We start from the raw sequence: 210,970 nt of genomic DNA, 5'->3' as shown, positions 1-210,970 counted from the left end.
GACAGGGAGAACTGCTCTCTGCTTCCTTTGGCTCTGGGGTTTCTCACTGAGTGCTGAAAAGAGAGTTCTGTGTGTTAATTACTGTGGTTATTCCCCTCACACCCAACCAGTGAGTGTGATCAGCCCGGTTCTCCTGTTCAGTCCATTCCTAAATTACACATTCTCACACAGCAGCCCAAAGCTGCAGAGTTGGAGGCATGGACATGCAGAGGGATATTATTTACAGGTTCACATCAAATGCTGGATTCTAAGATATTTACATTTATTCTTCATATGTGTATAGTGAATGGGAAAACCTTCCACAGTGAACTTACTGAATGTAAAATCCATATTCAAGGGGGTGTTTTGGCAAAGTCTCTATTTGAATTTCACAGAGTTATTCTTTCTCCACAGTTTCAAAGCCTGCAGGATGCCCACAGCAGACCCACAGTGCCCTGGGGCTGGCCCTGCCCTGTGTGCTCTGCTCCAGCCCCTGCATGGCACTGGGGTAACACAGCAATAAAACTGGGGCAGCTCTGGGCTTTTCTGTCCCAAACCCAGGTGTTCCATCCTGCAGAAGGCTTTGGATTCCACTTTACTCCACTGTGTAAAACTGTATGTGAATGTGCAAATTCTTCTCCCATTTCCAGCCACTCTGGGCAGAGCACACAGGGCTCTGGAGCTGTCCTGCAGTTCCCTTGGGAAATTCCTTGGGAGAAGCTCCCCTCCAAGAGTCCTCCTGCCCAAAGGATGCAAGTGTACAACCTTGACTGATTTCCAAGGATGTGTGCTGCTGCTTTACATTGAACAGCAGCTGCTGCTTAGATCCATTAGCAGATGGAATAGCAATTTGCTTACTCTGAGATATGAGTGTCAGGAGAAGAGAGTCCTTGGTCTTGCTAGGGCCCATCTCACATTGCTGCCCTTCACCTTTCTCCTGGTCCCACAGATTAAATATCCTCATGTCTCCAGAAGATGTATTAAATTCCTGCTTTTTGCTGTAGGGGTAGATCAAATATCCTGGTTGTAGGCAAGAGACCTGGCTACCTGTCTGTTCTTCCTGCAGCCAGCATGAATTCCTTGTCCTTACTCAGCTCCATCCTGCTGATGTGATTGGAAATGTGAGTTTTGTGGACCTGAGACCACTTTTCAAGACCCTCCTTAGCCCAGCTCAGTAGCAAAGCAGCCTGGGCTGAAATGGAAGGAATTATTACTGATATTGCAGATGCCATATTTGGGAGCAGGGCATTTGGGATGGATGGTCTCAGCACCCTCCAAGTTCTCGCAGCTTTCACACTATAATGGGAGCCAAAGGGCTGTTGTGTCACAAGTGGAGGGGGATCACAAGGGACTCGGTGCTGAGCCCAGTGAAGAATGACACAGTGATGACAGAATCTAACTCAGAGTGAAAAGTGCCCTGCACAGAGATGAGTGACATTTCTCACCACCTTTCCTCTGCTTCCAGGCTTCTGCTGGCAGCAGCCTGCAGACAGTGGGAGCAGTTCCTGCTCTGCATGGCAAGGTGCAAGTTCTGCCTGCCGTGACGGAGGAGTTGGAGCTGAGCTGCAGGATGCAATTACTGTAGGATGCAATTACTGCAGGATGCAATTCCTGCAGGATGCAGGTACTGCAGGATGCAGGTACTCAGGCCTTCCCTGCCCTCACGAGGGTCTGACATGGACCATCCATGCTGGACCCTAGCTGAACCTCCACTATGGATTGTCACTGTTGTTGGAGGGGCTGTTGTGAGGATTTGCCCTTCCTCCCTCAGAGCACGGGGCTTGCCCTGCCCTGTCAGGCAGCAGGGCTGTGACTCCCTGAGCATTCCAGAGCAGAACATCCTGCTGCAGAGCCAGCAGTGTCTCTGAAAGGAGGAGCTGCCCTTACCAGGGACACAAATTAGGAATGTCCAGTAACAAACAGCTCTCTGAAGGCTTTGAAAAGTTGCTGGGTGGATTTCAGTTCTTATCAGTGAGAGTGTGGTCTCCCAGTTAGCTGCAGTGCCTGAGAGCTCACACCCCTTTGGGCACAGGGTTGTTCCTAGAAAAGTCCCTTTTCCCTGGACCTCAGCTGTGGATCATAGCTGTGTCTCAGTTCAGAGCTCTGTTCCTGAGTGACACCTCTGTGTGCACTGGCTCCCTCAGCACTTTCAAAGGACTTTTTCCAGGACTCAGGACTTCCCTGGTGGGAAGGATTGGTGGAGGATTGACTTCCCTTTTCCTCAGTGCCAGAAGGTACTGCAAATATTTAGTTTATATTGTTGGATGTTATTTAGGATCAGGAAGGCCAGAAGAACTTGGCCTGGTAGAGACTGTCATTACTGGGATTAAGTAGAGCCTTTCAGATTTTTCTCATTCTTTGGGAAACAGTGGCAGCTCCCTGTCATGCCAGGATCTGTGCTCTACTGGGGAGCATTTAGAAAGTCATTGCTGCAGCAACCAGTGAGGTTAATTAAGTGGATAAAATACTTGCCATCTCCTCTGGGATTGACTGAAGGGTGGAAAGATTGTTGCTCCCTAAGTTACATAATCTTTGTCATGGGTTTTTGTTGGGGTTTTTTGTTGGATTTTTTTTGTTGTTGTTGTTTTTTGGTTTTTTGTGGGTTTTATTGTTGTTGGGCTTTTGTTTTGTCTTGTGTTGAAGTTTTTTGCTTTTGTTTTTGGGGTTTTTTTTTGTAAACTATCCCCATGGGCAGATTCCAGACTGTGGCTTTGGGAAGAGAGGGCTCTTAAAATGTCAAGTCCATCTGCCCCAGCTGCTGACTTGACAACTGTGCTGCTGGAATCAGCCATGTGCCTAAGGGGAAGAGGCAAAGGCTAAAGGAAGCCGTGTCCTCGGTCCTGCTCACAGCTCACCACAGCCATGCTCTGCTCCCTGGTGGCTCCCAGGTGTTGTGAGAGCTCTGCCCATGTGCTGCTGTCTGGGGGGTTTTCCTGAGGGTGTTTGCTGTGGTGATGTGCTCTGGAGAGCTGGCATCATGTCCCCAGCTGCTGCTCCCACTTGGCTGCAGGGTTTCTCCTGCCCTGGCCAGGCACAGAGGCTCAGGGTTATCAGGGGCACCTGGGGAGTTCACAGCAAGCAGCAGTGGTTATCCCAGAGATCAGAAATCCTGGGAGACATGAACAATTTATTGTCAATAGTGGCTTTTCAAGTGCCTTTCCAAACTTCTAAAATGACCTCCTCAGCTGGTGGCTGCTGGGCCACGGCAGACTGCAGAGGAGTCTGCAGCCCCTGCACGCCCAGAGGAGCTGGGTGGGTCCCAGCCAGGGTTGGTGTCCTGTCAGCAGCTCTGGTGGGAGCACAGCTGCTGCCCTGCCCTCAGCCCAGCGCAGGAATGGCTGCAATGCTGTGGGGCAGGAATGAGCTGCTTTGTCAGATTTGTCCTCTGGGAGCAGCTCAGATGGTCCTTGGGTCAAAAATACACAGGCATCTGATTTCAGGATGATTTTAGGTTGGTATTTGGCTGGTTCTGGATGTGAAGATTTGGGCAGGTGTTGCCCTGGTGATTTGGCTCTGTGCAGCTTTCCTGCAGTTTGCCCAGGTGTAGGACTGTGCTGGTATTGATTTACTCTCACACTGGGGCAGGCCTGCTGTCATGCTCATGCTCCCAAAACAGAGATACCCTTCCAGATTGGGGTAATAAATACTAACCTGCCCTGGCCCTGACCCTGAACATTAAAAGCAATTTTTGCTCCAGATATGCTCACTGCACTCCTTAGCATGAGGTAAAAGTGGAGTCATTGTCTCACAGTCTTTGGAGCATCAGCACTGGTACTTTGGCTGCTGACCCACCCCCCAGACACAAAGCAGGATGCAATCGAATAATTTGAAGATTTTAAAGTGACAATGAAGTTTTTACACCTTTCAGTACAACATTTGCAGTTGACTTTGATCAGGGATTTGAAGGTGCATCATCATAAAGAGACCATCCTGGTGAGTTCATCAGAGTGGTGATGCTTTTTTCAGCTGATGGAAAACCTGGAGGAGCCCAGCGACCTGGAATCTGTTTAACTTGGATCTGGCCCAGCCCAGTTTGTGGCAGGCTGGCTGCTTTCCCCATGGGAAAGGAGAAAATGCAGTGAATCAAAAGTTTTGGCATCGTTTTTTCAACCTGCCTGTAGTTCTTCCATGTGGGGATTGGCATTTTCATTGCCAGGGCTCCACAGGGAACCTGCAAGGTTTTAATTTCATTTTAGTCTCTCTAATAGTTGTGTGAGTGGTGGGTGAGTACATACCACACTCAAGCCCAGTTTTTCCTCATTTCTCACGTTCCTGCTGCACTTTTTGGCTTCTAAGGGTCACAGCTATCAGAGGGGCCTCTACTGGAGTGAGTCTGGAATGAATTTGATAAATGATTCCTAGGCAGGCATGACATGAACACACTCATTGCTACAAGTGTTTCCTTAACCACTGCTCCCTTATCAGCATGAAAAACAAGTATGTGGAGTATCTTGGGCAAATACACTTGTGCAGATGCTGGGAGAGCTACAGGCCTTATCAGCAAACAGGTTCAGTAACATTTGCAATTCAATCCACTTGGAATGGCTGTCAGTAGAATGCTCATCTTTCCTGAAGGCCTTAGGCTATCCCTGCTAACTCCAGACCTCTCTGAGACCACATCAAAATCTGTAGCTGGGACAGTGTCCATGGAGACTTCCCACTCAAGCTGCCCTCTAATTTGTGTCCCTGAAGAACTAGGAACATGAAAAGCAGGACAAAGCAGATGCTGCCCAGCTAAACAAATCTCTCCTTCCTACCCACAGGGCTGGGCTGCAATATTTCTCTTACAGAACTGATATTTATTAGGAAAAGTGAGCTAATCATCAATGGCTGTGCAATAACACAGTGATGTAAATAAAGAGCCTGGCATGAGAAGTGGACAGAGAGCAATAATCACAGGCTTTGCTTGTATCCATGAGGATGAGCTGAAAGCTCTTCACCATGGAACCTACTCCCCCTTGGCAAATTCTCACCCCAACAAAAAAGGTCAAGACTGTGAGTAAAGAGACTGTGAGTAAAGAGCCTCAAGGTTCTGTGAATGAGGGGTGGTAACAGGGAATATCTCCTGTTTGGGAGTTGGGGGCATTCCCCATGAGGGATATGCAGCAGATCTTGCTGTTTCAGCTTTGGACAGATCCTGGATAAGACATGGAAAGCTGTTGCTGTAAGTGGAGGTCAGAAGATTACTACCAGACTGGAAGGTAAGAATCTCTCTGGAAGGGAGGGCAGTAAAATGTCACAAATTGCAGTTCCAAGACCTTGATTTGTAGGGACACAGTTTGTGGTAAAGGGACACAGTTTGTGGTAATTGGGAGTGGGTTGCAGCTGTGAGCAGCAGGTGAGCAGCACTGACAGCAATGAGCCATGGAGTGCCCAGGGGCACTGAGCAACCACCAAAGGGAGCAGAGGGCACACAGGTGCAATGTTTGAACATGAGGGTATAAAAGGTTGGGCTAAAGAACAAGAACAGAAATACTTGCAGCCTTCTGAGGTGGTTTGGTGTTACTCTGTGTGGGAAATGCTTAAAGCCTTCTGAAGTTGTATGGTGAGTCTCAACTTGTGACACTGATTAGCATTTATTGATTTTGACCTCAGGATGAACACCATGGATATGCTAACAAGACTTGGAGGATACAAATTTGGGAGCTATTCTCAAAAATGTGAGGACTAGAGCATCTTAGAAAACTAACTGGATGGGCAGGAATAAAAATAACAGGGTTCAGGTGTGGGAAAAGGAAGGAAAGTACTGAAAGTACAAACAGTTAGAGAAGTTATACAATTACATATAGTAATAGCAGTGTGACTGGGTTTGGATGTAGTAATTAGTGATTCACTGTGCAGAAATGCATGAGGGCATCCCACCTGGCCTATGAGGCAGACAGGCAGCAGGCACAGAAAGGCTGCTCCACACATAGCCATGAAACCAGAGCAGAGCCACGGCAGCACCACCCAGTTTGCATCTCCTTTGCAGGGATGGAAGTTTGTTACACGTAGCAGGGATTTTAATTTCCCCCCTGTGTCAACAGAAATCCTGAGGATAATGAACTGGTGTTACATGGGCTGGGTGCTTTGCTCGCTGCAAACAGGGCTAAAAAGAAGCTCAGCTTTTGTGCCATCTCAGGCACCATTTTGGAGAGTGATAATTGCATGTTTCAGTGTGTTCTTCCAAGAGGGCAGGATCCTCTGAGGATTGGCTTTTGTGACTCCATCCGAAGTGTGTGCTAGGCAAGCAGGACAGATCCAGCCCTGAGTGAAGGGAGTTTGTCTCCATGGGAGGATTTTAATACCATGTTCCCAGCAGAGGCTTTGTGGGGCTTACCTTGGCTTCACCATGACCGATGGCTTCCCCCGTGGAATTTGGTGTATTCTCTCCCTCTTCAGGCACCCAGTTTGCCAGGAACAGAAAACCAACAGAGAAGCAAAACTCAGCATTGTCTGGATTGTATGCTGTGAGTTGTGGAGGCAAGAACTTGGGTAAGACATGTTCCTTGCCTGTGTTTCCTGCTGGTGCCTCTCTCCCTGCTGTGGAGCCAGACAAGCCCCCTGTGGAGCTGCAGGCAGACAGGAATAGAGCTGTAAAATCCCTGGAGCTCAGCTCTGACTGCAGCATTAGTGCTTTAAAGCACAAATTTATCACAGCCATCAGAGCATGCAGATTTGTGAGATGATGTAAGCAAATCCCAAGGGATGCTGTGCTATCCCTGCACTATCCTGGGACACACAGCTGTGGCTGTTGGGAGGGAAGCCCTGCATGATTGGTTCAGTGGACTGCTGGAGAAGCTGTTTTGGGAATGTTCTCTCTGACACTAAACACTAAAGCAAACCCATTGGTTCTGCTTTGTGGTGGCAGAGACCCAGTCCAGGGTGCAATGTGAGTGGTGGGAGCCAGGGCCCTTCATCCCTAGCACACCCCCTAAAACTCATCCCAGGGAGAAAGAATTGGAAGGCCAAGAAGAACTTGGAAATTGCTGCCTTTCAAAACTGGCTGTGTGTCATTTCTCTTGTGCCTGCTAAGGCTGGGATCTTCCACATCAATTGCTTCTGCAAATCACACCCCAAACAGGCCTGGCCCCCTTCCATGCTTCTCTTATTTGCATTCCCTGAAACACGAGCTCCAACAATTCCATCTTTTATATTTGCGTACAACTCCTGAATGCTTTTGAGCTGATTGTAAAGGTCAGGCTGAGTGGGGAAGTGCAGGGAGTTTGGATAGATCAGTCTACCTCAGATGCCTGAAGAAGAAGAAATCACTCTGGGCTAGATACTGTCCTGATACACATCCAAGTGTACTGGCACTAAATAGTGCTGTGGTCCAGAAATTTTGAAAAGCTGATTTTCAGTCCTGTCTTGTCCCTCCCCTCACTGTAATTTCAGGAGGCACAGCACACAGTCTCAGTATTCTGCAGGAGATAAGGATCATGTAGCCACACCAGATTTTGGATGCTTATGCCTCTTCCTTAACTCCTGGATCTGCAAAATAGGGATGGAAAGCTTGCAAAGACTGAAATCGCTGCTCCTTTTATCTCTGATCTCCAGGTAAAATGTAGATGTAGAACTGCTCAGAGTGAATCTAGCTCAGTTCTTTTTTTCTGCTACTAAAATGGTTTCAGCATTACCAGATTCTAGCAGAGACAGCATTGGTTTCATGCTCTCCAGCTCAGCTTTATGCTTCAGAGTGTCTGTTTTCAAAGATTACTGTTCATGCAATGTCAACCAAGTCACCATCACCTCTGCTGGCATGTGGAAAGTGGCAGTGGCAGCACTTCCATGCCCTGAAGCCATGCTCTTCCTGCATCCCATTATCTCTGTGCAGACATTCCTTGTGTTTACCTGCCACGTTCCTGCCCTGCAGGCCCCTTCTGCAGCAACTCTCCCCAACAGTGCAGCCTTCAGGTGCAACCTCAGTGCCTCTGGGAATTATGTTTGAAGGTTAATGTTTCAGAAAAATATCATCAAAGCATTTCTGCCCCTCAGCCCATGATTTTGGTAGAAGAGAGAGATTTTTTTCCCTCATTTGTTGTGGTCTAACAGTTAAATGCTTGGCAGCTGGATGCTTGTTTCTACCTGATAGAGCTTTATTAAAATATGAGCTGTGGGTGTGGTGATCTTTTGGAAGGTGAGGGGCTCTGAGATGGCTTTTTCTCCCTGAAAATTCCCCTGAGTGCTACTAAAGCAGTATTTGGACCTCTAAATACATCAGGCTGTATTTGGCCAAAGATTTAATGAGAGGCCAGAAATGAGGTGCTTGTGCAAGTGACTAGATGGCAAATGCCAAAATCTTTTTCTTCTGGCTTTGCTTTATGACATAGCAAAGGGAAGACTGAAATAACTGTTCTAGCTGTAGAGTGAACCCTTTTTCTTAGAAATTTGCTCTTGCAGATTTTGTTTTACCTATACAGCTTAGGGGGAAAAAACTACCTTCCATAAAAACAAAACTTGTACACCATAAAAATACTTTCAGTTGACAAAAATCTCCTGAACCACCAACAGCACTACCCAAAAGGTGGGGAGATGGGCACAGATGGAGGGAGGGTGATTTCAAATCAGAGGGTTCCCAAACTCCCATTGCATCACATTTGTGCTAACAAGGGGTCACATTTTGAGGGTTTGGTGATAAAGTTCCTGCTGAATTCATATGGAACAGAAGCATCCACCTTTTCTTCACCTTCCTCCCTCTTCCCAGCCTGGCAGTGGTAGGTGTGTGCTAGAGCCTCCATGCATTGGCTACTTCCCTTCCTCCTGCAAGTGAAACCATTGCAGTGCTGTACTCAATGCATTGTACAAGTTGTTGCTGCATATAAAACTTAGTTTGATCTGGGATGAGCTGAAAAATTCAATAGCTGCTATAAAATGCCGTGAAATTCTAGTTTTACAAGTTAGATTTTGCGTGGGAGGAGGAAAGATGGCTGCATTTTTTTCATGTTGTTTGTGTATCATTTCCAAGCCTTAATTGATGAATGTGATATAGTTTGATAGATAAACATATCAAACCAGTTTTGTGGTGAAGATATTATTAAAATGAAAATAAATATGGGCCTCTCTACGTAGGTGAGAGGGAACCCACAAGGGAATGCTTGAAGTGAATAGGTTTGGAAGCTTTTCAGACTGGAAAAAATCCACAGCTTTGCTTACATGCAACACACATTGGTTAAAATGTATTTCAACTTTTGCATATGTTTTTGAGTATTTAGTTAAAAATGAGGCACTGCATCTAATTAGAATCTCAAAACTCACAGACAAATGCTACAGGCTCAACACTTTGAAATGTAAATAGAGCCACAGTAAAGATACTGATATGGGGGTAATAAAGAGGTAAAAATATGCCACACCTTCTGAAAAGTTGAGGAAGAGCACCTGGGGCAGGTAGGAGGGAGCAGAGCAGTGATGAGAACTAGAATAAAGGGCTCTGACATTTCACACAGGACTCGAGTCTGTCTAACCCAGAACCTGCTCCCCAGAGTCCCAACGAGGCATTCCAGTGCCACCCCAAAGCATTCTGCATGACAGGGATACTGAGGGGCTTTTGTGGTGGGTGAAGAGAGAGATGGTATTTGTCTGAACCTCACTTGTCACAAATTTGTGCCTTGGCACCTGAAAGTTGCTGATGTGTATTTGAGCATTAATTAGGTCAGACATGAACTATTTAGTTTTTGGCCAACCAACAGAGCTGGAGCTAGCTTTGAATTTCTCAAGGTTCCTGTCATTAAAACTGCAAGTTCATTTAGAGAGCCATTCCCTTCTTGAAAACTTGGGCAAGAAAAGAAAACTTTCCTTAAAAGCATCCCCAATTCTAAAAGTTATTTGTAGGAGTTATATCAGCGAGCAGTGTCTCATCAGAGAAATATGAAAAGGGGTAAAAGGCAGGAACATGAGTTAGAAAAGAGAAGTTTTACATCCTAATCGCTCCCAAAATCACTGCGGGGAGAGACAAGGTTGTGGTGCTAAGCCCAGCCAGCTGGTTGGTTCTAAAACGGTGAGTGAAATGTTCAAAACTCACAAATCCCAAAGAGGATGGTGATGGCTGGTACACATAACCAGAGTAACGATGAACCCCAGTTTATGAAGGCACGGACCAAAAGAGAAACACCTGGAACACTTCGAGCTGTAAGACAACAGTGCCCATGCAGAGGCATCCAGTGCTTCAGTTTAAAAATCCCGTGCGCCGTCCCTGCCTGGTCCCGGAGCAGAGCGATGTTTTGGGAAGCTGCTCACGGCCACAGGGTGGAGCTGAAGCCCTTTTAGTTCGTGCCGCTCCTTGGGTAACTCGGTGTGCACGGAGAAAAGCCGGCCGGGGCTGTTGGCAGCCCCCTCGGAGCGCTCATTACCGCCGTGGCCTCATTGCCCTGCAGGGGAGGTCCCGGAGCGCATCTCGGGGCCGAGGGTGCTCCAACAGGGCGCTCTTGTTCGGATCTCCGCACAAACAGGATTGTGATGAATTCGTAGCACAGTCAGTCATGTGAAAGCATCGTTGTCTCTGAGTGCCCCTAATAAAGGCTCTGACCTGAATAAGTGAAGGGAAAACACAGCCGACAGGAACTTATCGGGGTGAAGAATGTTTATGTTAAACAATACGTTTTCTTTGTTTCTCAATTCAGCTTTTCTGCTCGAAATGATCTTGAGTGACAGCACCGGATCTATAAAGGACAAGATGGGAGCTCGGATCGGGGCAGGCGTAGGGAAAATAGGACTTGTTTTGAAAACAGATTCCAAGCAGATGGGCCGAGCAGCGGGAGGGCGAACGCGGTTGTTCAGATCGCTTGGTGCTCGTTATTTGTTCTTTGTCCCGTCCTGCTTACTCGGGCTCCAGTTCCCTGTTTTCCACCTGCAACCAGACTCCCCTTATCTCACCCATTCCTCCTCTCGCTGCCCTTTTCCCACAGCTGGCTCGGAGCACAGCCTGATCTCCTGACAGCTGGCCACGTGTGGGAACCATTTCAGAGCCTTCTGCCCTGTCCCAGCCGAGGTGGCACTGTGGCTGCTTTGTGCATCTCCTTGAGGAGCAGCTTCCCCAAGTGTGTGTCCTGCTGGTCAGGAGCTCCATTTCATCATCCCTGTTGAATTTAGCTGTGGTGGCTGAAGGTCTGCATGCCTACAGCCTTGAGAGCAAAACCATCTCCAGAATCCAGCTGGGCCTGGGGCTCCAAGTCCTGTGAGGGTCAGCTGTGCCAGGAGAAGGTGTAGATCTACCACTGGTGAGCAGCTGTGCTTTTGTTACCTGGATTTTGTTCAGGCCACAAAAAGACATATTGCCAGCAGCTGTGACTGTGGGAGACCTTATTCTCCTCTTGTACTTATGTGCCAGCAGCAGAGACTGTGCCCTGCCCCACCCCAGGTGAGATTTAAAGTGCTGATAAAAGGCTGATCCAGCCTTTTCCAAAGTCTGAGAGGGCTCACAGGTTTCTGGGGGTAGCTCCCAGCTGGCAGGTGCTGGTGGGCACCTGTGAAGCAGAACATCTTGAGCCAGCTCAGCCAGCAGTGCTGGATGAGGATGTCTGTCATTGGCCTAGGGAGAATGGACAGCTAAACCAGCAGAAAAGCTCTTCTTGTTGGCCACATCCTAATAGGAGCTGACACAGCTCTGCAGGTGAGGGTACAGCTGTGGAAATATCCCTGGTTTTCACTTTTGAAATACTTCTGGACATTTTCAAGACATCTGAAGTTTTCCTGTAAGTCAGTAGCTCCCTGTCAGACCCCATCACCAGTTCCACCTCTCCTCTCCTCTCCTCCTTACTTCCTCTGTGTAAACCCATGTCAGAATCAGCTCAGTGCTCCCCCACTCCTGGTGGCTTCTGGCTCCAGCTGGAACCACTCTTGAACACAGTAAATTAGTGAGACATCCATGGGTTTGGTCCCTATTTCCCCTGTATATAACATATCATCAGGCCATGGTATCAAATGCAAGCTTATGGATTGAAACTGGTGGTGGGATCTTCCAATTCCATGAAAATGCTCTGGTCTGAGGGTGCTGATGTGATTGTAATCTTTGCATCCATTCCCTGACCCAGGTGATGATGAAAAGGGATCATTATTACGCTCATTAATAATTTAGGAAGCTAAGCAACAGCACCTGGAAATTAGGTGTCAATCTTGCAGGATTTCCACGGAATGAATAAGGACGAAAAATAGGTCAGGTGCAGTTATACTTGTGTCGTTTTGAAGAGGGGAAGGAAATATTTTTAGCAAGAAGAAAATGCTTTCTCTCCTGCTCTGCAGCACAAGTAGGTGCCTGTAACTGATGAGGTTTCTCACACAGGATTGCTCCAGGCCTGACAGGTCGCGATGATCCCCCCAGGCACTCACAGGAGTTGGTCTGTGTGTTCCTGTGCTGGCGGTCTTGCTGTGAGGATTTCAAGAGCCATCTTCATTTTCCCATTTTGCCTCAGAGGGTTTGTAGTTCCACAGGGCTGTCTGCCATGGATTGGTGTAATTTCTGAGTCATTTTCCCAAGCCAGCATCTTAAAACACTATTTCTTATAATTTTTTTTCTCTGAAAAAGAAAATATGTGAGCAATGCTCACATTCTCCTCTCTGTGATACAACAAGGGTGTGGTAGTGCCATGGAGAGCTTGGGCTGATACACAGTTGTAAAGGCTGGGAGAGATGCAGCTCTGAAAAGGGTTGGAGTGCTGTGCTTTGTGCTGTCCATTCTGCTGCAGCCTTTATTAGCTCTGAAATAGTTCTCTCTTTTGGTTTTTAATTGCTCTTCAGGCTGGCAGTGTGAATCATGGGTATTCAAAGTTGCTTTCAACAGAGCATTTATATTGTTTATATTTAAGAGTACTATTTAAAATGCAAAACTGAGTTGTGACATTGGCTGGGCACGTTCAGAACCTCTCAAGAGTGATCATGTTAAAAAGGAAAACTTCCATTTGTAAAAATATATTACAATTCTAGCTAAGGAAAGACCACTTTTCAAATGAAATATGTTTAAATCACACCACTCAATTATTTCCCAGTACACAGCAGTACAGTATGGATATAGCAACCAATTAATTGCTCTGCTTTATGTGCAATTTTTTTTTTCCTGGATAGCTTGAGGCCCTCTGCAACTGTTCTTTTAGTGCTTTGTGCCAGTGGGGCTGTTGTGGTCAAACCATGTATTACCAAACCACTTATTACCAAAATTTCCTCACTGTGCATTCATCTCTGCATGAGCAGCACATCCAACTCTGGAGAAGTAGTTGAGAGCACCTCACAGGACACAGCAGGCTCATCTTCTGCTCAGCTGGATTTGTTTTTATGCACCTCAGGTGTTGACAAGTCACTTTTCTTTTCTCAATCCCACAACACCTCAGCAGTGTGAAGCTTGTATGGATTTAGGTGCTTGTGGGGTGAATATTTCTCCAAGCATGGCTGGTGTTGGGAGGAGTATTGATGTAGTAAGTTTTTACTCTTTACATAAAAAAGTGGCACAGTGGCTGTAACTAGAGAGCTAAAATGCAAATAAGTGTGGAGACAGAGCAGGCTTAGAAGGTAGGCCAAGTCCTATCATCTTTCCTGTCTAGGCCAGGGGAGGGTTTTCCTGGGGTAGAAGAGCACATCACAGAGAGTTTTGCCCTGTATCCCATCACCTAAAGCAGTACAATCCATAACTGCATCAGGAGTAACTTGCAAGCACTGATAAGCTTGGGTCACTTGACGTGTCACATGTGAGCTCATGGTATCACCTTGTGTTTCAGAAAGACATATCCTAAGTCATATTTCTAAAACCCCCCCATTTTTCCTGCAGCTTTGGCTTTTTAATGGGGGATTATAAGGTGTTGGAAGCTGCTGTATTGCCACAGCTGGTACATTCTTTTCCAGCCTCAGTTCTGAGCAGCAGGAAGTGTTCTACATTATAGAAACCTCAGTTTTACATAAAGCTGGTGGGCAGGATTCCTGCTGGATGAGTCCCAGCACATGAGTGTTTACAATGATAGAGATCTTAGAGTTGCTTTCTTTTTTTAAAAACATACTCTTAATTTTAGTGCTTTTGTATAAAATTTATGATTCTGAGATGCCTTTTTTTAAGCTTCTAGAAAGTGAGTTGTGAGTGCAACTTTTACAGCTTCTCTGTTGAGAAGGATGTACTGGAATTACTCTTTATCCAGAAATATCAGTATTCCCACCTGGCCCTGTGAAGTAACACCCAGTATTGGCTGGTTTTATTGCAGTGAAACTATGAACACGATTTATATGTTTTATTACAGGAAGCAAATCATTAATTCATCTGGGCAATATTGATATTTTCTTAATAAAGTTTCATTTTAGCATTTGGTGAACCTCATTCAGGTTAATTTTCAGTGCCAGCAGTGTTTACATAACACATAAATGCACTTGTACCTGTAATAATGTTGTGTTTTACTTCCTGAATTCATTATGGGCTCTTAAGCACTTAATCAAATTCCTTTGGATTATCTTGTGCATCCTCTTCTGCAGGCAGGTTTGTGTACCAATTTGATCATCTTTATCTGGGGAGTGCTTTTAACCTGAGCACATGTGGGACTGTTTGTTCTGCTCTTACAAATCCTGGGGAGTTACATTTGCTCTTGGGAATGTGGCTTGCCATGTGCTCACATTTCAAAGACTATTAGGGTTTCTTTTGTTTTAAAGTAGACCCCCAGTAAAATTTTATATCTTGATACAATTACTCTGCATTGCATTGTAGTAGCTGCATTTCAGATTTCAGTTCATTCCTGTTTATTTCTTTACATGGTTATAAAAATTTTTTTTTCTCTTTTAATTTGTAAATACTTTACCCAGGGAAAATGCTTTTTATTATAAATAGAACTCATTCTGAATTTATTTCTTTTGGTCTTAAATTCCTTTCCAATTTGTGGTGAGTGCAGTGCATTACTGCACATTGCTGGCTGTTGGCAGGCCTGACACTGAACCCCTTGTGCTGCTCCTTTTCCATGCAGGACCAAATTTTTGTGACTTCCACTGCAAAGAAGAGCTTTCCCCTCTGTTTAGCTTCCCTTCCATTCTGCCTGCATGCACTGGTATGTTTTTTTAGCCAGTCTTTCTCTTGGTTCTCCTTAGATATTTTGATTGTCCAGCTTGCCACCCCAGCAGCAGTTTCTCCTGAAGTCTGTCTGTGGCAGGATCAGAGCCAACAGGAAATGTGACATTGTGTGTGGTACTTTGAATATTCCTGGAAACTTTAACCTGTTCATTGAGAAAGCTGTAAGATAGGAATGTGTAAGGAACATGAAAGTATGTGTTTAAATTTGCACAATATATAAATGAGAAAAGTGGATGAGAAAATTATCCATTTTAAAGTCTCATTGCTTTCAGATAACCCATTTTATCAAATTCTCTGTGCTGTGATATTTTTGAGGTGTCACACTTCTCTCTGTCACACAAAGGGCATGCAGCTGGCACTTTACACATCTTGTATTGAGGTGGTGACTGCTGGCAGTACCTCAGGTTAGATAAACAAACATGCTCTGTTAATGTGTTTTAAAATGTAAAAAATCCAGCAAACAATTAAGACAAATTGTTGACTTTGCATTAGTGAGCTGATGATTTCTCTGTAGAAACAGAGACTTTTTTGGGTTATGCAGCTTTTATCTGTAATTATTATCTCCTGTAAGCAAGGGGTCCAGATTAGAGTTCATGGCAAATACAGAACTAGCCAAGCAAATATCCTTTTCTGCAACTCAAAATTCCCATTTTTTTCCTTGAGCATCAGCACATCCTCTAAGGCTGTTTTTAATTGCAGCTGCATAGCAGATGTAGAAAAGGGCTAATGCCATACAGCTGGGTCAAAGCCTTTGTGTTACCATGCAGGTTTAAGGTCATCTGAAGGCCTGATCTTAACTGTGTTGTGATACTGTGTTCTGGTTCTTCTTTGTTCCTGGTTTTCATCTATCTTTTGTTTAAAACATATTTTATTTTTTAAAAAGAGCATACAATTAAGAAATCCTTGCGTTTCTAAGAGAGATTGCTACCATCAGAAGGCCCAATACCCATCATGATTTTGGGCCAAGCTGTCATGGACAGAACTCCAGGAAACTCCACTTTTGCATCAGGTTTAGAGGTTCTTTGATGTTTTTCTGTTTTTATAGATTCCAGGTATGTGAATCAGAACTTTGTGAAGCTTTTATTTGGATTCAAAAATGCAAGAGAAATGAGATAAAGAAATTTCTTCCTATTATTCATGATTGTACTTTTCTGTATAAAAAGCATTGAAATCTGGATTAAACCAAACTGGAAAACTCACAGGAGTGACCCAAATGATATAAAATCTACTCTGCCCTTCCTTCTAAGTTCAACACGATGTAGTCCCAGTTGTGTGGATTCTTCAAGAACTGAGTGGATCCTTGGAAATCCTTAGGAGTCAGGTGTCTGTGAAACCTGAGCCAGATGAAGCACAGTAACCCACATGAGGGCTCAGAGTCTGGGAGAGAAAAGCAGCAGCAAATTCCTTCCAAATTTGAACTGATGGCTGTGTTAGCATCGGAGTAGGCAAGAGCAAAAGACATTGGTTGTGAGCTTCTGTGGCAAATCTGCAAGGAGTTTACTGTTGTATGACTTGAGAATATTCGTGCTGACCATTTCATGAAATGGTTGGAAAATTTTATAACTTCACGAAACAAAAAGTTGCAAAAGCCATCAAAGCCACGTATTATCTCCTTTCTTTCTGGTAACACTAGAATAAGAAGCCCGGGCTTGCCAGGTGTTTTTGCAGAGTTTGGCAGTGTAATGGCCACATCCATGCTCAGCCCAGGACGGGTCTGGGCCTGCTCGGGCTCCCAGCCGCGCCTCCAGAGCTGGGGCTGACTCCTGGGAACAAAGCTGTGTTGGAGCTGTGGCACAGCAGCAGAACATTGCAGCGCAGGCCTGGGCTGTTCCTCTGGCAGCTGCTGCCCAGACCTTGGCAGCCATCCCAGCTGTAAGGTGTTTTCACTTCCACTGCAGAGGTGCCAGGTGGGAAATGGAGTTTGGCAGCAGTCATCCTGCCCAAGACCCTTGAATACCACAGGAGAAAGCCAAGCAGTTGTAAATAGTTGTTCCTTTTGGCTGCAGAAGGATCTCCCAGGTGTCAGGGGAGCTCTGGAAAGGGTACAGCTGTGCAGACATCTGGGAATTACCCTCATTTCTCTGACACAGGAAAGGGTATGGCTGGAGCACTGCAGCATTCTGCAGGTGCCCTGCAGACACTGCAGCTAAAACAATTTTAATTTGTTCCTTGGGTCTCATCTGCTGTCTGGGACATGAGGAATGAAACAATCATTGAGAGAGGCCTGTCTGTTGTGTGGGGATAGATGGGACAGTGTGGCAGGGCTGGGTCATGAGTGTCTAGACGAGCACACTGAGCTGCACTTGGTGTGCTCAGATTTTGCTCTGCAGGGAGGCTCTGCAATGCCAAGGGGTTCAGAGGTGGAAAATTCATCCTTGATGTCTAGCCTGCTCCTCTGAGCAGAGAGGAGAGGGGCACTGAAGGGACAGCTCAATGGGTTGCCCAGTGAAATGCAGTTGCATCAGATTGGAGGCACTCTAAATCTGATGGTCTCTTTAACAAGATGAAGAACTATCAACATTTATGGAATTGGGAAATTATTGGGTTAACACAATGATGCATGATCTGTGAGACAATTTTGTTGTCTGGAGTCCAAGTACTATTTGCATTTATTTTCTGGCAAATGTTATACATTGTCATGGATAATTCTTCCATTTGAGTGCTTCAAGTGTGCCTGCCTCTCTTATTTGTACACGAAATCCCTAGTTTTGAAAATGAAAATTATTTAAAATAATGGTGGTGGCTTAGAGAGTGACCTGCAAATGGAGCTGGGTATGTCCACATGTATTCCAGAAGTGCCACAACACAGATCATCAACTGCTACTTATGTGAAGGTACATATAAAGTATAACTAGCCAAGTGCCTTGGTTAGCTATACTTTATATGTACCTTCACATAATTTAAATGAAATTGATTAGATTAAACCACCTTCACTGACTATCTTATTTTACTGTACTGAATAATATAAAAGTTACAATTATCACTAGCAGTTTTCTTATGGGAAATCCTTTTGTGCAAAGGGCATTCATCAGAAAAATTGTATTAAAGACAACTGACTGAGAAAATCATTTGGGTAATTTCCAAAGAGTTAATGGGAAGGAAGATATCTTTGAATTAAGGTTCCATAGATGTTGACTTCCTAAAAATGATGTCATTTTCCCTGTCCCACTTGGAGGAACTTATTTCAGACAGTCTTCTGTTCTAATGTGCAGATTTTGTCTCTTGGTTAGAGATGCTGCATGTCCTGATCACTCCTGATACTGTTCTCAATGCATGTTTGAAAGGTTCTGTATTTTTCTTTCCCACATTGTTGTATAGAAATGAGTAGTCAATTAAAAATGTACATGCACTGAGTTGTATGGATGCATAAAATCCACAAGCTTAGAGTATATTTCTTTTATGTTTGGTGAAAGAGGCAGTCACACACCTCTGTTTGGCTTAGAATGCTTTTTACTGAAGTCATTTCTCTCTTCAGTATCATATTAAAGCCTGTATTTCCAAACTCTTGACCTAAGTAAAAAAGCATTAGCTCTTTGCCACAGTTACCAATCTCACTGAAATGCCTGAGATCTGGGAATAAAAGGCCTGAACACAGCTGTGTTGAAAACAGCAGAGTGGCTTTTTCAAAGGGCTTCACCTGCAAAATTGATGCTCTCATGACCTCTCAGATCTGGCTGCTATTTGCTGAGTTCAATTCAAGGTTTCTTCTGTGTTCTTAAAGGGTTTGAGTAATACAGGTTTGAGATCCTCAGTTCTGTTCTCTTTTGCACTGTATAACAAGAGAGGCTCTGAAGAACAGGATGCTCTGGGAGGGGGAGGCTGTGACCTGCAAGATGACAGTCGATGGCACCTGACAGCCACTTGAGGCCCCAAGTCCCTGGCTGCTGTCACTGGTGAGGCTCCAGCCTCAGATTTCCTCCCCAGGACCTCTCGAGTCAACATGTCGCTCACCTTATTTAATCCCCAAATCCCACGCCATGTTGCTGATGTGGGTAAAGCAAAAGGAGTTTATTCATGTGCTTGGAGGTTGTTTTTGCCTAGTTTGAAGATTGTGGCTTTCTTTCCCAGGAATCACTAAGGGGTTTTGAGAAACAAGTTTCAAAATGCCTGTTGACATTTCAAGGATGTTTGTGCTACACTGATGCTGAGTTTCTGCTCAACATAAAACTCTGTGTTAATACCGTGTGACTTCAGTGAGGTCAATCTGCCCCCTGCAGAAGCCACGCTGTTGCTGTTCCTATCGGTGCCGTTCGGTGAGCTCAGCGGGGCGGTGACACCGAGTGGCGCTCGGTGTTTCCAAGTGAGAACCTGACGGAACACGCTCTCGGGCAGGAGGCGGCGTCAGGGCGAGCATTAGGCAATGAGATGTGACAGTGCCTGTAATGCCAGGATATCCCTGTGCTGGGCACTGGGCTGACAGCCCGACCTGACAAATGCTCTGTTTCCTGACAGCCTTTCTCTGCATACAGAAAAAAAGCTTCAATGTGAATAGGCAGGAGCAGAGCTTCCTCAAAAACTCTGACAAATTTTAATGGCAGTGATTTTTTTTCTATCTTCTCTCACTCTTCAGTAAGTTCCAAGGTTGATTTTTCTTTTGATCAATCATAAGAGACAAGGGAGCAAAATTAATAATTAAAACCTGTGGAAAGTACCTTGACATTGTAAGTGGAGGGGAAAGATGATTGCAAGCTATCTCTCAATTCTAAGACTCCCCCTTAAAAAAAAAAAAATCTTCATTTGCAAATTCAGGATACTTGGAAGCTCTGCAGATGTTGCAAAGAATGGTGAAGAAAGCAGCAGGAACAGGAATTTTCTGCACCTTTGAATTGCCTGGCTGGCAGACACTGGTGCTCAGGGAAGCATCCCTTGCCCATGCACAGCTCCCTCCCCGTTTGCCGGGCTGTGTGTGGGAGGGGGATTAGTGCACGGCCATATGGGAGGGAGCTCACACACAACAGCTCCTTACTGAGCCTGCCGCAGGAGCCACGGAGAGCACAGGGAGCAGGAAATGAGGGAGGAGGGGACAGGGCTCCAGTGGCACTTCATGGAAGGGATGCACAAATCCCCTGAGGACATGAGGGGCTGAGGACATGGAGGCTTTGACCCTTCCATATGCTCACAGACCCCAACTGCAGAGGCAGCCTAAGTCAATTTATCAATGTGAACTCCTTTTTTTCCCACTTCATGGGATTTTCCACTGGACATGAAGGAGAAGTATGTGTATTACTTAATAGGAAACTGAAACGAAGGTTGGTGGTTGATAGTTCTTGTGTAAATCAGTAGGCTGGATCACAGCTTTATGTTCTTAATATATTAAAGTGGGGAATCAGCTCCTTTTAACAACATCCATCCTCCTTCCTGGCTACCAAGAGCCTGGAAACTCCAAATATGAAGGGTTGGGGAAGGGATGGGTTGTGTGGGAGCAAGCCACAGCAGGACTTTGTGCTCTCCTTGTTTCATTTATCCAGGATCAAATCCTCTTCCACATTTCTGAGGCAGCTGCAGACTTACTGACCTTGCATTCAATTGGTGACCCATCAGTAGAGCTTGCTTTAAGAGAGCTGTCCTTAAATCAGCATTCATCCTTCTGGCCAAAACCTCCCCATGGAAAAACCCCAATGCTCAAATGAGCCCCAGCTTTTCATCTCTAGAAGGAAATCTCAGAGAATTCCTCAGATTGCCTCAGAACAACAAGAGAGAGAGGTCCTGCTGGAATCTGCCATGTCCTCTGGGATCTGTGGGAGTCAAGGACAGTTTTCCCCAGGCAGGCAGCTTTTCCAGCCAGCTCCCTAGCTGCATGGTCTTTCTCTGAGACACTACATGGGAACTGGCCAGAAGAGATAATATGGTCCTCTGCCAGTTAATTTTTCCTGGCATGTTTCCATGGGCCTGAAGAGCAGACAACATGTGAAGAAGGAGGAGGGAAGATCTGGCCCTGTGTATTTTCCTGAAAAGCTAGCTCTGTTCCACACAGCTGCTAGTGGTTCTCTCCCTTTATATTTTTCCTAATACAAAGAGAAGCATAAAGTCACTAAATTATTTTCCTAAGGATGTTTTCTGAGCTATTATGCATATTCTGTTAGTGCTTTGCCAGTCTTGCCTGTTTTATCACACAGTGGCATTTTTATTCCCCTTATTCTCAAGGGTCAGTAGACCAGCTAGGAAGTCAAGTTGCCCTCATTCTGTTCTGCTCACAAAGATAAGAGCTGGGAACTGGGTAATATCTTCAGTGTACTTCTGTAAGCATCCATCCAGCCTGCTGCCTTCCCTCATGGCTCTTTGTGCAGCAATTGCTTTAAGTACCTGTCTCCAGTTACTTAATGGAAAGAAACCAGCAGAAGAGATTTATTGAATTGAAAGGGAAAAGTCTTGAAAGATGTTTCCTACCTGTAGGGATGCAAATAAGGAGTTAACTCAAATGGGATTAGAGGATTCAATGGAGAAACAGATGCCTTTTTTCTCAGATCCTATCTTAATGTTCTTTTTCCAAATATGCAGTGACATAAATTTCACATATGCACATGCTTATTCCCTCTGTCTCCAAGCAAAACTGATCCAGTCAGAATGCTATTTTTAATGATCTATTATAAATAACCCCAAGTAGTAGAACCAAGGCATAATGAACCTGAAGTTTATGTAAAATAGATAAAGGAGAGAAATTTCTCTAGTGAGGGATCAGTTTATGCTGTGAAGCACCACCAACAGTAAGGCTTGCACTGTCAGCATTTGTTATTATACATGTATGTGTCAAGCCATTATAAAAATCTTCCAAGCTCTCTGTTTCCTTTGCTGAGCTGTTTGTTCTCTGGCACAGAGTCCCAGAGCCAAAGCATGTTGCATTAATGTGCACCTAAAGAGAGCAGAAAGTGTCACTACCTGCAGGTGTGTGTACCTACAAGTGCATTGGCCTCCTGGTGTCACTGGAGGATGATGATGATAACGGGGGGAGAAATTTGTCTCTCATTCTCAGTAACATCAATAGAACAAAGCACTTAAACACACTATTTGTAGTTTCTCTTGTTTTACAGTCTTCACTTGTAGTTCTTTTAAATTCTTCTTCATAATCCTCTTTTATTTTTTGATATGGATTTTAAGCCAGAAGGCAAAATGCAAAATAGTGTTTAAGCTAAGGATCTATTGTTAAAAATATTATAATATTTTTCATGTTTTTCATATGCTCTGTTTAATTATATAGTACTTGTATCTTATTCAATTTTTATTGTCATATGCCCATAATTAAGCAAACTGATTGATTTAAAGTTTTTTCTTCTAAAATCTGCTCCCAACACCAAACCTACATTATCTCATACTTCTGTTATCTCCATAAGCCCCACCTGAGCTGCTGTGATTGAGACAGAGGTTCCCAAATTCAGTTTGTTTGAACAGTATGCAGATGTCCAGAAGAATAGTCCTTGTGAAGGACCATTGCAAAACTCTGATTTCTGATTCCAGTTCAGGATGTGCCTCTTCAATCTTATCTTCTCTACTGAAAACTAAGAGTGTGTTGAGGTACATCTCAAACACAAAGCACTGCAAAACAATGTGGCTTATCTACCCTTCTCCTCCAGGGAGAGCAAGATAATAAATGGGTGCAGTTTTAGTTGCTGTTCATGATGGGCTGAAAAGTGTTCACCTCATGTGTTGGCAAAAGCAGTGTCATAAACTGTGGTACAGAATAAACTACTCCAGTCCCACATTACGGCAGAATAATTGGTGGGAAAGTATTTTCTCCTGCAGCTCTCAAAGAATAATTTATAATGAATGTCCAGTTTTTCAGGGTGTAACAATGCTCCTTTGAGTCTCAGCTATGTGTTTTTTCTAACACTACATGACATACAGAAGAAGCTGGAGAGGACATTTTAAAGTGATGAACTTAGATTGCAGCAGTGTTGAATGTTTACCTCTGATGTATTTGTAGAAAGTATTAACCAAAAACTGTCAGAAACTCTTTTCAAATCAGTATCATGGATTCGGTTCCTTGTCCTCAGGAGGATGGGTCCTCTTCAAAAGTAAAAGAAAACTCTGGAAACAGAGATTTCATCCTCTCACAGAGTCAGCATGTGTCTTGTTTAGGTTTGTAAGACTCAGATTTCAGTATTTAAATAAATATTTTCATCTTTCCAAGGACTGCAATGGGAAAGGATGATATGCAAATGATAATTAGCTTACACCTATCAGGTTTGGCCACAGACTCAATCAGTAAAAACTTAAGGTGAGCACCAGCTAAAGTACAGCCATTGTGTTTTTGAAATTTGCTTGCCGAGTGTACTTTGAAGCCTTTCCAGAGTATACAGGAAAAATCTCTTGAAAATTTCAGAAGTTCAGAAACCATCTCCAGCTGAGTCCCATTTATAAACACTGGTCCATTTAGTCCAAGTGCTCCAGGTCAGATTTTTCTCAAGAAACAGCCTTGTTTCCGTACACACTGACTTATTTACTTTAAAAATACATTTATTGGTGTGGTTTCTTCATCTATCAGAAGCTATTCTGATGAATGTTAAAGTGACTGTTCAGCTTGGGTATTATAAGAATGTGAAAATGTTGTCATTATAGTTTCTATTTAAAATGAAATTTTGAAAACTCTCTATAGTATTTGGATTGGTAAGAAAAGTCTTTCATGCCTTAAAATAGAACTTGCATTTAGAAACCTGGATTAATTTTATACATGGATTTCTTAATTTGGGTAGAGAATACTGAAACCTTACTGAGGTGTTTTCCTAAGTTTTCTTTTCCTTTTAATGTAAATTGTCTAGAACAGTGTTTGCAAAATCCTAACATTCAACATTTCTCCATGTCCTGACTGTAACTGAACCCAATCATCCTGACAATACCTGAGATACACAGGAAAAAATGCAGAATTTGGAGTGGCCAAGGCATTGCCTTTTCTTGTTCATTTGAAAATGAGTGAGTATACTATAACTTGGCTTTCTAACTTTCACTGAGGTAGGTATGGGGCAAAACATCATCCATCCACCTAAAAAACCAAGATTCACCTCATTCCAGCTGCCAGCAAAGCCCTGGGGCACACAGCAGCACAGTACCAAGGGGATTAGCAGCAGCTCAGACTTACAGAATGATGCACAGACTGCAGCAGATGATGGCTGGCTGCTCTGCTCATCCCAAAGGCATTCCCAAACAATTGTGAAAGTTGCCCTGAAAATGCTGCCTGTAAAACAATGTGTTTTGTCTATCTTAGTAATTTAAGCAATGGTGTTTATTGAATGTAAAACTGAACTGCCTAACTCTCCACATCCTTCATAGCAAAACCCTCCAGTAGTGCCTTTAATGGAGCTGCACTTATTTATACCAGTAGAAATTACAGGCCTAGATTTTCAGACAAGGATCATTACCTGTGGACAAAAAAGCCATGGTAAATTTATGCATTATTTCTGAAAATACTTCACAATGTTTTACAAACAGTACAAAAAAATCTGGTTTCCCATCCAGTAACAATTAGAATGGTAGGGGATAGAAGCAGCAGAGTAAACCAGCCAAAGGAGCAAAGACTGGATAGCAGAGATACCACGTCCAGGTCCTTCCTGTGAGGCTCAAGGGAATGATTAGGTGATATCCATAATTTTTTCTGTATAGGAGAAAGCAGCAGCCCAAGCAAATACAAGGAAGTTTAACAAAACTCTTAGAGAAGGGATGAGGCATTTTTTTAGCATGACAGTATTGTCATTGCATGAAGTCTCTCTGGTAAAAAGATGCTCAATGCATCTCTAATACCTTTGAAGGATTTCAAATAAACAGCAAGAGATGGATTATGCCCATTCTGTGGCCACAGAGGGTGATGGATGCAGAGCAGAGTGCTCCCCTAATTAATGAGGACCAGCAGGCTGCAGTCTAGCCCAGAAGGCAGGAGCACAGATTTGTGGAATTGCTCTTCTTTGGTGCTCCTCACACAGAAAGGAGAGTGAGCTGCAGCTCTGTCCTTCCTGCTGCTCCCTGTTTGGACAAGGAGAGGTAAGTACAAAGCACATCTCAAAGGAACACAACCACCAAGGCTTCCCACAGTGCAAATAAAGAATTCTAGGAAGTTTCTTTCTTTTTAAAGCAAAATGCTTCCTGATCTCCCCATATAACATTACCTCTCAGTGACAATTTGACTGATTAACTGAATGGCAGTTTAATCTGCTCCAAACTTATTACACTCCATAACAAAACTGTCTCAATCTATGGGTGCAGTGTTTGCAAGATGTAAAGATCCTGGAAACTTCACCTGAGCATCTCACTAGTAACATTCCCATCCACAGAAAACAACTGACAGCCAAAGGGGTTGTAAGTTTGGTTTTCCAGTTTTTGTCCAGTTGTAAAACATTTTGCTCAAAAATTGAAAAATACTTTTTTTTCCTTTTCCAGATAGTTGTTTAATCACTGCTTTAGGGTGAAAAGAAGTGCATAGGAGCAGATGGCAAGAACATAGGATTTAAGGAGGGGACAGATGTAACCATATTAGGGAGCCTGGAAGATAAATCTCTTGAAATCTTGTGGCAGACGTGATCATCACTTTGTTTACACAGATGAAATATGACTTGTTTCAATTAACAGTTGCTGCTGACCATATTTGGTATCTTCCCCCTTCACATGGTCATTAAAACCTGTTGTAAATCATCGTGTTTGTGCTCCTTCCATCCTGTGCATAAATCATGTAGGCATCCCAGCATCTCCATCCTTTGTGGAAAATGTGTAGATAGGTATTTACACCACATAAAAATGGTGCTTGCTTCCTTTTAAGCAGTTTGTGCTGTCTCTGGTGATGTAGCAGGGAAGCAGGAAAGGAAGGACATCTGCATTCAGCCTCGGTGCTGCCAATCCGGGCTCTGCTGCGCCTCTGGCTCCCTCCCCGGCGCTGCCAGCAGCGTCCCTGCCGCACACGGCTCGAACAGCAAGCAGGGCTGGAGCTCCCGCATCTGCGGCGTGGGAAGGCAGCACAGAAAGAACAGCCTTCTCCTTCTGTGGAAAAATCCATCGGGTGTGTGAGAGACAGCGAGGAAATAACGTGTGATCCGTGGGCAGCTTCCTCGCTGCTGACACGGGTGCAGGAGCCGGCGCTGACCTTGGCAAAACAATGTTTTGCAGATGTAGGGGAAGTCCTCTTAAAGCGGCTGTGCGTGGATATACTGACTTTACATGTAAATATAAATACTTACATGTCTGCTTGGGCGAGTTCAGCAGCTGCTGCTTGGATGCACTTTTTTTAAAGTTGTGATTTTTAAAATATTAAGAAAAGCCCCAAGGTGGTTCAGAGTGCTCTTGTGTTGTTCTAATTCCAGCTCCTCGCTTCATGGTGGTGGGAACTGAGAAACAAGCAGAGGTGTGAGCCCAAGGAGGTGTTCCAGTGTTAATCACAGCACCTTGGGGAGCAAATATTAGCACATCAAATGAACACAGAGAGTGACAGGAGCAGGGAAACATCCATCTACTCTCCAGCATAGCATTCCTAGTCATATTTTTCTCCTTCAGCTCCAAGCTCTAAACACATAGGATGCCTAGTGTCTATTTGAACCAGAGTTCTCTGGTACAGACATTTTTATCAATTAATTTTTTTTTTTATTTCAAAGGTAACTGAATGGACTGAAAATTTCATTTGGTTATGATTGAAGCAGGAAGCTCACCCTCCTTATTCAGGGCTAGAAGCTGATATATTTGTGTTATGTATTAAGCAAAAACATCCTCCAAAAGGAAAGAGGAAGAAGGTGGTAGTTACAGCAATGTTATATTTATCCAGTTCTGACTCCTATTTTCCCTGTCATGAAGGCAAGGACATCACACAGGATCACAGATCAGAAAGTAGGAGTATGTAGGTGTAAATGTCACAGATTGTGCCCCTTGCTAGAACCTGGATATTAATTGCACAATTAATATTAATGGCACTGCATTTATAAAAGACCTGTAGAGGTAAGCACTGTAAAATCAGGAAGTAACAGAATTAAGGTGGCAGATACCAGAACTGTGCTGCAATTGTTAGAAATGATTATGCAGTTTCAACAAAAAATTATACCATTTTCTTTTCATAAGTTGACAAGTAAATTTAGCAATATTTTGCATTTCTTTAGTGTTTCTCACCCTGATGTACTTGTGTGAATTAAGTGCAGGCAGACTCACAGAATAACTTAGTCAAAGAGTAAGAATAGAAAATAACATTTACCAGTTATATAAATAAAAATTTTTCTACTATATTCTCATTCCTTAGGGAACTAAATACTTATGCAGATATCCAGTCGGAACATCTTATATCAAACTGATTTTAACTGATGATTTCTTATGACAGTAACTGTTTCTAGATTCAGGCAATGAGAGAATAACTTTACTTAGTAATTAATTAACCAAAATGTAAGATATATTATGGATGAAAGGCAGCAAAATTAATTTGATTTTATATAAATGTATAGTTTGAATCCCAGGGTATGTGCACCCATAATAAAGTACTATTTCTCCTTTTTTCTTAAATGGTGAAGAGTAATCTACATTATAATCCACCCAAGTAAAGCTGATTATATTAAAGTAACTTACATTAGGAATGTTCTATTCTAAATTGCTTATGCTGCCTTCTGTTAATGAAAAAGTATAATAAACTCTACTCTGCTGGCATTTTTATAGACTTGAAATTTACATCAACAAGTGCCCTGGATTGCAATGTCAACATTTCATTACAGCCCCTCCTGCAGGCACATTGCAGTTTGTGTGTGGAAGCACACACACCTTCTGGGCTGCCTAATGGAAAAATGGTTTTCATGTGTGAAATTAAAAATAGACAGATAAATATCCTCCTCTCAGTTGGAAGATTATGTTGAAGATGCAAGATATTGCTTTCAAAAGGAAATGTTATATCCTCTGTAATTTGGGAGGATTGGGTACAGGGAAGCTGGTTACAGTCTTGTAGGGAGATGCAGCTTGTTGGGCAGTGAATTATAAAATAATCATTCCTGATAAAATCTAGGATGCACGTGTCCAAAAAAGAACCTATGAGATCCATAGTAAATAATTATTTACTACCAGAAGAATTCTGCAAGCTGGCCAGACAAATACCATCCCTGAATTTGCTCTTTTGGGTGCAAGCTGGCAGTGGCAAGTGGGGTGTCCTGTGTGAGATTCCCAGCTGTGTTCACAGCAATTCCCATGGCAGTGCTGGCTCAGCTTGGCCTCTGCACCCATTCCCTCACAAGGGACAGTGGTTTCCTGTTACTTCTGACAGCAGCTTTCTTCATCACAACTGGCTATTTTGCCACATATTTTCATCTAGTCATTTCCTCTTTTCACTGCTTCTTGTGATTTGAATATTTAACAGCACAGCTGCAACATTCAACTAATAATGTATTTAAAACATAATAAATGGGGAAGGTCTGTACCTGTAAAATAATAAGGAGCATCAGCTGTGTGTATAGAGTTGGCAAGTGAGTATTGGAAGGTGGTTTCTTGGAAAAGATTCTGGAATTGTAGGTGAAAAGCAGCTAAATGTGGGGCTCTGGTGTAAAACTTGAGTGGAATTGGGCATTTCAATTTCACAGTCTAATGCATGTTCTCCTCCCTGCTCGTTCTCTAAAACTTTTTAATATGAAATGATGGCAAGACAGAAAACATTTTCTTGTTTTCTCATGTTATCTGTTGATGTGTTGTGTCCATGGCTGTGTTCATAAACTGAGGAGAGATTTCTACTGAAGCACTGCCCAGGATGCCTGAGCATTTCTTAAACTATTTCCTTTGGTTTGGAACCCTCTGTGATGCCTACAGAGAATTCTTTCCTCCAGTATCCACTGCATTGTACTGATGATTATTTATCAATATTGATAAATAATCATCTCTGCATTTTCTTCCTACACAGCTGGGTCACTCCAAGTATCTTCACCATCTGCCCCAAAATTTGGAGCAATATTGTGTCCCCTAAAAATGTTTTCTCCTTCTGTACCACTTTTTTTCTAATTATTTTAAGGGTATTTACAACAAAATTAAAAACACCTTATTCTCTTGGATTTTCACCACAATTATGAATGACTACATGTTCAATCTCTGTTAGTTTTGGGTCTTTGACATTGCTTTTTTCCTCACAACCCACTGGGCAGTTTTTTCTGGAAGCATTTTAGTGAGAGGATTGTAAAATGTCTGAAAATTTGTCACCTATTCCATATATACACCCCTAAACTTTTTTTACCAGATAAAGTAGTTTGTGTCCTGCTTTAGTGAAGGAGAATAGCTTACAAAAAAATTTCCCATTGCTTCCCCCTTCTGAGGTGTTTTTACTACTTTTTCTTTTCTCTTATTCCTCAATTATTTTAGAGCTCTTTTTCAACTTAACAATTCCACGACTTTGTAATATTTTCTGATTTCTATATTATAAATGGTTGTGCTTCCAAATCTGGTGAAACAGTCTTTCCATCCACTGGCTCACCTGTTGAAAACCTTACAGCAGGATGGCATTTGGCATTTTATTTTCCCTTCATTTATTCTGGTTCAGAATGAATTTGATACTGTACTAGATTACCATGGGGGGAAAAAGCCCCACAAACACAAACAAATAAAAAACCAAAACACAAACAAACAGAAACCCAAAACAAAACAACAAAAAACCCCATACAAGAGGTAACAGTGTTCTCTTTCTAGGCACAAAGGTTTATTAAATTGGGGAAATGGCACCGTACCTAAAAGTAATGCTTTTCTTTGCTTAATGTCAAATTTGTGCCTGTAGCTTCACAAATCCTGCCTGCCTTATTTCCCTGACAGATTTAAAAGCTGGTACCCTCTTTCCAGCCTGCTGGACTTGCTTAATCTGGATCATAGCACCTGTATTCTCACCAGTCTGCAAGTCTAATAAAAATCAGGCATTCTGCTTAGCAGGTGGCTCTGTATTTCATTAAAACCCATAGCAGGTGGCCACAGATGCAATGGCAGCAGTTCCAGTATAGGAACAAATCACCAACTCCATCTCCCATGGATGTGAAGGAAGCAGTGACTGTCTTAGCTCCACAACAGGATGAAAACAAGTCAATTCACAATTTAATGAGATTAGGCATTGCTTTCAAAGCATTCAGAATACGTATAAATGGTAGCTATTAATTATTGCAATAACTCACTGGGGCTGCAGACTGCCTGGCTGGGGCTGTGGATGGGAAGGTGGCGATGCCAGCTCCTGTCCCCATGACGATAGCACTGCCAGCTCTGGTGACTGTAGAGCAACTCTTGCAAAACCTTGTGGTTTTCTGAGGGCTTTCACTCCAGAAACGCTGCCAACACCTTGAAGGCCTTGCTTTGCCCCTCATAAACTGATTATTCCCTAATGACTGTGAGTGCAGAGAAGGAAATCATAAAAGTCACTGCACTGCATCCCTTCAGAACAGAGCTCTTGTCAATGTAATAGTTTTTATTTTGGGGCCAGCTCCTTTCCTTGCCCCCGTTGTCTTTTCACTCGTTAGGGAGCGACGCCTCATGGAGAGCTCAGCCCGGACTACAGGAGCTCCGTGAGGGACATTCCCGCTCTCCACAGGCCCTGACAGGAGGGTGGGGCCGGGCTCTGCTCCCAGGGCACACGGGACAGGGCAAGGGGCAATGGTGCTGAGCTGCGCCTGGGGAGGTTCGGGTCGGACAGCAGCAGGAGTTCCCTCACAGAAAGGGTGACGATGTAAGTGTAAATGAACTTTGCAGTGAAGGTGGCAGACCGCTGAACAGCTGCCCAGGGAGGGCGTGGAGCCTCCCTTCTAGGAGACATTCCAAACCCGCCTGGACGCGTTCCTGTGTCACCTGCTCCGCCGGACTGGATAATGTCCAGAGGTCCATTCCAACCTCAACAATACTAGGATTCTGTAATCAGACACTGAAACGGGTTTCCCAGGGAGGCGGCGGAGCCACTATCCCCGCAGGTGTTTCGGGACGTGGCACGGAGTGCCCAGGTCTGTCTGACACCGTGGTGCCGGTCACAGCCGGGCCCCGCTGCTCTGTCCCAGCCCCGGCGCTGCCGTGAGGGAGCGAGCGCGCATCCCCCCGCACGTCCCCGCCCTCAGCAGCGCCGGCTGCGGGCGGCACGGGCGGCGCTGAGGCGGCGCGTGCGCAGCCCGCGCGCGGCGCCGGGAGGAGGCGGGCTGGGGGGGGGTCTCTGCGCGCATGCGCGGGCGGGGCGGGCGCCCCCCCCATGCCGTGTGTGTGTGTGAGTGTGTGTGAGAGTGAGTGAGTGTGTGAGGGGCACTGTGGCCGAGGCCGCCCCGCGCCTGCGGAGCCGGCGGCGCGCAGCGACCCGCGCAGACACCGCAGCACCTCCGAGCGGCCGCCCCGCCGTCATCCATCCCCCCTCTCGCAGGTGAGCTGCGCTGTCGCGGCGGGGAGAAGGAGAAGGAGGAGGAGGAGGAGGAGGGAGCCGGCGCCCGCCTCCGCGGGGCTCATTGTCCGGCTCCTCAGAGGAGGAGGAGGAGAGAAGAAAGGAGGCTTCACCCCGGCTCGCACGCCGGGCCTTGCAGGGCTGTTGCCGGCCGGGGATTGGAGGCGCTCCGTCCCCTCCCAGATCCGGGGAGGGTCCCGGCCCCCCCGGGGCTCCGCCGCCCACCTGCCGCCCTCTCCTCCTCCCCCTCCTCCTCCCCCTCCTCCTCACTCGGGGGCGGCGAGGAGCGGAGCCCCTTCTCGCCGGTGTGTACGCGGCGGGGCTCCAGCCTGGCTGCGGGACGGAGGGTTCGGGGCTTCGGGAGAGATGTTCGCCCCCCCGGTGCCTGCTTGCGGGGCTGAGGAGCGGGTTCTAACGTGGACACCCCGCCCTCGCTGTCTGTGGAGCCCTCAGGGACGGGGGTGTCGGTGCGTGGGGACGGGCAGAGCCGCGGCCGCGTGTGGGGCACCGCGGGGGCCGGAGGGCGGCCGGGGCGGAGCGGAGGCTGTGGCGGAGAGATACCGCTATCCATGGGTGCTGCCCCGGGCATGGGCCCGCCACCGGGACACGAGGGACAGGGCAGGGCACTGGGATGGGGGCATGAGGGACAGGGCAGTGCCCGGGGATGGGGACAGCAGTGACAGGGCAGTGTCCAGGGATGAGGACACAAGGGGCAGGGCACAGGGATGGGGACACGAGGGACAGGGCAGCAGGAGGGGATGGGGACACGAGAGACAGGGCAGTGCCCAGGGATGGGGACACGAGGGGCAGGGCAGTGTCCAGGGATGGTGACACAAGGGACAGGGCAGGGCACAGGGATGCGGACACGAGGGATAGGGCAGCAGGAGGGGATGGGGACACGAGGGACAGGGCAGTGCCCAGGGATGGGGACACAAGGGACAGGGCAGCACACAGGGATGGGGACACGAGGGACAGGGCAGAACACAGGCATGAGGATACCAGAGACAACGTGGACAGTGGCTGTAAGAAGGGGATGAACACACATCACACCACTTTGATGTAAACCAGGGTAATTTCAGAGCATGTTACTTTCCAGCAGATGGGAATCTGCTTTAGAGGATGGACAGATAGATGGTGTTTATGAGACATGAGGTGTGTTTAGCATTATTTCTTTCTTGGCAGCAGATTCTGGAGAGGCAGTTCTGTAGATATATTTCAAAGCACGATGAGTGGTGATGACAGGTAATATTTTGGAGTAACTTGCCCTGGGGTTTAATAGTAGTTGCAGGCCTGGTGAAATTCTGTGGATGTGTATCTCTATTTGCAGGTTTTCTATACTGACACTATTGGAGAGATTTCTCTACTGAAAAAAGGTTCTTATTCCTGTACCCCTCCTTCTGTGCCTCTGCTGAATTAAAGAGCTTTGCAATCACAGATAACTACAAGAGGTGGAAACTATTTCTTTTCAAATGGGATCAATAGATAATCAGGCAATCAAATGTTTGATAGGCCTACAGCTTTTTAGGTTTTCTCAGGATTGGAAAATATGGGATGCACAATGATTATTTCCTATTTTTCTCTTATCGCTGCTTGCTTCTGCAGCTGACTTTGTTTTAGTTGTACTTTGTTGGTGTTTATTTCTAAACAAAATGGGTATAACATTCTGTTCATGCCAACTGGTGGTTTGAGACCCTTTTTGGTATACAGACCTATTGCACGTGTTACTGGTTGTGCATTATTTTGTTTAATGAACTTCAACTTACCAGGTGTTCATTTTAAGACATTATTAACTCTCAGCAGGGCATTAGAAGCTTGAGAACTACTCATGCATTTTTTTGGTGTATTATTGTAAGGTGTAGTATCTGATAGCAGAGCCAAAGGATTTCCATAGGCACCTCTGCATGAGCTGTCCTGCCTTGGACCCTGCTTTTGGGAGCTGATGTGATCCACACGGGTGCCAAAACACCTGGACTGGGTTGGCACCATCAAGTGCCACAGCATCATATTGTACAGAAGTTGATAATAGTGATTTTTTTCCTAGGAATGTCTCTGATTACTCTGGAAATTATTTTACGTTTCTGGGCTACATCAGTAAATTATTGTTTTTTTAAATTTCGATGGAGGATTAAATTCCTTTTTTTAGAGGGAGTTCCTTGCAGAAGCAGAGTTATTCCTGCTTTCCAGAGCCCCTGCACATCCCTGCTCCGGGCTGTCTGCAGCCCTGCTCACAAGTTGGGTCACTGGAATTGAGAGGGTGCCCTCTGGTGACATCCGTGTTCGGAGTTTGGCTGCATGTGAAGGAGCGCTCCGGCTGGTCTGGAGTGAAGCGTTCCTCCTCCCGGCGCAGCTGGGGTGTGCTCTGCACCGAGGTGCTGCTGTGCCTTGGCTGAGATGGGGACGAGCGCTTGGGAATTCATGAGGGGGATGTACAGCGGCCCCTCGGTGTCTGGGACCCCCCTGTGAAACATTCTGCCTTGTAGTTTATTTTGCTGCATTTTGAGATGAAATGTTTAACTCAGTCCAGTGGAGTCAATCCTCCCCCCAAGAAAAAACCCTTCATGAGGTTATCCTGTTTGCTCACCAATGGGTTTTGCTTGGTTGTTTTTGTTTTTGTTTTTTTTTTTGTTTCTTTTTTCCTGTGGAAATGTGGGTGTTTTCCTGCAGAATTTTAGAGCTGTCTTTTCCTTTTTACACTTCTATCTTGCCTTGTGACTGTAGATTAAAAATGTCAGTGTTCAGATGTTTTATTGATCTTTATGCTGCTCAGCACTGAGGAACAAGAATGAAGATACAGGGCTAACTTTAACTACAACTCCTTGTGTAAACTTTGATTTTTGAAATTGACTGTGATTTTTGAATGACTGGGATTTTTGAAATTGACTGAAATCGACAAAATTACTTTTGTACAGAAAAGTAATGCAGTCATAGTGTGCTAATGTTCTGCTTGATGTCTTTGAATATTAAAAGATTTGAATTGACAAGCCACACCTCCATCTTAATCACTTTGTTCCACTATTTTTTTTTTTGCATTGAGATTAGGGGTTAATCTTTTCCTGTATATTTGCTTGAAGCTGAGTCATTTGAGCTCCTCCTTTCATTCAAGAACTAAAGCTGAGTTGAAAATATCCTTTAGGGGTGGGGAGTGTAATTGGTTGCATTTTTTCAAAGTGTAAGCCACCAAAGACATAATATATTTCTCTTCTAAGTATTGGTTTACAGCTCTTGTTAGAAAACACAGTTAGAAATGTGTTTTCAAAAGAATGAAAGATTTCTGTTAAAAATCTTTGCATTTAAATACCTGGAACTGCTGCAGTAGGAATCATCTTTTAATATAAATGCATGTGTCATAGTTAGTGCATGAACAGAAGCTTTGTGGGCTTCATGTTTGGTCTGTTTATGAATTAATCACCTTAAAAGACTGCTGAAGTGTCTTAATGCTGCAGTTGGGCGTTTGAAGTAGATTCTCTGTGTGCTCAGTGCCCTGGAATGTGTGGATGTGTGACTGCAGCTCCTTTTGTTTTACAGAGATCCATAAAAGCCCTGTGGGATTCCAGGGAGAAGGCATTGGGGTCGTGGCTGTGGGCAGGCTGGTCCCAGCAGGATGGGGCCATCCAAGGTGGGAGCTGGGCAAGGCAGGGTGTGAGGGGTGGGAGGGCTCCAGTGCTGGCTCTGCAGTCAGGAGAGGGTGCCCAGACCCTGAACAGGGAGGGTGTGTCCTGCATTGTGGTGTGTTGTGAACACTGGAGCTGCTGGCTGTCACTCAGGAGTTAGAATGGCACAAATCACATAAAATAAATTGAATAAATTATAGAAATAAATGATGGGCATTGGAGCTGCTTGTGGCCAAGGGAGGCTGTTCCCAGTCTGGGTTCCAGCTTGTAGGAGAGTTTGTCTCAAAAGGGACCCGTTTGGTGAATCTTACAGTCTGGCAGATGAAGCCCTGGGGAGCCTAGTGAGTCACCACACAGTGTTCAAGATGCAGCGTGCCTGACCTGCAGGTGAGGTTGATCTTCACTCTCCTGGACTCACTGCTCTGAGGTGTGTGTGCCACTCCAGTGCAGTCTCAGCTGGTGTTTTCAGAGCTCCCCAGATGGGTTGTAGTCTGTCATGTGGCACCAGTGGTGTCTGCCTTGAACCCCTGGAGATCCCCCGAGTTTGCTCACTGAGTGTTCCTACCCCAGCCTTACTGTCACTGTCACTTTTCACATGTCAGTAACTTCAGCACAGACAGACAAACAGCAGCTGCCTGGTGAGGTATACTTTTCTATAAGGGTAGGATTCCCTTTCTCTTCCATGGCTTTGTTGTCCTACAGTCCTTACAAGAATGACAGTTTAGGTAAAACTGGGAAAAGAAGCTGCTGTGTGCCTTGCAGGGCCTGGAGGCTTTGCTGTTATTTCTGTAGGTCTGTCCTGTTCAGGTGTGTTTTGGCTCTTTGTATCAACTGCATCAATAAGTCAAGGTTTCCTGCCCCAGAAACTCCCTGGCTGTGCTGCTGGCACTGGGAAGCTCCAGAGCTGCTTGGTCAGAACATCAAGAAACTCTCTTATCAGCCCCTGCTGAGCATCACATTTGTGGTTTAAAAACCTGCCTGTTTCTCAGTGGTGAAGAGCAGCCTCCTGTGTTAAAGATTAAGGCTGTAACAAGGCATTTGATTTGATGCCAGACTTGAGAGAACACCACATCCATTGCTGCTTGATGGTCCAGGGAAGCCTTTCCCTTTTCTCCAGGCTGATGCTCCTTGTGGTCCCCTATGATAGGACAGATCTTGATTCAAACTCCTCAGAACAGTTATTTATTCTGTTCCTTTGAGATGCAGGACTCGTGGCCTGCTCTCCATGCCTGTTTCAGGATCCCATTTGTATTTAAACGTGCACAAACATTCTGCAGGCACGGGAAGGCTGAGCTGCCGTGTGAATGTGTGCCTGCCCTGTGTTCCCTGCTCTGTCTGAGGAGACTGTCAGTCTGTCCCATGTGTTTCAGGTGGGACCACAACAGTTAGTGTAGCTCAGTGCCTCATCAGTATGTAGTTGAGATTTGAACATGGATTAGAACAAGCTGGCTGAAGTTCAATCCAGATAAAATATACATGATGATGTGGATGTAATTATCAGCCTCCCTAACTGAAGGGCTGCATTTGCCATTTGGTGGAAGTGTTAGTGCCCTCTGGTGACTCACGTTTATTACTTGTTCTCAGCAGTCATATTGAAGCAGTAAAATCAGGCTTTTTGAAGCCTTTGACTGGAAGACTGAGATCCCCCCCACCAGCTGATTAGACCTGGAAAGTTTTGACTGGAAGTTGTCTTTGCCCTTCCTCTCGTGGGTTTTAGCTAGTAGTGTAGTTCCTAGTGCAAGTAAGGAAGTGTAACAAGCCTGGGTCAGTTTAGGAGTTGAAACCAGCGTGGGTAAGGCATTAGCAGAACTGCCAGTGAGGGAATTTGATTGTGGAGCTTGCTATGAGCTCCTCTGCCAAAAAGTGGTTGGCCCAATTTATTAATTTCTTGGAGCTTATGAATCTCTTGACTTATACTGCTTGTCCTGTGTGTCCATCAGCTGTCTGAGGGCTGAAGTGCTCGGAGAAGAAATGGGTAACAGGGTTTGCAGAGGAGAAGCTTGAGGTACCCTGGCTCTCAGGCTGTAACTCCATTTTAAAGTGATTTGGATGCAGAAGGCTTTGCTGGCTTTGGAGCTGCCTCAGTGGCACTTGGGCTTTGGGATATGCATGTGTCACCTTTTCCTCTTTGATGGAGCTGTGCTATTGGCAGCAATCAATTGAGTCTGAAGTGACCCAGGTCTGGCTGTCCATGCTCTGACCATTGCTGTAGTGGTGTGGCATTAAAAGTTGTTTGATTTGTGCCTCCCTCATTATTCATTAAGGGGCAGCTTGGAGGCTCTGTAATCAGCTCTCATTGAAATGGGCTCAGATTGATTGTGCTGGGGAAGAAGGATATTGATCTTTTTCAGAAGATGAAGGTGTATTTCTTAGATAATAGTGGCTAGATAAAACTGGCAGAGATCCTGAAAAAAGTGATCTTAATGCAGTTTGTAAATTGGATTGCTTTTATCATATTATTAATGTGCCCAGGGTTTGGGGTAATTGTCTAGACTCTAGTATTATATTTTAATTTAGATTTAGAATTAGTGGTATAGTGTCACAGAGTGACTGGACTCAGACTAATAAGTGAATAAACAGGACTAGTACAAAGCACATTTTCTGCTGTGATACATCATTTTCAGATTAATGTGTAGGCAGGCAGAAGCCTCCAGTGAAAAGCTGAAGGTCTCATCTCTACTGTTTTTCTTTATCAGCTTCACATATGAATTTGTCTGAGGAGGTGTGTAAGCACAGATAGACTTGTGAGTTCTGTGTAAAACTCAAATCTATAAACTCTGTAAATGGTTGTTTCTAGTCCACTTGTTTTACTGCCAGGTTGTTTGTGTAATCTTCTAATTGCCCTGAATTTCTGTTGCTGGCTTGATAACTTTGGGGTCCTCCACAGCTGTAACTAATGTGAGTTGGTTTGTAATTGAGTTAGGCTGTGACCCCATGTGCAGTGAGGCAGCTTATTTATTGACTGCTGACTTCTCTGCCTGGATTGGCAGAAATAGAGAGGTAAAGCAGCAGAGAGAACTGCTTCAGGGAACTTACCCAGCTAAGAAATGAAGCTTCCCCCTGGCCCTTGCCTTGTTTTTCAGTTTGATACTTCCCCAGACTGTTCACTTCAGCTGTACAAACTCTTGGGCTAATGTCATGGCAGAGAAAGGAACATGAAAAACCTTCAGTGGTGGAGATGAATGGTGAGTATAAAATCAAGTTCCCATAAACCAGCTGAAATCAAAAGTGGGTCAAATGTCAGTGGTTTATTAGCTGAGCTTGTGGAGTGGTTATCTTGAATCCCTAGCTGGGTGTGCAGGTCTGGGAGCTTGAAATAAAGCTGAAACTTTGTTTCAGATTTTATGCAGGAAAATTTAAGGCACTTTAGGATCCTTGTGGCACTTCTGAAAATCCATTTTGCATAGAGCCAAACTCTACCATTGTTGCATCTTTTACAGTAGGCTGGTGAAGTGAGTTTGCAGTGATGATGGTGTTGGTGGAAACTTGGTCATACAGCTGATCATGTCCACAAGTCTGTGAAGTATTCTGGGGATTCCAAAAGCAACTGCAGGTAGCAGATGTGAGGTGTTAGAATGCTGGTAGCATTGCATGGTTTCCTCTGTGTTTGTTGTGGATTTCAGAATGCACATAAATTCTAAGTGCCAGACCAGTAAAAGATAAAAAGGTCCAAAGTTTCAAGCTGCTCACTTTCCCATTGCTGCATCACTGTGTAGTGCTGTCAGTAATTAGTAACTTCAGTGTTGTGAAGTGTATTGCTAAAGCACACGGTTACGTGGGTGACTCACAATTGTTGTACTTCCTCTGCCACTGGTGTAATGAACTTTCCCTGTGTGCTTAAAGGGCACCTGAGCAGTGCTGCTGCAGGCCCAGAGCACTCTGCCAGCAGCCACTGTTCCCATGTGCTTTATTGGGAAGCCTACCTGAGAAGGGGCAGCTATCTCGTGTATTTTTAGAATATTAGTCATGTACTTTTAGACTGACCAGTTTGTTTAGGCATTACTCATCAGGCTTGTCTGGTAAGTGCCTCTAAATAATTTTGATACAATTATTGATCAGACCTTTACAGAACTATGCCAACAGGCATTTTGGAAAAGAATAATGTGTAAGGGTAGAATCCATTGAGTTCAGTCCTTTCATGCAGCTGAAGTGATTTGCAAGTATTTTCTGGAGCTCAGAGTGCAAAATTACTGAAGTATTAGCAAGATTTCTGCTTAGCTACACGTGGACCCTCTGCTTCTGAGAGACAGGAGTGTGGTGGCCAGTGAGCAGCCTGAAACTTGGGGCATTTGTTGGGGTGGGTAAAACCTGGCCCTTGCAGGTCTGCCTCAAGATAAGATGAGGTTAAACATTACCTAGCTATGAGGCTTTATTATTATTATTATTATTACCTTTTAATATGTCATTCACTGATGCTGTCAGGTGGGTGGTTTCTTAGGAAACTGTTTCCTGTGTTCTTTATATCAGAGCAAATGTCCCTCTGTGATAGAAATGTTTTTGCTGCTTTGTGTTTGAAAAAGGCTTTGCTCTCCACTCATTGCTGGTTGTTTGCTCTGTTGATCATACATAATTTCTTACAATCCTCCTTTGGGGATTTTTTTTCCCTCCTAGGCTGGGCCTATTTTGCATTTATTTTGAACAGATTTTGCCAGGTAGCTCTTTGATAATAGATTTTGGTATTCATAGTGATGTGCCTTGCTAAGTTTTTAATGGTGCTTTAAACAAGCACATATTGTGTTACATTGGACAAAGGAAGGTAGCAGTGCCAAATCTAATCACAGTGTGAGACTGTGATTCTTTGATTATCTTTTATACCCTTAGGTAGCTGTAGGTATGCTGGCAAAAGATGATTTTATTTGTGGAGGTTGTTCAGCTCTACTTCCAGTAGCTATTAAAGTGGCTGAGTGTCCACCTGGAATCATTTTAAAGGAATTTAGAGGGGAAAATGATGTTTACCAAATTGTAGTCAGGAGATGAAACAAAAAAGCAAGCTTGGTAAGTTTTCACTATTGATACTTGCCAGAGGTACAGTGTTTTATATAGCTGAAGGCACATTAAAGCAATATGAAGCAAAAAAAGCTACTTTTGAGGTACTAAAGTATTTCTTTACCTTTGAGGAATGGCAGGTAAGCTGATGGAGTGCTCTAGGACCTGCTTGTGAGCAGCTTCCTCAGTGCCTGCATGTAATGACTTGCCCTTGTAGCTAATTAACTCAGTGGCTTTTTTTAATGTGGATAGGGTCTGTGTGATGACAGAACTTGAACTGTATCTCATGCTGTGACTTGCCTTTAATACTGCTGTAAAGTCAGTCTTGACTCTTTCTGAGGCTGTCTTGGTGGGAAGGCTTCTTCAATTAGGAGCTAGTTCATGTTTCAGATAAGGCAATTTAATTTATCTTCAAAGAGGTATTTCTGTAGCTGTGTATGAGCTGGTGTTCAGGGACATGGGCTTGTTGAGAAGTGAGGTCTAAAACTGTTCAAGACCAGCAGCTGGAGCTGTTTTAATTCCTTCTGGTTTTGGTCATCAATGCCATATGACTGGGAGGGAGAGGGAAAGAAATATCCGCATATGTGTTGTTGCACGTTGCTATATTATTTTTTTTGTATGTACAATTTAAAGTTTTTAAGGTGACATTATGTCAGGGCTTATAGCAAAACTTAGCAAGTGTGTAAAACAGGTATGAAGTTTTAAGCATGTTAAGACTAAAAGGAGTTGACAGTATGCACTATTGATTTGAGGCTGATGTGGTTTTTTTGAAGAATATTTCTTGATCTGAATTCTATCACTTATAGGACAGTAAAGACATTAATTGAAAGGGCATTGTTGAGGCCAAAGTCTTTTATGAAGAGTGGGTTTGGAAGATGTGAAATCTGCTGTGCAGATCTGTGTGTTGGTACAATTCAGAGGTGTGTTGTATTTGTGTTGCACTGTCAGACAGACACAGAAATCCAGTTGGCATCTGTTAAGTGATACTGCTAAAAAGGGAAGATAGCTCCTTGCATTATTTATCAGACAAACACAAGAGATGTCTTGCTAAGCTACTGCACCCACAAAACTTCTGTTAAATCCCTCATTTGTAAACAAAGATACATTGTAGAAGAGTTTAGACCTTTATTTCAGCTGTACCTGGGTTTTTTTAAAGGTAGCTCTTAATTTCATGACTTAGGAAATTATTTTACTTACTTTTTCTTCCTCTCTTTTTATGAGGTAATAATCTTAAATGGAAAACAGAATCGGGCAGTAGTGGAGTTAAAGGACGTGGACAGAAGTGAGATCTCTGCAGGGACCAGGAAAAAACAGGCTTCCCTTGCTGCCTTGGGGTTTGTCAGAGTTCTGTGCTGCTTTCAGGTGTCACATTTCTGTGTCTGGTACTGAATGTCGTGGCTATCTTCTTGATTCTGCTTGAAGTGAGGGAGGGCAGATGAGGAGAAGTGATGGACTTCAGCAACTGAAGTTTTTGTTGCTTGTCTCTTTCTCTGGTGTCATCTTTCCCTATTATGTTCAGCCTGTTAATGCAATTGGATATCTTTTTTTCCCCAGGGCAGAAGGGTGTGTTTCTATGGTGTTATCATTAGACTTGCTGATCACTGGTTCTTTGTTGCTTTTTCTGTATTTCTGATTCTCATAAAGTTGGTAGAAGTGCTTTGCTTACAGGAAAAATATTGCTGTCTTTTGGAATTCGTAATCAGCATCTTCTCTGATGATGAGGCTGATGATTTTTAATGTAACAATACTTAAAATTAGAGAACATGTAATGGAAGAGGTAAAGGAGTCTTGCTTAGGTTGGAAATGCCACTTGGGAATTGTGTTCTCTTTTGGGTATGGGGCTTTTGGGGATTTGCTTGGGTCCCAGGGTGAGCTGATGCTGAATTGGCTCCATTTGTCAGTGAGGGGGCTGCTTTATGCAGCAGTCTCTGATGGAGCAGCCCTGCTGTCTGATGTTTGCCAGCTCTGTCAGGTTAATGGTGTTTATTAGCCACCACAACTCTCCTGGAAAGCCCTGCTCTGTTGTTTGTGAACAAACTGCATTCATCTGTCAGAAAGACCCTGTAAATCCCTATATGAATATTGAATTTAAATTAGTAGTTGTGATGCCTGTTTTTGCTTAGCTAGTTTTTGTTGGCTGACTCGGAGGTAGTGAAAGATAAATTTGTATAGATCATTAAAATAGCTTTGCTTTTAAGTGATAAAGCTGTTTCAGAAGTATCACCTGCCAAAACACACTAACCATGTTGTGGCTGGTGACTTCAGGGTATTTCAACAGTAAGGTACTAATACCCTAGTTATGATGTGGCTGCTTCTCTTTCATGTTTAAATAACAGCAGCACCAGCATGAACCTCCCCTACTTGGCAAGCTGAACGTGAAACTGAAAGATTAAAGTGTTTTCAAAGGGCAGCCAAGGTATTGACTTTTTCAGCCATTCTTTCAGCAGGTAACAGGCAACTTGCTTCCTGCTAGTTTAGCATGGGAAAATGCATTCCTAATTTGTGTTTTGCTTTGTTTTTTTAGTTTGATGATATGGACGATCTTGACTTGGAGATAATACTGAAAGCTCTTAATTAGTTTAGTTTATATATATATACACACATGCACACACACATATATTTAATTGGGCTCCCTGTTGAGCTCTCCCAGCTTGAGTTTGTTTCCCAGCACAGCTTTCTCTTCACTGGGGCTTTTTGGTTGCTCAGGCAAGGCTGCTCCTTCTTTGCTGTGCAGCATCCACTCATCCTTCTCATGTTGACAGATTTCCTTGCACCTCCAGAACAAGGACACTTTAATGACAGTAATGACAAAGCAGCATCAAATCCTTGTCCAAACTAACTTGGGCTACTCATTCCAAATACTTAGAAACAGTTGCTAAGACCCTTTCAGTTCTCTGTGTTAGTCATGGACATTTCTTTCATGTTTTTCCTCTTATTCAAGGTGAATCTTGCACGAGAGCAAAAATGCTTGTCTTAGCTAAGCTACATATTTGTGTGACTGGATTTTTGTTTTAAGGCAGCAATACAGGGCATGGCAGGGCTCAAAGAAGTGTTGTATTTTCATTTAGATGAGGTGAAGAATTAGCTTCCATTGATTTGTCCAGAATGACCAATGACTGCTGCTTTAGAAAAAGCCAAAAAGTGTTGTTGGTTATTCTGGACCAAAAGATGTCCTCTGTGCAGAAGGGGGAAAAAATGTTTGTGCAAAATTTAGAACAGGATTCCTGCCAGAAGTTGCCAGGGAATCCTTACCTGGTAGATGTCTTAGGATCTGAGGATCTTTGCTTTAGTTCTTCTAATTGTGGTTTCCCTGAGCTTTATTGCTGTCATGGTTTTGGTGAACCTGGAAAGGAAGCAAAGCAATTTCCAATCATTTTGCTAAGATCAGAGATTTTGGCTAGTAGTATTAGTGAAATAGCAGATAGAGGATTCTGTTGGAAGGTTCTAATCTGTGAGCTTTTTAAAGATAAAGTTACCATCCCCTCGTGGTCCCATGACAATGGGTTTTATATTCCTACTTGTGGTAGCTTGCCCTGTCATGCCATGCACTTTCTTGCATTGCAGCACTCCAGTTTTACTTTTTATCAGTTAAAAGATTAACAAAAAGTTGACTATAATTCTCTCTTTAGTTAAATGAAATGTTAAATGGCATGGTTTCCTTAAAAGGAAAGTGTTATCTGCTGTAAATCAGTAGTTTACATTCAAAACACCATTTTCCCTCAAATCCATCACAGCTCTGTTGTGTACAGAGTACTTCTGTCATTACTCTTGGACCCAAGTTTCCAGCTTGCACATGTCTGCACTTAAATCAATCTTTAGTGTCTGCTTTCATTGATTTGGCAGAAATGGACACAGCTGTGTTTCATAAGCTTAAGGATATGTTTGAGTGATAATTATCCAGTCATCCTCTGAACAGCTCAAATATCCAAGTAGCTGGGTAGGATATCACTTGTGAACATACTGTGCTGAATTCACAGTGCTGGAATAATCTTAAAAATCCTTCTTGACAGTCTGTATTGAAGGCATGTCATTAATCTTACCCCTGCAGTGGCTTTCTCTTGGTTTTGTAACAAGAATTTAAGGCTTGCCTTTACTGCCCTTAGAGGTATACAAATGATTTTGTGTAGCTGGTTCTTACTCTTTGCCAGCTGTGCTCTTCAAATTAATGCTTGTGCTGCTCCATCTCAGTGTCTTTTTGATGTCTTCTGGAAAGCATTGTGTTCTACATCAGTTACACAAGTTCTGTAGATATTTATTATGTCATTCCCTCTTTAGGGCACCTCCTTTCATCAATAATGCAGATAGATGCCTTAGAAATGGCTCCAGCAGGGCTCTTGTTTATAATGCCCATTTACCTGAAGTCACATTGAGATTTTTCTGGTGACTGGGCTGATGTTGTTTGTGAACAAATGACAAATGGGTTTACCAGAATTTCAGGCCTTCAAATAAATTCCTGTCTGCCTTGAGTGTCTAAAGAGACACTGTTGCCCTCTGGTCTACTGTAAGTTTCTATTTTGATAGCAAGAAAAAAGTCTGATGCCATCTTAAAAATACATTGTCCTCCTTCATGAGAATATTCACTCTGAATTGTTTGAGTTGAAGCAAACATTCTTGGTCAACAGTTTAATGATAAATGGTCAGGCCATCTGACTGTTGGAGTCCTGTACTTGAATTAACTTGGTTTCCAGGTTTCTGTTGTGTTTTATTAGGCTGGTGCTTTGCTGGTCACTGCTTGCTGACTGCTCTTGGGTGGAGAAAGGTATTTGACTTTAAGTGATGGGTATTTGGGTCTTCATCTATCCTCTCCTGAGTTGGCTGATTTACTGAGGCCCTTCCACAGTGAGACAGAAATATGGAAAAGAGGTGAAGGGGATGCTCAGATTGATAAATAACTGCTTTGTGTGTTGTTTGCTTGGTGAAGTTGCCTGCCCTGGGCCTGACACCCTCCCATAAAAGAATGCAGGGATGGTGACACGGACAGAAGATGCCAAATGCCTGTTGTAGTTTCCCATAGCAGTCACCACACCAAACAGGCAATTCAGGCTGATAGATTTTCCCCTGTTAGCACCATTTCTATAGCAACAGTGCACATCAGTGCATGATGTTCAGGAAAGAATAATTACAGAGAACATGGCTGAAATGTTGCTGCCCAGGTTTTACTGATAAAGGCTGTACTCATCTCTGAAAGCTGAATTTCAAACCAGTCTAAGATATTGTGTGTCCTCTTTGAGAAAAGTCTTAAGTGTTTATTAGTGGCTTAATAAAGAAATACAGTAAAATGTTCTCTCAGCAGTATTTTCTTCTCAGTGAAAAACTCAGGCATTCAACCAGGGAGGAGTTTTGACTTCTTTTCCTTTTTTACCTTACTGTACAAAGCAAGGGTGCAGCTAAGGCTGGTGGATGTACCATGTCCTTATTTCTGTGGATTTGGAGGCTGTTATTCAGCAACAGTTGGGACTTTCTCATCTCTCTCTTGTTAAAAATCTGTCCTAGGATGGTTTGGTCATCTTAGTTTTGGTTTGGCTGTTTGCAATTTTGACCCTAGCACTTGATACCTACCGGAGTAGGCTTGGAAATTTGAGTTTTCTTTTTACCCTGTGTGATGTGTAGGTTTACACAGGAAATTCAGGGGGGATCCTCAGGCTTGGTTTTTATCAGATTTTTTCTTACATGTGCTTTTGGCATGTGAGGCTGGTACTGCTGGTGTCAGAGTTCCTGTAGTCTGTTTGCAGTAACAGAACTCAGGCTGTCAGTTGTCATTCCTGTACATAAAGTTATATTCAAGGATTTTTCCCAAATCTTTTTCCTTCTGAGAGAAGGCAGCCACCTGCGTGGATCCATTGGCAGATCATTACAATGATTTTCAAGTCTGCCTTCTGCTGAAATTTTTTGTGCTGCCTTATTGAAAATAATAATAAAGAAACTAGGAATATAGAAAGCAGTTCTAGAGACTGTTCACTGTGAGATGTGATATTTTTGCTGATGCACAGTCTTAATAATTCTTCCCCATTTGTGTGTAACTTGTATTATCCTCAAACAAAGCAAAACTGGATCTAACTATGTCTGAAAAGAGTTTTTGGATCCTGAAGTCCATGTTAGCAGCATTCAGTGCTCCACTGTTGCATGCTCTTCAGTATGACATCCCTGTTCAGAATGGTGTCCACAGATGTGTTCTTTATTAATTCCACTGATTTCATGCCTGCACTTCTTAGCCAGAATAACACTTTGCAAACTGAGCATCACTTAATCAAGGGGACATTCATCATTTACTGCTCCTCTTGTTTGCAAACAAAACTGACAACTGTATGGCTAAGTGGTGGAGGTCTTGAAAATCCAATTGGGGAAAGATTATCATCTTATAGAACTGCCTAATTAATTAAAATATTTGCTTCTAGTTTAAATCCTATTTATTTTCTTTGCAATCTTTTTACTTTTTATTCTTGAAAATAAGTATTTCCTTCAGCAATGTCTCTAGGTTATGTTTTCTCCTGCTGTGTCTTTGGGGCAAGGAGGGATTCTCCTCTGGTTCCTTGAGCAGACCTGGATTTCTTCTTCAGGATGAAAGCAGATTTTGCTCCAAGAGCTTCAGCTTTGGTTTGTTTTAGTTGTGGGAGGGAGATCAGGAAGGAAGAACCTTACACTTCTGATGTACTTTCTGTGCTAAAAGAATTCCCTACTGCTTACTCTTTTGGCATATGGGAACTAAACCAAACTGTATCATAAATTCAAAGTTTCACTCTTCTGGTAGCACTTGCATAGTAATAGGCAGATCCAAAGGAATGAAGCTTTGTTCTGTGCACTTTTCTCAAGAACTACAGAGGTTTCTTGGTGATCTCTGAAGGAAGAAGCACCCAGAGACCTGATGATTTGTAAGCATTTTGTAAGCAGAAAGTTCTTCAGGTTTTGTGCAGTTATTGTCTTGGTGTGCCTACATTTTGTCTTTTATCACTCAGCCACTGCTGGAGAGGCCTTTAGGTAGCAGAAAGCCAAGCTCTAGGACCTCAGGCTGAGCCTGAATAGCACATACACATGTTCACATTTTTGGCTTACTCCATTTGCTGCCTGCAATGATCCTTTCCCTTCTGCTTGATTCGTGCCTTTGTGAGAGCCCAGCTCTGCCACTGCTTGCAGCTGTGTCCCAGTTCTCATACCCAAATTTGTTGCCTTCTGCTAGAATATCTCCCATTTCAGTCTTGGCCCTGAGTCAGTCCACTGAGGAAAGCTGCTTTTGGGTGGTAAGGATCTCCTTCCTATTTGTGTGTAACTAACCTGGAAAAATTTCCATTTTGAGCTGAACCTCTTGATTGTTGTTGCAAGTTGATGACAGACTGAGATAATGGTTTGATTTTTCTAATAGGATTTGGTAAATGAGTAACTTGTGCCTTGGAGAAGGATATTCTGGCTTTCAGTTTTGGTTTTCCTTTATCTCATCCTAGGACATGGGAGCTACAAGTTGTACCAGTTTTTGAGATTAAAAAGGAGAGCATGGGTACTGGAGAACCACGGAGAAGAGGCCTAGATAGCTGGAAACCAAGATATGAATGAGACAGAGCCTTGCTGTTACCTTGCTGTTATCTCTCTCTCTTTCTTTATTTCTCCCCCAGCCTCCTTCCATTCCCTAAGCTGGGGAATGAGGTGCATAAAAGCAGCAATAGGATTTATTCAGAACAAATTACAGTGAAAGTGCTCTGTGAATAGTGTCTTAAAGAATAATAATTTTACCTAATTGACAGCTAAAGCATTTTTCTAAGGTAGAAAAAGAGAATCTAAATTTAAATGAATAGATTTAAATGAAGCTTCATTTTTATTTAAAACTTCAGTGTCAAACCTAATGAAAGAACTTTTTGTTCCCTTTCTTGCTATTTTGTGGGTTCTAATTTCATCTGTCTTGGAGCTTAACCAGCTGATACTGCTGTGACTGTTGTGCAACAGCTGCTTGGGGAAGGAATGTGTGTGTGACAGAAGTGAGCTGTGTGAGCACAGAAGTGCTTTGAGTTTCCAGCAGAGTCTGTGTCACTGGGGCAGCTGTGCTGCTCCTGCTGCAGCGTGTGGCACTTTCTGTCAGGGAGGAGTCCAGCATGAACCTGAGCAGCTGTGAGGTATTTGCTGTTAGTGCTGGTGTCTGAAAACTGCTCAAGAACCCAATTGCTGTTACTCAGATTTTGAGCATAAATTTGCATTTTATTCTTCTGGTTTATCCGCATTATATACTTCTGGTTTATCTTCCTAATAGTTAAATATGGCAATTGTGTCCTTGTGCAGATCTCAGTTTCCTACCATAAGCAAGCTGAGGTCTGGTGGGTTCCTCTTAGGAAAGAAGTTTCACTGCCTTGAGAATACCTGCAAGCCCTTCTGTGCATGCATTTCATGGAAAAAATGTTTTGGAAACAAGGTGACCAGAACTGCATAGAGTACAGCATCAGTGTCCCTTTTGCAGGTAGTGTTGGTTCATAACTGATGTAAATATCTGGTTCTCATGTGGCTACTTCATGTTTACAGCTTTAGTGGCATCATTTCCAGCTGAAATTCACAGCAGAAATTTTACAGGAGTCAGCTACAAGAGCCCTTTAATGATTGACTTTTTCTTTTCATTCTTCTGTCCATCAGATAGTTTTATTTCTCCTGTATTACATTGCTTTCCTGTATTTCTAAATGTTTTTTGTTATAATATTTGTGGTGGTATTGAACATTTAATAACTTTTAGTAATCTGGTTTTTTGATATTATGCTGCCCTGTTTTTGTCATGTCTACCCAACATGTGTCTTCTCTCCTATCTCAGTCTTCACTAGTGGTAAATTGCCAAGATTCACACATCTGGAGATTTCATAGTGTGTGGGATTTTATTATTTTCAGTGATACATTTTCTGCAGGAGAATGCAGTAGTATTAACTTGCTTGAGCTTTTATGTCTTTTGTGGAAGTTACTATTTTTATCAGCTTTACTATCTTAATATCATGCCTACTGAAAACTGAATTCAGGTGTGGCTTTAGATGATTTTCATTTCTGTTCTTTGAGGATATTTGCATGTTGTCTTTATTTGTGCAGTGCAGTAACTGGGCTGGGTTTCTGCTTTGGTGGCTGGAATGTGAAACTGAAGGATGTCGTTTGGAAGGCGCAATTTGTTTTTTCTTTGTTGTTCTTTGCCTGTTCCTTGGTAACTCTCTGCTTCATTGTGGGTCTTTTATGTTCTTTGGATTCGTTTTGGTGTGGAGTGTGTGCTTTGCCTTTTTTTAAAATGTGTTTGGTTTCTTAGATTTTTTCACTGTGGGTTGTATTCGTCCTTAGCAGTTGTCTCAGCTTTTACCTTTTGGAGTTAAGTTTTCCTGCACTCTCTAGTTTCCACAAGATCAGGAGCTGAGGTTCATTGTGTCTGGAACAGATTATTTTGGTCCCTAACGTCTTGGGTAGTGACTCTGCATTTATAGTTAATGATGATCCATGCAAGGCACTTTTGTTTTCTAAATGGGGATCTGTGATCAAAACAAATGACACTTTGTACTGACATTGTGTGTAAGAATAAAAGAGGATATTGGTCATCTTGACTCTTGAGCTGTTCCTAAAACTTCAGTGTTTGTTTCCTCAAAGCTTCTGTACTGTTCTGGGCAGGAAGTTTCAAATGTAATTTTAAGGTTGTGTTTAATTTTAGGGTTGTCTTTTAAAATGCTGTTTATACAGTACTTCGGGGACAGTGTTTGACCCAGACTGAGCCAAGAACATCTGCTGTGGAAGGGAATCAGGTGTCAGTGTTGTGTTAGACGTCTGTGAGAGTCCAGTACTCTCTGCTCAGGCTCTTTCAGATATTCCACACGTGGAGGGTGGAATGCTAAATGCTAGATTAACCATTTGAATATGGCTGATGGTACAGAGGATTTCTGATTTAGCAGTGTGATACAAAATATGCTGAAATCGCGATGCAAATGCAAGTTCTGCTTAGCAAACTCCAGCAACTGCAGTACACAGTTTGTACACAACGCTGGTTATATCCCCGTGTGTGACCCGGAGTGTGCTCCCTGTCACGATGCTGGTGGCACCAGGAGGGAGTACGTGGGTTGGAGCCAGCTGATGCTCTGACATTCCGTGGTGCTGTGGGTTTGCTGCCCCGTGTGCTGCAGCTGACCCCGGCGCACGGTCACAGTCACTTGTGACACAGCGCTGGGGAGAAGCGTTTCCAGCCGCAGCTGATTCACTCTCACTCAGCTGGGCCGCAGTCAGTGCGTCTGGCAGCGCTGTTTGTCCGGAACAAAGGGCACTCTCTGCTCCCCTTTGTGCTGGGATCAGGTCGGCTCTGCCTCGGCTGGGCTCGGGCACACCCTGCTGCTGCTGCTGCCCCTGCTCGGAGCTGCCTTCCCTCGGGGGGATCTGCAGGGCAGCCCCTGCCTGGGAATGGTCAGCCCCACAGCTTGGGTGGATTTGCAGAAAACTCACTGGAGGCACCAGACCCTGCTCAGCTGTGCTGGCTTTGGCTGGGTAAAGTTCATTTTCTCCACAGTATCTGGTGTGGGGCTGTGTTTTGGATTTCTCTCTGTGCTGAGAGCAGTGTTGATACCACAGCAATATTTTGGTTACTCTGAGCAGGGCTTACACAGAGTCAAGGCCTTTTCTGCTCCTCATCCCACCAGCAAACAGGCTGGGCTGCACAACAAACTGGGATGGGGTATAGCTGGGACAGCTGACCCCAACAGGATTATTCTAGGTCATAGAAATAATAATATGTAAATCTGGAGGAAGAAGGTGGAAGGGATGATGTTTGGAGTGACTTTTGCCTTTCCATGTTACACAGAATGGAGCCCTGCTTTCCTAGGGCTGGCTGAACACCTGCCTGCTCATGGGAAGCAGGGAATGAATTCCTTGTTCTGCTTGAGCACGCGGGTTTTGCTTTCCCTACTGAGCTATCTCCATCTCAACCCATGAGATCTTTCACTTCTGTTCTGCTGATTGTCTCCCCCATCCACTGTGGGGGAGTGAGTGAGTGGCTGCATGGGGCTGAATTGCTGGCTGGGGCTAAACCACAACAATAGTCTAGGTATTTTCATTGTTTGGGTGTGATGAATATTTGTATCAGTATTTTTAGTTTGCTTTCTACTGTACAGTATGAGTGGCATGGTAGGAAGATACCTCACAGTGTGTCAAGGCTTCAGGCTGGCATCAATGCTTAGGTGTTTGTGCATCATAGAAACACTCTCAGTTCCACATGCAATTAATTTCTGAGCACAAAGGCATTTATTGAATGGGAGAGGAGAAACTGACTGGGAGTTCAGATTACTCAGTGTAACTCAGTTTGGTAATTGGAGACACGAGGTGGGCAGGGAACACTGTGACACTACTGCAGTGTGGTGACAGTCATTCCACAGACACAGCTGTGCTGCTCTGAACTTTCTGCTCTTGATCACTTTCTGATACTGCTGTTCGCAGATTATTTGGGTGTTGGGCAGAAGGATAGTATAGAAAGCAAATTATTTAGTTATTCCAGTGTGAGGATTTTTTCAATATCTGTCTCAAGTAACACATTGACCAAAACTGTTGCTATGACTGTTCCTGTTATGGGAGTGGTGATGTACTTCTGAAAGCTGCTAGACGTGAGAACATTGTGAAAGTTGCCAATTCTGGAACTTCAAAGTTTATAAATATATATTTACAGTAGTTCAGTACTAATTCAGCTCCTTACTGTATCTCCACAAAATAGGAAAAAGTATAAATATATTCAGGCATACTCTTGTAATGTGGCAATGGGCACAAAATTATCATTGTATGGACAGCTTTGTTAGGATGCAGCTTGATGGCAGATTATATATTTTATAAACTCCATTTTCTTTGCATGAAGGGTTTTTTCCCTAAGTGATTTTCTGCTTATTAAAAAAAAAATAAATTGAAAAAGCCAATGTTTGTGTTCCTCATAGAAGTCACTTCTCAGCATGGTGGCCTACACCTAACTAAGAGAGTTCTCTCAACTCCCATCACAGTAAGCAGGTAGAAAAGGAGAACCTGGATCAGTGTGCAGCACTGCTGTCCCTTCCTGGCAGATCCTGTGGGGTGGAATTCTGTCAGGGAATATGGGGAGGGAGTTCCTGTGAGTGGCTGTGGGTTCTGTGAGAGGAGCCATTGAGGAAACTGGGCTTGAGCATTTGCTGATACAGGAATTCATTTGCTCTTGTTGATGTGAGGCTGAGCTGCCAGCTCCATAGGCTTCTGTGATAGCTGTAATTTCTTTTAATTAACACCATCCAAATATTGCCACAAAAAAAAGCCCTCAGAGCTCAGGTTTTTATTTTTCCTTGCAAAGAAGGACATCTCTTATTCTTTCCCTTTTCACTTCCCATTGATATGGAGAAGGGGAACAATTGAAGCTGATGTGAGGCAAGAGTCAAATATATAACCTTTACTTAAGATTACACAATTTTGTCATACTTCCATAACTGTATCATACAAAGCCAAAGTACCAACTTTCTTTAAAAGTATAATGGTTTAAAAAAACCCCAAATTTTTAAAGGGTAGGGTTTTTTTTTTTTTAGCAGAGGAGATTACTTTGGGGTAAATTTACCATTTTCAGCATGTCAGGGGACCTGACACTGGTGTTGAAGATGTGGTACCTCTGTCCTCTACTGTCACTACATAAATGAAACTTGTAACACATCAGAGTTTCATTTCTGTGCTTTCCCCTTCTGTAAATGAAAAAGCTGCAGGAGAGAGGCACTGGGGAGCTGTGCATTTGGCAATATTCCACAAGACAATCTGAAGGGTAATTGAGATGGGGAAGGACAGGACAGCAGTGACTCTCAGAAGCCAGAGATGAGATTTTTTCCTTTATGTGGTCTGTAATTTAAAGCTTAAGTGCAGCTGAATGCATTTTCAGTGGAGGAATCAGTGTTAATTAAAGCATGAGGACTGGGAGTGTAACATTAAAATGAAATGTAGCATCCTCTCTCCTGTGAATGAGAGTTCTGTCAGTTTTCCCAAAACAACTGAGGGTGGAATGTGGGTGGCTGTGCTGAACAACTCCGATGGGACTGGTAATACTCAGAAATACCTGGAAGCTGTAGTGTGTGACTGGCATTTGCCACATTGCTCTCTTGCATTGCATTCTTATGGTGGCACTTTAAAATGTGAGGATATCTTACTGCTTAAATATTGCTCTTTTTCTGGGATATTTTCTTATTTAAATATTGCAGTCTCTTGCCTTCCAAGCTTGTCTGTCTGACTGACATACTTGGTTTAGGTCACTTGGAGATACAGCTTTTCAGATTATTTTATTGCATTCCTTAGAGGCATTCAGTATGAGCTGCTGTAAAACTGTTTTGTCATGTAGAATTACCAGTTACCTGTCACTCTCCATTTGTTTTCAGACCATGCAATACTCTGAATTAAACTACAAACCAAAAGTGAACTTAATAAACAGCAGCAACTTTGGAAGCACTCACCTGTGCTATAGACATAGATCCATGGAAGCTGATTTATAATAGTTTTCACACTAGAGGGCACTAACAGCTCATTAATTTAAGCACAAACCAATTTTTATTCTGTAACACTGGGGTTGGGTAGTCTTACAGTTTTTATAGTGGATGCCAAAGGGTTCCATTTCTTTGCAGCCTTTTCTCTGCAGGAATGAAAGTCATAGTATTCATGCAAGAGTGCATTAAAAGTCAGTGTGTGGAGTTTTCCTTTGTGTGTTTTTCTGTTTGGGTTTTTTTTTACTAAGCAGTAGTTTGGGTCATTTGTGGAGAAAATGATAAATTCCATTTTTACTTTTAATTGCTTTCAATGTAATAATTTTTGCTGAAAGCTGGTGAAGAGTCCTATAAGACAGGAAGTGAAAATACCTCAAAGTTACCTAATAGAGTTAACATATATACTGGAATATACCTTTTAAAGCTGGTAATAAAAGGGAGAGCAGAGTATGTGAACTGGTATTGCAGACATCAATTTGTTAGGGCTACTGCATATATTTACATATTGATTCCTGGCATAGAGAAAACAATAGGGGAAAAGAATATGGTAGGTCAATACTGCCAGTGACTGATGGATCTTAATGGATCCTTCAGTTTATGTTGGTTTTAAGTATTTTGGTAATCTTAAAATACAGGTCAGAATCCAAAGTCTGGACCTCAGAGTGGTGTAGCCATTTTGGAAGTCCTTTATTTTGTTAAGGATTTTAGGCACTGCATCTTGATGAAAAGCCCTGCAGAAAGTGCTTTGTGACACCTTTTTGCTCTTTGCAGGAATGGTTATTGGGTTGCCTTGGAGATGATCCTGCTGCTGTAAATGTGGGGCTGAAGATTCCTGGTGTGGCAGTATGGAGCTAATGAACGGACAGTCCAGTGGTGTTAACATTGCAGCTACTGCTTCAGAGGTAAGGATGGGAACCTCAGTTACTGCCTAACCATGGACTCAACTTTTACTTTAAAGTGCACTAAAATGTGAGTTTTTCTTTTAACAGCTGTCATCCAACAGACTCTTGTACTATGTGTTGGTTTCATACACTCCAGTTTAGTGTGAATAAAATGTAAAGTCCTGAACTTGGCATACCAAAATAGAGCATGAACTTGCATATACCATAGCCAAAGCTGACTTTTTCCATGTTCTCTTCCATCACATCTAGACAAGGAAGCTTTTCTTTTCAAGTTTTAACAGGAATAGACACTCTTAGCACGTTAAGCTGGCTTGGCAAGGCCGGTGGGAAATGTTCTTTTCTTTGACAGGTACTTGTAGTGTGTACTGAGGGCAGTCTGACACAGCAGCAGTGAATAAAGTTGTTCCCTTTGTCTCTTGGACTCTGTTCTGGCATAGGTGGGGATCCCTCCTGCCCATCAAAGCTTCTGCCCTCTAGAAATGAGCAGCTTGTGAGCTGAGTGTGTGCATCAGCCAAGCAATGGAGATTGGCCTCCTCTGCTGGTGCCTCTCAGTTTGAAGTGAATGTGGTTTTCCATTTGTCATCTGCTTGTTGAGGAACAGCCTTGGGCTGAAATTAGAGCACTACAAAGTCAATAGGGATGAGAGCCACAAAGTCCTGACTGAAGTTGCTTCCTCCATGAATCTCTGCACTGTAGCAGAGATGTTTGTTTATTTATTTACATGTTTACAGATGAGTTTTGATAGCAGCTATGTGTGGTGTGCACTTGCATATGGGAAATGGGGAGTACCACAACCAAGGTAAAAGACTCCAAAAAAATTGGAGTCTTGTGCTACCAAAAGGAACCAAATAATCTCCACCACAATTTCACAACTGTTGTCAAGAAAGCTGGCATTAGTGTCCAAGATCATTGTTTGTTTTTATATAGATTCTTGTACTCCTGTTATAATTGCTTCATGAATCATTGACTGCTTTTTGGCATGCACCTGAGAAATTTTCTTGGAGGAAAGCAACCTTTTTACTGAGCAAAATAGTCTTGAATGTTTATGTGACACCTGATAAAATTGAGTAACATATATTTTGGCAAAATTACATTAATTTACTTTAAGCAAGTGGTATTTTTTTTCTAGCTTGACTAAGAAGTAGGAAAGAGGACTTGTAACTGAAATGTTTCTGTAAGCATACTGGTTACTGAAAATTATGTCTGCTTTGGAGCTTTTGTTGGTGTTTTCAAAGGCAGATTTTTCAGAGAGATTGTAATATGAGTCTAATTAAAAGTGGACATCATTATTAAATAAGCATTTTCTTTATAATGTGTCCTTATAACAGAAGTGCTTGAAAATGGAAATGAGTTTATTTCAGCTGGCTGAATTCTCAAGGACCCCTGTCCACAGCCTTGAAAGCTTGCAGCATTAGCAGTGAAATGGCACAGACTCTCACAAAGGGCCTTGATTCTGCTGGCCACCCCAACAATCCCACCCTGTGCATCCCTGGCAGTGCTGTCCAACCCCTCCTGGAGCTCTGGCAGCCTCAGGGCTGTGCCCATTGCCTGGGCAGTGCCCAGCACCCTCTGGGGAAGAACCTTTCTTTCCCTGATCCCCAAGCCTAACTTCCCCTGACACAGCTTCAGCAATGAATAAATAGAATGTAGGTCTGCATCTCTGTGCTGGGGGAAGTGATTGCTCATAACACAGATGTATTGCTTTAATGTGAAAACTGTGTATGAAACATATGAAGCCAATATGAAGTGTTTATTTTTTGAGCCACACTTGTATTTTTCAAGGAAGAAAAGCCTGTATTTTAGAGATAAATGTTCATAGAATGGTATCCCAGGATCTGGTAATTTTTGCAAATGTCAATTACTGTAATTTAAAAACAACACTAAAATTCCTTCTGCTAAATGTCTTCAACAGGAACACATGTAGCTCAGTGTAATTTTTGTAAGCTTCCTTGTTTTTAAGAGAAAGTGGAAGAGAATTGATAACTATTACATTGAAGCAGACCTTGTCTTTTTCCTTAACTTTGTGATATTTTTTCTGTTTGAAACTCAGTGTGACTGTATTGCTTTTGTTGATATAGCTGCTGTTATTACCATTCCTGTCAATAAAATTGGAATTTAATTATGCATTGAAATATAACTATTGTGTTTTGAGGAATTCCTTTGAAATAATGGAATTATTGGGATTGGAAGGGAAGGTAAAGCCCATGCACTGCAGGGACACCTTCCACTGTCCCAGGCTGCTCCAAGCCCCATCCAGCCTGGCCTTGGACGCTTCAGGGATCCAGGGGCAGCCACAGCTGCTCTGGGCACCCTGTGCCAGGGCCTGCCCACCCTCACAGCAAAGAATTTCTTCCCAATATCTAATCTAACCCTGCCCTCCTGCAGCTAGAAGGAAATCCATAGAAATCCAGATGTCACTTTGAGGGTCTGATTGTTTGCAGTCCACATCAGGAAAAAGTCTGTTTTGTGACTGAATTTGAAATGATAATTTACCCAATAGAAAAATTATGTGAACAATGACGTTTGGACAGAAATTTTGCTTTTGGGAGTGTGAAAAAGAGAAGACAAAAAGAAGAGGACAGGTCCAAAACATGCTCAGTGTTTTTTTGTTTCTGCAGAAGAGTAGCAGCTCCGAGTCCTTGAGTGACAAGGGTTCAGCTGAACTGAAGAAGAGCTTTGATGCAGTGGTATTTGATGTTCTAAAGGTCACACCAGAGGAATATGCGGTAAGCAAGTCCAGGAATTCCAGTTAACTTTGTGTGTGACTCTCCTTTGCAAATTTTCCTCTGCTTCTCTATTTCTGTGCCTTTTTTGCCTAATTTCTGTCATACATGGATTTTAAAAACAGATCCTGTTCTTTAGTTCTTCATTGTCTCTATTCTGTTTGAAATTTGAATTGAAATTAGTGGATCTTTTTGGGCTCTGCTGTCCAGGTATTTTTCATACTCTTATATGTAGCATAGACCAAAGATTCTTCATTTATGTGATGCAATTTAATTCTGACATGCATATTTTAGTTACAAGGCTATATTTGATCTGTAGTTGGGTTTTTTTCTGGAGCTGTTTTAATTCTTAGCTCTGCTTTTCTAGTTTTCTTCTTTTGGCTGCACAGAATAATGAGATGTTTAACCAAAACGTTGGGTGATTGTTTTGTTTTGTTTTTACTCCCTGTGGAGGTGAGGACAGCAGATGGTCCCTCTAAGTGATTCAAGTATGTTGCTAGAAAGATTGCTAAGCTTTTAATGTATTTCCAATTCAAGTGATGAGATTCATGAGGAGTTGTCCTGGGGAGATTATTGATATGGAGTAATACATGTCACAAAATATTCCCATTTAGTTTGTTCTGGTTTGTAATTGTTAATAACTATTTCAGTTAATTATTAATGGCTCAATTGATTTGAATGAGAACACTGAAAATTTAAAGCAGCTGGATTATGAAGTGGTACTTAAGCATTAAATTCTTCTTGGCTAAGGATCATAATTAATTATGGGATTTATTCCTGACTGAGGCTCAAGTCATGTGGTTTGGGCCTCTTCCTTGCACTGTTGTCAGGAACAGCTGGGCAATGCATCACCCACTTTCCATGGGAAGATATTTTTTGGGGCTGGCTGTCCTTCCAGTTTTATCTTATGATTCCTGTACATAAAGTAAACCTAACTTAGGGAATCTGGGGCTAGGGACATGAATTCCAGTGGATTATGCATTCAGGCCAGAATGAGTTTGTTGAATGGCTCTACTATTTACCAGTGGTGGATGCTGTTGGGCAGCAGAATGGATCAGTCAGTCTCTGTGGAGCTGCTGTCACTCCCTTGGACAGCAGAATATACAGAGGTGCCTTGTCACAGAATCACATTTCATAATTCTCGTGCTCCACCATCTAATCCTTCTTCTCTCAAATGCAGCAACCTTTGACTCTGTGTGTTCTAAATGTTACCCGCTTAAGAAATCTTGGTTAGGAAAAAATCTGTATCCAAATCCAGTGTTTTTCTTGTTTTCATGTTACACCTCAAAGTGGGTAGAGTTCTACTCTCCAACAGGAATCTTTTAATTAAGCATTTCACATTACAGTTATGAAGCTGTGCCTGTATTTTTGCTTTCTATTACTAAGCATAATTCTGCTGTTCTCTCAGTCCTCAAAAGAAACATTTTTGCTTTTAACCTTTTTCCTTTTAAAGTATCTAGTTCTTTGTAGCAGGTTTGATTTACTATATATCAATATGAAACTTTTTGCATGTAGAATTCTGAACAATTGAACAAAATCATCAGTATTCAGTCCTTTGGCAAGGAAAGAATTGATTTCATTTCTTTTTCAGTGTTTCTTTACACAGCTGCACTTCTTTGTTAATGCTTGTTTCCCCAGGCATGTATCTGCTTTTCCAGTAGCACCTTTTTGCTTTGAATACCATCTTTTTCTGATCATTTTTGCTGAAGGTTATAGAAATAAATAAATTTTTGGCAAAGACTTAGGTATCTTGGAGGAAAAGTATCTTTGACTCTTGTTTTTATTTTCTTGGCCACTTCTTCCTCTTCTTGGGTTTAATCCTGCTACAACAGAGAGGTGTAAAATCTTCATCTGGGTTTCAGTGTGGATGTGAAGGCCACCAGAGTGATGCAGTTGGGCCAAACTCGTGAGGATGCAAAAATGTGTGAGATTTCCTGGTGGTGGGTAGTACCTCTTGGGTTGGACATGGATATGCTCCCAGTTGCTTTTTAAAGTATGAGAAAGCTTCTCATGTAGTGATAGCTCTTACAGAATGGATCCAGTGCAGGCTGCAGATATGTCTCTGTGACAGCTGAGTGAATACTGTTTAAAATAATGTAATTTATTTTGAAGTGCTAAACTGGTGAAATAATTTGTGGGCTACCTAAGTAGCTTTTGATTGAGAGGAAAGGTAACATGAACAAGCCAGTAAAACAGCAATAAAAGTAAGTTGCTGCACAGGAGGTAGTTAGGCAGCTGTCTAAATAATGGTTAGGAAGGGTTGGCTCCAATGGAAGAGTTCCTGAGCAGAGGTAGTGTAAAGGTGAGAGTTCACTGATCAGGATCAAGTCAACACAGACATTGTGAGGTCCCATCCTGTACCTTGTGTGATCTGTTTTGATCAGAACAGGTCCCTGTGCACACATGGGAGAAGTACAGTTATGAAAAAGAGGAAAAATCTGAAAGTTAATGAACTTTGAGATATGCTGGAAGTAAGATCCATGCTAGTGATTTCAGTACCAGTGAGAGACACAGATGTATTTTCAGTTCCCACTTCTCAAAGACATCATTATCATTCCAAAACTCTCTCTGTTTAGTCGTTTAGTGGGTAAGAGACGAGTTGGACAACAAAAGGTTATAATCCTGGATTTTCAAGAAGCTGCTACCAAGCCAAAGAGAAACCTGAGTGCAGATAGTTTTGGTGATTTTATTCCCATATTCTCCCCTTTGGCAGTCATCTAACACTGTCCTGAGTACACAGGAGGAGGGCTATTTCATGTAATGGTCCTTTGTCTCTTAAGCAAAAGTCTTCCAGCCCTTCAAGGGGGCCAGTTGGAACAGTAATGGAAATTCTTGTTGTAATAGAGGTGTAAGAGTCAGTTATAACCTTGTCAGCAGCTGGGTGGTTTTAATCCTTCCCAAGACTGAAGGCTGCTTTAGAAAGGGCTGAGTTACAGAAATGGGTGAGATCTTCAGGCCCTGCTGCTGTTGCAAATTTATAGTTTGCTTTATCACCTTGCAGTTTACAGAGAGCTTCCAGGGGATGTATTGAATACCTGAGTGTTGCATGGATTTTGGGGAATAAGAATCCCATTCAATGAGTATGAAGTAGTGTCAGGATCTCCTTTAGCTTGTCACAGTGACCCTGAGATGCATTAGAAAATTTCTTTTCCCAGCCTGGCACTGAAGAAGGAGTCAGAGCTCTTCATTTCTCGGTCTCAAGGTTGTTTATTCTATCTTATCTATAAAATTCTTTCTCCTGCCCTGCTGAGGTCTTTCCAGCAGGACAGTTCCAGGCACTCTGCCTGCCCCAGGGGCAGTGTTATGTCTTTATAATATTTACAATTACTTTCCAATACCCATCACCTGTGTTAGACAGTGAGCTTCTACTCCAAACCAATCTGTAAGTGCCAACATCACAGCAGAAGATGGAGGCCAAGAAGAAGAAGGAGAAACCTCCATCTTGCTCCCTGAACCTCCATTCTAAAAACCCCAAAATCTACTTTTTCACCTTGTGATAAATTCACTGTCATTCTACTTAATTTGTCATGGCTTGCAGATCTTCATCTAAGGTTGGTAACTTGCTCCATGGGTCATAATCATAACTTGCTCCATAATCATAATCACAGGCATTCTGGGCTCTGTGCCAGGGTCTGTGAGCCCCCTGGCAGGGGTCTTGGCTGCTCAGGACAGCCAGAGGGATGTCCTGGGTCCTGACAAAGCAGGACACATTAAGGACTCAATGGCCAGCTTTGTAGATGGAGCTAGGAAGGAGACCATCTCTGATTTCAAGCCCTGCTTTTAGGCTGGTCACTGCCCAGTTCCTCATTGCTGGGCTGGGAGCCACAGCCAGGCTGGTGCCAGCCTTGCCCCGTGGTGTCTGGCCCTGCTGGGGGGGCCCTGGTGTGTCCAGGGTCGGTGTGGTCGCAGTGAATGCTCCCCATTTTCATCCCAGGAGAAGTGTGGTTTTGAGCACACAGGGCACAATTTGTGGGGCAGGGATCTGTCAGTGGTGCAGTGGCAGTGGGCAGGGGAGGCTGGTGAGGCTGAAGGAAAGAAGGAGAATGCTTGGGGACATGAGCTCCAAATTAAGGAGCTGGCCAACCTCATGAGGTTGAGGAAATATTTATTTTTTGCTTTACAGTAAATTCTTATTCCTTAGACAGCTACTGTTTAATTATTAGACTGTTTATTACTTTTTGACTCACTTTTCCATTTTATACTTTGACTTAGCCACGGTGGTGTAAATATTTGAGGTAGAATTAAGGGAAGCGCAGCTGTATAAATCCATTGCTTTTTTTTCCACCTAGTTATCTAAGAAGGATTCTTTATTCTTTGCCCTAGTCCCTGGAAGTGCTATGGAGTAAGCTCATGCTAAAATGTATGTGTATTTCTGTCTTTTTAATTCCTGTGAAGCTTTGTCAGATGGTTGTTGGAAGAAAATGCTGCTTATTTTGGAAACAATGTGAAAATAGAGTTTATTTTAAAATGGTTTCAATGAAACAAGGAGGAGTTCTTACTGACAGTGAAATATCAGGTTATCTACATCCTGCTAGCTTTACTTCACAAAAGAGTATTAGAGTAAATATGTTGCCAATGAGAGCAAGAAGAAGCAACTTAATTACAGCATGTGGAGGAACTCTTAATGATAAAAATTTTGGAGTGGTCTTGGTGAGAAAACAAGTAGAGCTTCAACACAGGAACTGGAATCCCTTGGTGTTCATTCTGGACAGCAGAATTATTCTCCTACTGATGCTGTGCTTAACAGAGGCTTAGCTATTTTTTCAGTGAGCAAAATATCCTGGCAGCCTAGAGAGACAACACTATGCCAAGTTGGAAGGCTTAAATATAATTCCTTCTAGAAATTCAGATTAAGGAACAATTTATGAAGTGCTGCTTCAACCAACATGGCTTCAAGTAAAATCAGGTGATGGCAGTATTCTTCAATGACCAGAATGCAGACATTTGACTTTTCAAATTTCAAACAGAAACTGAATTTGTTTTTAGACTGAGGGTTTTCTGTCTGGGAGGGAGCAGTGGGGGAAGTGCCCTGTCCTTAGGGTAGGTACATGGCAGGAAAACTTACAGTACATACAGCAAGTGGCCTGATAGAAAGAGTTCATGCTTGAGAAGGACTAAAAAAGTGGGAATATAGCCCAGGTCCAATGAGAACTTTCATACAGAAATGTGGAGAAGAGCTTAATGCAGTGGTCTTAACTGGAACTAGAAGTTCTTAAGTGACAAGCTTTTGTGGAAGGAGAGTAATCCATGTGCCCTCATAGAAAAGAGAAAGAATCAGGAAATATTTTTGAATTTTATTTCATTAAGCTTCTTCATATTCCTCAAAGAAGCAGCACAGAGAAATGTAATTCTGAGTTGAGTATAAAATTTCTGACCCGGCAGACCTCCCCGAGAGAGGGGTAAAAGCTCTTTATAAGAAGCTGTGTGGTAATAATTTTAGTATTTTGAAGTACTTAATTGTTAACAAGTCCAGCTTCTCAACACCCATGAGAGCTGAAATATTTTTGCACTTGGCTGTTGAGGCTCCCCGGGCAAGGTCTTTTCTATACATGCAGAACTCCTGTGGCTGTGAAGGGGTGGGGAGGTGTCTTCCAGCAGCCATTTCACTGTGTTCATTGGAAAATGATCATGCACCCCTTTTGGAAGATGGTTTTGCCTTTTACAGCTGTTCAAGTGGTTGAGAATTGGGAAAGGTAATTGTGATATATTAAAAACATACCTTTTCTACTTATATTCTAGAGCTCTTATCTAGGATCTAGGGCAAACAGAAACAAAATCTCCATTCAGCTCACCCTGTGCAATGATGAAATACTTCATTATCTAAATGAACTTAGTAGAAATATCACTTCTGGGAAGAGAGAAAATACCATGTTTCCCTATCTCTACATAATCAGAATGCTTATTTAAATGATAAGTAAGGACAAGTTCACAGTTTTGTACTGCACATGTAATTATTTTTATTTTTTTTAAATCTGTGCAGCTGGCAGCTCTAAAACCAGAGAAGTTATGGTTGGCGTGCTTCATGTAACAAGTTGATTTGAACACTTATAATTTTTGGTTTGAATATTAAAGCATTAAACCACATTTGGGAGAGGGAAACTCTCCAAGAATTTGTATTGGCTGGGTTAAGGAGCTGGAGTGAGAAAAGTTAGTGCATTGTATCCCTCTCACTTGCAGAAACCAAACTAGGGGCTTTGTTTATTGGGGTTCAAATTCCCCTTGAGAGGGTCGGGGCTGAAGTTTTTTGTTGCTGTTAGAGTTGAGCAATGGCACATAACATAAAACTCAGAAATTATTTTTGAAGCTTTGTCATTTCAAGTGCTATTAATTAGAGTGCCAGCCTTTCAGTCTGCTTTATTTACTTACTTAACAGCGAGCGAGCACGTTTTACAAGAATAAAAATTCAATCATTAGACTTATAAATATAGACTTATAAATATGAGCAAGTTAATGTTTCAAGAAATCTGTTTTGTTAAATGTAGTTTTAGACTCTAATGTGAGTTATTGTCATATCTACAAACTCAAATGGCTTTTTAGCAATCAGCTTAGATATTCAGCTGTCAGTGGCTTGGTTCATTTGAATTATGAGCAATTTACTAAGCCCTGGGAACTCATAATGGAAATTTCAAGCTTTCTGAGAAAGGAGCTGCAATAATGGGTATTTCTTGAACTAGTGCTTCTGTGATACAGTGTTACTTAAGGTTTTAATAAAAGCAAAAATGTGTCAACAGAGCAAGAAAAAAAAACCCATCAGCCTAATATCAACATGGTGCTAGAAGAAAGGAATCTCTCTGTTAAAAGTTCCAGAGGTTTTTTTAATTGTCAGACTTTTAAAATATTGTAATGTATTTAATAGCAATTTCAAATATTTTTAATAATGACCACTAATCCTGAACCCTGACACTTGTGTGTTTTTTCAGTGTTAAAATGTCCTTTTTAATATTCCTGTTTTAAATTTATGCATTTATTTTTATATATGAATTGTGGTGTGAAGTTCTGATAATAATTTTTATTTCATAAGTATTTTGTATTGATCCCATCTTAAAGTAATAATTTGTTCAGAAGTCACTAGTGAAGCAAGTCAATTTAGCTAGGGCAGTTCAGGCTGATGAAGAGGATGGATTCTGGAGGGCTAGCAAGAAAGACAACATTTATTTTTAAGTCTTCTCTCTTCAGTGTGAACAAAGAATCAATTTCCTGGCTTATTTTTGTTGTGCTATTATTGCAATCTTGTTTTAGTGAGGAGGATTTGCAGTGAAATGTCAAAAACTATTGAAATGCCCAAGTCTTTTGTAAGGATCTTTTAATGTGCCTTCTACTTGAATTTTATTGAACTGCCCATTCTTTTCATTTTATCTTCCCAAACCCAACCAATTTTGCTATTAATTTGCTTTACTGAGGAACATAATGAAGCACCCACTCAGTCACATATTCACCAAAAATAACACATTTCTGAGGAAGCTTGATAAACTGCACACAAATGGGGGACTGGAGAAGGAGTTCTGTGGCTGCTCTTCCAGGACTGGGTTCCTCACTTTGCTGCCACTCTCCTCACACTAGCTGTGCCTGGGGTTGTGATCCAAGGACAGGACCCAGCCCTTGGCTTTATTGACCCTCATTGATCCAGCCTGTCCAGATCCCTCTGCAGAGAGGGATATTGGCCATTGATCCAGCCTGTCCAGATCCCTCTGCAGAGAGGCATATTGGCCATTGATCCAGCCTGTCCAGATCCTCTGCAGAGAGGGATATTGGCCATTGATCCAGCCTGGCCAGATCCTCTGCAGAGAGGGGTATTGGCCATTGATCCAGCCTGTCCAGATCCCTCTGCAGACAGGGATATTGGCCATTGATCCAGCCTGGCCAGATCCTCTGCAGAGAGGGATATTGGCCATTGATCCAGCCTGTCCAGATCCCTCTGCAGAGAGGGATATTGGCCATTGATCCAGCCTGTCCAGGTGGCTCTGCAGAGAGGGATATTGCCCCTGTTGGCCATTGATCCAGCCTGTCCAGATCCCTCTGCAGAGAGGGATATTGCCCCTGTCGGCCATTGATCCAGCCTGTCCAGATCCCTATGCAGAAATTTTCTGCCCTCCAGCACGTCAGCATTCCAGCCCCACATGGAGGTGTTCAGGAGAAAGAGCACTGGAGCAGAGAGCAGGAGGGAGAGTGTGTAAAAGTGAAACATATCAAGGGCTTGTTACTTCTCTGGTGTTGTACTGCAAAATACCAGGTGATTGTGCCAGGGTCTTGGCTACAGACAAATGATATATATATATAGTTTTTTTATGTGTATGCTTGGTTGTCAGAATTCCTATCTAAAAACACATTTAGAGGTCAAGATGTGCTACCAAATATAGATTGGGTTGTCTTTGCAAAACACAAAATCTTGCCTCATTAGAGCAGGTACATCTCTGTAGTTGCTGACTTTCACCTAGAGCATCCCAGCTGAAATTTTCCTGCAAGGTTGGCTTTCTCTGAGGAGCTGTTCCACCATCCATGGTGGCATCCAGTGGCAGCTGTAATTTGTGGGAATCACAAAGCTGTCAGTGTGTACCTTGGAGTGTATATATGGGGCACTGCTGTTTTCAAGGAAATGGGAATAAAGCCATGCAGCTGACAGCTCAGGGAACAGAACAAGGTCCCTGGATTCATTATTTAAAGAAAATTTGTGATATCTAACTCGGATGGCACTGGTCTTTCTGGGCTACCTTTGAAAGAAATGGTCTTTTTTTTCTAGATGTATAGGCTGTCAGCAATCCTAAAATGTGCAGGATTAATAAACTTAAAATAAGGCTCTGTGAATATATTTCAAAATGCAGAACCTGGTCTTTGACTTTACTCTTTTCAAAGCTAAGCAAACATACCAGAATGAAAATGCACTTATTGACTCTGCCTTGCTGGGAAAGAGATGACTGTGTTGAATTTGAACTGTTGCTGAGCAACTGAACAATTGCTTTGCTTTGTTACTCAAATATGGTTCAAGTATTGATTGAAAAGTTGTAGGGATGTTTCAGTAGAGCTGCGTAGCTGGGCTGACATTCAGAGTTTGGAGAGAAGCTACCCTTGAGCAACTGCAGTCAGTTCCTTGTCTTTTTAGGGAGGTTATGTGCCTTTTCTGAGTTCAAGCTCTTACTTGCTCATGTAACTGCAGGACTATGCTCCTGAGGATAATTTCTCATAATTTGTTTATTATTTGTGCATGTAAAGCTGGGAGCACATTTTTCTTTGGTTTTGCAGTGTGACCCTGTGGTAGAAGCTGAAACCTCTGAGATTAGGAAGCAAATGAAAGCCAAATAAGAAAAGAAAACAGAAAAAATGCAGTTCTTAAGCAGCACAGTACCTAAATTGAATGCAAGGTTAATTTTGATCTTAACTTTTGTTTTCTTGAAATTTTTATTCCAGGGTCAAATAACACTGATGGATGTGCCTGTTTTTAAAGCAATTCAGCCAGAGGTAAGTATTTCCTTAGCTTTGTTTTTCAGTTTAAATAAGAAAAGTGATGCCAGAGTATAAAATCTGGAATTGCCAAGTGTATGTCTGTAAATCTTAATTTTTGTCCCACTTCATACATTTCTGAAGCAGATGGCTTTTTAACAGAAAAATATCTGGAACTAATAGCCTGTTTGGGGACTGATACTGGTATTTAATTCAGCTTGTGCTGGAGATGAAGCATGTGGGATTTAGTGTTTGTGAATGACAAACATCCTGATTTGTTAATTCTGATTATAATGTTTTAGGTTTCAGCTACTGATACGTGTTTTAATACTTCATCCTGTCCCTTGTTTCCAACTGCTTCACTTCTCCTTTGGCAAAATGAAAATGGTTGCAGTGGCATTCAAGATGTGTGTGATCTCTTGGGATAATACATTGATGATTTGTGTTCTCTCATTTGTTTTTATGCAATGCCATATTCCTTTCAGGTTTTAGCTGACTTGAGCTCATTTCAGCATCTTCACAGTGACTATAATAAATGATCAATTTGTTTTTCCTCATTTCTGTACCATCGGCATTTTCCTGTGGGCATTGTTTTGCACTTTGAGGGTTTATTTTTCAGTTTGTTGTGCATTTTATCAGTGCTGTGGAAGTCTTTCTCAGGTCATCAGTCACTTCAGTCCATTACAAACTATTTCACTGGCAGCAGGTTTGTTATGTCACTCTTGTGACTGCTGAGGAATGTTTTGCTTCAAGTGGAGAAACCAGCTCAATCTCTTGGCTGTGATTATTGATTTCATCATTTGTCTTACCTGGGAATTTTTTTTAAGGCTGCTGTTTGATCTGTACTTGAAGATGATTCAGCTTTCATAGTATTTCCACAAGATATTTCCCAGCACTTGTGGATCTGTATGTGATTTTTGGTTCATTTCTTAGTTGGTTGGTTTGGGGTTTTGGAGTTTTTTGTTGGTTTAATCCTTCAGAGAGTTTTCCATTTGATCTGTTTGAACCTACATCACAGCAGTACTTAACATTAGCAATAGTACACAGACATGCATATGAGAAAAACATATAAAAGAGTCAAATAAAAGGGCAAAATGCTTTAAAGCTTTGGAGAAGAGCTTTTAAAAAAGAGAGATCCAATTGGAGGATAGGATAAACATATTCTGCCAGTTAAAGGCACTCCAAGGCTATTCAGAAAAAATATGAGAGTGTAGGCAGATATACCTGCAAAGTAATTATTTATAAGAATAAGAAAAAATCAATAAGAAAAATTGGTGTGATACCTTCAGTGGGAAATATCCATGAGGAAGGGTGGCTGATGTGTCTCTAAACTTTGTTCATCTCCTGAGAAAAAGGGCTGTAGAGATCAGCTCTCACATCAGAAAAGGCTAAATGCAATTAAATTGCTTTTCTCTTGGTTTGCAGAAGGGAATATCAGATATGGAAGGCTTAGTTTACCTCAGGGCATCTTGACAGCAGGCTAATGAAGTGGTGTAGATTTGTGAGCTTCCTTCAAGTTTCTACCAGCCTGTGCCATATCCATGTCTTGATTCAACTTGTAGATCTTTATCCATCCCTTGGCATGTGCACTCAAGCAGTGTTGAGTCTGTAATTAGAAAACAAAACACCATTGAGCTGATTTCACCTGTATGAAAGGGCTCCTAAACTGAGTCTTCAGTGAGTGACTGAAAGGCATTGATAGACTTGGGGTTTTTCATTCTGAATACTGATACTGAATTTCACAGCTCTCATCTGTGTGCATGGTGGGAGATGATGAGCAATGTTTTGCTCCAGTGTGCTGTGATTTAAAAACAAGGTGTTTGTTGAAATTTGTAATTTACCAGCAAATCTTCATTACACAGGTTGTAAATCTCCCTTTGCTTCCCAAACTGCAATGTGGTGTCTGAATCAAATTTTTAGCCTTTAATGTGTGTTTATTTTCTCAAGTAAAATTTCTGAAAGATGTACTCAGAGATGCTTTATTTTTTAATTGCTGGTGATGAATTTTCATTTTTAGGCTGTGTGAGCAGTATTCTTTTAATATCTTTTAAATTATTGTGTTGCACCTTCCTCATTGTGTTAAAATATTTATTAAATTAGTACAGGTAGGTTTTTTTTTCAATAAAAAGCAATACCAGAATTTCATCTTGATTATCTTAACAAAAAACAGAGCTTAACAACACTTTCCAAAGCAATATGTAGCAGTTTTTGTTTTAGCATCAAAATCAATGAACATGCTCACAGTACACTTAAATACTTCAGCAGCCTTTTGCCTCTATTTGAAGTAAGTAAATAGAATTATTTCTGTTTATATTCAAATTTCTTAGCAATATTGTGGTTTCACACATGTGCTCAAGTTCCTGCACAGTGCCCACTACAACTCAGCATTTCATGCTTGGTGGAAAAACAGACTGGAAGCTCACAGAATCTGGGATTAAGGGAAGTGGTGGATCCCTTTACATTGGGGATGAGCCAGAAGCAGGGACTTGAACCATTACATGGTCAGATTCTCTGTAGTGACACAATCCTCTTCCTGAGCTGTGTGCAGGCTGTGTCACTCCTGGGTTCTGGAAACCACCTTCCTTCTTCCTTAAAAACAACTGCAAGTTGCTTCTGAGAAAGGAGAAGGAATTACTGGTTGTTTGCTAATTAATAGTTAATGGGCTGCAATATAAGAAATAAAGGTTATAAAGAACACACCTCTCTGACATAAACATCTGTCTGTAGGAAAGCAGCCAATTTGCATTTTAATTTTAAGGGAGAAAAAAAAAATTACAGAGTTCTCCCAGTCAGTCATAAGATTTCCTTCTCTTCCCTGGGAATGGTGAGTGGTATTTTGGTTTTTGTTCTCTCTCTTGGAGTGGTTGTGGCTTTCTAGAGAGCAGTGACTGTAAAGCTCTGCCTTACTGTAAAAGAAAGGAGGCTTAAACTTGCTTGGCTGTGCTGCTGGTAGTTGTGTTAACATTAAATAACAGCCACATGACCCCTTGCAGAACACATCAGCTTGCTTTTTTTGGAAAATCTGATCACTTGCTTTACATGTTTTAGTATGTCATCCAAAATTATTTGCCCATGTGTTCATATTGAAAATCTCTGCTGGGTTATTGTCTTTAACCTCTTCATCCCCTCTGCTTCACCAGACTAGGCAGTGAAAAAAAAATCACTTACCGAGTATTCTTAATCTCTGCTTACTCTGAAGTTGTAGAATGGTTCCACTATTAATCCTTGCTTCTTCTCTCCTCTTTTTGAAACTTTCCCTTTGACCTAAATAAAGGTTTTTGTGAGAAACACGATCTCGCTCTCTGCTGTGTAGTACAGGTTATAATTTAAATGTTCCCACAGTATTTTGTTAAGGAGATTAAAATGCTATGTATTCAAAAGGGAATAAAAACCAGAATGAGCTACAGAGAAAGTTCAGTTTTTGTATTCTTGGTCCTATGTCTTTCAGTTTTTCAGATCAGTTTAAATGTACCACATCAAGTAAGAAATTGGTGGTTGTAGTGATGTAGCTCCTGCTCCTGAGCTGACTGGCAGACTAAGGAAATAATCCTGGGGAATACTTCAGGTTTGAAACTTCTGGTGGAAAAGGTGGAATACTAGAGGAAGATCAAGAAATAGAGTAAGTAAGAAATAGGCTGCCCAAGAGAGAGGGGTCTTGCAAGTGAGATGAAATATTTCCTACACTTCCTAAAGGGAGGGGGAAATGCTTTTGGAATTCCCAAAGCTTTGCTTCTCCTGTGTCTGTCCTTGAACAGTGGTGTGGATGTCACCCTAAGCTGTTGAAGAATCAGAAGGGATGGCACAGGTCCTGAATGCCTGTGTGACTGTGCCTCAACATCTCTGGAAAAAGCTTTGGATGTGTGTCTTCCCAGGCAGGGGCAGGATCTTTTATTTTGGAGTATTCTCAGATCTGTTGCTGTTGATGTCTGTACCCTGTAGCCCTTAGATGTACAGGGCCAGGGCAATGGGGAACTTCTGCCTAGAATCATTGAGTTTTTCACTCTGTGATGAGAATTGCAAATTAAGGACATGGCTGAATTTGTAAGAAATTCACATACTTTCCCTGAACCTGAGGTGATAACTAATTTTTCCTGCTGTTAAGGAAGGGTTATCAAATGCCTGTGAATGAGTTCCCTTGTGTTCCTCCAAGTGCAGAGCTGTGATACCAGTGGAAACTGGAGATGCTGAGGGATAGAGAATTTAATCAAGAGTCTCTTGAATGGCTCCCCTCTCCAGTAGCCTGCTCTCCTTTGGAGCAGCAGTAATTCAGGGCTGTGTGGTTATGTCTTGCACACTCATTGAAGTGGAAGTGTAAGGACAGGGGCATGTGCTTTCCTGGGCTGAACATGCCAGATTTTCCAGGGTGGATTTAGGTGGCACAACCTTCTAGTGAAATTTGAAGGAATAGCTCTAAATACAAAGCCATGAATTCTGCATTCTTTCCAGTGCCTGGCCAAGAATCTCTGGGTCTTCTCTAAGAAATACCAGCACACAAACTTCAAGTAGAAGAATTCAGGCTCCCTCTTAACTGGCATGAGATTCTTTAATAGTTTTTGGTCATTGGTTAGAAAGATAAGAAGTTTCTGATTTTAAAAAGTTAAAAAAATTAGAACTTAGACTATCCAATACCAAACTCTTTTAAACTGTGTCTTAAGTGACACAATTATTGGTTACATGTTGAGTCATTGAAGTTATGTGGTAGCTGGATGTGTAGTGTGACTCTGGCTTCAGTGAGGAGTTTACAGCATGGTAATAAAACTGAGAGCACTTCAGAGTGGATGATCTGGAAGGAAGACATGAATAAGTAAAAAGGAAGGGCTGTACTTTGCTATTATGCCACTTGAATAATTAAGCTGTGTCTGTTTTGATTCTTTTTCTTGGTAGTGCTGTGGAACAGGTTGTGTGCTGAATGCCTTTGCATCTATTCATGTCTGTTGTATACAAATGGAAGAGCTCATTTTGGTACATGGAGTTCTTTATGATTTTAATGAAAACTTTTTTGAAATTAAGTGATAGTAAATAACAAGATGATGCAGTTTCCCAAAATAGGCTCCTTTGGAAGGGAAAACTGAAAATACTGTTTCTTTTATTATTGTTGCAAATGATGACATTTTTTTGGTATTTCTTTAATGCAATGTGCCAAGTTAAAAATATGTCTTAGATTGAGTTAACTAGGTGTATCATCTCTGTAAATATCTTCAGAAAGTGATTAAAAACAAAAGGACATTTGGCTCTCTAGCTCAGATTCATGTTTGAAGCAGGATTTTTTGTGGTTACAAAATTAGGAAAGCTCTAATTCAGCAAAAGATGAATGGTAATAATCAATAACTCAACACAATTCAGAAATTACACTTGTGGAATCTCAACTTTCAGAAGGAATCAGAACAAGTGTAACTGTATTACTTCAATGTGTTGTTGCTCTGTTATTTTAAAACTTATAAGATTTGTGTCTCTATATGCCTTTGTCTCTGAACATGTGTTATGCACTAAATTAAAGAAGTGAATTTTCATCCTTGTTCTCCCAGGAGCTGGCAAGCTGTGGCTGGAATAAAAAAGAGAAATACAGTTCTGCACCGAATGCTGTTGCTTTCACCAGAAGATTCAATCATGTGAGTTATTTTTTTCCAGCATTTTTAATGTACACATTTTAGAAAGTCTGTGGGATTAAGTGTTCTGGCACATCACTTTTATTTTGGATCACAGCTGATTGCTTGACAACTTAAGGAACTCCTTTTAGCAAATACTTTATCTGTAGGATATGCAGAAAGACCAAACCAGTGTTGAAGAAATATTCTGTTTTAAATAGCAGCAATCGATGAAAAGTGCACATTTTCCCCAGAACTGCTGGCTGTCTTTTATATGAAGACAGAATCATAATTACAGGTTAAAGGCTTGCCATACAGGATTTCTGGACTTGTAATTAGATGTAATTTCCTCTGTGTTAGCTGAGTGTCTTATGCTTCTCATAGATATTTTTGTCCCTAGAAATAGAAGCCTCTTGTCAGCATAGGTACCTTTTTAAGGCGATTCTAGGCAAACTTTTAAAAATTCCAAACAATTTTTCTGTAAAAAATTTGTTCTTTAACTCTATTTCACATAATTTTTGTAGTATATTTGAGATTTATGAGTTTTTTACTCAAAAATTTCTCTGTATAAGAAGAACAGAATTCTCCCTTTCTCCACAATTAAAGCTGGAGGAGTCCAGCTTTAGTTACCCAATGGTGTCTCAAAACTGTGATGCTCTTTTTAAGTAATACTGTATTTTCTCTTTCAGATGAAGTAATTCTATTACTCTCCTCTCTCATCTTGTAAATGTTTAATGATGTCTCAAACTTACAAGCTGTCCTGCCAAATTAACCTCTGTACCCAGTCTCAGACTTACAGAGATCTTTGTTAATCTGAAACTCAGACCAAACCTCTCAACTTCTTAGGGTTTTTTTCCTATAAATTCTTGTGTACTTTCTCACTTTTCATTATTGCTCTCATTGAGGATATGATCAAATCCTATTACTTTTCACTGACAACACTTAAAATATTTCTTAACCTAGTGACTGAAATGCTTGTCTGGCATTGGATTTAGGACTCTTGCCTGATTCTGCACTTTTCTGGACTGAAAAGAGAATGTACACTGCAAACTTTCTGTGACTGTACCATCCATTCAGATATTGAGATCCTGGGGGGTTTGGTCAAGAGTTTGGGTTTTTTTGAGAGTTTGTTGTTGTTATTGTTGCTACTGTTCTGCATTTAGTTGAAACTTTCCTGATGTAGCTTTTGAAGTTGCTCCTGTTAGAATGTATAGGCTGCTATAAAAGCACTCCTGATTTTGACACTAATCTCACTGATTCCAACATTTTCTGCCTTGCTTATTCATGGAAGTTGACTCTTGAATGAAATGTTTAGTTTTGCTGAATATTGTGGAATATTTCTGTGGTAAAAACCGTGTGAGGCAGTGTAACTCATCAAGGACTTCACTTCTCAGTTGTTGTTATGTGCTCTGCTGAAGAACTGCAGGAACTGCCTGAAGTCAGCTTCAGACATACTAAAGAATTGGTAGAATATGCTCAGTAGCCAGAAGGAAGGAGGGGAAACCTTATCATGGGATAAGGACTTCCATGAAGTTTATATCAGCCTTTGTTCTGGCAGCAAGGAAGCCCTGAATACAGGAGTAGAGAGGGGAAAGGACAGATATTGTTTCTGCTGCATTTACCTGGGGTGTTCTGATGCTTAGTCCTAAAATAAATAATCAGCAAAGTCACGGGGACTTGTGGCCTTGTCATCAGGAATACATGTCAGCAAAATTTTGTTAACCTTTAAAATTTCACTGGGGTTAAATTAAGCATTGTGCATCTGTCTCTTCTCTTTTTGCCCCCAGCTTGCAAAAGGGAAACCATGAGCAGCTCTCACTTCTTAAATAAAGAGAATATGAAATTACTAACAGCTGCTGCACAGCAGAGTGATGTGCAGGTAGCATTTTGGAAGCAATGATGATTCTGTGCAGTTGATTACATTCCATGGAGGATGAAGTCAGGCAGTTCCAGCATTAGTTATGGGCTAATTGGATGTGCCTGTGAAAACAGATTGGGTTCAGGCAACAGAAATCAGTGGAATCCTTCCATGCCAGGACTCTCCTGTTCTTGGAGAATTCATTGTTGAGTGGTGCCCCATATAGATCTACATATCTGATACATTTTTTTTTTAAGTATGCAACTTAATGTGCTAGTTTTGCATTAATTTATATTTAGTGAGGAGGGAAGAATCTTTTTTTTTTTCCCCTAAACTCTGATCTCTCATTTTCAGCTCTCTTCTCAAAGTGAGCTGTGTACTTCCTGTTACTGGTAAATCTGTCAGAGTGCACAATTGCCATGTCCACTTACTAGATCATTGTCTTACCTTTTCAAAATAAACTTTTATCATTTGTTTCAAATAAAAAATTTTTTGAAGATTACTGTGAAAAGGTCACTATTGGTCTCTTGGTTATCAGAGTCCCTCAGCTGAAAACCTCTTTCTTGAAGTTTTTGTTTAAATGGGAGTGGAACTGTGCTGCCAGAGAGCTTAAAATATTAGAGAAACTTGTCAGCTAGAGTCAGTACATTGGAACAGTTTTAAAGGAAGAGATCTCACTTGCCAAAGGAAAATTTTATGTTTTACTGACTGTCTTTATATGTGTTTTTTACGGGGTTTTTTTGCATCCTTTTTTAACTCAAATGCAAACATTGTATGAAGAACTTTTTCTTGAATATTGTAGTGTTGCTGAATTGCAGTGGATTTAACTGTGATTACTGGAAATTAAGAAGTGGAATGATTAGTATGCATGGAAGACACCTGAAAGAAAAATCTAGAAACTATTAAAGGAATATTCTTGAATTTCCCTATCTTTTGATTAGCACAGAAAGCAAAGACAGTTTTGGAAGCAGTGACTATGATCTTAAAAGCACCAGTAGAACAGAATTGGTATTTCAGATAGGGAAACATGGGATAGTTTAAAAATCTTGATGTGATTCAAGAACAGACATGTTCAAAGTTAAGCCTGTTATTCTCAGTTGACCTTAATAGGGAAGAATATAAATATACAATTATATGTCAGGCTTTAAATGCTGCCTTGAACTGGTATCAGAGCTATTGATACCCAAAGGCTGGCAGTCATGTTGCTGATTGATGTTGGTATAATAACATTTAAATGCAGCAAGAGAGGACTGTATGTATATGGAACAAATATGTATTATTTATGTAAAGAATGAAGCAAAAATATTTATTTAAATTATTGCTTTTTCAATATGTGCAGTGCATGAGGTTATGGTGCTGTCTAAAGGTACCAGTTAATAGACATGACCAGCCAAACCCCAGTGTTTGTGTCAGTAAAAACACATCAGAGAGGACAAAGTGGTTGAAGTGGAAGTGATTAAGTGTGTTTGGTTCTGTATCTCCTGCCTGCTCTGTCACTCAAGGGACTGGAGAGCTCCAAGCTTTGAAGGAAATTTGTTCTGGTTTGTTTGGAAAATTTCTTTTCCTGCAAGAGCTTGGGAGTGTTGAGCTGAGGTCTGGCTGGGACTGGGACAGAAACCAAGCTTCCTTGGGCAAACCAGAGAGTTTGTGTCTCTGTGATGCCAGGGAACTTCCACAGAAGTCAGGACAGACAGAGGAAATTGGGGGATTTTTGTCCTGATGGAAATGCTGGAGTTTTGCTCTGTGCTCTGAGCAAGTGTGTCACAGTCTGGCCCATCACAGGCATTCTCCTGTTCCATCAGCACTCTCTGAACTTCAAATCAAAGAGATTTGGGATCTTAAGGTGTAGTGCTCTGTGTGTGGTCCTTCCCTGATTCTTTGTGATACAGAAATCTGTGTTAAAAATTTAAATTTCCTTGATCTTCACTGGGAAAGGATCTCCTTAAAAACTCATTGATCAATCAGGGAAAGAAAGTTCTTTTTCTCAAGCTGTGTAACTACAGCACAGCATCAAACTAAGGTCAACCTTTTTAAGACAAAATTTTGAAGTACTGCCAAATATTTTATGTATTCAGTACTTCTGTATTTGATAGGGTCATAGAATATCTCAAGTTGGAAGGGGCCCATAAGGATCACTGAATGCAAATCCCTGCTCCTGGCAGGACTCAGTAAGGACACCTTCAGAATATTTAATTAAAGATAATACTGGAGAAGACCTGGCAACAATCCAACATGTATTTTTGTTTTCTAAACAGTGAAGAAGGTGCAAGAATTTCAATTCTTTTTTACTGTCATTACCCCTGAGATTGTCTCAGCACTTGGTGCCCTGTGCTTAAAGGAAAATTATTCTCTAACTAAACAAAGGGAATAACAATCTCTGTCATTTAAACACAGCTACTGTCACTATGACTTTCAGATTATTACAATTTGATGATGTACTATCAAAAACGAGACAATTTTCCATATTTTCTCCTTTTAACTTTAAACAGTGGTTTCAAAACTTTGCTATTTTTGAACATGGCAACATATTGAGATTTTTTTTTTAATCAATTGGAACCACTTTTTGTTTGTGAAGAGATATTTTGCTTTGCAAGAAAGCAAAAGAGGAAAGAAAATGAAGAAAAATGAAAAGAAATAGAAACCTGAGCTCTGTGGTTAATTCTTTCCTGGCTAATACAATCTTAGACAAACAGACCAAAGGAAGTGATTCTTATGCAAGATGTTTGTGGGGATTTTTTGTGGGTTTTCTTGTCATTCTTCCATTTCTCAGTTCCAAAGAGCTGTTGTGATTTAACATCCCAGTTTTCATCAGATCCCTGTAGCTTCACTGCAAATGTAATCATTTGGGAGGTGTGGATCTTCTTTGTGCTCTTCTGTGTTAGGAGCTATTGTACTGAACAAAGTGGAACAGGATATTTCATTTTTCTAATTGAGATTTTGGCCAGAAACCTGTTTACAAGAAGTAGTTTAGCATCCCTTAAAAATCAAAGCAACATGACGTGTTGAAAGGTTTTCATGTGTGAGTAAACTTGTAGTAAATTTCTTCATACACTGTTTTCAGTAGTTTTGTAAATACCAGTCATGCTGTATCTTGGTGATAATGAATTTTTTCCCAACTTGTAGCAAATACATGAATAAAAGCTGCAGTATTTGTTACCCTTTGCTAATTATTTACTACTGATTTATTACAGTGTTTAATTTTTGTCATTCTTTGTGAGGGCAGAGGGTGGCAGGGAGCAGAGAAGAGAAAACAGTGGAGTTTAAACATATTACCAAACACTTTTAGAGTACAGCCTCTATGAGACATTGATGCAAGTATGAAATGCAGCAACCACTGTTTATACTGAATTTTGCAGGGACCTTCCACAGCAGTGAAGTCAGTCCTGGAGAGCTTAACCAAGAGCATGATACTGTGCTGTATATCAGAGGGTAATTGGCATAGCCAGAAATAAGAATATAAACTAGAAGCTAAGTTATGGCAATGCTTCCTACCTTACATTCTAATTTGGTTCAAGGTGTTGGAAATGTCAGTGAACTGTAGTTGAAGCTGCTCAATTCATGTAATGCAGCATTTATGTTGTGGGAAAGCAAACCAGTGGGTATGATTCAATGTTAGTATTTATATTCCTTCATTTTTTAGCCTTTTCATAACATTTCTTTGTGATTTTATTTTCCTGGGAGAGCACTATTCAAAGTTTGAGTGTTTTGCCATTTGCTTTGTGTGTGATTTCACCCTCAATCTTACACTGAACTCAAGTCTGTTACCATAGACCATAATTCCATAAAAATAAATAAAACTTTTAAAAGCACAGTGTTGAAACTCTGTATTTTTAAAAGGCTTTTTTTCCTACATTTTAGGTGAGCTTCTGGGTTGTTAGAGAGATTCTGCATGCACAGACTTTAAAAATACGAGCTGAGGTTTTGAGCCACTACATCAAAACTGCAAAGGTAAGAATTTGTATTGTGAAGGGAGTGTGGGATTCACCATGATCAGAGGTTTTCTACCCAGTTTGGTCAGTTCAAAGATACACATGGGGAAATATCTGCCTGATGGTTGTTTCTGTTGACATCTGTAACTATTTGGCCTCTGTGTTGTCATAAAGTGTGCAGTCAGTTTAAACAGCTTTAGTCAGAATAGAAATTATTTGTTTGCTTTTGCCATTGAAAGGAAAGGATCTTTTATCTCTACTCAAATAATATCAACTTCAAAAATGTGGTTTGAAAAATAGACTTTGATTCACAAGACATTTTGGAGCTCTCAGTCTTTCCTAAAGCCTTTTGGACTGACATTCATAAGAAAAGGGTCAGGAAATCTGGAGTGACATATAGCCCTTCAAACAGAGTGAAACTTCTTCACAGTAGTGAGAAAAAGGGGATGTTTTTCAAGTTTCTGCTGTCAGATGGTGGCTGCCTTTTACTATAACTGACTGCTGTGACCACCCCAGGTTACCTGCAAAAAAAAAAAGTAAAATATTTGTTAATTAATTCATTTTGTATTCAAGTGCATTCCCTGTCTTGACAAGCCCTTTTTTAATGAAGCAATATTTTACTCCTGGGGGATTTGACTCTCAACTTTGGGCAAAGCAAGAGCTATTTTTGTAGGATAGCACAGGCTCTGCTCAGTAATCATGCTGTGGTCATGAAGTGTTAATGATCTCTCTTAGACATCCTTTGATATCTGGTGAGTTAATGTATCTTCATCTCATGTATTTTTAAAAGTCAGTTCTTGTGTCTTTGTTTGAAATACAAACACAAAAGAATTGGCTTCATGATCCATGTTCCTGCATAGAAGGGGGAGGTTCAGCTCAGTGTGGCCATAGTGCAGAACAGGTGTGGGAAGCCAGCTGGGCTCAGGTCTGGTTCATACTGGGATGGGACTGGGCACTGCTGGGTGTTGTAGGCTCAGCTTTGGCACAGCACCCTGAGCATGCCTGACCTCCCCAGTGCACTGCAGTGCAGTGGCTGCTGGAATGCTGCTGGCTTGGAGGCACTTATGTGCTCTGACAATCAGGTGATTGAGCTTTGCTTACCTGTCAGCTGTAAAAATCACAGTTACAAAAGCAAGCAGCTCTGTATGGGGTGTTTTCATACCAGTTCATTTATTTCTGTGCTTGTTACCTTGGCTTTGCTTACATATGGCTGCTGACATGAAGTTACTGCAGTGGAACTTCACTGGAAACTCTGGGAAGCAGTTTCTGTTATCCAGAGCTGTTATCAAAGCAGCTTGGTGCCAGGGGTCACACTAATTACCTTCAGAGGAGCTGTAAATCCACTCCACAGTGATTCCTTGTGCTGGCAACATGTTGTATGGCTTAAATTGTATCTCATCTGCACTGCCTAATGCATGAGGTAATTGGAGCTAACAGTTCCCCTGAAGTTCCCAGACTGTCCTGGTTGGTGATGACTCCTGTTTCACTGCTGGCAGCAGCTGGGAAACCCCTTCTTTTCATTTCTGATCAGCTCCACTGTCCTTTGGGACAGTGAACTTTATTACCTTGCTTGGGATGTGTGTGGGAGGAAAAAAGAATTCTTGTGTAAGTGGAGGGACAAACTTCAGCAGGACTGCTTGGAAGGATAACAGGACTGTGGTGTATGAGAAACATCCAAACCCTTCCACCTCACCCCACAAAACACTGATTATCCTTTGCACAGGTTACTGAAGAATCCTCCCAAAAGAGGATGAGGAGAGGGAAGCACTTCATCACAAGGTGTGGGCAAACTTCCACTGTCAGCAGGACATGCTGGAATCATGGGGGTCTGAGCACCCAGAGTGGAAATGCTGCTGGGGTGCCATTGAAGTGGCATTTCTGACTAATACTTGTGAGGACTTTGTTCCATGAAAGGCTGCAAGTTTCCTGGCAGTGTGTTAAGTGGAGAGAGAATCATTTGCCCTGTTCCAGAACTGTTAGCCAGAAAACCACCCTTGGTTTTGGCATTCATCCTTCCAAATAGAGGCTCTCCTTTGGTGTTCAGCATTTAGTTGGTATTCCTTTGGTCTAGTTTTGTTGTCCTTTTCCCTCATGAAAGATTTCCTAAGCACAAAGTAAGCTGAGTTTCAACTAGTACAAAGGATTTCCACCATTTTTTGAATAGGAAGGGTTTCTTATTTTTCCTTGCTGGAATCCTAACCTACTTTGGTGAATATTCCAAATGGATTAAACAAGATTTGCAGTACTGTGATTGAGTATCATTTCTCCTTAGTAAAGTCTCTTTGTTAGGGTTAAAACCTCAATTTGGGTGCACTGCACCAAAAATGAGTGTAATTTGGATCTCTGGGAGCTCACAGCTATCAGAACAGTTTATGTTCAGAAGAGCTTTAGGAAGAACATTTTCCTCCAGACTGTTTTTAAGCTTTCATGACAGTAGTACCAGTAGTTACTTGGCCAAGGCAGTGGATAGTTTTGGAGACAGAGGGAAAGGAAAAAGAAAAGGGAGGGAAATTCCAAATGTGTGAGAAAATGCACTTAAACCCAATGTCTTGTATAGAGTTTTTAAGGGAATTCTTTTACCCTAATATTTTTGCTGTTCAATTTTGATTGGATTGTTGCTTTCCACAACAAGTTAGTTGTCATACCCCAGAAATGGTCTTTTCAGTGAGAGGGGTACTCTAGGGATGTGGCTTTTGAAATTTACCTCCTTGATTTCATCCTGCTAAGATATTTTTTGGGTGCTTGGATGTAGCCTTGGTCATTGCATAAACTCTAGGTACTGACATGATTACATCATTCACCACTGGGTTGTCCTTTCTGGTGTGTTGTTTTAAAATACTATCAAATGCTATGAAAGGAATTTGTTGGGTTTGAATGTCAGAAAATTTCTGGCACTTCTAATATATTCCCCAAGATGTGTGTCTATATAGATATTTTTAAGGGTTCTCTATGGGCTATGAAACAGCTAGTTAGTCTAATCCAAAACCATAGAGATGCAGTAATGAAAAATTAGGAGGTGCCATAAAAGTGGTCTGTATGCACAGCAGTTCACTGTAACACTTCATTTAGGACCATACTAGATTTCTCCATCTTTATATTGTTATTTATTCTGTGTTCACTATTAACAGCACTTGGAATGTGGTTTATTGTTGTTTATCTCTTTTTTTTGTCCTCAGAAGCTGTATGAGCTGAATAACCTGCATGCCCTCATGGCAGTGGTGTCAGGCCTCCAGAGCGCTCCTATCTTCAGGCTGACCAAGACGTGGGCGGTAAGTGAGGAGCAGCAGGGCAGGAGAGAGGGGTTCACTTCTTCCCAGGTAAACACAACATCCTGGAGCTCCTTTTCAAGGATGCAGCAGCTGCTACAGAGAGCTTTAACTGTGTACATAATGCTTCTAGTTCCTCTGAAATCTATGGTTTCCTCTTAAATTTTTTTTTCCATTCTGCTGTAGAAATATTTTCCTCTGAAAAATAGTTCCCTGCAGATTCTGCTAAATGCAGAGGCTTCTCATTTGGCCAGAAGCTATTTTGTATTTAGTTGCTGGAAAATTCTGAATGCCAAAGTGGGTCATACTTTAATCATTTAGGGGTTTATACTGTTGGAATTCTTTTTTTTGCTATGGAGAGCAGATGTTCAGAAACTCTCAATTCAGTTTCCATAAAGAGATTTGTTGTTTCTCTGACTGATAACTCTAGCACTTTTCATTGTCATTTCATACTTACAGCTCCTTTACACAATGTATTTGTAATTCTGTCTCTTTCTGTGAAAGGAGAGTATTCTTTGGAATAATTTTTATTTGTCATCTGTTTTTTGACTGTCTTTAATATTGTTTATCATTGTATCCTTGATAAGAAGAATATTAGGAATTACTTTTGCTCATTGATACTTCAGAGCTTAGAAAACAGTCTTTATTCAGCCATATATTGTGTAGTTTTTCAGCTGTTTCAGATAAATGTGACATTCAGTGTGACAGAAAAAATGAGGTGATTGAGATCCTCCAGTGCACAGGATACATATCACTAAAAAAAGCTGAAAGTTTTCCCTGAACACACATTAGTACATCCTTGGATGTTGCAGAAAGTTTATTTGTCTGATAACTGCATGAAAATGTCATTCAGTTGATAAATATTCCCAAAATTGAAGATAATTCCCTTCTGCCAAGATACTCCTCTAGAATTCTGGTGATATTTTGCAAATGCACAATTAAGTTAGACGTTGCTTCCATATACCAAAAATCTCTCTGAGGAAATCTTAGTGAAATTAACACTTCCAAATTATCTCAAGGGGAGCTTCTGCTTTTCAGATTTTATGTTTTGGAATTGATGCCTCAACAGTTTTATGTAACTGTAAGGCTGAGTCGATTTTTAAATCTTTTTGTGCACAGCTCAAATTAAGTGTAACTATTTCCATATATTAATAATAACCACATTCATTACTGCCCAGCTTCTTTTGATGTTTGGTTATGCACTGGTTTGCACTTACAAGGTTTTTTTGTGTGCTCTTGACATATGTATCAGTCATTAAAACTCATCCCTCTTCCAGCCTCTGAAATTCCAGGTAACTTCTCCCACATTTCTGCAGGTGTTTGATTCCTCATACAATCCCAAGTGAGTCTGTGCTTTCCATCATCTTACATGAGCCTTTGCAAATGCAAGTTGCAGGATAGCTCCCAGCAATGTGCACTGCAAACTGATTTAGTTGTTCTTCTCTTGAAAGTTCAGTTTATAAATTCCTAAAGATAATTCTAACCCTTTGGCTTTCTGTATATTAAAAGCAAGAAAAGGCACACCAAGCCTTTATTTGAATCACAAAGGGATTTGGGTAAGTTGTACAGGAGCCCTCAAAACCTTCAAAAAGGAAGAATTTCTTCTCCGTTTCTGAGATGGGTTGTAGCAACTTTCAATCAACTCGATTTACAAAGTCAGGAAAATAGCTGCAAGGATATTCATTCCCTAAAAAAAAGAAAGCCACCTTAAATGGTTGGAATCTAGAGTTTAAAGGAGCCATTAAATACTTGCTTGGTAATCTAATGTTCCTAAAAAAGATGGAATTCATGTCTTCTGACGGTATGTCTGCATTTGTCTGAAATTTGTCTCACTCATTGCCTGCACACACTCTCACTCTGGAGAATAATAGGTGCTACTTTTAATGTGTGATTTGCCCCATTCAGAACTTGAGAAGAATTGTGAGTCTTTCCAAGAAAGTTCACAGAATAGAATAGTCAGCTTCTCTCCATTTAATGTAAAGGAATTCTCGATGACCAACGAGGGTTTGGGCAATAAAATAGATAATTATTAAATATGTGAAGTGAGGTGAGCCAGCATCCTGAGACCTCATCTCTTCTTGCTGGCATTTTAAAAAGGTTGTATTCAGTGCTGGCACACTGCAGCTAGAAAGCCAAAAGCAATTTAGAAGGCTCCAAATCCTTCCCTGCTGCTATAAACTGTCAGCCTTAGCTTTTATTGTCTCTGCATATGTACAGCTCTTTAGTGTTCTTTTCACCCAAGAGACAGAAGAAGAAACTTTATTAAAAAAACAAGCAGCTCCAAAACTGAAGGACTAAGAAATAGGTCCTTACTTGGCCCTCACAGAATCACTGTAATGTTCTTGGCTTCTTTGGACTTTTCTCCCTGAGTGCAGGAGGTGGAGATATGGCATGGATTGGCTTAGGAGCACCAGGGGAAGTCATGCAGGATCACCTTGTTATGAGATGATCCAAAGAGCCTGAAAAGATACATCAGACTTGAGTAAGAGTGTGCAAATCAGCATGGTTTGAGGAAAATACAGTTAATTTCATTCAGATTTGAAAATTGTTATATGTTAGTCTTGTCTCACCTTTCAGTCTGCAAAACTACAAAAACCTTTCAGACATTAAATGATGGCAGAATGTTTTAGGATATTAGAAGCAAGCTAGTCCAGTCTGATGAAACTGGAATCAGCTTTGAGATGAACTTCACAAGTAAAATGTCACATTTGGGTGGTTGGAGTCATGTCAGTCTGCTGCTTCCTTCTCCTGGAAGAGTCTGCAGTTCTCATTTGAGTGTTGGAACCAAACCTAAATTAAAGATGCAAATTAATTGCTGGAATGTCAATGATGAATATGTCTTGGGAGATAATTCACTTTCAACTAGTGACTTTCTCCTGAGATCCAGCATTCAGTTTGTCTGTCCTCATAAAGTGTTGGATATAGGGAATTGAAGTAAAAATAAATTATTTCAACAGTGAATTTACAGAAGGGAGACTTCACTTCTGTCAGGCTCACCTACGTTGATCTTTAACAGAAGTGAAAAGGGAATATGTGTAGAAATTCAATGATCTGGCCCTTGTCATTGCATTGTAGGGGGAAAATTGTGACTGGGACTTGGAACACTGAATCTCCTGCCAGAATGTTTGGTGGGAACATCTTACACTCTGTTAAATTCTGATTCTGAGTTGAAGTGAAGACTATGAGGCAGTTTTGCAGCAGCAGTTCAGCAAGATATTTGGAAAATATCTTGACTTACTTTCCCTATCTTACAAAGAGAGCCTGGTTGCTGTTAATTCTGTCAAAGGAAGGGATTGGAGGCAGGAGGAATTGATAATGAAGGAGAACCATGACTTTAAAGTTTTCTGTTCAAAGTGGACATTTCTGTGATATTAAGAGCCAGTAAAATTGCCAGTTGGCAGATAAGTACAAGTCCATGAGCTTTCTGTAAAAAACATAGATAAAATCCTTACTCACATCCAAGATAATAGCCCATACTAGCCACTGTGAAGATAATTGACTCCATCCCATCCCAAGCCAGCACACTTTTGGATAATCAGAGTGAAAATGTTACTGCCATGAATACTGCTGAAGGGGACTGCACATGAAGCTGTGATGTGTGTTAGTTAGATTTGTTTTTTGGTAACTTGCATTGTTTCAGAAGGATCCTCCAGGACCACCAGCATTTTTACCTGCTTAATTTTTAGAAGTATTTTTAAATTTAACCCCCAGAATTGTTGCTTTTCTTTGTAAACTTTTTAAGTGCTCCTCTTTAAGAATTTAATTATGTAATTTTGAAGCAGTTGAGTTAAAAAAAAAAAAAGGTGAAAAAACCAGCACACCAATAATGGCAAAAACAGTGGGGAGGTGGAAATCTGTGCTTGTAAGGGTAAAAGAGGAAATCATCATGATCAAACTTAAACTCATCTGGTTTTGCCTTCCTTTTCCTATGCCTAGTTACTGAGTCGGAAGGATAAAGCCACCTTTGACAAGCTGGAGTATGTGATGAGTAAAGAAGATAATTACAAAAGGCTCAGAGACTACATCAGCAGCTTGAAGATGACTCCTTGTATTCCCTACTTAGGTAAGCAGCCTCTTTCTCCAGTAATTGCACGAGCTAAACACCATTTTTTTAAGCATTGAGGAAACTCTTGAGTACTTTAGTGGAGAATCTACAACCCAAGGTGATTCTGAGCACTCTGTATGTGTCAGGACAGAACCTCAAAAAGAAAAATACCTCTTAAAGCTCACAAACACTGCAGGTTTTACATCCAGTATCAGTTTTCTAGGAAACTATTTTGCCACGTGTTGTACAGATACAATGACTTCTGGAGAAATACTTCATTGTTATACCTGCTAGCCCTCCTAAATACTAAATACTTGACTGTTCTAGTAATGATGGCTTTTAATTTATGAGAAACTATAAATCACAAGCCTCTGAGAGAAATAAATATGGATCTTAGAGTTTGGAACGTGGTAAAATGTGGAGATATTGCTGCATTTAATATACACCAATGTGACAAGAGAAACTAGATTGGTATAACTGACTCAGCCTTCTGGAATAATTATTAGTAAATTATAATTCTGTGTATCTAAAAACTAGATAAATGCATTTAATATGTGTTGGTTTTGTTTGTCAAGCTGATTTAGTGCTACTTAAATTAACAGGCATTAAAATGTGCTGTTTTTAATGTAGCTTTTGTTTCATGAGCTGTTGGTAATCACACAAAATTAAGGCACTTTATATCCAATTCTTTGTATTTTTGCAGATAATAAGTTGCTCTTATACCTGAATTAAAGATGAGCTCTTGTGGTCATTAAGGCCTATTAAACTTCAATTTCTGTTCCTGAATTTTGATACTTCCTTTACTCTGCTGGGCTGTTCACTTTTCCTGGATTAATTGGTTGAATTTTACATGTTTGCTACAGAAACAGAAAAAAATACTTCACTGTAGGGACAGATTTTAATGCCCTGTAGTGTTTGGCACAAACACTAAGGCACAAAAAGGAAACCAAGCATTATGTAATGTGATGAACCATGGAACTTTCCCATTTTATGTACATGGACAATATAGAGACTTGATATATAGTTCTGAGATATCAGCTTCTTATGCTGATGCTTTTGACCCGTATGCCATGATTTTTGAAACATGAAGCCAGCAAATTATTTTCTTGCTGGTTGTAAAAATCCCAAGCTTAATATTGGGGAACAGTTTTTAAGTTTTATTCAGTTACAGATGTTTTCACCAATAAGTTGCAGCTTCTTGTGTAACTTTTGCGTTAGAACAACCTTTGGGCTTGACTTGATAGTTTGAAGTGAAATATATAATTCTTTTCTGTTTAGAAAGAAATGCTCTTTACTGTGACCTGCTGTAGTTAAAGCATGTGTTTCCTGTGATACCAGTTCTTATTAGTGACATAAGGAATGTCCTCAAGCCTTTTTTAATTCTCCAAAGGAGTAGTGAATTCCCACTGGAGCACTCCCTCTAAAATTCATTTTGTGCAGTTTTAAAAAGTGGCAAAAAAACCTGTTGCCTTGAACATAGTCATGCTAAATCTGGATCCACTTTGGAGGATTGATAGCTGAGTCCAAGTTTTCTCATTTGATAAAAGCTTTAATCTCTGCTAAGGCCTGAGTAGATTTGTTATTTCTTCCATTTTCTTCCCAAGGCATTTTTACTAATGTAAGAGTAATTTGGAACAGAAGTGACTTAAACTGCTTGTTTAACTTACTGTTTTAAGCTTATCAGTTACAGCTTACAATTCCTAAAACGAATACTTTTGCTATAGGATTCTGTAAGGGAGTAGTGCTGCTCCTGGTTTAAAACATGTAGGAAAGCCTGCCCAGAAGTCTGCAGATGGAAGTGGTGATCATGGCATGTGCAGGGCAGGGATTCCTCAGGAGAACCATTCCCTCTCATGCTAAAAGGAGGAGTGGGGGCTCCTTCCAAATGCTCTTTGGAAGAGTGTAGGGCATCAGACTTGCCATAAAATTAAATTTGCAATTGCGAATCCCCTCTAGAGAAACACTGGTCATGGACACCTCTGTTTGGAAGGTCACAGGGAAAATGAGCTTATAAAGGAATTTCAGCTGCAATTTCAAGGATGAGTGTTTCACCCTTAGGCAGCCAAATACCAGATGTGGATATAGATTTTTTTTTTTTATGCCCATCTTGGCATTATAACAAAAAGCTGAAATGCTTTCTTGGTGTAGGTTTTGCCAATAGGAGTGGAGCCACAGAAGTACAGATTGTCTTATTTCCACAGCTCACCCTCTGTGGACAAGATAATGATGTGCTTCCACATTTAGCTGGGGGGAGGAAGTAAAAATGTTTCTCAGCTCCTTGCAGCAATGATTGTGATGTGATTCCAGAATTCTAGAAATGCAGGTGAGAGCAGCACATCATCAGTGTGCACTCACCTACTTAAATGGGAGTGTGAAAAGCTGTGCAACACCAATAAATATGTTCAGCAGCAGGCCCTTGATACATAGTGTGGGATATGTCTTCAGTGTTGCATCACCCAGACAGCTGAAGCAGCCAGAACAAATGGGACCTGTGTATGTAATGTTATATTTCACCTTAGAGTAAAACCCTCTTCTCCAAGGGAGTCTCATTCCAGAGTTCTGATCCATTTGAGATTGCACAATGAAACAACTGAGCCATATCTTGAGAAGTAAGATTTTTATTTAACTAAGCAGTACTACCTTTGAGATATTTTTCTTATAGCTGTCTTTGAGAAGTGATATCCAGAAAGAGAAAAGCTGAAAACAGGTTCTTAAGTATTCATCTGAGGAATATTCATCTGCTTCAGTGATAGTGTTTGCAATAGGTTTTGGAAATAGATGTGATAACCATGTTTCAGGTTTTGTGTGAGTTGAACTTTCTTGAGGTCTGCCTGGTTAAATTTGAACTGATGGAAGTGGAATGGTGAAGGCTTTATCCTTCCCAGACAGGCTGCTTCTGAGTGCCCAGGGCAAGAAGGCTGAGGGGTGCTACAGGCTCTTCTGAAAATCTTTCAAATGAAAAGGTGTGAGAGAAAACATTGAACTTTTAAAGTCATTCACCCTGCTAGAAAACTCACCCCAAAAGCTGCAAACTGATAGAGTTACAAGCACTTGAAAGTGAATTATTGTACGAAGCATGAACCAACCTGAAGAAGACATGCTATGCTTTCCTTCCTCATAATCTTAAATTGGCAGCTTAATTAACTCTTTCCTTTCAGAGCACAGCATGTGTACAGTCTGAGGTTTCTCGGTGGATTTTGTAATGATGTTTAATTAATGTCATCCTTTAAATTGGGGAAGGCTCACTTTTTAGATGTCTAATATATCAGATTTAATTAAAAGGCTGAGTGCAAGCTAATTTTACTTTGGGGTTTCTGCAAAGTACACCTTTCACTGAGTGCACTGAATAAACAAACACTGTTTTTGTAGCAGGCAAGAGATTCATGGGGTAAAATACACTCTCTGCCAAGGAGAGGAAATCTGCCTGTTGAATGAACTAAAAGCTGTCAGAAGTGATCATTAAGGAATGTTTTGGAGGGCATTTTCTTTTTTTTAAGTTTACCTGAACTGCTCTTCTATCCAGCTACCATGGAGAAAAAAGGCTATAGAGAGTCAGAATTTTAAGCATTTGCAATTAAAAAATGTTTTGCAAGACACTCAATCAATGAGATCTGTATGATATTTGTAACAAACAAATATTCCTTGTATGAAGAACAATTTCAGAATTGTAATCATAAACATTTGTGTCAGTTAAAATTCTTGGAATTTAGGGGTGGAATATACTGGGACTGGTTCCCCACCGCTGCCAACCCCAATTAAATATTGGTGGAACTGGTTGGCTTTGATCTCTGACCAAAGATTTAACTACAAGCCTTGCAGCCATACATAATCAATGAAGCTTTATCTCTGCTCCAGAGGGTGTGTTCTGAAAGCAAAATGCTGGGTTTTGTCCTCTGAATTACATCTGAGGCTTTGCATGGTAATTGATATTGACTAATTTAACATAATAATACTGGATTATGGTTTCTTATTTAAATAGGGACAAAGTTCCTTACAATCCTGAAGGCACCTATGGGTTGCTAAACAAATACATTGATTACAGTTCAGAACAGCATATTCAGTTTTACATAATATAAAATTAAATTAAGCAACCTGTGTGGCTATAAGTACAGTTATAAAATAATTTTATATAACAGGAAGAAAGATTCTGGTACCTAAAGCGAATGTTTGGTTGTATCTGATTTTGGAAATATCTTGTTTTGAGTCAGTTTGTGGTATAGTTTTTGTTAAATGTTGGGAAAGTATTTTCTATTTAATTTCTTAAATTACATATTAATTCCAGTGAAAATCTGATATCTAGAAGCTAAAATTTAGTTTAACAGTATCAAAAGTTGTATAGGGGTAAGGGAAGGGAAATGTGTGTGTCATAAGAGCAGCCCAAGTGTGGGATCTCAGGGAGAACACACTCAGAGCTGATTTCTAAGCTTTGTTTTACTGTGGGAGCAGAAAGCTGTGTTGGAGGAAAACTTCTGATATTCAGAGACTTATCTGGATGACTGTGTGTGAATGCTTGGTGAGCCCTCATCACTCTTAAGTGGAGCTGGGAAGTGTCAAGTTATGATTTTAATACCAGGACTTTCAGTTTTGCCATTAAAGTTCAAAGTTTAATTAGAAAGCTTGAAGGTGACAAAAGTACCAAGTAATTTGGTTGTCTCAGGTTTATCAATAATTTTATACAATTGATTTTCGTACACAAGGAACATTTTGCCTAATTTTTTTACAGAAGGTAGAACTTGCAGATCTTAGCAGTGTAGAGAATTCCCTAAGAAGTTTGTATTTTGTGTTAAATTTGCCTCTTCTTTTTGGAATAATTGTTTGTTGCAAAAATCTTTCTCGGCTGGCAAAGCTAAAATTTTTTATGTAGGTTCTTGGAGTAAATATCAAACTGTAATGTGAAGTCATATTTTCCATTGAAAGTAATACCAACATTTTTAAATAAATTGTTAAATAACTAATCAATTTTCACATTAAAGCAAGACAATGTCATTTCACATATTTACATTGAAGGGTTGAGCTAACCTGAAAAAGCATAAGCTTTTTGAACTGGAAAAGCTTATATTTTGTCAATGACCTGGAATTTTTTACCAGTTTTGACTGTTTACATCAAGCATGTTGATCTTCAAAAAAAAGATAAATATGCTTTGCAAGCACAAACATCTGCTTTTGTGAATGCGTGTTTAAAAAAAACACTGTCACAGTAGAGAAGGATCCTAATAAAGGAGAGGGGAACATAACAGGGGAAAGAAGACAGGAAAACTGTAGACCTGCTTTTTGCAGGGGCAGATTGTGCAAAATAATGATTAAAAAGTAACATTTTATTTTTTTTCTGGAGCTCAAACACCGAGAATTTTATATGGGAGCGCTGTGGGATTTTCCTCCTCAGTCTATAGGTCTGATCATCATCTGAACTGCTTTCAAGGAGTAGGAGCCTCCCCGGTACTCAGCCCAAAAGATTCCATCCTGGTACTTGCTTCTGTAGTGGCCCCCTCGGTACCAGACCCCGTTGAGGTTGGAGTGGGCGCAGGCGTTGTACCACCAGCCGCCCTTGTGGAAGTGGGCACAGTTTCCTGTGGAACAGAAGGACATGGGTGAGCTTCAGCTTTAAGCAGCACAAAGGGAGATTTGCTAAATGTTTTCATATTGTGGCTTATTCGCAGAGGCAGCTTGGAAGTGCTTCATAGCCTGTTGTGGTCGCAGCTTGCTGTTCTTGCTAAACTGTAAATTCTGGTGTAACAGCAGCCATTGCTGGAGGGGGGGGTTATTGACATGGTCTTTAATGTGACAGCTGAAAATGAAGGAGAGACTCCTCTCAGCCTGCCAGCAGTGCTTGTCCATGAGCTAACACCCAAGGAACTCAGGTTATGTGCTGTTTAGAAGTACTCCAGCGGAAGCAACGTGAGTTGATACAGCCCCGAGCAGCACACAGGGCCAGGGTTCCACAAAGAGCTGCTTGTAACTTGTGTTTTTACTGTTACAGGCTTGTCTAAGAGTTTGCCGGATTTGTCCAGCTTTATGGTTATTGACAGCTGAGGAAAGGCAGTTGAAGTATTGCACTCCCCAAGCTTCCTGTTACTGCAAGGGAAAAACTGGTGGAAATGAGAGAAAGGGAGCTTTAAGGAGTGCAAAAACCAAATGATGGGCCCCTTTCTAAAGTATTAACTTCTGCACACTTGCAGTTCCTTTCATGCTCTTCAGAGGCTTTAGTTCCTGGTGATTCTGTGGCAGCAGCACTACTCAGACATCACCTGGACAGATACTCTGATTGCAGTCACGTGCAAGTGATGAGCTAAACAGAAAATTGCTGCAGAGTGTTGTCAGTGAGGGTGATAGATTTTGAATTTCTGACAGGTATAGGGGCTCGAAGGGGGCCTTCCCAATGTGGTTTTTATCATCATTGATTCGAAGCATCTCCCAATAGGGTTATTTTACCAGAATTTACACACTGTTTTTGTCCTGTGCTGTATTTTTTGAGGCGTGAGGTGTCACTGGTGGAACACACTTAACTCACTTTTCTCAGCCACACCGCTTTGCTTACCTGAATACATGTCCCTGTCCCTGTCCAGGGTTGTGAATTGCTTCCCATTGTGCCATATCATGGAGTCCCCAGCGTTGCCCTGGTAGGTGCCCAGGCGCAGGCGGTAGAATTCGCTCTCGGGCTCCAGGCGGAAGCTGCTGTACTCTGCGTACACCTTCTTGTTGCTCCAGTCCTCCAGCTCAATCAAGAGTCTGTAATTATCCTGATTGGTGAGCATGTAGATGTTTTCCAGGCCCAGCCAATACTCTCCATCAATGTTCCCAAATCCTTTCTGTGCAAAAGAAGATCAGAAGGTGCTGTTAGCTTAGTTATCCGTGCTTGTTAAAACACTCATCAGCAGAAGTGTGATAAACCAGGGGAACTTGGGTACTGAGAGCCTCTGAACTTCTGAAAGACTTCAACCCATGCATTCAAGTGCTTTATTTTGCTGCACTGGGACTGCTAAGCTGCACGAGATGCTGCCAGCACCATTAATGGTGGCAAAACATCTCTGTTCTTGCTGTCCTCCTCTTGTTAAGGTAAAGGGAGGGAGAATAGGGAAACTGAAGCAATATTTCTTGACAAAGCTAAGGGGATTTGTAATAATGGGTGAATAATGGAATTTTAGGTTATAATTCCAGGTTGAAAAAGGTATTTATGATTGCACAGTCTCAGCATTCAAGGCAAATAACTTCTTGTTGCTTCTGTATTGCAACTGGTGTTGTTTCTTACTGTGAATTTAATCACACTATTCCTCTGTGTTCTTTAGAGGATTTATTAGAAATTAATATAAAGACACATTTTCTTTCAAGTCACTACCAGCACAGTAGCTGTGAAGTGATATTTCCTATCTGCTGTCTGCTTTCCCCAAGTAAACCAGTATTGTTAATGTTTGGTGTTGCATTAGGTTCAGATGTTGGTGATTGCTTTATCAGGCACTCCATAACTGCCTTAAAACACTTTAGAACATTTAACAACTCCAAAACCAGCCATGGACTGCTCTGAGAAGTAAAGGCTTTGCATAATAATTTGTTTGTTTGACTGAATATTGAATAATCGTTGTAGTTATTATTGATTTAGGGATTAATATTTGAATCACAAAACTCCAAGAATGCAAGCAAAAATCCTCATGTTAATTTGTATCCTAGATGTAATTATTATTAGTAGTACTATTATTATTATTACCCCAACAAAATGATTTTCAGATTTCCCATTTAGCATGTAAATCCTCCAGAGCAGCATCCTCTTGTCATCCTAGACATTGTGCCTGCTAGTGCACAATATCACAGCAACACACAGCAATGTGTTTCCTTTCACCAGCCTGACATCTTTAAGTTTCTAATCTAAATTAATGGGTGGAAATTACTTCCTTTAATTCATTATTAGAACTATTTTTAAGTTGAGCCCCCAATCCAGCAAATCTCTTAGTGTGAGAATGAATCATTTAAATGAATAACTTCACTGGCTGAGTTTGCTTATTCATAAGGGAGACAAATGAAGCTTTACAAATACTCACTGAAGTTCTCAGTGTGTTAATAAAAATCATGTGTTCAGTTTTAATTTGTAATTAATGACTTCCCAGCCACTGTCTAGAATAACATGTCTCCCAGTTGTGTTATGCATTACAAACCCGGGCTGTCTCAGCCAGGTTGGTTCATGCAAAGTTAACTGTGCATGGAGGGAAGTGGGACATTCTCACTGAAATGTGTTTGCCTCTGAGGGATGATCACTCTTTTCAATTATCTTTCTTTGCCTACTGATGTTCTGCATTCTAGAATTTACCTTGTAACTGTCCCAGTTCCTGAAGAAGTTGACAGATCCATCTGTCCTCTTCTGGATAACTGCCCATCCTCCAGGGTCCAGGCTGTTCTCACACCACACTTGCATTGGCTCGTTGCTGTTTTTGGGTTTGATCATGTAAATCCCACTGTTGGCATGCCCAGCTTCCCTGGCTTGTTGGCAGTCTTTGAATGGACCTTTTGGAAAAGAAATACTGTAAGCCTTCAAGATTGGCTGTGCAGTGCCCATTGTCCAGGAATATTTTGTACTGGAAAGTCAGGAATTCAATTAAGGTATAAACCTACTATGGAGAACAGTGCAAAAAGTTACTGTCTTGTATATATACATAAACATGTCAGTATCCTCTCTCCATGTGTTTTGGAACAAAAATTTCATTTTGCTAAATAATTAATGGACTTTGGTTACCAGCACCTGATTTTTTTGTCTGCTGTGGCAAAGGTTTATACTTATATATATGAGTGTACTTGTATACTTTATACAAAGTATACAAGCAGCTCTTGATACTGAGAAACAATATGAATTTTTTTTTTCATTAATTATTTTCTTGTGCAAAAGGCAGACATCAATTTCCTTCATTTTCTGGCACACCAGTTTGAAACTGGTGGGAGTAAAAAACAAAACAAACCCAGGATACCCAACTAACCCTACCTGTTTCTGAATATATACATAGTTTGAGAGCTGCTATAAGAAATATCTACTGAGAGACTACAGACATAGAATTTAGTCAGAGAGAATTCTTATGCTGCATTATTTTCTGCTGTTATGTACTTAAGCACTTTGAGGATTAGGCTGTTACCTGTGGATAGGACATTTCTTAAGTTTCCTGTGTCATCCTGGTGTCATGTGTGTACATGGGTACTGATGAAGGAAATAAGCAAGCACATAAGGAGAAGGATTTTTGGGCAGCTAAAAGGACTCACATATTTGTTCTCAGGGCTGTGGTTGCACAAAATTCCTGTTGCTGTTGTGAGTGCTGCTTGAAAGCTCTGTTTTAGTCCATGTGAATGGTGGTTTTACAAATAATACTTAGAGAAGACCATCTGGTAATTCTCTGAGAAGGATGCAGCTTACATGTCTCTGAAAATCTTGCCTAGTTTGCCTTTCAGTTTTTGGTAATGTTTTTATTTTCTGCTGTTTAGAAAAAATTTTGTTTGTGTGTCATTACTTCAGTTAGTTTATAGAAACTGATAATTTACTAATGAAAAGCAAAGTATGTTCTGATGACTAGTTAATGGTGGATGCCCTAAATGTATTTGAAAACTCAGCACATCTGCAAATAAACTAGCAACAGCTTTCCTCTCCTTCCAAAGGGTTTGTTTTCTCAAATTTTGAAAATTCAGAGAGAAGCCATCAGTCACAGAAACAGCTCATGTGCAAAACAGCATAGAAAAAATTTGTTGAGGTTATTCTTTAATCAAAAGTAGAGGCTGAGGGAAAGGCACTTCACTACAGATTAAGCTTGTGTGACAAAAGCAAGCTGAAAATGGCATTTTTTAAAAGGTTTTCAGGTAGTAGTTGTCAGTTGGACAAGTATGTAGTTAGCAAGAAATCTGTAAAGCATAATTAGAGTGCATGAAGCTCATGTGTCTAATGAGGAGTACTCAGAGCTTGTGGCTGTGACAGGAGTGTCACAGACACTGAGCCATTGCTGTAAGTGTTGTGCACTGTCAGGATTGGGATGGCTTTGTCATTCTTCCAGGGCAAACAGTGGCACCTCAGGAAAGAAATCCTGTAGCTTTGGTGTACAAGGGCTTTTTTTCCCTCTTGTTCACAATTTAAATTCCCAGAGTTTGTCCAGGGGATTGATAATTTCCTGGACTAAGCAGGGTCTCATTCCCTTTCCTTGATCTGTCTGAAGTAAATTTGGATGCTCTATAACTGAGCAGGGATCTTGTTCCAGGAGTGTTTTTGTAAAGCAATTATTGCTTTAGGAAAAATATAAACAAATAAACCTTCTATTTTGTAGTGTTAATTGAACACTAAGAATGGCTTAGTTAGATCTGCTGTTATTTGGGTGTTATCCCACATGATTGTTGTTGGAGGAGGACTTGAGTATTTGTTTTTTTCCATGAGGGACCCAAGCAGATGTTTGGGGTCATTTTAAGCAGTTTTTAAGGCAGACAGAATTGTACCAGTCTGTTTATGTAATACTTGGATCACTTCTGGAGTTCAGCTGGCTTTAAGTTCACAGGATACAGCTCATGTGCTTTGATGCTCAGCTTTGTCTGCATGTATTAACATAAATTAATGTTGTGGTAGAGGTAAGAGACTTCTGCTCTGAATGTAAGGAAATCCAACATATCCCATAATTTTTGGTGTATAGCCTTGAATCTTTTTACTGAAGTAAATTCTTTGTTAAGTATAATTATTTAATGTTCACATTATAAGAACTGATATTGTTCAGGAAATGCTGAGGTTTGTGAAAGGGAGAGATTCTCCTCAGTGCAGGTGTGGGTGGAGGTGTGATTGATGAAAAAAGCATGAATTTCTGTTTAAAATCTTACAGGTTTTATAGTTTATATAAGGACTAAGTATCTCATGCACATCTAGTCTTTTGTAACAGTCTGTGTATGTATGTCACCGAGGCAGTGATAAGTCAGAAATACTCTGAGAAGATGATCTGCTAAATATTTCACTTCCAAATTCTGGCTTAGATGAATGATTTAGTGCAGATCATATTCTGTGCTAAATTAAATGAAGTAGAGAAGGAAAGAGATTTAATATTTTAAGTTGAAAGCTTGATAACTTGATGACTGGAACCCATTTTGAGATGCCAAATGTTATCTTGAGCTGATGATACAGAACTTGTGCTTGTGTAAGCTTTGTAGAGAGGGTTGTTGGGGGCATTAGTAGAAGAAAAGTCCAAAATAAAATTGGACATATGTTTAAAAAAATAAGGTATGTTGTTAACCAAGAGGTATTAGAAATTATTATATGGGGCAGTGTCTAATTTTCAAGTACTTAACTAACTTGAAACTACTTTTTGCAAAAATAGTGATACTAATTCTGGGGATCACTGGTTTTCATTCCAAATAAGGTAATTGTGACAACTACAATTCACAGGTACATTAACCTTCCTCCATTTTTACAGCAATTTTTGTACAAAATAACCACCATACTCAGAAAACAGAACTTCATCCTTTTGTTCCCCATATATTTTGCATTTTTCTCTCCACTCACAGTAATCAGATGCACATTGACCTTTCTGACCCATCTCCTGCATGCAAGTATTTGTGAGGAGGTGCAGGTATTTATTCTGACATCAGTTCTTTAACAGGCCTGTTTCTAATTGGAACTGTCTGGTTTCCATTGGTCTTTTTTTGACATCTTTATACATTCTAAAAAATCTGCATCTTTTAACCATAAAGATGTTTCTTCTATGATATAGTTTTGATTCTGTGCACCATGAAATCTGTTTAACTTAATTTTAAAAACCAGAGATCCTAACTGGGCATTGTGTTGGAATGTCCCAGTTTTGGTTGTGATGACTGATGCTCTACCAGCTGTAGCAATTCTGTGCCTTCCTTTTCCCAAGCAAGAATTGCAAGAAACACTTGAACTTTTAACTCAAGAATCCAGTGTTAAAGGAAGGTGAATAATGTTACAGTAGCATCCTAAAATTTCTTTGTGTTCTCTTCCAAAAACAGACTCAGACTCTGAACTTCTAGGTGTGGAGGCGTCAGTGAACACCAGGTAGATAATTCAGAGGATAACTCTTAGTGCTGTTGCCTCTTTTTGTACGTGCAGCAGGCGTGAACTGAGAAAAAGATGTGTTGAGAGCAGCACCTGGAAGGGAGGCTTTGCTGGGAAGCAGGAACTCATGGCTTTTTTTAGAGTTGTACTTGTGCTGTCTGACCAGACATCAGCCACTGCTTTGATATGAACTGTTTCCTTTCTGTCATGATGTGCCACTGAAATTCACATGACATCTGGCATTTTGCTTGGGCTCATGCCTGAATTTTCTGCAGACCTTGAATAAAAATAGTTGTTCTTTACATCAGCAGCTGGTTGAGTGTAATGCTGCAGAACAGTCACAAATGAATGTTTGGCTTCATCTTAAGAACCAAGTTCAACCTTCAGCTGTGACTAAAGGCAATTTGAAAGAAACAAAAACAAAACAGCCACCTAAACCCAAAACCCCACACCAAACCCTTTTGCTGTGCTAGCAGAAGCCAAGAGCAAGCACTCAAAGGGAAGTCTGAGAAAAACTTGTTTTTCTGAATCCTTGAATTTTTAAAAATAGTGATTCTGTCAAAATCTCAATAAAGTGAGAAGCGTGATAGGGTTCAGGGCAGCTCAGAAGTAGTTAATTGTTTTGTCACTAATTTTGATTCCTAGTGATAAATGAATTTATCTAATGACCTAAAGAGTATAACATGTGAAGGTGGGATACAGTCTCCTGAATGTATTTTCATAGTATTTATGGGTTTAGTTTAACTCGCCACCCCCCACTGACTGCAGGTTACTGGGAGTGTAGGTACTGATTTTAAATTTTCAAAGCTGAGTGTCTCTTAATTGGATCTAGCCTCAATTCAATTATCCTTTCAAACTTACCACTCTTGAATATTTCAACTAAACATTTAGAGACTCATTGCATGACTGTGTTGGTGGATTTAGATGTTCATTTTAAAGCAGGTCAGAATAGAAGGATCAAAATTCTTCTAATAGAATTTTCTTCAAATGTAAGTATAAAGGACAAAAACTTGAAATTATTTAATTTGTTTATGATTAATTAGTTCCTCTTATTCACTCTTGCCAGCTACTGTAACATGTAGATAGCAGGCATCATCAAAGGAATGGGTAAATATTAGAAAGTTTATGCGAATACTGAATTTTCATATTTTCATAACTCAAATCCAGCTGCAGAGAGAAACCCCAACACATTGTGAATTGAAGGTGAGTATTGTTCAGATTAAATTCCTGAGTATTGGCCATTTCAAGTTAATGTTAGAGAGGTTTAGGCCATTTGGTAAACTAAAGCTTTCCCTGGGAGGTAGAAGGGGGAGAGAAAATCAGGAGCAAGAGTGAGCTATACCAGTATTTTAAATTCTTCCTTCTGTTTTTATGGTTGAGTGTTGGAACCCTGGTTACTGAGGATTTTAGACTTTCTGTGCTGAAGGGTACTGACCCCCAAGAGAACACTGCATTTGACCTGAGGCCTGTTGGAGAAGGCTTCCAAAAAGGAATGATAGAACTGGGATTGTGGGTGTGGAGTTTGAATAGAAGTAATATCACACGGTGGAAAACCTAGAGTTTAAGGTTTTAGAATATAGTAACAAATATAAAGCAAGATGGAGGTTTCAGGGCAGAGGCTGATCCTTCCTCTTCACCTTCTTCTCCATGGGTTTGAGTGGTTTTGTGTAATTGGATAAAAAAGTCCACATTGCAGGCCCCAAGTGGTTGATTATTGGGTCAAAAGTAAAAATAATTTAAGTGTCATTTCTTGATTGGACAGTTTATCCTTAAAAAGCCTTGGAGAGAGAGAGAGAGATGACTATTTTTCACTTGTTAGAGTGAAGTTCTGTAGAACTCACACTTCATAATAGAATATAGATAAGAACTTGTAGTAAAAGCATGGCAACCCTGACAATGGGGGAGATGATGATATTATCAGAAGGCTAATTAATTATTATTACTGTATTGTTCTATACTATATTACACTGAATCTGCCAAGCACTCAATTCTAACTGCACTAACTGCCCAGAATCTCATGACTGTCAGTCAGCAGTCCTGACACACACACATGGATTCAATTGGTCAATTAATCAAAACACTGTCATCAGAATCCAATTACCAATTCCCTTCAGGTAAACAGTCTTCCACAGTGCATTCCACTTGTGAATAAGAGGAGCAGCAATTGAGATAAGAATTTTTTTTCTCTCTCTGCGGTTCAGAGAATGTGAATCCCAGAAAATATTGTTGGAAAATTGTGCCTTGCTTTTCTCTGTGAGGAGAAATGCAGCTATAAGAACTAATAAACATCTGAGTCCAAACAAGAAATACCATCTTGTGCTTTTAATCCGTACCCCAGCAAAAAAGAAGCAAAGATTCAGCAGCTGGGACAGTTTCTCTCAGGAGCGGGGAGATCTCAGGTTGGATAAATAGTGACAGGTAACTCACCCTCGTTGATCAGAGCCAGGGGGGGCACTCTGAAGGGGCTCTTTGTGGGAGCGGTGGCGGGGTCGGGCGGTGGCCGTACGTCTCTGTCCCGGGGGTAGCCCGGGTCTCTCTGGATCTCGTTGCCCCCCAGCAGGACAGGAGTGTAGGGCTGGCTGTTGGGGATGTGCTGGGGCACCACCTGCACCAGGGGCGGGGACCCGTGGGGGTCCTGGCGCGAGAAGATCCTCAGGCACTGCTCCTCCAGCAGCGAGATTGTCACAGACTGGTTGTTTACCAGGTCCGTTAGCGCCGCGTATTTTACTTCCAGCTCCTTGTATTTTGTTGCCATCTTCAGCATTTCTGTGGTAACATTAAGGACTTTGTTTTCCAGCTGGGAAAGCTCGAGCGAGTTGTCGCGCTTGCGAATTATCTCGTGCAGGAGCTGCATGTACAGTTGGGTCACACGAGAGTTCATGTTCCGACTTTCTTTCCTCAGTAATTTCACTTCGTTCACGATGTTCCCGTCCACATCCACCACCAGCTGCAAAATGTCGATCTCCCTCTTCTGCTTGGACAGCACATCCTTCAGGTTCTCAATGTCCATCCTGGTGACTTCATCTTTCCTGTTCCCAGTGCCCGGGTCATTCGTGTTCACGCAGATTGGCCCCGTGATTTTTTGTTCTGGGACCAGGAAGGTGTAACCACATTTCTTGCCTTCCTCTGGCCTGTCTGCTGAGCGAGGCTGCCTCTGCTGGGGCGTCTTGCTCGGCGTGGATTGCTCCGCACAGCGCCCGATAGACAGCAGCAGGAACAGCAGGACACCCAGAGTCCACTTCAGTATCTTCATTGTAAAGCAGGTGTGACCACTGCCAGGAGCCTGTTGAACAGATAAAGTCATTAAACCAGAGGTGTTACTAAAGCTCCTGGACTTTCAAACTGCCTAAACTGATGGGTTTGCCTTGCTTGCATGTATGTAGCCATGCCTTTGGCATCTCTTCCTTGGAGTTAGATTCCATTAATTGGCTGGCTGTTTTGAGCAGGAAACACCATAACTTAGATACAGGATTTAGTAAAGGAGTTGTTGCGATGGGTAACTTTTCAGAAACATTGTTGTGCTTAGATCTTGTGTTACATTCCGTTATCAGATCGCTCAGATTTGTGCTCACTGCAATTACCTGCACAAGGTTATGGAGCATGGAGTGCTTGCAAAATACCTTCCTGGAAGGGAAGGAGGGAGATGAAATTATTTATATAAATGTTGGGATTTGGATTATATAAGCTTTTCTGCTCCTCCTTTAGCTTTATATATAGATAGATATGTATAATTTATTAAATACTATATACATACTCATTCACATATACACCCATTTTTCAAGTTTATATATACAGAGATTTAGTAGGCTTGGAAAAGGCATCTTTAAGACTATTTTTGGACATGAGTGTTAGGGAGGAGATTAGATATTGTTGCAAACATCAAAAATTACTTAAGTGACTTTGAATTTGTAAGGAAAGCTTAGAGCACTGTTTGCTCTTCACATGTGTCCCTGTTCAGTTGCCTTGAGATGAACATTTAGAATTGTTGTCGCACTATTTTTGTATCTTTGAGAACATCTTTATCCAATAATGCTGAAGTATCAGATGTTGTCGTTATAAAAACCATACTGAAGTGTTTCATTCCTCTTTTAAAGAAAACTAGGAGTTTCTTTTAACTCTGAAGAGTTAAAGTGCAGTGAGAAAAATCTGGGAATGTTTTCTGAGACCTGTTTTTTAGCTTAAAATATTTGAGATTATAAACAAAGATAGCACTTAAATAAAGAAAAGAACCTTCATTTTTTATGATTTGTTTGCTTTGTGAAGCAGATCACTCTTCTTATCTCAGCTGTTGATCTGGCTTTCCTTTCCAGCCTCCTTTTGCCAGCCTTTGGATAGCCTTTCTACAGTGGCCTTTAAGTAATTACAAAGAGTAATACAGTAAGAGCAGACAAAGTTAATCATCCTTCTGTTCCTGCTGGGTCCAAGTTGAAGTGCATTTGGCATTCCTGGCACAGTGATCCCAAAGGAGAGCAGAGCTCTGCTGCTTCCTTTACGTTCACATTACAAATGAGAAGGTGACTTTTGGGTTGGGTCCCTTTTCCCAGTTCTGTTACTGGCTTTAATATTCTTGTAATAAATGGTGTCTGCTCAGCCTCAGGAAACCTGTCAAGCCTTTATTTTTTGGCTTACCTAAGAGCAGTGGTTACAAGCTTTAAACCATGATGTACATGCAATCAGGAGTTAGAGCTAGAAATTCTGCTTAAATCTTTGGTAACTTTTTGTTTGTCTGGTCGTCGTATTGCAAGTCCTGCTTCTGTAAAGGGAAGAAAATACATTTAACATGTACTAAAAATCCTTTCTTACCCTGCATAAATGGAGGGAGCACCATAAGTTTGAGGAGTTTATTTTAAAGTACTTAATTTGCAGTAATAGGTATTTTTGTGTCTGCTATCAAAACCAAAACTTAATAATTTTGTTAATATTTCTCTGCTGAAACTGTAACTTCTGTTTAAAGAAAAAAAAGTTAGGAAAAAATATCACTTTTCTCCAGAGCTGGTTGTGTGTTTTTCTTCGGTAATTTCAGGCATTTAAAATATTAATCACTTGGACAGTGCTCAGATTTGGTAGTTCATTAGGTTAAATGCTCACATGCATCATGGGAAGCATATGGGAAACTGGTCTGTGTGTGGTTTCTAATTTGGCAAAGATGAGCTGAATTAACTATCTGAAGTTTAAAACCTCTGTGCATCTCCTAACTCATTTTTGATACTTTTGCATTTAGTATTTGCAGATTGAGGGAAAGAGACTTTGTGGCATATGCTTGAGGATGAAGCCATAGTACAAGTCCAGTATTTTGCTATTTTCATTTCACAGGGTGTAATAGGTACTTCATAATCCAAGAAAATTAATAACATTTTAGTTCTTGGGAATTTTTAAGACCCTACAGTTACTAAAATAATGAATGGCTGGGGATTTTTCCCCACAGCCATTCATTATTTTCCCCCTGAAATACACAGAACTTAAATTAATCTTTCAAAACAAATCACTTTGCTACAGAGTCCACATTCTAACCATGTATTCTGCTGCAGTCTGCTTTCTGCATTTCTTTTAATATTAAATGTGTTCATTTTGAACTTTTACCCTTATGTATTAAAGTTTCAAACCCTGTGTCTATACATATGCTGTCAGACCATTAAATGAATTAAAGGGTCTAATACAGCATAGCCAAATCCAGCAGCTGCATAAGATTATGCCCTAGAATTTGAAATTCAGAAATATCTTGTAGTAAACTGAGACATTCAGATAAGCAGGGATGAATTCCTTCTGAGAATCTACCTGGTAGGAATGTATATACTTCCATGGAAATGCTGATGTTGAAAAAATGAAGTGTTTTAAAATATTGCTTGTCAAGTTTGAGCAGCTTAATGCCTAACTTGTTATACAATAATAGGTTCTGAGTAAGATATTTACCTGGAGTTTTAATCAGCTTAGAAGGAAATGAAAATACTGTTTCAGAAATTTCCTGATGTTCTGGGCAAGCAGCTTAAAAAAATAGGAGCTGTTTATCCAAAGTATCCCAGAATGATAGCCTAATATGTAAGACCTAAATGACAAATTAAAATTAGAGTTGGGAAATAGTTTTAGGGCTTTTAGATCAGATGCATTTTGTGCTGGATTCCCAGGTTTAGGTGTTTAGGTAGTGGCAGAATGTTAGGGGACAGCTGAGGGATCAGCTCAGGCAGAACCAGTCTCCAACCCTCCCTGAAGGTTTGGAGTCACCTCTGCTGAGTGGAGCTGCTGGTGCAGACCTTGGAAATGCAGCAAATATCTTGTAATTACAGATACCATTGCTCTGAAATACATTATCTAACTCTTTATTAAATGTCATGGTTTTTAGATTAGAACAAACTCTCACTTCAGCTGGTTCTGTCATGTTTCTGTGCCACCCAGTTTTGGGCCTCAGATTTCTGTAGAAGTTCCATTATGTATGTTCTGGCCTGCTGATGTTTTATAGCTTCTGCAGAAGAAAATATGCAGTTATTCACAGCAACACAAGCTTCTTCATCAGCTTGTCAGAAACACTCAGAGCTGTAGACAGGGCTTCAATACTATTTTATGTTTAATGACATTTCTTCTGATTTCTTTCTTTTTCCAGAGTGATCCCTGTGCAAAAAACCCCCAACTCGCTTTCAAAATTAGTTTTTGATTTATTACTTTAAAAAGTGTTTAAAGGTCCAAAATTCCAATTTAAAAGAGCAAAACAAACCAGTAGCTTCTATTTTTAACTGCTGTAACACAGACTACTGTTACCCCCCTAGAAATATTCTAATCACAAGTACACAGTTGCATGGATCAGGATGTGGGGAAGCTGGTATATATTTGGCATTTTTTAGCTTTCTGCACAACAAACTATTTGTTCTTTGTTGTACTGCTGTGAGTCATGTTCAGCAGGATGTAAAATTTGGAAACCCACAACACAAATTGGAATCTATTCTTCCAGAGCTGACAAAGGCTTGTTCTCCCTGGGCAGTGTAGGGTGATATGGGTGAATATAACAAAGTTGCAGATAAATGGGAATATAGGATTCCTTTTGTATATAAATGGGAATATAGGATTCCTTTTGTGTAGAAAATGCAGTATCAGTACTTATCTTTATTCCAAATATTTATTAAGAGAATTTGGTCAAGGGATAAATGCCAGCAGTGCCCTCTTACGTGTAGCAGGAAGAGAAACAGACTGGGTTCTTTAAGAAAGTAAATTACAATGCTGAGACTAAAGATGCTCTGCCCATGAAACCAGCTAATCAGGGAGCTCAGTTATTGATGTTACACAGACTTTATTTTCTGCTGAGCTTTGCCTTAGCAGCTGAAATCAATAAACCCAGCTGTGTTCCCCTATGTCTGCACAGGCTAAGTGAGGATTTTTGTAGATTTTTTTTAGCTTAAAACTGGGTGCATGACATTAGAAGTAATGCTAAGGTGGGAAAACCCTTCTTCTTATAGGAGAAATGTTCCCATGGATTTCAGTATATCTCTGGATTTAAGTAAGTTACTTCTCCCTATATAAACAAGTGCTTTTCCCTCTGCCTCTGCTGAAATAACAGGATTACTTTCAATTGTATTGACTGGGATCCAGAAATAATATGTTCTTGGGTTTTGTTCATCAGATATGTGATGTATTGAGTCACAGAATTCTGCTTCAGAGATTGCCATATCAATCTGATTCCTTTTAGGAAAGGCAATCTAAAAATCTTCAGGGGATTTTGAGGTTGTCATTGAAAACGTGCCTCTTTAACAAATGATCACTTCTTAGAAATTCTCTGCAGAAGAGATTTGTTAATCTTGTCATAGTAGATATTCTGAAAGCACAGAACAATTTCATGGCCTTTCCAGATTTTTTGGTGAAGTTTTTTCAGCATGAGGGTTCCTTTGCATTTGTTGGCAGCCACTGTGTGTGTTTGCATTGTTTGAACAGGCAGGTACAATGCAGTGGTGCAGTTTGTTGGAAATGTGTGATTTTGAGGCTCTAGAGTTCTGCTTAGAACAGATACTGAAGATATTAAGCATCCAGTTATGCTTGCTGTAGGAAATTGTACTTCATTCATTGGTGTATAAATTTTAAGGACCAAACCAATAAGGGCACATTACACAAAACAAAGCCCAATAAAACAATAACTAAAACTCAGCAGAGCCATGTAGTAACTGCTAAAGTTTAAATGTTCAGAATTTCCATTCTTTTTAGTAAGTTCCTTTAAAACTTCAAATAGCATATTTTTTTCACTGTACTTCAGATCATTGTTTTGGCAGCAGCATAATATTAGTATTGCATTATTTTTTTTAAAACAAACATTGCAAAATTTGAACTCTAAAGTTGGAAGGCAGCAAAGGAGAGAGAGTTAAAACCTTGTATACAGCCAGTTTATTGCTTTAAAATTATTGACTCAGCTGTTTTCGTTTGTGGAAGGTTTAGGAATTGTTCTAAGCAGTGTAAAAAGCCCTTGGCTGATGATGAATGAATGGAGCCTGGTGTCCAAAGCACATTATGTGCTTCAAAGGGGGGTTGTGTTGTTGTTTAGATTATTTTCTCCTCCTTATGTAAATCAGCACAAAAGAATAGTAAGGAAAAGGGCTCAAGAACTTGGAAAGGATCCATCTTTCTTGTTTATCAAGGCTGCTTCAGACTTTTTTCCTCTGGTAGCTACTAAATCTTAATTAAGTTTGTCTTCTGTAACACTTGGTCTCTCCTTTTAGCATCAGCCCCTTCATTCTCTCTTACCGTGTCAGGCAGCTCTGAGTTTGTAAATGCAAATACATCACTGAAGTTCATTTGCATTGTTCTGGATTATTTACTGTATTTTATTTTTCAAGTCAGCATGAAGAAAGTTTTCTACGCTTTTCCTGTGTATAAGCAAGTATTTTTTGGTTTTCATCTGTATTTTTGTCTTCTGTTTGTAAGCAACTTTCTTGTTTTAATCATCGATTAGCAGCAGCATTCTTCTCCCTTTCTTCCACTAGTGAACTGTAACAAATCCCTCAATTTTCCACTTAATGTATTGTTACTTTGTACACTGCATTTCATGTTTATGAAATTGATTTTTATTTAGAAACAAACTGCAGTTCAATCGAGGTACAAATACAAAGGTATTGGTGCCTGTTGCAGCAATGCCTTTGGATTTTCAGCTGCACAATTGATTGTGCTACAACCTCGATTATGTTCAGAATCACTGTATGACTCTGGTTTCTTGGTTGGCTCTAGGACTCAGGCAACTTCAGCTCCTCAGTAGTGCCATAAATAAAAACATACTTGAAACGATATACAATGATTGCTACTTACAGATGTGCATTGATTTGCTTGGGACTTTTCACAGTGGTTTTATTGAGGTATCCATTTTCTAGTTCTAGTAATGCTGGGTCTATGCTCTGGTGTTGGGTGAAATCCAGCTGCCCTGAAATCGATAGGATTTTTGGCTTTTGCCTTTTGGTAGGATCAGAATTTCACATGAGTATGTTCACAGTAACCAAATTACATGCTTAGCAAAGAATCTGGTAGTGCTAATTTTCTGTAACTGTAGATAACAATGCAGCTAAACAACTGAAACTTGTTCATCCCTACAACTGGAACAAGTTAGTCTGTGCTCTTATGCAGTGCCTTTTTTAATTCTTTCCAAAGTCTACCAAATGCCACAAAAATGAGTCTTAATGTTAGTTGTCAAACGTTTCTCAGGCTGAGAGGGATTTGTTTCTTCACAATTGTATGTTGAGGGAGATGCATGTAGCATTCAGAAATAGATCAAAATTAAATTTGTAAGTAAGAATAACTTTAAAACTTACCAAGAAATAAAGTCTTCCAGCTGGTTTGCTTCTGTGGCAGATGGAAAATCCAGAGGCCAAATTGCTTTTGCTTCCTATATTACCCGATGGTGTGGAGTGTTAATCTGCAGCTGGAGCTGAAAACTGCTTTTGTCTTTCTCTGTTAGATCCAAGCTGTATTGAGGAATTGGGTTTCTCCATACGATAACCAAGCTAACTAATCAGTTTAAAAAAAAGAAAAAAAGTAATGCTCCAATATGCGTTATTCCAGGAGAGAGAGAGAGATGTTTTTTGAAACTGCAGTGTTTAATTCTCACATGCAGAAGTGCTCTAACCAGCCACAGCTGACCCAGATTCCATATACATCACTTTTGGACAGTGTTTTTTTAAACAAACACACGCTCGGCTCAGCCGTTCAGCCCACCTATGATGTCACCGCGAGCACTCGGAGAGCAGAAGAAACTCCTCCTTCGGATTTCCTATCCATACCCTCCAGAAAAGGAGGGGGTAGGGAGGCTGAGAAGTTAGGAACAAGGAAAGATTGTTTGCCAGTAGAAGGGAGGTACCATATGGCAACGGACTGTGCAAGAGTTCAGCAGGCAATTACAAATCAAACATTTTTACTATGCTGCCTAAAGATGCCTTTCAAGTTATTACAGTACTGGGCTTCATTTAGAAGAAAGATTCTTTCAGGCTGATAAAACTCGATTTGTGTTGCTGGGAATAAAAGGGGCAGCCTGGCTGGATACAACAGGAAAAATGAAGCATTTGTAGTCTAGAAGAATGTTCAACAGAATGTCGCATTCAATTCTTGACGTTCACTTAATAAGAAACAGTTCCAGTTGTTAAAGGCATGAATTCTCCAATACATGTGGAAAACGTTAAAACTCTGTGTGTGATGGTTTTGGGTAGGTATCAGAATATTTGATAACATCTGACTGGTGTTAGAAGTAGCAAAAGCCACAGAGATTACGCTCTACAAGAAGTACAGGATCTGGGATTGGTCCTGTCCATGCTCAGCCAGCACGTGAGTGCATTCAATTTACTGCCATTGATCTTTCTGGTTTCTTCACAATGGCAATGCCAATTACATTTGAAAGAGAATTACCCTTGTATGCTTTCAAAATTATTTTAGATTTCATAGGAATGCATCCAATAGGTTTAGAGAACTGCTCTTTACAGAAGACTTAGAAGGCTAAAAGAAAAGATCAGTACAAGTCATTCAGAGGTAATTCTGCAAATACAGTGGTTTATAAAATCCTGCATAATAGTGCAGGTGCCTGTTACAGGGAATTTCCTTAAATATAGTTAATAAGTATGATTTACTTCCTTCTGTGGAAGATTGAGTGGGTTTGGGATTTTTAAGGCTTGTTAGGACATGGGTTAGTAAATTCAGATTCAGGACAGCTTATGCACTTTAGGTAGCATAGCAATTAAATGCTACTACCTGATGTTTCTGATTATCCTTTCTGTTTTTTAGCAAACTGTTTCTAGCAGAACAGAAAATTGAGAGATTTAGTAGTATATCAGGTCATGTATAATACCTTTTTATTCACTTTTTTATGTGTCACCTTTCAACCACAAGTATTTTAATTTGTTTCTGTGTGTGCGCACACACGTGTGTGTGTGTGTGAGTGTGTGTTGGTTTTGGAGGGATGCCCAGAGTTTCCAGCTCACATTTGAGGACTGTGCTGGTTAGGTGCTATACAAACACAACTGCTGTTCTTGTGAGGTTGTATTAATAGTCTTCCACCTGTGAAGCCAAAGTCCTTGTTATGATTTTGGTTGTACAAGGCCGAGAGGTGAAGTAAAATATAATGTAAAAATTTCCCTTAGACTGAAACAAGTTTCTTAAATAATATTATTTACATTTGTGTCATTTTTTAAATTGGGATATCTGTGAAAGATGCAAGGGATGCAGGCCATTTCCTTTGAACAGCAGAGTTGGTCAGGATATGCTTTGCTTAGTTGAGACAAACAGGTGAAGTTTAAGAAATGGGGTTGGGGTTGGAAATAAAATAAACATTTTATCTGCAGCATTAGTGTGTAAGGAGGAGGAGTTTCTCTTTACACGATCAGGGGATTGAAGGAGCAGTTCAGGGGAAGAAGGCGGGCAGGGAATATGAAGTGACTTATCTAGCAGGCTGTTGGCTCTTTGGAGCTGTGATTATTACAAACTGCAGGATTCATTCATTTCAGTCTGGCTGCTCCTTTTCTCTAAGTTAATCTTTCCCATGTTGCTTAGCTTGAGTTTTTATTTAGCTTGAAGTGTTTTGGGTATAATTTATCCTTCTATTGTTTTTTAATTGCTGCTTTGGAGGAATGAAGTAGTAGACTTCCTAAACAATTAATTTTGATGGTGTATTTTAGTATTGTGTGTTTAGTGTGCTTCATGTTTGTCAAGAGAGTAGTAAATTGGTGCTGTGGAGAAGATGAGGTTTATGAGTAGCTGTGCATGTCCTTGTAATTACTTTTAGATTTCTAAAATTATTTCCCAGGTAAATCCAAACTCCTGTTCTGAGACAATGCTTTGTCAACCTGCTTTAATGTTAGTGCAAGCAAAAATGCTTCACAATATTCTTGATTACAGGCTTTTTCCTGCTCAGTGAAAGACATTAAACAAAGAAACTTCTCATTCTAATCTCATTACAGGTATTTATCTGTCAGACTTGACATATATTGACTCTGCCTACCCCTCAACAGCAAGCATTCTGGAAAGTGAGCAAAGAACAAATTTAATGAACAACATTCTTCGAATTATCTCAGATTTGCAGCAGTCATGTGAATATGGTAAGCTAGTATGTAAATATCAGAGTGTTAAAGAGAAAAACTTAAAAAGCTTTAATTTTTGTCTGCTGTGATTCAATTTAAGTAAGGCTGGATCTGTGTGAATGCCATTAACACCGTCCCTCATCCTCTCAGCCCAAAAGTCTGGGTTTATTCTAGTAGTGTTGGTTAAGACGATCACCCATCAGGGTGAGGAGACAGAATAAAATTGCCTTTCTCTTACATTGAGCAAACTGCAGTATACATTTTTCTGATCATAAATGTGTAATAGTACATCATACTCAAGAGTAGTTTTACTGGTATTTATAAGCTTATATTCCTGTGTTCATAATTTTATGACTGAATTCTAAAAATAGGATTTCTTTTGGAATAGTACTTTTACTGGAAATAATAAAATACATTCAGCTTGTCTTTTGGACATTTATAGTTCTGTCCATAGATCAGATAATGTATTTATTTTTCAAAGATGGTTTCCCTCGCAGTCCTCTTCCTATTATAGTAAAGTCCTAATGCTGTGTTTGTGATGGTGGAGTGTGAATTAGCAGAGGATTGTGGCTTCCCTGAAAGCTCAGTGTAAAGAGAATGTGGGCTGTGAAGGGGTCCTCAGACTCCATGTTCCAGTTCTGGGCCTTTGGTTTGGCCAAGGATGTTGTTTTACTTTTCCCTTGTGTGTGCTCTAATGAGCAGCTCTGGAGTTTGTGTGTGTGGAGACTGTCAGCTCAATGCATGAGAATTGCTGTGAAGTTCTAAAATTTCAGTATCATTAGGGCCTGTAGTTTGTACCTCCATCTCAAATAAAAAGGCAAGAGATCTGAATCTGTTCAAATAGTTTCTGCAGAAAACTTTGCTTACCAATGAGTGGCACTGTGTCAATAAATGCTGTCTGTTTTCCAGATATTCCTATGTTGCCTCATGTCCAAAAATACCTAAACTCAGTTCAGTACATAGAAGAATTACAAAAGTTTGTAGAAGATGACAATTACAAGTAAGTACAAAATGCTATAAATGGACCATAACTTATTACAATATTACTTCTATAACTCAAAGCCTGTCACTTGTGAGATTGCACATGCATTGGGGAATTGTATTATATTATGTGGGTGTCCCTGCCCATGGCAGGGGGCTGGAACTAGATGAGATTTAGGGTTCCTTCTGACCCACACCATTCTGTGATTCTGTGGTGATGCACCTCAGACACCGCAGCTGTGAGCAGCTGTGGTTCCAGCAGGATGTTGTGCTCAAGGCACTTTCCCACATGCTGAATGGCAGATCTGCTCCCTTTTCTGTGCCAGACTGCACCAAGCCCTTGCTTCAGGTGGGTTTGGTCTGCTGAGAAACATGGCTCACCTGTAACACTGCTCTGTCATTAAGAGGAATCCTGTGGTTGGAGATGGCTCAAGTCATTCTTCATCAGATCAAAACCATCTGTGCATCCAGCCCCAGGTTTTTGCTGAGGGTGACTTACAGCTTTGACTTGCAGATAATACTTCATTTAATACTTTTCTCTTTGATTAGCTTATAAAGTGTGAATAAAACGTAAGCACTTGGTTTTTGAGAGGCAGGTTCTCTGCCTGTTCCTCCCAGCCTCCCACCCAAGGTTTCCATGTCCTTAATTAAAAGATTATTACTGTAATAAGTGATTTGGAATCCAGCAAAACTGGGGGAGGGAAATCTCTGGCAAGAGACAGGAACTGAGGATAGGAAACACCCTGAGGCAAATCTGTTGCCTATGAAGGGGGGTTTTGTTCATTGGCTGATGTGCTCGAGGAGGTTCCCCACCCATTCCCATCCTGCCCGCCCGGGAAGTTTGTCACCTCAGAGGGCTTGAATTGGTTGCTTGTGCAGCTCCCTTGGAATGGCAGGAGGGGGATGCACACTTCAGGAGCAGCTGTGCTTTGCCATTTAATAGCCCTGGCTTGGATTTACTGAAAGGCAGCAAATGGGACCCTTCAGTTTATGTCAGAGAACTGTTAATGAGGACTCACACCCTTGGCTTCACTTCTGAGCTTTGGAAGTTGTTCTCTGTGTGTCCCTGTGGAAACATCCAGCTTCACCTTTTTCCTGGGATGTTCTACAGCCTGATTTGGGAAATGTCACTTGTCTATCTCTGAGAGTAAAACTCTGTGGTCAAACATTTGAAGGAAGGAAAAAAAAAAAGCTAACCAAAACCCAAGCTTCTTATCTGCAGTGTCTCCTTAGGACACTGTGTTCATGAATTCCACTCTCCACCATCCTTCACCTTCACTGGCTAGGACTCACTAGCAGGGGGAATTTGATTGATGAAGGAGCTGCTGTCTCTTCATCCTCTACAATCCATGTTTTGGTAGCAGGGCAGTGACTGGAGACAATGGCACATAAATCAGAAGCGTGGCTGCTGTTCTCAATGTCTGGTTTTGCACTGATGGGTTTTGTACATCTCCAAACTGAATGTTTTTATGGTCAAATTCTTCTTTTTATTTGAAGAATTGTTCTTACTTAAAGTGGCTCTTCTACTTTTCATCCCCTGAGGTGTCTATCAGCAAAAAGGTTGAAGTTAGAGAACAACAACTGTGACTTGAATACGTGTTTTTCTTCCTAAAAGATTGTATTTCAAAAAATTAAATTATAAAATTGTAATGAATCATTGCTATACTGTCTGGAATGGGAGGGAGAGGAGCTGTCAAACTTTAAATTTTTCCTCCCCAAAATTAAATAGATGCTTTTTCAGTGTTAGTAGTTTCGAAGATTTTAGTTCTGCAAATTGTGTGGACAAGATATACTTAATCTTCCTGGAGTTATCTGCCCCTATAGTCTGCCTTCTTTGTGGGCCTGCTGGAAATGGCATTAAAAAGTTACAGAAAAAGTTTGAATTATGGCTGAAATCAAGTTGATAATGTATTTTCCAAAACACAGAAGAGGATTTTGGCTTTTGGACCAGTAAAGACAAAAGGCTTGGTGCTTGGCACACTAGTGCACTTCATAAAAAAATTTAAAATATGAAGTGTTCCAAGAATAAATGTTTTGGCCAAGGTGGGGGAGAAGTTGTGTATTATTTTCAATTTTATTTTTCCCAGGTTTTAGCTGGAGTAGCAGTTTCATGTGTGTGCCAGCCATCCCAGGGCACTGAAGGTCCTGGTGGTCTGTGTGAACCAAAGCAATAGGCAGGAAAAATCAAGTTTGGAAATAGTGTGTGCTAAGGATAACTTTGCACTGTTTGTATTACCTTCATAGTATTCCTTGCAATCACAGAATCAGGCAGCTTGCAATCATAAATTTTAAAAATTATTCTTCATAAACTTATATTTTTATTTCCTGATAAAGTAATTTTTAATGTTTCTTCAATGCAGACTTTCATTAAAGATAGAACCAGGGACCAGCACCCCCCACTCTGCTGCTTCCAGAGAAGATTTAGTAGGTAAATGCTTAATAAATGTGAGAAGACTTGAGGTTGTCATGTGCATTATTTTAGAATTGCAGACGTGGAAAATATTTGCCTGAGGCTATAAAGAAGTGTGAAGTTTAAACACTGCATGTTTGTAATAAAAAATCTAAAGGTGATCTGTAAAGAAGGAATTGAGTTGTTTTTTTAGGTTCTTGTATGTATTGTGGCACTAAGTTGTTAATGTCATTTGGGGTGAGGAGCTATTAAATATTCATTCTTTGTTGTGTCTAGACAGAAGGGCCTTCATCTAAACTTTTCATGGCATAATATGCTTCCAAAAATGAACATTCTTCTTGATCAATGCCAAAAGTGGTTGAAGGCAGGAGTTTGAAAATGTAGAATCAGTGGGACATGCCCAGTGCTGGTATAGTAAATGCAGCCACCTTTAGGACTTGCAAAATACTTCCACTGGATGGTCTATTTCAACTAAGTGTGTTTGGTTTTGATCCTCTGCAAAAACCCTGAAGTGCAGGGGGTTTAATTGTCAATAGATCAAAGAGCTTTACTGAAGCTGTCTCTTAGAAAGGGACTTTAGGTTTTGTGCAACTTTTCCATGATTTTCTAAGTGATCCTGACAGTAATTCTGAAGTGCTTTGGGAGTAATATCTTTTTTTCTTCCCAGGCTCTGAAGTTGGAGCATCTCCACAAAGTGGAAGGAAAAATGCTGCAGCTGAAGGAGCCTTGCTACCACCAACACCCCCTTCACCTCGGAACCTGATACCCCATGGACATAGGAAATGTCACAGTCTGGGCTACAAGTCAGCATTTTGCTTAACCTAAAACTCCTGAGCTTTTTGGTTTTTTGAAGTGATGTGTCATCTTTCAATACAAAAGCTTTGCTTGTAAAAAGCAGCACAACTTGTACACAGTACTTCACTCAGAGAGCAATTTGTGGCCAGGGAGCAAGCTCAGAACTGGTATCCCAACCAAAGAGAATTAAAATAGGAAGGCTAAAGTTTTGATGATAAGACTAGTCAGTGAGTTAACCAGAACGGCTGTCTCTGAATGACAGAACTATCAGTTTTTAGTAACTCATCGCCACTGTAATTATTTCAAATTCAAAATTATATCACTGCTTTATTGATATTTTTACAGGGAGACCTCCTTTATGGACTTTCTTGTAACACTAACTGTTTAGTAATGGCTTCAGGCTTTTACCACATAAGTGTACCTCTAATAATCTTGATCATTATCTCATCATTTCCCTTGTCATGTCTTCAAAATGCAAGATTGTATCTATTCAGTAATGAATAACTTCTATTATTTAAGTTTACTTTTAATGAGGTAGAATGCAGTGCTGCCGTTCAATTATAGAAGTGTCGTAGAAGACAAAAATACAGTGTTGTAGAAGACAAAAATACATTGTTATAGAAGATAAAAATAGCATAAGATATTGAAAGTAATTGTTAATGTACTCCTGACTTCCTCTTTGTTACATGAGTTCTGTGCAGTTTTAAAACTGGCAATTCCTACCAGTAATTTAGGTGAATTAGTTTACCAGTTTGTGTACAATTGCTTATGGCTTGGCCATGATTTAATTTGGCTTTAGGAGCACGCTGCACACAGTCGTTCAGGATGTTAAAGCAACTCCTGGGAGGTCCCAAAGGCGAGGTTGTCACGTTGTGTCCTGGTTGGTTTCTAGTTTCATCCACAAGATGAACACGGCGGAGTTCAAGAGCGCGACGTTCCCCAACGCGGGACCGCGGCACCTGCTGGATGACAGCGTCATGGAGCCCCACGTCCCCTCCCGAGGGCAGGCTGAGAGCTCCACCCTGTCCAGTGGGATTTCAATAGGTAGGAGCTGCAAACACACCCAGGCACTGCCTGGGCTTTTAATAAAGGCTTTAGCACAATTGGCTGGTGATTGAGCCTGCAGGAGTTCTGTTCCAAATTACTGCTCCTGTTGTCGAACAAATCTGAGACATGTAGGGCAAGGAGGGTGACTTCATCTACACACTATGAACTGAGAAATTCTGAAAAAGATTCTTGTTTTTGTTGTTGTTTGGGATTTTTTGAATTATTTTTTTTTCTTTATCCCTGTTAGTCATAACAGCTTCCAATACTCCTCTTCCTCAATGGAGGTAGAAGGAAGTACAGGACATGATTTTCTATTATCTTTTCCCCCCTAAATCAATTCAAGTTTTATAGTGAGATTTCTATTTAAAATGCCATATTGACTTGACTGTGTAAATGGCTGACAGTTTTAAGAGCATAATTTCTAAGTGCTTTTGACTGTGACAGAAGATAGAAATCTAACTTTCAAATACCTCAAAATGTCAGAATCTGTTAAATTCTGATAAATTATTTATCTTCATGTATTTAGGGTGGTGCTTTGTTTTGAGAAGTTCTGCTACCTGAGTTTCCTGTGTGAGAAGAGGTGTTCTTTTTTCCTGTTGCACGCAGATCTTTTAGATGGAGGGAGGACAGGACACAAGTGCCTCTCAAATCCACCTGTGTGCAGCCAGGGCTGACAAATGGAACCTCTCACTGCAGTCCTTTTCCTCAGGATTATTTTTTTATAGAATTCAATGGTGTTCAATTTTTGATGCATTTATGATGATGAAAGATCCTTGTAGCGCTTCACGTTTCTTTGGATAACTGAATTTTAAAAGCAGTTTTGTTTTTTAGCCTTTGTGGAAGGAAATAAGGTCACAGATTGTCAGATGATGCTGCTTTCAGGAGCTGTACATGTGTTTCCTTGAGGAGGAGGCCATATAGAATTAGACCTAAGTAGCTGGTCTAAGTGAACCTGTTCACATCAGGCAGCTTCCACTATTTAATGTGCATTGCCTGACTCTGGTCCCTGCAAGTTCTCTGCTGTGGCAAAGTTTTCCATTTTGAAGCCATCCATCAGGAATGGTGCTTCTCCTCAGCATCCAGGCAGCTTCCATTCCCAGGGTTTGCATGGTGCAGGAGACCCAAGCTTTTGTCACCATTGCTGAAATGTAGCATTGCCCTTTTCTCAGGGCAATGTTTTATGGATGTTTTCTATCTAAATACTTAAGAAATTCTCTGCAGTCGATCCTTTTTCTCCTGAGTAAATTATTTCTGTACCTCCATTACAGCCTAGCAGGGAAGATTTGCCAGAGCTGACAGGCAGTTTCTCATAAGGTGCAATTGAGACCCAGTCACCATTTTTATATTTTGGAGAATATAGGATTTTCCTACTTTGTCTTCTCTCTGAATTTTTCAGTTCTGTTCTCTAGCTCAAGCATGACCTGACAAGCCGGAACAAAATTGCCATTTTAGAAGACTTGTATAAATGACTTGTAAAACAACAACCTTGGGCATTTTGTGCAAGATCAGCATTTGTTGTTAGAAATTCCCCTTTCCCATTCTCTTTCATCTGCAGCCTCCCCATACTCAGTTTTATCACTGTTTTGACAGTCCAGCAGTGGTGTTATTTTTGCTGTTCCTTGATGATGAAAACTTCAATGACAGAAAACTTTGATAGAGGTGCTAGAAATATATATGGAAGAGGGTAGGTTCTGGAGGTTTGCAGTATCTATTACTGCAGAATTCTTGGAAATGTAAGTTGTCTGGCATTCTGTGCTGCTGCCTCAGCAGGATTTAAGGAAGTTGATTGAAGCTGCTGAGTTCCTCCATCATGTTTGAAGTAGTCTGTTTACTCAGGACTTGGAATTAGTACAGTCACTGCAGCAGAGAGGAGGTTTATGGTATTCTACAACACAGCTTCAAAAGACTGTCAGGAAAATGTCTCCTGAATGTGTGTACTGAAAGGAGTGTTATTCCTCACCTTGCCCATAAATGTGGATTTAAACCTGTTGCTCTAGAAACAGGACTACCTTTTTTACATATAAGCCTATATGGGACTTTACTTTTTGGGTAAATGATCCTTCTTCAAAACATGGACAGAGTTTCTGCTATGTCAGCACCTTGAATGTGCCTTTACAGACAACTGTAATGCTGCTTTAAATCACTCCTGTGTTTTGAGGGCTCAGAGCTGTTTAGACCTTTCCAGTCCTTTCATATTGGAGGATCTGATAGGATCTGCCTCTGTTAAATATCAAAACGCCACCAGTGTAACAACACTGTCCACAGGGATCCATCAGCAAGTCTGCAGCCTAAAGCACACATGGAAGTGGTGATGGACATTTTGGTTATGCCCTGCTGGGAAAGGCTGACAGTCCACTCTGGGAATGGTGCAGAGCATGCCACAGTTTTGACACCCGTGTCATTAACCTTTCACAGATGAAGAATATACTGACTGGGTGGTTTTTATTGCAATGAATGATTCCTAAAGCAGCAGCAGTGCAGTAAGTGAGGCAGGTATGGGGTTTGCTCAAAACAGGCAGATCTGTGATGTGACAGCCAGAACTTTATCAGATTATTTTCCTAATTTCAGCTCTTGGAGGGTGAGTGTGCCTCAACATTCAACTCATTGTGAAAACAAACAAGCTCAAAAATATTAAAGATACAGCTCTTTTATATTTATTTCTTGTGCTTGGGTCAAAACATTCTTGTTCCTAGAGCTGTGGGAAGGTGTTATAGCTGATGGTCATGTGTTATGCTGGAATCAGGGAGCTGTACCTCTGGTTCTGTTGCCATCCTCCTATATTATAAATAGGTGCTTGTCATCTGGACAAGATTTTAAAAAGTGAGAAATCTTTTTCCAGCAGTGCCAGGGCTGTCCTAGTAAGAAGGAAGAAACACTTGTCCAGTCCCATATACAGTGTTAGATGAGAAATGTTCTCTTGAATTCAGGAGTGTAACAAGAGAAAATAGTCTCTTTAAGTTTTAGGTATTTATAAAGTAGATGACTACATTTGAGCTGGTTACAGTTGGAGCTCTTTATAATCACTTAGAGAATTGAAATCCTCAAGGATATGATTCATCTCATTCTTAGGTGGGTGGCTAAAAAGAGGTTATAATGGCTTGAGTCCTTAAAACCCCACTTTATTTCTGTTGATTGCAGACACTTTTGAGAGACAGCACAAGCAAATACAGACAGATGAATAGTGCTGAAAATGTCTGTTTTGTGCAGACAGTCCAGAATATGTGCTTTTAGTAGATTGGGACAGATGCTTTTACTTTGCAGTGGAAGTTCCTTGAGAACCCCCACTCACTGCTATCAGCCAGGCCTAAAGCTACAACGTGGTTTTGTTCTTGGAGGGCTGTGTTTGGATGAGGTCACTGTTTGGGTGAGGTCACTGTGTACACTCTGCCCTCCTGAGGTGTGAGCATTGCTCTTGGCTGGCTTCAAGGAACCACCTGCACACTTGTACCACCTGTTCTCATGCCTGTATTTGCCTCCTGTCACCTCCTCACTCAAAAGTAGGATAAATTAAGATGATTTTACTAGATCCTTGTTCCACTCAGAAATAGCATGAAACTTCCTTTAATTCATAGGATATTTTTCCAAAGAATATATGGTCTTCTATTAATTCCCAATTTTCTTGCGCTTTTAAAGTATTTATTGCTTAAGTGTGCTCTTAAGTATCTTTGCAGGAATGTTCAGCTTGTTTCATGAATGTTCTCAGAAGCTTTGGATTTCTACCATTTCTTTCCACCAATTTGTCTCTGCTGTGTTACTGAATTTCTTAAGCTGAGTTTGTTTACAATGGCAAATTGTTCAGATAATTCCTAAGCAGTAAAGGGAGCTGTGTAAAACAGGCCCTTCTTTTCATGCATTGCTTCTGTGTGGCTTTTCTCCTCTTAGAGCATCTAACCTAGAGGATGCAAAGTCATTTTACCAAGGAAGTTATTCTTTGAGAGTGCTCTCTCATGTATACCACTTCAAAACAGAGTCAAGGTATGAACACGGGAACACTGCTGAAATTGAGATGGTAACTTGAGGTGTTTAAAAATTCAAAGGAAACAATAATGGGTTGTGTTTGTAGCAGTGTTGGATTAAAATTCTTTCTAAGCTATTTTTTCCCCAATTATTTTTCCTGATCTGCATTGATATGGATGAAAGCTCTAGAAAAACTAGAACTCTTGAACATTTGCCTTTGTTTGTGTGTTGCAATCACTGGAGAATAACTTCAGCCTTTGTTCTAATGCAATTGGAGCAATTAATGCTGCAGAGTCAAAGAAAGGAATTCTAAATCAGTGTGAATTAATGTAAGAAAGTTTCTTTGTAAGAACAGTACATTTCCAAAGTAAACTGGATGAAATACATATGAGAAATCAGCTTTCTAATGAATTCCTCTATTAAGTCACCACCTCGAAGTTATTGAATTCTACAAGGGATTATATTTCTCTTTAAATAAATGAAGTATAGGTGTAGGTACACAGTGTATGCATTTACTTTCAGGGGTCTTAGCAGCCTGTAGAGTAGGGAAGACCTTTACACAGCCACAGTTTGTTTGATTCTTTAACCTGTACTGTGCTGTTCAGGTGTGGAGGACTGAGTCATCAGATCAGATTTCAGGTAGGGTTTCAGGCAGAAGAAATATGTCAGGTTTATATATATATTTTCTTTATATGAGTGTATGGATGCCTGTCTTTTGCCTTAAATGTGGATACCCAGACATGCTATTGTGAACTACTGCTTCTTTAGTGATAAGATAAATTAAAAAACTGTATAATATTAGAGGTTAAAAATGCACATGTAGGTGCCTGGATTTGAGAGGGGAAGATACAGTCTAGCACTCCTGTTCTTCCCCAGGAAGAACTTGGTGCTTTCTTGGTACTGTTTGGTCCCAGGGTCACTCTCTGGATGTGTTTACATCAATGTAGTTACACAAACCCCCTGTTTCTGCCCCATCTTTATCCATTTGGTTATTTGCTTTTGCTGATTTTTTACAATGAAATTCAGTGATGATATTAAAAGTTTCTATCAGTTCTCTGGCATGATATTGCCAGAGTTGCTGCCATCTGTATTTGGTGAACTGGGGAGCCAGAGCTGAGCTGCTTAAACGGAACTTAAATAGTTAAATGGTCATGAACTGCATATGAGGATTTGCAGTGTGGTTGTGAGCTCACCAAGCAGAGCAGAGCTGTCAGGGCATGGAGCCCATCTCTGAGGTGCTGTCTGGGCTGGGCTGTGCTGCAGCCATGGGTGTTCAGGCCTCTTGACCAGTTCTGTGGTAGAATTTTCAGTTTTCATGGTAGAATTTCAGCTCTGCTGGGTCCATCCCCAGCTCTGGAAATGCGGTGTAACCGGAGCCAGGAGAGTGTCGATGACAGATTTGGGAAGGGGAAAGAATTTTTAGTCTGAAGACTTTTTAAACTCTTTGGGGTTGGTTTGTTTATATTAACACCTGTTTAACTTTGGGGACTAACTTCTGGATAAAGAAAGCCTGTGTTAAGTGTTCAATATCCCCAGACTTGGGGCAGCGAGTGGGTGCCGTGACCAGGGGAGTGGATATGGGATAGCACAGGCATTCCCTATCCCATAACTGGGAACCTCATGCTGTTTGTGTGCCTGGAGCACAGACATCTCACAGACATGCATCTGCCTGTGCACATCTGCAGATGTGAGCAGAAAATTCACATCTGAACAGAGCTGCAGTGCTGGGGCTCTGCAGACAATCCTGAGCCTTCTCAGATAATCACCAGCACAGTTAGCAAAAAAAGCCATCTTGCCAAATGCTGTTATTCCTAAGATAGCCTTCATAAAGACTTTCTTTTATTTCAACCCTGAACCATAAATTTATTAGCAATGAAGAAAACTAGGAAGATAGTGTTTTGTGTTAAGTGGTTTCTCACATAAAGCCAAAATTTGTTTAGAACTGTAACTAACATAAAGGGCTTATACTACCTAGGATTTGTTATTAAGTTTAACCTGAAGAACTTGCTTGAGGTTGTTGGAAAAACTCAAGTATTGAGTACATACTTGGGAAGAATTTAAGAAGGTGATATATTTTTAGAGTACTGAATGAATGAAATATTTCCAGTTGAGGTGACACTCAAATAGTGCACTTAATGTTTAAACAGAGCTTGGCTAGACATCTAACTTTTATTAAGTTAAAAACAGTCCCTTTTACCTCTGTTTTGTTATGGAAGGAGGGATATCAGGTATTTTGTTTTGCTTTTCAGGAGAGGGATGTTTTTCAGTATCAGAACTTGTCTTGCAAAGTATCTTCTAGAGGGTTTTAGAATCTAAAAAATCCTGTTGGAGATGTTTTTATATGGATGTTAGAGGAATAGTCAAACACTAAAATTAAACCTTTTCCAGGTTTTTGTTATAATTTTTACAACCTCTGCAGGCATCAATGTTAAATCAATTGCTATGATGTTTTGTCCAATTTTTTTACAAATTGATGTTCCTTTTAAGTGTAATTGTTAATTTCTGTATATATTTAACTTTTTAAATGAAACTTCTGGTTTAGAAAGCCCCCAAATTCCTGTAGGTTTTCTCATACTGTACTGATACTGTACCAAGGAACTTTGTAATTTTGTGATAGGTGACATTTTAGCTCTTGATCTAGATTGCTTTGCATTTTTACAAAGCAGCTCTAGCTTTTAAATCTTTCTGTAGTGTACTTAGCACAGCAGTTGAATATAACTTGATTAGCAAAGCTGATACAGTTGCCATCAAAATGTCATTTCAGGTAGAATTTTAATGTATCAGCCTGCTTTAAATGCAAGCAATAACTTCATAATGCTGTCTTATTAGGGGATTTTAATTGTGTGGATCTGTCACAGGGGCCTAAATTAAGTAGAGCTCTAGTCATGTGCTTCTTGCTGATACAAAGCTAAATCTAAGCAGTAGTAAGAAAATAAATAAGATTCTAAGTTTCCCTAATGCTTTCAGTGCTGGCTGAATGACTTAACAGAAATTGCTGCACCATTTTGCAGAACAGATTGCTCCAAGTAACCACAAAAAAAACTTCAATTATATGCAAGGGAAGCTATTTTCATGTTGGGGTTGAACTCTACCATCCTAATTTTCATTCCAGCTGCTAAAAGGATTTCAGCACCTTAAGGTCTTACTGTGGGAGATTGTACCACAAACATCCTTCCTCAAAGATAATCAGCTGGGAGGCCTTACCCAAAATGCCTGCCTAAATTTTTCTCTGAATTATTACATCTGATTCTGTCTCCTCATCCCCAAACCATGCCACTTATAAATTAGAAGAGACTTCATGTTTTGCCTTGCAGAGAATGCAGCTGTGGTTTCCTTAGGATGGAAGAAATCACTGAGCTTTTCACTGTGATGTGGATTGTAGAATTTGCTGAAGGTAATGAGCGGTAGTTCTTTCTTCCAGGAAATGGTAAGGACTTTGCAAAGACTCCTGCTCTAAGACCAAGCTCCACCTGGACAGGTTACTCCACTGGTTACTCCTTTTTTTTCTGGGATAGTTCATGATTCACCTGGTAGTCTTTCTGTAGAGAAGTACCTGGGATAATGTGGAGCTCAACCCACACATTGTCTTTTCCATGTTGCAGCTCAGGTGTAAATTGTGCTGAGCAAAACTTCTGATTATTGTTATGGCCACTCCTTTGCTCACCTGCCCTGTGGCACCTGAATGTTTGCTGATAGATTCAGTCTGAGAGGGTCACCTGAAGTGCCAGCACTTGCTCAGCTCAGAGGAAGTGTAACTCAAGCAGGAGTAACTGTGCTACCCTTCTGTGCCCAGAGCTTCCTGCTGCTGTCAGCCTCCCTGCAGCTGAATGCTTGAGGATCACTGATCTGCAAATGGACGCACTAAAAACTTAAAGGCACTTCTAGAATGTAATGCAGGTTACCTGCTGAATGTTTTACCTCCCTGCTGAATGTTTTACCTCTCTGCTTGCAGCCCACTGCAACATCATTTCTGTATTTCATAGCTCCTTCCACTACACAAATGGCTCTTCCTGTAGAGTTGGTGTGAACCAGGTTAGGACTTGCCTTTAGGAAAAATTCAGAATAAGCTGAGAGCAAATGATCTAGTATCCCATAGAGATGGTGTTAATATGTGGATGTTGAGCTAATGTTTGCAGAAGAGGCATCTCAGTTGAATTGGCTGGCAGATAAAGGCTTGTATTTTCTCTTCAAATTTTGCACAGAGGGAACTTCAGCCCATGCTGAGATTTTCATGGCTCTGGGCTGGAATTACCCCTGCTGTGTGTAAATCTTTATTGTCTCCATCTTTACTCTGTGTTTACTCAGTGGATATCCAGACCTACTTTGTACACATGATTTTTTAGGGCACTGCTTTTCCCTGCTGATTTTCTGTGTAAACTTAGAGGGAACTGGTTCCCATTTTCAGCCTCTGTTTCTCTGAGGGAACTTTTGAGTAAGGAACATTGATTCAGATTTTTTGTTTGTTTTCTTATTTGTTTCAAAATAATTGTATTATTTTATTGCTTCCCTTTTTATATGGGTGTTCAGACAGCAGACTAGACAAGGTGGCAAGTTAGTGTGCCAAAAGGTGGCTTCAAGCATTGACTGACATTGAATTGCATGGATATTTAGGCTTTGGGATTATCTGGAGCCAGGAATGTTGGTTTGAAGTGTTGAACAAGGCTAATAGCTCCTGTGGGCAGCTAGGGTGGTCTGAAAGGTGCAGAGCAGCAAGGCACAGATTGGAATTGTGTATAAAAGCTGCTGATTCCTGTTAACAGCATCCCTATTGATAATTATTTACTGATTTTTAACATTACAGATAGCACCCACCTTGTCTCTAAATGCTTATTTTCAGACTGATGGGATTTAGTGGAATTGTAAAGTTACTGTCTTATTTATGGGACTGCCATGAGTGGATGCATCAGACATTTGGGGTTTGAGATTTTCCTCTATTTTCAGTGTTTAAAATAAAATGTTTCTGGATTAGTTTACAAAGCACAGAAGGAAATAATACTGTTGTGATCTGGTAGAGTAAGTGGGAGATAGCTTTAAAAATTGTTTAAGGCTTCTCAAATTATATACTGGAGATTTAACAATGAATTTACACCTCTGTGTCATGATTGTGTGTGACTTGATAAGAAACTGTTTAAATAAGTGACCTGTTTTTCTAAATGCAGACAAATCTGTGTTTAGGGTGTTCTTTATATTCTGAAAATAAGGTTCCTATTTATTAGTGCTACTTTTCTTCAACTTATTAACGTGGAACTAGACCCTGTCCCTTCAATCTCCATCTCAGTCTATGTGGAATTCCTGAAGCAAATCACAAAGTGTTTTCCTTGTAGCATTTTATTTGCATTTCATCTTAAATATTCTGATATTCAGAATCTCAAATATTCTGATTTGTTTAGATACAATTGACAGACATGGTTTGTAGATGAAGAAATAATGTATCATCTGTTGTTATATTTCTCTAGGTAGCAGTGATGGTTCTGAACTCAGTGAAGAGACTTCCTGGCCAGCATTTGAAAGGTAAGAAAAATTGTGGTTTTGTGTTTTTCTATTCACATTATTACTTAGAGTCTCTCACTCGGTCCTCAAAATGATGCTTTTTTCACTGAACTAGAGATCTTCTGCCTGTTAGAACACTAAAAAGCTGTAGTAAGTTACTGGATCTGTTAAAGCAGCATAGAAACACCTTCTGCTCACTAATGGTTATTAGGGCTTTTATCTAATGGGATTATTAGGACTTTTCTCTAATTAGGTGCTTACTCAGTGCACACATCCTTGAAGGAGCTCAGCCAGAGAGCCATTAGACCCCAAAGGTTTTATATATGGGGATATCACATGTGCTGTTTGTGTTTGTGATTTTCATTTTCACTTTCCCTGAGACACTCATCTGTTCATAGTCCCTTTGCTCTCTTTTCATTGACATTGTCACCTCTTTTTCCTTCACTGTTACACAACAATGCCCCTTGCTCATGTCTGACTTTGTGGTCCAGAATTAACAAGTTGTTCCTTTTCTATCACCTGTGAGTGCTCAGGTGGCATTGACCACTTCAGCCCATTCTCATGTTGTATTTGAGAGTGTGGAAAAAGACAAACAGCTGTAGTTTAACTTAGAAAAAGGTGCAATATTCACCTTCCCACAGCTGAGTAAGATGCACAGTACAGTGCATTGCTTGCTTCTATAACACAGTTTCAGGTAATCCATCAGCTTCAGAGTTACCATGGATGACTTTTCTACCATGCTTTTACATTTTTCATAGGAATTTTTGTCAAAAAACATTGTCTTTTTAGTTGGGAGCTGTTACCACAAACATTCTGTTGAACTCATTGAAGCAGTTAAAAGTTCTGTCTTAATTTTGGACAAAGTCTTTGAAAATCTCTCTGTGCCAAAGGTGAACTTCTGGATGCCTCATGCCTTAAATATGAGTACATACATGAGGAAAGGCCCTAAAGAATTTCATCAGGTAACATTCCACATGAGCAGAGAACACAAATGGGGTCAGAAAGGCAATCTCTTAACTTGCAGGCTGCATCACAGAGCACATACAACATTCAAAAGGTTTCTTTCTTTCCCTTCCTTGCTGCCTTATGGAATTGTGTATTGGTATCAAGTTGTTTCTCAAAGATAAAAAGTCATTAAGTTAGAAAAAATGGTGAGTTGAGTGTTATTACCCAGAGCAGCATAAGAAGCTTTGAAATTTAGGTTTAAACTTATGATAACACTCTTCAGAATTGTTGTGTGGACTTCTGAGACAAAGCAGGGACTTTTCATTCCTGTGCTAATGAGAGCTGGCAGCCCCAGGCTCCCCCAGTTAAAATGTTTGCTCCATGTCAAACAGAAGATTCCTCCTCCAAATTCCACTTGTCTTCTGTACTTCCCTCTCTCCTGAGAGAGCTTTTGGGAGCCCTGTTGGAGATTTCTTGTGTTTCAGGGTGAGTTCTCATGCCTCTTGCCAGGGAGAGGGATAGGATTCCTTACAGACATTCCCAACACCATGTGTGAAATTCCTAGAGATCTGCAGCAACCTTGAGTCTGTTCCTTGCTTTATAAGATGATGAGGCATGTTTTAAAATATCATAGGTAACACACTGACATGGAAGTGTCAAAATTTAAGCTAACTAGAGAATATCTCTCTCTGGTTTTGGTCTGTACAGTGAAGCACAGTGGTTTCCATTCTTTATAGAAATATTTAAGTGAGGGAGAGACATTAGTTGCCTGGAATTATCAACTCTGGCAAAACTGGGATACATCCAGTGTTAATTAATGTTTTCCATGCAGTGAAAATAGGAATTCAGTATTTCTCTGTGTTTTAGGAACATCTTTGGGTAGGAAGGCTTAAATCTGCATCATAGCCCTTAAGAGGATGAAAACAATTCCTCCACACACAGATTCCCCAAGTAACAGAAGGAAATGTAAAATGTATTCTTGTTTTTCCTGGCCTTTCTGCTTGTAGCTGAGGAATGCAGAAGGGGTGAAAACTAAAGCCACTGATTGTTTTTAAATGCAACAGAATCTTAGCTTGAAACTTGAGAAAGAGTTTTTAGCATTGGAGTGTCCCTTAAGGCCAATCAAAATTACTGGAAAGACTAAAATTTCAAGTCCTTAGAGTTATATCCTGTTAAGGGCAGTGTATTAAGTGACACTTCAGTCTCACTGGTTGTCATCCTGAGTGTCTCTGAATAGATTTCCCTGAAATAGCAGGATTCCAAGAGTGGTAGCCTCCTTGTTTGCAATAAAAAACAAGCTTAAAGGTAAGAAGAAAACATACTTAATTTGCATGCCATATGTATACAAAAATAAGCAGCTCATTTTACTTTATTTTTCTTTATTGTTTTATTTGCCTATATCTTGAGTGTGCTCTGAAAAAAATTCATAAGTTCAAAGATATCTGCTGTGTTGAGAAACAAAATGGCAAATTGTGGAACAGGTTTGTAGATGGTGATTCATTAATATCTTTTTGATATTGATAATAAGGCTTGTATTTAACTGCCTGCTCCCAAAGAATTGCTGATCTTCAGTCTTTCAACAGAATACAAGCAGCTAGAAAAATGGATAGAAAAAGGATGTGAGGACAAAGTGCCTCAACAATGCTTGTGTTGACTTAAATGGAATTCAGTCAATTAAAAGGATCTGATTCAGAAAAATAAAGTTCAGTGAAGCAAAGCAGTGTTCTAAAGGCAGGTCTGGGGCACAGTGACTGAATAGGGATAACAGGATGGATCAGGTAAATGAATTTAAAATGTGGAGCTTACAGGTCAAGTGTACACCATAGATGGACTGGAAAATTGAAATATTGCTGAGCTGATTTCCATGTTACTGAGCACAACAGGATTTTAAACAATGTCAGGTGTATTTTGACAGAGCTTGTGGTTTCTTGCAGCCCAACAGCTTCTGTGTTTTCGTTCATAGAAGTGAAACTGATTTTGTAGTAACATTAAAGTCAGATTTCAATGTAAGTTTTAGCAGTATGGTTCCTTTACATTTATTTGGTCTAAACTAAATGCAGACTTTGCTCTAAAAATGTGTTAATCTTCAGTGCCAGTAAAACACTTCAGTATTGTGAGTTCTGACAAAGAGAACATCTGATGAAATGAAAAACCATATTATTTACTTCTGCATGCCTTTTTTAAATAAAATTATTTGCTTTTTCTTACGTGGAAGAAGTGGCTTTGTGATATGCACACGAGGGAAGTTGTGTGCAGTTGTAGCAGTGGTGCTGTTTGTGTGAATGACAGTATTTGTAACACATCCAATTTATAATGGAATCCAACAGGAACAGGTTGTACCATTCTCTCGGCCCGGGGACAAGAGTGTCACGAAATGGCCATCGAGGCCACATGAAGGCCAGCAGGTACAATCCCACTGCACACAGAGGTGTCAAACCTTCCCTCTGCTGTTGGTGATTTGGTTTGGTTTAATAATTAAGTGGGTGTTTTCTGATGTTCCCTTTCTAACTTGTGTGTCAAAATAAAGGTAGAGACCTTTTTCTTCAGACTTGAAACTTTTCCCTTCAATGACTTACTCTATATCAGCCTAAGGACTGTTCATTCCAGTCTGCAAATCCAAATCTGAACCATTGGATCTTTCTATCAAGGCTAAAGATGTTTTGCCAGGGTAGCTTTTGAACTGCCTGCCACTGTGGAGCAGTGCTGGTAGTTCTCATGGGGAAACAAAGCTGCTCCTGGTGCTAATGGATGGCATTCCAGATGTTTTCTTTGCTGGCAGTTCTGTTTTGAATTTCTTTGCTCCTCTTCCCTGAAATCAGAGAGATGCCTAAAATGAGTAACACATTCAAATTGCCCCCAATTTATGTACACATAATATTTGCAAGCTGACAGAGTAACATAACTGATTGTTCTGATTCCTTATGGATATTGATTCTGTCTCCAGCTGTCTCACTGTTGTTGGGAAAGAAATTGCCATTAACTGTGAAACCTCTGTCATGTTAAGAAGCAAGCACTGTCTCACTGAATTAAACCCATGTTCACATCTGTCAGTGTCCAAAATTGTCTCCATATCATCATCCTCAGTAGGTGCTGCAGTGAAAGTGTTTGTCACATTTCCAGTTTACTTTGGACATAGGATGGATGAAACAACAAATCCTGGCTTCCTTCACCATGATTTTTGGGTGCTGTTCAATCTCTTGGCTTTTCTAAAAACCTGCTGGGTTCAGCACTTTATTTACATGCTCTGATTGACATTCACTGAAATTATTCCTGGTGTAACTTTTCTCTGATGGGAAATGTTTTTGAAGCCAGTCAGCTTTGTAATTTTAATCAAGCTCAGTTTTCTTTCCTCAGTGCTGTACCTGGCCTTTGTTTCAGCCCATTGCTCTCCAATCCTTTGTAGGGCAGATGATCAGTAGAGCACCAGTTGCATTAAAACACCTTAAAGCTGTGGTTTGGGTTTCTACTCTTTATTCCTGCTCCCTCCCACTCTCCTTGCTTTCAGATATTTTAAGGATTGTGCATGTTTGAGCTGTGCTTTGTTTTTGATGTGCTAATGGTTCTGGTGTTTCTAACCAAAAAATAGTCAAATCTTTCCTGCCAGGGCTGAAGGAGAGGTTTAACATGTACAGCAACTTTACCAATGTACTTCAAATGTTTACTTTATAAAATTAATTTTTCTTGTCTTTCAGTCGTGTTTTGAGTTTTAATTTTTTTAATTAAGGATTACCTGCTTGGCTAATTAATTTTTCTGATCACTTTTGCTTGCGAATGTTAATTCCACAACAGCAATTCCTTGTAACAGCCAAAGTCTTTTTCCACAATGAAGTCAAATAAATAGAAAGTTGACGTTTTCAAATTACAGTGAAAGTATTTGCATTAGTTTTTGGTAATGGTTGGAAAATTACTTTAGGAAAAATATTTTTTCACACAACTCTTCACATGCTCCTTTCAGCTCCCTAGAATCTGAAGATTTGGCTGTTCATTTGTATCCAGGAGCAGTTACTATTCAAGGTGTTCTCAGGAGGAAGACTTTGTTGAAAGAAGGCAAAAAACCTACAGTAAGATTTTTTTTTTTAATAAATTAATTTTCTCACCTTCTTCCTTTGCCCAGTTATAAACACAGTAAAATGACCATTGGGCAACTAGTTCAAGTGTCTGAGATGTCCTCTGCCTTGCTGATTAAGATTTAGGGTCATTGCCAGAGTTTCAGTCCTTCTGTTTGGTGCATTTATTCACTTTGTAAGACTATACATATAAACCAGAAGTAGAAGAGAAGAGGATGCTGCATAAAATTTTCTACATTTACTGATGACTTTAAAATTGAGAGAATCATGTTTTGTCTTCCTTAACAGTAGGTAAATCCCAGCAATTATTCAATAGATGATCACCCTTAGCATTTACATTGCAAATACATGATGATAAATTATAAATCAAAATATTCAACATATTCAGGACAATGGGGGATACCTTATGGCAGCACCTAAGATGGAAAAGGAAAGGGGCAGATGAACTCTGACTCCACAAAGTGTTCTGTAGGGATTGCAGGAAGTATAGAGCAAGATGCAGAGCATTTTTGTCAGATTAGAGAGGAAAGGCACATGATCTTTCTGCTTTCTGGAGTTTTCATGCATTCATAGGCCTGCATGAGTAACAAACAGCAGCTTTGGAAACATGGCTGATGCTTGGCTGGACAGTCAGTGCTCTCATGTTCTTGCAGGATGATGCCTCCTCTTTCAAAGCTCAGTGTTATGAAGCATTTCACTTATCCATGGCACTTCTAGGTTTGTTTGTTTGTTTGTTTTCTCTGCAGGTAGCATCTTGGACAAAATACTGGGTAGCACTGTGTGGAGCCCAACTCTTCTACTACGCTGCAAAATCCCTGAAGGCTACAGAGAGAAAACATGTATGTAAAGCAGGCATGTTCCTGTATCACCTGCCAAAACTGAAATGTGATTTCCTGATGTAAACACTGAGAGTAGTTCATGCCTTGCCTGATTTCTAGTCAGCACTATCCTGTCTCCCAGTCAGTCAGTCACCTCATATGGATACACCCCAGGGAAATATCATTTACATTTGTATGCTACACCAAGAACATCTGCTTTGCATCTGCCATGTGTCTCTGACTTTGCTGGTCTTTCAGGACAGGAACTGTGTCATTGGTCTGTCCATTTTCAAAGCTCTGTCTTTGGATGATTTCAGTCTTGGAGAAGTTTGTCACGGTTTGAAATCCAAACAAGCACTGATGAGGGAAAATTGAGCAGTCACAAGATAGAACAATTAAACATGTACTGATTTCCTCTGTGTGGTAAAATTAGACCATTTGGTTTTTCTGTATAATCCTGTAAGCCATTAACTGCAGTGGAGTACCAAACACTTCATCTGCTCAGCAGAGAGCTGCAGTGTCAGATGATGCTGGGGTTCCTTTTATTTGCTGCAACTTGATCTGAAAGAAGCTAAAAATGCTTTGTTTGTGTGGGGAAGGAGCAAGAGGATTTTCTGTATGAATGTTAAGATGTGCATTGTTCCTATTTGATGTCCCTAGTTAATTTTAATGATTCTTTTAAGAAACTGGGTCAAATTTGAGATACTTGAATCTGACTTCATTCACTGCTCAGAATCATGACTTGGTTGCCTTGGTGGATGTTTCAGGTTAATTTATGCCATCCCTCACTGTAGAACACTTGCTTTGCATAGAGCTTATGGGATTTTGCAGAATGAGTTCTGCTTTTGGGATCCTTGTAAAGGGAATTGTGGTACAAAATGCTGTTTTCTTATTCTAACATTTTTATGTGCAGAAGGTGGAGATTTGAAGCTTAACATTTCTTGTTTGCAGGCTCCTGCATATTTGAAGTTGCTGTGTGGAAAGTTTGTGTATAAAGTTCCCTTAATCTAAGAGATTATTTCCCTCTTTTTATTGGAAGTTCATTAGGAAACAGTATTCTAATGCTCATTACTTTCAGAACTATTTATGTGGTTTCTTGGCCATCCACCCCTACTAGCTTTACTTAGGTAAGATTGAAACTGATCCTACTTAATTTGAACCTTCAGGCTGAAGGTTCATTAGCCAACCTCCTTCTGTCTTCTGGGTGTCTTGGGAGAAGTGTATGTGTTTGGATGCATTTGTTTCTGGCTTCAGTGAAAACTTTAGGGAAGGATTCCACCTCATTAAAAGGAAAGAGCAGACTTGTAAGCTCTTATGAGTAGAAATGCAAAGTATTAAAAAAAAAGAAGGAACCAGAAGAGAACTTTTGTTGGCATTATGTCACTCACAGCTAGTTGTCTATTTTTTCTGGAAACACTGAGAAATGGAAAAGAAATTTTTGTGGTAATGTCAGACTTTGTGTTCCTGTTAGTGCTGTGATTCCTTTGGGCTTTGTGCCAAAATTGCATTTTGTTTTCTTTTAGGAATAGAATGTGTATTTGTAAGTCTCTCTGGTTCACTGTTCTTTACAAAATTATGGAGGATTTTACAAGACTTGTATCTATTTATTCAGAACCTTTTTCACTCTTCTGTGTTAGCATTTGGAAACAATCTAAATAGCATGCAGGTTTAGAGAATTTGAAAAAATTAGTTAGCAAGGAATTATATTGATTGGAAATTAAGTATATAAATTTTGCATTGTTTACCTGTTTCCTTCAGAATAACAATTTCAATAATTTAAGTAGTCTTACCCTTTCTTTAGCAAAAGTAAATGAAAGAAAAAGGGAAACAGTCTGGTACCTGATCCTTCTGAGTCCCTGTTCCTGTAAAAGCCTTTACTTTGCCTGGAAATACAGTCACATACATTTACAGTGCTCTTTCAGAGATTGTTTTCTAAACCTCTTGAATTGACTTCTGATATTCTCTGAGTCTCTGATATGTTGTGGTACCTACAACATCTAAACTGCTGGTGAAGACAGGCTTAAGAAGCCAAAATCTGTCTCACTTGCTTGTGTGCTCATGTTTCTTTGTTCAAGAGGGAAAAAAGTGGTTTGTTGTTCCAGCAAACCACTGAGAAAGTTTGCAAACAGAGGTGAGGAGGTGTTGGGGTCCAGGATTTCCCATCTGGAGCCTACCAGCTTCATGGTTTGCAGATAATGAGAGGAGTTTGAGCAAGGCAATTCCCAGGAAGAGGAAGAGGAGTGGTAGTCGAAAGCAATGACTGCTGAAGAACATTAATTCCTTTTTAATAGCTGGCTCTATGAAGTTGGCCTGAACTGTCCAGCACAGCCTGTACACAGCTCATGTCTTGCTTTCAGCTTTTTAGGGCAGCAAACAGGCTCTGTTCTGTTTGCGGATGCCAAGCCTGTTGTGGAGCTCAGCCTCTGATTGGTTTCCCAGGTGCAGTTGAGGTTTATCTATTGTAATAACTGTTTACTACAGTTTGGGGTTTCTTTTATTTAAACAAATAATTTGCAGTGAGTAGTCACAGCAAACCTCTGCTTCAGAGGTTGTTATTATCACAGAGCATGACCTTTATTTTGAAATTGGAGTGGGATACCTGGTAACTGCTGTTGAGACAGAGGGATTGGTTGCTGGATTCCACTCCATTAAACAGGCTAATAATAGGTGATCAGTAACTTGTACAGCTGCTCTGCCTGTGTTCATGGCATAGGTTTCCATCTATTTCACTGCAGATTTATTGTAAAGAGCCTCAGCTTTGGTTCTGGAGTCTGTGGAAGTGACTTGTCAAGGATCATGCTTCAGTTCACGTTTGGTTGCGTTTTCAGGAAAAGTTAATCAGGAGAGAATGAACTGCAGATGGTCAATCATCCCTAGATAGCAAGAGCATGAGTAAATGCTCCAGATACTGTCCAGTGGTATTCCCAAGAGATTCACTCTGCACAATGAAGAGATCCAAGGCTAGATTTAGGCTTTGGGGTTTTTTACTTACAGATAAAAAGGATGATGCCATCTACTTTGGAGCAGGTTTCTTTTTCGAAAATTAATACATTGGAGATTTACCTCAGCAAAATATTCCAAGCATCTTCTAGAGCCATTTAAACATCTGTCTTTTCTGCTTCCTTTCTCAAGCCCTCTGTGACATGGAAAGGAACCCTGGCAACAAAAGGCTCAGTCTGCTATTTAAAGTTTCCTGGCTGCAGCTCTCAGGGTAAACGTGTCTTGATTACAGGCATGCTTTTGACCATTCTGCTGCTGCAATTGCTCCAGGCAGCTTGGAATGCATCGACACTCAAAGCTCTTCCAAGCTTATAATAGCCAGCTCTTTGGAAAATTACCTCATAAAAATCCCAGAGTAATTTCAGCAAAAGGGGCAAGAAATCCCCTCCCTTTTAGACACAGACAAGGCAGCTCTTCTCCTGCCTGTGGTCAAAGGCCAAGGAGTGCATCCAGTATTGTGTGCTGCATCTCCTAAGAGTAACAGCATAAAATCAGCTTTGAGTTTAAATAATGAACAGGTTTCAGTTATTACTACAGTAATGAAGAATTGTCTGTAAATAAGCATGTGAACTCAAGAGCCCAGAAATTTAGTTCAGCACAGTCTGAGAGGAATGTGTGGACAATGGTTTTATCTTGTATGCTGAAATGGAGCTCACAGAGAAGCCTCTGTGAAAAACTGCAGCACTTGTGCACATTTAGAAAAGGGCAACAGTAAGAATAGCCACTTGAACTTAGACGTCAAATAAGCACTTTGAAAAATACACCTGTAAAAGAACTGTTTATAGTGATTGGACTGAGAGCCTTGCCAGTTTCTGTGACAACATAGCATGCATGAGAGATCTTTCTGTGTTTGTAGGTGCTTGAAAAGCAACAGAGACTTTTTATGCTTCATGCTTCAGCACAAACCCTCATTAGTTCTAAGCCTTCCATTGCATGCTATAATCAAAATTAGATGGATTTATTTTTAGGGTAGAAAACTTGGTATTTGTGGCTCAGGCATTTCACCGAAATACCCTGATGAAAAATGCTGTCATTCTGGGAAGGATGTTCAGCCACCAAAAAAATTATTTGAATATTATAAATCTGTAGAATCTCAACAGGAGATGTAGAGGAGGAGGTTTGTAGGTGCCAAAATGTTAGAGTGAAAAGTCTGCTCACATATTAATTCAGAGTTTTTGATTCAAAGATTTACTTGTAAATGTCTTTGAGCTCGGAACAACAACAATAACAGCAAAAATCAATTATGTGAAGCCTAGTACCAGAGCTGTGCAGTTTTCCATGTGTATAATAAGAGTCATTCCAGTGGCCTGTATTACAAAAAGCAAATAGGAACCAGGAACATTAAATTACAATGAAGCTTTCATTCCCTTCATGTTAACAAAGCAGACTTGCTGTTAGCAAGACTCTGTGCATCAGCAGAGAATGAGCTGCCCTGGGGACTGTGTAAACATGAAATACAAATCCAGCTGAGCACAGGGATGGAAGGCTGACATGTGTTTCTAGAGATGATGGATTGATGCTGGCAGGAAACACTTTCCTTGTGTGGAGCTTTTCATTTTATGGAGAAGCACTATGATTAACTGATGGTTTGGGGTGAAAAGAAAAGGGAAGGAGCTCTGGCACTTTGGATTGCATGGCAGTGTCACATACTGGATACCTGTTGGGACATACAACTAAGATAGGAAACCTAATGTGCTGTTTCTGTGAAACTCTGGAAATAAGTGTTGTTCAAAAGGTACATTTTGATCTATAATCCATTAAAACTGCTTTGTGTCTCAAATTTCCACCTCTGTGAAAAAGACCTATTAATGCTTTAGGACTACTTGGAAGTTTGCATTTTGTAGGTCCCTTTTTAGTTTTGTGTCATCATACTTTTTGAGGCAGTGTTGTCAGTGAGTCCGTAACAAATCTTTTATATACACTTCCTTTTTTTAAAAGAATTATGAGCTGTGTCCTTAACTTTATTATCTTTCCTTGTCTTTATTACTTCTTTCAGATAAAATGCCATAATTTTTACTTCAGACTGACACTACTTACTGCCTCCTCAAAGAAATTTCAGTTGCTGTTTGAAAAAGAGTTACAGCCCTCACTGTAATTGAAATCTTATCTGATAGAGCTTTATCATTTACCTGCTCCTCTTCTGAGGCTTTACCACATCTGTCCACCTCTCTGAGATACTTTAGTGTGTGTATACAAAGAGCCTGGACTCTTAAACTATTTTGAACTTGGTTTAAATACTTTTTCTTTCAATTTCTGTTCTAACATTTGTTCATTCCAAGTTCTAATGGATTTTAAACTAGTGTTTAAAATGCAGCCAGTTATGCAGGTCCCAGACAGATAATCTTACCTAGACAATGATTTCACAGGGTTAGGTGGGATATTAGGGAGAAATTCCTCCCTGTGAGGTGGTAAAGCCCTGGCACAGGATACCCAGAGCAGCTGTGGCTGCCCCATCCCTGGAAGTGTCCAAGGCCAGGTTGGACAGGGCTTGGAGCACCCTGGTCTGGAGAAACGTGTCCCTGATCCCTTGATGCTTTAGAACTATACTGTACATTGAAATGTGAACTAATGTGGTGAGGAATGCTGCTGTAATCATGCAGTGCACATTAGATGTCTAACAAGCTTTTGCAGATTGTGATATTCCTTTTAATTTGTTTTGAATATATTGTTTTAAGTTCTGTTTGCACTAATTTCATAAAACCTTTGTTAATTTTCCTAATCTTATGAAGTGCTCTGCTTTATTTGAAGTTACCCAGTCTTTAACAGTGCGACGAAGTGCCCTGCTGGGTGCTTGTTCTGGCAGATCTGGCCTCTTGTTTTAATTCCATTTTCATCCCTGTTTGTGTTTCCAGTTCAAATCCACACCAAGTAAGAGTGTCTCAGTGGTGGGCTGGATGGTGATGATGGCAGATGACCCTGAGCATCCAGATCTCTTCTTATTGACTGATTCTGAGAAGGGTAAGCAGTGCACAGAATAAACATTTTCTTTTTTTCTTTGCTGAGGTCATTTGTCAGCCACTAAACCAGCAGGTGAAAGGTGACATCCTTCCAGTTTCAGCTGCTGTCCAGCATGTCATCTTCTCCTTTAGAATGCATGGGAGCAACAGCCCATGGAGAATCCTGAGTCCTCACTGAGTTGAAAGAACTCTCCAAACTCCTACCAACCCCAGATGTGATTTTAATTGGAAGTATTCATCTATATTCTTTTAAAATATATTTGGAACACTTAGAGGGATTTTCACATGTGTGAAATCTAAGTAACAGTTAAAAAAAAAAAAAGATTCAGCTAACACTAGCTGCTTGAGAGTCCCTTCTCTCCAAGTGAAAACCAAAACCCAAACCATCTGTTCAAATGTGGTGCTGTTACCCTCGGAGATCTTGACTGTTATGTGGAGAATCCTGTGGATCTCCATTACTCCAACACAGTGGCTGCTTTCAGCTGAAACTCTGAAGAAAATGTTACTTTTCCACAGCACTTCAAATTGTGCAGAAAGAACATTATTAGAAGTTCTGATAAAGGAGCTTAAAATTATTTATTGCTTTGTCTGCTTCAGGTCTTAGTACATTTTATTTCCAAACATCTCTCCTAGCACTGCTGATATGAGGTATAAATTGTGAATGCTTGTCAGCTTAAACTCTGCAACAGCAATCTGAAATGTTTTTGTAACACTTGACCTTCCTGAACCCAAACAAGCAATGTGTAACTCCAGCCTGGTCTAAAATGTATCAATACATTTAAGACTGATTTTCTGATATTTTCAAATGTAGCTTTCCAGGGTGCATTTCAGTGATACCTTGCACTTGGTTAAAAAAATCATGATATTATAAAGCGGTTACAGTAATGGCAGTGAACAAAACCACTTCTGTTTTAAGGGATATTTTGTTCTTTCCTAGTTGAGAGAGGCATTAGTTGAAATCTAGAATGTTGGAAAGGAAGAGAGGAAAGCTGAAACTTCTCTTCAATTGGTCAAGCAATTGCACCTATTCCAGACAAAGTGTAAAGTTATATGGACCATCTATTAATAAATCTTCTCATGATATTTCAATTTAGACGTACTTGAATATGGGTAGGATTTAAGTGTTTAAAAAAGAGCACTGTTGATGTTTCTTCATCAGTTCTTTTTTTTTCTTTCTTAGGAAATTCGTATAAATTTCAAGCTGGAAACAGAATGAATGCAATGCTCTGGTTTAAACACCTGAGTGCTGCCTGCCAAAGCAACAGACAACAGGTGAGAGCAAGGCAGTGAAATTAAATGAAATGAGCTTTTAAGAGCTCAGAAGTGATGGATCTTCGAGGTGACCAAGCTGTCACTGAGGGCTCTGTGTGTTCCCTGAGCAGCCTGTCCACCCCTTTCATGTGCTGATGGATTTCCCTTGGCTTTTCTGTTTGGCCCTTTGCAAACAAGTCCTCACAGCTTCTGGAGTAATGAGGAAAGATTTGGGGCTACCTTGAGACTTATTTAAAGCAATTGGGGAAATGCAAGGAATGCTCTAAAATATCTGAGTGCAGTATTTTTGTCTTGCCCATTTGAGAAAGGTTATTGCACAATTATATAAAAAGCTGTGAACTGCAGCATTCAATATCAATTCCAGATAAGTCTCCTGAAATGCCTTTTTTCAGGTCATGGGCATGCACATTTTCTGCTGTGTTTGTATTTTGTATTCCTAAAATGTACAGAAAGTAATTTAGCCCTTGGTACATTTTCCAGTCTTTGAAAGCAAAAGTAGCATTTTCTATTAATCAAAAAGGAAGATAAGACTCCAACCCCTATTAAATGCAGTTATTGTATAAATTCTTACTGACTTTTTTCATCAGCAAAATCCTTTTTAAGTTACTTTGTCTCCCTGAACTCTTCCTTCTCTTTGCACATTTCTTTATGGAGTTGCCAGAGCAGAAATCCTACTGAATTTCAAGGGGAAACAAAAAGGCTTTTCCTGATCCTTCTGTGCTTTCTTGTTCAATTCTGCCTCTGAGAGAGATCTTAAGAAGTAAGGAGGGTTGCAGAAGCTCCTGTGGAGGTATTTGAGACAGTGCAAAGGAGAGAAATTGTGTTCCTGGCTGGAGAAAGTGGGGAAGGTAGCAAATAGTGGCAAAGAGTTTGCAAGTAAGTGGTGAAAAACTGTCCTCTAAAGACAGCTCTGGTTCAGTAAGGGTTGGCAATACTGTTAACAGTGTAACTGCCTTAGAAAAATTGAATGTTCAGATGTGTTTTCAATGGAACATAAACACTTAGTCTGTTTAATAGTAATAGCTGAATAACAGTAAGAACTATTTTAATAGATACTATTTGTGATTTTAATGGTGCAGCTTTAGCCCAGTTGAGCATTCTTGCTTCTGCAGGTAAATGGTAAATGCAGAGCAAGAAATGCTTGATTCATATCTGACCAAACTGACTATTTATTGACAGTTGTCAGGAATGTGGTGGCTCTTCAATAACCTGACTAAATGAGAGATGTTTGTGTCAGACAGATTCCTGGTGGAGGGAAAATGAGGATATAAAATAATATATTACAAACATTAGCTTTAATCTCTTCATGAGTGATAGCTGCAACAGGCATTCAGGTTTGGTATGGGAAAAACCAAAGAATTGTTTATGCCTTTTTTTTTTTTTATTAGTTTTAAAAAGACAAAGGGGCCTACATCAATCACTGATCTGTGTGCCAAGAATTTTCTAGCTGGGGCTCAGGTGAGAGGGTTCTCCTTGTCTAGCAGAGCTGAGATTTATCATGTTAAGGTTGTTTTGATGACAAATCTTCAATGTCATCAAAATTAAGAAGTTCTACAACCATATAAGAAAATTGTAACCCTCACAGGAGTTTAATATTTTTATTATACCTGGGGTTTCTGCACCTCTAAGTATATTTTTCCTGCTGGATGATAGTTGCATTCCTTCTCCCTTTTTTTGAAGACAGAATGATGTGCATTTCAACAAGGTGTCTAGTCTGTGAAAGAGTTGAATGCAAGTAACTACTACCTGCAGTAAATTCTTCTATCATTTATATTTTTGTTTTCAGGTTCCTGCCAACTTGATGACCTTTGAATAACAGGCAAATTCAAAACAATAAAAAAGGACAATGTGAACCATCTCATAATTGAGAACAAGGTCCTAATGAAAAATGTGCCAGCTGTATTCTGTGCCAGAACAGAACCTGTCAACTCGATCTCTGAACTCTGGAGCCCTGAACAAAACCACTAAAGGTTGGGGAGTGGAGTCCCCCAAATTAAAAATGGAGTTGCAACATGAATTGCCATGGACCATGCTTCATTATGTTCTGAGAACTGACCTGTGGAAACCACTGCCTTAAAGAGTGAAAGGAAAAACAACATGAAACACCAAATAGTGTGTGTGAAACTTCTGGCGGTGCTGTGCTTGAGTTAAATAGATTGTAGCTAGTTTTGAGTTTCTTTTAACTTTATACTAATTTTGAAAATAACTCACCTTTTTAGGCATTCTTAAGAAAACAGGTAAACTGGTATTTAAGAGTTGTATCAAAAGCTGTGTATGAACCAGGTAAAAGGTACTACATGTTCTGGAGATGTTGTTTAGGCCTTCCCAGGAGCCCTGGAGGGGAGCTTGTCCCAGCCACATGGCCTGGAGCAGTGTTATTTCTCTCAGACCTGTAAGAAAGGCAACACAACTGCAAGTTCAGAGCAGCACTGAGCTTGCAAACCTTGGTCCTGTATGGGAGCCAGACTCCAACAGGCGCACAGAGCTGAGCCAAAAATCAGTTTGGTACGTTTAGCCCTAATTCCTGGTGAAAAACACATGTTTGGGGCAGTCAGGGGGAGTGTGTGTATGAGACAAAACTGAAAGCACTGTTGGGTCAGAACTGAGTGTATTTATCCCATGTGTTTCTATGCCTGTGACTCCTTCACAGAAAAGCTGAATGACAAAACACCAACACCTGGGTACAGCTCACTGAGATGTTTGACTTTGGGTATCTGCTAATTATCAGTTAGGGACCACTGTTAGTGTGTGGTGTTTCATAATATCACTTCAGATGGACATTTTAAAAAGATAGAGGCACAATTTCAAGCTTTCATGTTCTCATTTGGCAATAATTGATTTTAGTATCTGTCTCGGTCAAAGTAGTTGACGTTGTGTGGTGTTGATAACATGGCCTAAAGCAGACCTTACATACAGGAGCTCTTTTGATCTTCAGGCACTTAACTAATTTATTAGAAGGTAGGATAACCTAAGGAGAGAAAAAGTGTGGGGCCATCAAAATTCCATCCTTGACAGGAATCATTCTTGGTCACTGAAATTACTCACAGAGAAAAACATAATGGTTGTAAAAAGGGAGCTGTGCTTTATGTGTGTGTTTGATGCTTAAGACTTTGATTCTTGCTTTATTGGGGTTTCCTTGACGTCACCTAGTTTCCTGGATGATTGGTCTCTCTTTAATCTTCAAAAATATGATATTTGTAAAGCAAGGAAACATTGTCCAAAATATGACTCTGATATTGGAGCTTTGAAGTCTGTGAAAAAGTAGTAACTGTTCCATTGACATTGTGGTTTAGTGACCGTAAATATGCTTGCAGATTCCACCATGAATTCTCCTTTTTAAACAGAAACAAGCTACCTACCAGTCTGTTTCAGAGTTCTCTGACTATCTAATAAAGGTTTCTACTAGTAGTTGTTATTTTGAAAATGTATAGTTTGTTTATTGCATCTGAGTAGAAGCCTATAAATTCACATTTGAGGGGTTTTTTTTCCAGAGTTAAATTAATCGTGTAATGGAAATGATTAATTTTTGATTTCTGGCAGGCAAAAGGAAAGGTAATCCAGTCTCACAGTAAACAAAACAAAACACACAAACCCCAACCACTTGTAATGTAAAGGGTAATAGGATGGTTTATGTTTCCAAGAATTGTTCTGAATTGGCTCTTGGTAGAAAGAAAAACAGTAGAAGGATGCTTCTGTTGGAATTACACCACAAGGACTATGAGAATTTGGCTCCCCTTGCAGTTCTTTTGTTGCTGTTTTTTATGTGGGGAATGAAATCTGTTCTGAAGTCATGAATTTTGGGAAGGGGTTTCTTGTGCTGAATCCCTCTGCAATTCACACATCTCCCAGATTTACCCACTTTGGGTGTATAGTAAAGACAACATCCTGACAGCCAGCAGTGTTACTTTAGTAGACTTTGCACAACTTGAGTTTGGGTTTTTTCCGTTTTCAAACTTACCTAATGTGTATTTCTTCTCAATGACTGTTTGGTTTTTTTAGGTTTTTTTAGGTTTTAGACTGTAGGTTTTTTTAACAATTTGTGTCCTTTTTTTTTATGCATTGTGGATAATAACCTGTGGATTTTGAATTTTTAAATAAGCTATTCTAGGTTCATTGCAGCATAACTGTGTCTGTTCTTTTGTTAGTGGAAGGAAAGATGCAACTGGGAGCCACAGCCTGACAGCCCTCAGCTTTGCTAAGGACAGAGCCAGGTCAGGATGTGTCATTTATCACTGGATTTTTGCATTTTTCCAGCTGTTTTCAGTTAAGTTTTTATGGTAGGAGGATGGTGGGGAAAAGAATTCACAAATTATCCTTTAATGAATTGCTGTTACCAGCTTTCATTGTCCTTGGGCCTCCTACTCTTCCTTGTTCTCTGCCCTCAGATCTGCTGGTTTTTTGTGGGAGAGATTGAATATTATGGGAGGAGTTTCTTTAAATGTGTAGCCAGAATAACTGGAGTGAGTAATGACAACACAGGAAGTATTTTTGGCACTTGTCACAGTGAGTAGTTCAGAACTTTCCCTTTGTTTATGGCCACGTAGTCCTGCACAAACACTGACATTTCTAGAGCTTGAGCTAAATGGTGCTCACAAAGAGGTGCTGGGTTTGCTCCCTCAGGGAGAGCTGCCTCAGCTAAGCTGTGGAAAGACTCAGACAAGTTAAATGACACACTGTAAAGAATGTACTAATGCTCTTTCTTTAAAAAAAAGGAGTTAAAAAAGTTAAATAACTGAAAGTATTGCTGAGAAAACAAGGAGAGCAGCGAGCTCATGGTGTTCAGGTAAGGCTGTCACCCAGACTGCTTCAGACAGTTGGCAGTTTCTCTTTGATTTTCTTTTTTAATGTCTTGCTCTAATTGTTTATCTTGTTAATAAGTGCTAAATCACTTCAGCTACTATTTGTCACTTTATCCCTTAATGTTTTGATTTTGAAGCTAAAGATGCCCCTTGCAGTTCCTAGTTTTGGCTGTATTTGAGCAAAAATTATTTAGAGTAGCTTTTCTAGCACGAGTCCAAATATGAATATTAATTATCTGCTGACTGATAACCAACCTTTTAGCTAAACTAAAATTTTTGGGAAAGATTAAACAACAGGGAATGTCTGGTTTATGAAAGTGGTGCATTGCATTAAAATATATTACAGTGCACTGCTTAGTGTTAACTTTTATCTAATTAATCTCTGCTACTTTTGGCTAGAATTTTCAAACCTGATTTCTATTCCAGTGCCCTATAAAGCAAATAATTTTTATAACTTTTATTTTTAAAACATTCTGGTAGTTTGAATAAACATAGCTCAGCTCAGACACTTTTTCATTTTTAGATGTCTGTTTTATGCCAGAGGAGTATTACTCAAGCTGTTATGATTCAGTAAGTATTTAGGTGCACATTATAGGCATTAAAACTACAAATACTAAATGAGTCACCTAAATACTTAATGAATGAGCTTTATCACCCTGCTTTAAAATCATGTTTAGAGAAGCATGCACATTGGAAAATATATTGGAAACAAAAGGAAGCATAAAAAAATCACAGCAGGGTTTTATTAGTTATCTACTCCTCACTAGGAATAAATTAATCAAATTTGATGCTTCTTGCAACATCAGCCTCCTGTATTTGCATTCAGTATTTTCAACACTTCTCCTCTATTGGTATCAGACCTAACACATGGTGACAGCAAATCTCTCTCTCCCAGCAGAAGCAGTTGCAGGGTTTTGTGCTGCTGAGGCACATGAGAAGCAGAGGTCTCTTTTGACAAAAGGCAAGTTGATCTTATGATTTTAATTAACTGTAACAAATATTGTCCAAGTGAAGGTAAAAAACATGGGATGCTTTTTCTTCTGGCTCTGTCAGTGGCCTTTTTATTCATTACTTGTCCTTTTAAATTGTTTGGTATTCTAACTCACCAACACTAGTAGTTCCAACCTTATTCATGGCCAGCTCTTAGTGCTGCCTGCTGTATAAAAACCCCGAGGCTGGTACTAAATCCCATCAGTGAATTGTTCATCCTACAAGGAGACAGCTGTGAAAGTTTGGTTATTATTCTTTAATATTAGCCTTTTCCTTTAATTTTTCTCTAAAAGCAGCTTGCTCATAAGGTGGTTTGGCTTGGGAAAGTTGCCATCAAAAGATCTGTGTGAGTGGACATGGAATTCTTTGCTAGGGGTTATCCCTTCCTTGCAAACCATCATTCTGATTTGTAGTGCATGAGGAGGGTGAGTGCTTGCATTGGAGCAGGACTTCTGTCAGTGCCTTATTATCAACTTGAAGACCAATTCCTTTATTTCAGTGGTGAGTCCCACCATGGCAGACTTGCAGGCTGTGTCCTCAGTGTTCCAAGGGGTGACATTCCTGGCAGCCACTGCATTTCTGCAGCAGTCACTTGTTTTGGTCAGTGTAAAATAGCTGTGGCTTGAGTTGCTTTAGTATTATTTCTGTATTTGAATAGCCTCTTTTTAGGAAAAAATGCAGAGGTTTCTGGTAGCTTGGGCTTGTTCAGCTTTTATCAGAAGTAGCTCAGACCTCTTAAAAATTAACTTATTTTTATTTTGTTATGTCTATTGAGTAGATTTAGTGAGGAGGGGAAATGAAGAGCATAGTCCAAGTCATGGTCTAGACCACATGAGCTCAGGAGCTCACATTGTTAGAAAGGAGCTTGATTTTGTCTGTCCCACTTTGATACAAACACTGAGGAGCATTCTTAGGAGACAATTTATCTTGCAGGCTTTTTGTTATAAATAAACACCACAGGAGAAAACTGTTTGGGGAAAGAGGAGGCTTAGCTAAATCTTAATATCCCAAAAGCTCAGTTTTGTGTGTTGTATTTCTGGTGCCAACACTCTGTAGGGAGCACTGTCCTTCACTGAAACAACTGCTAGAGACTGCTTTAGGAGCAAAGACTTCAGAAGCTTTGGAAGGGGAAATGAAAGAAAGAATGTGTTGTTCTTAAGCAAGTAAATATTTGTTTTCCTGGAATATATCCTTATAAAAACACAGCAGTTTTACTATAGTCTTTTTATAAATTCAGATGTTGGAAGGCTAATTTGAAAATTAATCTTCCTCTTTCTAAGAATACTCAAAGAGAGCAGAAAAGTCAGAAGAGAAAATACAAATTACTTGGTGTAGCTCTGGCTGTTGCAGAGCTGAGCTGACAAGTTTTCTCCAAGTAACTGAGTTGCTAAGGAAAAGAAGGTGTATAAAATGTAGTGAAATGCAAATTCCTGCAGATCATGGCACAGTTCTGGCTGGTAGCCTGGTCTTGCTCTTGAGTGACTAAAACCACCATAAATACTCTGTTTCCTTTGTGTGTTTGATTATTATTATTTCTCTTTATTTTGGTGAGTTCTGGCCTTCATGTGTGTTTGCTGAAGTAATTTCTTACCATTCCAAAGCTGTTCACAGCTGAAACTGCAAAGCAGAAAAGCAGTATAAATCAATTCAATGTTGAAATAAAGGGTTCTGGGGTGCCTGGTTTACTGGCACTTCTGGCTCCTTGTGTGCAGGAGTGTATCCATTCAAAAACTACTGTACTGGAGTGGGAGAAGCACCAGGAAACATGGAAGTGTTTTATAATAATCCTGTAAGGACCAGCCATCCCTGGAAGGGGGATCAAGGTGTCATGCAGTAAACACAAGCCATTTCTAATGTTCCCTGCTGGTGTGAGGCATTCCAGGGATGGAGGGATTGCACTATGATCTCTCTGAGTGATGTGCAGTTTGGCTGTCCTCAAGCCTCTTCCTTCACCTTTTTTAATACTTTGTTCTGTGTGTGTGTGTGTGAAAGTTGTGTGTTTGCATAAGCTAGTTTAATTGAATTTAAGAACAGGTTTCAAAAATCTTTCCTACTGAAATAAATGATTTAAAAGATGGCCTGTGTCTGAAGTTTTAATTTCTCGTTTAAAAAACTGCATCCAAACTCCAGCTAGGTGTTATCTGACTGTCTTTTGGAATGGTGCTGAGATCAGCTGAAATTTTGGTGGCATTTTTCAATGAACCTTTGAAGTGAAGCATGTAAAGATACCATTGTCCACTGGTGCAAAGGAAATCTAGAGACTAGCAGGGAAGTACAGTTCATTGAAGAGATGGATGTCTGGTCTCAGAGATGTTTCTGTTAAATGATGTGGTTTTTCTCTCCTTGGTAGTTTATCAGGGGTTTTTGTCTTTTGCTTCTATACTTAAAGCTGTGGTAAATTTAAACTCACTGAAGGCAGTCATCAGGCAGATTGGCTCTTAAGGAGCAACTACATGGAAGAGAAGTTGAAAATGAAGAATGGATGAATAGCATGCAAAGCCTTGTATTTCCTTAGCTCTTTGTTTGGTGTTGCTTCCCTACTCTCTGTGCCTTTGTAATGCTGTGAAGCCTTACTGATCATACAGCCCTGGGGGAAATGCTGTGAAATGCTTGTCAGAATGTGAGCCTTGGGCTCCCTCACCTTTTCTCCTTAATGGAACCATTCATTTCAAGTGTATTTACAAAGAGAGAAGGAATAAAGTAGAATTTTGTAACCCCCTCCTTTTTCTTATTTCCAGATTACTGAGTTTGAGAAATGCTTTCTGCTCAATAGTGTGAAAAGAAAAACAAAATTAATGAGCTGGTGACCTTCTCTCTTCTTTCTTCTCTCTTCTTTCTTCTCTCTTCTTTCTTCTCTCTTCTTTCTTCTCTCTTCTTTCTTCTCTCTTCTTTCTTCTCTCTTCTTTCTTCTCTCTCATCCTCCCCTTTTGAAAGATGCTGATTTCATAGCAAACATTTTCAGGTAAGCTGCTTTATTAACTCAAAAGCTGACTCCAGACTCTGCAAGGTGGGAGGCACAGAGCAAAGAGGTTCTTGTTTCAGATCCTTCTTGGAAAAGACTTTCTCTCACCTGTTTGAGCTGCATCTCTGTCCACAGCAAAGATTCCAAGTCAGGCTCTGTTTTCATCCTTGACTTTGTCAGTCAGGTTCTCCCTTGCCTTTAGATATTGAAAGGCTGTAGCAGCTCTGCAGAGCCTGATAGAACTGGCTGGAGTGACAATCTTCAGTGTATTTTTTAATTTTAACTTTTTTCCAAGTCAAGGACCATGTCAAGGACTCCTTTAGCCCCTTTCCTTATGTTCTTGCCTCTCAGGCTGCTGTGTACAGTTGGAGATGGCCTCCAAATCCACAGAATGAGAAGAGAGGTGTGGGAAAGGCATCTGATCCCTTCCTTGCTTCCCAACTGGAATGATTTTATTTCCAGATGCACTTCTGCTCTTTCCCCAGGTGTGTATGCTGAATCCACCAAATTAATGTTCTTTGTGAAACTGTAAGATTTGAAAGAATTGAAATTGCCTTGATTTTGTAATTTCATCTTCATTTTGCCTTTTTTTTTTCCTTTTGCATGGGAAGAAGCCACAGTGCTGGGGGAGGGATTCACATCTGTGGGAAAAGCAGAGAAACCAGACCACAGAAGTATGAAATAACCCAGCTGGAAGAAGATGATCTTTTCCTCTTTTTTAATATTAGTTTTTTAAGTGAGAATGTTAGGTAACAAAAATGTGAGCAGAAGACAGCCAGATGTAAACAGATGATACTGTTTTGGCACAGCCTACATGCTTTCACAGAACAGAGCAGGGTTATGGTTTTTATATCAACAAATAAATTGAATACAGAAGATTGAATCTGTGCTCATAACTTGTGAGTAATGTTTTTCTTAGTTTTATTAGCTTTTTGCTTTAATTGAGCATTTATACTGAAGCATCCTTACATGGGTAATGCTTATCTTTGCCTCATTCAGTTTCTCATTTTTAGTTCAGTTTGGTGCTTAAGGACAAAATGTAGATCCAAAATAAAACCTTCTGCATGTCTCCCTGAGCTGCTACAGGAGACTGTGCAAAACTTGTCTTTTCTGAATGTCTTTGTCTTGCTCTGTAAGAGAAGTGGTTTTTCTGTGATGTGTTTAATGTGATAGAGCATGTCAAGCACCTGATGAATAATTCCAGTATAAGACTATATTGTTTAATTCTAAAACATTGGAAAGGGCCTGCTCAAAGGAGACCTGCAAAGAGCAAAATAGAAGCATATTTTTTCAGGTTAAAAAAGTGTGGGGTTTATGTGTATCAAAACACAAAGTGAGTCCAAGCATTTATTAAGCTAAAGAGAAACCTCATTCAAGAGCACAGCCAGCAGCAAAGTGCTAATCTCTCTTTCATTTTCTTTTCAGGTAGGAAAATGTGTCACTTTCATTGAGGAAAAGGGATAAGGAGCTGAATTGTTCTAAGGTCAAAGAGAGCAGCTAAGCCTTTGACCAAAGCACTGCTTGTTGGAGATGGCACGAGACAGCCAAGGGTAAACTGTGGCCTGTGTTTCTCACTGCCTGACTCTGCAGATCTGCTGCAGTGGTCCAGAGTGACTGGAATATGAAACAGCTCATGAGAGGAGGGAGCCATTCCCTCATTCAGGAGCAGTCCCAAAGCAGTGGCTCAGGGACAAACTGATGGTGGTGGGAGTAGCTCAGTAATGTGTCGTGGTAGAGCTGGGAAAAGCAAATGCAAGCCCTGAGTTCTTGGTGCTGGAACAGCAGGATTCTCTTTAATGAGTATAAACATGAGTCTGAGACTTACTCAAAGCAGACAGTCAAAATGGGCTAATTATGATCTATTGTAATTTCTTGATTTGGGGATATTTGGTGTTGGCAAGCATTTTATGAACTTCTGATTAGAATTGCATATCCAAAATACTGTGTATAGGAGTTACCAAACCTGAGTCACTCTCACCTCAGTAATCAGGTCCCCATCAGTATTAAATTCTGTGTTGTTACATCAGTGCTGCTTTTGTTCTAATTCCCTGTCTCTGACACCTGTATCTGAGGCTTCAGAGGAAGGAGTAAACATACAGTGAGGGAACTTTTAACCAGGTGAGTAAGTTCTGACTCTTAATGACTTCTGTGTATTGAAGGCTTTACAGTTTCATTTTCTCAATTTCATTCAATAGGATAATGGCTCAATAGTGAAAATGTTCCTGCAAATCTTTTGGTTTCTTTGAAAAGAAGCTGTAAGATGATAAAGAGCAGAAGGAATGTGGTATGAACACACCAACACAGAGCCAATGTGAACTGTACCCCAGATTTGTGTTAAATCTTGGTTCACATCCTGTCAGAGACATCTGTATTTTATTACTTTTAGGAGTTAAAATAGTTCATGCAATGTCAGTGACACATAGGGTTCTTGCACACAGCTTCGCATTTAATTTCATAGAATCCCAGAATGGTTTGGATTGGAAGGTGCCTCAAAGATCATCTCATTCCACCCCCTGCCATGGGCAGGGACACCTTCCACTATCCCAGCTTGCTCCAAGCCCTGTCCAGCCTGGCCTTGGACACTTCCAGGGATCCAGGGGCAGCCACAGCTTCTCTGGGCACCCTCAGAGGGAAGAATTTCCTCCCAATATCCCATCCAACCCTGCCCCTTACCAGTTTGAAGCCATTCTCCCTTGTCCTGTCACTCCATGCCCTTGTGAACAATCTCTCTCCATCTGTCTTATGGGCTCCCTTCAGGGTCTGAAGGACATTTGTGAGGTTCCTTCAGAGACCTTAACTAGAATGAGGAAACTGTTTCAGGGTAGATGCCATTTTTATTATCTATCTCCTAGCCATTGTACATGGATACACCATGCTTGCTACTCTGGTATCTAATGAATATTTACTAATCAGCATCTTGCTGAAATCCTCTGTTGTGCTGCTCTGCTTCCAGTCCCATTTGTCCAAATCAAAGCTTGAAAATTCAGTACCTTGTTGGTTCTAAGATTGCAGGGGAAGCAGTTCCTCAAGAATGTGGTGATGCCTTAGTTCAGAACATCAGCAAGTTGATATATTTGATCTTCCATGGGATTCATCCGTCAGTTGAGTGCCTTCCAGAGAGGGAGCTGCTATCATCCTGTTCTTGTGCTACAGTGGAGAAACTGAGGCACAGCAGAGAAATAAATCTCATGTTCATTGTGCAGCACTAACAGAATGGTATCCAGTGCACTTTCCAGTGGATCATAAATGCATAAAATAATGGAAGAACTTGTCAGAGCAGGTCTGCTCTGGTGTTTCTTGCCAAAATCCATCAGCTACCCTGATTTAAATCACTTTTTGACAGTGATGATGTGTGGAGGTAGAGCCCATCAGTGACCTTGCTGTGTGTCTCAGACAGTCAGCCCAAGAAAAATTCAGGGCAAGGTAAATCATTTAAATCCTGGTAGTGCCAGGGCTGTAGGGGGGTGTCTGTGGACGTGAAACCTCAGGGATTTTGTGAGGCTCTGTGCAGACAGAGCGATCTCTTGCACTCAAAGAAGCTTACAGTATCAAAAATAAAAACAATTCTCTAGACAAAGCTCACTGAGCTGAAGGGTTTCCAATAGCTCATCAGTAATGCTCCCAAGGTTAATGATGCATTTGGGTAACTGAGCCCACTGCTCCTGCTCAGTCTCCTGCCAGCCTCAGAAGGGGTAGCTCTGTGTTCCTCTTGTCATTCTGTCTGCATAAAAGTGGCCAGGGAAAATATGAGTAAAATAGTTTATTCAAATAAAACAGTAAGGAAAAACTATTTATTAGGTCCAAGTTTAAAAGGGAAAGTATGCAAAACTCTCAATTCACCCCCATATTCTGATCCTTTTCAAGACTAAAAGCAGGTCACAAATCCTGCAAGGCTTATACATTTATTCTTTTCTCTAACTCAGTGCTTTGTGTTGTTCCATTTGATCCTTGAAGTGCTGCTTTTTCAGTGCTGAATGTAAATGTGCAAATACAGATTTTTTTTTTCCCTCCTGCCATGCATGTAGTAAGAACTTCCAAAGGAGACTTTTAGGATGCATCAGACTGGTTCACCTTGAGCTCATCCAGTCCTTTAGTTAAGCAAGAGTTCTAAAATACATTGTGCTGCCTGTCACTTCTAGTTAGATAATGACATCGAATGCTCTGATAATATCAACCCAGCATTTGTTCCTTCAGTGTCAAGGATAGGCAATGAAAATGTAATAGCCAGTCAGATTAAAGTAAAAATCTGCTGCTGGCAAGGAAATAACAAATTGGATTAAGTCAATGCTGTTTTGAATGTTGGTAACTAGATGAATTTTAATTTCTCATGGTTCTTTAAAAGAGCCGTTTAGGCAAACACTTCATATTTTAAGGTTATGTTACTGTTTTAAATCTACTTCCTAATTCACTTTAGTATTTCAAAAATGTATTATTCCCACATTGTGAAACTCGAAGCTGCTCCTTACGCATATCCTGGAACACAAGAAATGGAAAAGAAACATCTAAAATAAGAGAATATTGTCACATGAGCAGCAAATCTGTATAATCTGGGTGTAGATTAAAGATAGGTTTCACACCAGCAAGGAGGGCAAGTTTCTGTTCCAGCTCCTCAAAGGAACAGTGGGGAGCAAAGCCATAAGTGTGGGGGTTTCTGTGGGGTTTAATCAGGTCATGAGAGAAATGCCACTCTTAGTGAGATGTGTGCAATGCCACAAGGCACAGCTTGGCAATGTGAGAAGGCTGCTGTGGGCTCTTATGAACAGTGTCAGACTGTTAAATATCAAAGCAAAACCAATCTTCTAAAGGTTCTTTTTAAAAATAATTTATTAGTACAAAATACTGAGTCCTGTTGTACAGCAGGGCCAAAATGGTGCAGCTCTGAAACCTGCCACTTAGTGAGAGTAGCCCAAAGTTTCCTTTAGTCACACCTTCTATCAAAATCTGAGTTTGCAAGTTGAGAATTCACATTATGATATCTGAACATCAAAGAATCTGAGGTTTCAAATACCTCTGAGCCTTTGTTTATCCTAATTTAAATCATGGGGGTCTCAGCTGTGCTGAAAATAAACTTCAACTGATACAGTTTTTCCAAAGCTGGGCTTTAGTTCCTTTGTTGGTATTAAAGACTAATCAGAACAGATTATTAAAGATTATATTAAAGATGAATGGAAAACAGATATTTTGTACTATTAACTTTGTATAATTACTTACAAGCCACAGAAAAATGCTCTTTTAATTTTCGCTGAAAGATCAGGCTGAAGATTTGAAGTCGTAACACATTTCTTGTGGTAACTCAAATTGAAGTCATGTGAATCGAGAACTGTAAGCACACATGGAAAGTGGGATTGGATCTGGAAAAGTATTGACAGTATGTCCTGTTCCTGTATTATTTTTTAAATTAAAAATTAAACAAAGCTTTCAAGTGGTTTACAGTAAGTTGACAGTGCCAACACACTTTAATTTCCATTAAACTGGAGCTGCCACGCTCTTCATTTTAAATGGAAATACTATTTTGCTGGTGTGACTAGTGAGCTTTTTTCCTTTCTGCCACTAAAATATGTTTGTCTTAGAGTGATTTTTGAAAGGAAATCCCTGTGAATATGTTTGTCCTGGTAATCTGCTGCTGCTTTAGATGAAAATTGCTATAGCAGTCAACTTGTGGGAGGATAAAACTTCTTTATTTCTGTCAACTTAAATCCAATGTATGCTGCTAGATATTGGAATAAACGTGGTTAGTTTCAGCTGGGAAGCCTGGTTTAGGAAGAGGTGTCTCATCTCAATGCACAAAGGCTGTTTCTCATTTTATTGTGTTGTTTTTTAAAGCAATGTCTATCTTTTCTGCTGAAATGTGTCCAATAATAGATGTGCATAAACAAATTTGGGTAATTCTCACTAGTGCCTCAGATTTGTGCTTCTCTCCCTCTTTCCCCAGCCCTCAAGGAAGTGCCAGGCTTCCCTCAGGGCTGCTTTTGGGGATCCTTCTGCTCCTTGTCTTCCAGCCTGCTTCAAAACCTGCCCCTTCCATCTGCTCCATAGCTGCTTTGTAGACAGAACTTGTCCAGGCACCAGGGAACAGAATAAAGTCTATTTTTCTGTTGCCACCAGTTAACAGCTCCATCAGCCTGCAGCAGTCCTCAGTAGGATCATTGTTACCTGTGTTTTCCAGCAATGTAAGAAATGCTACTGATCCTAAAAGAAAAAAAAACAATCAAGTTTAGCACTTAGTTGATCTTAGCACTCTCAAACTCTTGAGAGTCTGATACTTAAGTACAGAATGATTTGTTTTTTCCTTGATACAGCTTTCATCCATCAGAGATTGCCAAATGCTTTCTGGATCACACAGAAAAGAGAAATTGTTTCTGGCACCTACTGGATCAGCCAACAATAAGCAACCTGTTTACCCAACTCATAAAATGCAGAATCTTGTTTTCTTAGGACAACATCAACAAAAAACCCTACCCAGTTCCACCTGCTGCTTACCAAGTTTGATTCTCTTCTACAAATATGGCAGGTGGGTTTTTAGTTCTTTCAGTGGGCATGACTTTAACATTTGTGTTTCTAGTGGAAGGTGGTGGTGCCTGGGGTGTGTTTCCACCCTGACTGTGTGTCAGTGACTTAGGAGCCACCTCACCAGCAAAGTGTTAGGAGAAGCAGGACATCTGTGAGAAAGGAAAGGCTGGAAAGAACAAACTCCAGAAGTGTATTTTCATAAAACCCACTTGGGGTGTGTGTCTAAATTGGTGCAGCATTAGAACTCACACACACTCTTTTTCTAGAGCTGTGCTTCTGTGGCAGATGGCAAAATTACCTCCTTTCTTTTTAATTGGAACCCTAGGAAAAAGCAGTGACGTACTTCCAAGTGGGGCTGGTGCCAGTGAGGCACAGCTTCTGTGGGATCTGCTAGCTCTTCTCCAGGGAGGGTTTTCTCTTTGCCTCCTGTTTGAGCACCATTTCTGTCCCACTGGGAGTTCCTGGTGGCCAAGCACAGTTTGCCACGTGTGGGGGTGCAGCTGGGGCAGGGCACTTGCACAGGGTGGGCTGTGATAGTGAAGACTCTGAAAGCCCAGGCCAAGCACACTTCAGTTTTATCTTTTCCTGCTCTTTTCCTTCTTTTTTTTTTTTTTAATTTTTTTGGTTTTTGGTTTTTTGTGGTTTTTTGAGGCTGGTTTAATATTGTAATCATTTCAGATTGACACAATTAAGCAAAATTCCACTTCAGATTGCTGGTGATCCCCCCTCTGTTTTATATTAACACTGAGAATTTGTCTGGTTGAGAGACTTTTGGGGTTTTTTCCTACCTCTCCTGCCTGAGATTGTTCAAGAAATGTTGAACAGAGTGCTTAATGATTTCCAGGGCTTTCTCTTGACGTTTTAGTTTTGGAGAATGAGCGATGCCTCCACTGGGGACTTCCCTGGCAGATCCACGTCTGAACAGCCAGGGCTGGCTTCCAAGAACATTAAATTCCAGCTGCTTTTCCATCCAAGGCAAGGTTAGTTTAGTATCCCCCTTCCTCCTGTGTCTTTACAGCAGGAGATATTCTAGCCAACGTATTCGTCATGTTTCTGAGCCTCCCTGCTGCTTGATTTATGCAGAGAGGGCTGAGGAGAGAGATTCCAGAGCTGTGGGCTGAGTGTGGAGTCCCTGCAGGTGTGTGGTGGGCTGGGATGGCCTGGGCTGGGCTGCTCCATCCCACACAGACACAGAGCTGGGCTTGTGCCCTGCACGCTCAGAGTCACCAAACGTGGCCCTGCCTGTGCCATCCCAATTTGGGGGCAATGCTGTGGAATCCAGGAGAGGCTGAGGTGGGGTGAGAGGTGCTGAGACAGGGTTGGGTCTCCCATCTGAGGTTGCTGTCCTCGTTTATGAACAGCAGTGTAGGGAGATACTGAGTTACAGGTAGGTAACAGGATGTAAAGCTTCAAGAAAATTCACATCTTCAGTTCTATAATGGATTGTTTAGGTCTCTCTTGTCAGCTGGGAGTTTGAGTATGTGGCACATTTGGAATTTCAGCCCATGCTGACTTAACAACTGACAAAGCTGAAATCCCAACTGCTCAGTTGCTGTTTACACCTGAGATTTGTGCTTGCCTGTGTCTCACCTGAGCAGGGTAAGGTGTATGATCTCAGAGCTGGTTTTACACATGCAGCTGCCTGATAAAAGGCACAGCAGCAAACCCCAAATGCAGCCAGTCTCCAGCTGGTAAAATTGTCATCATCCACAGCCTAATTGAGCTGGAAATTTACCCAAGTGGAGGATCAGGTCCAGTGTACACAGCTGGGAACCAAGCTGAGCTCAATAACTATCTGTGCTCAGTCCTCAGCCCAAGCCAACTGGGCTGCACACAGATATTTCTCCTAGGCAGCAGCACATGGATCAATGTCCTCTTGTTTGCTTGTATCCTTTGTTGTCCCCTGCTCTCCTTACCCTTCTAACTCATCAGTCCTCATACCAAAAGGAAAAGGCATTGTAGGTGAAAACTGATCACCTTTTCCTGATGATTCAGAGGAAAACTTTACTGCCTTTACACATTGACTTCACCAACAGTGCTCATCATTTGCTGCAGACCTTTTCACAGAATCCCAGAAAGGTTTGGATTGGAAAGGACCTTAGAGCTCATCTCCTTCCAACCTCCTGCTATGGGCAGGTGGCTTCCACTATCCCACATTGCTCCAAGCCCCATCCAACATTTTTAGGGATGGGGCAGCCACAGCTTCTCTGGACAATCTGTGCCAGGGCCTCCCCACCCTCACAGGGAAGAATTTCTTCCCAATATCCCAACTAAACCTGCCTTCTGTCAGTGTGAAGCCATTTCCCTCTTGTCCTGTCACTCCTTGCTCTTGTAAAGAGTCTCTTTTCCTTGTTTCAGACAGAAATTTGTGTTAAGCTTGATGTGAGTTGGGGAGAGAACAACAGCAGTAGATATTCAGGAGTGGTTATTCCTCATTGCTCCATAGACAGCACCATTACAGGCCAGAAAACTTAGAGAAGGTTTTGCTTAGCTCTGTTTTTTCTCTGTGACTTTATGGCCATAATTTTTCCCCACACTTCTCTGCAGATCCGTACTAGGACCCAGACCACTAAAATGCTTTCATTTTGGTCCTTTTCTCCCACTGTGTATTCAGCTAGTATGGTAAAATGTTTTGTTTTTCTTTTTTTTTTTTTTTTCCAGAGTCTATGAGATCATTCAAGTATGGAGACTTGGCAGCTTCTCCATATGTACAAAGACGGCTGTTTGAATGTCTGAGTGTCTTTCTGGCTAAGGATAAATTATTTGGTGTGTTAAATTAGGATTTGTTGCTTTATCTGGCATGAATAAGGTTTCGTTTATTATCAGTGTTCCATCATGATTTACGCTGGACTGCATCTTTGGGGTTTTGCTTTTTCACATTTTATTACATAAAAACATAGGTATTTCTTTTAAACAATATGCTCATAGAAAGGACTGCAGGAGCAAGTTAATGTGGTTGTAAGGCCAAGAAAAGGCATTGCAAGACAGCAGATAAACAAGAGTAAATGCAAAAGTAGTGGTGGGATTGGAAAAACAAGGTAGATGTTTACCCAGGCTTAGCTGGTCATTTACATAGTGCTCTGTGTAGAATTTAATGGTCACTATAAACAGTGTAATCCATGGAAAAGATGTATAGGCAGTTATGTAAACATAATTCTTGGTGAAGATACAATTTACAAAGAGAAGGAAAAAAGAAGAAAAATTATTAATACTTCAAAGATTCCATTCTGGTTCCCAAAATGCCTTGTAGCTCTCTGTTGAGAGGGGAAAAAAAAGTATTTGTTTCAAAAAAGATATACCCTAGTGTACATCTTTTGTACACTGGTGTACAAAAGTACTTGTGGCTGTTGTCAGCTTAGAAACTGGGTGCATTTTACACCCACCAGTGACTCCTGGTCTGGAAGTCTCAGTCTTGGCTGCAGGAGCCATTTGCAGGGAGCCACTGCTGGAACTGTGTTCCCTTACCAGAGTCAAGTATGCCATGTGCAGTCCTTGCTCAGGGTGGGTGCTCTGCCCTGCTGAACTGCGTGGAATGCTGAAGGGATGGAATAAATGCTTTTTTTGAAAATACCTTTAATAAGCATTACAGGTTGATTTAGACCATCTGGGTTTAACTAGAAATAGTGTTACAAAAAGTAAAACATCTGTACTTACAAGCTAGAAAAGATTAATAGAGCTTTATTTGCTTCTAAATCCTCCAGTATAGATTAACAGCATAGACCACCTCTCTCTCCCCATTTTTGTTTAAGTTACACAGGCAGCCAGTCCATCTGTACTGATGCTGCAGCACATGACTGCCCTGGCCTGGGCCTCTTTATTTTCTCCCAGGGCAAACAAGTGTCAGTCAATATTCGCTTACATTTCTTAATCTTTTGTCTCCCACAGTGATTGTACAAGTGTCAATCACAGTGCAAGTCTGAACTTCTATTTTGGGTAGTATTTGAAAACTGCTAAAAGCAGAAGGATATGGTAAATATACAGAGTTTCCAACACTGTTTGGTCTTCGTGTCAGAAGAATCAAGAAACCCAGACATTACTGTTAATCACAAGGTGGGGCATGTCATTAAAGCCCTGTGCTTACCAAAGGAAAATCATCCATGTTCATCCTTTGGCCATGTTTCAAACCAGAAAATAGGAATGTCAAAATCTGTGCAAAAAAGCTTTCTGCCTTTACTGGTGACTCATTTAAAAGAACTCAAGAGCTCATCTTCTGTTTGCACAACCAGTGTTGTGATAAAGTGCTGGAGCAGCATCCTGGCCTCAGTGTGTGTGTAATTTATCCTGGCCTCTGTGTGTGTCAGGCACTTGACCTGCTGCCTTTTTTCTTTTCTATTTTTCTCTTTTAGCAGCAGAACTTCTTTAGCATTTGTGCAGATTAATTTCCAACATGAAATTGAGTTAATATTAGAGACTGGAAGATGAAAGATAAGCGAGTGGGAGAGGGAAAGAAAAATAGAGCAATCGCCTAGAGGGTTGCCAGTAAGAACTAAAGGAGTAACACCAAACAGTTGGCAAAGTAGCCTGTGGCTTCTTTGATAGTCCCTCATCACAAGTAATAAAACACCTTTGGAGCTGTTCTTTACCTACTGGTTGTAAATCCTGGTGTAAAGCTGCCTGTGTTTCCAGGAGTCCTGGGGACCTCACAAAAGCTTCTGCTCTCTCACAGTCCAGCCTGCCTGCACGTGGAAAAACGTGGAAAAGCAGAAATATCAAAGTGGGGAAGGTGGGAATCACTGAATTTCTCACTCTCTCCTTCAGGTTGTGGTGTTGTAGAGATCTCTCTGAATGTGAAGGCCATATTTTAAAACAAAACACTAGCACATTCACCCTTCCTTACTTTTGCTGCGAGTCACTGCAGCTGTGGTATGTATGAAGCTGGTACTGTCCTATCCTTTTTAATGTGTTTTAAAATGTGCCTGGAGGCTTGGGGAATTTCTCATTTCTTTTATTTGTATTTTTTTAATTCCGGCTGAAATGCTCTGCTGTTTATATTTAAGCAAAACCTCCAGCAGGAATGAATAAAATCAAAGAGCATCATAATGTTGAAAGGCAGGTCAGAGGCTGACAGATAGGTCTGCCTGAAGGGGCCTTTTCACGAGGGATGGGGCAGGCAGTGCGCTGGGAACAAGGCAGCCCCTTTCCCCTCCTATCTCTCTCCGTGCTCTTTTTCCCTGTCATCTCTCCTGCCCCACATCTATCTCCTCTGCCTGAAGCTCGTGTCAAAGCCAGGTTTCACCAACAAGTCTCAGCAGCATGCAGAGAAGTGAGTCTTGTTCAGCAGGGCCTGCCCAGCCCCTTGGCTCTGGCTGCCTCAGGCGCTCCAAGAGCAGCAGCGCTGCCTCGTGCCTGGAGAAGCTACTCCTTCTGTTTTCCACTGGAACATCTGATGAGATTTCAGTTTCCACACCACAATGCCCTTCAATTCCAGTGCAGTTTTTAGCAGCCTGCTTTCAGCCAAGAGCAGGAGTAAACTCTGAGGGCTTTTTCCCTTTGTTAAGCTCCCTGTGTCAAGTGACCTGGTGTCACATCCTTGGCTAGGGGAACCTTCTGGCCACAAACAGTGGGGTTTGCTAGGAACTCCTGCCTTTATCCAGGAAAGAATCCAACAAAACAAGGCTCACTTTTCACTGTGCCTTCTCTTATGCCACTTGCTTCCAAAAAAAATCCAAGCCAAGCTGGGCAGCAGTGCTGCAGCAGGCCAGTCTCACAGCACATCTGTGATGGAAACATGGCAGGAAGTTTCGTTGCAAGGAAAAGCAGCTGGCAAAGGGGAAATAATGAATTTGTGTTTCATTTTGCTTTCCATGTTGTTCATTGAATACCCATGAGAATTTTGCAGAGTAGAATAAAGTTATAAGGGCTTTTTTATGGTGTAAGATGCCGGGCTTGCTTGCCTTTTTAATCCTGGAAAACTAGACCCTTAGCTATCCAAGGGAATTTTGGAAAACTTTCCAGCCAATGTTACCCCAAGTTAGGGGTGGTACCAGCAGCAGCAGGGAGTCTGTGCTTAGATGAGACCATCAGTTTCTGGCATGTATTTACCATCTCGGCAAGTAGCTTTAACTGATTGTAGAAAAACCTCCTGGGAACTGCTGGGGCCTTGTTTAGGGTCATCTGCTGGTGCTGTCCACCAAGTGATTTTTTTCAGTAGGTCTTTTCTCAAGTTAGATCTGGTAAATGTGGGTGATATAATAACCTAGTATATAATTCAGGGACTGAAAAGATGACCCTTCACTTTTCCAATCTGCAAAGCAAAAAAAAAAAAAAAACCCAAAAAACAAAAAGAGCGTTGCAAGGACTGTGGAGGAAAGAAGTTTTGATAGTTCTGTGCCATGGGTATGGATAGGGAGATGGGAAAATGGAACATGGGGAAAGGGAACACTCACCCACCACACACACTGTTTCTACCATCACCCTGCCTGTGGTCTCTGCTCCTGTCCCTGGCCAAGCTAAAAGCATCCATCTAAAATCCTTCCTTTAGGAGATTTTCATCCATGCCTCTTTTGGCCCAAAAGCCCCTGTTCCAGGCATGGCTTAGTGCTGGCTTTAGGCAGGTGTACAGACAGCAGACACTGAGACACTGCTGATTTACACCATCATTGTGGCATGCCCACAAAACAGTGTTTAGCTGCATTTTGAACATCTCTTGCTGCCAGGATCCAGCACAGCTGGAGTTGGATCTTTGAGTCTTCTCCATGGTCTTTACCTCTGGTAATCTCAGCTGGTGTAGTGCTGCTTATAAACTGCTGAGGGTCTGTACAGAAATACTTCCCACCTGCAGAGCTGCCTCCAGCCCTGGGGAAGGACAAGGGCCTGCTGGAGTATCCAGAGGAGGCACCAGGATGATCAGGGGGATGGGGCAGCTCTGCTCTGAGGAAAGGCTGAGGCAATTGGGATTGTTCAGCCTGGAGAAGAGAAGGCTTGGGGGTGACCTCATGGTGGCCTTCAGTGCCTGAAGGGAACCTGCAGGAAAGATGAGGAGAGACTATTTACAAGGGTGTGGAGTGACAGGATAAGGGGAAATGGTTTCAAACTAACAGAGAGCAGATTTTAACTGGACATTAGGAAGAAATTCTTCCCTGTGAGGATGGGGAGGCCCTGGCACAGGATGCCCAGAGAAGCTGTGGATGCCCCATCCCTGGAAGGGTCCAGGGCCAGGCTGGACAAAGCTTGGAGCAACCTGGTCTGGTGGAAGGTGTCCACTAGGATTGGGATGGCTTAGAATAGATCTTTAAGCTCCCTTCCAACCCAAATCATTCTATGATTCTATGTCACAATGCCTTTTCTCTAAGTGCTCTTTGCTCTCCATATTTCTGGCCATTAGATTAAGCAAGATGTGTCCATTATGCCTCTAGTTTTTTCAGTGATTTTGAAGTTTAAGTATTTCTATGAACAGCTGGTTTTATTGGCCTGGAGTTCTAAGCCACAGAGGAGCTTTTCTACTGATTTTAACTCTTGCAAGCATTAGTTATTTCAGGTTATTTATGGTTGAGCTTCTGTGCTTGGCTTTTTTCAGATAAGGGAAAAAAAAAAGAAAGAAAAAAGCCTCCAAAACTGTGGGCCTGCCTTATCCCTTCTTGCTCAAGCAGTGAAACCAAGTGGGAATGTCTGGGTTATTTCTGAACTCCACTGATGTGGCCCTCCTTCATGAAGGCAGCAGGATGATGTCACGTTCAGCAGCTCAGGAGAGGATCAGTGCATGGTGCATCCAGCTCAGCACACCCCAGAGGTAACACCATGGGCTGATGCCACAGAATAAGGCAAAGAACTACCTGATGTCTGCTATTTTTTTGTATTTAAAAATGTATGTATGTGTTTGAAGAACTGCCTTTACAGGCTCTGAGAAGAAGAGAATTTTTGAAAGGAGTTTTGGTTCCTTGGGAATTCCTTTTTTAATCTTTAACAAATTTTTCCTTCATGTTTTGCTGCAGAAGGCAAGGCTTTGGCCACAGGTTTGTTCAAAAGCTTCATACATTGCTTTACTTGGTGTCTCCACTGTTTCAGTAGATGAAAAAAACAAAAAAGGCCAAAACTAATATTTGACCTTTCAAATCTGGTAATGTCTTTTTTGTTGTTATTTTTCCTCCCCGCTTATCCTTTTCATGGTGAAGAAATAGTGTAAAAAGTTCAACATTTGTTTCCAGGTGATCTGTTCTTTTTCATCCCTCTCCTTCTCTCCCTGGAGATGGAGGCCCCTGCCATCCTCTGAGATGTCAGGAGTTTCAGGAGATGATTTATGCAGCAGCATAAAATGGCATTGGACCATGCAGTGAGGGTCAGACATATGGTAGCAATGATCATATACAATACATACATCCCCAGTAAAGCAGCTTCCCTGCCTGTCCTTGAACATGTTATGATATCCTTTCCTGAGCAGCAAAATGCTTAAATTTTCATTATGTATTCTGATCTTATTCAGGTTTGTACCATGCAAAACAGGAGCAGGGATAAACAAATAACTCTTTTCCTTGACCAAAATAAATTATGTACATTTTGGTGTGGAAATGAGATTACAGCCCTTATTTTCTTTTTGACTTGACTGTAGCTGTTGAGAACAGCAGCCCCTCAGGTCTCTGGTAATGTAGTCTTCAGCTCAAATAGGGATTTTAAAATATTTAAGCATCTCTCTCACGAGGCTTCTTGTTTCCTATTTGTTTTGTGTTGCTAAGCAATGCATTTAAACCCCCAAAGTTAAAATTTACAACTCTCAAATTGTCCCTCAGCCTTATTCTCCAAACCTCACATCTGTAATGGGTTTTCCATCTGCCAGTTTTCCCAGGTCGCCCCATCCGTCCTCAGCTCTGCAGAGGAAAAAGCTTTGTGGTTGAGAGGTGGGGGAGGAGGGGGTTCCCCTTTATTTTTTTTTAGCCTCCATCTGTAATTAATTTCTTGCAAAGCCACATCTGTCCATTTGGGGCAGGGGAAGTGGGGAAGGGGAGGTAAAGAGTGAAGTCACTTTCTCCTGGTAAAATGCAGGATTTGGCATGTGTGACTGTAGTTCCTCAGGGCATTTGAGCCTCTCCCTTCCACCCTGAGCCCTGCCACCCCCGGCTCAAGTGCAGGCCTTGCAGAGGGCACAGTGCTGGAACTTCTCCTGCCTCTGTGGGGCTTGCTTGTGCTGCTGCCCACATCTGACACCGCAGTGTTTCGACTGCTGGGGTTCCTGCAAAAGCTTTGGAAAACTTCCTTCTGTCAATATTTGAATTTTCAAAAGCCATACTAAATAGCTGCCATGATGTTTCGTTTTTAAAGACTTAAGAAGCAGCCGCAGCGGTCCCAGTCAATATTCCTTCTCTGCCATCATCCAGGGCAGCTGTTCCAAAATATTTTTATGTTCTGCAGACCACCAGGTAGCTTTGAGCAGGAGCTGGGCTTGCTGTGAGGCTGGTCCTCTGCCTGGTGCCCTGCTCTCTGTGGTGGGGGAAAGCAGAAAGAAGCAGCTGTCTTAGAGTCATGGAATTGCTAAGGCTAGAAAAGGCCTCTAAGATCATCAAATCCAACTGTTCCCCAACACCACCACAGTGCTCACCTCTGAACTGTGTCCTCAATTGCCACATGCAGGGTTTTTGAACAGTTTTTGAACAGTTTCAGGAATGGTGATTCCACCCCTACTCCCCTGGGCAGCCTGCTCCATGGCTTGACAGCCCTTTCCATGAGGAAATTTTTCCTAATACCCAATGGAAACCTCCCCTAGTGCAACATTTCCTCTTGTCTCATCACTTGTTAACCTGGGAGAAGAGCCGGACGCCCACATGGCTATAACTGCCTGTCAGGTGGTTGTAGAGAGTACCAGGGTGTCCCCTGAACCTCCTTTTCTCCAGACTTAACAGCCCCAGCTCCCTCATGCTCCAGCTCCTTCCCCAGCTCTGTTCCTCTCCTCTGGGCATGATGTTGTTTGTTGCCCTTCTTTGCTTATGGAGGAGATAAACACCAAATATGTAAGAACAAGAAAATCCTGAAATCTGGGAAGAAATTCTTCCCTCCGAGGGTGGGGAGGCCATGGCACAGGGTGCCCAGAGAAGCTGTGGCTGCCCCATCACTGAAAGTGTCCAAGGCCAGGCTGGATGGGGCTTGGAGTGGAAATACATAAGTGGAAGGTATCTCTGCCCATGTCAGGGGGGTGGAATGAGAGGATCTTTAAGGTCCCTTCCAACCCAAACCATTTTGTAGTCTATGGAAAGTTGAATTTTTAGGCATTTTTGGAGATCTGGGGTTTCATATCTTTGTTACTTTAAGCAAGTCAGACTCCAGGGGTATAAACTGAACTGCTCTGATTTAAATGTCTCCTTCCCACCCAGTGCTCTTCTCACACTTGGTCCTGGTGGCACAACTACTGGGCAGTTGAGGAATTGGATGGGATCATTAGTCTGGGTTAAATATATACTGACTTACTTTGATGCCAGATTTTTTTTTGATTTAGGTCAGTTCTGCAATTCAACTTATTGCCCAGCCTCACAGGCCATGGGATTGGCACATTGAAAGGCTGGCAGAGGCGTGGGAGGATAAATGGTGAGGAGTGTGGCAGGGGCAGCTTAAAATTGATGTTCCTGCTGAAAACCACCCCTGTTTGTCCAAGTACTGCCTGATATGTGAGGCAGAACCTGTTCTGTGCAGGGCTAACACAATGTGCTGCCTGTTTGCTGCCTGTTCCAGGCACCTTCCTGAGCATTGCTTTCAGGAGAAGTTCTTTGGGATGATGTCCCTAACACTGAAACATAAGAAATGACAAATTTTAGAATAATATGATAAAGAACTGAAATGCTGAGTAGTAAATAGTTGTAGAACCTTCCTGACTCAGGATTCATCCCTGTTGGACAGCCAGCAGTGCTTCCAGTAACTCTCATAATTCCAGGTTAGAAGAGGAGCTGTTATAGGAGTGTTGTAGAAAGCTGGGCCACTGGAAGATGGGGAAAGCTGGGGCACCCACGTTGGGGGAATATTGTGTGTCACAGACACATCTGCCACAGCTGCCAGAGCACAGTGGGACCTTGTTCCAGCCCAGCCATGGTAGTAACATGTCTGGAAAATAATTTTTGGCAAGGGTCAACTTAAACAGCTTTGTTCTGCCTCAGAGTCAGCTCTCAAATGGCTCTCAATTGCTGAATGGGTCGTGGCAGACTCTTGTGGTGGTCATGTCAGGAAAAGGACATGGAGCCCTGGGCTGGTGCCTCTGGAAGGGCTCTGGATCAGCTGCTGGAAGATCCTTGCCCAGCAGCAACTGAGAATCCCAGCAGCAAATTGGGAGCAGATTTACAATGCTGATCCCATTGCAGATCCTTCTGAAATCTCCCATTGTCCCCAGACCACGGTGAGTGTGTGTTTCCATCTCCCTGTTTTAAGATGTTTTGTTTTAATTAAATGAATTTAATTTAAATAGAATGAAAAATATGGGCAAAATTCTGTGGTGGCAGCTGCTCTCTGAGGAACAGACTCATAAAAATAATGTGGTGAGAAATTAGTGTGATTCCAGCATAAAATGACCCAAATTTGAAATAACACTGACACCCTGTGGAGATGTTTGGAGGGACCTTCTCCAGGCCTTGCTATTTTTGTTTCTGATACTTTAGGCCAGTGATTAGATTCATTCATGCCATCTTTTAGAGAAATTTTTATTTTTTCCAATGAATGTTTTGTTGTCTACAAAGTTAGATTAAAAAGTGAAAATCCTTTGTATCTTTTCTATTAGAAATATTTCTTTAGTCCTGTGGCTAAACCACAAAAGCTCAATTACCAAAAAGAGGATGATGAGGAATGTTCTAACAAGATCTGAAGAATGTGCCTGCAGTGAGTTGAGTTTCCTGAGGGACTTTCTTTGGCACAGCTGGAAGCATTGGAGGGAGCTCTTCATGGCAAGGTGAAGTCAGGGAGGTAATCGTTTCCTTTCCAGTCTGGACTCTTGGTTAAAAATGCAAGAGCTGCAAAGTTTATTGGCAAATGTGCACTGTGAATATGCAGAGCAGCAGCTTTGTGTTTGTTCTTGCTGCAGGTCACTCACAGGATGGTCTGGCTCTTTGGAACATGTCTTGGATGCCTTCCTGTGCTTGTGTTCTGGGCAGAGAGCATCCTGGTTAAAAAGGGATCAGTTTCCTTTCTCACTCCAGGCTGAGCACAGGATCCCCTACCTGTGCAGGATTAAAGGTTAGAAAGAGGAGGGGGGTGTTTGAGGAGGCTCCTGGTGATGTGAGAGCAGCCAGCACTGCAGGGGAAGGCTACATTGTCTGCAGAAGGGGAAACTGAAACAAACTGGGCTGAGCAGAGCCAGAATGTGCCGTAGAAATGAGTTGTCACATAAACTCAGTTTGCTAGAGCAGGAGTTGTTATTTGTGAGTGAGCAAGGTTGGATATCATTAGTCTTACACTTCAGGAACCATTTTCCCACTGGTGCTGGTTGATCAGCCTCAGTTCTAGACCCTCACTCCATCCTAGAGGAAGTTCAAGCTCCAGTGTATCAGTGACTATAAAGATACCATCTCCCATCTCAAAATCACAGCAGTTTCAGACTGTGCTATGGTTTTCCTTCACCTCCAGCCATGTCACCCCTCCCTGAGCTCTGTGCTCTCATCCTGCTGGGAACAGTGAGCAGAGCTGCAGCCCTGGGAGCAGTATCCCCTGTAGATCCCATCCCAGTGAACAAGGAAGGGATTTCTGCACAGAGCCAGTGTCCATTCAGAAAAACCTTTGAGATTAAAAGTATTTACAGACACTGAAAAAATTCTTACAGAAAGATCCAGCTTCCAAGACAGGAGGTGTTCATGGAAATAGAATTAGACTTGACATGTGAATAGCTTAGCTCCAAAAAGGCTGGACTTGCTCTCTCCTTGTCCTTACCCCACTGAAAGCTCTCCTGGTTGTGCTCCAGATGCAATATCCACAGCTGTGCATGAGGTCACACAGGCTGTCCCTCTCACAAACCACCTTTGGTCCTGAGGATTGCTGTTCACAGAGGAGCATTTCCTTCCAGTTGTCTGTGGAATTTGCTGCCACTGAACAACGCACAACCTTCTGAACAAAAGGGAAATTCACCCTGCATTCTGCAGCAGTTGCCTACAGCCCTGAAGGGAAACCATCAAGGGGGTTATCTGCAAGGAAGTGTCAGCTGGGTAGCCATAGAGGACACTCAGCATCAATTACTCCTTTAGTAAGGTTGGGTAAATTTGAGTGATGTCTTGAATCACCAGGAGAGGAATTAGAAGCCTTTTTCATGAAAGCAGTTTTCATTCTGTAGCTGTTGTATTAGCAGCCAAGTTGGGGTCAAGGCTAAATGACTTAGAAGTTCTCCAGGTCAGTTCTCAAGGCTGTGTTCAGGATCCTTGCTGTGCCCTCTCTCTTTCACAAGGCTCACATGAAGAAGGAAGGACTTTCATACCAGGAATCTGATGAAGGCCACACATTAAAAATAAATCCCCATGTTCTGGTGACAGTCTGAGAAAGTGACAGGAAGAACCATCAGAGTCTCTGCACAGCTTACTGGGTTTGCTCTGCAGTCAGCTAGTTGTGATTTAAATATCTTGAGTTATTCTGGGCTAATACCCACGTACAAGAGAAGATGCACAACAGCCTGGCTGGCATGTTGGCACAGCACAGTGACTTGTTTCAACCCCCCAGCTCAACAGAGCTTGATTTGTTGTGAGAAGCTTGAGAATTGCTTTATTCCAGTATCTCCAACGCTTCCCTAGGGAGAAAGAAAGGTAAAATCTTGGTACTATGGTACTGCCCCTTTTCCTTGGCAGCATCTGTCTCTGGAGTTTGTTTTCCAAGCAAGCAGTCTCTCTTCTCCCTTTCCTTTTCCCAGGCTGTGCTGAACCCTAATATTTTAGAGAAGGCTCAGAACAACTGCCCACTGCTTTTGTTTCTAAAATCCCAGAATGGTTTCAGTTGGAAAAGGATTTAAAGGATCCTCTAGTTCCAACTCCTTGCTATGGGCAGGGATTATACTTTCAAAAAGTTGATTTTGGGCACTGATGCTTCATGAAACTGCCAAACTAGTCTTGCACTTTAACTCAAAATTACTCTGAATTTTAAAAAGAGATTTTAAAATTTATTTATTATTTTATCCAGTTTCAGTCCATTTGAAATGGCCACTCCATTTCCCTTGTCAGGTTTCCAGTATGTGCAGCTCTGATGAGATGTTAACAATTCTCTGTCTTCTCCTGGCACAGTCTCTGGTGAAAGGATGCAGAGGGGAGTTAGTTGTCCTCCAGGGGACCCCAACAAAACATCTGGGCTTTGTTTAACTACGCTTGGTTTCCTTCTCCCAAAGGACCAGGACTCTTCCTCCTTCCCATGAGGAGACCTGCTCTGTAGTGAGCTGGCAGCTGCTCCTCCAGTGAATGAAGCTGGGATTATCAGCTCCCATGCAGGAGAACAGGCACAGGGCCATCAAAGGTACACAGAGGTGCTGGTGAGGAGGCAGGCAGAATAAAATCAGTTTTGTGCAATGCAAATGTGCATTGCTGTTCCCTTAAAGCCTTTGTGCTCAGGTGGAGAGGTGACGTCTCGTGGTGCTGTCAATTAAACTGAGAATAAACACTGTTTAATTTGTGGTGACATTTAAAAGCAATTAAGGAGGTTTAGATGTTAAATGTGTGTTTTGTCTTTCCAGTTAAACACAGTTTTGGAGGGAAAAAAATCTCCCAAATATTTAATTACACACTTACAACTGTATAAATAAGCCTGACAGTTTTAAAAAGATTTTTAATGCCTTGCATAACTGCTTTAACTTCATGTACAGGGTGTGGTGCTCTGTTAAAATCCTGACACATGTAGTTTCTTATTGTAACTCCTGTATCCAGCATTGTCTGAGAGCAACTGGGGTGTGCATTTCCTAACTGCTCCAGGCAAAATCACCCAGGTGGCTCAAAGCACCTATACAAACTAACCCTGTTGATTTTTCCCTGAAACAGATTAAGGAGTCATGAGGCAGAAATGCTGAGCAGCAGACATTTGGTGCTAGTGACTTCATATGCTCACTGGTGAAGTGATGGAGCTCCAGCAGCTGGATCTGCAGAGGGAAATCTCTTGCTGAACAGAAGTTCAGGAGAGGTTCAGGAGAGGAGCCAGCCTGAGCTGACCTGTCTGTTCCTGAGGTGCAGGCAGAGCTGCTGTCACTGATTGTGAGGTCACCTGGACTGAGTCAGCACAGCCACACTTGGGGTTTTGTGCTTGGGGCACTCCTGAGGGTTTACACATTGTCCAAACCTGGTTCCATCCATCTAACCCCAGTACCAAGGATGTGGCCTTTTTGACCATGTGCTGAAGGACCTCTTTGCCACTCTGTAGTCCCAGTGAAAGCTTTCCTGTGGCACCTTTCCACTGAGCAATGGCCTTGTGGCCCTTCCTTCTCCCCACAGGTCACACTGCAGGGAAGGCAGGGGAAGGTGGGCACTGAGTTGGGCTCTGAGCTGAGTGAATTTCTCACACTGGTGTGACAAGCCTTGGTGCACATTAAGTGCACATTATATGCTCCTCAGCTCACCTGCCCCGTCCTTCCCTGCTGTCTGTCTCATGTCTCTTGTGTTCTTTCCCATTTCACAGGATCCAAGGACTCCTCCTCCTGGGTGAGTCAAAGCAGTGACTCCAGTTTGTCTCTCCACTGCCTGGCAGGGAGGGAGAGAGTTGGGGATGGCACCTTTGCTTGATACCTGACCTCAGAGGCACCCTGCCTCAAATTATTTCTGTGCCTTCAGCTTATTGACACGTGGATTTATTTTGTACAGGTATCTTCTGCAAAGCCATGCTTAACATGCTTTGCTAGGTCTAAGTGCCATCCTTGACTCAGGAATTTCTTTTGTGTTGTGTAAATCTGACTTCAGCCTGCTGCCAGGATCACACAGCTCTTTGAACAGGAAGATCTGTGCAGTATCTGGTGAGAGTGCATGTTGATCTAAAGCTTTCTTCTTTTGAGCACGGAGAGGTTTTCCTGGAGAGATAGAATTATTTCACAGCCTCCATGGCTTCCTTCCCACACCAGCCCCAGCTTTTGAGATGGCCCTTTCCTTATTCCATCTCTTTCTCCTGATATTCCTGGGCTCTGCCCTTGGCAAGGGATAACAAAGCTCTTCTGCCTGTCACCTTTGGAAGATGATGGCCCTTCATGACCGCCCTGTGTCCTGCTGGTCCCCTGGCCATCCCACATCCCCAGCCCCTTGCCTGGTCTGTAACCTGATGCACTTGGCCACTTCTTAGCCCTTAGTGTTTCTATAGCTGTAGACAATTGCTTGGCACTTAAATATTAATGTGCTAATTAATAATGAAAGCTGAGATTGTAGTTAGGTTTAAAACTTTAATTGGGTGAGGAGCTGGCAGAGGAGCAGTCCATGACAATGAAACTGTGTTATCTATATCTATATCTATATCTATATCTATATCTATATCTATATCTATATCTATATCTATCTATTATATAGAGAGAGAGATCTATCTATCTAGATCTATCTATATATATCTATATCTATATGTTTAAATATCTTTCCTTCTAGCAATAGCATTGCACAAGAGAAGTATCCTGAGTGTGGATGTCTGCAAAGATGTTTGCTTGAGGCACTTGGAACCTTGCAGCAGGAAGTACTAAAGCACTAGGTATGATTTTATTTTTTTTTTTTTTCAAAGGGGTTTTAAAAAGTCCCATTAAAAGTTTTCGTTCCCAGTCCTAAAAATGGAGGAGGGAAAGGGAAAATTCCTGGAAAGAAATACATTTATTTTCCACTTCAGGCCAGTCTGCAAGTGCAATATTTGTTGCAGTGTTAAGGCAGCCCAAGATACTACATTGGATGCAATGATCTGAGAGGTCTTTTCCAACCTAAATGATTCTGTGGGGACCAAAAAAAAGGATGAGGAACAGCAAGTGGAGCAGAAGCAATGGAGAAAACGTCCTGGACAGTGAGGAGCTGTGGAGGAAGGGGATGCAGGGGCTGTAGCTGTGGTGGGATGTGCCGGACTGGTCTGTCCGTGAGCTCTGCTCGGCTCTGCCGTCCTTGCCGAGTTTCTGGAGCACATTTCGGTGCTGCTGGGTGGTGGCTCCTGCTGAGCCGGGCTGGCATTGCACCAGCGGCGCCTTCCCTGCCAAACTTCCAGCGCTGCCTGCCAGATGGAATTGACACTGGAGCGTTATTTCATATTGGGAGTGTGTGAGCGTAGAGGGGAAATTTAAATTAATATGTTATTTGTAGTTGAACGGGGGAAATTTTTAACTTAATATGTTATTTGTAGTTGAACGGGGGAAATTTTTAAATTAATTCGTTATTTGTAGTTGAACGGGGAGAGATAAAATTCTATTGATGTTATGGTTGAATAGCATCCAATTTATTGGTGCTAGATTATAAAAGGAGGTGTATTGCTCAAGACTGCACATAGTCATAATGTGTAGTATAATAGGGCTATATAGTATAATAATATTGTTTAAGAGGGCTGTAATTCTAAACTATAATTCTGTAATTCCAAAGTCCGAAGAGCCGAGTGCCTCTGAGGGCGGCGCGCGTTGTTACAGGACCCGTTGCCACAGCATCCTGCTCCTGCTGCGCGCAGCCCCGGCTCAGTATTTTCCATATGCACTTGACAAATGTGTGTGACAACGCGTGTGACAAATGTGTATTCGCTGGCTTTCCCCCAAAAGCCGGGGATCCTCCCCGCAGCCGAGCAGCGGCACCGGCCGGACCAGGGTTAACCCCGCCGCCCTATTGGCGGGCGCCCCCCCAGCCGTTCCCATTGGAGGCGCCCGGCCGCGTCTCCCCGGCCAGGGCAGCGCTGGCGGCTGATTGGCGGGCGGGCGGCGCGCGGCGGGCGGGGCGGGCGCCCATTGGCTGGGAGGCGGGAGCGGGGCGCTGGGCGGCACCATGTTGTGGGGCTGGCGGGGGCCGGCGGTGGCCGGGCCATGGCGGGCGGGCGGCGGGCGCGGTGAGTGCGGCGGGCGCGGGCGGCGGGGCTGGGCCGGCGGCGCCTGAGGGACGGGAGCGGGACGGGACGCGACGCGGCGCTGCTGCGGCCCGGGGCGGGTACAGCAGGGGCTCCCGGGCCTGGCGGCGGGAGGGAGGGAGGGGGCGGAGGGGCGGCTGCGCCCGGCGGAGCGCCGGAGGGGCCCCCGCGGCGGGAGAATCGCAGGATCCGGGAGTCTGTGAGGCTGGAAAAGACCTCCGGGATCTCCAGTCCAGGCAGTGACCCAGCAGCGCCTTGTCAAGCAGCCCACGGCACCAAGTGCCACGTCCAGGCTTTCCTTACCCACCTCCGGGGACGGTGACTCCGCCGCCTGCCCGGGCAGCCCGTTCCAATGTCTAATCACCCTTACCGTGAAAAAAATTCCTCCCTGTGACCAACCCCTTCCTCTGGCGCAGGGTGAGGCTCCGTACTCTTGTCCTATCGCTTTTTACCTGAGGGGAGAGCCCACCCTCACCTGGCCGCATCCTCCTGTCAGGGAGTTGTGCAGAGCAGTGAGGTCCCCTGAGCCGCCTTTTCTGCAGGCTGAGCCCCCCCAGCTCCCTCAGCCCCAGACTGGTGCTCCAGACCCTTCCCCAGCCCTGTTCCCTTCTCTGCACTCGCTCCAGCCCCTCCGGCCCCGGACAGCCCCGCTCGGCGGGGGCTGCACGGACGCGGCTCTGGCAGATGGGATTTGTATCTGCGCTGCTGCGGTTCGTTCGTCTTCTGGATGCTCGCTTTGAGCTGGGGACCGAGCCCCGTACAGCTGTGAAGCCTCTCTGGCCATCTGCTACCCCTTGGGAACAGCCGTCTGCACCGTGGGCTCTCACCCAGTGCCAGGCGCAGCTTGGCGAAGGTCATTGTCCACTGGTGGAAAAATTCAATGTGTGTGTCCATAGAAGAGTGCTGGCTGTGGTTGTTAAAGGCATGGGTTTGACCCCTTTTTAAGGATATCTCTCTTTGGATCCTTTCTGGGTACAGATGTGCATAAGCACTGCAGCTGTTTCATTGTACCTTCTGAGGCCCTACAACATCCATAGTGCTTTAGGGGCTGAGCAAACAGAGTAAACTGTAAAATGTAGATCCTAGGTTTGCAGTGGATTCATTGTGATTGGATCTCACCTTGTATTTATTACAGAACAGATGTTCTCGTGTCTTGTTTTAATTTGAAAATTACTCCATGCACCCGTCGTGTCCTTAAGTCTGACCTACATAGTTACTACAATATTTGCCTCCATTTGAGGTGGAGAGTTTATTTTGCTTCGTGGTACAAAGTTGTCAGCTTGGTTCTGACACCAGAATCCCACTGCCTCCCCTCAGGAGTGGGGCAGGCTGATTGGCACCATCCTCCAGCAGAGACAGGCTCATCACTGCTAAAATCCAGATGGGTACATGGACCCTCACTAAATTTTTAATGTCAGTCTTATGTAGGAGATGAATAAACATGTCAAGTGGAGAAGGGAAACTGCAGAATTTTCTCACTGCCTTGGCTTCATTTCCAAGTGGAACAAGGCTCCCTAAAGCATTTCCAGCTGGTTTTATTGACCTGTAGTGGTCAGGGGGAATGTCAGGAACTGGGATGGGAACAAGGGAGGGTTGTTCTGGCTGTCTTCTGACCAGGTCCCAGCACCCTCTGTATCAGTGCCTTTGGCTCCTGCCCCTGTCCTGTTCCATTCCCCCTTTCAGTGCTCCCAATCCCTCCCTGCCCACGTGGCATTCCCAGCTCCCTGCCCCTGGGTTGCCCACATGGCCAAGGCAAGCAGACAACTGTTGAGCCAACACTGTGGCCCTTCCTGCAGCACCCCTGGCTGCCAGCTTCCAATAAACACATAAACCCTGGCTTCAAAACATCCACTGTCCTCTCAGATGCGTTTGGAATTGGCTGGTGGATCTAAGTGAAAAGTGTGATTATATAAACTTTGTTTCCATAGGAAACGGTGCTTGGTGGAAAGTCATTCAGCAAGGAGGATTCATGCAGCCTGCTTTCCTGAGGAGTTGTTTGCCACTTCCTACCCCAGCAGCTCCTGCCTGGCTCCCAGGGGCCTCAGTGCCTGGTGGCTTCTCCTTCCCCAGGGCTGCACCCAGGAGCTGCCTGGATCCAGCCCACCCTGTCCTTATTTGTGCAGCCAGCTGAGTCAGGTGTTCCTGTTTGCTGTGCCGGCAGCTGGGAAGGATTCAGGATATTTACCCAGTTGTCCTTGGCTTCTCAAGGCTTCTGTCCTCTATCCGGCCTGTGGTTTTTGTAAAGCTCATGCAGATAGTCCTGACAAATTTGGCAGAAATGCAGGTGACAGATTCTTAAGTTAACTAAGGGATATAGCAGGCCAAGGTGGGCAGACAGATGGACAAAATTATTTTGTTTCTTTCCAGAGCTGTGAGAATATTTCAGGCCGTTACTGATTGTTGCAGCTGCAGGCAGAGATATTGCAGTGGTTAAAATGCTCGTGGTCTTTCACATTTATCAGTGTTATAGCTCTCAACCAGGGGTGCAGTTGTGTTTGTGGAAAGTTTGAGTGTAGACTGTCACAGATTTTGCCTGTAGATAACAAGGGTTTTAGGAGGAAAGGAGATGGAGAAAGAGCAGACAAGTAAATACGTGGGAAGCCTTGAGCACTGGGTGACTAAACTTGTACACAAGGCAGGCAGCACGCAGAGAGTGGAAGTGACAGAATGAGTCTGAGAAATCCAAGGAAAGGTCTGTGGGAGCCTGCCTGTGGAAACTGGAATAACAAGGCTCACACAGAGAAGGGAGGCATGAGCCACCAAGGAGCTGGCCAGAGAGGGGAGGATGGGCAGGAAGATTGATCTGGTGAGACTGAAGGATGTTTGGGGAAGAGGAAAATGTCACTACTGTGTGCGATGTTTCTTCAAGGCGTTTTCCAGGATTTACTGGAGAACTTCTAAAGGCCTTTTGATAGGTGATCCCAAAAGGTATAGTGTATATAAGAAAAACCCCTTGCATTAAACAGGAATTAGACTCTACTTTCACCATATCCATTTCAGATCAGTGTCTGTTTGAGCTATGATTTTTTGTGTACTTATGCTGCCAAACTAAACCTTTGCCTGGCCCTGGACCTGATTTGTGACTTGGAGCATAATGAAATCCTGGCAAATTGTACACGCAAGTATTTTTGACATAGCAGCTAAAAAGCTTTATGATATAAAAATAAGATTGTGATATGAGGCACGCCATTGATTTTGTGACTCCAATAAAAAATGTCTTGTGGGATTTTTCTGGTAACTTTGCAGGCTGCTTATAGTAGCTGTAATTTTTGTAACAGGCAAATTGCATGCTGTTTTTTGAACTGGGAGTGAAGTGATCTGATGTTGGTATTTAATGCCGGAAGACATGCTTTAATTCTTTAATTTTGTGTGCACAGTGACCCCTCCATGATACTGAGGAGATGCTGTTATTGGTATATTGAGTTGGGAGACTCCTACTTGCTGAGAATAAAGACCTGGTTGTAATAAGAGAAAGAATTGATCAGGAAATTTCCCAAAGAGGTAGTGAAGAACAAGAAACATTTCTTAGGCAAACCTTGCAGTTGACTACAGCATTAAAAAGCTGCTAGGGCTGTTTATTTCTGGCTGTTTTCTCTTTTTGGCTGTGTTTAGTTTTGTCATTGTCCAAGACCCTTTTGCTGTTCATTCCAGAGTTCTGCTCACGCTCACCTTATTTTTTCCCTTTTAAAATTTTGGTGGTGTATTGTTATTTCAATTTTCTCATCTCTGACCTCATTCCAGGGCCAGCTTGACACTTCTGGAGTTCTCATAATCTTCCTTTCCAATCCAAGACTTTGCCAAAGACTTGTCTTTTTCAAATTACTTTCTTCCAAAACAGCATAAATATTTTCTTACATTGCCTTGACGCTGTCACCCTTGCCATCTTCAATTTAGAACAGTAACCTCAAGTTCTTGCTGTCCGTGGTAAACTTGTTCAAAAAAGGATTCAAATCCCTTGGCTTGCAGAGCAGAGAGTGTAATGTTGGCACCAGGGAGCAAAGTGCAGGCTGTGCTTGGAGCACTGGGAAATTGATTGCATGGCAACCTCGGGGGTGCTTTGGTGTTTGTTGGAGGAAGGCAGCCGATGACTCATGTCCTCAGATGTCACTAAAAAGTGAAGGCCAGCTCACCAGCAAATAGTTAAATACTGAATTTTATTTATTTTTGTAACTTCTGTTTACCTCATTGGAGGGTTTCAGCCACAATTAGGTTCAAAGCCGTAACAGAAGATAAACTAAGTAAATTACCTTTCATTTGAGTGGCTGTAGTTGTATTCTCCCCCCAAGTCCCAGGAAGAATATCCCTAGAGAAACTCAGCATTCCTGGAAATCGGTGTAGTAAAGTGAGTGCTCATATTGAGCTGCAGAGGTGTGAAACACCCTGCCCTGAGCTTTAGTGCTTTAATCAGCCAGCACTGCACTGTGAGGCTTTCTTAAAATGTGAGTGTAGTCATACTCATATCCCACAGCCAGGAGTAACTGTTCTGACATGACCTCTGTTCTTCTGCCTAACTCCTTACAAACTCTAATAGATTTTAAAAATGAGTGGAAGCAGTGCTCAAAATGATTCAGAATTAGTAGTTCTAAAGAGTGAATTATGCAGTTAAAATGAGAGGGTGCAGGTGCAGCCAATCCGCTTTGCTTGTCTGCTTAGGTTTAAGAATAATGTGATTATTATTTAAGGATCTGTTCCTGGGTGAGTCTGTATCTGCAGGAGTGAGAGCTTTTGGGTCAGGTGCATCTTCCTTGTGTGTGCTTCACATTCTTGTGCTTGCAGTGGGTAATGTGCAGGTGGCAGTGCTGTCTGGAGAAGAACAGGCTGCCAAAACAGAACTAGATGAAGAATAATAATATGCTCTAATTTCCATATAAACATGTGATTTGTTCTCTTTCAGTGTGAGCGCAAGCACTTATTTTCCAGCAGGTTAAAATCAGTACTACACAGTTAACAGGAGACTGTGGTTCTAGTCTGAAGCATCCCAGGGGTCTCTGTCCTGCTGTGAGTGCTAGCAGGGATGTGGGAGAGCTGTGTGGCTGGGGGGGTCTGCTCTAGACCTCATGTAAATCTGTTCTGGGTGCTGTGGAGTCCTCTGTGGCTTTGCATGTCCTTTTATACTTTTATACTATACTCTTACACCGTGCCAGCCTGATTGTGCACTGAGGGCTGTGACCTGTGTGTGCCTCACCAGGCATGGCCTGGCTGTCCTGTGGTTGCTGCTGGTGAAGGAGCCTGTGGCAGCTCATTTTTTCCAGTGCCATGATTAATTATGGCTGATTTATACACTTACTGTTGAATTGCATGAAAAGGCTTTTCTGTGTCAGTCCTCCCTCAGCTCAGGGTGCTCTCTGGGGTTTGCATGATCACTGTGGCTGCTGAAGAGAAATTCCTGCTGGCTCCCAGTGCCCCTCGGAGGTGTGCCTCATGTCCCCTTTCTCTTTGGCTTCTGACTGCATTCAGCTAATGCTAGGAAGGTAATTCTGTCTCTATAACCCAGTACAGTTGATGGTGCATTCTCTGGTCCTTACATGCAAACACTGCCCTGGCCAAGGCTTCTTGAGGGACCAGATGTGTCTTGGAGCCCACTGTAAATATGGAAACAGATGTGGTTTTAACTGTTGTAGGTGAGGATGTGAGAACAGGCAAGTGGTCTGGGATATTTTTTCTAGTTAATTTGGTTGAGATTGCAGACACTTTGTGTATTTTCTGTGGTTATGGGTTTTACAGTTGAGTGCAGAAGGAACTTAGCTAACTGTGAGGAAGTAAAGATGTCATCCCCCACCCCAGCTCATATTTTTTTAAGAATGGAAAAAAAGCTGAGTAAATTATAATGGCAGCAAATGAAAGGCAATAAACAATTAAGTCTATTCTGTGCTTATGTGTTGTACCTTCAAGAAAGAAGGTTGAGCAGCTGTTCTCACTGTTGTGAGCTGTCTTAAAATCGACCTGGGAGCTTTGCTGAGGGATTGTCTTTAGGACACCAGCAATCATGGGATCTAGCACTAATGGAAGAGTGCGTGTGAAATTGGAGCAATCACGTTAAACTACAGTTCCCTGCAGAAGTCTTGCCTGTGGTGGTTGCAGCTGCTATGATTTCAGCTGTGCAGAGATGCTGTCTGGCAATTTCCCCTTCTGTGCAGGAAGGCAGCAAGGCCAGTGTGTTTTAACACAAGTGTTCAGGCTGTAGGATACAGGTTTCTGTGAGTGCAGGCTTATGCTCCAAGCATAAACTTGATTTTGAGTTTGGTGGGATCTGCGGGATTGTAAGTTTGTGTTTTGTTTATTTTTAGGGGTACCAGGAGACGCTTCGGTGCTGAGACATCTTTTACAATGCAAGTTAGGCATGAAACTCACCAACTAACACCCCCTTCCTCACCCTGATCTCCAACAGACTTCCCGTAACGCTCGGAAGAAAGGCTCAGGGGAGAAGGCACCATGAAGCTGAAGCAGCGAGTCGTGCTCTTGGCCATCCTCCTCGTCATCTTCATCTTCACCAAGGTTTTCCTCATCGACAACCTGGACACGTCGGCCGCGCACCGCGAGGACCAGCGCGCGTTCCAGCGCATGCTGGCGGGGCTGCGCGTGGCGCTGGAGCCGCGCCTGGAGCACACGCTGCAGTCGCCCTGGGAGATCGCCGCGCAGTGGGTGGTGCCCCGAGAGGTGTACCCCGAGGACACCCCCGAGCTGGGCGCCGTCATGCACGCCATGAGCACCAAGAAGATCATCAAGGCTGATGTGGGCTACAAAGGCACGCAGCTGAAAGCTCTGCTGATACTTGAAGGAGGACAGAAGGTTGTCTTCAAGCCCAAGAGGTAAATACTGCTTTCAATGTCTGCGTTAACAACTGCTTCATTTACATATACTATTCTTCATGTTGTCACATTAGTGTTTAAGTTAGGAATTTTGAAAGACCATCTCCTGTTATTTTTGAGACAGAATAATGTCACTTGTGCACTGGGGTCGGGGCAGGAGCAGGAAGAGGCAGGATTGTAGAAAAGGCACAGAAGGCTTTATTCAAATGAACCATGCGATTTTTATACAGTGGTAGGATAGATTCTATTCTGTTGGCTAACTTACAGAAACATCTTGCTCACACACTGTCCTTGAGAGGAACAGATTCAAATAAAGTAGACAAACAGCACCTGCAAATTGTTTATAGTCAACAGGTTATCACATCTTTCCAGCTCCCTGAAATTCCTCACAAGTCACTGTGAGAAACACTTGCTGTTTCTCTCTCTCTGTCCCATGGCATCCACAGAATAGAACCTTGTTGGTGCTTTAGTAACATTAGCTGTCTCTCAGGCTGTACAGCCTTGATACAGCCTGTCTGTAGATTAAAAGAATAATCACTGTGTTCAGTCCTGAGGGGATCTGGTGTTTCTGAGCAGTATCTTCCTGCCTGTGGAAGTGCAGCTTCTGGCAGTTTGGAGACAAGCTTTGCCTCCTTGTTGTGTCAGACTGTCAGGAGAGGGTGCAGTTCAGGAGCAGGGAAGGAAGGAAACTTGGCAGTGGTCTCAAAAGTACATCTGTGTGTCTGGTGTAGTTGAATGTAGCTGTAAAAATGGTTTGGGTAGGTCAGAGTGAGGGCCCCTGAGCCTTCTGTCTGCCAGCAGTGAGTACTGGAGAATGGAGGGTAGTGATACTTCCTTGGTATGGCCTCAGTTTACAATGATCCTCAGAAAAAACTGACATGATTAAATGTTCTGAAAAGTTTTGGAAAGTCTTGGCTGTAAAGCTTTTTGAACTGTTTGTCTTTGGGGAAAAGGAGAAGAAAGCTGTTAAAAAGTAAGACTGGGTGTGTTTTTGGAGATTTCACTGCAGATGAGAAGTGTCATCACAGAAAAAGATTTTGGGCTAAGCAGGCATTAAGATTTCCTGTTAATGAGTGAGTGCAGAGGCCACAAAGATGCTCTGAGGGTGGGAGCACCTCTGCTTGGAATCAGGCTGAGAGAGCTGGGGCTGTTCACCTGGAAAACAGAAGACTCCAGGGAGACTTTAGAGCCCCTTCCTGTGCATAAAGGGGCTCAAGGGAGATGGAGAGGGACTTGGGACAGGGGCCTGCAGTGACAGGACCAAGGGGAATGGCTTCACAGTGACAGAGAGCAGGGATAGATAGGATAGTGGGAAGAAATTCTTCCCTCTGAGGATGGTGAGGCCCTGGCACAGGTTGTCCAGAGGAAGATCCCTGGAAGTGTTCAAAGGCCAGGTCTGACAGGGCTTGGAACAGCCTGGTCTAGTGGAAAGTGTCTCTGCCCATGGCAGCAGAATTGGAATGAAATGTTTTTCCAGCCCAAACCAATCTGTGATTCTATGATTAGAGAATGAGAAAAAAAAATCTCTGTACAGCCAATTCCTGCTCTGGCTGGAGCTCCCCTGCAGGCCCAGGCAGTGTCAGCCTTGCACACAAAGTCCTGGTGGTACAGGAGGCATCTCCTCCAGTGGAAGCACTGGGGATTCACAGCATTCCCATAGAGCTTTCTGTGCCAGGGAGTGCAGTCAAGCATTAACTGAGAGTTAAACTGCATTCTGCAATGCCCTGTCTGTGCAGGCAAACCCAGGCTCTGAGCTCCAGCAAGGACACATGCAGCTGGGAGTGTTTATAGGAGCACTGGAGAGGGTGGCGTGGCCATCCTGGTGGGCCCATGTTTTGTTTGTGACTGCTGAATAGCCAGGCTTGTGGGCAGAGTCCTGTTCTGGCACTGCAGGAGAGTCTATTTAACCAGCTTTGGACCTGAAAGCTCTGTCAAAGTTACTGCTAGGAAAAGTTCTGAGCAAACTTCCCAGCAGGGGAAGAAGGAATTCCCTCATTACTTTTGCTCTGGAAAGGACTAGGTGCCTACTGTGCATGGAAACAAAGAGTTTGGTCAGGATTTACTAATAAATTTTAGCTCTGCAGCTTTCAAAACGTGACCATGTTTCCAAAAGCCAGCTGTAAGTACCTACCAAAGACCTGCCTTGGAGGACATGTTCTGAGGATTCACTGTCTCATTTCAAATTTACTTGAAATTCAGCCCTATTTACTAGCAAATAATACTTGCTGTCATCACATCTGGTGGTATATGTGGCAGAAGGTGCTGGTTTGGTGAAGGCTCCCCTTTGGCAGGAATCCTGCACTGGTGAATTCTCTTTTGAGCTGCCCTGCAGAGAAGCTGGAGCATTGCTCAGGCTGGGGAAGTGGATTGTCTTCTCACCCCACATCCTCCCTGAGCAAGGCTAAAACAGCAAGGTCCAGCTCTGTGCCTGCTCTTACACTGCTGTTGCTGCTGCTTGAACACAAATTCTGCTGGAAATAATCCACTTTACACAATTTGATACATAGATGGAAATAAGAAAATAGATAACCTAATCTGGCCTTTTTTATTTGAAAACATGTTGCATTTCACCCCTTTGCTTAGTATTGATTGTGGTGTTTCACACTCAGCTGCAGTGTGGTGCTGAGGCAGTATCTGCCCTGATTCAAATGTCAGGCACCTGAGAAATTGGTGTTTGCCTTGACTAAGTACCATCTACTAAAAGATAAAAAGGGGAGCAAAAAGCCTTGCACTTCACCAAAATGCACCATTGTTTTTGCAATGAGTGACTAATTTCTGGTTTTTGCTGTTCACCATGTCTTTTCTCTGACAGATTAAAGGCTCTGTTTATACCCAGCATTGTCCTCAGGTTCACACTTGCTGATTTTCTATCTACGAAAGATTGCATTTGCCATCTCCTCCACAATACAAGATTGTATTTGTTAATGAGAATTGTTAATGTACAATTCTTTCTAACCCCAAAATCATCTGTGGAGTTGCTGCTTTCCAGGACAAATAGCCCCCCCTGTTCCACAGCAGGGTCTGTGCTCTTTGTTCTAAGATGTGACCTGGCATATGGTTGGATTACAATGTATTGGTTGGAATGTGAGCTGCTTCCCAAGCTCTGGACACCACTGTACATCACTGACCTTTCCTCCTTACTTACCACTTCAACAGTCTGGGCACTTTAATCCCATTGATGCTTTTCCACTCTCCATTGGCAGTCACTTGCAAAGTGACCCAGTGACTCTAACTATTATTAAATTGTTACTCTGAACAGCAGAATTGACAGGATTCTACATAGACTCACTAAATTTGATTTATTTCAATTCCAGATATGCCAGGGATTATATAGTGGAGGGAGAGCCCTACGCTGGCTACGACAGACACAACGCAGAGGTGGCAGCCTTTCACTTGGATAGGTATGGAATTACTGCTTTACCTGGTTTGATTGTCTGTGGAAAACACCACAAAGAAAGGGCTTCTTTGAAGAATGCACCTCGGATGGGAGCTGCCTCTGACCTGCCAATTTACCACACTGAAGCCAAAATAAGAATTAGTTCATTTTGTGAAACTTTCTTTCTGAGATCTGTTCAAGAATGTAACATTTTAGATACTTGTGAAAAGTTTGGAAAGGAGAATGAGCCCTGAAACCACTTTAGTTAATATTACAGGGCAGAAAGAGCTTAGCCAAATGCTGTGGAAGAGTCTGAAATACTAAATGTGTGTGCTAAGTTCATGTCCAGTTCACTAAAAAGTCAAGAGTGATGTCTAGACTAACAATTTAGTCTAGAGTAAATATACATCAGTGCATCCTAGAGGAAATCCAGTTATTCATATCCTAATTGTGCTTGGAGTACCCAGGTGCTTTTGTGGACCTGTGCTGGAGGTGCAATTACAGGAAAAAATGAAAATTACAGGATGTTCAAAGAATGGGACAGAATACAGCAGGCACTGAATGTCAATAGTTATGAAATGCTGCTAGAGCTGCAATTTCACATAACAGAAATGAGCACAGTCTCTGTTTCCTCATAGGAAGATTTGGAGGTGAAAACACATAAAATCTTGAGAAAAGGAATAAGGAGGGACAAATATAACAAAGGATAGAAAAACTGAAACTGAAGTTTCTCAGTACATAGAAAAGAGCCTTATCACTGTGACTAAACTCACAGGTGGTGACAGAGATGTCTGTTAGTCCTGATTCACCTGTGGAGCTCGTTGCACAGTAGAAATCAGTAATTCTAGGAAGAATGAGAATATCCAGGATGATTAGTAGTTGAGTAACACCCATTGCTGCTACAGCCAGCTTGTGCTGTGGGCCAAACTCAGGGTACATTAAGAGGATAAAAAGATAAAGGAGCCAGATGTCAGTCCATTTGTGCTTTCAAGGAGCATACAGGCTTCAGGTTCCCTGAAAAAGCAATGATTGAACATTCAATCAAAGCCTCTCAAGTGTCCAAATCTCACTTAACTCTTCTTTGCTGTCCATTTGATCATGATTTTTGCTTCTTTTCTCTGGTCTTTGTCTGTGGCTCTGCACCTCTTTATTCTTCAGGAATACCTTTTCAGGATCTTTATCCAGAGGGTGTCAAAAGTGCATGAAGAGAGTTGGGGCTGACACTCCTTTGATGTTTGTACTTTAAGCACTTTTAAAATTCCATTACAAACACCCAAGTCATTTGTGGTCACAGAGCAAAGGCTGTGGCAGGCATGGGAGTGGAACCTGGATCTTGTAACTGCAAGTTTTATGGGTATTCTTCCCACCTCTGTTTTTCCAGGCCCTTTTCAGGCATTCACTTTTATTCTACCATTCTCTCTTCCCTTCTCTTTCCTTGTGCCAAACAAAACAACTCTTGGATTGGTTGCTTTCAAGTGTAATTGAATTTGGCTTAAGCACAACATTTTAATAGATAGTGGTTCCCACAAATTAGAAATGATCTTTCCAGGTGAACCAACCCACAGCCCATATGGTTTTCCTGCTTCAGCCTGCTTCAGACACATGATGGATATTTCTGGTGTGAGGTCTGAGTTCTGAGAGTTGGAGCATGGTGCATCCTCTGTTGCTTTAACAAAGGATGTCACTGATGGCCTATAAAGTAAGTTTAATATCCAAGCACATAAGAAAAATGAGTTTCCTTACTTTGCCTCAGAGAAGAGAGGAGGTTGCTGCAGGGCTCCAGCTTTACTCTTTGGTCTCTGTCATCTCTGACAGAGACTGAGAGGGTTTTTTGTTTTAGTGTTGAACTGCTGCCTGTGTTGCCAGTTCTCAGGCTGTGTTTTTTGTCCCCAAATCAGAATCCTGGGTTTCCGCCGAGCCCCGCTGGTGGTTGGCAGGTTTGTGAATCTGCGCACGGAGATCAAGCCCGTGGCCACGGAGCAGCTCCTGGGCACCTTCATGACTGTGGGTAAGTGCATTCATGGGCTGTGCTGCCCAGGGAAGGGAAAATCCTTCATGGGAAAAAAGAGCTGTGGGAGCCTGACACAGTTCAGAGCAGTTAACCATGATGCAGGAAGCTCTTTCTGTGCCAGGAGAGATCTTGGATAACCCCAAGGAGGACTTGGTTTTCTTCAAGTACTGTTCCCTCATGCTGCTGTTACAGATGGGATTTTTATTTTTTGGGTAAGAATTTTCTCTCTGCTGTCAAAAATGGTTAGAAAAGTCTGTGATTAGACCTGAAAAGAAGAGAATAAAGTTGTATTTAATGTGAAGAGAGTGGTGATTTGGGGTAATTTATAGAGCTGACACACTGGTTGGTATTAGATGTTGTTTGTGCTGCATCAGAGCCTGCAGAGCATTTACAACCAATGGCAGAACTTCCCTGTGTTGTTTACAGCAATAATGCTGTGAAGGACACATAATGGAAGCTATTAATGTGAACTCCTACCAGGTGGTCATTAAGCACCAAGAAATTACTTATGCTGCAGCCTTAACTCCCTGAGGCTTTCATAAACCATCCAATTATTACTCTTTTGTTTGTTTGTTTCATTTCCTAATCAGAAGGCTCCAGAGATGATTGTTCCTTACCGCTGGTAACGTTCCTATTTGCAGCACTGCTGGCAGTCTCACCTGCTGCCTGACACTGCCACTTACAAGGTGCAACTTCCAGATGAAAGTTTCAGCTCAGCCTCATCAGCCTCTCCTGGCATTCACATGGGGTTCCTGCCTCAGGCAGGCTTTCCATTTTCCAATTTCAGCCAAGATTACCAAGCTGTTTGCTAGCAGCAGTGCTGACTTGAGAAGTAAGGCTCCAGAAATGTTCATTGCTCCTCCTTAGATTCCTTGGAACTGCTATTCTGCAAAGCAGGAACTAAAGAAATGGGTGGATCTTTGGAGGAGGTTATGATGTTTTGTTAGGCCAAATTTGACCAAATTCTTGAGGTTTTGAAGAAGAGAGAATTCATTCATACTTAGTGCAGGTTTACTGGAGTTACAGCTAGAATCTAAAAGAATTCTGTGTCTTGCTAGACCTGCTGCAGCCCCTGGATGGGAAGAGAGACTTGCAGGCTTTCCATACAAATGAGAGATCTGGTCTGCAAGCTCTGTGTTGGTGATGATCTGTGACATCCTCAGGTTGAGTGACAGGATTCTGGGAGCTCAGGGTGTGGATGGAGGCCTGAGAGGCAGGGATGTGTGAGGGTGGAAAGGGAGGAACATGGCATTTGGAGAGCTGAGCCTGCTCTGGGGAGGATATTGGATGTAGAACCAAAGGAAGAGAAGAAAGGACAGAGGGTCATCACAACCAAGTGAGACATAGCTGAAGAATATTCTGGAAGAACATCTGTGAGCATGGAACTGGATTTAACTTGGAGAGGTTCAAGCAAAGGTGGGTTGAAAAGGGGAGGATAGAAAAGGTTAAACTAAAACTACTAATGCAGGCTACTCCAGGATGCATCAGTGTTAGTGGACTAAAGGCTGCAGTGTTTTGTTGCTCCTCTCCTGTCAGAAGACACTGATGAAGCTGTGACAGATCTGCATTGCTAGATCATGTGAGAATGATACTTGGTTCTGTCTCCTCTGCTGAGTCAGTTTGTGTACTGAGATGTGTGGCAGGTCTCAGGGCACCAAATCCCTTTGGGTCTCTTTTCACTTATTTCTCTTTGGTCAGCTTTTTCAAGTTGGAAATCTGACACATGAAGTATGAATTGTGAAAAACAAGCAGTGTTAACATTGCAAAGTCAGGGTCCTCAGGACTAGGAAGGAATCACAAAAACTTGTTGAGAGTGTGATGTATTAATTCTCAGAGTGATAAAGTCATTAGAAAATATAATTTAATTGCTCTCTCCTTGTCATATTATTATTTAATTGCTCTGAAGGAATGGATGTCTGTGTAATCTCTTTTGAGCCTTTCAGAGACAGGAACCCCAAAGACAAGCACAGTGAAATCCTGTCATGGGGAAACCTCTGCTGCAGCAACACGCTCCTGAATTTCAGTTGGATTCCTTGGATTAATACCTCTTCATTTGATACCTCTTCATTTTTCTTGTGAAGGCAATAACACCTGCTTCTATGGGAAGTGCTACTACTGTCGGGAGACAGAGCCAGCCTGTGCAGATGGGGACATCATGGAGGGCTCGGTGACCCTGTGGCTGCCGGACGTGTGGCCCCTGCAGAAGCACCGGCACCCCTGGGGCAGGACCTACCGTGAGGGCAAACTTGCCAGGTATGAGAGGGAACGTGGCAGTGTCATTCCTTACAGATGATCATTAGCACTGAAATGGCCCGTGGTTAATTAAAGAGCTCTGAGTGCTTTCAAAACCTACCCAACACAAAACTAGTTGTGTTGACAGCTTTCTTAGCACAACCGTAGAAGCTGAGAAGTCCAGAATAAAATTGAAATTAAAATGAGGGAGAAAAAAAAATCTTCGTTGTTTTCCACAATACTAAGCACTGCCCTTTTCCTGTATCTTGGCTGGAACAGATTTCCCCAATGCAGGCACTCCAAGCTCTGAAAATCTTGTCTGTGGGCAGGCTAAGATTCTTCTCCTGTGCCACTGGACCTTCTGTTGATGCTGTGGCCCCTGAAATGTGGCAGCACTGTGCCATACCTAATTTCATGATCCTTGTAGTTCATTTTCAGAGTTGTGGACTGGTTTAACTTAAGCTAGGCCCTGTGTCATGGTTTGACACTGGCCAAACACCAGGCACTCACAAAAGTTGTTCACTTACCCTCTTCTGTTAGGGTTGGGCAGAGGAGAGGGAAGAAAATTAACAAAGGACTCATGAGTTGAGATGACGACTAGGAGAAAAAAAACCACTCTAAGGGCAAAACAGGTTCAAATTTAAAGGTATAAAGTAGATTTGTTATTAACAGAGTCAGAGGAGGATAATGAGAAGTAAAAAAACCACCTTTTTTCCACCCAACCCCACCTTCCTTTCCACCAACAGTGCAGGAAGACAGGGTGTGGGAGTTTTGGTTCATCATTGGAGAGCTTTTCCTATTCACTCATGGAAAGAAGTCTTTTCTCTGCTATGCCATTGGGTCCCTCCCACATGCAAACAGTTATCATAAAACTGTTGTGGGTCACTTTTCTATGGGATGCAGTCTTTTAAGGATAGGCTGCTCCAGTCTGGGAGCAAGGAGAGAACAATAAAGCTCTCTGGAAGCAGGGGCCCTCTCTCTCTTCAGGCCTCCCACTGGACCACAGCTTTCTCTGGCATCCACCCACTCTGCCATGAGCACTTTTCCCATGGGCTGTGCGTGGATCTCTGCATCCCCCCTGGAATTCATGCATTGCAAGGGGACAGTTTGTTTTATCAATGTCCTCACCATGGTTTGCAGAGGAATCTTGGCTCCTGGAGACATCTGCAGCACCTCCTCCCCTTCTTTTGTTTCCACTGACCTTGGTGGAAAAGAAAGAAGTTGGCTCCATGTTGTTTTCCTCACATGTCTTCACTTCCTCCTCTTCGACTAGAAGAAAAACTGTTGCCTGTAGGTACCATTGTCAACTTGCACCAATTCAAAGACTGTTGCAAGATCCCACAGTGCCCAGAGGCCAATCCCATCCAGGTTCTGTGTTGGGGAATCACTTGTCATGTTTCCACTGCTGGCCATCAGAGATTGGCTCTGTCAGACATGCTGGAAGCTTCCAGCAGCTTCTTATAGAAGCCAAACTTGTGGCCTTCCCCTGTTACCAAAAAATCAGGCAGTGCCACATCAACACACCCTGGAAAGTCCTTTGCTTTGAATGCCATCACTATTTGGTGACCATGCTCAGCATGTCAAGAATGCCAAATCCCACATTTGTCCTTCTGTAAGCACCATTCTGCAATAGATGTAACACATCTGAGTTCCTGAGGTGGGAATGTTTTTGCCATGACCTGAACAAATGGGTTTGAGCTTAGTAAATTTTTCTGACTCTGTCTTGAACTTGAAAGTGATTAGAAGAGATTTTCAGTCCTTTATCTAAAGTATCCATTGATTTCCAATTATGTGATTGTTCTCAGAAAGAATCTCATCCAAAGGCTCTCTTGAATTGTTTTAGGGTACAAAATGCACAGATTGAATTTTGAGCAGCAGATGTTTTTTCTTTCCCAGCAGGTCAAAATCAGCTGTGTTCAGTACATGATACATTGCAGTGATGAACAGGATGAATTTCTTGGAGGTGTTCCTCCTGTTGAGAGGCTCCTTTTCATCACACCCTGCCTGCTTACACAGGGGTTTACCTTGATTCCTGTGCTGATTTGATATTTGGTGTATTTAAACTCACACTTGCCTCCTTCAGATGAGGTTACAAGGTTCTGGTGTTTTTCACCATGTCATGCTGCACATTTCACTTTGAGAGATCAGAATTAAAGGTTCTTGGTGTCATGCTCTCCTTTTTCTGTGCCTGGTAATTATGAAAAAATAACTGTAAGAATTTTTTCCTGCTCTAGCTGCTGTTTTAAGCTGACCTTTTGAACATAATTCACACAGGCACATTAGTGTATGTAATTTTTAATGGAGGTGTAATGGACAAAATCTCTGACCTTCCAAGGCCTGTGCTAATACAATGTAAATAATCAGAAATGAGTGTTGGATGAAAGTGTCTCTTGAAGCACTGCATGGACAATGAGAGAGCATAGCATATCTGAACAATTGTGGCAAGGAGATTAAGTACTGCTCTGAAGTAAAAGGAGAGAAAAAGAAACACTTGAGGGAGAGTGGGATGCAGCATAAGAAATGTAGCCAGAACAAGGAGAAGAGGTTCTGAGACAAATCCACTGCTGTGTGGATTTGTGCTACACCTTGAGTGTGAGTTGGACCTTGGTACAAAGATCCCTCTTCCCAGGGGGATTTAGGCACAGCATTTGAGGAACATGGTGATCTATTATTAGGAACATTGAGAAGATAAATTTTTAAGCTCTCTGATTTGGACATCTGGAAGAAAGGTGGGATATTGGGATCTCTGGTTCCAGACCACTAGAAGATGAAGTGGGATATGTGGCTTTTGTAGTCAGTAAATTCTGATCTTCCTACTTTTATGACTATCTGCAGTTTTGAGCATGTCAGAAAGTCTCTCCAGCTTGTGTTTCTTCCATCTCTGTTTCCAAATCACAGATGGTTTAAGGCATTTCCAATTTAACTGCTATTTTGTGAAGAATTGTTTCAGTCCTTACGTGGAAGATGTCCTTGTTATTTAGTTGGACAGATGGAAAGGATATACACCAGAGATTTGGCTCTTTTGCTGGTGGTGTTGAACAGCTTTGGAAGCTGTAAAGAAGAAAATGAGGAAATTTAAAATCCTAGCTTTGGAGAATTGAGACATGACATCTGTGTTATGAAATTATGTGGAGAAGGAGATAAGAGGGAAGCTTGAAATCATGTCAGTGGAGAAGGTGAGATACTGTACAGAGGAGGGGAGGAAAGAGACAGCTGTGAGTGAGGGACAGTGACCACTGTGAAGCCCTTCTGGGGGCAGAGGGGCCCATTAAAAAGAAAAAAGGAAGAGGATGAAAAGCCTGATGGAAACAGCTCAAGGCAATGGAAACACACACAGAACTGAGGTGTTCCTTGGGAAATTGAGGGAGGCAAGGCATGGCAGTAATCTTCCCATAACATAGGCTGGCTACTGTGGAGTTGTGAGGAAGCAAACTCTTTGTTTTCCATAGGAAGATGATCTTTGTGTATCTTTGAGCTGCTCCATAGGCTGGGATGTCAATGCAGGCTTTACTCTGCTCATAAACACTTGTCCAGCTCTTCCTTCTTGGTCCAGCCTGGGCTGCTGCCCTTTCTTGGTGCACCCAAAGTGCCCCAGGGCAGCTGTAGCTGCTGCTGCTGAGCAGGGTGGTTCCCTGAAGGCTGCTTGGTTGCCCGTGCTGCAGGTGGGAGTATGACGAGAGCTACTGCGACGCCGTGAAGAAAACGTCCCCGTACGACTCGGGCCCGCGCCTGCTGGACATCATCGACACGGCCGTCTTCGACTACCTGATCGGCAACGCCGACCGGCACCACTACGAGAGCTTCCAGGACGACGAGGGAGCCAGCATGCTCATCCTGCTGGACAATGCCAAAAGGTGAGCCTGGCCTGGCCTGCTGCCCCGGCAGTGCTGGCTGCAAGGGCTCACAGTTAGCTGCTCTGTCTCTCTCTCTGTTTCCTCTCTTTATTCTTTAGTAGCTTTTGTAATACTCTTTCCTTTTTATCACCAAATCTTAGGGTCCTTCCAAGGCTGTGGTGCTGACAGGACGTGGGGGAATGGATTCAAACTGAAAGAAAGTGAGAAAGTGGATTTATATCAGATATTAGGAAGAAATTCTTCCCTCTGAGGGTGGGGAGGCCCTGGCACAGGTTGCCCCATCCCTGGCAGTATCCAAGGCCAGGTTGGACAGGGCTTGGAGCACCTTGGTCTGGTGGGAAGTGTCCCTGCCCATGGCAGGGGGATGGAACAAGATGAGCTTTAACCCAACTCTTCCAACCCAAACCATTTTAGGACTCTGTGATTGTGCTTTAGATACTCTTCTGTCTTGGCAAAGTCCTACTCAATCTACAGAAACTCCCCAGTTAACACAGTATTTCCCAAAGCAACTTTCAAAAGTTTGCTCAAGTCTCTCCTCCTATCCCAGAAATGCCCTTTCCTTTTAGGCTTTTAATTAATGGAAGATTGAAAACTTTGGCTTTTTTATTTATCACCAGTCAGTATAAGTGAGTGCTGTAATAAAAGCAGATCTTTCTAAGATGTGTTTCTGAATTATTGGGCATTCCCTGCCTTCTGGATATGCCTACTCTGGCTTTGAAAGGTTCACAGTTTAGAACGGAGGTAGAAGTGATACCAAACACAAAAATGATCATGTTCTAAATGTGGACATTAACTCTTACCTGAACAAAAATATTTTTAAAATGTGTTTAGAATGTGAATTCTTCTGTCCTTGCTATAGTTTTTTTATATTGTCCACTATAGTTTAGGTTTAAAATCACATTGAAGACACAGCCTTGTTTAAATCATAACAATTTGATTGATTTTTCTTAAAAACATAAAGGTCGTCTATTTGCCTACTCATAATTTAGTCCAGCGATTCTGGATTGTTTATTTTTCTGGTGGCTGTGAAGGACCAGCAGTTCCTGTGGCAGGCTCTGCACAGCACTTGTACCCAGTGTACACAGCACTTGAGACCTTGCAGATCCTTGCAAGGCTTGGAGTTACCTTTCCTTTCCCATTTATCTTTTGTATAGTGGTTCTGTTGTTCCTTCCATCTTTCCATCCATCCTTCTGACATCAGCCTATTCAGTAATACTCCAGTAGGACAGCAGGATGCATTCCACCTTGGGACTGCTTAATTACTGCTGCTTTAGGTGAATTTGGCAAAAATGTTCTTTCTGTTCCTCACTGACAATGTGCTGGGAGGAAGGAAGGTAAGGGATTAGTCACTGGAAGTGAATATGGGGTTTGAAGGTCAAGTCCTTTTGTTATGGTCCTTTCCTATGGCATTATGAAAATATTTGTGGTGGGGCTTTGCAGGCTGACAGTAAATTGTTTTCTTGAAAATTTAAGTGATTTATTTATAATAAAATTTTAAATTACTTTCAGCTCCTTTGAAATAATGGGTAGGGGACAGTTTTTCATAGAACCATGGTAGATCTCAATTTGGAAGGGACCCATAAGGGTCACTGACCCCAACTCCTTATTTCTTACAGGGCTACCTAAAACTAAACCATGTGAGTAAGAGCAGATGCTCCTTGGTGCCATGACCACTTCCCTGGAAGCTTATTGAGTTTTAAAGCTATGAATAACAGAATTATTTGGGCAGCATAAGGCCAGGCCCCTGCAGCAACTCATCTTTATTGAAGGGAAAGTTCTTAGTTTAAAACAGTATTATGAGGAAGGTGAAACTATGAAAAATAAATCCAGCATGTGTTTGGATGAAACTTGAAATACTATGGAAGCCTTCTGGCTTGAACTGTTTAAGTTGATCACCTTGTTAGTGAACTGTTGGTGCTGTTGGGCTGCTTCCCTGCCCAGCTGTGTCAGACAGGCAAAGCTCCCATTCTGCATGCCCAGAATAGCAGTTATTCCTTACCCCTGCATCATTTCTAAACTTATCTTGGTCTGATAAAGAACTGGGTATGCTGATGCTGCTTCTGTTTACCTGCTTAGCTCATGCTGATGAAAGTTATATCTGCAACTGGTCTTTGACTGTTTATATTTTAATTTATATTGTTTGATCTCTTGGAGCATGAAATTGCCTAGTATTGATTTCTCTGAATTCTTTACAAAGCCCTTTATGCTGAGAACAACCTTAGGAGTTCAGCTGGTTCACTTGGTTTTCATTTTGCTTTTCAGCTTTGGAAACCCTGCCCTGGATGAAAGAAGCATCTTGGCTCCTCTCTATCAGTGCTGCATGTAAGTGAAACACAGGAGTGCTGTTCACTTAGGTAATTCTGTCCTTAGGTTTGCAATTTCATTAACTTGGGAGCATTCTGGCAACCTGAAAAGGTTTGCTTGGGTCCACAGTGCTGTACTTTTTGAGATATTGTCTGTCTGATGGATGGGCACTGCCCAAGAAGCTGAGGAATCCATTTTCAGGAAGGCAGAGGTTGGCTGCAGAAAGTGTTCTCACCTCCAGGTCAGTGGTTCAGCTCTACCCACAGTCAGTGTGGCAGGCACTTTGCATCTGCAGCTGTCCCACCCAGCTCCTGGCAAATCAGCATTCTCATCCCTGCTTGACTTCTCCCTGACAGTAGTGAAGGATGGCAATTTAATAAAGACAATTTAAGAATTCCAAACATGGTTTCTAAAACAAGCCTGCAGCCCTGCTCAGGGGGCTCCTCTCAAGTAAAATGTGTAGTTTCTTTGCAGAGTTTTGTTTCTGCTTTGGCCTTGTGAGCTGTGGTTTTATTTTCAGAGGCTGTGACTTTTTGATTTCTGTTCTGTGTCCAGTCTCTTACCAGGCCATTGCTACTTCTCATTAGGAAATAAATGCTCTAAGGGCTGGAGTGGCTCTCCTCTGGAACAGCCTGAGAGAGCTGGGGTGTTCAACCTGGAGAAGAGAAGGCCCTGAGGAGACCTCAGAGCCCCTTCAGTGTCTAAAGAGGCTCCAAGAGAGCTGGAGAGGGACTTGGACAAGGGCCTGCAGTGACAGGACAAGGGGGAATGGCTTCACACTGACAGAGGGCAGTTAGATGGGATATTGAGAAGAATTTTTGCCCTCTGAAGAGGCCCTGGCACAGGTTGTCTGGAGAAGCTGTAGCTGCCCCATCCCTGGAAATGTCCAAGGCCAGGTAAGACAGGGTCTGGAACAACCTGATCTAGTGGAGGGTGTCCCTGCCCATGGCAGGGGGGGTGGAATGAGATGTTCTTTAAGGTCCCTTCCAGTCCAGGCCTTTCTGGGCTTCTGTGAAAATTTCCAGACAGAAAAATACTGAGATACCAATTTCCTGACTCTGATACTTCAACATGAACTCCTTCAAGCCTTCCAAATGGAGCTTGTCTGTGAAGCTTGTCTTGAAAGGTTCTGTCTTCCAAATTCTCTGGGACCTTTGAAGCCTGGGACCTTTGCAGAAAGCCTGGGCTCTCATCTTGCACTAAGCACAGCTTCCTGCATGCTGCAGTACACCTGGCCCATGTTCTGCAAGATCTTTTTAAAAGTCACATGCAGAACAATTAAAAAACTTCTAAATTCTTTAGATTTCCTGCATTAGTTTTAAATGTATGTTTAATTTCGTGCTTTATTGAGATTCTTCTGGTGTCTTTGTCATCTTGATTCCCCCAAATGCAACCAGAGAAGTTTATCTCTGTGAGACTATGCAATTTCCTGCTTTTCAGATTTTCCTTCTTTCTGGTACTGGGCAAATGCCATATGATAATTACTTTACATAATTGTTTTAACTATAGGTTTGTTACAACACTTTATTTTGCTGGTTTTATTGGAAGCCATCAAACCCAAGAGTTTAGACCAGGGATGCTAAAGATTTTGCCCTGAAAGGTTTGGGGGAGAATCCCAAGAGACTTCACAGAACATGGGAGCTGAGATGAGCTGACACAAGCAAGCTCAGTGGCCAGTGAAGAGGAAAGGTCACTGCTGTGTTCTCTTTCTTGAAAGTTTGGTCAACTGCCTTTTGTCCTTTGTGATTCATTATTGGTCAGTGATGCTCTTCCTGAGGTGACCTTTGTTTGAATTTGTTGATTTTCCTTCCTTTCCTTTCCAGACTGTGTCTGGGAGGACTCAGGACTGAAGACCTTCTGTGCTCTCAGCTGGAAGTGTTCCTGTGTAACATCAGAGTTTTGTCACACCAGATTGATTCTTCATCACCTTTAATTTTCAAATTCCATTAGATCCTGTCTGAGATGCAGTTCCACCTGGACCCTGCCATCCCAAACCCACTTCTGCACTGAGTCTCCATTCTTGAAGAGCCAGTATTCCCAGAGGGATGCAGCAGGAGCCTGGTGTGGTGATGTGTGTTTGTTTCTTTTGCAGCATCCGGGTTTCTACCTGGAACAGGCTGAATTACCTGAAGAACGGAGTCCTGAAGTCTGCCTTAAAAACTGCCATGTCTCATGACCCCATCTCACCTGTGCTCTCCACCCCTCACCTGGACGCCCTGGACCAGCGGCTCCTCAGCATCCTGGCTACAGTGAAGCAGTGCACAGACCAGTTTGGGCCAGATGTGGTGCTGGTGGAAGACAGGATGACTCTGTCTCACTTGTAATCCTAGCAGGAACACGAGATGAAACTCCTTTTTTAAAAAACAAACAAACAAACAAGCGATAGAAAAACAGCACAATCAGTTCAGAAGGGCTGTGGCCAAATGGACTGACATGAACAGGACAGCTCCCAGGCCAGAGGAAGGGAGGTGACAGTGGCTGTCTCCTTGGGCTGGCAGCAGTGAGAGGTGGGAAGGAGCCTGGGTGGCTCAGCCCCGTGGTGGCCTCTGTGCCGTGTCCATTGCCGGCAGTGGGCACCGCGCTGGACGAACGCGGCTCTGGGTGCTGTGCAGAGTGTGGAACACTGAATCCTCTGTGGACTGCATTGCAGGGGACCTCAGAGATGGACAGAACAGTCCCCTCCCCTTCTCTTCCCCCTTTACTCTGGCGAGTTTGTTCATTCAGGGTTGTACACAATCAGCTCTGAGCTGGTTGGGCATTTTACTGCTTCTCTAGAGAACGAGCAGGGGTGAATAAAATAACTGTTGGACTGAAGAGTTGTGCCACCCCCCGGGGTGGGATGTTCTTCTGGCTGTCTGAGGGGTGGGAGAGGGGACCTGCTGCTCACTTGGCTTTTCCTTGATAAAAGGCTGGGAAAGGGGGCTGCCTCATATGTGATAATGCTTCAGTGTTTTTGCTGAAGTCCTATCGAAGGTTTATCCACAGGGTTGGAGATTTAGGAGAGGACAGGGTGGTTATACAGCACTTGATAGTTAAGGGGTTATAGTAAGTTTCCATGTGTCTTGTCCCTCTTTTTTTTCAATTAATCTGGCAAGGTCTGAGTAGAGAAAATATCCTTGCAGTCCTGTGTCCATTATAACCAAATGTTCATTCTCTTGTAGCTGAGGAGGACAGAATCTGTCCTTGGCAGCAGTTCTGTGTGGCGAGGTCAGGCTGCTTTACTGTGAGCCCTGAGTGCTGTGCAGCCTCTGGGCATGTGGGACTGGAGGAAGAGGTGTCTGCTGGACTTCCCCAGTCACCAGCAGTCACCTGAGGTGTGCAGACATCCCTGAGCTCTGCTCTGTCTTCTTCATCTCACCTGAGAGAGCTTCCTGCTGCTCCCTGTGACCACAGTTCAGCACTGCTGTTCTGGGGACACCAGTGCTGGGGTCCCACGTTCACCTGGCTTGGCTGTGGCTGAGCTCAGAAGCTGTGACCACTTCCAGGAGGTTTTCTGCCTTCCCCAGTTGCTTCCTGCAACCCCCTCTGCAATGTTCTGCCTGGGATGGTCATCAGGAGTCCTCACTAGTGGTTTTGCCACAGATAGAGAAGAGTTGGCTTTCAGGACAGGCCTGCAACACTCACCTTGTGCTAGTCCTGTTGTCCTTCAGCACTGCAGCCTGTGCTGAGTTTGTGTCATGGAACTGATCACTTTGGGGCAGGTCTCAGTTTGTGTCTCCAGAAGAGAAGCAGCTTCATCACTGTGTCCAAATTGAACAGCTTTGGATCAGTGTTCAGCCAGCATGGGCCTTAGTGTAAGGAAGGAGCTCCCTTCCCTAAGTGATTACAGGTTACTGAACTCGAGAGCAGGAGCACCAAAATGTCAGTTTGAGCCCTTTTCCTTGATTTTCTTGTCAGGAAAATCTAACTTCCTCTTCTCTAACTGCTGGGTGGCAGGCAGGTGAAGAGCTGTTTTCTGTTCTTGCGCCTTGGCCACACCTGGTCCAGGAGGTGTCAGGGAGAGGGTTTATCTGAAAAATGCAGGCATTGCTTTATTTTGTTGAAGTCTTTTTCTCACTGCACGAGCAGAGTATCTTGAAAGTGGAATGTGACTGTTTACCTGGGATTGAATTCTCTGTTATTCTTGCTCTCTTCTGGACTTGGCCACAACCATAGATGCCATAGAGCAATGAGATGATGGGATGGGATCTGGAGTTATTTACTGGAGTTCCTAGTCAGGATGGTGACACACAGCCAGCTCTGAGGACACTGAAGCTCTTGCCTCTATCAGCTGATAACAGAACACACTTTGGGTGGTGCCTTTGTGGCAGGAGCAAGCTGGTTTAAGCTGTTTCCCAGGAAATTTCAGATGATTTACCCAAAGAGGAGATAGTGAAGCACATGATTGGTGGCTTGTAGCATTTCTAAAAGCATATTCTTCTTTTGAGCTTAAACATGAGCTCTTAATATTTTGGGAGGGATCTACCAAAATTTAATTTTTGACTTCTATATGATCACTCTTGATATTTACATTTGATTTAATAATGGGCTCAAAAAATGGCCTTTCAGTCTTTGAAATTAAATTAATGTTGAGGATTTACATGTTGCTCTTAGCTAAAGCTTTTACTGTCAGATGGAGCCTGGGGATGAGTTTTTCCCCAGTATAAATGTCAAAGATTTAAAGCAGGGTATTGGTTTATTTTGGTTTACTTGTGGACAAAGGGCATGAAGTCCAGCATTATCAGTAGAAGGAAGCAAGAAATGGTTGGTTTTTGGGATTGGTTTTTTATTTGTGATATTGATGCCTCTTGTTGTAAACACTACTGGAGGTTGGTGTTCTGCAGCAAGAAAGAAAAATAAATTCCTCTCTTAAACCAAAATCGGCAAGATCTGGTTTTGGCCTTGTGACAATTTCTGCCTTTTTGGCAGTGATGGTTGTTTTGCTCAAACACAGAACCCTGGGAGATTTTAAATTGTAACCATTGCAAAGGAAATGAGGAGCAGCATCCACGTTCCAACAGGGTCTGCTTGAATCTCAAAAATAGCATTGTTTGCAAGGCAGGTGCTCTGGGGAGGAGCTTTCCAGACACCTTCTGATTCTTGTTCACTGTGCACGTGTCACCCACTGGCCCCAGAGGTTACACGCTGGTTGTGTCATGCTATCAATGATATCAGAGCACTGGAAGCACAGAAATCAAGAACTAATTAAAGAGCCTCATCAGCCATCTGCTATTTACCTCCTTCTCCTTCCCAAGTCAGCCATCAGGGGGAGGAGACACTCGAGTCAGCTCTCCTTCCAGCAGCTGATGAACTGGAGTGCGTCTTGCCAAAAACAAACTTCAGCTCAAAAGTACTAATTTATTAAGAAGGTAATTTATTTAGTGCAGCAGCTGGAGCAGGATGCTGGAAGCAGACCCCCCCCTCTTGGATGTGCCAGAGGAGGCCCCTGGGAGCTGCTGCACAAATGGAGTTGCTAATAAGCAAACAGAATGCAATCATGACTTTCTACTCCTATCCCCCGGGGTCAGATCCCACATAAAGCAACATTGTGTGAATAAAGATTTTAATAAAGCAACACTGATGGATTGCCTAAGTGTCTCTCTCCCTCCCCTCTCTGTCTCTCTGCAGTTCCAACATGTGGTGGGCTGAATGTGTGAAGTGTTTTGCTGCTGCTGTCTCCCAGTTCCTCCTCTGCTAATGGCTGTCAGTGGCATTTACTCCAGTCATGTATATCCAAAAAATGCAGATGGTTTGCCAGAGCCTTGTTGGTAAGGAAGGAAGAGTGTCCCAAAGGGATACAGAAATAAAACACACCTAGATTGAGGTGTGGTTCTGCCCATGCATCCATCCATGGCCCTGCATCTGCTGGCCATGGAACCAAGAGCTGGTTCCAGGAGCCAGGGAGGAATCCTGGCTTGTCAGGGGGTCTCTAGAGCTGCAGGTGCTTGTGGCTGCCTTGCTGAGCTTTTATAGGCATGGACACTGCTCCCCCAGAGCAGAGCTGCACTCAGGCTGCAGCAGAGCTTTTCCTAATGCCCCAACAGGGAGTGTTTCAGAGGCAGGAGGTGAGATACTTGTGATCTCAGGGATCTTTGACCTGCCCTGTACCATCAACTAGTAGTGTGAAACCTGTTTTGCTTTAAACTAGAGTTTCTCACTGAAACTTCAGATTTCAGCATTGTTGAATTCTGTAAGAAGTGCTTTCTGGGGTTTATTTTGAGGGTTTTGTGGGGGAGGATATTCTGGGATTTTTTGTTTCCTAGCATTGTGTGCTGACAGTAACTTTTCCTTTCCTCCATCTCTATTTTTGAGGTGCCAGTTGCTCAGGGAGCAGGACAGGATTCTTGCTTGTGTGTGAACAGTTCAACAGCTACATGCAGAAACTGGCAGTTGAGAGCCGTTGTTCCAAGCACTTTGTTGTTCTGCTGCTCTGTATTTTTGGAGTGGTTTGCCATAGTAACAGAGTGAGAATTTGTATAACTGGGAGATTTTAGTGTTTCTGATTATGTAATGAATGTACTTTTACAAAAGAATGAGCACAAACAGCTTTGAGCCAATGGAGAACCAAAGGAGGTTGAAAATAAGCACTTTCCCTGAGGTCCTCAAATCCTTTCCCTACAATTTTTTTATTGAATCTGAAAATTAGGAAAAGAAGTCCTTAGTTCACATATCCCAAGTATGGAACTGGTGATTGGTTCTTTGTAGAATCTCAATATTTTTAAGAGACTGGGGATAGATAGGACTTTGTGGGGGGAAAAGGAAGGAGGGGAAAGGACTACTCTCATACCCTTTATTCTAGATCTTTCTTTTATTTAGTGATCTAATCCATAGCTGTTTTATACTGAGCTCTGGAGAGAGGCTCTTCTCCTCCTGCCTTCTGTCAGAGTGCAGAAGAAAATGCTGTATGGAAATGGGGAAAAAACCTAAAAGATGGGTGTATGGCATTTCCCTGGAGAGCCTGTAAATGAAATTCTGGACTGTGAGGTTCCCTCTGAGTGTTTGCTTGTCCTGAGCTGCACTGGGGTGTGGAATAAGCCAGGCATAACCATTTCTTGTGGTGCTTTTTCTCTTCAGATGGCAGCTGAGCTGAGCTGAGCCGAGGTGGTGGAGCCTTAATCAGGAGCTTGCTGCTGACCAGGACTGACTGCCTGGAATAACCAGCTGTGAGTGACAAGCTGAGCATCCTCCCATCAGCTCTGGGGCTGTGCAGCTGCCTCTGCTGCCAGCCTCACCTCAGGATCAGCAAACTGCACTTGGGGTTTCAGCAGAGCAAGGGAAACCCCATGTGCTTCCTATGCCCCTTCAGAGAATCCCAGAATGGCTGGGGTTGGAAGGGACCTTAAAGATCCCTCTGTTCCAAGCCTCTGCCATGGGCAGTGACACCTTCTACCAGACCAGGGTGCTCCAAACCCCATCCAGCCTGGCCTTGGACACTTCCAGGGCTGGGGCAGACACAGCTTCTCTGGGCACCCTGTGCCAGGCCCTCCTAAAGAGCTGGTTTTCCTTCTGGCTCCGACTATCTGCTGCACTGGGGCAGGGCTGACATCCCAGGAGTTATACCCTGAGCTAGTGCAGTGTTGGACAGTTTATCCTTCAAAATTTTCTCCTTTAGAACACGTAACCATCTATTTTTTATGGCATCTGTCTCTTTTAATAAGCCCTTTTCAGCTAGAGCAGTTATCCTGGGTGGGCAAAGTTTGAATGTTCCAGCTATTAATTTTTTATAAATCTGTATAAACACTTGAGGTACCTCAACTAGTTTCTAGAAAGGCTGACAGCAGGTTTTTGTGGGTTTTTTTGCTATAGCCACCGCAAGTTTGATTTAAATTTATTTCTTTAATGCATTATTTTTAGCTCTGTTTAAGTTGTTGCAAATGGGGTTCAGGTCTCGGCCTCACTGTTTTTGTAGCTGAAGGGGCCGTTTTGTTGGTCCCAGTATGTGAAATGCTGCTGTGTAATATTTGCAGGCACCTGTAGATGGTGATGCGCTCTGCTCCACGCCTGGGCTGCATCCCCCCTCCATCCACCTGGACCAGGCAATTACCGGGCTGGATTAATTCTATTTATGATCCTCCTTACTTTTATTTTTCTGAGCGTGTGGGATAACCTTGAAATCCTTTCTATTTCCAAAGCATTTTGGCCTTGAGCTCAGGATATCAGGACAGCAGGCAGCCAACGCAGCCTGGACAGCCCTGCTTCTCCCCCGCTGCTCCCTTGTTTTTATTTCCTCATCTTTTATTTTTGCGTCCCCTTTGAAAGGACACTGAGGAACAGCTGCCTCAATGTCCTTTTCTCCTGTGTCTGCGGCTGCACAACCTCAGCCGAGCCGCTGGGCAGTTTAAAATCCAGATCATTGCCTTCCCCAGGCGTTCGTTGGCGGTGCCGCAGCTCTGTGGGAGGCGGTGGCCGGGAGCCTCCTCAGCCCTTCCCCTCACGGCCGGGAGCCTCCCCGGGCCATTCCCAGCCCTTCCCCTCACGGCCGGGAGCCTCCCCGGGCCCTCCTCAGCCCTTCCCCTCACGGCCGGGAGCCTCCCCGGGCCCTCCTCAGCCCTTCCCCAGCCTTTCCCCTCACGGCCGGGAGCCTCCCCGGGTCCTCCCCAGCCCTTCCCCTCACGGCCGGGGCGGGCCGGGCCCGGGGCGGGGCCGCAGCCGCCGCTGGCCCCAGGCTTGGCTTTTGTCGGGTCCCCTTGGCTGCGACGGCGACAGGGCAGCCACGTCTGGCCGGGGCCGGCACCGGCACCGCCCGCGGCTGCTCCCAGCAACGCCTCAGGAAGTGAGGGCGGCTCGGGCCAGGCCGGCCGCGGGGCCCAGCGGGGCCGGGCCAGGCCCGCTCCATTCCCGGACCCGCTCCATTCCCGATCCCTCATCGCTGCCATGGGCCCGGCCAGGCTCCCGGCGCCCCGCGGGCTCGGCTGCTTTGTGCTGGTGCTGCTGCTGCTCCTGGGCGGCTCGGGCAGCCCCGGGACAACGCCGCCGCCCCGGGCGCCCTGGGCAGAGGAGCAGGGAGCCGTCCCGGAGGGGGCACCGTGGGGCAGGGTGAGGTACGAGGCCGTGAAGAAGCATCTGGGAGCTCTCTCCAAGCACTACTGGCAGTACCTGGCGTGCAAGGTGTGGCAGGAGGGCTGCGAGGAGGAGGAGAAGCAGCAAGGAGAACGAGAGGCCAGTCCCGTCCCAGGTAAGCGCCTTGCTCTGCTCTCTCCCGTGCCCAGGAGGGAACAGCAGATCCGGACCCTGCTGTGCCCCGGCTCCTGTGGCGCTGCCCTTCCTTCCCGAGGTGCTACCCCGGGCATCTCCCTCCTTGGCACACCCCGGGATGAGGCTCTTGCACTTCTTGGGCACTCGGAGCCATCTCGGGCTGCTGCCAGTTCCGAGCTCACTGTCCCCACAGCCAGGGCTGTCCGCAGGGACATGGCTGAGTCCCTGCACCTGGGAGAGGATTGCCGTGAGCCCAAAATGTAAAAAAGCCTTTCCTGGAACCTCTCTGCTCATTCTGCTCCCGTTGCCAGGCTGGGGCTTTCCTCTGGTTGGCCAGGATTACCTGGAGATCCTCTCTGCCTGGTACTGCAGCTTCGGCAAGTGCTGCGAGACAGGAGACTGCAGGATCATCAACAACATCACAGGTAGGGGCTGTGCTGCTTTGTGGCTTGTTTTGTGGGGTTTTTTTTTTTCCTATTAAAGTCTATTCTAGAAAGTTAGTAAAGGGGCTGTGCTGCTTTGTGGCTTGTTTTGAGGCTTTTTCCCTGTTAAAGTGTATTCTAGAACGTTAGTAAAGAGCTTTTCTGAGTGGGGTGCTGAGCTGTGGGAGGGTGAGCGGCTGAGCTCAGCCCTGTGTCCCATTTGAAGTTCTGAGACCAAAGAGAGTTTGTTCCTTACTGCATAAGTATCTGCTCCAGCTTGCCACGAGCCCTGCCTGCATCCCATAGCTTCCAGGCACATATAGCAGGATCCAAACTGGCCCAGGACCCTGCCCTAGGTCGGGAGGGCACACTGAGACCTGTGTGTAAGCCATGAGTAGGTGTCTTTGTGTTTGCTGTCCCTGAGACTCCTGGGATGCAAACCCTGCACTGGGAGCTTGGGAGGGCCTTGGGGCACCAATGCTCTCTGCAGCTGCCAAGCATCTCTGCCTTTTCCTAAAGGAAAAAAGGAGTCAGTGGAAGATTTGTGTCTTTTTGGGGCCAGAGGCAGGGCACAGGCAGCCTGTGGCTTTAATGCCACTTCACAGTCCTCTTGGCCAGGCATCCCTGCCACATTTTCTCCCCTTACCCTCACCTGCAGTAGCAGTGCTGGCAGGAGCTGAGCCTGTGCTCTCTGTGCAGGGCTGGAGGCAGAGCTCAATGGGCAGCTGCACGGGCAGCACCTGGCCAAGGCCGTGGTGCTGCGGGCGGTGCAGGGCTTCCTGCAGGGCCCACGGCCCCCCAAGGCTCTGGTGCTGTCCTTCCACGGCTGGTCTGGCACGGGGAAGAACTTTGTGGCTCGCATGGTGGCCACTCACCTGTTCCGGGACGGGCTGAGGAGTGACTGTGTCAGGGTGTTCGTGTCCCTGCTCCACTTCCCACACCACAACTACGTGGACTCCTACAAGGTGAGAGCCAACAGCAGGGGATGGTCCTGTGGGCTGGGCTGGAGTTCATGTCCATGTGGGGCTGTGCCTTGGGTTTATGGGTAAAGCTGGGTCCCACAGCACTGGCTGGTCACTGCTGAGCAGTGCCTGCACAGCCTCAGGGCTTCCCCCCTCTCCCACTCAGCCCATGAGCTGAGTACAAGAAGTTTGAGACACACCAAAGAGCTGAGTCCTAGTGCCAAGGGGATATCCCATGTGCTGCCATGCTCTGGAATAAAAGCTGCAGGGAGGGGTTTGGGGGCAGGAAGCCATTGCCCAGAGACGGGCTGGGCATCAGTCTGTTAGTGGCAGGGGGGGGCTGCCTTTGCACCACCTGATGTCTTTCTTTCCTCTTTCCTTCACTTATTAAACTAATGAATCTCACCTCACTCGTTTTCCTGCCTTTGCTCTTCTGTTCTCTGCCCTGTCCTGCTGGGTGGGAGGGGATGGAGCAGGTGTGGGATGCCAGGGGGTGCCAGGGTTCCTGAGTGCCCTCCCTGCTGCAGGCCCAGCTGCAGAGGCAGATCAGCGAGACCCTGCAGCGCTGCAGGCAGGCCCTGCTCATCTTCGACGAGGCCGAGAAGCTGCACTCCAACCTCCTGGATGCCATCACACCCTTCATGGCTCAGCACACCAGCAAGGGCCAGGCAGATCAGCAGAGATCCATCTTCCTCTTCCTCAGGTGATTTCTGGTCCCCAAGTAATGGTGTTTGTCCCCAGAGGTGTGTGATACAAGGGGCTGAGGTGGCAGGGGAGGGCACAGGAACCTCATTCCCTCATGGTGGTTGCCTCCATGTTCGGTTTTACCTGTGGATGCTGGGCATCCTCCCTGGGAACATCTGCAGGAGGAGCTGAGGTCCAGCTGGGTTGGGACACCTGAGCCAGAGTCTGGAGTTGGAGGCAAGGAAGGACAGTCAGCTAACACGGTGTCACCCTGCCCAGCTGGGCAGATGTCACACTCCAGGGAGCAGAGCTGGGGCTGAAGGCCTTGGTGGGAAGCTGCCATGCATTGTGAGGAGCTGGGGAGTTCCCACTGCCTGGCTGTGGCTGCAGACTGAGGTGCTGTGAGGCTGATCCTGGCATCAGCACAGCCTGGTTTAGTTGGTTCCTTTCCCAGGAAGTGCACCCCAGCACTGTCTGTGTGGGATGCAGCTGGAGGGAGAAATGGGACATCTCAGAACCAGGATGTGAGGCAGGCACCTGACTGAAGTGCCCCTAAAGAGTGAGAGATCAGGATCAGCATCTTGGACTCCCTTCAGTTTGGGAATTGCAGCCTTGGGCTTGGCTCTGGCAGAGCTGTTCCTGGTGGTTGGAGGTGAGCAGAGCTTTCCTCCTCCACTTCCACCATCCAGGCAAGGCTTCCAACCTCCCAGCTCGGTGCTTCCCTCAGAGAGGTTTCCCTGTGTGAGCCCAGTGCCTGTGGAGCTCCCCTCACTCTGGTCCCACCCGTGTGCAAGGGCTGTGGGGCAAGGGGCAGGTCCTGCCCTGTTGCTCAGCAGGGGTGGACGTGGCCCAGCTGCACAGGGCCTGGTGTCCTGCTTGGCAGCCCTGCAGGTCAGGAATGTCACAGTGCCAGCAGGCAGAGGGGAGCAGGGTGCCCTGAACTGCAGCAGTGTCACCCCAGGGGTTTCATCACTCCAGTGGCAGTGTGACACTGACCTGCTTTAGCAGGATGGCTGTGGCCCAGGGCTGCTGTGGGCACTGGCACAGTGCTGCAGATGGGGTGGGGCAGATGGCTGCCTGTCCAGCCTAAAGGGGCTCTGGGCTGGGAGCAGGATCAGTACAGGCTGTTTTCTCCCTGACACTGGGTGGGGGCATGGTGGGAAACAGTGCTGGCTTTTCAATTTTCTCTGCCTTCAGTTTGGGGTCCAGAGCCTCTGACATGAGGGTGGGGTGCAAGATCTGTGACTCCCACTGCCTCTCTGTCTCCCACCCACACAAACTCTGCATCCAGCTGCTTCCCACTCCACTGGGGCATTCAGGGCTGGGGACAAGCCCCTCACCAGCACTTGGGGAGGGGGGACAGCTTTCCTGGACCTGCTTTCCAGGCTGAAGGGCTGTCCTGGGACCCTCAACAGCTGCAGGACCTTGCAAACCCCACCCCAGAGCTGCCCCCATGGGTGTCCAGAGGAGCCCTTAGGTGGGAGCTGTGTTGCTGCTTTGTCCCATGGGCAGAGGATGCTGTGCCAACTCCTGGGCTGCCAGGAATCCCTGTCCTGGACCTTTACTTCCAGTGGGGCTCCTGCCACGTGCTCTGCCCTTTAACCTGGACTTTGTGGTGGCTTGTTCAGCGTTTGGTGTGGAGCCAGGTGTCACCTGCAAGGTTGGTGGCTTCCCAAGCCAGGACAGGGGACTGAGGGAGATGGAGGATCCTGCTGGCCCTGGCAGGATGGCAGACAGCTGCATTCCTGTGGAAAGGGGCTCTTGGGGAAGAACACTGGCTCTCCATGTGCTGATCCTAGACAGCAAATCCTCTGTTGCCAACAGCACTGCTGGGGCCAGCCTGCAGGGAGGGTGCTGGCAGCTCTCTGGGGGAAATCTCGAGTGCCCTCCCTCTGTCCACAGCAATCTTGGTGGCAACACCATCAATGAGGTGGCCCTGGACTTCTGGCGAGCCGGGCGGGCGCGGGAGGAGATCCCCCTGGAGCTGCTGGAGCAGCGGCTGCGCCTGGAGCTGCAGGAGGCTGCAGGTAAGGGCTGGGCTTGCCTGGGGGCTGTGACTGCTGCAAGGCTGCTGCAAGGCTGCCCCTCTGCAGTGTCCCATCCACTGAGTGCCACGCAGGGCTGTGCTGGGGGAACAGGCCCTCACTCCAGGGGTTGTTGACAATGGGAGCTCCAGCCTTGTCCCTGTGAGGCTTCAGGCCCCTTCAGCCCTGAAAATGGCTGGGGCAAGAGGCAGCTCAGCCTCACAGGGCAGTGCTGAGGCTTCTCTGGGGCTTCTCTTGGTGTGACTCCTAGACATGCTCTGTGCTCAGAGTGCTGAGCAGCTCTGCACTAGGGGGTCCCACTGGATGAGCCCCTCGGAGCCAAGCCTGGTGGGATGATGCTCTCAGGTGAAGTTTCTGAGTTTGCCTTGTCCTTTGCTGTGCTCCAGAGAACAGCTGTGCCCACAGGCAGCTCCTCAGGGAGAAGCTGATCGATTTCGTGGTGCCGTTCCTGCCCCTGGAGTACCAGCACGTGAGGCTCTGTGCACGGGACGCCTTCCTGGCCCGGGGCCTTCCCTACACCGAGGCAACGCTTGACCAGGTGGCCCAGATGATGGTGTTTGTCCCCAAAGAGGAGAAGCTTTTCTCTGCACAGGGCTGCAAATCCGTGCCCCAGCGCATCAATTATTTCCTTCCTTGAACACCAGGGGGACCAGACGTGTGCTGAAGGGGTTCTGCACTCCGGGAGCTGCTGCTCTCTTTGCACAGGGTCAGAGGCAATGACCCAGCCAGGCACTTGCACAGGGGCTTAACAGAGACTCCAGCCCCTCGGAGCTGTTGCAGGGAAGGAGGTGCATCCCTTACTCCTGGGATGTGGGGACAGCCTATGCTTGGCTGCTTTTGGAGCCTGTCTGCTGTTCTAAGTCCCTTCTTTAGCTGGAGGGGTGATGTGGTTCTGCTGACAGATGCTGTTCCATGTGAGTGGGGACTGGGAATGTCCAAGTCCTTGTTTTGTTGCTGTGTGCTGACGGGAGGCCTTGGACAGGCTGCTCCTGTTGAGACAGTGTGGCCAAAGCCATGTCCCTGTCCCCAGTTTTCTCTGTCATTTTCCAACATCACACAGAACTGCTTTGCTGGAGTAGAGTTTTTCCCCTCTGTTGCTCTCATGCCTTTCTAAGGTGTCTGCTGCTCAGGGACACATGTGCCAGGACTGCAGTCTGTGCAGGGAAAAAAGGACTGAATAGTCTCCTCTGGAGATGCCAAATCCATAGCTCTCACCTTGAAGTGTCCACCTCTCACTGGAGTCTTCCGTTGTATGGAAGCAGCTGCTGGGCTGAGGGGAACTTCTGCTGCAGTTACTTTACTGAGCAGGTTGGTGCAGAGCCCATTGCCTTCTCTGCAGAACCAAAAAGGGGAGAGAACTCCTCTGCCCAAGGGCAGAGGGCAGGTGAGGAGGATGGTGGCTGAAACATCAGGCTGCAGCTGAATTTTCATGGACGAGTTTTCATGGATGCAGTAAAAGCTTGGGGTTTTTTCCTTCCTTTTTTCGTTTTTATCTTCAGTACATTTCATGCTGTGGCTTTTTGGCTGGTACAGTATTATTATTATTATTATTTTTATTTTTATTACTCCAAGGGGCTGTTTGCTGTCTGGGTACTGGCCAGGTGATAAGAGTGTTGCAGCAGCTCCAAAACATTTCATCAGTGTTACGGGAATCGCTCTGTGACCTCTGGGTCAAAACTCCCTTCCAACAGGGCTGTGCTGGCCAGGAGTGACACAGCCCCTGCCAAGGACAGGGCTCGGCTTCCCAGCCACCCCCACGGGGGACCTTTGGTCTGTTTTAAGCCCTGAGCCATTTTGTGGTGCCAGTGATGAGCAGTGTGGCCTCTGGGAGGAGTGACCAGACAGACAGTCCGGGCCCTGCAGCCTCTGAGTCCCTCCAGGCTCTGTTACCTGAGGGTGTCACAGCCCCAGGCAGGGATGAGCCTGCTGCTCTCCCACTCTCAGCCCCTGCAGCTGCCTTAACCCAGCTGTGTGCAACAGACCTTGGGCTGTGCCAGGGGTGATCAGGCATTTCTGACACTGGGCTTATGGTTAATCTCAGGTGTCAGAAACCTGGGCACCATTGGGGTGGTGCCTCCAGGTGCTGCCTCACAGGACACGGCTCAGCTTGTGTTTGGTCACCTGGGCAGAAGTTTAGCAAGCTGTGTGCTGAAGGTCAGTAGCCTAAAGGTTGTGTGTGCAAGCCAGGATAAGCCAGGATTTTTCCTGAATGTCAGGAAGTGTTCAGCTGGGTTAGGCTGGGGTGGCAGGAGGTCACTGGGGACGGGTTTGAGGGGGGCATGGAGCAGCTCTGGCTGTGGCTGCTGAGGGAGGTGGGGGTGACACTGACAAGGGCGAGGCCAGAGCTGCACTCTGCTGGGTCACCCGTGTGTGTGCCACACCTGGGTGAGCTCTGATCAGCCCCACCACAGCAACAGCTGCTCTCTGACCACGCCAGGGCAACAGTTTGGTTCTAAAATAAAGATGCTGCTTTTTCTGCAACCTGCTGGAATTAAATTATCTCTCTTTTTTAACAGTTTTTCTACCCAAATGAAAGAGCTTCTGGTTAGGACTGAGCAGTTTCAAATATTCATTGAGGGAAAAAAAACCAAAACCCCAGCATCTACTCAAGTGGTTTTTGCCAATAAAATATTGCAACCTTTATTTAAAACAAAATGCAAATTGGCAAAACTTTGTGGAACGACAGGCAAAGAGGCCCTTCCAAGGCCTTATTTACATCAAGTTTAACACTGTTCGCAGTTCACAGTCAGACGATAGTGAGAGAATTAAATTAGAAAAACAACCAAAATATATTACAATAACAATTAAAAAACAAAAACAGTTGACAACACTGCTAAGAGTGATTGGTGATTAACGTGATTCATTTCAATCCATTCCTGCCCTCAACGAGTTCACTACCAATACAAACAGTGCCATGTGAGCCCAGCAGGCTCCACCTCCCGTGCACAACAGACACATGGGGAAGGAAGAACGACCTCCTTTGGTACAGACATTGCTTAGCCTGGAGCTGGGAGAAACAGATCAGTGTCCCAGAGCCTCCTGGGACCTGCTGCCAGAGAATGGGCCGAGGCCTTTGTTCCACACTCCAGGAGGAGCAGCACCACCCCAGCAGCCTCCACACATGCTGCAGTTCCCTTCAAGTGTCCCTGCCAGCTCCTGGTGGGCAGCAGGGCTGAGCTGAGTGTGTCCCAGGGAAGGCAGCAGCCTGATGGCTTTGGAAGCACCATCCTGGGGAGTCACTGGTGCCTGTCAGTGCTGTGGATGCCAAGCCTGCCTCAGGTGAGTGGTAGGACATGAGGGCTGGGATTGCTCTGTGGCTGCAGTGTGACCTCAGCCTGCTGGGGAGGGGCTGCTCTCTCTCCACTGTGGGGTTTGGCTCCCTGTGCCCCACGAGTCCCCCAAAGCACCCTGACAGCTGTCAGCCCTCATGTTTGGCTGTGTCTCACAGACACAGGGCCAGTGGCACCCAGGACAGAGTCCTGAGGAGGACGAGCACAGCCTCTCCTCTCTCCCTCCCTGCTGTGCCATCAGCAATGCTGCCCCTTCCATTCCCCATTCCCACTGGCTCAATCTGGTGCACTCCCGAGACCCAGACTCCTAGCTCAGCCTCACCCTGCCCACACTAATGAAGAACATGACTAAATCAAGTGCACCACTTTGGGGTTGGGAGGGGTGTACAGTGCAGGAAGAAGAGAGAATTGCACCTGTGAGTCAGCTGATTCCCACAGTGGCAGGAAGAGAAAGTGCCCCCCTGAGCTCACTCTGTGCTTTGTGCTTGGCAGCAGCAGGCCCGTGGGTGCCTTCCCCGTGGCAAAGACAACTGCTTTAAATTCTGGCCCACAGCAGTGCAAGAGAGCCAGCCCAGCTCCAGCTGTGCCCCACAGCTGTCTGACAGTGCTGGGGAGAAGAAACAACGGGACTTCTGCCTCGTCCCCTGCCCCAAACCATGGAGCAGGAAGTGCTCTTCACTGGGACAGATAATGGGGTTTGTTCCTTTGCACATCTGGTGCCAGGCTGAAAGCAGAGAATTGGCCACAGTGGAGACCTTTAAGGCTGAAGAGAAAGGCAGACCCAGCTAAAGGGAGAGGGAATGGTAGAAGTCCTAGAAGCAGCAGTGGAAGCAAAGACAACTGGATGGTAATTTACAGCAGAACCAGTTTTCCCAGATTCCTTTTGCTATCCTGCCAGAGGGCAGGGCAGCATTGCAGTTTGGGAATAAAACACCCTAGGGCAGCAGAAGTCCCAGCAATCCCACAGCCTTCAATTCAGGGGGAAAAAACCTGTCAAGTCAGCACTACCTGTGCCAATCTGCCCACTGATGTTAGATGGTAGGTGAGGGCAGGGAAAACACTTCCCATGAGAGTGACAGTCCCCAAATTCCACCAGCCTTTGATTTTGACCCCGAGGAGGGGTCAGAACTAAACACTCCTGTGTGGGGCACAGGGCTTGTAGAGTCTCTGTGTTGGAGATGCCCAAAGGCTGCCTGGACATGGTCCTCACTGGTGGCCCTGTTTGGGGAGTGTTTGGACCAGGAGACCTCCAAAGTTCCCTCCAACCTCAGCCATTCTGTGACTCTGGAAATCAGCTGGATGCTGCCCTGTCCCACTGCCCATCTCTGCTGCAGGGGCAAGGAGAAAATGAGGCACCTGAAAGGAAGTGGGGATGGCCCACAGTGTTCATTGGGACACAGCTGCTTTCTTCTGTGAGAGGGGAGTTCTAGTAGTTAGAAATTCCATATTGCTATTCTACCACTTTTGCTGTAGCTTTTCTGGAAGACTGGCATTTAGGGGGAAAAAAAAGTTTATTTCAAAATGCTCATCAGAACTGGGCTAAACTTTAAAATGTTCTGGTTAAAATTCCTTTCCCTGGGATCCCTTCAGTTCCAGCCCATTTGTCCCAGGCTGAGCAGCAGTACAACCATGGAACCATGTGTGGCCTGCCAGCATGACCTGGCCTTCTGCCTCAGGGGAAGAGCCCCCCACCTTCTAAATGCTTCTGATTGTTTGGCAGGCCCTGTGAAGCAATGCCACAAGGCACCTTCCCTTTGCAGGTCACCCTTCCCAAGGCAGTCAGTTGGGATGCACACCTTCCATGAAGATGGCTGAAAGAGATAAGGTAAACCACAAAAGCCCTCAGTAAAGTCTAGGAGATAAGGGGTTGGTGCTCTGCCTGTGGAGAGCCTTGGGACATCTCAGGGCTGCAGGGATCAGGAATTGCCACCTCAAGGGGTTGCTTGGTTCTTCCCCCCCCCAAGACTTCCCTTCCTGGGCCAGAAGCTCACTGGTCCATTGTACCTCACATGCTGCTCCTCTGCTGTGCCTCCACACACCCTGACACAACTGTGCTTGGCTCAGACAGAAATGAAATGAGGATTCTCAGCACATTTCTAAAGATTTTTCCAGGCCTGTCTCATGCTCTGTGGAAAAGGCAGGGACACTTGCTGAGACACCCAGCCTGCTTCCAGTCACCACCACGTGCCCATCCTCTAAAGTCACACCCCTGCCACAGCTCCACTCTAAATGCTCAGACTGAAAGCAGCACAGCCACACTTCAAAAACAAGTTTAGAAAGCATTTTAGCCAAAAAAATAAAGGCTTAATGTGCAAAGCAAGCAAGACCCTCTATCACCAGCAGTGTGCAGTGAGCAGCAGCATGCAGGAAGGTGTATTTGGAGCCAGGTTTCAGGCCTGTTTCCCTTCCTCTCACAAACCAGCAACTGAGCTCTTCCTACTTGCCAGTACATTCACACCTTGGGGAGCTGTGCATAGACACAGAGCAGCTTTTTGAGGCCACAACAGTCTGCAAACAGCACCAGGGCCCAGGATGACAACACCAATCACTCAGCTGCTCTCATTCTGGGGTTGTTAGAAGGCATCAGAGACCCACTGGGAGCCCTTCAAGGCAGAGCCACAGCTTTTGTTGCCACACCTCAGGCACAGCAGGGCACAGGTTATGTGCACATTCCCTACACCACAGCGTAGGATTCTGGTCTAGCCTTTAAAATAAGGGAACAAATCCATGGAGATACCTGTGGTGTTTCCTGTGTGCTGCCATACTTTATCACCTTGGGATGCAGAGAAGCTTGTGAGACAGCAAATACCAGAACAAATCCCAGGAATCTGGCAGTGTGAAGGGTAGGGGACAGGTGCAGGGAATCCTGCAGCAGTAAGGACACGTGGTGGGCAGGCTGGGCTGTACTCTGTGGTTCTCCAGCTGGCCCTGCAGTGCTGTGACTGCTAAAGGAATGTGGAGAACAGCCAGGGGGGCAGAGGCTCTGCCTTACCTACCATGGGTCCTCACGGTGATCAGACTGAACTGGGGGTAAACGTGGTAACAAGTTAAAAACAATCTAGAGCTTCAAAAAAGGAACAACCCACCCACCCCAACAACAACACTGGCAAGTTGTGCAAGGGCCCCTAACTACTCAAAAATGACCATCAAGCAGCACCTGTGCTAGACCACTAGAAATAGGTATCAGCTGAGTGAAGGCTGTGTGGTGGGAAGGGGAATTCCAGTGGTAAGTCTGCCCAGCATCCCTGACACTTCCATTACAATGACAATGAGAACGTGGTGGATGAGGTGGACAG

The 210,970-nt window shown here is 42.6% G+C and overlaps 4 protein-coding genes across 8 annotated transcripts; 3 read left to right on the top strand and 1 right to left on the bottom strand.

Moving 5' to 3' along the window:
- The first annotated feature begins 31,177 nt into the window (after window positions 1-31,177).
- On the top strand, window positions 31,178-145,843 carry RALGPS2 (Ral GEF with PH domain and SH3 binding motif 2). Of its 3 annotated transcripts, none has more exons than XM_058029769.1 (19): window positions 31,178-31,271; window positions 54,100-54,230; window positions 56,850-56,957; window positions 66,357-66,407; window positions 71,915-71,998; window positions 77,691-77,780; window positions 80,938-81,030; window positions 84,964-85,090; window positions 109,481-109,618; window positions 110,510-110,600; window positions 112,942-113,009; window positions 113,659-113,794; window positions 114,679-114,830; window positions 124,248-124,302; window positions 129,182-129,287; window positions 130,040-130,132; window positions 135,964-136,069; window positions 137,249-137,340; window positions 139,127-145,843. In XM_058029769.1, exons 2-19 carry the CDS (start codon window positions 54,174-54,176, stop codon window positions 139,154-139,156), a joined length of 1,677 nt encoding a protein of 558 aa, XP_057885752.1. In that variant the 5' UTR covers window positions 31,178-31,271; window positions 54,100-54,173; the 3' UTR covers window positions 139,157-145,843. The 3 variants fall into 3 exon arrangements, with proteins under 3 accessions (XP_057885752.1, XP_057885754.1, XP_057885753.1); XM_058029771.1 differs by lacking the exon at window positions 31,178-31,271 and adding an exon at window positions 31,574-31,594; XM_058029770.1 differs by lacking the exon at window positions 31,178-31,271 and adding an exon at window positions 31,672-31,756.
- On the bottom strand, window positions 87,712-107,187 carry ANGPTL1 (angiopoietin like 1). The gene is made up of 5 exons (XM_058029773.1): window positions 106,850-107,187; window positions 99,507-100,362; window positions 93,369-93,562; window positions 91,608-91,878; window positions 87,712-90,639 (listed from the first exon to the last, which is right to left on the bottom strand). The coding sequence occupies exons 2-5, from the start codon at window positions 100,330-100,332 to the stop codon at window positions 90,452-90,454; spliced, it is 1,479 nt and encodes a 492-aa protein (XP_057885756.1). The 5' UTR covers window positions 100,333-100,362; window positions 106,850-107,187; the 3' UTR covers window positions 87,712-90,451.
- Window positions 145,844-170,452: 24,609 nt separating the features above from the next.
- On the top strand, window positions 170,453-196,655 carry FAM20B (FAM20B glycosaminoglycan xylosylkinase). 3 transcript variants are annotated; one of them, XM_058030471.1, is made up of 8 exons: window positions 170,453-170,493; window positions 176,799-177,320; window positions 180,635-180,721; window positions 182,595-182,704; window positions 184,789-184,960; window positions 188,602-188,793; window positions 191,056-191,115; window positions 193,190-196,655. In XM_058030471.1, exons 2-8 carry the CDS (start codon window positions 176,944-176,946, stop codon window positions 193,419-193,421), a joined length of 1,230 nt encoding a protein of 409 aa, XP_057886454.1. In that variant the 5' UTR covers window positions 170,453-170,493; window positions 176,799-176,943; the 3' UTR covers window positions 193,422-196,655. The 3 variants fall into 3 exon arrangements, with proteins under 3 accessions (XP_057886454.1, XP_057886456.1, XP_057886455.1); XM_058030473.1 differs by having other exon boundaries at window positions 170,465-170,493; window positions 176,900-177,320; XM_058030472.1 differs by lacking the exon at window positions 170,453-170,493 and adding an exon at window positions 171,377-171,393.
- A 3,139-nt stretch (window positions 196,656-199,794) lies between these two features.
- TOR3A (torsin family 3 member A) lies at window positions 199,795-205,036 on the top strand. The gene is made up of 6 exons (XM_058029853.1): window positions 199,795-200,251; window positions 200,583-200,696; window positions 201,393-201,658; window positions 202,183-202,358; window positions 204,242-204,366; window positions 204,771-205,036. Exons 1-6 carry the CDS (start codon window positions 199,951-199,953, stop codon window positions 205,019-205,021), a joined length of 1,233 nt encoding a protein of 410 aa, XP_057885836.1. The 5' UTR covers window positions 199,795-199,950; the 3' UTR covers window positions 205,022-205,036.
- Window positions 205,037-210,970: the final 5,934 nt, after the last annotated feature.

The sequence above is a fragment of the Melospiza georgiana genome, chromosome 9 (genome assembly GCF_028018845.1).
Source record: "Melospiza georgiana isolate bMelGeo1 chromosome 9, bMelGeo1.pri, whole genome shotgun sequence".
Lineage (NCBI taxonomy): Eukaryota > Metazoa > Chordata > Aves > Passeriformes > Passerellidae > Melospiza > Melospiza georgiana.
Note: the sequence above shows the minus strand (reverse complement) of the source record. Positions and strands in the feature narration are given on the sequence as shown.

Excerpts from the sequence above, each read along its gene's own strand:
- RALGPS2 (XM_058029769.1), top strand. The coding sequence starts at position 54,174 with ATGGAGCTAATGAACGGACAGTCCAGTGGTGTTAACATTGCAGCTACT. Across the intron at positions 77,781-80,937 it reads ACTACATCAAAACTGCAAAG|AAGCTGTATGAGCTGAATAA; the intron begins GTAAGAATTTGT and ends TTTTGTCCTCAG. Across the intron at positions 124,303-129,181 it reads TCCTGGCCAGCATTTGAAAG|CTCCCTAGAATCTGAAGATT; the intron begins GTAAGAAAAATT and ends TGCTCCTTTCAG.
- ANGPTL1 (XM_058029773.1), bottom strand. The coding sequence starts at position 100,332 with ATGAAGATACTGAAGTGGACTCTGGGTGTCCTGCTGTTCCTGCTGCTG. Across the intron at positions 93,563-99,506 it reads CCTGGCTCTGATCAACGAGG|GTCCATTCAAAGACTGCCAA; the intron begins GTGAGTTACCTG and ends CTTTTCCAAAAG. Across the intron at positions 90,640-91,607 it reads GGACAGGGACATGTATTCAG|GAAACTGTGCCCACTTCCAC; the intron begins GTAAGCAAAGCG and ends TCTGTTCCACAG.
- FAM20B (XM_058030471.1), top strand. The coding sequence starts at position 176,944 with ATGAAGCTGAAGCAGCGAGTCGTGCTCTTGGCCATCCTCCTCGTCATC. Across the intron at positions 180,722-182,594 it reads GCAGCCTTTCACTTGGATAG|AATCCTGGGTTTCCGCCGAG; the intron begins GTATGGAATTAC and ends TCCCCAAATCAG. Across the intron at positions 184,961-188,601 it reads CGTGAGGGCAAACTTGCCAG|GTGGGAGTATGACGAGAGCT; the intron begins GTATGAGAGGGA and ends CCCGTGCTGCAG.
- TOR3A (XM_058029853.1), top strand. The coding sequence starts at position 199,951 with ATGGGCCCGGCCAGGCTCCCGGCGCCCCGCGGGCTCGGCTGCTTTGTG. Across the intron at positions 201,659-202,182 it reads ACTACGTGGACTCCTACAAG|GCCCAGCTGCAGAGGCAGAT; the intron begins GTGAGAGCCAAC and ends TCCCTGCTGCAG. Across the intron at positions 202,359-204,241 it reads TCCATCTTCCTCTTCCTCAG|CAATCTTGGTGGCAACACCA; the intron begins GTGATTTCTGGT and ends CTCTGTCCACAG.